Source organism: Lissotriton helveticus, chromosome 3_1 (assembly GCF_964261635.1).
Source record: "Lissotriton helveticus chromosome 3_1, aLisHel1.1, whole genome shotgun sequence".
In the NCBI taxonomy this organism is placed as follows: domain Eukaryota; kingdom Metazoa; phylum Chordata; class Amphibia; order Caudata; family Salamandridae; genus Lissotriton; species Lissotriton helveticus.
In genome coordinates, this window is record NC_136061.1 from 1,805,760,245 (window position 1) to 1,806,048,602 (window position 288,358).

Consider the following 288,358-nt stretch of genomic DNA (forward strand, 5'->3'; position numbering starts at 1 on the left):
CGGCGGCCTTCGTCGAAGGAGGAGCACCACCTCATTGCTGTTTCAAGAGGGGCCGTGCCGCGGAACTGATCAGCGGCAGTACGGCCCTGGAAACCGAACACGGAGACTTTCTTACATGTGCCAAATCCTACTAAGGAGAACTTTTTTGCTTTTAATAGAAACATTTCCGATAGAAACCCACTTAGGGAATATGTGTTGGCTCAGGTGTGGACTTCATCCCCCAGCATGCATTATGCGAACTATGCATGCCTGTAAGAGAAATAAAAGAGAGCCTATTCAAGGGAAATGTATCAAGCAAGCCTCTGATGAGATGCTGAAGGCATCGAAACGCATCAGGCAACAACAGATAACTGAGGCGCATTGCGGAGAGCCGTAATTGCAGACCGGATGGTGGGTTTCCAGTCGTGTGCCTTCCTAAAGCTTCGGCATTTGGTGTTTCACATTTCTAACGGCGGCCTTCGTCGGAGGAGGAGCACCACCTCATTGCTGTTTCAAGAGGGGCCGTGCCGCGGAACTGATCGGCGGCAGTACGGCACTGGAACCGAACACGGAGACTTTCTTACATGTGCCAAATCCTACTAAGGAGAACTTTTTTGCTTTTAATAGAAACATTTCCGATAGAAACCCACTTAGGGAATATGTGTTGGCTCAGGTGTGGACTTCATCCCCCAGCATGCATTATGCGAACTATGCATGCCTGTAAGAGAAATAAAAGAGAGCCTATTCTAGGGAAATGTATCAAGCAAGCTCTGATGAGATGCTGAAGGCATCGAAACGCGTCAGGCAACAACAGATAACTGAGGCGCATTGCGGAGAGCCGTAATTGCAGAACGGATGGTGGGTTTCCAGTCGTGTGCCTTCCTAAAGCTTCGGGCATTTGGTGTTTCACATTTCTAACGGCGGCCTTCGTCGGAGGAGGAGCACCACCTCATTGCTGTTTCAAGAGGGGCCGTGCCGCGGAACTGATCGGCGGCAGTACGGCACAGGAAACCGAACATGGAGACTTTCTTACAAGTGCCAAATCCTACTAAGGAGAACTTTTTTGCTTTTAATAGAAACATTTCCGATAGAAACCCACTTAGGGAATATGTGTTGGCTCAGGTGTGGACTTCATCCCCCAGCATGCATTATGCGAACTATGCATGCCTGTAAGAGAAATAAAAGAGAGCCTATTCGAGGGAAATGTATCAAGCAAGCCTCTGATGAGATGCTGAAGGCATCGAAACGCGTCAGGCAACAACAGATAACTGAGGCGCATTGCGGAGAGCCGTAATTGCAGACCGGATGGTGGTTTCCAGTCGTGTGCCTTCCTAAAGCTTCGGGCATTTGGTGTTTCACATTTCTAACGGCGGCCTTCGTCGGAGGAGGAGCACCACCTCATTGCTGTTTCAAGAGGGGCCGTGCCGCGGAACTGATCGGCGCCAGTACGGCACTGGAAACCGAACACGCAGACTTTCTTACATGTGCCAAATCCTACTAAGGAGAACTTTTTTGCTTTTAATAGAAACATTTCCGATAGAAACCCACTTAGGGAATATGTGTTGGCTCAGTGTGGACTTCATCCCCCAGTATGCATTATGCGAACTATGCATGCCTGTAAGAGAAATAAAAGAGAGCCTATTCGAGGGAAATGTATCAAGCAAGCCTCTGATGAGATGCTGAAGACATCGAAACACGTCAGGCAACAACAGATAACTGAGGTGCATTGCAGAGAGCCGTAATTGCAGACCGGATGGTGGGTTTCCAGTCGTGTGCCTTCCTAAAGCTTCGGGCATTTGGTGTTTCACATTTCTAACGGCGGCCTTCGTCGGAGGAGGAGCACCACCTCATTGCTGTTTCAAGAGGGGCCGTGCCGCGGAACTGATCGGCGGCAGTACGGCACTGGAAACCGAACACGGAGACTTTCTTACATGTGCCAAATCCTACTAAGGAGAACTTTTTTGCTTTTAATAGAAACATTTCCGATAGAAACCCACTTAGGGAATATGTGTTGGCTCAGGTGTGGACTTCATCCCCCAGCATGCATTATGCGAACTATGCATGCTTGTAAGAGAAATAAAAGAGAGCCTATTCGAGGGAAATGTATCAAGCAAGCCTCTGATGAGATGCTGAAGGCATCGAAACGCGTCAGGCAACAACAGACAACTGAGGCGCATTGCGGAGAGCCGTAATTGCAGACCGGATGGTGGGTTTCCTGTCGTGTGCCTTCCTAAAGCTTCGGGCATTTGGTGTTTCACATTTCTAACGGCGGCCTTCGTCGAAGGAGGAGCACCACCTCATTGCTGTTTCAAGAGGGGCCGTGCCGCGGAACTGATCAGCGGCAGTACGGCCCTGGAAACCGAACACGGAGACTTTCTTACATGTGCCAAATCCTACTAAGGAGAACTTTTTTGCTTTTAATAGAAACATTTCCGATAGAAACCCACTTAGGGAATATGTGTTGGCTCAGGTGTGGACTTCATCCCCCAGCATGCATTATGCGAACTATGCATGCCTGTAAGAGAAATAAAAGAGAGCCTATTCAAGGGAAATGTATCAAGCAAGCCTCTGATGAGATGCTGAAGGCATCGAAACGCATCAGGCAACAACAGATAACTGAGGCGCATTGCGGAGAGCCGTAATTGCAGACCGGATGGTGGGTTTCCAGTCGTGTGCCTTCCTAAAGCTTCGGCATTTGGTGTTTCACATTTCTAACGGCGGCCTTCGTCGGAGGAGGAGCACCACCTCATTGCTGTTTCAAGAGGGGCCGTGCCGCGGAACTGATCGGCGGCAGTACGGCACTGGAACCGAACACGGAGACTTTCTTACATGTGCCAAATCCTACTAAGGAGAACTTTTTTGCTTTTAATAGAAACATTTCCGATAGAAACCCACTTAGGGAATATGTGTTGGCTCAGGTGTGGACTTCATCCCCCAGCATGCATTATGCGAACTATGCATGCCTGTAAGAGAAATAAAAGAGAGCCTATTCTAGGGAAATGTATCAAGCAAGCTCTGATGAGATGCTGAAGGCATCGAAACGCGTCAGGCAACAACAGATAACTGAGGCGCATTGCGGAGAGCCGTAATTGCAGAACGGATGGTGGGTTTCCAGTCGTGTGCCTTCCTAAAGCTTCGGGCATTTGGTGTTTCACATTTCTAACGGCGGCCTTCGTCGGAGGAGGAGCACCACCTCATTGCTGTTTCAAGAGGGGCCGTGCCGCGGAACTGATCGGCGGCAGTACGGCACAGGAAACCGAACATGGAGACTTTCTTACAAGTGCCAAATCCTACTAAGGAGAACTTTTTTGCTTTTAATAGAAACATTTCCGATAGAAACCCACTTAGGGAATATGTGTTGGCTCAGGTGTGGACTTCATCCCCCAGCATGCATTATGCGAACTATGCATGCCTGTAAGAGAAATAAAAGAGAGCCTATTCGAGGGAAATGTATCAAGCAAGCCTCTGATGAGATGCTGAAGGCATCGAAACGCGTCAGGCAACAACAGATAACTGAGGCGCATTGCGGAGAGCCGTAATTGCCGACCGGATGGTGGGTTTCTAGTCGTGTGCCTTCCTAAAGCTTTGGGCATTTGGTGTTTCACATTTCTAACGGCGGCCTTCGTCGGAGGAGGAGCACCACCTCATTGCTGTTTCAAGAGGGGCCGTGCCGCGGAACTGATCGGCGGCAGTACGGCACTGGAAACCGAACACGCAGACTTTCTTACATGTGCCAAATCCTACTAAGGAGAACTTTTTTGCTTTTAATAGAAACATTTCCGATAGAAACCCACTTAGGGAATATGTGTTGGCTCAGTGTGGACTTCATCCCCCAGTATGCATTATGCGAACTATGCATGCCTGTAAGAGAAATAAAAGAGAGCCTATTCGAGTGAAATGTATCAAGCAAGCCTCTGATGAGATGCTGAAGACATCGAAACGCGTCAGGCAACAACAGATAACTGAGGTGCATTGCGGAGAGCCGTAATTGCAGACCGGATGGTGGGTTTCCAGTCGTGTGCCTTCCTAAAGCTTCGGGCATTTGGTGTTTCATATATATATATATATATATATATATATATATATATATATATATATATATATATATATATATATATATATATAGTATTAAGTATTTTAAATATTAGTGGAATATATTTAATTTATTATATAACAATATTTTACAGTTACTCCTTTAAACTCTATTTATATTCAAACATCCATATTTTTGTCTATTTTTTAACAATATTAGTGTCAATGATATTATATATACTTATCATCAGAAGTATAGGATGACGATATTAGGGTAAACAATATTTTTAAACTATGGAGCTTATTGAGATGCCGGATGGATGCGCGTCCGGCTGGCATCGTGTCAGAATGGAAACCGCCTGAATAGTATTTAGCGGTTCCATCTGGCAAAGTAGGATGCGACCACCCATGAGGGGGATGGAAACATCCATTTTTCCCTTGCCGTTTGTGCTGCAGTTGGAAAAAGGGTTGCAGAACAAGATGCATTGACAAAATGGATGTTTTCAAACTTCCATGCACCGTGTGCCAGGCACAATATGGTGTCAGGCATGAGGGACATGAATGTTTGGTCACAGCGGATGCCGCAGAGGGTCGGGGGCCCTGTTAGGGGCCCCCAAAGTCTCTTTCCTACAGCCTTTCAATGGCGGTCTAAAGGCCACTGAAAGGTTGTCTGAAAGGAACATTGTAAACCCTACGCTTGTGCCTGAGCAAGCACCGCCCTTATTGTAGAGAATTACATTCCAATTGATGGTCAGACGGGGTCCTTGAGCGCCTCAGAAGCGCTGGTCGGTCTCTCCGCCATGCCTCCGACTGCATGTGATGGTCGGACTGCTGCAGCAGCAGATGTTGGTCGGGCAGCAACCCACAGCTTGTTGGTTACAATCCGAATGACATTGTAATGAAGACGTCTGCTGATGACTGCACTACAGATGTGGTGTCTATCTGGAACCGTCTGGGCTCTCCCTGTTTGAATAAATAAAAAGCGTATCAGACACAACACGTATCAATGTATCCACTGTTTACATCCTACTGATCTGTATAGTAAGTAATGCCCAATACCTGTGTGCATTCCCTCTTCTGTCCAATGAAGAAGATACTGAGGTCAACAGGAAATACCACTTATCTAACAAATTAGAAAGAAATGAAAAGACATTTGCAAGGGTTTTAGCATAGCAATTGGTGCCTTCAGACCTATACCATGAACAGTTGCCTTAGGCGTACAATAATGCCCTCTAAACGTAGGCTTACTGGCATGGCTGGGATCATATAAGAAAGAACGACATATTACTTTAAATGTATTATGTGCAAAATGTCATGTAGTGTCCGCTTTATCACCAGAGTAAGAAATATAAACCCAAAAATAAGCCTTAATCAAAAATCAGGTGTGCAGGAGAGAGTTCAAAGTGGTATACAATAAAGGTTAATCATGTAATACAGTTCTTAATGCTTGTTTTCTCTTTTTAGGATATGTAGCAGGAGTATACAAGAATATCCAAGACAGAACAGAGATGAAAGTCAGATAAGTATCTTGTTACTGAAACAGCAGAAATCAGAGATACAGATACCAGCGTACTAGCACGTTACGGTCACGTATAGTGTGAATTGACGCTTTAAAAAAAAAAAATCTTCATTCTTTTACATGAGTGTAGAAATAACAGCTGAAATGCAGATGCCAGAATTCCCCCAAAGAACACTGACGAGGCAAGACGTGAGTCTGCCCAATATGAGGAGCTGCCGGAGAACGCCAAGAGGCAAGTGACGCTGTGGCAGGAGGCTGCTGTTCCCTAACATCTAGAACGGCAAGCAGCTTCCTGCCCGTCAACCCCGCCGGTATTCCCAAGTACGTCACGCTCAGCTAACTACAGGGAAGACAGCACGCATGGCAATAACTCCCTAACTCTAAACCAGCAGAAGTCCAGATATCTGGATAGTAAAGACTCTAACACGGACACTTAGAAGTAATATATAAATGTTTATTGAGATTTTCTTCAGCTTGTATCAGTTGTGTTGTTATTGTTGTTATATTAACCCCTTCCATGCTCATGACGAGCTCAGCTCGTCATGCAGTACAGTGCTCCTGTGCTCATGACGAGCTGAGCTCGTCATGACCACACCCGTTTTTATTGCTGTCCAGCACAGTAGGAATATGTACAGCAGCCATGTGGTTAATGATCGCAATCAGTACATTGTGGGTCATGACTTAAACAGGATGATCATCGTTCAGATGCCCTATCATAGGATAACATTATTCCATTGTTTCCTACTACTGAGAATCACGCTCCTAACGTTTGGAACAGAAGATAACACTATAATTTGAGTGCAACTAATGTGTTCAATGTTGATACTTTGTGGAAGATGGTAGATATTGATGTGGACTGCATCTGTCCTCTTCCTACCACTTTGTGCAATGTCTCAATCTCCTATTGACTTGCAAACAGGTTTAGGTTAAGCTCCTCCTCAAAAGTGTACTCGTAAATTAAATATTTTTGATATTTTGCATCGAAGTCTACACTATTGTTGCCCATTAAAATCCCAGAGAAAAAATAATTAAATAGTGCTCTGCCTTTTTATTGGAAAAACCTCTGCAGGACCCCACTTCTGGACTTCTGCTACCTCCACAGTACAGTCTCAGCCTTAGTTATGTTTCTCGACAACATTTGTACAATAGTGGACAAGGACGGCTGTGACAGCTTGGTCTTTTTAGACCTCTCTGTGGGATGTGACAGTGTGTCACACACATACTGCTTTCTTACCTTTATCAGGTCACCAATAACATGACTGCAATGTCTGTAAAGACATAATTGATAACAAGACTGTGCATGGGTGGGGTGCAAGGTATATTTACATGAGATAACTACAAGTGATGAATTTCAGTGTTTTTTTTAGTATACACGGTACATTTTAACTGACATTTGTACCTAAGATAGCATCCCTTTAACCTTTGTATTTTTCAGTGTGTGTATATATATAGGTTACTTACAAGAAAAACGAATCATGATAGAACCATTTCATGAGAGAGGATACAGCAGTAAAACCATTACCGAAGCATGCACTAAGGTAGATGCGGTTACTCGTATACAATTACTGTATCCCAACAAAACAGATCCTGAAAAGAATACATTACGCTTCATCACGAGCTATTCAGGGCAAGCACCACAAGTACGCAAAATACTAAAAAAAACACTGGCACGTACTGTTGACAGATCACAATCTTGAAAAACACTTGAATTCTAATCCCCAAATCACATTTCAAAGGTGCAAGTCACTTAGAGATGAATTAAGCCCGAATCTGGTAACTGAAGCGGGTGGTGTTAGCAAAACCTTACGGGGGGATTCAGAAGATGCAGGAAATGTAAAGCTTGCAGCAACAGTACGGATTGTACTACCTTGTCCATTGCGGGTACTAAAAGGGAGGTAACTATTAAAAAGAACTTAAGCTGTAACACTACCTATTGTGTGTATGTATTACTCTGTCCGTGCAACAACGCCTTTATTGGCAGCACTATTCATTGTGCTAAAAAGCGTGTCTTAGAACATGTGAGGGTCATTAGGCACAACAATAGACAATATCCAGTTGCCAGACATTTCTTTGAACATCATTTCCAGGAAGAGGGTGGCTTTGCCTCGGCTGCTCTATTATTTCCGCGTGCTGCCGGTATGGATCCCTCAACGGATGTTCGGGTAACTGAAAACACTAACCACAGAATTTTTGTGGGGCCATGGACGGCCACGAGTAGCGCTATCTACGTTGATGAGGCCCATAGTGGAAGGAGGAATGGCAGTTCCTAATTTTGAACTTTATTATTTAGCTGCACAACTGCAGATCCTCACACAAAATGTTGCGGTGGAGTTTAGGGGACCTGACTTGCACCGGGAAAGGGGAATACAGAGACATATTCTCTCGTATATAATCATGCAGCAACAGCTGGATTTAAGGGACTTAACACTAGAGGAGAAAACTTTGCGTTTATGTTGGAACAGGAGTCAGCGAAGGGAAGGGGTGGCGCACCCATATGCACCAGAAATTCCCTTGGGAATGTTGACGACATTACCTCACGGAGGAGACTGGTCCTCACTCCTCGATTGGGAGGAGTTAGGGATTCAGGTAGTAGGAGATCTATATATAGATGGCGAATTATTGCAGTTCCAGGTGTTGCAGGAACAGTATGGCCTTCATGACAGTAACTTCCTATCGCATGCGGCTATAACAACGGCGATACGGAAATACTGGAAAACTGGGCGGGCGGAACCACCTACCACCATGGCCTGCCAATATGTGGTGATGGCAGCGGGAACATACAAGGCGGTCACCTGCCTACACTCTCGAATGCTGAATGAAGGTTTAGAACCACTGGTAACACTGAAATTAAAATGGGAGGCAAGCGTGGGGCGGACCATACCAGACACAACTTGGGACCGTATACTCCAGAGGACATGGAAAGAGAGCAGAAATGCTAGGTTCCAGCGGGTACACTTCTTTATACTGCATAGGGCATACTTAACCCCAGGGAGAATCCGGAAGTATTTCCAGGCCCAGGATGTATGGCACCCGATGTGGAACTGGAGCATATGTTATGGACTTGCCCGAAGATAGGGCAGTACTGGTCTGAGGTAGGAGCGCTCCTTAATGAAGTTACAGACAGGCAGGTGGAGTATGACATGGCGACTTGTCTGATGCTATGGTTTCCCCACACGGCTAAAACAAAGATTACCAGTAAGTTCATTGACTTGGGCCTAATCTTAGCTCAGAGAGAAATCACCTGGCATTAGAAGTCGAGGGAGGGCCCTCCCAATGGGAGATGAAAAACAGAATTATGTAAATGGGCCAGCAGTGAGAGTACTGTTAGACTGTGGCAATCAGCCCGCACAGCGAATGAGAAAAGTTTAGAAGCGGCGCAAGCATGGGAGGTGTTGGTACAGGCTCTAAGGAATTCCCAAGAGGAAAGTGAAGACTAATGTGGGAGAAGGTTGAATTGTGTTCCATGTGAGGAGGCTGTTGATGTATATTGATCCGTTAGGTTTTGTCTATTGAGCATTGTAATTTCTACCTGCACCATGCCCACACCAACAGCAGCAGGGGGGAGGGATCCGAGGGGTTTGTTGGGGGTTCTGATGAAGACACGTAAGATGACTGACTGTCTAAGATGTCATATGTTGATACATGTGCTGTTTAACCAATAAAATGTGTTTTCAAAAAAAAAATCATTTCCAGGATGAGAAACAACTACGGATGGTAGTCATAGATGATGTTCCTGAGAGTGTGCGGGGGGAAATAGGAAACTCCTACTTCGTAAACTTGAATCTAAATACATTATTGATTTAGAAACAAAGATTCCGCTTGGATTAAATTCCAATGAAGAGCTTTCTGTACACCTCCACTAATTAGGCTATACTAGATGCAATGATGTATTGATTTTGTGTGATTAATTCTGAATTGTGTAGGCACTTTTTGTGCAGTTCACATTTTTATATTTAGAGATCTGCTGTCTCTTATAAATAGAGGTTTTTAATGGTGTGTTTTCATTTCTTAGGTTGTGGCACTTTTTGAGGTGTGGGCGGTCGGTGTCCATGGATGATTAGACCATCAACAAGACCATTGGAATTTTTCCTATTACTTATTAATGTGACAGAATTGGGAATTCGCCCACTTGGGCGGAACTGTGTAATTCAATTGAGAGCAGGTGATATCAGCCCACAGGGGCATGATCCTATTATGAGGCACACTGAACGTGATAATAAATTCAGGTATCAAAGGCGTACCCTTTAATATGCTTGTCCCGCTTAATAAAGTTTGGGGCTTTTTGAATATATTGCGCGTTCATAATCAGAGTGAAATATTTAAGTATCAGAACTCTGACACAGGTCATGTAATTGTTAAGTAATTGAGTACAGTTTATGTAAATATTCAAAGCAGATGCTATTATGTTTATTACTCTGTCTCAACATTCTGTGTATAGGCATCGTTATTATTAAACCCTCTGTCTCATGACTAAGTTGCCCATGACAAAATGGCGCTGCAGTTCGACACTCTTTTTTTATTATATGTTATGTTTCTCACGGTGTTATATCAGTCCTTCTTTTATGTTTAGCAAGGATGTGTATAAATATGTGAAAACTGCTTTGCTTCTTAGCGTGACCAAGATGTAAGTCGAAACGCGTTGCTGTGCAGTCTTTGTAAGAATAAATTACCTGCAAACCCATTCAAGGCGTCCGTGAGTTCTTTCCGATTTGGAAATTGCTGTTGGCGATACTTTACAGGGCTACCGGTGCCCTGATCACGGACCGCCCTGTGAGACGGCCTCTTTCATCACCGGAGCTGTTTTTCTCATATATATATATATATATATATATATATATATATATATATACATATGTATATATATTCTGCTCAATTCTCCACATAACAAAGAATTACCCGCACTCACGGAAATTTTGATTTTTCCAGGGTTGCTTTATTTCAAACAGACAAAGACAGACGCCCTCGTGTTTCGGCACACAGCCTTTTTCGATGTCGGTAGCCACCGGACATCGACATGTTTTTAAACACATTCACCTCATTAAAGGATAAATAACTTTGGCAATACTACAGATCCCAAAATGCTGTGCAAGGGACCTCGTACTACCAAGTACAATTCCGTGTGTTATCAATAAAAAAACGGCGGAAACTGCCAATTAACATCCGCCTTGTCACTTTTCCTCCCCTGATGAAAGTGCATGGAGACACTGAAACGCGTTGGGACAAGTGTGTAAAATGACGGAACCCTGTTTACCTCGGCAGCAATAAATCAAGTGCAAACTTGCCTGCAGTAGTGTGATCCTTTAAAGCAGAGCACGCCTTTGAATGAAAACAATTTGGACGACAGCTGCGTCGTCGAAGGAAGCACCGCCTCGGAAAGGACGAGGGAGTCGTCGGTGGAGGAGCCTAGCACAGGACTGTCCTGGTTACTCAAGGCGACTGCAGGAGCAATAATAAAACCGAGGAAGCAAAAGGAATCCGGGGTGCACTGATGCACCTTCAGACAGCGTGCCAAAAACTGGGCGCTGCGACTTGTATAATTTTAAAAAAAGTCTCGGCGGAACCTACTAAGGTGATAAATAACTTTGGCAATACTACAGATCCCAAAATGCTGTGCAAGGGACCTCGTACTACCAAGTACAATTCCGTGTGTTATCAATAAAAAAACGGCGGAAACTGCCAATTAACATCCGCCTTGTCACTTTTCCTCCCCTGATGAAAGTGCATGGAGACACTGAAACGCGTTGGGACAAGTGTGTAAAATGACGGAACCCTGTTTACCTCGGCAGCAATAAATCAAGTGCAAACTTGCCTGCAGTAGTGTGATCCTTTAAAGCAGAGCACGCCTTTGAATGAAAACAATTTGGACGACAGCTGCGTCGTCGAAGGAAGCACCGCCTCGGAAAGGACGAGGGAGTCGTCGGTGGAGGAGCCTAGCACAGGACTGTCCTGGTTACTCAAGGCGACTGCAGGAGCAATAATAAAACCGAGGAAGCAAAAGGAATCCGGGGTGCACTGATGCACCTTCAGACAGCGTGCCGAAAACTGGGCGCTGCGACTTGTATAATTTAAAAAAAAGTCTCGGCGGAACCTACTAAGGTGATAAATAACTTTGGCAATACTACAGATCCCAAAATGCTGTGCAAGGGACCTCGTACTACCAAGTACAATTCCGTGTGTTATCAATAAAAAAACGGCGGAAACTGCCAATTAACATCCGCCTTGTCACTTTTCCTCCCCTGATGAAAGTGCATGGAGACACTGAAACGCGTTGGGACAAGTGTGTAAAATGACGGAACCCTGTTTACCTCGGCAGCAATAAATCAAGTGCAAACTTGCCTGCAGTAGTGTGATCCTTTAAAGCAGAGCACGCCTTTGAATGAAAATATATATATATATATATATATACATATGTATATATATTCTGCTCAATTCTCCACATAACAAAGAATTACCCGCACTCACGGAAATTTTGATTTTTCCAGGGTTGCTTTATTTCAAACAGACAAAGACAGACGCCCTCGCGTTTCGGCACACAGCCTTTTTCGATGTCGGTAGCCACCGGACATCGACATGTTTTTAAACACATTCACCTCATTAAAGGAAGGACTACTGGTCAACTGACCATAATCAGCGCCATTCTAGAGTGGTGTTCGATCATTGTTAATGTAATCACTTTCTATTTACCCGTTTTGATGTTAAATAACAGTGTAAACCACTCAGTGATACAAGTATGCTAGAGCGCGAGATAAACATTTATCGCTATCCTCTCGCAAATACAATTATCCTATACTGCTATTTCTGCATACTTGTTGAAACAAAACAAAACAAAACAAAATTGAGCCGTGGATCGGCCATTATCCTTCCTGAAATACTATGCCAGTCTGTTTTCATAAGGGTAAGTCAACCAATAATTTTTAACTATATATACATTATATACATTCTTATATTTGTCATAAATCATGTGACAATTTTTAGTATATAATTTTTTTTCCTTTTTCATCTCAATATTTCATTGTTGCATTTTTCATTTTTATATACTTTTATATTTCTACAGTTCACTAAGAAAGTTCATGTTTAGTCGATTTGTGGACACACCAAGATCTATCTTATGACCCCATTCCGAACATCTCATATTACAGGAGTCATAAATCATTTACTATCCAAACAAAAATTCACAGAAGCAGTTAATACTAGAAAACTACTAAGGTTATCAAATACCATGCCTATGTACACATATATACAATTATATACATATATACAGAATGCAGGGAATTCTAATTACATCTTTGCAAATCAAGTAGCTCTTATCACCGTACATTTATGTACCCATGTGAACCATCAGGTCTTCACCACTATTCATGCCCCAAGGTGTTTTGGTATGCAAATCTATAATGTACCTTGATTCAAGTCTGCAAAGTTTTTTGAGTCTATCACCTCCTCTGATGTTATCAGGAATCGAATCTAGACCATAGCACATTAACTTGTTACTGTTGCTTTGATGTACTTCGGCAACATGTCTGGCGACTGGATAGGCCTGATCTACCTTATCAATTGCCCTCATGTGCTCTAAGATTCGAATTTTAAAGGGGTGCACCGTGCTGCCTATATACTTCAGCCCACACGGGCAAACGAGACAGTACACCACATATGGTGTACTGCAAGTGATAAACTTGCTGATTTTCTTGATCATGCCAGTATCTTGAATAGTGTAAGTAAGCGTTCTTTTGCTATCACAACATGCCTTACACTTGTGGCAGGGGAAGAAACCTCTCATATTTTTCAGGGTGTTACTTTTGGAAGGTACCTTATCTAAGTGGCTCCGCACCAGGTGGTCATGAATAGATCTCGCTTTTTTAAATGTGACCAGTGGGTAGACAGGGACATCATCACCTATTACGCTATCTGCTCTTAAAATATGCCAATTTTTCTTCAGCATACGCTTAAGGTGATTTGCTTCCGCTGAGTATGGGGTAATTAATCTAAATTTCCCTCCAACAGTTTTTTTGTTGTTTCTCTTATCTTCAAGTAAACTATCCCTGGTCATAGCTCGTACTTTGCAAAGTGTCTTGTTCAGAGTGATAGGATTATAGCCTCTAAACAAAGATTCCGCTTGGATTAAATTCCAATGAAGAGCTTTCTGTACACCTCCACTAATTAGGCTATACTAGATGCAATGATGTATTGATTTTGTGTGATTAATTCTGAATTGTGTAGGCACTTTTTGTGCAGTTCACATTTTTATATTTAGAGATCTGCTGTCTCTTATAAATAGAGGTTTTTAATGGTGTGTTTTCGTTTCTTAGGTTGTGGCACTTTTTGAGGTGTGGGCGGTCGGTGTCCATGGATGATTAGACCATCAACAAGACCATTGGATTTTTTCCTATTACTTATTAATGTGACAGAATTGGGAATTCGCCCACTTGGGCAGAACTGTGTAATTCAATTGAGAGTGGGTGATATCAGACCACAGGGGCGTGATCCTATTATGATGCTTTTATACGCATGAGGCACACTGAACGTGATAAGAAATTCAGGTATCAAAGGCGTACCCTTTAATATGCTTGTCCCGCTTAATAAAGTTTGGGGCTTTTTGAATATATTGCGCGTTCATAATCAGAGTCAAATATTTAAGTATCAGAACTCTGACACAGGTCATGTAATTGTTAAGTAATTGAGTACAGTTTATGTAAATATTCAAAGCAGATGCTATTATGTTTATTACTCTGTCTCAACATTCTGTGTATAGGCATCGTTATTATTAAACCCTCTGTCTCATGACTAGGTTGCCCATGACAAAATGGCGGTGCAGTTCGACACTCTTTTTTTATTATATGTTATGTTTCTCACTGTGTTATATCTGTCCTTCTTTTATGTTTAGCAAGGATGTGTATAAAGATGTGAAAACTGCTTTGCTTCTTAGCGTGACCAAGACGTAAGTCGAAACGCGTTGCTGTGCAGTCTTTGTAAGAATAAATTACCTGCAAACCCATTCAAGGCGTCCGTGAGTTCTTTCCGATTTGGAAATTGCTGTTGGCGATACTTTACAGGGCTACCGGTGCCCTGATCACGGACCGCCCTGTGAGACGGCCTCTTTCATCACAGGAGCTGTTTTTCTCATATATATATATATATATATATATATATATATATATATATATATATATATATATATATATATATATATATATATATATATATATATATATATCCAGCAAAACCTCCAGCAACGCAGAAGAAAGAGGCCACAGGCAGGGATTTCTGACGAGGTTTCTTTATTAAACAGCAGATGTGGCATTATGCATTATGGCTTCTTAACGCCTTCTTCAGATGACGCTGCTAAACTGAAGGTAAGTTCTGCCCAGCTTTAAATAGTTCTGCACCACTCCCCTAATAAGGAGTTGACTCCTCCCCCAACCATGTGGTCGTCCACCATGCTGTAGCTTCAATGCGTACTACAACTCCTAGAAACCTTCCTACCTGGGCGGGTGGGACGGGGGGAAGCAAAAAGTTGAATCTTGATGTAGCTAAAGCGTTGCTCTTCTATCGGAATATTGACTCTGATTGAGTATGGGTCATCAGAATACCCACCCTGACCACCAACCCTATTTAGAGAAGACGGTCTTGTGTTCCTTTTTTTGTCCTTCACAACCAGTAACAAAATCAATAAAAAAAACTCCCAGGGTGTGGTACCATTCGTCTTTTTGTTTTTCAGAAAGGCGTAAGGAGTTATTTTCTGTAGAACAGAAACATTTGGTGCTGGCCTGTCAGAAACATTGTGGATGTGCACCAAACATTTTGGCAGCTCCTCAGGCCCTAACTTTCCATCTCAGACAAAGTACCCAACATATCCTGGTCAGTGTTGAACACGCACAGTCTTCCCTTTATTACTTCTAAACCGTCTGGATCTGGGGGTGGGGGTGACATTTTATATATCAGGTTCTAAATTCTTTCACCTCCGTGCATGATATAGTATCAGCCTCTCTCTCTCCGTCTTTCCCTCTTTCTGTTTTATGTTCTCGCTCACTGTCTGTCTGCTCTACCGTCTCCAATCTATCTCTTTCTCTTTTTCTCTCTCTTTCCACGTCTCTCTCATCTCCTCTTTTCATAGTTTTTCTCCCTTCGCCTCTCCCTCTTCAGAGTCTCGTTCTTCCCTGCTCTAGTTTCGGTTCTGTGGTCTTTAGCAAGTCTTTCCCTGTCGCCAAAATCTCATTCGTGCTTGCAGCAGTCTCTGTCTTTCCCTGGAGCCAGTTTCTTTCTCTCGCGTTTTCTCTCTCTGCTTTTTTAGATGTCTACATTCCCCCCCAAGGCCGCTCAATCTCATACACTCTGTCAGGCTCACTCTTTAGACGTTCACCTTCTCCTGGCTCTGCCTCTGCCTCTTGGCCTACGCAAGTCTCTCTATTGCCTTATATTTCATCTCACACTCGTTCCCTGGCGGAGCCTCTCTCTCTCACTGTGTTGTTCTATTAGTCTATCTCAAGCCCTTTATCCCTCTCTGGCCGCACTCTCGCTTGCACTCGTCTCTGCCCGCAGGCCCTCTCCGTGTCGCTTCCCTGCTCTCTATAAAAGGCGCGGAGGTGAGCGCCCCTGTCACTCCTGAGGGTGTGTCTGAGGCATCATCCACCAGTCTCCGTCAGAGGCTCATCAGAGGCTCCGGTTCCTTCTTAGAAGTTCCTCCTGCCAGGGCACAGGTCGACATTCTAGCGTCTTTCGAGCCCTTACCGCGGCCCCAGAGATGAAGCTTCTCTTCGGACTCCTCCTGGCCGCGCTCCTCAGGGCAGCAGGTAAGGCAGGCCTCGCCTGTGTACGCCTCTGTGTCCCCTAATCTACCGACAAACTAATCCAGAATATTGCTGAATCTTGGTAGTTTTCTTTAATTCATGGGTTTCTCTTTTCCTAATGTGATGTGCCTGTGTTCATAACCGAGAAACGGCAAAAATCCTGAAGCCCTGAATAAAATGAGAATGAATAAAATACACGAATTGAAACACTCTGTGGCTCGAAGGCTTCCGATAATTGTGATTAAATGCCATTGAAATTCTAGTGTTTTCAAATGTAGTATTTATGAATTGCGTCACCCCGCATCATGATTTCTCTAAATCCGTAACAGACACCCAAGAACAACAAGCTGAGAGCTGTGCTGCGTACTTATGGAATGGCACTCGCCCTTGCATAGTCACCAGAGGGCACAAGTCCCTGTACAGTTTCCTGGGGGCATTTGCCTCTACACAGTTACTTAGTAAAGACTCAGGTATTTTTCACACTCCTAAAAAGACATGACTACTCTTTGGTATTATTCGGCCGTGGGCTATTTTATTACATCAGACATGAACCTGTGAAGCAGCGGGTAAAATGCTTAACAGTTTGAACTTGCTCCCAATACCTTGAGCACCAAATTACCTGGCATGGTTGACTAAATTATGTGGCAAGAAAAGGCAAATTGTGCAGCATAAAGCAGCACATTTTTTGATAGTATTACTTCATTATTTTGTCATCTTTACACATGTTAATACTGTCTGTGCAAATTATTGCTTGTGTAGCCACAGACGAGAATAGACAAAGAGAGCTCAGCGAGGGTCATCTGGGCATATAAACCTCCTGTCCCTTCCTGCCAATAACACCCCCTGGCTGTGCACAGGTGGTCCAGGTCACTCCTCCCTCCCCCTGGAGTGTTCCCTCCTCTCAGACAATCGATGGTCAGTCCAACCCAAGGAAGAATGTAGCTCTCAGCTGACTTCCTCCTGGGTGCAATGAAAACTATGGGCCAGCGTGTTCAAACCCTGTGTGCGACTAAGGTCCTCACACCTCTACTTACTGGTTCAGGCTACAAAAGTGCCCTTTTACTTGCACAATTATTAAAAAGGCACATTCTCTTACCCAGTTATGGAAAAAATCATTCCCCTGGACCAAAAAGAAACCTCTTTCTGCACAATACTCAAGAGTTTTCAATATGTAATTAAATATTCCATGTTCAAAATGTTTATTCATGGCCTACTCAAATTTTCAAACCAGGATATAATCAATTAATGCGAAGAGTTATACTTTATCACTACGGCATCTCCTACACCTACAGTTCAGTGTGCCCTTGTTCCCATGCTACACGCGCACATCCTGAGTTGCTTACTAATGCAATGTGCTGCTGACACTGTTCATGAGATGCCCCTGTGTCCTGTGCTGCTCATTTGTGTCTTAAACAAGCCTCCAACTTTAACGTATGCTCCTTTTGTTCCTGTGCTGCTACCCTATGGAATGTGTTTCTTGTTCTCTTAGGCCTTGTGCTGCTCTCTGTTTTCTTCTAGAGTTCCTTAAGTCCTGCGCTTCACCTTTCCATTCTGCCCATTGCAGCTCCCTTAATGTCATTTATGCAACCACCAGTATTTCTGTTCATCTCTGTTACGTCCTAGACTGATTGCCCCAGGTCGGAGCTCTGCCTCACCCCCTTTACCCTTATTGCTACCTTAGGCCTCCGGGTGCTCCTCATCTTTCTGAGCTAATGGCCCATGCCCACCCCACCCCCGCCCCCTTGTTCCTTTGTTGCTCCCCCCTTCCCAGTGGTGCTGCCCCTATTTCTTTGCTGCTCTCCCATGCACACTTGCACTGTGCTCCTATGTCGCTCGTTCGTATCCTGCTCCAAATGTTCATGTGCTGCTCTCCCTTGCCCTATGCTGCTACCGTGGGTGTTTTGCCGCAGTCTCCTACCCTATGCTTCTTCAGTTGAACTGCTAATCTCCTATGTCTTTTACTGCTTTAGTTGTTGGAGTGCTGCCCTCCTATGCCCTTTACAGCTTTAGTTATTGTTGTACTGCTCTCCCACATCCTTTACAGCTTTAGTTGATTTGATTTGATTTGATTTTGTTTTTTTTTTGTTAAGTTCAAATCGATTTTATTGAAATTTTTTGCAACAAAAGAAATAGACAAGTACAATACAGAAAGAATAATTTGTACATGCGTAAATGAGTAAGTAATAAATATAAAATGCAATAAACCAAAAACGTAGAGGAAGGGAAAGGGAGGAGAAGGAAGGGAGGATAGGGGAATGATGATATCATAGAATCATAAAAACCATACCATGGAGAGTTACCAACTGATGGAATATAACAAAGATGGCAGCTAGATAAAAATTAATCAACAAGAGATAGAACAGCGTATTAAACAAATCATTGTAGAACATACGAATCAATAGGCGACCAAAAAGATTGAAAGGTCTGTGAATTGTGAGTGACACCTTTAAGAGACAATTGAGCTCCTTTTCTTGTAAAGGTAATCCAAGACCACCAAGCATGAACTGAAAGAGAAGAAGCGTCTTTCCAACAAAAAGTAATGGACTTTAAAGCAGCTGTAATTAAAAAATTAAATAACTTTGCCTCGGAATCATTAAGAGGATAGGAAAGGGCAGCCGATTTGCATATTAACACAGCATAAGAAATATCATCATGTAAAGGTAAAATTTTCAAAATGACATTCCAAACATTCACCCAAAATTTCATAATAATTGTACATTCAAATAACATATGACGAAGTGAACCCAAAGTTGACTTGCAGTGCCAACAAACATCAGAGGGTATCAGTTTGGCATGACTTAATCGAGATGGAGTCCATAAAGCGTTAAATAAAATATAAGCATTAGTCTGATAAAGGGACACCGGAAGCCAACCGGAGATGCTGCTGAGCCAGATTGAGGTCCATGAATCATCTGAAAGGGAAATGGAAAGTTCTGTGTTCCAAAAGGATGATATTGCACCAATATTGGAGCCCTGGAATGTAGAAAGTTTTTTATAAAAAACAGAGACAGCTTTAGAAGAGGACGTAACAGCCATAAGATAAATCAAGAGGTCATTAGTGGTGGACGAGGGAATACCATTGGGAAAGGAGTCTAAAATAGAGTTACATAAAGCTTGGTATTTTGACAAATCAGAAACCGGAATACCAAACTTTAATTGTAGTTGCTCAAAAGGAATAAAGGCATTGTTACAAAAGACATCTTCAAGATATAAAATTCCTTTTGATATCCATGAGGACCAGAAATTAATGTTTCTGTTTAATTTAAGTAGGGCACTGTGCCATAAAGACAAGTGTACTGTAGAAAGCAAGGGCAAGTCAAAATTAGAGTCTAAATCATTAAGTATGAATCTAGATGATTTGATTATAGATGACTTATGAACAATCTTAGAAGCAGACGACATTGACAACAATGAGAGCAGTGTAAAGGGGCGTATAATTGAGGTTTCAATATCTAACCATATTGGAGGTTTGACCATATGTGAATTTGAAAACCACAAGGAGCTTTGCTTTAAGATAAAAGCTTTATGGTAAAGGTAAAAGTCTGGAAGGGCAAATCCTAAATGGGACTTGGGGAGTTTTAATTTCCTGTAAGCAATACGAGGAACTTTATTGGACCACAGGAATTTAGATAACAGTTTATCCACATCATTATAAAATTTAAGAGGAAACTGAGTGGGAATCATAGCCAAAGAGTAAAAAATTTTTGGTGCAATATTCATTTTTATAGCCTCCATTCTCCCCCACCAGGTGAGATGAAGGGGAGACCATTTGGAAGTTTTGTCTCTGACGTAATCAAGGATAAAATCCGTATTAAGTTTTAATGTAGCAGGTAATGAGGAAGCAAATAAAATACCCAAGTACTTAAGCTTAGTGCTTTGCCAAAGAATATCTGCGCTAGGTAGCATATCCGGTGTACAAAAAGCATTTAAAGGAAAAAATTCAGTTTTACTGACATTTAACTTGTAACCTGAGACTACAGAATATTGTGCAATAATGTCTAAAAGGGGGGGAACAGAGGAGAGAGGATTGTTAATAAACAATAACACATCATCTGCATATGCTAAAGCTTTAACAGTGACATCATTTATCATAACACCTTGAATAGAATCACAGCATCGAATATAATTAAGAAAAGGTTCAATTCCTAATAAAAATAACAGTGGGGAAAGAGGACAACCCTGCCTAGTACCTCTAAAGAGTGGAAATTGAGTAGAAATTTGACCATTAATAAACAGCCGAGCAGTAGGGGCAAAATATAAGGCAGAAATCATACGAATAAAATTGAAACCAAAATTGAAAGACAATAAAGTTTTAAATAAAAATTGCCAATGAATTTTGTCAAATGCTTTTTCTGCATCTAAAGCCATCACTCCTGCAGGAGAAGTAAGGTGAGAGCTTTGTTCAATAACGTGTAAAAGCGTTCTGGTATTATTTGCAGAATATCTGTTTTTCATGAAACCAGATTGATTGGGATGAATGATGGAATGAAGGATAGGAGCCAATCTGGAAGCAAGGATTTTAGCATAAAGCTTACAATCCTGGTTTATTAGGGAAATGGGACGATAATTAGAAACCAGGGTAGGGTCCTTATCCGGTTTTGGTAGAACAACGATTAAAGCATCCGTAAAGGAGCCCGAAATAGTACCAGAGGAACCAAACTGGGAAAAAAGGGCACTTAAATGAGGTAAAAGGTGAGAATCAAATTCTTTATAAAATTCAGCTGGGATACCATCTGGGCCTGGGGATTTATTCTTAGGAAGGGATTTAATAGCTAGTAAGATCTCATCACAAGTAATTGGGGAATCTAAAGTTAATCTATCGGAGGGAGAGATTTGAGGCAAATTACATTTATTTAAAAATGAATCAATCAAAGAGTCATCACAGGTATCAGGTTTACTATACAAGGTAGAGTAAAAAGACAAAAATTCTTGGACAATGTCATTATGGGAGATAGCAATTTGGCCATTAGTACCACGTATCGATGTGATTTGGGTTTTATCCTTCTTGATACGTAAATAATTTGCAAGGAGTTTCCCAGACTTGTTGGTATTAAAGCGAAATTTAGCATTGGATTTAGCAAGTTGAACCCCTGCTCTAGTGCTAAGTATAGCATTAAATTCATAGCGAAGCTTTTGTAATGTAAATTTGTATGTAGGGTCATTAGAAGAAATAAATAAACGTTCATATTTGGCAATTTGTGTGTCCAAAAGTTTAACTTTAGAGTTAAATTGTTTGTTTGCATGGGCCATAATAGAAATAGTGGAACCTCTAATGTAAGCCTTAAACGCATCCCATCTATTGACAAGTGAAGTTGAATCCTCAGGGTTAAATAAAAAATAATCCTGGACAGCTTGTAATAGTTTAGGTTTATGCGTGTCATTAAGTACAATATTCGTGTTCATACGCCACCTATTTTGTTTGGCAAAAGAAGAGGAGACATTTAAAACAAAGGAGATTAAAGCATGGTCCGAGATATCAATATTACCTACAACAGGATTGGCAGCTGATTGGAGTAAAGAAGGTGAAAGCAGAAAATAATCAATCCTTGAGTGAGAGTTATGAGAATTGGAGAAAAAGGAAAACCATTTATCAGTAGGGAAGTGTAATCTCCAAATATCCGCCAATTTGGTGGATCTAAGGAAAGACTTAAAGGCATAAAAACTCTAGGAGGGCGGAATTTTGCAGAGGAAAGCCTATCTAATAACGGATCAATAATCACATTAAAATCCCCCCCAACAATCAAAGGAACTTGTCCTAACTTCAGAACTTCAGTAGTCATAGCAGACCAAAACGAAGGGTCATCAGCCGTAGGGCCATAAACATTAAGCAAATAAAAGGATGAGTCATAAACTTTAATCTTAACTACAATATATTTACCTTCAGCGTCATTAAACTTGCTAAGAATCTGACAGTGTAACCGTTTTGCAAAGAAAATTGCAACCCCATTTTTCTTCCCTAACGCAGGTGAGGAGACAATATTATCAACCCATTTTTTCTTCATGTATTGCAAAATCTTATCATCAACATGTGTTTCTTGAAGGAAACAAATATCCGCTTTGCAGGCCCCCAGGTAGTCCAAGATTTTCGTGCGTTTTACTGGATGTCGCAGGCCCTTGACATTGAGTGAAACAAGTTTAATAGAGTGAGTATTAGCCATTAGGAGCTAGAAGGAAGAGGAGAGGAAAAGAATCAAAGGAAGAGGAGTTGAAAAGCAGCCACAGAGAAAAAGTAACTCTACGTAGAGAATAGTAACAGGAAGGACACAAAAGGAGGAAGCACAAAGGAAGGAAGGACAAACAGACAAAAAACAGAGACATAAATAAGAAGATAGAGGCGCACACACGTTCCTCAAGCATGGCCAAGTGAACCGTTGGAGCCCGTGAAGAGTGAGAAATATATAGATGTCAGGAAAGATCAGAGTAGATGTCTTCAGGTAACTGGATCATGAGTGTCCATTGACGATGAAGCTTGTTGTGCTAGAAAGAGTCTCAAATCTTCAGGACGATGAAAAGATTTAGAAAAGGCATCTTTCCAGATTCTCATCGTAGAGGGATCAAATAGACCATACTTAAAACCAAGGCTTCGCAATTGTGGCCGGAGAGAGGAAAATTCCTTGCGAATAGCAACCGTTTCTTTAGCAAAATCCTGATGGATAAAGATTTTACAGCCATCTACTAAGAGGGAGGGAATGTCTCTTGCTGCTTTCCTGATAAGAACCAAATGATGGTGTCGCAAAACCTTAAAAATCATCTGCCTGGGTTTCGCGTGGCGAGGATTCCTGTGTGAGGGAATTCTGTGAGCCTTATCGATTTCAAATTTTTCAGGAAATTTGAGATTTAGGAGACCAGGTAGCAAGGATTCTAGATATAAGCGGCAATCGGATCCCTCAATCTTTTCCGGAAGATTGAAAATACGAAGATTGTATTGTCTATTACGGTTTTCCAATTCCAGCAATTGAGTATGCATTGGTACTATTTGATTCACCAAAGGAGTAAAAGCGTCCAATTTAGTTTTATTGTCCTGAATTTTGATAGTATTATCAGACACTTTCATGGAGATAGAAGCCATGTCTTTGCGAACATTTTTCACTTCAGTGGCAATAGCGTCTGTATTAAGACGCAGCGCTTGAATTTCCTCAAAAATCAAAGTAAGGGAAGGTTCAGAAGATTCAACAGCTTTGGATTTAGCTGGAGGAGGTGATATCAGCTGTTTCCTTTTATTTGTAAGTACATTTTTATTTTCCATATTGAGGTGAGAAATTAACCTTTTGTGCCAGAAAATTGCAAAAAAATAAAAATCACCTAAATTTTTAATAAATATGTGGGAAAAAGGATGTAATTCTCCCAAAAGTACTGTAGAAAGGCTTGGTGCAGCAGCTAAACAGGAGCGTGGGTGTGGCCAGGCCAAAGCCAGGCCCTTTCTTTGTGTTCACTCCGCCCCCCAGGCAGTGCAAGCCGGCAGTAGCAGAAACAGAGGCAGGGGAGAGAACCGAGGAGCAAGTAGAAGCGCCTTCCCTCGAGGAAATCGTCCCAAAATCGAACTGCAGGTAGGGAACAGCTAAATATAACAAGCGCCGCTAAAAAGTGACAGGACCTGACAGAAAAGTCGTCGTTATTCGGCTAATTAAGCCGGTGGACTTACGGAGCTCCGGCGGTGGCGGCCATCTTGGTCGACGCGCTCGCGCGACTCCTTGATTTTGATTTTGGGTTTTATAGAGCGCATAGCTACCCTAGGGCATCCCAGCGCTAGTGACCACTGTCCTGTGGGTAAAGAGACAGGATGGAGGGCTCAGGGGAAGAGTAGGGTCTTTAGTTGTTTCCTGAACCTGAGGTGATTGTGTTCTTGCCTCAGGGAGAGAGGAAGGGCATTCCATAGTCTGGGGGCATTGTACGAGAACAGGCGACCGCCTGTTCTGGACTTCCTGATTCTTGGAACGTTTGCAAGGGAAAGGGAGTTTACTCGACTGTTGTTTTGTTACAAGTGGCCTAAGGATGGGGGGGCCTTCGTTGTGCATAATTCTATGGGCTATGCACAGGGACTTAAAGTTGATCCGTTCCTTTACTGGTAGCCAGTGCAAGCTTCTAAGGGCTGGTTTGGCCGAGCTCCTTGCGGCGGTTCCTTTGAGGATTCTGGCGGCCGCATTTTGTGCACATTGAAGTCTGTGGACTACAGAGGCTGGGGCCCCAGATAAAGGACATTACCGTAATCCAATCTGGAGTTCACCAGCCCCTGCATTAGGAGCTTCCTGGAGTGAAGGGGGAGTAGGTGTAGAATTTTTCGTGCCATCTTTATAAGGCCGAAGCAGGTTCCCGCGGTTTTCCTTGCTTGGGTCCTAAAACTGAGCTCCTGGTCTAGCCATATCCCAAGGCTCTTTACTTCGGGCTTAGGGGATGGCGGGGTTCCCATGCATGGTGGCCAGGGGAGGGGAGTGGGGATTTTCTTAGGGTTTCCCAAGAGGAGTATTTCTGATTTCTCCCCATTCAATTTCAATCGGGAATCGCACATCCACTGGTGTACTTTTTCCAGACAACTGGATAGATTGGGGAGGGCGTTGTCAGACTGGTTGAGGGAGACGACGAGCTTGGTGTCGTCGGCATACATTATTGATTTAATGCCAAAAGGCTTGACAACATCCTCGAGAGGTTCCATGTACACATTAAAAAAGTGTGGGGCTCAGGGAGGATCCCTGGGGCACCCCACACTTGAGTGCTTGAGCCGTGGAGGTGGAATGCCCATCTGCTACTTGAAACGACCTGTCTTCAAGGAAGGAAGAAATCCAGGCTAATGCGGATGCTAATGCTAATGCTAATGTTGCTGTACTGCTCTCATTAGTTGTTGCTGTACTGCTCTCACACATCCTTTACAGCTTTAGTTGTTGCTGTACTGCTCACACATCCTTTATAGCTTTAGTTGTTGCTGTACTGCTCTCACACATCCTTTACAGCTTTAGTTGTTGCTGTACTGCTCTCACACGTCCTTCACTGCTTTAGTTGTTGCTGTACTGCTTTCACACATCCTTTACAGCTTTAGTTGTTGCTGTACTGCTCTCACACATCCTTCACAGCTTTAGTTGTTGCTGTACTGCTCTCACACATCCTTTACAGCTTTAGTTGTTGCTGTACTGCTCTCACACATCCTTTACAGCTTTAGTTGTTGCTGTACTGCTCTCACACATCCTTTACAGCTTTAGTTGTTGCTGTACTGCTCTCACACGTCCTTCACTGCTTTAGTTGTTGCTGTCCTGCTTTCACACATCATTTACAGCTTTAGTTGTTGCTGTACTGCTCACACATCCTTTATAGCTTTAGTTGTGGCTGTACTGCTCTCACACATCCTTCACTGCTTTAATTGTTGCAGTACTGCTCTCACACATCCTTCACTGCTTTAGTTGTTGCAGTACTGCCCTCACACATCCTTTACTGCTTTAGTTGTTCCTGTACTGCTCGAACATCCTTTATAGCTTTAGTTGTGGCTGTACTGCTCTCACACATCCTTTACAGCTTTAGTTGTTGCTGTACGGCTCTCACACATCCTTCACTGCTTTAGTTGTTGTAGCACTGCTCTCACACATCCTTTACTGCTTTACTTGTAGCTGTACTGCTCTCCCACACCCTTCACTACTTTAGTTGTTGCTGTGCTGCTCTCACACATCCTTTACAGCTTTAGTTGTTACTGTACTGCTCTCACACTAGCTTTACAGCTTTAGTTGTTGCTGTACTGCTCTCACACATCCTTTACAACTTTAGTTGTTGCAGTACTGCTCTCACACTTCCTATACAGATTTAGTTATTGCAGTACTGCTCTCACACTTCCTATACAGATTTAGTTGCTGGTGTGCTCTCCCACGCCCGTCACTGTTGTAGTTGTTCCTGCGCTACCCTCCTAAGACCTTTACTGCTTTAGATGTTGGAGTGCTGCCCACCTCCATTTACAGCTTTAGTTGTTGCTGTACTGCTCTCCTACGTCCTTTACAGCTTTAGTTGTTGCTGTACTGCTCTCCCACGTCCGTCACTGGTTTAGTTGTTGCTGCAATGCTCCCCCACATCCTTTACAATTTTAGTTGTTGCTGTACTGCTCTCCCACGTCCTTTACAGCTTTAGTTGTTGATGTACTGCTCTCCCACGTCCTATACAGCTTTAGTTGTTGCTGTACTGCTCTCCCACGTCCTTTACAGCTTTAGTTGTTGCTGTACTGCTCTCCCACGTCCTTTACAGCTTTAGTTGTTGCTGTACTGCTCTCCCACATCATTTACAGCTTTAGTTATTGCTGTGCTGCTCTCCCACGCCCTTCACTACTATTGTTGTTGCTGTACTGCTCTCCCACATCCTTTACTGCTTTATTTGTTGCTGTGCTGCTCTCCCACATCCTTTACAGCTTTAGTTGTTGTTGTGCTGCTCTCCCACGCCCTTTACAGCTTTAGTTGTTGCTGTACAGCTCTCCCACATCCTTTACTGCTATCGTTGTTTCTGCACTGCTCTCCCACGCCCTTCACTGCTTTAGTTGTTGCTGTGCTGCCCTCCTATGCCCTTTACAGCTTTAGTGTTTGCTTTACTGCCCTCACACATCCTTTGCAGCTTTACTTGCTGGTGTGCTGCTCTCCTACGACCTTTACTGCTTTAGTTGTTGCTGTGTTGCCCTCCTACGACCTTTACTGATTTCGTTGTAGGAGTGCTGCCCTCCTATGCCCTTTACAGCTTTATTTGTTGCTGTACTGCTCTCACACGTTCTTTGTAGCGTTAGTTGTTGGAGGGCTGCCCTCCTATGCCCTTCACTGCTTTAGCTGCTGGTGTGCTGCTCGGCCATGTCCTTCACTGCTTTAGTTGTTGCTGCACTGCTCTCCCACATCTTTTACAGCTTTAGTTGTTGCTGTACTGCTCTCACACATCCTTTACAGCTTTAGTTGTTGCTGTACTGCTCTCACACATCCTTCACTGCTTTAGTTGTTGCAAAACTGTCCTCACACATCCTTTACTGCTTTAGTTGTTCCTGTACTGCTCACACATCCTTTATAGCTTTAGTTGTGGCTGTACTGCTCTCACACATCCTTCACTGCTTTAGTTGTTGCAGTACTGCTCTCACACATCCTTCACTGCTTTAGTTGTTTCAGTACTGCCCTCACACATCCTTTACTGCTTTAGTTGTACCTGTACTGCTCACACATCCTTTATAGCTTTAGTTGTGGCTGTACTGCTTTCACACGTCCCTCACTGCTTTAGTTGTTGCTGTACTGCTCTCACACGTCCTTCACTGCTTTAGTTGTTCGTGTACTGCTCACACATCCTTTATAGCTTTAGTTGTGGCTGTACTGCTCTCACACATCCTTTACAGCTTTAGTTGTTGCTGTACGGCTCTCACACATCCTTCACTGCTTTAGTTGTTGCAGTACTGCTCTCACACATCATTTACTGCTTTACTTGTTGCTATACTGCTCTCCCACACCCTTCACTACTTTAGTTGTTGCTGTGCTGCTCTCACACATCCTTAACAGCTTTAGTTGTTGCTGTACTGCTCTCACACTAGCTTTACAGCTTTAGTTGTTGCTGTACTGCTCTCACACATCCTTTACAACTTTAGTTGTTGGAGTACTGCTCTCACACTTACTATACAGATTTAGTTGCTGGTGTGCTCTCCCACTCCCGTCACTGTTGTAGTTGTTCCTGCGCTACCCTCCTAAGACCTTTACTGCTTTAGATGTTGGAGTGCTGCCCAACTCCATTTACAGCTTCAGTTGTTGCTGTACTGCTCTCCCACGTCCGTCACTGGTTTAGTTGTTGCTGTACTGCTCCCCCACATCCTTTACAACTTTAGTTGTTGCTGTACTGCTCTCCCACGTCCTTTACAGCTTTAGTTGTTGATGTACTGCTCTCCCACGTCCTATACAGCTTTAGTTGTTGATGTACTGCTCTCCCATGTCCTTTACAGCTTTAGTTGTTGCTGTACTGCTCTCCCACGTCCTTTACAGCTTTAGTTGTTGCTGTACTGCTCTCCCACATCATTTACAGCATTAGTTATTGCTGTGCTGCTCTCCCACGCCCTTTACTACTATTGTTGTTGCTGTACTGCTCTTCCACGTCCTTTACTGCTTTAGTTGTTGCTGTGCTGCTCTCCCACATCCTTTACAGCTTTAGTTGTGGTTGTGCTACTCTCCCACGCCCTTTACAGCTTTAGTTGTTGCTGTACAGCTCTCCCACGTCCTTTACTGCTATCGTTGTTGCTGTACTGCTTTCACACGACCTTCACTGCTTTTGTTGTTTCTGCACTGCTCTCCCATGCCCTTCACTGCTTTAGTTGGTGCTGTGCTGCCCTCCTATGTCCTTTGCAGCTTTAGTTTTTGCTTTACTGCTCTCACACATCCTTTGCAGCTTTACTTGCTGGTGTGCTGCTCTCCTACGACCTTTACTGCTTTAGTTGTTGCTGTGTTGCCCTCCTACGACCTTTACTGATTTCGTTGGAGGAGTGCTGCCCTCCTATGCCCTTTACAGCTTTATTTGTTGCTGTACTGCTCTCACACGTTCTTTGTAGCGTTAGTTGTTGGAGGGCTGCCCTCCTATGCCCTTCACTGCTTTAGATGCTGGTGTGCTGCTCGGCCAAGTCCTTCACTGCTTTAGTTGTTGCTGTACGTACTGCTCTCCCACATCCTTCACTGCTTTAGTTGTTGCTGTACTGCTCTCACACATCCTTTATAGCTTTAGTTGTTGCTGTACTGCTCTTACACATCCTTTACTGCTTTAGTTGTTGCTGTACTGCTCTTACACAACCTTTACTGCTTTAGTTGTTGCTGTACTGCTTTCACACGTCCTTCACTGCTTTAGTTGTTGCTGTACTGCTCTCACACGTCCTTCACTGCTTTAGTTGTTGCTGCACTGCTCTCCCTCGCCCTTTACTACTTTAGTTTTTGCTGTGCTACTCTCTTGCGTCCTTTACTGCTTTAGTTGTTGCGGTGCTGCTCTCTCATTTCCTTTACTGCTTTATTTGCTACTGTGTTGCTCTCCTATGTCCTTTTACTGCTTTAGTGGTTGCTGTGCTGCTCTCACACGTCCTTTACTGCTTTTGTTGTTGCGGTGCTGCTCTCTCATTTTTCCTTTACTGCTTTAGTTGTTGCTGTGCTGCTCTCCTGCGTCCTTTTACTGCTTTAGTTGTTGCTTTACTTCTTTCACACGTCCTTTACAGCTTTAGTTGTTGCTGTGCTGCTCTCCCACGTCCTTTACAGCTTTAGTTGTTGCTGTACTGCTCTCCCACGTCCGTCACTGGTTTAGTTGTTGCTGCAATGCTCCCCCACATCCTTTACAATTTTAGTTGTTGCTGTACTGCTCTCCCACGTCCTTTACAGCTTTAGTTGTTGATGTACTGCTCTCCCACGTCCTATACAGCTTTAGTTGTTGCTGTACTGCTCTCCCACGTCCTTTACAGCTTTAGTTGTTGCTGTACTGCTCTCCCACGTCCTTTACAGCTTTAGTTGTTGCTGTACTGCTCTCCCACATCATTTACAGCTTTAGTTATTGCTGTGCTGCTCTCCCACGCCCTTCACTACTATTGTTGTTGCTGTACTGCTCTCCCACTTCCTTTACTGCTTTATTTGTTGCTGTGCTGCTCTCCCACATCCTTTACAGCTTTAGTTGTTGTTGTGCTGCTCTCCCACGCCCTTTACAGCTTTAGTTGTTGCTGTACAGCTCTCCCACATCCTTTACTGCTATCGTTGTTTCTGCACTGCTCTCCCACGCCCTTCACTGCTTTAGTTGTTGCTGTGCTGCCCTCCTATGCCCTTTACAGCTTTAGTGTTTGCTTTACTGCCCTCACACATCCTTTGCAGCTTTACTTGCTGGTGTGCTGCTCTCCTACGACCTTTACTGCTTTAGTTGTTGCTGTGTTGCCCTCCTACGACCTTTACTGATTTCGTTGTAGGAGTGCTGCCCTCCTATGCCCTTTACAGCTTTATTTGTTGCTGTACTGCTCTCACACGTTCTTTGTAGCGTTAGTTGTTGGAGGGCTGCCCTCCTATGCCCTTCACTGCTTTAGCTGCTGGTGTGCTGCTCGGCCATGTCCTTCACTGCTTTAGTTGTTGCTGCACTGCTCTCCCACATCTTTTACAGCTTTAGTTGTTGCTGTACTGCTCTCACACATCCTTTACAGCTTTAGTTGTTGCTGTACTGCTCTCACACATCCTTCACTGCTTTAGTTGTTGCAAAACTGCCCTCACACATCCTTTACTGCTTTAGTTGTTCCTGTACTGCTCACACATCCTTTATAGCTTTAGTTGTGGCTGTACTGCTCTCACACATCCTTCACTGCTTTAGTTGTTGCAGTACTGCTCTCACACATCCTTCACTGCTTTAGTTGTTTCAGTACTGCCCTCACACATCCTTTACTGCTTTAGTTGTACCTGTACTGCTCACACATCCTTTATAGCTTTAGTTGTGGCTGTACTGCTTTCACACGTCCCTCACTGCTTTAGTTGTTGCTGTACTGCTCTCACACGTCCTTCACTGCTTTAGTTGTTCGTGTACTGCTCACACATCCTTTATAGCTTTAGTTGTGGCTTTACTGCTCTCACACATCCTTTACAGCTTTAGTTGTTGCTGTACGGCTCTCACACATCCTTCACTGCTTTAGTTGTTGCAGTACTGCTCTCACACATCATTTACTGCTTTACTTGTTGCTATACTGCTCTCCCACACCCTTCACTACTTTAGTTGTTGCTGTGCTGCTCTCACACATCCTTAACAGCTTTAGTTGTTGCTGTACTGCTCTCACACTAGCTTTACAGCTTTAGTTGTTGCTGTACTGCTCTCACACATCCTTTACAACTTTAGTTGTTGGAGTACTGCTCTCACACTTACTATACAGATTTAGTTGCTGGTGTGCTCTCCCACTCCCGTCACTGTTGTAGTTGTTCCTGCGCTACCCTCCTAAGACCTTTACTGCTTTAGATGTTGGAGTGCTGCCCAACTCCATTTACAGCTTCAGTTGTTGCTGTACTGCTCTCCCACGTCCGTCACTGGTTTAGTTGTTGCTGTACTGCTCCCCCACATCCTTTACAACTTTAGTTGTTGCTGTACTGCTCTCCCACGTCCTTTACAGCTTTAGTTGTTGATGTACTGCTCTCCCACGTCCTATACAGCTTTAGTTGTTGATGTACTGCTCTCCCATGTCCTTTACAGCTTTAGTTGTTGCTGTACTGCTCTCCCACGTCCTTTACAGCTTTAGTTGTTGCTGTACTGCTCTCCCACATCATTTACAGCATTAGTTATTGCTGTGCTGCTCTCCCACGCCCTTTACTACTATTGTTGTTGCTGCACTGCTCTTCCACGTCCTTTACTGCTTTAGTTGTTGCTGTGCTGCTCTCCCACATCCTTTACAGCTTTAGTTGTGGTTGTGCTACTCTCCCACGCCCTTTACAGCTTTAGTTGTTGCTGTACAGCTCTCCCACGTCCTTTACTGCTATCGTTGTTGCTGTACTGCTTTCACACGACCTTCACTGCTTTTGTTGTTTCTGCACTGCTCTCCCATGCCCTTCACTGCTTTAGTTGGTGCTGTGCTGCCCTCCTATGTCCTCTGCAGCTTTAGTTTTTGCTTTACTGCTCTCACACATCCTTTGCAGCTTTACTTGCTGGTGTGCTGCTCTCCTACGACCTTTACTGCTTTAGTTGTTGCTGTGTTGCCCTCCTACGACCTTTACTGATTTCGTTGGAGGAGTGCTGCCCTCCTATGCCCTTTACAGCTTTATTTGTTGCTGTACTGCTCTCACACGTTCTTTGTAGCGTTAGTTGTTGGAGGGCTGCCCTCCTATGCCCTTCACTGCTTTAGATGCTGGTGTGCTGCTCGGCCAAGTCCTTCACTGCTTTAGTTGTTGCTGTACGTACTGCTCTCCCACATCCTTCACTGCTTTAGTTGTTGCTGTACTGCTCTCACACATCCTTTATAGCTTTAGTTGTTGCTGTACTGCTCTTACACATCCTTTACTGCTTTAGTTGTTGCTGTACTGCTCTTACACAACCTTTACTGCTTTAGTTGTTGCTGTACTGCTTTCACACGTCCTTCACTGCTTTAGTTGTTGCTGTACTGCTCTCACACGTCCTTCACTGCTTTAGTTGTTGCTGCACTGCTCTCCCTCGCCCTTTACTACTTTAGTTTTTGCTGTGCTACTCTCTTGCGTCCTTTACTGCTTTAGTTGTTGCGGTGCTGCTCTCTCATTTCCTTTACTGCTTTATTTGCTACTGTGTTGCTCTCCTATGTCCTTTTACTGCTTTAGTGGTTGCTGTGCTGCTCTCACACGTCCTTTACTGCTTTTGTTGTTGCGGTGCTGCTCTCTCATTTTTCCTTTACTGCTTTAGTTGTTGCTGTGCTGCTCTCCTGCGTCCTTTTACTGCTTTAGTTGTTGCTTTACTTCTTTCACACGTCCTTTACAGCTTTAGTTGTTGCTGTGCTGCTCTCCCACGTCCGTCATGGCTTTAGTTGTTGCTGTGCTGATGGTCCATGCTTTGCTCCCTCTGTTTCTCTGCTCTTGCCTCCCTGTGTCCTCCCATTCCCTGACAATAAGCCCCCAGCCTGCAACCCAGTGCCTGGAGTCATTAAAGACACATGCCCTGTTCCCTCAGTTCTCTCACAGTGTTGTCTGCTCTTGCCATGTCTGTCATTGCTACCCAAGAGCATCCCCTGTTACGAGTCACCACGCTTTGAAGTCTGGCTTTTAACTAATGAAATAATTTCCATAACTGTTCACCAATACTCCTGCAATGTCATTTCACATGTACCATGTGGGACACTGTATCAAACATATTAGCAAAGCCAACCTACCTTACTTCCTTCATTCCTGCTTTTGCTTATTTTCACAAAAGCTCAGCTGGGTCACGATACGTCACGGTTTACACCTAGATTTAAGCTGATTCCTACTAACAGGCCCTTGACTTCCCAGATAATCTCCAATATGCTCCATGATAGAGAGGGACCACTATTTTGTGTCAGAACAGACACCTAAACTCTTCAATAAAATTCGTGTCCCTTTGGGAGATGTTGACATTAAACCTGAGCACGAAACAAATCAGCTTTGATTTGTTCACTAAAATGTAAACCATATGTTCCTATGCCAAAGTCCCCATTGAGAAAACATAACATGCTTCACCATTGCAACTACTCTTGCTTCAGAAGTAAACAAATTCAAAATATGGAATTAATACGTGAAGATATCATCAAGAAAAAAAGCATTGGTAGACTGTCTTCTGACTACCACTGTACTTTGCTTTTAGGAATGACTCTTTTCTGACCGAAAGAAGGTGTTAACACTTTCATCAACAGGTATTAGTCTTCTGTAACACCCTGAAGCTAAGCCTTCCACAAATGTCAGTGACACCGACGCTTCAGCATACCGCTTCTCACAGCTTCTTGCCCACAGACATCGCAGACTGTATGACTGAATGCCATGTTCTATCATATGGCCACTTAATCCAGTATAACTGCATTTTTCTCAAGAACAAGCTTAAGTCATTGTATCCAAACAGTGACTTAAAACCTTCACCCCGGCGCTTAATACCTCTCCTAATCTGCAGGGTTTCAGAAATGGCTTCTAAAGACTTACCTTAAAGCACAGATTCACAATCACAGGGCGTTTATGAGAAACCAGGGACCTGATGTTTCATTTCATTTTGTGATTGCAAAGACTGCACTATGTAAAATTACAGAATTTAAAAGCACAAAAAGCATGAATGCAGTTTATCAAAGGTATTTTGCAAGTCGGAAAAGCCTCTCCGACTCACAAAATATCTGTTACGATTCATTACCGATCACAATTAGAAGGAGGTGTGAAGGAATCTGCTCCTCTTTGTTGCGATTCTTAAAGAAACGTGCCCGCATTTATGCTGGTAAGCCATTTAATCAGATACAGACAGGGTCGGGCTGGACTATAGGGCAATCAGGCAGTGTCTGATGGGCTGGTCTGATAGATCAGTGTGAGGGTTGGTTTGACAGCAGCTTGTGGACCTGTGTTATGGCCAGGTGGGCAGTTTTTAGGTTTGGCCTGGACAACGCCTGCGGTGCTTGCTTATGAAATCTATTGTTTTTAATATAACCTTAAAAGGGGCTTAAATCTCGCCCCCTCTCTTTCCTGCCTTTTCATAGGTTCCTGTGCGTGCAACTTTGGTTTCCTCCATTTCTATTGGCTGTAGCATATTTTCCTGCATTCACCAATGCTTGTTGCTCATATGCATATAGCCAAAATACTGTTAACATACCCTTTGGTGGAACTATTTTTTCATAAAGTTTTGCCTCTTTTTGCTTTTTTGTCTTGCAGCAGTTTTATATAGCAACTTATCACCTGGAGAGATTAAGGGCCATATGTATGAAGCCTTTTTCCCGTTTGCAAATGGGCGGATTCTCTGAATCGGCCCGTTTGCAAATTGGAAAAAGCCTTTTGGGATGTATCATCCCAAAAGACCATCGCAAACTAGAGAATTGCAAAGTTTGCGATTGTCTATTTTGCGAATGCAATTAAGGAATTGCAAATTGCGATTCCTTAAATGCAATTCTGGAAGCACCAAAAATTTTCTATTTGGCCTTAAGGAATTTCAAATTACCACCAACTTCAAGTTGGTGGTAATTTGCGATTTTCTTTTAAAAAGCACTTTTTTGATTTTTTTAAAGTGCTGTATGTCGCACATACATGCCCTTAGGGCATATATGTGCGCAAAATGTGCACACATGCATATTTCAGGGGTGCAACAGGATGTCCTTTTGGCACCCTTGCAACCTTGAAATTGCATTCTCAATTTGTGATTCTCTAATTGGTAATCGCAAGAATGCCTTCCCATTCATTCCTATGAGCCTCCTAGCCCATAGGAATGAGTGGGAAGGTATTCCTTAATTGCGAATCTCAATTTGCGATTCGCAAATATGGAATATGTAGGGTTCGCAAAATTTTTAGCAAATCTTACATACATTGCATTTTGCAATTCTCTAATTGGGATTCGCTAAAAATGCAATTTGAGAATCGCAAAACTCCCCGACCCCCCGTGCCGCAAGGGAATTAGCCCCACGTGGAAAGGGTTAAAGCAGAGCTTGTCCATTTTTAAAGCAGAGCTTACCCGTTTAATTGATGCTTTAAAAAATGTCCGCATCAGCAAAAGAGTTCCTGTGAACTAGTTTGGTATGGGCTAGTAAAGGTTAGAGATAGACACTCTGCCGTGATCATGTTGCTCTCGATACGGTGCAAGCGTGACATCGAGGATGCCAGAAAGTTGTTTTTCTGTTTTCAAGTTAAGGGGCTTTTTGTTATTAAAGGAAAATCTACTTTGTTAACAATGAGGTGTAAAGTTTTGTCAGTTCACTTTATACTATAACCCCTCAGCCATGATCTCAGAGCAATCCAACAGCTGTCTTCTATGTCACCAGAATACCCTTGTCATAATATCCTTTAATATAAGTATAATTTACTAAACTATCTGTGCAATGGATTTAGTAACAGAAAATCTACACCAAATGGGATGATATGTTTTTAAAAGTTACCTAGGACACATGAGGTCAGATTATATTACTTTCTAGACTATTCTGAAATACTTTTAAACTATTAACAAGCAATTGTGTGTGCTAGCCTTCTGGGCCTCCATGATCCCACAAAGGCAGCGGCGTAACAAAGGCTCCTGCATCCCCCGCAGTGCGGGGGGCCACTGAGCTCCAGGGGATCCTCTCATCACAATGCCCTGGCCTGAGAGCTTCTGATTAAGTCTGGAGGGAGGCCCCTCTGTGTACTTTGCAGGGGGCCCCCTGAGGTTTCAGTACACCACTGCACAAAGGATGTTCAAAATCGACCAGTTTAGGACATTTCGATCTCCAACCTGTTTTTTGAATTGTTTGTTTATGTATTTCTAAAAGCAATTGTGCTACTTGCCAGAATACATTCTTACTCATGGTGGTATTTTTCATTTTTACTGCCCTTGCCTGCTGGAGATATGATGGGGTTGCCCGTTTAGGGATCTGGTGTAAATTCCAGGAGAGTGGACATTTTTATGCTGGGTAAGACATGGTTTTTGAATATAGTTAGCAGGGGTATATGTCAGAGGTGGACTCAATCAATCAATCAACCAATCAGTGAGTTTGGACTCCACCTCATTAGTAAGGACTGGGATGAGGAAGTGGAATATGAAGTTAATGCCACCTTTCAGATGTGTCAGAGTGTTTGTTTGATGTAATAGGCTGTAGAATTACCCGCTGCAAGTACCTTCCTTTATACACTGTGTGTCTTAGCTAAGAACATCCATAAATCTTACGTCCTTCATTGATTCGCTACGCTCTCTTTGCTCTTGGGTTTACTGACAGTTGCTAGCCAGCAAACAGTCCCTGAACAAATGTGGTTCACTTTAAATTTGGGTCTTTGAGATATGGCAAACTCTCTCCTTTTCGTGGTTTGAGTTTGAGGTGGGTTATCCCCCTAAATCAGCTTTCTCTTGTTTGAATGAAAAACAAATGTTAATAGTCGAGCTGGGAAGCCAGATTGGGTGGTCCAACTGTCTTAAAATTAACGTGTCCCTTCATTTGGGTCAGTGTTATGTTAATTTATATTGTGCACCCTATTCCTACCACCTACTGCCTAGAACTCCTGTTTGCCATGCCTCCTACTATACATAAATATTTTCCTCAGTTTCCACATGCATCTATAATTGCTGGATTACTGACTTTTTATAAATTATCTGAAGCCATATTTGTTATCATTTATGTATTTTCTCCTGTTTTTAAATGATCAATGTACGCATTTACATACAAAGATCTCTTCAGTGTTGGGAACTGTGATAGGTCAATGCAGGGAGGCGCAACGTGAACGGTTCTTCCAACCAATAAATTGTGCAATTGTATAGGGTTCTCACTGCCTCACCATCCTTGCCTAAGCCTTTCTCATACCCTCTAACCACCCCACCTGCTAGATGTTGTATTCTCTTCTGCTTCCATAGAGATCATCAGGTCGATTTAAAAGTGAAAGAGAGAGAGAGAGAGAGAGACTTCCATGTGCGAATTTTAGTGAGCAAATATTAATTAAAATACTTTTGCTTTTGTTGCATCTGTCAGTAAGTAGTTGTAAGTAATTAAAAATAGTATTATTGTTTAGATAAATGTCGAAAGAACAATAAATGCATGCAAACGCAATGTTAAAATGAACCCAACCCCACCCTCTCCCTAAGACCTATGCACAATCTTTCACACAGCCTACCCACAGAATCCACAAGATAACACTCTATTAGGCATGGAGTCAATATCTCTCATAAAATCATATTTCCCCTTTCCGTGGCTCCACAAGGTCCGACATAGTACCAAACTTACGTTATCAAATATATGAGCTCTCAGCATTACTGGCCCAGACTTATTTCAAAAAATGTTGGTAGCACACAGGCTACATGTAAAAACTCCATATTCACAAGTAGTGCAAGCACGTCCTGTCCCCTAGACTTGATCTGTATTCAAACACCAGGAGTTTCTACCCCTCTACCATCCATTCACCATATGACTTGTCTTTTATGTCACCAAATTTGCTTTACTCACGGATGTATTTATGCTACCCTGTTTTTCTATATCCCCTTTTTTTCCCCTCTAGTATCTCATGTAACTATGTAACACTGTTCTAATGTACCAATATTCCTCATGTAATGCGCCCTGATACCTCCGGGTCTAACCAGCACTATATACAACTTTTCAAATAAACAAATAAATACATATGGGGGGAAAGGCAGGTAGGGGGCATGAGCCAGGTATTCCCAGGGGGAGCCCACGCACATTTCTAGATAGTACCAATGATTGTGGAGTTCAGGCATCTGTCCATGATTGGTGAGTTGTCAGGAATCCAGTGCCCATATCGCTGATATCGAGTTGGCTCCCCAAGGGGTGCTATGTGTGGTGTCCTTAGTGTCACCTGTTTGTTCGTTGGGGGACAGGAGAGGAGTATCCTGAAGATGGGAAGACTTTCATGAGGGGTAACAAGAGAATGTGAGCATCAGCAGTGCAAGTGGGGCCAAGCCCTTTAGGATACGAGGGGAGAATGAGAGCAGGGTGGGTAATAGAGTGTGCAGGAGATAAGGAAAGGGTATTAGTGGTGGTTGGTGGCCATTTCCTCTGGACCTCCTATCATTGGTGCGGTTATAGGTCACTGCCAAGATTGTTGCAGGCTGTGGGGGGGGGGGGGGGGAGTGTCTGGTTCCATCTGGTGGTGTCAGTGGCTAATGTTGGAGTAGAGATGGGAGGGGTCTGTTTACTAAGGGTCTGCGTGACCGGGGCGGAGGGGGAGGAAGGGCGGGAAGGGTTGTCTGAGGAGGGGGTAGCTCATCAGTAAGATTATAGGGGGGATAAAAAGAGGAGAGGTGACCGATACTGGGAGGGACGGAGCGACAGTGGGGGAGGGAAGTGGGGTGGGTAGAAGAAAGTTTTAGTGCATGAGCGGTAAGGGGTGTGTGTAGGAAGGAGGAGGGAGGAAAAAGGTATGTAAGCAGTCTACATCGTGGGGTACGCTGTTGTATGAAGTGATGTTGCCCATTTCAGTCCGTATAGCTATGGCTATTGCTGTGGAGGAGGTGTGGGTGGATAGGGGAGGGGAGCCTGAGTCACCTGATGTAGGGCTTCAATCATCGCTCTCTTCATGCAAGAAGGGTGCCCTCATATGTAGAAACAGATCGGACTTGGCTTGTAGATTGTAAATGACGCATTCATGAGAAGCGGTATGTATCATGACCACTAACCAAGCCACCTGCGACGGGAATGTTGGTGCCCTCCACCGTCAGAGGATGCAAATTTTAGTTGTGGACAAGGCTGTGTGAAAGAGGCGCTGCTGCGGCCATGACAGCTCTGGTGAGTGCCGTAAATCATAGAGAATAGCTGAGGGGCTTAGCGGCAAGTGGAGGGGCATGGAGGTGCTCAGAATCTGTCCTACATAGGACCAGAAGGGTTGTATCGATGGGCATTCACAAATGATGAGTGTTGCATCGCAGCGGGTGTTCTGGAATCTCCAGCAGTTAGCATGCAGGAGTAAGCCTGCCCTGTTCAGTTTCATTGGGGTCCAATGCCAATCATGTGGTATCTTAAAAAGGCAGAACTTCAGTCAGGACTCTCTGATACTGTTGAAAATGGGAAAGAGGTCAAATCTGGACTCCGAGAATCACAGCGAATGGTAATAAGATTTTTCCTCCATTTTAAGTACAAACATCCATGTAACTCTTGTACAACAGTTGAATGCCCTAACGGCCTAATGAACCCCCATATATACAAACATGTACAATTCAAAAGATACTCACTGGCGAGCCCAACAACCATGTAAACTTAAGAGAAATCAGAGACACACCGGAAAAAAGGCACGTGTCTCCGCTCATACAAATTCGATGACACACACACACGAGCAGGCGAGAGAAACCTATCACGCGATCACATGTATGGAACAGATACCCCTGTCCAGGGCTTCTAGGGTATCCGCCCACTCATCCTCTTTATAAGGGACTAGCAAACGGGCTTGCCATCTGGCATAGAGAGCTCGCGATAGGGGCTGCGAAAAGAGGATGGATTAGAGTGTACTGTATAATCCTGACATCCCCCCTTTGTGTTTCACCCATATGTAGAGATAGGACGCCACTGGCGAGGTCTGCAGGGACCACGGGCAGGGGCCCAGGCACTCCCTCAAGCAGTGTTGCAGTTGCATGTAATGCCAGAATTGTGGTGCAGAAAGGCCAAACTCCTCCCTCAGCTGCTAAAACGATTTGAAGTCTCCATTATGGAGAAGCTGATCGAAAGTGTGTATACCTGCTGTTTTAATTGGATCTACGGCAGTGCCAGTCCATTGATGCACATGCTGGCATTCGCCCACAAGGGGGCTTTTTCATGAAGCCATGGATTTGTCCCTAGTAAGCGATGCGCAAGCGGCCAGGCCTTATCCTCTAAGTGTAGTACTGGGTGGTTGGGATTGCGCTGACAGGTCTCGGCCCTGTATAAAGCAGAGAGGCCTGCGTCCGCTGACAGTAGGTTTCGTTCAATGTGCACTGTTATACTATGTTATCTGCCAGGGAGCACTCTGCTGAAACATTATTATGCATGTAAGTCAATGTTATACATTTGGAAAACTCTTATGTGCAGTACTTGGCCACTGAAAGTCTTTCAGGTTCCTCAAGGTGTACGCATATCCTGTGCTTTGTTGTGAAGGCTGGTTGATATTTGCTTAAACTTGTGGATGCTCAGTCATCCAACAGCAGTCATTGTTAGCAGGAGCAGACAATCGCAAACACTTGTGCAAAGTATTATTAGAAAATTGGTCATCATAATGTTGTCAATAATTTGCACCATCAATATGTTTATTCTTTGTAAATCAACATTTAAGGATAGAAATATGATGGAAGGGTAAAGACTAGAAGGTCCTACGGAGAGGAAGCCAAGAAAATGATGGTACAGAGTAGAGTATTATGAGGTGTAGTAAGTCCACATCTAATCAACTATTATATTGACAACAAGGACTACACCCAATAATGGAACTAAGCCGAATATCACTGAACGTCCTTCTTCAATATCTTTTCTGTAAAAAGCCTTCTCCAACCCAGCCAACGAAACAAGATACCCATTTGTTGTATCCTCTGGGGGTTTCCTTTTGACTTCATGTGTTGCAAAACAGTCGCTTGTCAGAAGTAAGCACTTTGCAAATATTCAAGATTTTTTTCTTTACCACCGTCCTACTGCCAGCTAAATCTCTTCAGACTTCATTCCAAAATTAGGACGTTTTGGACTGATCCACTACATGTGAGCCAGTGTCCGATTAGTTTTCTTACACTTCCAACACAGATTAGGCTTAATGAGACAAAGTTTACACATTTTTAAGGGTCAAATAACATCTAGACAATGATTTCTGCTGCAAGCACTGACTCTTTAGGTCCTTATTGGATTGACAATCAGACAGCTCTTCTTACCCCTGACAAAGCGTTGTAGCACTTTGAGGAAAGGTGGCACTCTACTCGATTGGAGTATGGCCCATAGAATGTGTGGGCTAGAGTTGTGCACTGATCTTGCAAAGAAAGTGAAGAATAGGTCTTTTGAGCATAAAGAGGCAGACATGCAAGCAGTCTTGAAAGACAAATTACAAGGTGTCATTCAGACAGTCATGCAATAGCATGCATACAATTTGATATCGCAGTTTAGGAATAATTGTACAGCTCTGTTCAGAAGATAACATGGGCATCTCAAGGCAATGGCAGTGTAATTACGTTTCAGTTCTATTTGGGATGAGCATATTAGATACAGTAAGCACAGTGGACCGAATACAAACTTTGCAGTAGCCCATTTCATATTAGCAATGTAATTACATTTTGATTGTGGTAGCCCTTGGCAGTGTAGAAATACTAAGAGTAGTACAGTAAATCACAAAGTCTCCCCTGATTCAGAACCTGGGAAAACGGATGGTTTAATATAGTTTTCCCTGTGATCAGACTCCTTCAAACACAAGACAGTTCATCATACCTTCTGGTGAAAGCCTGGGCTACCACCAAAGTGCATTTCCTAGAGAGATTAGTACACATTTCCCACAGGCTAGAATCCTACATTCAGTGGCAGATTTTAAGTGAAAATTAGTACTACATGCAGAGCCGTATTTTATAGAACGACAATAATTGGCTTGGATTTGACGGCAGTTGGAGTATAAACTGTGCATCAGCTATCAGTCTGTGTGGGCTTCATGGCTGTAGTGCAGCCATTATAAACGTGCTGCACAGTTTTTTGTTTTTTTGCAGTTTTATGTAGCACAAACTCGACCCAAAGGTATAGAAACATTTTACTTGAGCACCCGTTAAATTACACAAGGATACATTTAATTTTTTTAGTCGAACCTAAGCAGCACATGTGCTGGTGTCTCGACATGCTGTATCTACTTCTGTGGGCTTTCACCACGCTCATCACTTTCATACATTCCTTGAGCTGACTATTAGAATTCTTTTGGTTTGGTACATAAATGCTTTGCTTTGTCCTGCTTTTTGGTTGTTTTGTTCCCGCCCTGCAGACTGAACCTGTTACATGGATTATTTCACGATCGGCCATATATAGTGTCAGTGTGCTGCTTTTTCTTTTGTCTCAACTTATTTTCTTAGTTTACTGCTTGTGTTCTAAGCTCTGCTCTTATCTCCGAGCTCCCACCCACTCCCATGTCTGTGTTGACCACCTCCTTCATCCCTCCTCTACTCCCTTCTTTAATTTTTATAAATGCTACTTTTGTTTATTTGAGAAACATGGGTATTTTTCTGCACCACCTTCCATCTAGTTTTTTGTATGTGCAGTCTGGCGCACCAGATTGTGCAGTGCCAGTTGTAATCCTTACTATCACACCTGCAGGCATGTGTTTGAAAGAAACATGGCTCAGGGTTGGCCTGCAGGGGTGACTGTTTGCTTCTAGCATCATCACTGAAGCACAGGGCCAGCTCTGGTTGTGGGCGTGCACGCACTCTGCTCGCCAATGATAGTGCAACTGTACTTTATTTCAGATCAAGCCCCCTGTGCCATAGTACATGTCCCTCTCATTTGATTTATTTCACAGTTAGAGATGGCTTGGGTCACTGGATTGGCTGTAGCTTTAAAACGTTCTGGAAGTATTCCGAGGCTGTAGCTCAGGTGAAAGCAATGATGGCGCGAGGCTCCGTGGAGCTCTTTGACCAAAGCCATCACCACATTGGATCACGCGGTTGCTTGACCGGGTGGGTAGCTAGATGCAACAGAAAGGGTTATTGGTTGTTTTTGAGTGGACGTGACCTTGGATGTGGCAAGTATCAAAGGCGCAGTAGGCATGCTGCTTTAAATCTGAGTGTAGGAGTCGCTGAAAGCTTGAGAAAAGCTCAAACTTAAAGCCTGGCTCTTGCTAAGCTCGAGGTTTGTTGGAATCTCAAGCTATGACGAGCCAAACCTTCATGTGACTTCTGCCTGCCCACCTCACTCTACCCTGATGCATCAGAGGTAAATCAAAACATTGACATTTGAGGTACAAAAGGAGAGACACATAGATACCTATTTAGTCTCTGATTTGAGAGGCTAATGGTGCAAATATGGATAGCTGGGCAGCCAGCTCCGGTTGTTGGACCTAAAACTACCATCACGATACGCACTCTGACTGTAAAGAGTGTACAGCCTGCTTAGGCAGGCCATGGTCAGCTTTATCACCCTGACAACATCGCTATGACTCTCTCCCCACCCCTGCTCAGAGCAGCGTGTGCAAATTAAGATGTCCACTTTGCTTCATTGGTGGTAGCCGGACCTGAATGATATTCTCAGCAAATGGTGGTAACTGGCTCTGAGAGATACTCTCAGTGGGTGGGGTCAGGAAGGGTGTACAAACTAGTAGAGTCAAGAGGGGAAGAGAAAGGTCTCCGAGTCTCCAACAAAGTGGGGATCTGAGGCAGCCCTCTTCCAGCATATTTCTGGTAGAGATTAAAAACTGGCTGTGAGGCACAATGTCAGAACTCACGCATCCAGCGACAGCTGTTGGGCTGTGGTGACAAGACTGAGCACAACACCTCATGCCTAGCCATCAAGTTTGAAATGGTAAACACACTAAGGCGCATACTGGGGGTGGATTAGAATGGCAGAAAGAGTTCACAGTCTGGGGCTAAAGATGAAACCAGTGCCTGGCCCGAGCTGACCGTAGAGCTGCAAACCAAAGGCAACGAGGAAGGAGCGAAAACTGGAAGGCCTGTCTCTTCAAGCTAGTTTTCTGAGTGAAACTCGGATTGAAATTTTCAAGCTGTACACCTGGTGATGACTAAGAAATGATTGGCAAAGTAGTTTATCCATGAGAGAGGGCTGTTCACAACAAAGAAGCATACATTAGGAGCAGCATAGTATGAGAAAGTGAGATCCCTGTAGATAAACGCCAAATAATGTAGAAGATCCCGTGGATGTGTGCGTGCTTAGGGGAATTTTCTTTAGGTACAAGGGATTCCGTAGAGCGATGCTGCATATATTTTAATTTCTGCCCCCTCCTACCTTGTTCTAAATCTCCTTTGTGATACTTGACATGCTTGGGAAGATAATTTGGGTTGGTGACCTGCCAATCTCCTGTGCCACTCCCATGTTCACTTAGACCCCCCACCTATCCCACTTACCCCTTTCCCACTTTTCTCTAACCTGGGTTTTCAGTTTTTGCCTCTCACCCCAGCTCTTTAACCACCACATCCTTTTAATTGCCATCTCTGGTTGCCTACAGGTTTACCAAACATGGATTAGACTTGAGGTTTACAGTGAGAGTACACTGTGCATTTAAATATTCGTGGTGTATGTATGTATGACTCGGGCTTGGATGCTATGTTTAGGCTTGCTGGGTTAATTATAACGAGCTCAAATGAGAACCGTGCATGTTTAAATGCGATGACTGACTAAATGCATTCACAAACTGAAGTTAGCAAAAAAAGGAACGAAAGTGATAGATTTAGTAATTCAAACATGATATGTGTGGATGTACAGATAAACTATGGTATTTCGAGGGCTAACATGGACATTTGGGGAAAGTATATAGTTATTTTATAACACTATTCTTTTCAATGAAGAAGATAGGAATGCCGAAAAGGGTACAGTTTGCACATAACAAATGTTTTATAAAACGTTCTATGGAAGGAGGTGTGGGTAATAATGAAATATTACATTGAAGCAAACAAAAACATACAGAGAGGGAATATGTTTCGCAGGGGAATGGTATTTCGGGAGACAATGATATGATTTTTGTGTTTTGAAAACAGTAGACAATAGGGATAGGTAAGCATGGGTAAGTATAAAACCATACAGTTCATAGCGCAACCAGGAAATAAAGACAATATTTTAGTAATTGATTAAAGATGTTTAGTAAGTTTAAGAAATGTTGTTATTGGTTGAGGGGGTTAGAAGCCCCCACTCAGGCAACAACCACAATCCTTGTCAGGGTGAACCACTAAAGTCAATACACTAACCTGTCTATAACCATCTGGCAGGTTGGCACAAAGCAGTAATGCTTAACTTCGAGGCAATATGGAAAGTATTTATGTAGCAGTGATAAAGTGAAGGCACAACTGAAGAAAAATCCTAAATCAATTTAGAAAAATAGAGTACATTGTAATATTTAAATTGTTCTCTGAATGATAAAAATTAAATCAGTAGAACTGAAGATATTCATTTTGAAAGTTATTGATGATAATAGCGCCTAAGCACACAGCACCACTCGCTATCATCTGGTCATGCTAGAATGGAGGAAAATCATAAGTTCAGGTCAATCATGATGGAGTTTGGCCACGTACAGGGGCCAAGTTAGACCAGCGGAAGAGTTACCTTCTGAGTCTGGTGGGAAGAGTTCCATTCGTGGTGGAGGAGGCTGCAGGAGGCAGATATAGCATCGCAGATGGTCGTTTCTGTAGCAAGAAGACCATGCCAGGCATCGTGAGCTGTCATCGCTGTAGAGCGAAGAGCCGGGTAGACATCTCGAATGGACATGACTGTAGCTTCATGTTGATGGTCACTGTGGGATATGGTTGCTGAAGCACATATTACAGCTCTTCTGCTGCCAGTCGATGCTGGTGGTCGCTGTAGCAAGAAAAGCAGGTCTCACTGGAATTTCACACTAGCGGTTGTTGTGGGCAGCAGAGTCTTGATGCAAACGGGCACGTTCGCAGTCTTGAGGAGCGCAAACATAAAGATGTTCACGTTTTCTTCAGTAGGAGTACACTCCAATGCCAGCAAGGACCTGGGGAGGCACCTCTTGGGGATCAGGGATTCACTTCAGCAGAGGCCAGCACAGCTCCGGCAGGTCCAGCAGCAAATCAAGACAAGAACAGTTGCATCAGCTCAGCGTTTGTAGTAGGTGTATTTGGATAGCTAAATACAAAGTGCAAAATAGATATTTTGGTAGCTAATGTTTTGAACATATTTTGTTCTTGAAAAATGTAATAGATTCTTAAACATAGATCCGTTTCTGCGCCGATGATACAAACAGATTTTGGACACCTCGCACCCAGCGCTAAAACCCTGCTAAAGAAAGAAAGGAGTGGATCAAAAACTCTGAGAAAGAGTGCAGAAACTTGTTTATAATTACCTTCGTGATGAGCTGTTATGTACTTGCGCAGTTTCAAGGAGAAATTCCGCATTTTTTCCATTTTCTGACACTAGCAAGGGTCAAGTTGCCCTTTCATAATTATTGCAAGAGTGCCGCTGGATCTCTGACAGAATAGCGATTCTAACAATATCGAGGTAAATAAATATTGAGTCAAAAATATTTGTTACAAAAATATTGTTTCCCCATACTTATAATAGTAGGTACAAAAATTCAAAAAAATATATAATTTTACGCTAATATTGCTAAACAAACATACAAAAATATAGTATACATATATATATATATATATATATATATATAGTTTAAAATAGTAAATCTATAATATTTTCACATATAGCATTAATATAATGCAAATAAAATAGATGTAAGTAGCATTTAATACTATACATAAATATATACTTATGTAAACATACATACAAAAATATATATATGTGTGTATATTTATGCATACATATATAACACTTATTAAAATATATTTTTCATTATATTATTTCTTTATTTACTATTATAAAAGCATATATATATTTATAAGTACATTAAACAAAACATTTCAAATCAACTGCAAAATATAAAGTAAATATGAAATTAAATAAACATTTCTTTTACTAAACATATTTAAAAAATGAATGAAACAAAAAAACATACATATATCTATGCAAATATTAAATTAAACAAATATTAAAATGATGGGCCTTATTATGGCAATGTTGTGAAAAGGAACCACCCGATCTTAGGTCGGAAGTTCCGACTGCACCATTACGATGTGACCGCCGATAGAGCGGTCGCGAACATCCATTTCATAATTGATGCTTGTGCAGCGAGCAGAAAAGGCCAGCAGCACAAGCTTCTATTAAAAAATTTATATTTTGAAACATCCCTGTACTGTGAGCAAACACCTCATGGTGCCTGCCACACTGTGCAGGGATGTTTAGGCAGCCCCAAATGCAGAGGCCCGGGGGGAAGAGGGCCCTGCTAGCGACTCCTAATGTCACTTTACGACAGCCTTTCTGTGTCAGAAAGGCTGTCGGTAACCAACATCACAATCCCGACAGCAGAGCCCCTCATTAAGGGACTATGCAGACTCTCCGACAGCCACAGCATAATCCCCGCAGGTTTGTACTGCAAACACCGTCATCCTAATACGGCGTTAGAACTTCAAATTTACCATTTCGGGCGGAAAGCCTCCGACCGCTGGTCGGAAGCTTTCTGCCCGACATCATAGTCAGGCCCTATATCTATTTTGAACAACATTAAAAAATACTAAAATCTGGGAATAATACATATACTATATCCACCCCAATCTGTGCAGTAGGGAAAGCATTGGACGTCAGAGGGGCAACATTTATTATTCCCACTCTAGCCTTTGCAACAGTAGGGAAATCGTTGGACTCCAGAGTGATAAAATTTACTATTTCCACTGAAGTCTGTGCAACAGTAGAGAAAATGTTGAACTCCAGAGAGGTATCATTTACTATTCCCACTCCAGTTTGTGCAACAATAGTGAAAGTGTTGGACTTCAGAGAGGTAATATTTACTATTCTCAATCCAGTCTGTGCAATAGTAGGTGAAGGTTGGACCCTGGAGGGCTAAAATTTACAATTCCCACTCCAGTTTATGCAACAGTAGAGAAGTCGTTGGACTATGGAGGTTCAAAATGTACTCTTCCCATTCCAGTCTGTTCAACAGTAGGGAAAGTGTTGGACTCAGGGGGGTATAAAATGTACTATTCAACAGTAGGGAAAGTGTTGGACTCCAGATTGATAAAAAGTACTTTACTAACTCCAGTCTGTTCAACAGTAGGGAAAGTTTTGGACTCAGTGGGGGTAAAATGTACTATTCCCACTCCAGTCTGTGTAACAGCAGGGAAAGTGTTGGACTTCGGAAGGGTAAAATTTACTATTTCCACGCTAGTGCAACAGTCGAGAAAATACTTCACTTTAAACACATAACATATATGAAACATAACGTTATTCATTTGAGAAAAATATGAAACTCTTAATATAAACTTTATTAATCAACCCGAAAAATTATATATGACAAACAATTAAAGAATTAACATGATTATTAACCAATTAAATAAATAATTATCAATTAAAGCAAATTAACTAATATTTATTACTGCATTAAATTACCACACTATACCCCCACAAACTTAGCAGCCCACACTTAAAATATAACTAAAATAAATACATGTAACACAATTAACATAATTAATAACACATTTAATATTCATCAATAACATATTATGTACTCATTAATTATTGAATCCATTAATAATTATTATCCATTACTTAAATAATTAATAATTAACTTCCGACCATATACCCCTACAAATCCCCCTACATGACCCTACCTCATGGTCCTAGTGTCTGCAAAGTAGCTGTGCTTGTGATTGCTTGTTTAGTAGTTAAATATAGCAATTTTTTGTGTTTAGAGGAGATCTGACAATTTTTGGGCCCAGTGCCACTGCACCTGCTGCACCATTCACACGATAACCCCAGTGCCTGCAAGATAACTGCATTTGTGACTGCCTGTTTAGTAGTGAAATATAATAATATTTGATGTTTAGAGGAATTATGACAGCTTTTGGCCCCTGTGCCACTGCACCTGCTGCGCCATTTCAATCATGAGCCTATTGCCTGGAAAGTAACTGCACTTGTGACTGTCTATTTAGTAGTACAATTTAGCAATAATCTGTCTTTAGTGGGGTCTCTAGAGCTTTTGGTCCCAGTGCCACTGCACCTGCTGCACCATTTACATTAAGCCACTTTTAACTGCAAGGTAACTGCAATTGTGACTGCCTGTTTAGTTGTAAAATATAGCAATATTAGGTGTTTAGAGGGAAAGATAACAAACTGTAAACAGTAAATGGTATGCAGACTTATCCAAAAGAGGAGGCATCAAAGAAAGAAAAAAGAGAGAAAGAAAGAAAGAAAGAAAGGAAGACAGGTAGAAAGAAAGAAAGAAAGAAAGAAAGAAAGAAAGAAAGAAAGAAAGAAAGAAAGAAAGAAAGAAAGAAAGAAAGAACAAAAAAACAAAAAACAAAGAAAAATAAAGAAAAATAAAGAACTAAAGAAAGAAGAAAAAAGGGGAAGAAAAAGGGAAACGAAAAGGAAAGAAATAGGGAAAAGAGAAAGAAAATGAGAAGAAAGAGGAGAAAAGAGAGAAATGAAAAGGAAAGAGTGAAGAAAAAGACAAGAAAAAAGGAAAAGAAAAAAGCCAACAAAGATGGAAAAAGAAAGAGAAAGAAAGAATGAACGAGGGAAAGAAAGAAAGAGAAAAATATAAAAAAGGGAGAATGAAAGAGAGAGAAAGAATGAATGAAAGGCAAGAATGAAAAAGGGCAAGAAAAAGAAAGAGAAAGTGCAAAAGAATGTGTGAGAAAGCTTGATTGAATGAAAGAGAGAAGGCAAGAAAAAAGCAATAATGAATAAAAGGACAGAAAGCAAGAATGATAGGCAAGAATGAAAGAAAAATGAACGAATGAAAAAAGTTGGGAAAGGAAAAAAAGAAAAAACTGTTAAAGGAAAAAGGAAGGAAGGAAGGAAGGGTAGGAGAAAGAAAGAAAGAGAAAGAAAGAAAGAAAGAGAAAAAAGAAAAAAAAAATGTGAGTAGGAAGGAAAGGAATTAGGAAAGAAAGAGGGAGGGAGAAAAAGAAAAAAGTCAGGAGGATAACTCATACAGATCAGTTTCAATGGACACAGTCTGGTATGCTGTGAAATAGTTGCAGTCAGAAAAGCAAAACACTCCAAAAGGAATTTACAACAGCATTGGCAGGAGATAGGATCTTATAAAGACGGAATGTGCATCATATGCATCCCACTATCACATCAAGCTCTAAACATGAAGGCAACACTATAGGATCTTATAAAGACGGAATGTGCATCATATGCATCCCACTATCACATCAAGCTCTAAACATGAAGGCAACACTAAAGTGATAATAAAGTAATAACAAAAACACTGGGACTGAAGGGAACTATCTTGTGTGAAGATGTGCTCCCTATGAGAGAGCAAAATGAAGTCACTCAAAGTGAAGTTATACAGAGGCTTAAGTAGGCTGACACAATGTTCCATGCTACGTGCTTTACTGGTTGGAACACCCGGCCAATCGATAAAGAGAGGTGGCTGAAAGCCTCTGTATGAAAGTATATTATACATATCTCAGTAAAATCAAAACGCCTTGACATAAAAAGAGTCACTGAAAGGAGGTCAGCTACAGAACTGTAGTCTCTCTCCAGCATCGCTGACAAAGCGTAGCTACGCACAGTTGCAGCAGATTTCCCTGAATTCAGACTGGAGGATCACAGTGAAGGTGTTTTATTTACCAAGAGTCAGTCGGTGCCAGTAATGGCTTAGCGATGGTCTAATGAAGCTCAGATTAAACCAGATACCACGGCAGAGCTTAGGGCTACAAGGAAAAAAGCTCATGCTGTAGTCACTCAGATGGACTAGCAGTAAGCCTTCACTTATCTCAGGGAGTTGCCAGATTGCTTTGGCGGGACATTCTTTCTGGCTAATCGCTCCTAATTTGTCATGATAGGTTCCCTTTATGGGACAACTCATTTCTGCCTGAGATCTTTAAGGATAGGATGGCAAAAAGCTGGGCTATGGGGCGGAGAGACTTGGTCACCTATACGACATAAACGGTTTCAAGACCTTTCAAAGTCTCCAGAACACGTTCTCCCTCCCTCAACAATTTCACTACAAGTATCCACAAATCAGAGACTTTTTCTGGAGATTACAAAGGCTTGTAATAATTTCTGCATATGAGATTCTGACACTTATTCATGAAGCACCCCTTAAACACTCAATACGTATTGCTTACCAATATTTAACACAGCTTAGAACAAACCCATGTATCCAACTTGCGCTGAAGTGGAGTCGCACTTTGGGGAAAGACATCTCTGCTGCAGTAATTAACAACGCATTTATTACACTGAAAGAAGCTGTAGTGTCAGTTAATTTAAAGCTTCAACATTTTAGGATACTGTGTATGCAATATTATGCCCCTAAGAAGACAGCAAGCTGGCGGGAAAAAAGAGGTGACCAAGCCCCTGATGACAAAACTAAATGTCCCAAGTGGGGAGCCACCGTGGTCGACATAGTGCACGTGTATGTTACATACCCGCCCATCTCGGCATTTTTGATGGACGTTAGCCACGCTTGTAGAGATAAACTGGGTCTAGAACTATCATTCACTGTACAGGAGGTAATGATGGGTTTTAAGGTTGATCCTAACCCCTGCACGTAGCGCACTTTTCGCTATTTTATTAATTACTGAAAGGCTTACCATCTCCAGGGCTTAGATCGCCCCCAAACCTAGTAGCTCGGTAGAGTGGTGGATCATGTTGGTCGAGATCTGTGAAAGGGAAAAAGCTGTGGCAAAAACCAGAGGTATACCTGCTATGGAGAAGTGTGGCTCAATGGTTAGAGCGGCAGACCCTGATGCAGAGGTCTAGCCCGGGACCAGGGTTCAATTCCCCGCCTCGGTGGGTCTTGAGCTAAAAAATTTCACGGACCTGGTAATTCTCGCCTCGGTGCCTATTCCAATCATGGAGTCCCACTCTGCAACTCTGGGCAATAGCTTCCTTAATCTCCACAACGGCCCTCACAACACTAAGAATGCCTGGCCTCCACCTTGGGAGTTCCCAGGAGTGGACACCTCACAGGGAAAGCCAGGATGGGTTCCACAGCGGTATTCGTACAAGCGCCTTGAGACCCTTGCGGGTGAGTAGTGTGCTATACAAGTATCAATTTACATTTACATATGCGGCAATTTCTAACAGTTTGGCATATGGTGCTTAAAGATTAACAATGTAAATATGATTTTCCTGTTTTATACGTTCCCGATGCACTAATTCAATTAATGAAGATTATGTGATCTGGCTGCTACCCTGTTTTTCCATAAGTGTATTTTTGTATACACTGTGATGATCCCCCTTTGCATTAATAATCATTTTTTTTTAAAAAGGGAGTTGCCAGATAGCTGGAGACTCCTGCATCCTGAACCATATGCTGCAAACTGAACACAAGTGTGGTCCCTCATTCTAAAGCTAAGAGTGCATTGTCCTGTACTCGTAAAATGATTTTTTTTTATTGTGTCATTTGCACTAGGCACTCTTTGGTCAGTGCAGGCTCATATAAGAAAAGCAGAACAGGGGGCTGTGACACTGACAACTAAACGAGAGGGACATAGGCTGGCTCATCTAGTATTCAATATCCCAGTAGCTCCTGATGCAACCCCTGGAGAGTAAGAACATTTTATCACTCCTCTACAGGCTAGATAATGAGGTATGACCATACTGTAATCTTGCACTGCTGGGTGGTGCAAGCAGTATTTGCCCGAGGCAGTACCCTGTGCCTGATCACAACATGGCAAGCAGCAAGGATATACTCATGGTCTGAGGTGGCTTACGTTCCTGCTCAGAGGGGACCTGGCCTGCCAGTCGAGCTGTACTATTCTTATCGGAACAGGATCAAGACTGATTTGCATATGCCTGGTTACGCTCTGAGATGGCAGGCTGGGCAGAAATCTATAGACTGGGTTAAACCTGTGGCTGAGAATATTTCAAGATATTTACCATGCAAATGAATGATCTATTGCTTTTGCTCCTGTATTACAGACATGGGTGCACAGGCAAAGAGGCAGTTAGGAAGCACACTGACTGTGCGCCACATAGAGATGGTATGCAGTCAGTGCACCCACACACCCCACTACAAGAGTGCTCCCTGAAAGGGAGCAAATGAAGTCCAAGAAACCCCAGTGCCCTCGTTTGCAGCTGAATCTCTTCTTCCCTTTGAAATCCATGCTGGAATGCTGCTTGCAATGAAGAGAGGACTGGAGGTTTCAGGCAGCCATTCCTCCTTTCATTAATACACTGTTCCCAGTGAAGGGAAGGATTCATTCCTGCCTGATCATAGCATATTTACTCTGAATCAGCACACTGTACCACACCGCTCCTGGCATACACATTTAAGGGTGTGACACGTGGCAGAGTGGGTCAATGTACTGTGTCTATAATGAGTCTTCAGGAGGCAGCCACAGGTTAGCTAGGAGTATTATGGAAAAGGAAGGTCTCTGGGCCTAGACACACCCACAGCCTCAGTCCACCCATGATGACGCTCAAACTTGCAGCTCTTCCACCAGTTCTTGCCGCCCACCGATAGGGCATTATCTCTCTCCCCGCTGACATCTGTACCTTGCAGCTCATGAGAGGGTCATTCACCATATCACATTTGTAAAGTGAACCCTGGCAACGGTTTGCCTGTTTCTGTCTGCTCTGGAGGGAGCGCTTGGATGCCGTTCTGTGCGCTTTCTATGCTTAATTCTTCTTGTGCAACATTCCCATTGGCACTCTTTTCTCTATTTGCTGCTAAGTACTGGAATTAACTCTCATCTTAAGAGTGTGCTTTTTATTTTTCATGAACCTCTAAAAAAATCTTTTTTTCAGAAGCCTTACCTAGCATCTTTCCACCTGTCTGAACTGTTGTACCGTTTATGTATCATTGTACAACACTTAGGCCCTAAGCGCCTATTATACTTAATACATTATAACAGGATATTTTTGTGCCCATGAGACATTCCCTCAGATATTCAAGGTTTCCAAACCGATGGGCAGAGAAAGCATGACGAAAGGAGTTAGTGTAGGGGTTAGACTTAATAAGGGCCGCTCCAAGAAAGATGCTACATAAGCCTCCCAATAAACTGGGAGTTAGGTAGGTCCTTTAAGGTTCTGAGTGTTGGACAGACTCTCCCATGTGTTGAGTATTGGGCAGGACTCTCAATAAGATGCCTTTTGGACAGGACAGGGCAGGCATTTATAAAAGTGTGTGCTTCGGATAGGGTCTTCAATGAGTAGAAACGTAGTCTCTTTAAGAATTTCGGCCTGGATCTCATTTACCGTCACATAACTCTCACCCCACCTGTCTCTGAACTTACCACCCCTCTGGTTATGCTTCCCAATGCACCTGGCTCTGCCTTTCAGTCCCCAACCCACCTACGTTCTTCTCAAAACCTCTGCCTCTTTATCCTTCTAATTCCTTCTTACCTCTCACACTTCAACAACCTTCAGGCTGCTCGCCTCCCGAGGATGCTTAAGGTGTCGGTAACTCTTAAGAAGGCGGCTCCCTGTCCAGAGGGTTCAAAGCGTACTGAGAATAACTGATAGAACCTGCTCTGGCTGCCGGGCCTCATTCATGGACTGCAGGAAGGATGAGACAGCAGGTCCCCGCTGCAGGGGGGGGCACTTTGGCAGAGTCTTTCAGACGTGGGTGTGCCGTCCAAGTCAAAGAATTCAGAATGGCTCTGCAGGGACATCACCTTCAGTAAGTGTCAGTTTCCCTGAAGCAGAATCATTAGTGACGCAGTTAACTCTCTCAGGGCATAATCTTCACCTTTAGGGATGGGCTCTGTTTGTTTAAGTGTGCATTTATGAGACACCGCTACAGAACCGTTTTCCACCAGTTTTTCTTGTTTTAAGTGTTTAATTTTTATTCATGAACTTCTTTGCCCACTCTCAAATAAAAATACCTGCTAGGAGGGAGATGGTCTAGTGCCTCGAGTCTACAGGGCCTCCCAGGGGTTATAATGCAATTACACTCCGTTTTATGTGCCATATTAAGGACTATGAGACAGATTTACAAGAAACTGACACATCTATGCATTATGGCAGAGATGCGTCAGTTTACTTGCGTCGCACAAAAAAACCCTTGCACCACCATGGATGTGTCGCATTTACAATGCAGCACACCATGGCGCAAGTATTGACAGATGAGTCACGCATCTGTTGAGGCAAAGGTCACGCATTGCTGGAGTCGTGTTGCAAGCACAACGCAACTCCAGCAGTGCTCAGTAAGGCCTATACCTATTATGCTGTGTCACTCCTTAACCGGCATCATGCAGGCATAAGGTATTGACGCAGTGGCGTCATAGAAATGGCGCAGTGAAACTTGTAGATTTCACTGCGTCACTTTTATGAGGCTTTCCTGCATGGGAACGCCTAGCCTGCATACATTATATTTGACACAGGTATAATGTGGGGCAGGGCTTTACAACGTGCCACATCTCACTAGATGCGTCACATTGTAAATGTGTTGCAAAATGGCTCATTGTGCACGTCGCCACTGCATCACAAAAGTGATTCAACGGCGGCGCAAAAGTGTCTCAAGGGGTTTGTAAATCTGCCTACATTGGTTCTAGTGACTTCCCCAATCAGTAGTGCCCACCTCCACCAAAAGCCACTGCTTGCTGCAGTGGCGGCTGGTGGAATTTGAAAGGGGTAGGGCAACTCTTGTATGCTTTTAACATATGGAAGCATTTTTATTTTAGTACATCAGTTTATATCACTATGTTGAGAGGCATTTAGTAACAGTTTTAATAAATGGCTCAGAGTTCAGCGATATAACTGATGTACTAAAGTGAAACACCCCTGCATTATAATACCACACAAAGCTAGCGCTTTTAAACATTAATTCAAGATGTGTGCTCTGCTGTGCCACCCTGCAGGGTTTTTTTATTGTATCTAAAACACTAAAATGAACCACAGGCTGGCAGGCATGATGGAAGGCCTCCAACCTCTCCTTGTCCCACTTACCTAGCAAATCCTGCTCTGAAACACGCATGGCGGCCCGCAAAAGTGGGTGCCGCTGTTGTTCAGTTCAGGAGAGGAGGCTGAGGTGCCAAGTGTGCTCTTTTAGCCACCAATGCAATTATGTGCTAGAAACGTATACTCTACGCATGCTAAAGCATGCACAATGTATCTGTTTACAGCATGCTTGAAGCTCCAGATCAGAGAGTTCGATTCCTGCGAATACCTAGCCCTCTCAATCTGCTGTAATACCAACCAACTGTACAACCTGCACATCTTTTACCACCCCCCAGACTTGAACGACCCCTTTACTGACCACCTCATGGAAATTCTCACAGCAAAGAGTTCCTCCAACACCAAAGACATTTTCCTCGGAGATTTCAACCTGTACTGGAACGATCTCAAAGATCCTCATGTCAACGTCATTAAGGACCTCCTGACCGATCAAACCCTGACCCAAGCTTGTTCACTCCCAACTCATTCAAAAGGGGTCACACTTGACTGGATCATCTCTAAGGAGGCAACCGTCAAGCTTATCTCTATAGACCCCTGTGACTGGTCTGACCACCACACCATCGCCTTCCTTCTACCTGGCACCCACAAGATAAGGACACCACAACCGGTGCTTCCTAAACACTGGGTCAGAGACACCAAGAACCTGGACCGCAAGGAACCTGAGGTCCGCTGCAAATCTGACCTCCCCCCCCCCACATATCACACCAGTCAGTGACCTTAATGATCACTACTCTGCAACTATGTCGAACATTCTGAATGACCTAGCCCCTCTTAAACTAAAAAGAACTCAAGTCAAAGATAGAAACCCATGGTTCACTGGTTCCCTCAACAATGAGAGGAGATCCCTCCGAGAAGCCGAAAGAATCTGGAGACCCCTCGGCCGCTCACCTAAAACTTCTCCGAAATTCCAGTAATACATACAACAAGAACATTCTCAACTCAAAAAAAGAGTTCTTCAGAGTGGAACTAGGAAATGCCCAGAACAGACCATGCAAACTCTTTCTTTCTTTCCCAACACATCACAGGTGATGAGTTGGGAAAGGGTGTTGCTTGCAGCCTGTGAAATTGATTGACAGGCAATCTGGGGTATATAAGGCTTATGTCCTAGACGCCCGGGACTGCTTGTAAATATGACACTGCTGCGCATCATGAATGAGAGGTCTCTTCAGGCCCCAGAAAATTGCAGGCAAGGGCTGGTGCTTAGTGATTTATTTTTTTTAAAAAAAGGAAAATGCTATGGGTTTGTCCAGGGCCGGTCCTAGGATATGTGGGGCCCCGGGCAGAATAGGGAAATTAGAGGCACCTAAGCAGCGACGATGTAGAATTGGATCGGGCTGGCTAAGGAAAGTTTTTTTTTATAATTAAAATTCAACTAACCCCAGGGACCCCCACACCCGTGACTCATGCCGGCCGTGACTGGGTTTTGTTAATGGTTGTTAGCTGTTTAAGCTAAATGAGTAACAACAATAAACTATTTTCCTTTCCCCTTGTTGTTTTGACCAATAAGCAGCTCCTTCACACACATTTGCATAGAAACACAACTGGAATGCAGGACCATTGCTCTACGTGCTCTGCAGAGAGTCCATATTTTGAATGATCATGTAATCTGAACACCTTTGTGACCCACAGACAGGCACAGTGTGAAAGTTGTACTGCCACAGTCCAAACTCCAAAGTGCTCAACTCTAACCTGTTATGAACACCTGGAGGCAACTCAGTACAAAGGATATATCATCCAAGAGTAATATGCTGTGAGATGACATACAGAAACACACATGCTGGAAATAGCTACCACTCTAGGGGAATGCAAGATTTAATACAATATAAATGTGAAATATAAACAGGAACAAAGGCACTGCCATTTATTACCCTAACATCAGGACCACTGCAATTATGCAGCAGGAGACAGCTAAATTATGTGGAAGGGTGAGTAAATTATGTGGCAAGAAAAGGCAAATTATGAGGCATAATCTGGCATATTTTGAAGTAGTATTACTTCATTTTTTGCCATTTGTAAACGTGGTAACACTGTCTGGGCACTGGTTGCGCCCTATTAGTACCAATTTAATAACACCCAAATTTAGCAGTGGGAAACAGAAAGTTGACTTTTCCAGCTTTTGAAAGGGTCTTTCCACATGCAGCAAGACGTGTCACTTCTTTTTTTAGTAACTTTTGAACTGTTTGAGATAGACAGCACTTTTGTTGTTAAAATCTGTAGATTATGCAGCAGATGATCGATTATGTGGCAAATGCATCAAATGCATAATTCTTCAGAAATCGACGCTGCTGCACAATCGCATAATACCAGTGGCCCTGTCTAACATGCAGCATCAGACTGGGACAGAAAATAGGCCCCAGTACCAAAATAAAAGGGGCCCCCATTTGGGAATTAGGTTGCTAGAAAAGTGTCCCATGTTTGCAGAGGGGGCAGTTTTTAACTTGTAAAGACATGCTGTATGAGTTTTTTGTAAGGTATGGAAGACTGAATTGATAGGAATTTACTACACGTAATGTTTGCTTTAATAGCATGAAAATCAACAGTAAAAGACAGCTTACCTGACCATAAAGCAGGTCAACAACTAGCTAAAAAAATGGCCAACATACAGACCTGAAAGCAGGGCTTTAAGTGGGGTGAAAAAATGTGGGGTCTTTCAAAGGGGCTTGGCTGATGTATTTAAGGGTGTTGTTTAAAAACATGTAAGCTGTATAAATCTGTGCTTAGCATAGTCTGCTGCCTGACTGGTATTTTGCTGCTTCTGTCATTGCCTCCAGATAAATATTGCAACAAGTAAAACTACACCTACACAGTGCAGTGCTTAATTTGTAATATAGGAAGTCCAGGTGCTCAAAATGTTGTAGGAGGCCACACCCACTCCCCCTGGCTCCACCCACTCCCTTCACTGGCTCCACTCACTTACTCTATTGGCTCCACCCACATCCTGACCTCAACTTGCATGGCACAAAGCCACGTTTAACACGCTATCTGAATTCCTACCTTGGTAATATGATGGTTGACTTGATATATGTTGATTTTATTAAGTTATCCTTTCCAAGGAGCTCAAAAGCCAAGGCAAAACCGCAAAAAAGACTGGATGACATGACTTTCGATCTCTTCTCTCTTTGGCTGTCTCTGCATGCACATCTCATCCATTTCTGACCGTCTCACTGTCCCTCTGTGCCTATCTCTTTATATTTCCTTGACGGTCTCAGCCCATGGGACATCTTCCCTTTCTGTCTGTCTCATTGTCTATTCTTCTCTGTCTATCTTTCTATGACTCTCTGTCCTTGCAACCTCTTCCCTGTCAGACTGTCTCTGCGTGCACATCTTGTCCCTTTCTGTCTGTATCACTGCCCCTCTGTGCCTATCTGTTTATCTTTCTATGAGTGTCTCTGCTCGTCAAACCTCTTCCATTTCTGTTTGTCTTACTATCTGTCCCTCTGTATCTATCTTTTTATGACTGTCTGTCCATGCGACCTCTTCCGTTTGTGAATGTCTCTGCGTGCACGTCTTGTCCCTTTCTGACTGTGTTACTGCCCGTCCCTTTGTCTTTATCTTCCTATGATTGTCTCTGCTCTTCCCTTTCTGTCTGTCTGTCTTACTCTCTGCCCCTACAGGTCTATCTTTTTATGACTGCCTGTCCATGCCACCTCTTCCCTATGTGACTGTCTCTGCGCGCACATCTTGTCCCTTTCTGTCTGTCTCACTGCCCGTCCCTTTGTCTATCTTTTTATGACTGCCTGTCCATGTCACCTCTTCCCTTTGTGACTGTCTCTGCGTGCACATCTTGCCTTTCTCACTGCCCGTCCCTCTTCCTCTGTCTCTGCCTGTGAGTGGGCTGCCCACCCTGCCTGCTTGTTTTATAAGACGTGTAAACAAGACAAAAAAACACCTTTGCCTCAATTATTTGATTGACAGCGTTTCCCAAAAATACTCATGCGAGACGTGAAAACCCTCACGACTACCAAGTTACTCAGACTGTGCCACTGCCAACTTCTCCTCCACAGTACTGAGTGTTGTGCAACTTCAACCACTCCAGTAGTGAGGTAAATAATAATATCAAAATCAATGACATGCAGCAATGCTTGTAGACCCGGCCCTGATAATTAAGTGCCGGTGCTAAGCACCGGAAAGCACCGGCACAAATTAAGTACTGCACCTACAACAAGCCAGGACTATTGGCTTTGTCAGTGGTTATTAGTTGCATAGGATGAATAAACAACATCTACGGCTTCCTTGTATATAATATTGAAAATGTTCCAGTTCTGACATGATGAGACTGTGAAAGAACTACAACGAGTCTCTTTGAAGTTTCATTGAAGGTAGCGAAGGGGGGCACTGCTGCAGGGTTAAGATTTGTTTTTTCACCCTGAGGGTGAGGGCAAAAATGAAGAGCAGGCCTGTCTCATCACCTGCTTTTCAGAACTTTCATTCATTGTGCAGACACTGGATCAATGTTTTAGCAGGCAAACTTAAGGACATGAATATAGGGCCCCTTTTGAATGTCAATTTTAATTCACTACCAGGTCTGGGACTCGAGTGACCCAGCACACTGTAAACCTGCTCCATCCACTTTGAAACGCTGATTCTCTTCCTCTGCGTGCACCTCTTGTATCACTGCAGTAAACACACCTATCTGCTCCCCCCCCACTCTAGTCAGTGTGTCTTACCCCTGTAATCCCCCTCTCTCCTCCCTTTTCACTTGTCCTAAGTGAGCAGTGCTCATTGTGATGGCCAACATCGCCATTTAATCTTTTGCTCTACACCCAGCAGGATATTCTGCTTTTTATTGATACAGGGGCAGGGCACCCTTCACAGAAAGGGCACTTCAATATACTGTCTAATTGCTGCCATCAACATGGAGATGCAGCCATTAGGCCCACAGAAACAGGCCTGCAGGGGAGATTGTTCAAACAAAGAAAAAATGTAAACTCTTAGGGGGCCCCCAGGGCCTCAATAGTCTGAAGTCTTTATAGGGGCGAGGCCCCAGGGCTGCGAGCAGGCACGGTGCCCTGGGCAGCTGCCCACGCTGCCCATGCCTAGCGCCAGCCCAGGGTTTGGCCCTCTCAAAAGTGCTTGGCTGTCTGACTGTCATCACAGCAAGTGCAAGAGGTGGCTAACCACTAAGGCAGCACTCAGCATAAGGCCCTAATCTAATGAAAAAAGGAAAAAAGGAATTATGTTGGAGGGTAATTAATCTTGGCAATTAGCATCCAAACCATTTGAAAATTGAGGTGGGTGGTGTCCAGGTGCCCTCTAGTGGCAACTGCTGTTGGCTTGCTGCCTAAATGGATAATGTCCAAAGTTAGATTGCAGAGAATGGTGTAGCACAAAGTGCAAGTCTCTAGGTGCCAGTCTTCCCTGGCTGTCGGTGTCTGCAGGATGAGCAGGTCTCAACGGAACTTCGCATTGGTGGTCATCGTAGGCAGCAGAGTCTTGGTGAGAAAAGGCCCATTTGCTATCATGAAGAGCCCAGACTTCAGGATTTTAACCTTTTCTTTCATGAGGTGCTCTCACTGATGCCACTGGGGCACCACTTGAGGAACCTGCCTCACTCCAGCAGAGGCCAGCAGCAGGACTCAGGCAGAACTAGGAAAGTCCAGTTGGCGCTGGTCACCTAGGCAGTTGCACAGAGGCCTCTGGAAGCTTGTTGTATACCTGTAGCTCACACAGGAGGTTAACCAGCTAGCCGCTGGAGTCACTCTGGCGGTCCTGTGTTCAAGGAAGCAGGTCCAGTCTTCCTTCCTCAAACAACATGCTAGCAGGGCAGTCCTAACAGCAGAGCAACAGAGCAAATCTTCTGAACATTCCACAAGGCCATGAGTAATCTGATGTGGGGTCTGATAGTGCCACCTTTTATCCCCAGGACCAGTCTGTGGGTGGGGGAAGCCACCTTTTTCTTTCCTTCTTCCTTCCGGAGTTTGGCTCCAAACTGTTTGGGGTGACAAAAGACAAGAGCAGGACTGGTGTCATGTTCCTTTGTGTGTGCTTTAGGTAAACCCCTTTGAAGTAAAAGTGGGTTGGGTAGAGCCCCTCCTCATCCATCCTGGCTGGATGGCCCATCCTGTCCACACTTAAGTCCTCTTAACGTCATTATCTTGAAATAATACACAAAACCTCAGCAGCAGAGCCAATCATAGGCATGTGACCCTGGACACTGACAGAAGGCAAAGCTGGTTAAAACAGGAAAATGCCAGTTTTCGGAAAGTGGGATATTCAAAATTGTGAATTAGGAGTCCTAAAGCCAACAAAAACATATTCCGCAAACAGGAGGGGTGAAGGCAAAAGGTTTCGGGGAATACCACGCAAAGGATGTCAGGTTTAATACTGTCAACGGAGAGAGTTGTTGACTGGGCAAATTAGGCTGGCAGAGGTCTCTAAAGGTGGCAGAACTATTTCCCTTCGCTATAGCAACAGAGTAAACTCAGTCCACCAAATTGTAAATCAGACCTTTAGGTAGGTCAAGTGAAAAATTAGCATCCATAATAGTTTTCCTGGATACGATTAGGTATTTTCTCTTTGACTTCTACAATTTTGAAATTTAGTCACTAGTGGTAATTTATGCTCATTCCACAGACGTTTGTGTCATTGAATATTTAAAGATTTTTACAACACTGTTGAGGTTAAGCCCTTTTTAGTTAGGCTTTCCAGTGGTTCCTCGTGGACGGTTATCTAGTCACAAATTTAAAAGAGAAAGCCTAAGGTGCGATCAATGATGGAACTCCCAATTTTGATCTTAATGGACAGTGGTGTAAGGAGGTTTTTAGATTAAATATGCTTCAAACACTATTTAAAAACAGATTCTCTATAGTGTTTGGAATTTCCAGGTCCGTCCTGGAGGTGACGTCTTCATTATTTACCTTTAACTGTGAATGCTATTTTGGTTGTAAGTAGCTGCATCTCGTCAATTGCATAACCAATTCATAATAGTGTCAGCTGTTTAGCTATATACATCTCATAAAAATGTCCTAGTTCTGCGGTATGTTTGTGTAATTCTCCCATATACTCTATATCTATTGAGGTATGTTAGTAGTATTGACTGATTGATGAGTCTTTCTGCTGTCCTGTTAGGGTGGTGCTGGCTCAACCCGTAGCAGCAATCACCGGCTAAGACGGATGAATTTCATCATTGTCGTTACTCAGATTACATTCTTTCTGAGTCAAAAAATATAGTGCATGCCTATGTGACACTTTAATCATCTCTACTCTTTCATAATTACGCATGGCTGTGGGCAATTCACTAAATAGGACTGACTCAACAACACTAACATGTTTGGAAGTCCCCTTGCCTTTTCGTTTTTATCTGCTTCCTTGTCAGTGTCAACTGAGTGTTCCCGTCCATAACCGGGCACTCCAGAGTTGAAAGGTCACCATGCACTCTAAATCCAGTTGGTACAATGGCAAGACCAAAAATCGCCAAGAGTGCCAGCTGAGCTGATCCGGGTCTAGGTGAGAAAAGTTGGAGTCAGATGGGTTAATGCTGAGGAGCACAAGTGCTCCCAGCCACTCCTGTGGTCCTGCAGGAATAAGGCAAGGTTTGATACATTGGGGGGAGAGCAGGTGGTCTCTATTACTGCATTTGGAAATTACTCATTAACGAAGATCTGACTCTATAGTGATGGCCTGTGTGGAAGATTATATTATCAGCACATAAGTATACATTTATGGCAAGAGCATGTCTGTGAAATTTAGTAGGCAAAAGCCTAAAAACATATATACTTCTTGCAGTCATTTACTTTAAACATCTCTTCCCGCCCTCACAGAGCTGGCTTGTGTTCCTGAGTGTGCCACCGATGAGATCTGCCAAAATGTCACCTGCCAGTGCAACTCCACCATGTACAAAAACTCAAGTAAGTGTTTGTGTGTGTGTGGGTGTGCGTGTGTGTGTGTGTGTGTGTACGCACACACAAAGAAATGAGGCAGGAAGGTCTTTCCACCCAAATTCATTTGCTTGTAGTACACACTGCCTAGTCAGGAGAGCATGGCGGTGTTTGAAGCAGTATGGAGTAGAGTACTGCTGACTTCCCAGTCATTCAACATCGAAGTTTGTGCAACCCCAATAAAGATATTACACTCAATGGTGCTGTAAACAATTTTTAAAGTGGGTGTGTTGCATCAATGTTATGTCACTGCTTTCATATGGATTGAATAAAAATCCAAACGTCTTGCAAAGAATAAGCATAGTAAATGAGCCACACACCCATTCAGCAGGAGAGTGGTAAGAGTGTGCTATGTAGCGGGTGGTCAATTTTAAAGCACACTGTTGCAAATATATCACTAAAGCATCTGTGCACTGTCATATACAGAGAACACATTTCTATTGGCATGGCCCATACATTTCACACTGACACAGTTTTTCTGATAAAACTATATAGCTCACAAATAATGTGTGAAAATTGGGTTAGGGTAAATATTTATGATTTGCACTTCGCCAAGCAAAGTGTCTTGATTTGTTTGGATCCTATTAAAATCTTGCTTGATTTGTGCTTTCCAAATTGCTGGTCTATGTTGAACCTTTTCTACTGTTCATTTACTTGTATTAAAATGTTGTTGCGTGCTAGGAAAAAACTGACATCCTACAGCCTTTTCCTTCACACTCTGGGGCTGATTACGAGTCTGGAAGTCCGAGGACCGCCAGACTCGTGGGTATGGCGGTGGTGGTTCAGCCACCGCCGCACCAATGGTCTGACCACCGTATTACATGTATGGTGGTCATACAATTTTGGGAACCACATTCCCTGGCAGCGGCGGTGGCGTGGCAGTCTGGGGCAGCCATACGCTTGGCAGTGCAGATGGGGCACCGCCAAGCATATTCTGAGTTTTCCCACTGCCAGCCTTTTTATGGCAGTGAGCCCGCTTTGAAAAGGCTGGTGGTGGGGAAATAAAGGGGGCCATACAGGCACATGGTTTGCCCCCCTGTGTACAGGCACGCCCAGTTCCTGCATGGCATGTACTAAACAGTCTATGCCATGCAGGAACTTGCTTTGGTGTCCCCATTGCACTGCCTTTTTCAAATGCACCACCATTAGAATGCTAAAGGACTGCCCACCAGACCAGGAGCTGATATGTCGGGCGGGCATTGGTCGACTTTGGCGGTGCAGAAGCAGGACGGTGGCATGTGTTCCGCTACCTCACCGCCAAAGTCGTAATCAGCCCCTCTGTGTACTCCTACAAGATTGTCAGATAGTTTACTTTACAAAACCTTCAAACTTTCCTCTCAGATAAAAAATTTAAACACTCTCAGAAGACAGCCTGACATTTGACTTCTGTCTTTAAAAGCATAGCAAATGTGACAAGATAACAACAACATTTAAATTCATTCTTTGTTGCTCATTCTCCTTCTGAACTCCAGCATGATTACTGTGGGAGTGCTGCAGCACTCCCCAACCCCTGTCCCCTACTTTTAGCACCTATGATTACACTTGGCTTTCATATGTGAGTGATACCATTTCCCAGTCTGCTTCGGTCAGTTAAATTGGCACACATGGTCTTCACAAACCATAAAAGTGTGGTGAGATCTGTAGCGTGCCATCTTTTTGCAAATTGTAGCGGCTGTGAGCAGGTACAATAAACTGCGTTCTGCTCCATGGGGCAGGATGCAACCCGTAGTGTACTGTTCTACCTGCAAATAGCACATTTTATCCCTTGCTAACAAAGAAACCTGCAGGTTGTGTGTGTTCATCTTTGTTCCAAACTAAAGAGTTCCAAAAAAAATGGGGCAACTCAGTAAACCTTCGACCAGGGTAGGAAAATGAGTACAGAAACAGAGGGTCCTTTGAGGCAAGTGCAAGTCTAAACTTCTGTGGCAACATTTAAAAACCATCAATAGATTAGTTTAATTTGAGATTATAACAAAATGTACTTAGTACATGTTCTAAAACTCCAAGTAGAGGATGTTTTCTATTTAATTTAACAAATACATTAAAATAGGTTGTTCCAAGTACTATTGTGGGACAGTAAAAGTGATAAAAGTGAATTTAAAATCTGCAAGTGGCAAACAGAAAGCAAATATATATATATATATATATATATATATATATATATATATATATATATATTTATATAGAAGAACGAAGGGAGAAAGGCCTCTTTTGCTACGCTACAGCTTTCCCCAATAAATGCGATGAACCAGACCTCCAGTGTGTGGCTTCCTTTTCATGGGATAACTTTTGTTGGATTTATTACGGCCCATCCAGCCGTGAGGAAGCCCCGCCGTGATTCAGCGGACCCATGCTGGCGTCGAGTAAATAGGCGCATTGCCGTGAAGGGACAGGAGTGACGCTGGGGGAGTTATACAGTGCAGCCTGGACATTAGACCCTCTGCCAACCCACTGGGGTATTTTATAGTCTGTGATGGGGCAACGCACCACGACTCACTTCAGAAATACGGACACGCACTACAGAGACCAGCAGGTGGTGTGCCTGTTCACGCCCACTGAGGTGGGCCTCGTGAAGATTATCAGGTGCGTGATCAGTGGTGCAATTGCTTAAAGACAGTGTTGGCCCATGATAAAGTGCTTGCCTTTGCACGAAACGCGTCGGGCACAAGAACGAAGGGAGAAAGGCCTCTTTTGCTACGCTGCAGCTTTGCAGTTCGGCCCGAACTGCCAAGCCAGGTCCTCCCTGAACCCCTCTTCATCCAGGATAGCTTGATTCCAGTGGCACAGTGATCCCAGGACCCACGTCTCGGCATACCTGGTGCACTTAGGGCGAGAAAGCAAAAGACACACAATTGATGGACGGAATGCAGAACAAATCAAAACATTCACACCCAGTCAAGAGATCTGGGTTAAATCCATCATTCTTTTGCTCACCATGCCAGCAATGGATTTAGGCCCAGATCTCTGTACTGGGGTGAATGTATGACATTGTTCTGCATTCAATCCATCAACTGCTATTTTTGCATTTGTCACTCCGAGTGGGACGGGTATGCTCAGACGTGAGTCCCGTGCTCTCCATGCCACTGGAATCAAGCTATCCTGGCTGATGAGGGCTGAAAGCCCGAAACCGGTCCTAGGCTGCTTGTTTCCAGTCCAGGGAGGACCTGGCTGGGCAGTTCGGGCTGGACAGTTACCATGGGGCACAGGGTCAAGACTGATTTGCATATGCCTGGGTTCAAATTAGAATGGCATGGTGAGCAAAACAACGATGGATTTAGGCCCAGATCTCTGTACTGGGGTGAATGTATGACATTGTTCTGCATTTTCTCCATCAACTGTTGTTTTTGCATAAGGTGCAGTGCCGGCAGACATAGTCAAGGGAGACAGTCAAACTACGAGTAAGATCTGGGAAGCTCAGTCAACAGAAATCAAGTCCACGATCGCACGGATACATTACATCTTGTTTTAGTGCAGAAGTTGAACCAAGAATTAATTCACAAATGCCACATTGTTATTCGAACTAGATTTAAATCTGTATGGAAAATAAGTGAGCGCGGTTAACTCACCGCAGTTGAGTAAACCGTCTGCTGATTGGTGTTTCTAAGAAAATACGAAATAAAATAGTATCTCCTAAGAGTTATTTCGGAGTGCCGTGCAAGCTAATTGCAAGATCAGACGCACTCGGTCGAAAAAAATTAAGGCTGTGAGAACGTGGATACAATGTATCTCGTTTTAATGCAGACGTTATACCAAGAATTATTAATTGGGGCTAGCGATTGATATGTACAACATTTCTATTTACGTACCAGCCATTAATCAAAATGGTAAAAATTGAGCGTGGTTAACCTACCAAATGATAGGTGTAGCGCTCTAGTGCTCCGAGGGTCTCCCTTGAGCCCCGGAAGCACTATCACACATTGTAACACTTTCTGGCCAGGCGTGGCCAGAAGGAGATAAATAAACGGACTGAAGTGGCACGGCACTTCCTGTCCAGACCAGCACTCTGTGTGTATGTGTGGCTTATGTGTATGCTTGCAGTGCGCACATGTAGCGACCCCCAGGGCCCGGGCGGTCAGCGGTCCCCACACTGGCGACGAGGGTGGGATCCACCTAGATCCTTGAACGGACCAGCTGACGGAGAGGCCAGAGACGCCGAGCTCCGAAAACGGCCCAGACCCCACGGGCCCAGCGCCGGAGACCGGCACCGGAGACCCAGAGACAAGGAAGAAGAAAGAAATCGCCTACCGGTAAGCAGCGTATGCAAGGAGCTGCGTGAGGGACCGGTACCGGCGACGCTCTGAAGCGGAGCACGCAGCGCCGAGGAAGCGCCGGAGAAAGGCCCAGCCGGCAGGCCGAGCAGTGCGCGCATGCGCAGAGAAGAGAGGCCGACGCATTCCTCAGGCCTAACGCCGTGTGAGCACGCGGGGGAAGAAGGAACAGCGCGCTAGCACAGCAGCGCCAGACGCTGGGGGCACAGGCGCTCACACGCGCGCAAAGGTGGAAGAAATAAAACAAGCACAAGGCAATACAAAATACAAAAAAAAAAAGGGATTGGAGCCGAGCCAAGTCAAGCCAAGCCCGGAACAGCAAAAGATAAAGCTGATAAGGCCCAACACACGCAAGCATGTCCCAAAATTAAGGTGGAGCCACCAGTGGCACACCACAGGCCGCAGCGGCCCCCGCAGCTCAAGTTCCAACACCCTCAGCACATGCACAACTACAGGCATTGCCGCCTTTCAGCGAATTGATTGACCCCGGGACAGCAGCGCCACGATGGGCAGTGTGGCTGGGGCAACTCAACAATTATTTCACAGCCACCAGGGAGAAAGACAATGAAGTAAAGCGATCTCTACTGCTCCACTTTGGAGGCACAGAACTTTACAAGTTATTCAGGCACCTCCCCAACACAGGTGCCGCCACTGACTTTGATGCTGCCGTCAACGCCCTCAATGCCCATTTCGACCCCCAACTGAATCCTCACTATGAGAGGTTCAAATTCTGACAAGCCAAGCAACGGGAAGGGGAGACAATGGACGCGTTCCACGCGCGACTAAGAGACCTCATAAGCACGTGCACTGAAGACGACGAAAAGAAGGAAGTCACAGCACAACTCATCCAGGGCTGTCGCAACAAACACCTGCGAACATTGATCCTGAGACAGCCGCGGATATCCCTCGACGAAATCTTGATCCTTGCACGGTCGCATGAACTATCTGATGCCCGCGCTACCGCGATGGAGGCGGCCCTCAACCCACACCATGACGCAGGAGCACCGATAAAGACAGAACGGGTGGACGCAGTGCGCATGTCGAGCCGAGGAAGCAGAGGACGAGGGCCGACGAGGACACAACGCCGGACACCGTGTGGCTACTGCGGCAGGGAAGAACACACCCAAGATGGCTGCCCAGCACGAGGGAAGACATGTTCAAAGTGCGGTATCCCCAACCACTTCGCCAGCGTGTGCAGAGGAGGCTCTCGAGGACGGAACGCCTCAGGAAGAAAGACAGCCGCTGGAGCGGTCAAGCAACTATCGCTAGATGAGCCCACAACATCACGCTCAACCAAGTCACAAAGACCACAACAGCCACATTATGACGACTCATCTACGGATGACGAAGACGAATGCTATTTCGTATCGTTTGTCAGCGAACTGAAGAAAAGCCGACGGCCACAACCCAAGTGCCAGATACAGATCCACGGATCACCAGCAATCGGAGTCATCGACACAGGGGCCACGGTGAATGTAATGGGCATTCAGCATTACAAAGCGCTAAACCCGAAACCCAAACTTGTTCCTTCCAAGGCCAGGAACTTCACCTATGGCAGTCAGGAGCCCCTCCCGCTGCGAGGGAAGATGGTAGTACAGGTCCGAGCAGAAGACCAGGAGGTACTGACCACATTCCATGTGATCGACAAAGAGGCGGACCTGTTGGTAGGGAGCAACACAGCAGAGGACCTAGGCCTCATTGCCTTCGCAAACGCAGTACGAGCGCTGCAGGTAGAAGACATTTTACTCATGTTCCCCAAGCTATTCACAGGCCTTGGAACTATCAAGCACCCTCCTATCAAGCTGCACATAGACCCTGCCATACAACCGATTGCGCTCCGACACCGAAGAGTGCTGTTTCACCTACGTGCTGCAGTCGAGCAAGAACTGAACCTGCTGGAAGCACAAGGGGTGATTGAAAAAGTATCCGGACCGACGCCATGGGTGTCCCCCATGGTGATAGCCGAGAAACCGAAGCAACCAGGAAAAATCAGAATTTGTATTGACATGAGGATCCCAAACAAAGCCATTCGGCGTGAGCGGCATCTCACGCCTACAGTCGACGACATCCTGACTGACTTAAACGGCGCCCAATGGTTTTCCAAACTGGACCTCAATGCGGGATATCACCAACTGAGACTAGCAGAAGAAAGCCGATATATAACAACTTTCTCGACGCACCTTGGATTGAGACGATACAAGAGACTAAACTTTGGGATCTCGTCTGCAGCCGAGATCTTCCAAAACACAATCAAAGAAATTCTCTCCGGGCTCCAAGGAGTGCTGAACGTCAGCGACGACATTTTAATCCACGCCAAAACGAGTGAAGAACATCACAATAGGCTAAAGGCGACGCTACAAAGACTTGCACAGTATGGTGTGACACTTCACAAGGACAAGTGTCAGTTTTTCAGGAAATCCATTGAATTCTTTGGCTATGTGTTTGGGTCGGAAGGAGTCACCGTAGACCCCCGCAAGTCGCTGGCTATCAAGAATGCCCCTGCGCCAACCACAGCGTCAGAAGTGCGAAGCTTCCTGGGAATGGCGCAATATTGTGCGAGATTCATCCCCAACTTAGCCACAATTGCGGAACCGCTGAGAAACCTAACAAAGAAGGAGAACTCATGGAAATGGACGGAGACCGAAGCCAAAGCCTTCGACCAAATCAAAGCAGCATTGCTAGACAGCACCACGATGGCATACTTTGACACCACCAAACCCACCGAAATAGTGGTAGATGCCAGCCCAGTAGGCCTGGGAGCCCTGATATCACAAGAAACAGAACCAGGAATATGGTCGCCATTAGCATTTGCGAGCAAAGCACTAACTATGACTGAATCAAGGTACTCGCAAATAGAGAGAGAAGCCCTGGCAGTGAAGTGGGCGTGTGCACATTTTCCCTTATACATCTCTGGACACCCTTTTCGCATGGTGACAGACCACCAACCGCTAATACCCTTATTCAGAGGCACCGCTCCTCACCCACCTCCGAGGATAGAACGCTGGGCGATACAAGTGCAACAGTACCAAATGGACCTCACTTACCGCCCAGGAGCCAAGAACCCTGCAGATTTTCTATCTAGACACCCTGGCCCGGAGGAATGCCGAACAACAGAACTCGAGAACCAAACCGAGGACTTTGTAAACATGCTGTCGGCTGCCTCATGTCCCCAAGCTCTCACAGCTGACACCATCATACCTGAATATGTGAACGATGCGGTCATTCAGCGAGTAGCAGACGCCATACAGTCAGGCTCCTGGGAAAACTTCCTGTGGAATGTCAGCGGTTGGAGCGAAGAGGACCGGACACGCTTAACGCAGTTCTGGAGAGTGCGACATGACTTGAGCCGAGCAAGCAACGGTCTCATCCTCAGAGGCCACCGTGTGATTATCCCCAAGACTCTCCAAGAAAGAGCGTCAGTCTTAGCGCACGAAGGACACCAGGGCACCCGCCGGATGAAGGCAAGGATGCGAGAGAAGGTCTGGTTCCCCAACCTAGAAGAAACCGTTGACACCATTGTACGCCAATGCCGAGCATGCCAGATAACTAGCTCAGCTGACGCTCCCGCGCCAATAATCACAGAAGAACATGCCCCATCACCATGGCCATGGCTCAGCTTGGACTTTGGGAGTTTCCCAGACGGGAGAGTCACCGTCGTGCTGATTGACAATTACATGAAATACCCGATTGTGGATCTAGCCACCTCCACCAGCTTTGCTAACATCCGCCCTCTCCTGAGCAAATCATTTGCCATGTTTGGAGTTCCTCTCGTCATCAAGACGGACAATGGACCCCCATTCCAGGGGAGCGAGTTCCGGGAGTTCCTGCACAATCTAGGCATCTGACATCACCGAATCACGCCCCAGTGGCCTCAAGCAAACGGAGAGGTGGAACGGTTTATGAGGACAACCAACAAGATCCTACGAATCGCCACAGCTGAAGGAAAGGACCCGGAAGAAGCTCTGCAAGTCTTCCTGCGGGAGTACAGGAGCACACCCCACAGCACCACACAACAATCACCGTGGGCGCTGATGCTCGCCGGGCCAAGAAGAGACCTACTCCCCATGGCCGACAACTGGGCACCAACACCATACTCTCCCGGGCGCACCCAAGAGAGGCGGAGGATAACAAATGAGAAAGCAAGTCACAAGAGACGAGCTCAGTCCCGGAATATACAACCAGGCGAGACTGTGCTAATCCGGACCAGAAGACCTGGAGGGAAATTCAACACAGCGTTTGAGCCAGAACCGTGGGTCGTCAAAGAAACACGAGGCACAGCGGTCACAGCTCGCCGGGACGGAGAAGAAGTGACTAGGAATGTCTCCTGGTTCAAACAAATACCATCGACACGACAGCACATACCCGACCAAGTGGAACCTGCAGGAGAAGAGTCCGAGATAGGAGCGGGAAGATCCAGTGACGCGAGCACGCTCTTGAACACCACAGGACAAGACGAAGCGTTTACTCCATCACCAGGCCCGAGACCTGAGCAGGCGCCAACCCGAGGCAGATGGAGGTACGACCTCAGGCCAAATCCGAAGCCGAGCCAGAAACTGTCTGACTTCATATGCTGAACTGTCATTCACAATTGTTTTCAAATCCAAGTTGGGAAGGGATGTAGCGCTCTAGTGCTCCGAGGGTCTCCCTTGAGCCCCGGAAGCACTATCACACATTGTAACACTTTCTGGCCAGGCGTGGCCAGAAGGAGATAAATAAACGGACTGAAGTGGCACGGCACTTCCTGTCCAGACCAGCACTCTGTGTGTATGTGTGGCTTATGTGTATGCTTGCAGTGCGCACATGTAGCGACCCCCAGAGCCCCGGCGGTCAGCGGTCCCCACAATAGGAACACCCTCAGCTGATTTGTGTACCTATAGGGAAATGCAAATATTACCTCATATGATCTTGCTGTTACGCAAGATCCACCATATAGAGAGTGACCCAGACCATACACAGGGCGAGAGTCAGTAGGTTTCATAGTTGACAGCAGCGCAGGGTGGGAGGGGGATTGTTGGGGAAGTTAGGGGGAGGGACATTGAAGCAGCGTACGGGGACAAATACACTCATAAAACTGAAGTCCTCAGATATGCTTGCAGAATAACAAGGTATACTACAAGCAGATAAAATGGATGTAACCTAGCTAAGTAGCCATTGACTAAAATGCTAATACCAGTGACATGAGACTAAGATTTGTATCGTGAATGTCTAGTCAGAATTGAAAATACCAATAAGGTCTGTTTAACAAAAAAATTATCCTGCCGTTACAAAAGTGCTGCGCGAGCTGACACTGGGGAATGTGGCAGTCAGCCTGCTTGAGAGAACTGAAGTGCTCAGCTAGCACCAATGGAGGCCGTGAGCACGCGGATGCGTCGTCTCTCTTTTAAGTAGCGCGTCCTGGTTAGGACATGCACCTGGAGAGAAAAACATGCGACGGTACAGGAATCTCCTGTTTAACCGTATAGGATTCGTTCGTATTCTAACCGTATTCTAACCACTTTCAAAAGGAATTAATCAAACGATGAACTCCCTTTTGAAAATATAAAGCGAGTCATTTATAATTTTGACAAAAATAAAAATGTTTGGAGAAATTCTTGATGTTATCAATCCTGTGATGACAACCATGTCTGTTCTAATATTTATGTATTGCCGACTCACCATGATTTGTACATATGCGAAAATCAATATGTAACAAAATGGGAACAAATTTGTAATGTGTGCAACAGCTTTTGAATTAATTTACACATCATGAAAATGGAAGAAATCCTGCATACCAAACATTAAGAGGTTGACATACTATTTGTCATTCACTCATACAGCCCTATGAGGAATAGCAAGAACATATTTTTACATGGTTTCAAAATAGTATAACAGTCTCTTGTGAAGAGTTCAAGTCCTTGTAAATAGTCTCTCTGAATGAGTCAGGAGGTGTTGCTTCGCTTGAATCAAATGAAAGCCGCTTGTCTCCAGTCTTGAATCCTGGGCCATCTGCAATAGATCCATGTTTGCCCATCCACTGTAGTGCCTTACGGGATATAGGCATGAGTTATCTCGCCCACTTTGGCCAAGCGATATATGTTCTATCACCTGCCATCGCTGTCTTCAACTGTATGTCGGTGTAGTCGGAAATGTTCCACCAGCGGAGCTCCTATTCTGCATTCAATTCTGCTCCTAGGTTGTAGGATTCTGCATTTGACTTTCTGTATCGCCTGGCCTATGTATATTAGGTCACAATGGCTGCATATTGAATTAATGGCATCTTGAGTATTGCACCTGGAAAGACCAGTAAATGAGAACGTTACGCATTTGTGCAAAAAAAAAACTTTGTATTGATCCACATTTATAATGGCCTACTACTGCCGGTAATCCCTAGTGGGTATTGAGGGTGATTTTGGGTTGAGGTGGTAAAGCTGCCCTTACTTGGGCATCTTTGACATTGCGCCCTCATTTTAAATTTAAACGTAATACAATGTGATCAAACAACATAATATAAAAACAGCATTATGGTAAATTATATTTTAAACATAAATAGTGTTGTAAAACTGAAAAAAGTATGAAAACCTTAGATATTTTTATCCACAATATTTTTAGTAATGATATTTTGACCACAATATTATGGACAGTCTTTATTTAGGTGGAATACCAGACATGTGGCTGTCCACATTTAACATAAAGAGATCAGAATTGCAGACAATACACATTAAATAAATCCCTCCTTTGCTGACCACTGGTTTCATGAAGGGTTGAAGTTGAATGCTCTTCCCTACATTACTTCTCTTTCCTACTTTGTTTAGATCACGCTGGTCTCATACAGTTCTTTATTCGATGTAAGACAATATCGCCATTGTTCTTATTATGTTGTAAAGCGCCATTAGAGTATAAAGTACGCAATCGCTATTTAAAACCATTCAATAAAATAAATAAACCAATGCTTCTGAGTTCCCAATACGTTCTTGCTCTGCCCTTCACACCCAACCCTCTAGTCCTCTCACAATTGAATAGCCAATACAGGAATTCTAAGGTTAACTCCGCTAGTAGACTGCTAACTCTGCAGATGCATGACATGTGGTTGGGAACACTAGAGACCAGTAAATGTTATCAAAGATGAAGACGATGGTGGATTTACCCAGGGGGCACTATGAAACAATTTTGACTACTAGTAAATGTACAGGAGGTGTGGTTAACTAACAAGGCATTAATGTTCCTGGCATATACAGGTTTGCCAGTTTATTGGATTTACTCTGTCAGGAGAATTTAATTTCTGTTGTTGGGAAAAAGTCTTTTGGTGGTCTAGTTATTTTAACTGGTGTGGATTGTAGATGTTGTTTCATTAGAAACCAGCAATAAAGTTGATCTTTTGACTTTTCCAGCTTATCTTGACATTCATCCAATTGTCAAATGTCTGTCGGGGAAGATGGTCGTCTCTGTTGGTAAATGCCTAACAAATACTTTGCACATCGACCCTCAAAACACGACCCTGGCTGATGCCAACTGCACAGGAGCCTCCAATATCACCTTACTGAATGGTATATTTCTGTATGACATCACAGCCATAGCCAGAACTGCCTACTGCGGAAATGTAATGAAGGTAAGAGGATATTTGAGAGCATGCAAAAGGTGTATATAGGTCCCCTAAAAATGCACAAGAGAAGCAGCTTTTAAAGAGTGATCTTGCATGTGAGAGGATGGTCAGGGAGCGTAACCTTAGGGTATTAGGGTAGGAGAGAGGTGGATTTTGGGGGGAGTCTCCTGTTGGTGCAACAATGGTGACTATAAGACAGTCATGTATTAGTGTGAGAGAGCTGGTTGTGAGCGACACGTTGATGGTAGGACAAGCTGCTTGCGGGAACATTTCATTAAGATGTAAGAGAGTTGGCTATTAGAGAGCCATCTGGTGGTTTGAGAGGCTGGTCAGGGAGAGTGGTCTTTTGGTGGGAGAGAGGTGACCAGGGAGTCAATTGATGGTGTGAGAGAGGTGACAATTAGAGAGTGTGCTGTGGTGAGATGGTTATTGGTTAACCACCTGATGGTGTGTAAGAATGTGTTGTGAGAGAAGCAATTGGGTTTGTAAGAGAGTTACATGATGGTACGTGAGAGAGGTGTGCGGCTAAGACCTATGACAGTGGAAAATAAGCTGTTGTGGGAGAATCACATAGTAGTGTGTGAGAGGAGACTCTAAGGAACTCACCTGATGCAGTATAGAAGGAGGTTGTGATAATAATGGGCTGTGGGAGGGCCCAAGAATGTCGTACAACAGTCCCCTGGTGATGTGAGGTTGGTGGGCAGTGTCGACTGTGCCGAACTTTGTACCAAGAATTAAAAATTCACATAAGCCACATTGTTATTCGAACTAGATTTTAATGTAAATGGGGAAAAAATGAGAGCGGTTAACTCATTAAGTGTGAGTGCACTGTATCGTGATTGGTGTATACTCATCAAAAGATGGGAACACTGTATGCTGATTGGTGTTTCTATAGGGAGATGAAACTAGAAACATCACTTCCTCTGATCTTGCTGTTCAATAAAAAAGATAAACTCCTGATTGAAAATATGAAGAGAGACAGTGATAAGTTTGAGACAAAATACAAACTGAAAAAATCCTCAAAAGTTTGGAGAAATTCTTAGTGTTATTAATCCTGTGATGACCGCCATTTCTGTTCTAATATTTATTATATGTAGTTGACTCACTATGATATGTCTATATGCGAAAGTCAATATGTAAGAAAATGGAAACAAATTTGTAATGTATGCAAGAGCTGTTGAATTAAGTTACACATCATGAAAATGTGAGAAATCCTTCAACCACACAAAGGGTTAACATACTAGTTGTCATCCACACTTAGAGCCCTATGAGGAATAACAAGAACATCTTGTTTACTTGGCTTTAGAATAGTGGAACAGTCTCTTGTGAAGAGTTCAAGTCCTATAAATTGTCTCTCTGAATGAGTCAGGAGGTATTGCTTCGCTTGAATCAAATGAAAGCCGCTTGTCTCCATTCTTCAATAGTGTGTGGGCCATCTGCAATATATCCAGTTTTTTTCATCCACTGTAGCTTGTTACGTGATAGAAGGCTCGATTTATCTCCTCCACGTTGGCCAACCCAAATATGTTCTATCACCTGCCATCGTTGTCTTCACTTGTATGTCGGTGTAGTCAGAAATGTTCCACCAGCGGCGCTCCTATGATTTCACATTCGATTCTGCTCCTATGTTTTAAGATTCTGCATTTGACTTTCTCTGTCATCTGTCCTATGTATATTAGTCAAAAGGCCAGCATATTGAAGAAATGGCATCTCGAGTATTGTACCTGGAAAGACCAATAATTGAGAATGTGACGTTTTTGTGCAAAAAAACCTTGGTATTGATCCAAAAATTACATGCCACACAGTGTTCACATTTAAAAAAAAAAACGTTAAACCCCAGTGGGTATTATGGGTGATTTTGGTTTGAGGTGGTAAAAGCTGCCCTTACTACTGTTCCTTTCAGATTGCGCCCTCATTTGAAAGAGAAAAGGGGTTCTTCTTTGGCGTTGAGGTGATCTTCAGCTAATTCCCGGTTATTTTCACAATTATTTAAGCATCATTACTTTCTGGAATGAATGTGGTTACACAGACGAGTGGGAATGGATGATTTGTGTAACCGCATGCATTCTAGTAATGAGGTTTAAAAAATTGTGAAAAACACTGGGAATTAGTCGAAGATCACCTCACTACCAAAGAATCGCTTTCTACCTTTTATAGTATTTATGATATTCTCATTTTGGTTGTTGCGTAATTTGTGTCCCAAATATTTTGAAGGTTCTGCATGCTGTTTGGCACTTAGGGATGAGCCATACCACTGGTTCAGGCTTGGTTCGATGGCAGAGCATTTTAAGACATGGACAGAGTGGTCAGTTGCCAAGGGCCAAACATTCCTAGGAGCTGGCACCTACCCACCCTCCCCAAGCAATACCAATGGACCATCGCACCGGCAGAGTTTGCCAGGTTAGAAGGGTGCTGCTTATTCGACTATGTGACTGTGCCTCTTCTCTTTCTGGCCTCTCTGCTGAGACTACTCTGCATGGGGCATATTACAGAAGGTATCCCAGGGGTATAATGGGCATTTGGATCCGCTTTGTGCGCGCTGGGGCACCTTGGTACTACAGTAGGGGCTGCAGATACTTGTACACCACCTTCTGCTGGCGCTCATAAAGAGGCAGCAGTATCTGCATGGGGCGTTCTCTCATTTGCATGCTGGCATGCCCTATGCAAATGAGGAAATCCCTTTGCATCTGCACCTGGACCGTATTACAGGCATGGTTGAAGAGGCAAATAAGCTATCAGTGCGCCCCCTGGGAGCAGCCTTCTGCAGGGGGCAAAGGGGGCCCTATGGACCCCCCAGATACCCCTTTGCAGGTGGGTTAAGTCACTGACTCCACCAGCCTGCAAGGTGATCCCTATTGCCCTTTAAAAGTACAGATGAGTGCTGCATAGAGCAGCTGTAAAGCAGCCGCTACTTGTTTTCACCCGAATGTGCAGCCCTGGGGGCAGCGCAAATTTGTGGCTACCCTGGGGGCAACACATTCTCCATAATTGGGGGCATTTTTCTGGATTGCGCTGGGTGCACCTTCAGAAAGGTGCACCCAGCGCAATCCTGGAAAATCTGCCCCATATGTAATATGGCCCCAGGTACACAATACTTTCCAGTACTCATGGACGGCCTATCTGATTTTAGGAATTGTCTCATCTTGTACTTCTCTTTCTTATTTATTTGTTTCTTAGCTATGGCTCTTTGAATCAGTAGCTGCGGATCTCCCATCTGCTCTTGACTTCATCCTGCTCTTTAATTCTATGTCTTATGGTTGGGCTCCCCGTTCTGGGATAAATATAGTCCATGACACACACCTATATGTTGTAGTCGGGCCTTCTTGCTGCTGTGAGACTACAGACAAGTTGTAGGTAAATCACATCATAACATTTGGTGTGAGACTGTCACCCACACCATCTGCTCTGCCTCGTTATGTTTATAGGTTTGACATCTAGTGGAGCGGCAGGTGAGCAAGATGTGTTTGGTCAACTTGCGTAAACTAGCAGGTGAAAAAGTAACTCACCTTAATGTTTCCAAAATTGTTTCTCAAGCTTATTGAAATGTTGAGAAACATAATCAAAATGCTACTGTTGCTTTCTCTTTAAGAAAGATTGGGTGTATTTGGGTAGGAGTGATGCCCTTGACTCCATGCTCAAAAGCATCAATTTAATACTGAACAAGGACATTATGCTCTAACTGAATCTAGCATACCTAGAGCAATCTCATACACAGCAGAATGAATAAGAAGTCAATATCAAAAATTATAAATAAATGCATTGATAAACTAGTGGGGTATGGCCGCTCCTCCTTTTGTCCTTATTTTTTTTACTGAATTTTGACCTTTTGTCTTGAATTATTTACAGTCATGTCCTGAATTTACCTCCAAGCCATGAGTAAACATAGCAGATGAATTTTCAGGTGTTCCTTATGTCATGGTTAATATTATTTTTATGGATTTTTATGGATCAAGCACTTCAAGTATGGTTTTTACTCAAGATCCATCTTGAACTGAATTACTTGAACGTACTCTCAAATATCATTATGAAGTAAACCAGGCACCTGAAGTCACTTGATCTGACTTAAATCACACAGTTTAGTCATGTGGGTGAGCTGAGACTTGAACCTAGGCCTCTGGTCACACATAGTGCAATTAAGCAATTGCCTAGATTACTTTCTTTTTCTAAGTCCCCTTTAGCACCAAAGGACTGTTTGTTTGTACAATTCTATCAGATGACTAGTACTCTGTGTTAATTGAATCCAGATCACAGGTTAACTTGACACATGTCTAAAAAAAAAAAAGGTACATAGTGAAGGTGAGGGACTGCTAGACCACATATTCTAACATCACTGGTCTTCTCGGTGGTCAAACAGCATTAAAACAAGTATGGATACTGTGATCCTGAGTGCAGTACGGATGTGGTCAGTAAGCGCTGGGCAAAATTATAGGCATAGCTAAAAAGAACAAAATATTTTCTTACTATTTTTGATCTTTCACCGTCAAGTAATACCAAATAAAATAAAGCTCACCTAAAATGAAAAGCAAATGTAAGTTTTAAAAAATCAGTGAGAAATATACTATTTTATTTTAATGACATCTTTGGTGGTTATTGTGATGACTGCAGATCAATGTGTGTGCGACCAGAAGCCCATAAAACTAAATTCTGCTTGGTTCAGCAGGGAATCATGACTTGTGTATTTTTAGTGCTACGAAGCCCCTGCCCTTCACAGAAAGCGTTGTGACTATGTAAGTCATAATTAAGTATGCAGTACACACAGTATATGATAGCCTGCCACTAAATGTGGATATCAATTTTGGTTGAAATCAACAAAGTGTTTTCAAAGTGTACATTTTAGTAATATGGAGATTACACCTAGTGCAAACAGTTTTACAACTGTTCATTAAAAGCCGGCACACCACAACTCAGCTTGGAACACCCCTACCATACCTCTCAAAAATAATAAATCTTTGTGTTCAGAAAGCTTAAAGTGGATCCATCACTTGACACTGCCTCTACAGGCTTCCAAGCAGCCTTTAAATGTACAGATTACCCAACTGCACAGATCTACATTTCTTTTCAGGCAGCCGGGGCCCTGGCAAGATGGCTTGTTTCTTGCTTATAAGTATCTGCCAGTCCATCTGGATCACAGCACAGGAGACCTTCCACTTCAGCCCATGCATTTAACCTGTAATGTAGGTCTTTTAGCACAAAGTCTAAATTACGGACGAATGCCATCCGTTAAAATCTCCATCACGGGCACAGACATCAAGATTGATTCACAGACACTCCATGAAAATTATAGGATGATCACCCTTTTCAGTCCAAGTCTGACCTTATAGGTGGAGAAGTCATCTGATGGAGTGAAGGCTTGTCATATAAGGCAGGGACATGTGGAAGTGTCATCTGATGGATTAATAGCTGTAGAAAAGGAACCGAAACAGCTGTCAAGCTGCAGCACTTATAGGCTTGGTCAATGCAAGATGATACTTCCTAAAGCACAGAAAGTGAGAAGAAACAAAAAGCTGAGGCCTCACCCAGAGGGCCATTTCCCTCTTACTTTCAAGCCGTATCTATTTTAACTAGGAAAGGTTTACACTCCTAAATAAAGGGAAATAACTGCACTTCTCAGTTCTGCCATAATTGTGAGCCAATATAGACAGTAGTAAAGCTTCCGATTGACACTGAGGCATAGATATTTTATGTGCACCAAGTGGCCAGATACCATGGATGGGGAAATCCCCTTTAAATGACTGTTCGTTTATGCAATATTGATTAACTAACCAATGGAGCTTTTAGCATTCACGGTCTAGTCAATATAGAGTGTGCGTGAGGTGTGTGTGTTCTAGCAACACAATATTGCTGAGGTGTTTGGTCATAATATGTAGAGGAGACAAGCATGAGTTGCTGAGAGAGATGGACGTATGCCAGGGTAAGAGGGACTTCTACCCGAAGACTTCACCACCCGCAGTCCTCAGGTGCCATGTGGTCCGATCGCCATCTGCCATGTAAGGTTAAAAGCAGCTTCACTATCCTGAGTGGTAACATTTAGACACCTCCTTTGGAGTTTCTAAGGGGCAGAAGGAAGCGCCGGGATCTACACTGGAGGATAAGATCAACCACAGGTCTCGGTGCCAGTGAGTCCAGCCCACCTCTACAGTCCAAGGGTAAAGACATCCTCACTCTCCAGTGGAACAAGAATCAGTCATTCATCCTGTTTGGAGCTATTTGATAGGGGGGGCTGTAGGAAGAGGCAGAATCTATGCGAGCCTTGCTTTCCTGTGGCACAATGTGTTCACAGAATGTACCAGGGCCTCGCCCCGGTAAAGTCAGGGTCCAGTGCAGCTCCATTAGAGGCTGGAGGAGGATAAGATTGGCCAATGTCTTAGTGCTACGATTCTAAGCATCAATTTCAATGCTATTAGACATCACTAAGATGGAAACACTTAAAGTCACGACCCCTCTGAGAGGGACAGTTAGGGTAAGCTTTGACAATCCACTCTAAATATAGAGATGTTCTTGGACAAGGTGGGTGCGGGTTTGAACGATGAGATTGCCTACACAATGTCTTGCCTATATGCAGCTCAGGATGTTGGTCTCAGAGCTATAAACAATGACCTAGTCATTGGATGCAGCAACTCTGTTGATTTACCCTGTGGCCTTAGAAACACAAAGGCGAACATCGGCACAGTTTTTACTGATATCAACTGCTTTGAGTCTGGCAATTCAGATCTATTGTATCTCCCCCCACCGACACCAGGCAACTCTTATAATAGACAGTATAAATGTTCCTTCTCAAAAGGAGCGAACTCATGAGAACCACACCCAGTTAGAAATTCAACAGAACTGAGTTAAATGTAAATACAGGCACATTAAAAATCTAATTTGAGGACATGAACAGAGAGAAACGTTTGGAAGGGTGGGACACTTGGCCAAAATAGTTCCCGTGGTCTACATGGTTATCATCTTTAGAAGGCCATACAAATTGGGAGAATTATTCACAGGTATGAAACTTTTTGTACTCTGAAAACGTGTCAAAGCAATTCCTCTGGGCTATTCTGTTAACTCTCCCTAAATTGTATTGTAAATGTATTGTAATTGCATTTATATAGTGTTTAATACCCCTAACGTTTTACGCTCAGGCAGCACGCTGCTCCAGAACTCAAGGTTAGTTCAGTGTTATTGGGATTAGTTGTATGTGCTCAAGCAAAGCATTCCATTGAGTGACTCCAGTTTCTTCTGTTATATTAAAGTAATAGGACTTAGATGTGATGATAGATGGGAAAAGGATGGATATGTTAGTTCATTCAGATTTAGTGTGATTCATAGGTGAGTTAGAGGAGATTACGTACTGTTAGGTTGCAGAGGTATCACTTTCCAAAAAGGAGAGGTTGTGATGTTTGAAATTAGTTTTCGATAATTCCTAGAAATACATTAGTATAGAATAAGGCAAGTATTCATGTGACTTAGAGAAATTTCTTCTCAGATAGAAGAGGCATGCAGGGGATGAAAAAGAGGGAACGAGCCATTTAAAAGAAAAAGGAGAGGTGACCATCAGAAGTTTTAAGTAAATGTCAGTTTTTGTTTTTCATGCCAGATTTTAGGAAGATAGAAGCTATTTTTTGAGACAGCATGCCATTTTAGTATGCAACACTTTAGAAAATACAATTTACCCAAAGGGATCTCTCTTCTTTCACTGAGTAAGTGTCCTATTCCCTTTTGGATGGAAAGGGGCCCCTCTTTTTCCCAAACACTTTAGAAAGAAACACCACTCTCTGCATGTGCTATATCAGGCATTTTAATAGGTGCTATCATAAGGCGAACAGTCTGTCCACTGATAAGTTTCCACTAGACCACTGATTCAGCATGGAGAGCTGATCAGCTCAGGGGGTGGTATAAAATAGTAATGGACGCAAACATTGAAAGACGATTCTGCAAATGCTTGAGTGGATGTTATTGATGTTCACCCTCAAGTTTGGCAAGTTTGTTATTATTCGTAAAAGCAAAGTGGGATCCATTATGATGCTGCTGGTTGTGGCATCATACAAGATGAAAGGTGAGTGGCCCCCTTCAACAATTAAATGAAGACGTTGGGCCACTGGTTAGGTTTCCTGAAGCAGTGCCCTTTGTTAGGTGGTAGGCAGAGGATTGCAAATGTATGCTCTGTTGTGCAAGGATTAGGGGGACCCATTATAGGAGACTCAGGAGCATATTATTAAGGGCCTGAAGATATAATTATCGCCGCTTTAGCGTCTGTTTTCATGCAAAAAGCAGCGATAATTATATTGCATTATTTGCAAGGAAATGCTAGCGCGTGTTTCCTTGACTCAGCTCCCGTTTTGTTCACGCCTCGCTTTGCATCTCTAATGAGATGCAAAGGAGGCATGCCTTAAAAAACACCATGGGAAAATATCGCTACCCCAGCTTCGCGATATCATCAACGAGGGGTAGAGATATTTTAAATCCTGTTAACTATGCCGTAACACAGGAATTTAACATCTGTTAAATTCCTGACTAAGGCATAGCTAACATGGGAAGTGGATTATGGTGATACGACCCCAGGGTCGTATCACCAAGGCTATCTCCGTTTTGGGTGCAAAATAGCTGGTTTTCCAGCGATGTTTGCCCATTTCTCTGGAATATCATCGCCCTGGAGTAACGCGTTGTTAATAACGCGTTACCAGGGCGATAAATTCCTGCGATGGACGACGATAAATAAACAAGCGCTAAGTGCACTTTGCGTTTATTTATCGCCGTCCTAGTAAATATCCCTCTCAGGTTTTTGTCTCCCTTGATCACACTTTCAATTTGACTGATGGCAGGGAAATGCTGACGCCTCGCAACTCTTTGTGCCTCTGTTATGGGTGCTCCGGAACAGAATCTGCCCTGCTGTGAGGGCATCATTACACAAAGGTTGTGTCTGGAGAACACCCTGACAAGGACATCTGCATGAAGAACCAATCTAAACTAGTTCTTCTGTATATATCCTTCACAAAGATGTATCACCAGCAATGGAGTAAATAAATATCTTTATTTTCGATTTGCAAGTTGTCTGCCAAACCTCCTAACGCACTCTGAAAAGAACATTCAGCACATGAGCTCTTGCTGTAAACATCCGTTCTTTAAATTATACATTTTTTAACCAATGCTGTTTTCATCCCATTTTCTCCTCTCTCTGTTGGAGGGTTCACTATGATATTTAGGTTTCTCTATGACATTTACCCAGTGGAATGCATTTCAAGTTAAAATGGTGAGATGTATCATCTTCATAAAGGCATCCTTTAAAAACAACTTCCTCCCTAATCAAACACTCTTTTCTGCAATCAAGGTCTCTGTTAGACCTGACATATCTGATGTAGTCCTCCCTCAAATGTTTTGCCTCCACTACTGTTTTCTAAAATTCGTTTTTGGTATAGGGAAACTGTGCACTTAACCATTGCTAACTGTAATAAAGTATGAATCTTCATGAAGTCAAGATGTAGGTTCCAAGTAAGTCTTTATTGTTATTCGGTTACAGGTAGTGTAGATGAGCCAAGATGGTAATTAAGCTGTAAATTATGCTCCACCAGGAGCAGGATAACCTTCCTGCTCAGCCTGCTGACATCTACTGCCTAACTCCCTGCACACCACATTCCATGCAGACATGACATTCTATAGGCATTATAGGCTGAACAAGAGGAATGAGCAAAGGAAGAAGAAAGGCATGAAAATAACTTACAACACTAACCAATGCTAAAGTGCTTGTGCTCTCTCCCTTAGATATAGTAAAATTGGCCAACACATGTTGGCACATTTAGTTCATTAGTTAGCCCCTAGTAAAATGGTACTTGTGAACCCAGGGCCTATACATTAAATGCTACTAGTGTTCCCACAGCACTTACTCTACCACACACTAAAGATCACACTAAAACCTGTCGCAGGTCTGTAATTTCAGATTAAAGTGCATTTTTAAATTTCCAATTTGACCTGGCAAGATTAATCTTTTAAAATCCTAAACACACAAACGTCCGTCTGGCTATCTGTGAATAAGAGGAGAGGGAAAATAAAGTCTGTGTAGTGTGTAAGGAAAAGGAGGGAGAAATATCCTTCAGGACAAGAACTCGCACTCACCGTTAGATAATATGCTTCATCATAAGGCTTCCCTCCTCACACCGTGTTGTGGGCTACGACTCCCTGAGGGGAGGAGCTGAGGTGTTTTCTCAAAGGGCGTAAAAGAATACAGATGAATGAGGGGAGAGTCCAGAGAAAGTAAGTGAGTGATTTAAAAATGTCTCTATTGATCCACTGAAATTTTAGTAGGTGGTCACAAGGACATGATTAAAAAGCGAGAGGGCTAGGGATCCAACAGATAAAACCCTAGTTCAAGGACCTCATGTTTGGTAAATATACAGGTCACCACTGGAACTGGGCGGTCAGTTGTTCAAGGACCCTCTTCCCTTCAGTGGGGTTCATTTACTATGAAAAAATGATAATATTATTATATTATAACCATGTTCAATTGTTGTGAAACATTATATATTGTGTACTCTATTTGGTTGTGTAAAAGCATGCTTACCTATGGTGCGATATTTCAAGCTCACTCTCCATGCTCTTGTACCATCACTTGGTGCCCAGCTGAAAGGAGCATAGAACACTGTGTCCAATAATATGCAAATTTAGTACATACATGTTGTTCCGAAAAATTAGGGGGGAACAAACGGGCATTGCTGTTTCCTCTTTTGTAGGGGACATGATTCAGTAGTGTTAAGTCTCCTTGAGACTTTGTAATGTGCTGTCGCTTCTGTCTCATTTGTCTATCTTTCAATAGCCAGTGTGTATTCAGACCCCACCTCTAGGAGTATGTGCATTCCTAGCAGTTCTTGTCAATCCTAAAAAAAACTGTTGATAACGCTTTCTAATGCACCACTGCCCAGTGAGATCCAGTACATGATGCATGCCTGTCAGTGTCAATGGGGGAGATATCAATGTGCGAAGTGTTACATGCAAAACCTGCTCCAGGGAACAAGGCGGGTGAAGCATAGTCCATAGGGGGACATGCTGTGTGTGACGGTGGTGTGCTTATGATAATGAAGCGCACCCAGCCTGGCTACAAGGCACAACGCCGTCTCATCAAACGGGTGTGGAGGGTACAGCTGAGGCCAAGTGGTAGAGGTTAAGATGTACAGATACTTGGCCTTGTCCTTGAACACCTGTGTGGCGGGTGTAAGACGATCAGGGGAGTGGGTGAAACCTATTCCAAATAGTGGCCCGCTCAGTGCACCGGTGGTGTACTTTAGAGAACAAGTCCAGCCATCTCACTGAGTGTGTGTGGCGGGAAAATAGGAGGCTAAGTGATGGGGGTTAACGTGGGCGGTTACAAAACCTCATTCTCAATGCCTAATTAGTGCGCCTACTTAAATTTGAAAGGGCTGCCTCATGCACACATACAAGGGAGCACGACACTAGTCTTTTATCACCCCAGACTTCTTGGAGCCTTAGCAGATAAGGGGAAGAACTTTCTGGAACCAAATGTAGGGATATCCTAAAATATTTCCCCACTTCAATGGCTAGCATGAGGTACAGATACTGATCCCTCAGAAAACCTTTTCAGTGCACTCCTGGACCTAAGGACGTTGTTCTCCAGAGGATGGCCCTGCTTTTTGAGACCCGCCTTGTTCCCCAAAGGACTGCTCTATGACGTAAGGCCTGCCATGTTCCTCAGAAGATTGGCCTGCTGCTTCAAGAAGCCTGTCCTGCTTCTTGAGGTTTGCCTTGTTCTCCCAGAGGACTGCTCTGCTGCTTGAAGCATGCATTGCTCTGTGAGAAGGAACACTGGACCTGCTCCCTTCATCCCTGGAGAATCTGAGTGGCTACAAGGGTCAGTTGGCTGACCTCCTGTTCTAAGCCACAGGAACAAAAAAGCTCCAGAGGCCTCCCCACAACTGCCTAACAGACTTGTTGCAACAGTATATGCCTGGAGCTGCAACTGCCCCTGTCTGGGCCTGCAACTGCACATGCCTGAGCACCCCTGGCTTGTGCTGGAGTGAGTTCCTGATCCCAAAGAGGTGCCTCTCCAGGTCCGGTACCCTTTCTGGCATCAGTTGAACTTTTCCTGTGAAATCCTGAAGTTTGAACGCTTCGCACTGGACTTTGAGAAGGTAACTTTTTCAGCAGGATTAACCTAGACACTGTATCCAGCTAGCACTCTATCGCGGTCAGCCAGAGCTTGTGAATTTCACCTGGTCTAGCACGACTAGATGACCAAAAGTGGCTCTTTTTTCTGCTTTTAGTAGCTTTGCTTGTCTAAAACTTTTTAATTGCATATCTCTGGTTCTACTGATTGGACATTTGTGGGTCTGGTCTCTTTATTACTGTTTGTGTGGTTGTTAGAAATTAGGTTTCTGGTTGGCTAGGTTATGCACCTAAGCCAGGCAGAACCTACCACTCTTGTTAGGATAAGGGAGTTACACACACAAGACAAGCCCTGCTCATCCCCTTGGTAACTTAGCAGAGCAGTCAGGCTTATCCCAGAGGAAATGTGTAAAGCGTTTGCGCAACACACCGACACCAGTGACACATTAGGCACACCACAAAAAGAGACTCCACACAAGGTTATATAAAAATATCCTTCGTTGTATACATAAAACACATTAGACCACAATCACATAAATCACTGTGCCACTAGGCACTTGTCATAAAAATGCATATAAAACACATAGCACATACATCACTTTACAGCTAGACAATTGTCATAAACACAATTACTGCACTAAAGCATTTACTTATATGTGGCACAAGTCATAACATCATGAAAAACATCATCACTGTGCAATATTGTGCAGTCTATGATAAAAGTACTTGTTTGTCCAACCATGTAGTGCCAAAGTGACATGCATAAACACATCAGGGCCCAAAAACACTGCTACAGGCTTGGAGATCACTCCCACGAATCAGTGCAATGGGCCAGAAAAGACTCAATGGAAATCAGGCCAGAAACATAGGCCGTAGGTACACCTGCTACTGGGGGGCACAGGGGTGAGTAATTTCAATTAATGCCCCAAGTTAAAAGCAATGCTGTATTATATTAACCTTAGATACCCCGTTGGTGTAGAGACCACACTTGGCCCCCCTGCATATGTAAACTGATCTAAGGGCTGCTGCCTGTGAATGCGCGCTGCAGCTGCTGTCGGCCCGGGATACTCGATGATCCCGAAGAAGTGCCACCAAGTTATTAGTCCAGACAGGGGGGAAAACACACCCTGCTACTGCCAGGGGGAAGACTAGCCTAGTTCCCCACATTCAAAATGCACCACAAGGAGATGCCTGTGACCATGCAGTGCAGCTGTGAAGCTCAGTCCCCTTCCACAAGCACAGGGGACTGACCAGGCGCTGCCGTACCTTTCCTCCATGGCCTGGTCATCAAGTGTAGCCTGCAGGGCTCCTCATCGGGCTGGGACCTTCTGCATTGCTGCCCGCTCTCCCTTGCTGGAGAGACAGGCCGGCCCTGTAGCAAAGGCATAGCGTGCGTAGTCAGCATCTTCCTCTGAGTCCTGGTCACCATGGCAACAAGAGGGGTGATACCGTGCTCTGTGGAGACGTCAGAGCAGCAAGATGGCTGCAACACAGAGGCACTCTTCCCTCATGCTGCCGATAGCCTCAAGACGGGCTAATTAGCACAGCAGCCGCCAGGGAGAGTGCTTTCTTCATCACCAGCTCTCTCTTCCCTTTTGCTCAGTACACCAGGGCCAGTGCAGCGCTCACACAAGCTGAGACACAGGACCCTTTAGCAGCGTGCTCCACGTGCTGTGCAACCCACAAAGCGAGCTTGACTTTCTTTTGTAAAAATTACAGGGACATTCCAGTCCTTTTCTCCCGCTTCATGCAGGAGCCACCAGTGCAGGCTGTCCTACCCCAGGCACATTAGGTGCAGTGCACATCACACAGCTTTTTCAGCTCTCTTTCCTGGCAGGACACTAAGATCCAGCAAGGATATTTCTTGAAATATTTTATCTCCCTGTGATTTCCAACAGGAGGCAGGCACACACAAGCCCTTGGAGAGTCATTCACAAGCAGGATACCACAGCAAGGGAAAAAGAATCAGTCCTGTTCCTCCACCACAGACAGAAGCAGCAACTGCAGGTTAACCCACCCCTCACACAGCAAAGGCAGTGCTCCTCACACAGTCCTTTCTCTCTTCTTCTTTGCAGGGTCTCTTGTTCCTTGAGGTAATCCAAAGTCCTGGGGATTTAGGCCTAATGCTTATACACAAATTGTAATTGTTCTCTTTGTGGTAAGACTCTCTGAACCCAGCCCAAATCAGTCCTGTCCTCCCTGGTGCAGCATGCCCACAGGGGCGGAGACAGCATTGTAAAATGGAGACACAGCATATGCAGGTGCAAGCAAAACGTCTCCCACCACTCTAAATGCAGACCAGGTCTATTCAGCCCAGCAATGAGTCACCCATGCAAGGTGGGGCACACTTAAACTCCCTCAGTGACTCTCTAGAGTGAGTGCACATCCCCAGCGCCTATCATTCAAACATCAGACGCTGAATGCACAAAAAGCCAGAGGCACACACAGGATGGTAAAGTAAGAAAATGCCCACTTCCTAAAAGTTACACTAAAGGGTAGACCCAAAATCACTGGGACCTGGGTATGAGACAATATAGTAAAAGATGGTCCCAGTAATCTAATATCAGAAGGCGTTAGTAAAACATGATTTACATTACTCAGAAAATTAAACAAAAAATAAAGAACTTTTTGTTGTAACAGTGTTATTTAATCACACTGAACATGTATCTCAGTCACAGAATACATATGAAATGGCATTTGGAGTACCCGATCGTAAAGTGACGCAAGGGATAAGGAAAAGTGAGTGGTTTGAGTGAAGGTAGTGAAATACGTGAAAGTTAAACAATGCGTTACACAATATTACTATTCATTTGGCATAACATTTCATAGCCAAATAGTACGACAAGTGGAAATATTCATATAGTCTGTTACACAGCCATGTAATACAGCAAATCACAGTAGATCAGGTACTGTTGATGGTATACAGATGGTAGAAGAAAGACAGAAACCGGTGGTGAATATATCTTCGTACACCCTGACTGAGGAAGAGAATAACATCCTCTGCAAAGGTTTATCTTTTGTGCCTACAGCTCATCCTAACAACTTTAACGTCCGGATGGAATTGCACCGCTTCTTTCACAAGATACGCCTCTGATACTTCTTTAACCACTTGCATGCTAATGACAAGGTGAACTCGTCATGGTGCACAGCTAAGCTGTGCTCATGACAAGGTCAACTCGTCATGTAAAATGGGATTTTCAAATATGCAGCACAGCATGGGAAAACCCCTTAGCAGCCAAGTGGTTAAGGACTCCACGGCACCCCAATCATTAACACATACTGGATTGAGAGTCCCATCCACCTTTGTCCCACCGGCCAGCACCATGCCAAACAGGATTCTGGCCTATGAAAGCATGGTACTTTGGGATGTGACAAACCTCCTTTCAAACTACAAACACACCACTCTCAATGTGACGAAATTGGAGAATGCAGCCCTGACATCATTAAGTAATAAAAAGGACATCGTCATCAAGTCTGATGACAAGGGTGGGGCAATTGTAATACAGGATTCGACAACTTGCAATACAGAGATCATGAGACAACTTCAGGACGGTGTCAGCTATTCCCAATTGAGATCTGATTACTCTTAGGATTTGGCCGACGAAATACTAATGGTGACTACTGAAGTGCTGGATAAAGATTTCTTGAGCAAACAGGAATTTGATGATCTCAATCAAAAACACCCGAGACTACCAACGATTTATACATTGCCCAAAATACATAAGAGCAGGGCTACTCGTTTGGGTGGCACAACCAATGCTGCAAGCCCACTGGTAGCACTTAATTTACAGACACTGGCACACAAAGTGCACTTTACTAGGTACTAATTAGTAATTCAAATATGCCAATCAGGGATAACCAAATCATATCATAATTTATTCAGAGAGCACAGGCACTTTAGCACTGATCAGTATTGGTAAACTGCCCAGAATCCTATAGCCAACAAAAACAGGGTCGGAAAAATGAGAGGCAAAAAGTTTGTGGATAACCGTGCAAAAAGGGCCAGGTCTAACACTGATGCTTAAATACTTAACACAGTGCCTCTAAATTCATTTCGTGCCAAGCTACCAGAGGGTTGAGCTCAAGTTACTTTAGTGACTTTTGTGGTTCACTCTGAAAAGGATTGTAGTTGTTGCCAATGTGGGGCTTCTACCCCCTTCAACCAATAACCCCATATCATGCAATTACCATTTAATCCCATTACATAATCCATTGTAAATCGCCATGTTCCCGGTGGGGCGCTGCTGTTGTATATGAGCACTGCATTGCCATTTACATCTCAAGTTCTTTAAGATGCTCATTTATCAGCATCCTTGTGTGGTTGAAGTTGAGTGTATAGCATGTATGTTTCCCCTTGCAGGCCACTGTTCCCTGCTTCACTCTGCTTTTCAAAATAGTCTGGTTTATCTGCTCATGAGATTTGTTGCACCTTGGAAACAATTTTATGATGTTTTTAGGTCTCGGCTAGCGTATGCTGCGCACATGCGCAGTCTTGCTAGCGAGATTTAATGAGTTCGTGTAAGTTTCACTAGCGAGGTTAAGCCCTGCCCCTCTTTTCCATTGGCTGGCGTCACCGTTCATGCTAAACGGTGGCCAACCATTGGAAAAGAGGTGTTAGTGACGTACTCTTTTCTCTTTTGAAGCCATCCCACTTGGACTGGCTTCCTTGACTTACTGCTGTGGTAAAAGGTTTCTTATCTTCTTTATGGGGCCATCTGTTTTGCCCCATAAAGAAGATAAGAAACCTTTTACGCCAGTAGGGCAGTCGATCCAAGTGGGACAGCTCTAGAAGAGAAATTTCTTTCATTTTAGCATAATAGCGGCACCAGCGCTTTACTTTTAAAATGTTACAAGTAAAGCGCGGGTGCTGCGATTATACCAAAATGAAAGAAATAGAAAAAAACATCTATTTCTTTCATTTTGGTATTATCGCGGCACCCGCGCTTTACTTGTAACATTTTAAAAGTAAAGTGCGGGTTCCGTGATTATAACAAAATGAAAGAAATAGATGTTTTTTCTATTTCTTTCATTTTTGTATAATCGTGGCACCCGCACTTTACCTTTAAAATGTTACAAGTAAAGCGCGGGTGTCGCGATTTCACCAAAATGAAAGAAATAGAAAAAAAATCTATTACATTCATTTTGGTATAATTGCAGGTGCCGCGGGTGATGTGGGTACAGGACAGACAGACAGGTGCTCTTAGGGCCGGAACAGGGCTTTGGCTCCATGTGTTTTCTCCGGATTTGTGGTGTAGGAGCAGCCATTTTCCCCGTGTCTGCTCTGCCGGGTTTAGACTGCTGCCGGCTGCGTGTTACAGAACAGCCCGTCGTGTAACAGCAGGAAGAGGTCTGACAGGGATGGGCACAGGGGCGAGGAGGCAGCCAGGGTGCAGGGCAGGTTTCACCCCGTTTATCATTTATGCTGATCCCAGCAACACGCCCCAGGAGTCGTTATAGTGGAATATACTCGCTCACTGCTAGGTTCATGTCCTACCATGGGAGGGGGTGTAGCAGAACACGGGGACCGGTTCTCTGCGGGATTTATTCATCTTTATACTGTAAGCTCCTTGAGGAGTGTTTCTGGGGGAAGCGATTGCCAATGAGAACTCTTCCTCTTTGCAAATAATGTTTTTATGTTCTTTTCCTTTGACCAAATATTGTAACAATGTTCAAACTGGCCACGGGGTGCCTTCTAGAATGCCCGGCTCCCCAGTTGAAACGACGGGGAAAACCCACTCGGGGTCTCCTGCGAACTCCACTCTTTGCTGTCCAGGGTCGCCGTGCCATGTCAACCCGTTTCAGCTCCCCTTGCACTCGTGGAAGACCGCTGCAGGACAATTGGCGCTGAGGGTTTGGAGTTGGAACCGGTGGGTCAGGGCAACACAAAGTTTGTAAATCCTGCTAAATCGGATGATTTCGTGGATCGGGACCCTCACAGATCAATGACGGTCATGCCGCAATCTTAGTGTGCGACTGTCGCATTGCGCTATACGGGTGGACAGGTGTGTGCAACAGGGAGGCGGGGGGATATATGTGACACGGCAACGTCAAGACCCCCCTTCCTCTCCTGCAGATCTGGCCATTTTCAGAGGTTCGGGGTCACTCATGTACTGTGGCCATAGTGTACTTCTGATGCGTGACATACTCCGGCTTTGGGATCCTTGTTTGAGGGCTGACGAAAGGGCAGTTCAAGACGGATGGGTGGGCGGAAGGGGTAGCAAAGGGTGGTCGGTGGTTGGAAGGGTCAGAGCCAATGTGCCCTTCCTGCATATTAGCAGCTGGGTGTGTGTGGGGGGTGCTCAATCGCACCCACAGACCATGCCATGCTGCACTCTCGGCGTGTAGGTGGAGTGTGCGAGCTAGCGTCAGGCCCTGTAAACTCGGGCAATGTCCGGGTTCGGACAACCCGGGCGCATGGCATGCCTAGGGAGTAACTGCCACCAGCACAGGACCTCATGCTGGTTCTAACGTCTTGTTGGTACTTTGGGCTTTTAGCAAACACCCCAAATGCAGATGTGTGTCACTCTTAAAGAATAACATTCTTGAAAAGGGGCAGTGGTAGGGTGGCAAGACAGTGCTCAATTTGTAAAATTATAAGTGCTGGGGCAAACGTTTTACTTAGGAGTCCGCCCCGATGGTGCTGATTGTTGGATGCTAACCCAGCCCGGTCTCACTTCTTCCTCCCCCCTCCTTCATCCACCTCTCTCTCCCTTTAGCTCTCTCTTGCACGTTTTTTCATCCCACGTCCTCCCTTTGTCATTGTTTTCCCTTCTATCTCTTCACCTGTCTTTCCTCCACGTTGACTTTCTCCCTCTTGTTCTGCGTCTAAATCTGATGAAAGAAAATAAGTTCAGGTCCCCAAAAATGAGTGCCGGTTCCCACTATTCACTACTACTGGTACACGTTATGGACTGGAAAGGGCGGTGGTTATCTTTAAAAGAACAGAATCGGGCTCCGTTAGTTCGTCTTGAGGATTCGGGTGGATTTTGAGTTCGAGCACAAAGCCCAGATACAATTATGCGGAACGCGTACAGAGTAACATCTTGCTGGCTTGAAGGGCCAGAAGGGTACAGGGAAAGGGAAGGGCGATTGTCTTTAAAAGAGCAAAATCGTTCTTCGTTTTACGGAGACGGGTGTACTTGGGTTACCCAGATGCAATTATGTGGCACGCGTACAGAGTAACATCTTGGTGGCCTGAAAAAGCAGGAGGGTACAGGTCAGGAGGGAGGGGTTTTTCTTTAAAAGAGCAGAATCGGCTGTTAGTTCGTCATTTGGATAGTTTCGGGGTTAGATTGCACACCCCTGATGCAGATATGCGGCACTCGCAGAGAATAGAATCTTGCTGAGTTAAAGGGGAGCAGGAGGGTACAGATCAAGAAGGAAGGCGGTTATCGTCTTGGGAGTTCGAGTGCTTTCGCGTTCGAGCATACACCTCAGATGCAGATATGTGGCACTCGTAGAGAGGAACATCTTGTTAGGCAGAAGGGGCGGGAGGCTACAGGACAAGCGGAAGGGAGTTTTCTTTAAAAGAGAAGACTCGGGCTCCGTTCTTCCTTCTTTCGGATAATTTCGAGGTACGAGCACACACCCCAGATGCAGATATGCAGCACTCGTAGAGTGTAACATCTTGTTAGGTTGGAGGGGTGGGAGGCTACAGGACAGGAGGAAGGGAGTTTTATTTAAAAGAGCAGACACGGGCTCCGTTTTTCCATCATTCTGATAATTTTGGGTTTCTAGCACACACCCCACAAGCAGATATGTGGCACTCGTAGAGTGTAACATCTTGTTAGGTTGAAGGGTCAGGAGGGTACAGAACAGTAGGGAGTTTTATTTAAAAGAGCAGACTCGGGAACCGGTCGATCGTCATTCGGATGGTTTCGGGCTTGGAGCACACACCCCAAATGCAGATATGCGGAACTCATGAAGAGTAACATCTTGTTGGGTTGGAGGGGCAGGAGGGTACTGGACAGGAGCAAGGGAGTTTTCTTTTAAAGAGCAAACTCGGTCTCCGTTCGTTCATCACTCGGATAGTTCCATGGTTCGGGCACACACATCAGAGGCAGATGTGCGGCCCAGGAGAGATTAACATTTTGCTGAGTTAAAGGGCATCGGGGTGGCACATGAGCGGAGGCAGTTATCTTTAAAAGAGTGGAATCGGGCTCCATTTGTTCGTCTTGCGGTTTCTGGTGGTTTCTGGATTTGAGCACACACTCCAGATGCAGATATGTGGCACTCTTCGAAAGTAACATCTTGCAGGGTTGGAGGGGGCATGAAGATACAGGGCAGAAGGGAGGACAATCGCCTTTAAAAGAGCAGAATCGGGCTCCGTATGTTCGTCTTGCACATTCGGATAGCTCAGGATCCAGAAACACACCTCATGTGCAAATCTTTGGCACTCTTGTTAGGGGCAGGAGGGTGCATGCGAGTAGGAAGGAAGGCTGCCTTTAAAATAACAGAATAGGGATCCCTTTCTTCGCCTGGCACATTTGGAGAGTTTCGTGGTTCGGGCACCCACACTATTAGATGACAAAATGTGTGTTGGGTACAGGAGGGTACAGCAGAGAAGGGAGGGGTGTTGTTTGTAAATCAGCAGCATCGGGCTCTTTTTATTCGCCTTGCACATTCGGACATATCCGGGGTATGAACGCACACCCGGACATATTCCTGGATGGTTGTTTTTGAAAGAGCAGAATCTATCTGTTTCCGTCGTTTTGCCAGTTTGGATAGTTTCGGTTATCGGGCCCACACCTGGGAGCAGATGTTTAGTGAGCAGGGCCGCACTGGGAACAGAGACCGGCCCTGGTAAACTGGTCAGCTGCTCCCCCTGGGGTGAGGGGGAGTGCAGATGATCAGTTTGCGAGTGCCGGTTTCGGCCTATTTTTTCACTGGGGGCCGATATTGCTGACCCGCAGTAATAAAAAAACGGCCGCCCAAAACCGGCCCGCCACCCTAGCGGCCTACCGGGGAAACGCCTGGTGCCCGCTATTGCCAATCCTGCCCTGTTAGTGAGTAACCTTCTTGCTTGGGATTGAGGTAGGTGAGGCACAACATTTAGGAGCAGAATCGGACACCGTTTTCCAATTACATATTCACAGAGCTTTAGGTGGGGGGGTCTGTGGGGGGCTGAGCCCCCCCCAGTTTTTTGGGGGGCCTTGAAAGGGGGCTCTACGCGGCTCTATTTTTGGGCCTCAAAGGTCAAAGGTAGGGTGAGCAGACGTCCTGGTTTTTGTTTGGTGTTACTAGTGTATCATTAAAAAAGTTAGTAGTTTGCATGGAATCCCTGCCAGCAAGTAATGCGAATTGCGAGAGAGGTTTCAGCGCAATGAACTTAATTGCTAGTCCAACAAGGGCCTCTCTTCTTGTAGAGACCATTTCTTCATGCTTATGGGTAAAACTCAATGGTCCTCCATTTGAAACATTTGACGCAAAGCTGTATGTAAAGAGCTGGCTGGCAAAAGGTGGAAGGGCTGCTGAAGAAAATGAGAAACCCCGGCAAAATAGACACAGTGAATATCTTCAAGGGTTTTGGGAAATCCTGCAATAGAGTTCCAAGTAATGTAAATAATTTTTACATGTTTTTTTAAAATGTTTGGTATTTTATGGCTTATACTTAATAAATATACTTTTTTGCCTATTTTATTATCCTTTGCTGGATGCGACTTCATGATTTTCTTAAGCACACAATGCTAGTTATCTTGATTTAGACCACGCCCCTACTTGGATAGGCCACACCCTTTATGAAATTTGCCACGCCCATTTTAGAGCTCCCCCACTTTTTCTTTCCCACTTAAAGCCCTGCATATTCAGACGGATTCAAGGGCTAGGACACGTTCACAAATAGCGCTCTCTTGCTACAATGTTGGTGTTACACACACATGCTTTGCAGTCTTGTTGGGGCGCAGGGCAGGGTAGTCCTGGTACTACTGTGAGGTGGCAAAGGGCGCTTACAGGGAATGAGGTGGTTTGGGCACGAACAATTGTCTTGTATTAGGGATTGGTTCTCTTTTTGACGCAAAAGTGTTGTTTGGCCACAATTTACACTCTCCACTTGCTATAACAGCCAGCTCTGCCGTGGAGGTCAAGGGACCAGACCAGCATTATTCCAACAGATCCCCACGTCCCCCCGCACATGTGAGGGTATCAACCCATGAGCTAACCATAGGGTTTTATAGCCCACATGGGTAATACAGACCTCGCAACTCACAGAGCTGAGGTGATCTGTGAGGCACATGTAGGGGTGGCAGCTTGGAACGCAAGGAGCAGGTCGCTTTTTCGGCTGAATGGGACAGTGTGGGGCGAATTCAGATTTTCCGCCTCCTATCGGCGTTCCTTCCCCCAGTCCGTGTACAGATGCACAAACCTACTTGGGTCTCATAGTGTGACCTGGGGAGATGTAGGCAGGAGGAAGTTTGGGGCAGAGCAGGGTGATGGCTGTGGGCTGGTATGTCTGCACGTGCCGGAGGTGTGGGAGGGAAGCAGCCATTTCACAGCCCACGGCTGCTTTGTCTGTGATTTGCACGACTGCAGTGTGATGGGGTACCCCTACCTCTCTGGGGGCTGGGATCAGATGGGTCACAGGGGCAAGAGGAGGTAGTGGATACGAGAATGGGTGGAGGGTGGGAATCCCCAGGCATTTGAAGCAGAAACGGGCACTCTGCGGCAGGCAGCCATCTTGGAAAATGCAGCAGTCTTTCACTGTTGGCGTTTTATACACGAGCGTCCTTGCTCTGGGCTCTTGCCTGTGCTGGAAGTGTGTGGCTGTGTGTGTGTGTGTGTGTGTGTGGCTGTGTGTGTGTGTGTGCGTGTGTGTGTGTGTGTGTGTGTGGCTGTGTGTGTGTGGCTCTGTGTGTATGGCTCTGTGTGTGTGTGGCTCTGTGTGTGGCTCTGTGTGGCTGTGTGTGTGTGGCTGTGTGTGTGTGGCTCTGTGTGTGTGTGGCTCTGTGTATGTGTATGTGCGTGTGGCTCTGTGTGTGTGTGTGTGGCTCTGTATGTGTGTGGCTCTCTCTGTGTGTGTGTGTGTGTGTGTGTGCGTGTGTGTGTGTGTGTGTGTGTGTGTGTGTGTGAGGCTGTGTGGGTATGTGTGTGTGTGTGGCTCTGTGTGTGTGTGTGTGTGTGGCTGTGTGTGTGTGCGTGTGTGTGTGTGTGTGTGTGTGTGTGTGTGTGTGTGTGTATATGTGTGTGTATGTTGCGTTACTGGAACAGGTAGAAAGGACTCAATAGTGAATGGAGGAATTTCATCAGCAATTTAAAAAAAACTCCTATTGCATTGTCACTATTTCTGTCTAAGCCCTGAGCAGATGTAGCCTGTCCGATGTCGCATCATGTCGCATCCTATGGTCTCTGTGCAGCTGCTCAGTAGCAATGCTGTGTGTGTCGGTAACATTACCATAGCTTTCTTGTGATTGTGGCATTTGCATTACTTTGATTCACTCGGTCCCTTTCTTATAAATTCTGTTATAAGATATGACTGTGAATCTACTCAGTGTGAGATTAATCATAAAATGAAGTGATGAAAAATGGTAAAAGCATTTTGAAAAACAATAGTCCAATTGACCTTGCATAATCAGATTTTCGTAACTACCTGAAATACACCTCTTTAGAAAACGTTTAGGAGACATCTGATTGAAAAATGCCCTATTTTGCCAATTCTTTTAAGGGTTTTGGGCGAATTGAGTCCAAACACCGCCAGGTCAGGCAAGGATTTCCTGCACACCGCAAAAGTACATTTCATTAGTGCCCTTTCAAAACCTCTGTATTTGTAATTAGAAAGCATAAACTGTGCTGCAAAATTCATAAGCTGACTATTTTCTATTTTAAAAAAATGTATGGCACGATCACTCACTTCACTTGTTCGTCTGATCAAAGTTGATGAAGGTATTTATGCCTCATGCATTTTCAAGGTTCTCCAGTCTCCTCCGCCAGCCATGCAAACTGTCATATTGTTTGACGGATATATACCTCACTCAGCACTATTACAGGGGTGCTTATTAATGTCATATGGACCAGAGAAGCAGACCTCCCCCAGTAGAGTCACAGGGGTTCACCTTATGGAAATAGGCCTTGGTGAGCAGCAGAGAGTCACCTTCCACAAACAGATCTCCCTCAACACCCCCACACAACATGACTCCAATCTAACATGTGTCTCAACTGATTGTCACTGACATTGGCCACAAAGGAACATGTCCGTTTGCTCATTGTCATTGGCCTTCTCCACAGTAGCAGGTCTGCTTCCGCTTGATGACGGCGAGCATTTGGCATGTTGTGGGACTGGAATAACTTGACCCTAGTAGGCATTAATAAAAGGAAATGTTTTAAATCCTCATGCATGTGTTCTAAAGTGCACCACATACTTCCGATGAGAGGGATCCTTCAGACTTTGTCTATGCATGGGAATTTGTGCTGGAAGGGTATGTTTCCAGTACAAGTCCTACAGCAGCTAGCACAGGCTCACATCTGCACTATGGTTCGAGGCTGTTTGTTTGCCAAGGCAGCTTAATGTAAATGTAAATCCGTATTTGTAAAGCGCAAACTACTCACCCTTCCGAGTCCCAAGGCCGTTGTGGAAATTAAGTGAGCTATTGCCCAGAGTCACATGGTGCTGAACTGAGCTGCAGTCGGGGATTGAACCGCGAGACCTGTGCTCCGAAGTCAGCTGCCCTGGCCGCTGCACCACACCGCTCCAACTTAATAAGAGCACAGTCCAGGGGAGGACAGGAGGAGCAGACCAATTTTAGTAGATATGGCTCGGGTTGTTTTTCCTTTGTGCAATGAAGCACAGCAAATTTAGTTCAAGTGCCATATTGCTTTAAAAATGTGTAAATTAACCATATTATTTTTTATATAGCGCCAAACACCACACTTCTACTGTTGTTGAGCAATGTGAAAAGCCTATGTCATTATATCTCAATATGCAGTGCTCAATGTATTCACATCTAAAGAAGGAAGGCTAAGACTTCCTTCTTTGATTCAAACTCATGCCCGCACAGTACCAGATTTGTCTGTGGCAAATGCTCAGGCTCGTTGATGCCATTCTCCGAGCAAGGACAGCAGATTACAAACTGTTCAGTATAATGAGTGCTTGAATTTTTTATTAGATAATCTGGAATATGATTTTTGAGAAGCGGATTATTGTCAGTAGCTGTGTTCAAATCAGCAATATTGTTTGAAATGATGTGATAAACTCATTTCCTTGATTTTCACATATTGTTCATTTTATCCTAGCTCAACACCACCCATGTGACATACTCGAATATGCTGCATATCCCACCCTTGAAATACGCGTCAGGAGTTATAGCAGGAAATAAAGTAGAGTTTCCATTCTCCTGCACTTACCTTCTGGACATAAAGACCAGCCTGGATACCGTCCTGAAACCTCTGGCAAGGTAAGATGGTTTTTAATCACTCCCCCAACGTCCTGGGTGGTCTCCCCCACTAACCTGAAAATATTGAGGAACACTTCAATAGATTTGTACAGAGGATCAAATCTCCCCCAGTCCTTGAACAGGGACCGTTCATATGTGTACAGGGCACTAAAATCTCCCTTGGTCCTGCTAATGCTCTAAAAAAGAAGAGTACAGGGCAATCATATCTCACTCCACCCTGATTGGTGGCTTTAACGGACTTCTACAAGGTGGACAGATCTGTCAGTCCTCCTTATAGTTCTTTGCAAGACAATCACAGTGTACAAAGATCACCCAGACTCACTCACTTCTTTTCTGTACCTCCTACAACCTTCACCTTCAAACATCACATGTATGCCTCTAAAGAACCAGAATGTGCTTTCCAATCCTCATATGTGTCATGCAATTTGGGATTAGACTAGGCTTAGTCAACCATGAGTGGACGATAATTCCCAGGGCATATCACAGACAATTGAAAGGATGAGTGCAGGAAAGAGTCACTTGGTTGGTGCTCATGGCAGATTGGGCCTATCTACCCTGGAAGGAAAGGTAGATAGGCCCAAGGCATGTTATTTCATCTTTGAAATTCTATCCATGGCATGTATCCTCACACAGGTATCACTCTTGATTCCTTTGAATCAATTTCCTTGTCATGTTATGAATGGTGTTGGTATATTCTAAGGGAAGGCCAAATACCTTCTAACAATGAGGAGGGGTCAGAAGTGATGTAACCGTGTCTGTGGTGTATGTCTAAGTGTTTGAGTAGTCCTGATGGGGATGCAGTGTGGGGTAGTGGTGTATTTGAATAAATTAGCACTGTATTACATGTGGGCAGTTTTCTTTGTGGTGGGCGGGTCTGTGGTGGTTAGGCAATGGTGCATTTCGTCAGGTGGTCTTGTGTTCAGTCGGGTTTCTGCAAGTGGTAGTATTGTGCTGGGTGGGAACCTTACTACATGAGTGTTGATGTGTCGGAGTGAATGTATGTGGAATTTGTATACGTGAATCTTGCCAAAGGCAGAAAAGCATTGTAGGATACTGTCAACTAGTGGTTTGAAAGGTAGCTTGTTTGCGGATTGTATGCATGAAGGTAGGTGACATATGGTCACTGCTTAGTAATGTATTGGCAGTGAACATGGCTTTGACAATTTGTTTGTGGTAAGTGTGTGGGTGGAAGTTGCTTTGGTTAAAGGCATGAATGTGTAGTTGGTGTTGTTGTAAGGGTGGCTATGTGTGGTAGTTTGCTGCATGTCATAGATTCAGGTGAATAAATTGAGTGTGTGCATTTGTTTATAGCATGAGTTAAGCGTAAAGTTATAATGACTGTTTTCTATAAGATTTCTTTTCGATCTTCAGTACCATAGGTCTGTCTACAGGTGGCAGTGGACTGGCCTCTACCACCATGGCAGCATACAGCAACCCCTCCTACACCAGCCCCATCACTTCAGGTCAGGAGGACATGTCCATAGGCTCCACCATCTATTTTGGTATGACCACAGAAGTTGGGGATGCTGATGTCTTTGTCTTAAGAGTGGATACCTGCTATGCAACTCCGACGCAAGACCCCAACAGCGCCATCAAAGTTTCTCTCATCGAGAATGGGTAAGGAATATGTTCAGCTTACTATCACCAACCAAATGATTGCACTTCATGCAGTAAAGTTTTAATCTCAAACTAAGTGGGCCTTGCACAGTATGGGTAAACAATGGCCTCATTTTTCAGCCACTCATCAGAGATTATGTTATTCAGAACAGGTAGAAATATAAGGTTTATTATTGCATACCTGTAAAATGGTTGTCTTGTCAACTGTGGGTTCAGGTCAGAGTTGCCCAGGGCGCTACACTTACCATACTGCCTTAGATCTCAACAGTGACCATGGAGCACAATGTCTACTGCAATCATGGTGTCTCAATGACTACCACAACCTCAGTGGTCCAGTTTAACTCATTAATATCCCAGCTTGCCCACTATGCTCCAGTGACCTTCCCCATTCATGTCACTCAGGTGCATCTTAAGCAGGGTGGCTCATTATCCCACCCTGATCTTCTTGTTGCAATGGTAAGAATAACTACGGTGCATCAGTGAACTTCCTTAACCATGACGTTGACGGGTCCCTTCTATAACTTTGTTACTGTAATGCTCTGCCTTACCCATGGTGCCTTTATGTCTACCAGAACCAAGAGGATGTAATGCCCTAACTAAACCATAGCGCCTCATTTCCCCAACTGAACCATAGCGCCTCATTTCCCCAACTGAACCATAGCTCCTCATTTCCCTAACTGAACCATAGCGCCTCATTTCCCTAACTGAACCATAGCGCCTCATTTCCCCAACTGACCCATAGTGCCTCATTTCCCCAACTGAACCATAGCGCCTCATTTCCCCAACTGACCCATAGCGCCTCATTTCCCTAAATGAACCATGGCATGTCAGTTAGACATGCTGGTCTGGTATCCCCTTCTATTCCGGGTACCATTATAAGGTAACCAAGTGTGATCCTATTTCAGACTCCAATGCATGAAGTGCAGTGGGTGTAACGCTCCTCTTTAGTTCCCTGGGTGTGGTAAATCTGGAACCAGCTGTATCCTTTAAACTGTCCCACCCTATAGCTGTCCGCCTAGTGAATTAAGAAGCTGGCCTTGTTAAAGTGCAGAAAGCCTATACAGCACACAAATGTAAGACAATGATGGACAAAAACGCCTTTAATTCCTGAAGCAGCGATTATATTAATCATAAAGATAGTCAGGATATTCAAGCAATATATTTCCCAAATCCGTAATACCGTGATTATTGTAGGGGATTTTCTCTTAGCTCTCGTTCTGCTGAGGTATGAACCCTGCAAATGTCCCTGTGACAAGTTTATCCATGAGAGGCTGCACAAGGGATGGGTTACCCCTGCAGTCAGAAGAGGTATCAAAGGGTGTGAACCCAGGAGCGTAACGCAGGGCCCTATAGCTTTTGTGACATGGAACTCCCCCTCAATCACCCTACCCTTCAGGGCCTCCCATTACCTGTAAATCCTCTCTGGGTATCTATGAGATATGGAAGTCTTGAGGGGAGGGCTCAGTGCATTTTGAAAGGGTCGACCATCATTTTGAACGACAGTGAGGTAGTTGTACTCAGCGGCGTAGAGTGGGTTGCCAGCACCCGGGGCCAGGCAAATATTGCACCCCCTAACCAGTGGACCGTTAGCACTTCCTGAGTCCCTTCCCCTTTTCTTTTCAAATTTTGTGTCCATAAGAATTTTTCACCCGGAGCAACCGCCCCTGTGGTCCCTTGCATGCTACACTACCGGTTATACTCATCCCTCTTCTGACGTAAATGTCATTACAGGAGCAGTAGTTAATTTGAGCTGTTGGTTGCAGGTGGGGCTCACTGGCACTCATTTTTGGGGGCTGGCACTTATGTTTCCACAAAACACACAAGATGATGAACGGAATGTTGCACAATGGCAAAACATTCACCCCCAGTCACAGATCTGGGTTTAATCCATCGTTATTTTGCTCACCAAGCCACCCCAGTTCAGACATGGCCATAGGCAAATCCGTCTTGACACTGTGCCTCATGGGAACAGTCCAGACCGAACTGCCAAGCCATGTATTTCCTAGAACGGAATCAAGCATCCTAGGACCGGTTTCTGGCTATCAGCCTTCATCAGCCAGGATAGCTTGACTCCAGTGGCGTAGTGAGCACGGGACCCACGTCTGGGCATACCCTTCCCACATAGGGTGAACAGCAAAACACACAAGATGATGGACGGAATGTTGCACAATGGCAAAACATTCACCCCCAGTCACAGATCTGGGTTTAATCCATCGTTATTTTGCTCACCAAGCCACCCCAGTTCAGACATGGCCATATGCAAATCCGTCTTGACACTGTGCCTCATGGGAACAGTCCAGACCGAACTGCCAAGCCATGTATTTCCTAGAACGGAATCAAGCATCCTAGGACCGGTTTCTGGCTATCAGCCTTCATCAGCCAGGATAGCTTGACTCCAGTGGCGTAGTGAGCACGGGACCCACGTCTGGGCATACCCTTCCCACATAGGGTGAACAGCAAAACACACAAGATGATGGACGGTATGTTGCACAATGGCAAAAAATTCACCCCCAGTCACAGATCCGGGTTTAATCCATCGTTATTTTGCTCACCAAGCCACCCCAGTTTAGACATGGCCATATGCAAATCAGTCTTGACCCTGTGCCTCATGGGAACAGTCCAAACCGAACTGCCAAGCCATGTCTTTCCTGGACCGGAATCAAGCATCCTAGGACCGGTTTCTGTCTATCAGCTTTCATCAGCCAGGATAGCTTGACTCCAGTGGCGTAGTGAGCACGGGACCCACGTCTGGGCATACACTTCCCACATAGGGTGAACAGCAAAACACACAAGATGATGGACGGAATGTTGCACAATGGCAAAACATTCACCCCAGTCACAGATCTGGGTTTTATACATCGTTATTGTGCTCACCAAGCCACCCCAGTTCAGATATGGCCATATGCAAATCAGTCTTGACGCTGTGCCTCATGGGAACAGTCCAGACCGAACTGCCAAGCCATGTCTTTCCTGGACCGGAATCAAGCAGCCTAGGACCGGTTTCTGACTATCAGCCAGGATAGCTTGACTCCAGAGGCGTAGTGAGCACAGGACCCACGTCTGGGCATACCCTTCCCACATAGTGTGAACAGCAAAACACACAAGATGATGGACAGAATGTGGCACAATGGCAAAACATTCACCCCCGGTCACAGATCTCGGTTTAATCCATCGTTATTTTGCTCACCAAGCAACCCCAGTTCAGACATGGCCATATGCAAATCCGTCTTGACCCGGTGCCTCATGGGAACAGTCCAGACCGAACTGCCAAAGCCATGTATTTACTGGACCGGAATCAAGCATCCTAGGACCAGTTTCTGGCTATCAGCCTACATTAGCCAGGATAGCTTGACTTCAGTGGCGTAGTGAGCACGGGACCCACGTCTGGGCATACCCTTTCCACATAGGGTGAACAGCAAAACACACAAGATGATGGACGGAATGTTGCACAATGGCAAAATATTCACCCCCAGTCACAGATCTGGGTTTAATCCATCGTTCTTTTGCTCACCAAGCCACCCCAGTTCAGACATGGCTATATGCAAATCAGTCTTGACCCTGTGCCTCATGGGAACAGTCCAGACCGAACTGCCAAGCCATATCTTTCCTGGACCAAATTCAAGCATCCTAGGACCGGTTTCTGGCTATCAGCCTTCATCGATTCAGAAAGGGGGGTGGTGATGGACAGAGTATCTGAATTAAGCAGAACACTCCTACCCAGTCAAAAGATCAGGGCTTGATCCATCACCGTTTTTTAGCTCACTGCATCATCCCAGTTCAGAACCTGGGTACATGCAAATTAGTCTGTCCCTGGCCCAGTGCATCATGGGAACAGGGCAGACCAAACTACCAAGCCAATTCTTTACTGGAAAGGAAACAAGCTTCCGGGGACCGGTTTCTGGCATTACAGCCGTCTTCGGCCCGGCCTTCATCAGCCAGGATAGCTTGACTCCAGTGGCGTAGTGAGCACGGGACCCACGTCTGGGCATACCCTTCCCACATAGGGTGAACAGCAAAACACACAGATGCTGTTCACCCTATGTGGGAAGGGTATGCCCAGACGTGGGTCCTGTGCTCACTAACCACTGGAGTCAAGCTATCCTGGCTGAAGATGGCTGATAGCCAGAAACCGTTCCTAGGATGCTTGATTCCGGTCCAGGAAAGACATGGCTTGGCAGTTCGGGCTGGACTGTTCCCATGAGGCACAGGGTCAAGACTGTTTAGCATATGGCCATGTCTGAACTGGGGTGGCTTAAGGAGCAAAATAACGATGGATTAAACACAGATCTGTGACTGGGGGTGAATGTTTTGCCATTGAGCAACATTCCGTCCATCATCTTGAGTGTATTTTGCTGTTCAGCCTATGTGGGAAAGGTATGCCCAGACGTGGGTCCTGTGCTCACTAAGCCACTGGAGTCAAGCTATCCTGGCTGAAGACGGCTGATAGCCAGAAACCGGTCCTAGGATGCTTGATTCTGGTCCAGGAAAGAAATGGCTTGGCAGTTCGGGCTGGACTGTTCCCATGAGGCACAGGGTCAAGACTGATTTGCATATGGTCATGTCTGTACTGGGGTGGCTTGGTGAGCAAAATAACGATGGATTAAACCCAGATCTGTGACTGGGGTGAATGTTTTGCTATTGTGCAACATTCCGTCCATCATCTTCTGTGTTTTGCTGTTCACCCTATGTATGTATGTATATGTATGTATGTATAAATTGTTTTATAGCGCGCTCTATTACTTGAGAGTATCCTGGCGCGATGGAGAACAAAGGGCAAGGGGACAGCACAGTGATTAGCTTATGTCAAATTTCTGAACAGATGAGTTTTTAGGTTCTTCTTAAACTGGGCAACATTTTGGCAGGAGCGCAGATGGAAGGGGAGAGTGTTCCACACACGGGACACCACTACAGCAATTGACTGCCCGCCCAGCCTAGCCCGCCTGAACCGTAGATGGGTCATTTTGAACAGTGAGGCTGACCTGAGGGCTCTTGTGGGGACGTAAAGGGAAAATCTTTTCTTTAAATAGGCTGGGCCTAGGTCATGCATGGCTCGAAATGCAAGCACTAACGATTTAAAAAGAATGCGTTGCGGTACCGGAAGCCAATGCAGACCGAACATTTGAGACCGAACGCTCTTCCATCTCGGGATGTTACAGAGGAGACGGACAGCGGCATTCTGAATGACCTGCAACCGCTTGATCAGGTAAGCAGGAATGCCGCTAAACAGAGCGTTCGCGTAGTCCAGCCTTGGCAAGATAAGTGCTCGTGCAACAGCCTCCCTAGCATCTCCGGAAAGTAGTGGGAAGAATTTTCTGAGCATCCTTAAAGTGGCAAAGCAAGTCCCCGACAGTTTCTTTATATGGTCTTCATATCTCAAGTCCTCCCCAAACCAGACTCCAAGATTTTTCGCAGGGCCACCCATTACCTTAGGACATGGGATGTTAGGGGGCCACAGCGAATTCCTAAAACTGGGGGGGAAGGAACCATAAAAGAGGACCTCTGATTTCTCCTCATTACACTTTAACTGGGCCGAGGTTAGCCAACGAAAGACTGAGGATAAGCAAAGCTGAACCATGGTCGTATCTAGATGGTCATCTGGCCAGGTAAAGAGAAGTTGCGTATCGTTAGCATACCCGATAATTTTAGCCCCATACTGTTCAGCCAGATACACCAAGGGGGTAATGTATATATTGAACAGTAGGGGGCTAAGGGTAGATCCCTGTGGGACCCTCGTGAGAAGCGGTTTAGGCTTAGATGAAAAAGGAGGCATCCAAACTTGCTGTGTCCTACCAGAGAGAAACGAGGACACCCAGTCTAGGACCTTGCCACCGATACCAATAGCGGAAAGCCTAGCAGTAAGGAGTGCATGAGGGACAGTGTCGAAGGCGGCAGAGAGATCCAATAAAATCAGGACCGCTCCGCCGCCCCCGTCCAGACACTCACGAATAGACTCCGACATCTCGACCAGTGCCGTCTCCGTACTGTAGGCCGCCCTGAAGCCAGACTGGGCAGGATGCAAAGCATTAGAAGTCTCGACAAACCTTTCCAGCTGGTTAAAAACCGCTTTCTCACATATTTTTGCCAATGCAGGCAGGAGGGAAATGGGGCGATAGTTGCCTGGGACAGTAGCATCGAGGCCTGGTTTTTATAGAAGCGGCAGAAGCTTAGCCTGTTTCCATTTGTCCGGAACCTCAGCTAGAGAGAGAGAGCGGTTGACAATCTGGGTGACATCGCTACATACAATATTGGACACTTCTGCAAGTACCCGGGCAGGGCAAGGGTCTGAGGGGGAGCCCGATTTTAAAGACTGAAGGAGGAGCAAAATATCACCCTCGTCAATCGGTGAGAATTTAGTGAGCTGTTGAGTTATACTCTGGCATGTCCCGGTGGGGGAGCCATCCCCCATACTATCGGCTGGTAGAGCCGAGAGCAGGTCCCGCTGAATGTTTGCAATTTTGTCAATGAAAAAATTAGACAAAACCTCACACCATTCTGTCGAAGACGGAAGTATAGCGGCTTCAGCCACCGGGGATACAAAGCTTTTGACAATAGAGAAAATTTCTCTGCTATTGTTTCCTGCTTTGGCAATTCTCTTAGCATAATACGACCCTTTTGCGATTTTAATGGCGGCATAATAGCTTTTTTGAGCAGCGCGTAGAGCGGCCTTCGACTCAGAGCTATATCCCCGCCTCCAGCTTCGCTCTAATTTTTTACAGCCGAGCTTTAACTCCCTCAGCTCGGGAGAGAACCAAGGTTTAGAGGGGCAGTGTCGCACCCTAGAAACTGTAGCGTGTTTAATGGATGCGTTCGCCGCTAGCAACACCCTGTCATTAAAGGCATCAACCACCTTTCCTAACTCGGGGATAGATTCTGAACAGGTTTTCCCTAGCTCCTGGCCGAACATTTCCACGTTGATCCTCTGAAGGTGGTCAACCGGGTGAGTGCAGTTTAGCCTGGCTGCATTATCAACCACCCATGAGAATCTAACGAGGTCATGATCTGACCAAGTAACCTTTTCTACTTCTGATATATCAATAGGGAAATTAGAACACACTAGGTCCAGGCGGTGGCCACCAACATGAGTCGGGGAGGACACCCATTGCCTAAGCTGAGCCAGATCAAAAACTTCCCTCAGTCGACTTGCTTCAGTAGAATCAATATGATCTACGTGAACATTAAAATCGCTGAGCATGAGAAACTTTGGAAAGCTCAAGGCCCGTGGTAGTATACTTTCCTCTAACATTTCGATAAAGTTGCTAACATACCCAGGGGGCCTATAAATATGTGGGAAGGGTATGCCCAGACGTGGGTCCTGTGCTCACTAAGCCACTGGAGTCAATATATCCTGGCTGAAGACGGCTGATAGCCAGAAACCGGTCCTAGGATGCTTGATTCCGGTCCAGGAAAGACATGGCTTGGCAGTTCGGGGTGGACTGTTCCCATGAGGCACAAGGTCAAGACTGATTTGCATATGGCCATGTCTGAACTGGGGTGGCTTGGTGAGCAAAATAACAATGGATTAAACCCAGATCTGGGACTGGGGGTGAATGTTTTGCCATTGTGCAACATTCCGTCCTTCATCTTGTGTGTTTTGCTGTTCACCCTATGTGGGAAGGGTATGCCCAGACGTGGGTCCTGTGCTCACTAAGCCACTGGAGTCCAGCTATCCTGCCTGAAGACGGCTGATAGCCGGAAACCAGTCCTAGGATGCTTGATTCCAGTCCAGGAAAGACATGGCTTGGCAGTTCGGGCTGGACTGTTCCCATGAGGCACAGGGTCAAGACTGATTTGCATATCGCCATGTCTGAACTAGGGTGGCTTGGTGAGCAAAATAACAATGGATTAAACCCAGATCTGTGACTGGGGGTGAATGTTTTGCCATTGTGCAACATTCCGTCCATCATCTTGTGTGTTTTGCTGTTCATCCTCTGTGGGAAGGGTATGCCCAAACGTGGGTCCTGTGCTCACTAAGCCACTGGAGTCCAGCTATCCTGGCTGAAGACGGCTGATAGCCGGAAACCAGTCCTAGGATGCTTGATACCGGTCCAGGAAAGACATGGCTTGGCAGTTCGGGCTGGACTGTTCCCATGAGGCACAGGGTCAAGACTGATTTGCATATCGCCATGTCTGAACTAGGGTGGCTTGGTGAGCAAAATAACAATGGATTAAACCCAGATCTGTGACTGGGGGTGAATGTTTTGCCATTGTGCAACATTCCGTCCATCATCTTGTGTGTTTTTCTGTTCACCCTATGTGGGAAGGGTATGCCCAGACGTGGGTCCTGTGCTCACTAAGCCACTGGAGTCAAGCTGTCCTGGCTGAAGACGGCTGATAGCCGGAAACCAATCCTAGGATGCTTGATTCCGGTCCAGGAAAGACATGGCTTGGCAGTTCGGGCTGGACTGTTCCCATGAGGCACAGGGTCAAGACTGATTTGCATATCGCCATGTCTGAACTAGGGTGGCTTGGTGAGCAAAATAACAATGGATTAAACCCAGATCAGTGACTGGGGGTGAATGTTTTGCCATTGTGCAACATTCCGTCCATCATCTTGTGTGTTTTTCTGTTCACCCTATGTGGGAAGGGTATGCCCAGACGTGGGTCCTGTGCTCACTAAGCCACTGGAGGCAAGCTATCCTGGCTGAAGATGGCTGATAGCCAGAAACCGGTCCTAGGATGCTTGATTCCGGTCCAGGAAAGACATGGCTTGGCAGTTTGGGCTGGACTGTTCCCATGAGGCACAGGGTCAAGACTGATTTGCATATGGTCATATCTGAACTGAGGTGGCTTGGTGAGCAAAATAACGATGGATTAAACCCAGATCTGTGACTGGGGGTGAATGTTTTGCCATTGTGCAACATTCCGTCCCTCTTCTTGTGTGTTTTGCTGTTCACCCTATGTGGGAAGGGTATGCCCAGACGTGGATCCTGTGCTCACTAAGTCACTGGAGTCAAGCTATCCTGGCTGAAGACGGCTGATGACATTTTCAGCCATGTTTTAATGTATAAATATCTCTAAAATCAGCCTTGTATAGATCCCAATTCTAGTTACATCATTATAAAAACTGTATAGGATCTGACAATAGTAGCCTATATATGTAGACAATAAGTCACATATCTAATGAAGGCATGCACACAATAACTATGTATATCCAAATGACAACTGTGCTTTTTATCACAATGAAATAATAATAATAAAATAATTTTGTATCATGCTTCCTGTCTCACTATAGTCTGTGCTGTCACTAGTCCGTCTATGTCCATGGTTTTCAAACACTAGTTCCTAATTTCTTTCTTTCAAACATTGTATTTATCCCGTATTAGGAACTCTAGTCGGGGATACCCCCTCTTTCTTACATATGAAGACGGCTGATAGCCAGAAACCGGTCCTAGGATGCTTGATTCCGGTCCAGGAAAGACATGGCTTGGCAGTTCGGGCAGGACTGTTCCCATGAGGCACAGGGTCAAGACGGATTTGCATATGGCCATGTCTGAACTGGGGTGGCTTGGTGAGCAAAATAACAATAGATTAAACCCAGATCTGTGACTGGGGTGAATGTTTTGCCATTGTGCAACATTCCGTCCATCATCTTGTGTGTTTTGCTGTTCACCCTATGTGGGAAGGGTATGCCCAGACGTGGGTCCTGTGCTCACTAAGCCACTGGAGTCAAGCTATCCTTGCTGAAGACGGCTGATAGCCAGAAACCGGTCCAAGGATGCTCGATTCCAATCCAGGAAAGACATGGCTTGGCAGATCGGGCTGGACTGTTCCCATGAGGCACAGGGTCAAGACTGATTTGCATATGGCCATGTCTGAACTGGGGTGGCTAGGTGAGCAAAATAACGATGGATTAAACCCAGATCTGTGACTTGGGGTGAATGTTTTTCCCGTGTGCAACATTCCGTCCATCATCTTGTGTGTTTTGCTGTTCACCCTATGTAGGAAGGGTATGCCCAGACGTGGGTCCTGTGCTCACTAAGCCACTGGAGTCAAGCTATCCTGGCTGAAGACGGCTGATAGCCAGAAACCGGTCCTAGGATGCTTGAATCTGGTCCAGGAAAGACATGGCTTGGCAGTTCGGGCTGGACTGTTCCCATGAGGCACAGGGTCAAGACTGATTTGCATATGGCCATGTCTGAACTGGCTTGGCAGTTCGGGGTGGACTGTTCCCATGAGGCACAGGGTCAAGACTGATTTGCATATGGCCATGTCTGAACTGGGGTGGCTTGGTGAGCAAAATAACAATGGATTAAACCCAGATCTGGGACTGGGGGTGAATGTTTTGCCATTGTGCAACATTCCGTCCTTCATCTTGTGTGTTTTGCTGTTCACCCTATGTGGGAAGGGTATGCCCAGACGTGGGTCCTGTGCTCACTAAGCCACTGGAGTCCAGCTATCCTGCCTGAAGACGGCTGATAGCCGGAAACCAGTCCTAGGATGCTTGATTCCAGTCCAGGAAAGACATGGCTTGGCAGTTCGGGCTGGACTGTTCCCATGAGGCACAGGGTCAAGACTGATTTGCATATCGCCATGTCTGAACTGGGGTGGCTTGGTGAGCAAAATAACGATGGATTAAACCCAGATCTGTGACTTGGGGTGAATGTTTTGCCATTGTGCAACATTCCGTCCATAATCTTGTGTGTTTTGCTGTTCACCCTATGTGGGAAGGGAATGCCCGGACGTGGGTCCTGTGCTCACTAAGCCACTGGAGTCAAGCTATCCTTGCTGAAGACGGCTGATAGCCAGAAACAGGTTCAAGGATGCTCGATTCCAATCCAGGAAAGACATGGCTTGGCAGATCGGGCTGGACTGTTCCCATGAGGCACAGGGTCAAGACTGATTTGCATATGGCCATGTCTGAACTGGAGTGGCTTGGTGAGCAAAATAACAATGGATTAAACCCAGATCTGTGACTGGGGGTGAATGTTTTGCCATTGTGCAACATTCCGTCCATCATCTTGTGTGTTTTGCTGTTCATCCTATGTGGGAAGGGTATGCCCAGACGGGGGTCCTGTGCTCACTAAGCCACTGGAGTCCAGCTATCCTGGCTGAAGACGGCTGATAGCCGGAAACCAGTCCTAGGATGCTTGATTCCGGTCCAGGAAAGACATGGCTTGGCAGTTCGGGCTGGACTGTTCCCATGAGGCACAGGGTCAAGACTGATTTGCATATCGCCATGTCTGAACTAGGGTGGCTTGGTGAGCAAAATAACAATGGATTAAACCCAGATCTGTGACTGGGGGTGAATGTTTTGCCATTGTGCAACATTCCGTCCATCATCTTGTGTGTTTTTCTGTTCACCCTATGTGGGAAGGGTATGCCCAGACGTGGGTCCTGTGCTCACTAAGCCACTGGAGGCAAGCTATCCTGGCTGAAGACGGCTGATAGCCGGAAACCAGTCCTAGGATGCTTGATTCCGGTCCAGGAAAGACATGGCTTGGCAGTTCGGGCTGGACTGTTCCCATGAGGCACAGGGTCAAGACTGATTTGCATATCGCCATGTCTGAACTAGGGTGGCTTGTTGAGCAAAATAACAATGGATTAAACCCAGATCTGTGACTGGGGGTGAATGTTTTGCCATTGTGCAACATTCCGTCCATCATCTTGTGTGTTTTTCTGTTCACCCTATGTGGGAAGGGTATGCCCAGACGTGGGTCCTGTGCTCACTAAGCCACTGGAGGCAAGCTATCCTGGCTGAAGACGGCTGATAGCCAGAAACCGGTCCTAGGATGCTTGATTCCGGTCCAGGAAAGACATGGCTTGGCAGTTTGGGCTGGACTGTTCCCATGAGGCACAGGGTCAAGACTGATTTGCATATGGTCATGTCTGAACTGAGGTGGCTTGGTGAGCAAAATAACGATGGATTAAACCCAGATCTGTGACTGGGGGTAAATGTTTTGCCATTGTGCAACATTCCGTCCCTCTTCTTGTGTGTTTTGCTGTTCACCCTATGTGGGAAGGGTATGCCCAGACGTGGATCCTGTGCTCACTAAGTCACTGGAGTCAAGCTATCCTGGCTGAAAACGGCTGATAGCCAGAACCCGGTCCTAGGATGCTTGATTCCGGTCCAGGAAAGACATGGCTTGGCAGTTCGGGCAGGACTGTTCCCATGAGGCACAGGGTCAAGACGGATTTGCATATGGCCATGTCTGAACTGGGGTGGCTTGGTGAGCAAAATAACAATAGATTAAACCCAGATCTGTGACTGGGGTGAATGTTTTGCCATTGTGCAACATTCCGTCCATCATCTTGTGTGTTTTGCTGTTCACCCTATGTGGGAAGGGTATGCCCAGACGTGGGTCCTGTGCTCACTAAGCCACTGGAGTCAAGCTATCCTTGCTGAAGACGGCTGATAGCCAGAAACCGGTCCAAGGATGCTCGATTCCCATCTAGGAAAGACATGGCTTGGCAGATCGGGCTGGACTGTTCCCATGAGGCACAGGGTCAAGACTGATTTGCATATGGCCATGTCTGAACTGGGGTGGCTAGGTGAGCAAAATAACGATGGATTAAACCCAGATCTGTGACTTGGGGTGAATGTTTTCCCCGTGTGCAACATTCCGTCCATCATCTTGTGTGTTTTGCTGTTCACCCTATGTGGGATGGGTATGCCCAGACGTGGGTCCTGTGCTCACTAAGCCACTGGAGTCAAGCTATCCTGGCTGAAGACGGCTGATAGCCAGAAACCGGTCCTAGGATGCTTGATTCTGGTCCAGGAAAGACATGGCTTGGCAGTTCGGGCTGGACTGTTCCCATGAGGCACAGGGTCAAGACTGACTTGCATATGGCCATGTCTGAACTGGGGTGGCTTGGTGAGCAAAATAACGATGGATTAAACCCAGATCTGTGACTGGGTGAATGTTTTGCCATTGTGCAACATTCCGTCCATCATCTTGTGTGTTTTACTTATGTTTCCTCAACAAACTGATCCTTACCTCTTGAGAGAAAAACACTAAAGGGGGAAAGAAGAAGGAAGAGAAAGATGTGAGATAAACAGTGACAAATGAAGTAAGTAGGGACAGAAAAGAATTTGCAGGGGTGAGGAAAAGAGGCACTATTAACATGTTATTTTGTTGGACTTTTATGCTTATTAGAATCTAAGGAATGCTGATATTTATTTCTCTTTATATGTATGCATGCGGTTGGGGGCCTTAGGGGTTATCAGGAATGACAGAAGTAATCACCTAGAAAAAGCCATGGCAGAAGTGGTTTGGGCAAATCATTTCAATTTTCACAGGAGGAGAGAGACAATAGTATTAGATAGAATTGATAAATATGAGGCCTTTTAAAGTGATGTGTCCAAATCAAGATCAGAAATTGGGTCCTCATTTGCTGTGATGTGCTGCGTTTGCATTTGTCACCGTAAGTGGGAAGGAAAGGCCCAGATGTGGGTCCTGTGTTCGCTATGGCACAAAATTCAAACTAGCCTGTCTAATGAGGGGTGATCCCTTAAACTGGTCCCAGGATGCGTGTTTCTGGTCCAGGGAGGACCTGGGTTGTCAGTTTGGGCTGGACTGTTCCATGGGGGCAGGGTCAAGAATGATTTGCATATGGCTGTGTCCAAACAGGAATGGCATGGCAAGCAAAAAAGTGATGGATTTAACCCACATCTGTGACTGAAGGTGAATGTTTGATTTGCTCAACATTCCATCCATCATCTGGTCTTTTTTGCATTTGTCACCCTAAGTGGGAAGAGCATGCCCAGGCATAGGTCTCGTGCTTGCTATGCCACTAGATTCAAGCAAAGCTAGCTGATGAGGGGTGATATCCCAAAACCGGTCCCAGAATGCTTGTTTCTGGTCCAAGGAGGACCTGGCTTGGCAGTTTGGGCTGGACTTTTCCCATGGGGATCAGGATCACGACTGATTTGCCAGGGGTGGGCGGCACGGAACGTGGGTGGGGGGTGGCCATGCAGGGGCCCACAGGCCGCATTAGAAAATAGAAAACTAAAACTTGCCTTGCCACCGCCAGGTTCTGCATCTTCTCTCTTGCTCTCCTTTGTCCATTTCCATGTTGAAACAAGAAGCAGATGCCAGGTTCCCACTCCTATGCCAATCAAAACGCTCCAATGGGGCATTGTGATTGGTCTGAGCACTTTGACATGGCACTCAGCCAGGGGCTGGAGGGGTGTGCATGTTCTCCACGCAGGCCGTAATGCAGCCTGTAGGGACACCAGGGGAGTGCGCATGACTGTTTTGGGCAGCCTAGGAGGGCCGACCAGACGTCCATTGTGCACAGCACAGGAGTGTTCTACCACTCTTACCCTGCCCTGCAGCCCCACCCTTCCTGCTTAAGCACGCTGCTGCAGCAGGAGGAAAAAATTGAATGATAATACATTACATTATTATTTTATTTTTTGCCTTCTTTAGCTGCTCCCTTGCAGTGGGATGACGCACCTCCTCCATAGAGGAGGAGCCTCCACTATGATTTGCATATGGCTGTGTCCAAACTGGAATGGCATGGTGAGCAAAAAAATGATAGATTTAACCCAGATCTGTGACTGGGGTGAATGTTTGAGTTGTTCAGTATCCTGTCTGTCACATGTTCCTTACTTGTTTGTATATTTAGCATCAGCTGCGCACAAAAAATGTTTTCCACTGTAAATATTTTTTTCTAGAAAGAGCTAGATAATATAATGAAAAAAAGGAAGGCGTGCGTTAGGGAGTTTTGTATTTCATCACCTTTTCCATTTCATGCTCCTCCTCTCGGGAATTCTAACCCCTCAATTCCTATGTTACATGTCTCTTAATCTTGATCTTATAGCCTCACACCCTGGAACATGCTAATTGATGTATGTCTTATTACTAACTATACCCGTCTATCATTCATGTCTCTTTACCCTGATGTACAGGTTTCCTAATCCTATCCCTTATGTCGCTGACAGCATGTATGTCATTCATAATCCTGCATCCTTCTCACAACTAACCCTCCCACTCTTTTTCTCTATGTCTCAATTCTTATCTAGTGGCACCGGGTGACATTACGAAGTGGTTGGGCAAGGAAATAAGGGCCAGATGTAGGAAGCCTAATACCGGTCGGTAACGGCCGAAATTACCGAATTTCGGCCTTTACCCACCGGCATTAGGCTTTTCTGATGTAGGAGGCCAAAATGAAGGATTCAGTCATTTACTGAATCGGTAATTTAAGGAATCGGTAAATTACCGAATTCTTAAAATACAGATTTGGTAAATCACCGAATCCTTAATGTAGGGAGCACTGAAATTAGTGCTTTTCCCATTTCAGGATTCGTTATTTACCACCAACTACAAGTTGGTGGTAAATATCGGAAACCCTGAAAAAAGCAATTTTTTGCAATTTATGACAGTGCCATGTGGCAGACATACATGCCCTCAGGGCATGTATGTCTGCCACATGTGCACCCATGCACTATTCAGGGGTGCACAGGGTGTCAAAGTGACACCCAGCCACCCTTTACTATGTTCCCCGATTCGGTAATTCCCATTCATTTCTATGGGCCTGGAGGCCCATAGAGATGAATGGGAAATACCAAATCGATAAATACCGCTTCGGTATTTACCGAATCTTACTGATTCGGTAAAAAATAACGAATGATTACCTACATCCAATTTACCGATTCTAAAGTACCAAATCGGTAAAATTCGGTATTTTAGAATCGGTAAATCTGGATTGCCTACATCTGGCCCTAAATGTTTTTGGTCTTCTGACAATCACTTTGAGAAACATAGGAATACCTTTAGGGTCAACGCCAAAAGTCTCAATCATGGCTCGTTATAAACAAAGGGCCATATTTATAAATGGAGATGCGTCGCTCTTTCAAGACCGTGTAGTTACCTACCGCGTAGTAAAAGCACGCGTTGTAACATGCTATATTCAGGGCAGAGGAGTCCTATGATTACTCAAAGTGGTGGTGTAGGTTAAACACTAACAGCCTGATTCATGAAGCGAAATAGCGCCCGCAATGGCTGCGAAAATGCAATTGCGGGTGCAAAACACGGAATCGGCATTCAAGTACGAAATAGCGAATTCGCAAAAAAAGAATAGCGATTTAAATAGCGATTACGCTATAATAGTCGCAGACTCCGGGTAGTCGAGCATTAGCGATACGGAAATAGCGACCAACCACGGAATCTGCGAAATGAATAGCGAAACGCAATATTGTCTCAATCGGCATTCATGAAAAAAATACAATAGCGAAAAAGCGCTAATTCGCACGTTTGCGCGGCGCAATTTAAGGACAACTCAAAGCAGGTGGTAACCATAAAAGCCATGATTAAGTAAAATTTGAAAAACTGTTGGCCAATCACCAACAGGTCCAGGCCTGACCAATCACACATAAGGACATTCAGCAGCAGCATTAGGCGTTCCACAATGCCTGGGATGTACATGGTGGTGAGGCGGCGAAGGCTACAGCGAGCAGCACGGAGGAGACGCATGAGGCAGGAAAGGATTTACCGGCAGCGGGTCGCCTTGCTGGGCCAAACCAGAGAACAGATTTATGCTAAATACAGGCTGAATGGGGAAATGATCACTTGGCTGATACAAGAACTCGACCCCATCATGCAGCACCCAACAAGGCGAAACAATTCTGTGCCCACACATGTGCAGGTATTGTGCAGCCTCCACCTCCTGGCCTCCGGCAGTTTCCAGGGCATAGTAGCCGCTGCTGGGGGGATATCCCAGCCCACCATGTCACGCTGCCTCCACACTTTTGTTGACGCCATGCTCAGCCAGCTCCACCGCCACATCACATTTCCCACGAGCCAACAGGAATTGGACCTGACAAAACTACAATTTTACAATGTCGCCCATTTTCCCCATGTCCTCGGCTGCATAGACTGTACCCACGTCGCCATCTGCCCACCAGCTGCCACGGAGTATATGTACCGCAACAGGAAGTCCTACCACTCCCTCAACATACAGATGGTCTGCAATGCCAAGACCATCATCACTGACATTGTGGCCCAGTACCCAGGGAGTACCCATGACTCCTTTATCTTCAGGCACAGCGGACTCCACACACGACTGCTCAGGGGAGAGTTTGGGGAAGGACACCTACTTGGTAAGTACACTTTGTCGACCATGTCACATTGCTATGAAGTAACTGCGCTGCACAGGCAATCAACATCTGCTCCTCTCATTCAGGTGACAGTGGCTACGCCCTACGGGAATACCTCCTGACCCCTTACCTCAACCCTGCCACACCTCAGCAACGGCGCTACAATGTTGCGCACATCCGGACAAGGAACTGTATAGAAAGGACATTCGGCCTGCTCAAGAGCAGGTTCCGTATTCTGCACAAGACAGGTGGGGCGATGTATTACAGTCCTGCAGCGTGCTGCCGCATTGTGGCTGTCTGTGCAATGCTTCATAACATTGCAACCAAGCGCCGGATACCTGTTGACATCTCAGGCAGTGAATCTGAGGGGGACGACCGGCCACCAGCACATGCGCACCATGCACGCGGGGAGAACCCAGCTGAAGGCCACAGACGTCGCAACCACATCACAGCGAACAATTTCTAGCCCACCCTCTTCCCCCAACCCACATATCACAATTGCATGCAAAATTTAATGATTACACAAGGCTAATGTGTGCAGCAAAATAAATGTATTTGTTCCATTCACAAGAAAAAGGTTATGGTTTCAACTATTTACAAATTACAGTATTCCTGCATACTGCAGTGTGAAGAAGGTTCTTGGCAGGCTTAGCGTCAGCCTGTGGCAGTGTCCCTCAGACAGTGTCATTGGCGCCTCCGGCGCGTAATGCCCAGGCGCCTGTGAGGCTCATCCTCATCCTGGGCAGCTGTACCAGGCGTTGCCCTGGTGCTGCGCCTAGGTGGCGGGACCTGCGTGGCAGAGTGGCTGCTCACGCTGGAGGCACCCTCACTGGCATCGTCTCCCCCTACAATGGCCGGTAGCACAGTGTTGTAACCTCACCCACTTCCCTCACCCCTTGCCCCCCCCTCTCTTTCTGCCCACTTGGTATGGTCCGCGCTACCTCCGGGAGCGCAGGTTAGAACGTTGTGAGAAGAGTTATGCCGCCAAGCTGGGAGCACCTATTGTTCAAGACTTAATAAATTTACTTTCATGGAAACCTCATCTTGAGTAGTGAGTCATTACTACATTGTGGCGACGAGGACCGGGAGCTGAGCCGGGGTCAGTGAGGTGCTTTCCCTCCCCGGGATGAACTTGATGCTTGTGCGGACATTGCGGATCGAGTGAACTGTGGATTTCCCAGCACCAGATATAATCAACCGAAGAGCGTCTCTGCTGGACGTCAGGCTCTCGCTTCTAGAAGTCGGAAGTGGTTTTAGCCGGGGAGTCGGTGAGCTGGTGCTGAGGTGAGGAGAGGAAGCTTGCCTCCTCGTTTGAAGTCACAGGCGTTGGTGGAGCCGGTGCGTACAGTCCCGTTGGTGTGACGGAGGGACTTACGAAGAATCAGCGGCAGGTTGAGCGGAAGTGGCCGGGCACAACGCGTTATTTAATGAAACGATCTGAAGAGGTGTAAGGAACCGTAATTAGCTGTGGCACGTTGATCTGAGGCTTCTGGGCGCATCGAGCGATTTGGTGAGTGGTCCAGAAGAGGTGCACAGACCTGTAATTAAGCAGCGGCAGGTTGATCTGAGGCAGCCGGGCACCACACATAGCGAAAGTGTTCTGTTGCTGGCGTTGAAGAGGCGTCTTTTGGCACCGTAATAAGTTTCCCTTGTGGAGCGGAAGGCTGTCAGGCTGTCTGCGTAGAAAGGAATTCAGAGCGCGACAAGACGGATGGTCTTGCCCCGAGGAACTGTCGAGTCGTTGACAGGAAGTTCCGGTTCTGCCATCGGGGGGGGAGAAGTAAGACTCAGAAGCACTATCTCTCCCATCACGATAGGGTGCTGACCGAGTGTCACGCTGGGCACAGGAGGGCAAAGGCGAAGTGCGGAGGCAAGGACGGCGTCAGTGTGCAGGACCAACCTTCTTCTGTCGCAATCTATCAAGCGGTAGACACTCCTCAGTGAAAGTGACGTGCGGCGCTCAGCGCACTGAGCCAGCGGTGCGAAGTTGCAGGAGACAATGAAGTAAGGCAGAGTTCTCCATGTGCCGTAGATCTACGTAGGTCCATGTTGTGAGACCTTGAAGCTATGTGAGGTGAGGTGAGCGGTGCAAGTATTAGAGTCGCATCTTAAGTAACACATAAAGAACTGTTTTGTGGTGAGCGACGTTTGAAAGTAGCTGAGCGTGCATCATAAGTCGCATATTAAGCATCGCGAAAGGGACTGATTTGAGGTGAGCGGAAAATTAAGTGACGGTGAATATCAGGGAAGGCAGTCAATCCCTGTTGCAACGCGCGAAAAGGATCTGAGGTAACGCTTTGAAACAGCGTGCAGCAGCAGTGTGAGGTGACATTTGAAGAACAAAGAGTGTAGCGAACCTTTGTTTCCGTGTTTGAAATTAAACTGAGGCAGCAACGTGAGCTGTATGAGGTATGATTTAATTACTTGCCCCTGACTCCAGAATTGAAGGAGGAGCGTGGAAAGTCTCGAGGAATCCACTAAGTTACACGCACTTTTTGGGTGAAGGAGATTATCCGTGGGGGACCCGGGCTGGACTGCATTGTTGTGTTGAGCCCCAGAAATACTGTGAGACGCGTGGAGCGAAACCTTAGGTGCTTAAGCCTCGTGACACTGCATAGAGGTGGTGCATCGCATCTGTGTGAAAATAAAGGTGGAAAATATAATAATAAAACTAGGGAAACAGTGTGTGTAGCGAGCCACTGTTCCAGTAAATGAAGTTAGTATGGTGTGTAGAACCAGGAAACTACCCACGTGTGGAATTATTGAAATAAAGTGCAAAGGAGTTTGACAGCTTAAGCTAGAGTGAGTTAAACATATTCCGGTGACTTTTGGATTTGAGGTGCAGTGATTGGCGTATCTTTGAAATTGCCATAGTGAAGGAAAGCAAGACCCCGGCCGGATTTCTAGTGGACCTGCACATGAGTTTGAGATGAGCCATTGAAGCTGACTGTGGGGAAAGGAACGGAGCAGGAATTTAGTCAAAACCCCGACCTAGCACTTGAAACTGAACTGGGCTCCGAGCTACTGAAGCAATTGTCGGAGACGGCATTAGGAAGTGTTGTTTCCAAACACAAAGTTGAATTGGATGGCGAGTTGTGATCAGCCTCTGAGAGTTCAGGCATGTTCGTTGAGGAGTGTGGGATGAAAAGTACCCAAAGGCTAAACCCATGGTGGGAAGCACAGAGTTGGAGCAGGTGCGTGTGAGGAGTCTTTGATACCGTCAGGGCCAACGGGAGCAGGACTGGGTGTCCGCGTCTGAAACTGATCTTTGGCAGCGTGTGTGAGCTGCGTGAGGAGATTCGAGAAGGTTCAGCAAACCCTGGTGCAGCATTTGAAATTTATCGGAGTCATCACGCAGTGAGTGTGATGCGTATATTCTCTGTGCTTCAACGGGAGGGGGAGAAGGTTTGGTGATTACTATAGTCTCCTGATGGGAGTGAAGAAAAGTAGCAAGCCAACAACCGCCACCCGGTGAAAATAAGGTAAAGTGTGAGCTGAGTCCAACGAGGAAGAGCGTAACCTTTGAGGTCAGAGGAACATATTCAATACAAAAGAAGCATTAGATGTTCGTGAACATAGGAGGGAAATTTGGTAGAAACTAACATTTTGTGATATAACTAAGGCCTAAATTAAACTTGGAGAAAAAAAAAAAAAAAAAAGAAAAGAACATCTTCACACCTATAGGGAACAGGTACCAGGAAATGAATAATAACAGAGAGAAGAGAGAGATAAGAAGAACAGACAGTTACGCCGGGGAAGAGACTGTGCAGGAATCTAATGAACACTGGCAGCAGGAAGGGAGTGCCAATCTACAAGTGGGGAAAATGCACAGAGAAGAGGGAGATAACGTAATGGTGAGGAACAAGAGCGAAGCAAAGCAGAGGCACACCATCTTGATAGGGGGAGCATATATGAGCCTCATCTCTGTCTCAGGGCCACAGAGTACTGTGGTAGACAAGGATTTTAGCAAGAGTGAATTATATATAACTCTAGGAAATGAATTAGATGTAGAAGAAACGGGTGAATACAGCATCGTGAGTGGAGGAAGAGAGATAGTGTGGAGTCAAGGGAAGAAAAGTAACAAGATTTATGATGTGGAAGAAGAGCTAGCTGTACTTAAAGGGGAGAAAAGTTGGAAAGTAAGGACATTGCGAAATTTCAAAAGTTCTGAACCCAGGAGAGGGTTGGCTGTAATCTGCAAGAGTCAATTTACCTTGCTGGGGCTTGTGAGAGGAAAGACGCCTCCATCTAAGGTCATTGAAGCAGCGACTAGAGGGGTTTGGAAGTACAAAATGGAAAAAATAGCAGCCTTTGTCGAATTTGAGGAAAAACAGAATGCGTTGTTGGGAAACGTTGTTGGAGACAATGTAAGGAAAGAAATAAGGATAATGATCAGTGAACAGTATGTTCTGGAAGTACCAGAATTAGCCTACGAGGAAAGGCATGTAGTTGAACAATCCACCATGGCTATGGAGGAACTTTGTAAGCTTAAAAAAAAATTGAGAATATCTCTTGAGGGAAGAAGAAGAGAACAAATGAAGGAAAAGGCACTGGGAAAAAACATGGGTGTAAAAGTGGAAGGCAGTTGTGATGGTGCAGCAAGTTGTGTTGAACGGGTGGAAAATACTGCCAGGTGCAAACTTAGAGGAAAACGTGGGTGCAAAAGTGCAACCGGTTCGAAAGAACGTGCGGAGAATACAGCCAAGTGCAAACTAAGAGGAGGACAAGAATCTTACCAGGGCTTGGTGGATGAGAGAGAAATACGTAAGAAGCACGAGGAAAAAAAAAAAAAGGAAAAAGAAAAAAAACCTGTGAAGGAATAGCTGGAGCAGGAAGAGTTTTCGAAAGAAAGGGTGAAGGCACCAGTTCCACTGTTAAGAAATGCAAAAGGATGAGCAAGGAAAAGAACATTACCGCCAGTATAAATCCTCCGGAAGGAAAGGGTAATATTAGCAGGAGAAGTTCGGAATCCAAGGTAGAAATAGACTGTGGGCAAGCTCTGACAAAAAAAGGAGCCAAGAGAAAAATAAGGTGGCGATTCATAAACCTGCGTTTTACCCCGGACGGGATGCCTAAAGTACATACTTGTACATCCCTTAATTGTACTGCCCACATCATAGGAGTGCACATCCATGGTGCAACAGACATTCACTAGTGTGTCCTGCGCTGGTTGATTTCGAGGGTTAAAAGGATGTGACACTACACCCGTGATTTAACCATGTCAGGTCGCCTAAGCACGTAACCGTGCATTCATGGTATGGCACAAACCATATCTTAACTGGGCACACCCTTGTGGCTCCAGAATGTTACATCTGTTTATGTATTGGGTTTTCATCTCATAATTTTCATTGCTGCAATCTGAATTCTCATGAGTTTTGTCCTGTTTTAGGTAGACATATATTTGGACAAGAGCGTCTCATGTAATCCTGTCTGTATATGCCCGGGGATCAAATAAGTACATCTCCCAGTCACGTCAAATATTCTACCCCCATATCTCATGCACCTTAGTCAGCAGTAGTCTCATGTTATCCTCCGCTTAGACTTTGGGCTTGGGGTTCCCTGTTTCCGTCCCTTTTGTTCTGTGTCTTACATCTATCCATCTATATCCATACATCTCTCTCTCTCTCTCTCTCTCCCTATCTCTCTCTCTCCCCATCTCTCCAGCACCCATTTCTGCTGGGAGTTCATACGCATCCCCTCCATCTATTTTCCTTAGGGAGGATGGTGTGTTGTAACCTCACCCACTTCCCTCACCCCTTGCCCCCCCCTCTCTTTCTGCCCACTTGGTATGGTCCGCGCTACCTCCGGGAGCGCAGGTTAGAACGTTGTGAGAAGAGTTATGCCGCCAAGCTGGGAGCACCTATTGTTCAAGACTTAATAAATTTACTTTCATGGAAACCTCATCTTGAGTAGTGAGTCATTACTACACACAGGTGTATGAAGTGCCGTCACGGCGGTGGTCAGGTGCTCCAGCACCCTGGTTATGTCCTCGCAGCACTGGACCAGTTGGTGCTGCTGGGTGAGAGAGCGCCGCGACAGCTGGGTGGTGGCATTTGCTGCCACATAATTTGACCTACTATAGGCCGACAGCCGGCTCATCAGCTGGTGGTGGCGCCTGCTTGCAACACTGCGGTGCTTGACGAGCGCAGCAGTGTTGTCCTCCATTGCCGCCGTCATGCGGTCCATGGCCGCCGTCATGCGGTCCATCCGCTCTCCAACTCCCGCCACATTGCGGCCAATTTTATGCAGCTGGAGCTGGATGGCTCCTTGCTGCTGCGACTGGCGCTGGTGGATTCGGAGCATGCGCCGCTCGACGCTCATGCAGGCATGGAGATGCCCATTGCCCCTCCTGCTGTTCGGCCGCTGTGTTGCGGCTGTGGCAGGCCCAGATCTGGTTGCACGAGCTGCAGGTGGTGTAGCAGCTGGTGTTGCTGGTGCGGCAGGAACTGGAGGCACATTGGTGGGGTGCCTGGCTCTGGCAGCCGGTTGGCCGGCAGATGTAGGAGCACGTACGGTGGGGGGCCTGGCCTTGGCAGCCGGTTGGCCGGCAGATGCAGGAGCAGGTACGGTGGGGGGCCTGGCCTTGGCAGCCGGTTGGCCGGCAGATGCAGGAGCAGGTACGGTGGGGGGCCTGGCTGCTGGTGTTGGTGCAGCGGCAGATGCAGGAGCAGGTACGGTGGGGGGCCTGGCTGCTGGTGTTGGTGCAGCGGCAGGGGCTGGTGCCTGGGTTTCGGGTAGTGATTCCTCCTCCTGGGCCTCCTCATCAATCTGCAGCCTCTCGCTGTCACTGCTATCATCGCCACCTGTGAGGGTAAGTGGATACTCATTAGGTGCATGTGACTGTCAGACGTGCAGATGTTACATGCATGCTGGGTGTCATTCCCTGGATGGCTGTGGATGTGCGCACTTTGGAACCTTTCTGGCCGCATTGTGGTACTACTACATTGTGGACATACTACATCTCCCACAATGCTTCAGGGCATTTCCTGATGCACAACATAGGCATGACTAAGGGCCAATGAGTGAGCCTATTTGGTCAGGGACGGTCATAGGGGACAGGGTCGCAGTCGCATGCCACTTACCTTGGGTGTCTTGGGTGGGGCGGGAGGAGTCCAGAGGGGTCACGCCAACACACGCCTCCCTCTCCAAGGTGTTCTCAACCTGGTCCTCCAGGGGTGTGTTGGGTGGGACAGTCGGTCCGCCACCTCCAGTGCCCGATGCCTCACCAAGGCGCTCCGCCACCCTCTCCTTGGCACGACCTCGGAGGTCGTACCAGCGCTTCTTCAGCTCCTCCAACGACCTGTCCGCCACGCCCACCGAGTTTACGCTGGAGGCTATCCCCAGCGGGATCCTCCGCTTGTCCTGCTCTGGGACCTTCCTGGAGTTGGGGCCAAACAGCCTGTCATGGTTGGCCACCACCCCTTCAATCAGGTTCTCGAGCTCCTGCTCGGAGAACTTGAGCTTGCGCTTTCGTCCAGCGCTGTTGCTGGGGCCAGGGACAGGTTCCTCAGACATGGCGGTCGCTATTTCTGGCGTTTCTGGAGTCGCTAACGGTGGTTTAGCGTCTGCTTTCCGACATGCACACTCGAAGGATAGCGTCACTGTGGTGTTTGGGGGTGGGAACTGGCTGCTTCCTGGTTGTGATGTCATCACGGTGCTCGGAATGCGTCTTCCCGTTTTCCCGATCGCGCGAGAATGCGACTCGCATTCCCGACTCGCAATCCCGTGCGATCGGGATTGCGAGTCGCAATCCCGTGCGATCGGGATTGCGACTCGCAATCCCGATCGCAGGTAGCCGGGAATAGCGATTTTTCTGCGTTTTTTGTAGGTCGCTAACGGCTTTAGCGCCCGCGTGTGAGTCGCTATTTTTTTCCCCGAAAAGTACATGAATGCCGTTTTGCGTTTCCTCTATAGCGAGTCGCTATTAATCGCTATTAGGGACACGCAAAACGGCCCGTACATGAATCAGGCTGTAAGAGGCTCATTACGAGTTGACCAGACTTTGCGGCGGAGATACTGGTGGGCTGGAATTTAAAGATCCGGCCTGTATCTCCACAGCAAAGTCTGGGCATGACGAGTTTTTTTCTATAAAATAGGGAATACGTGCTTAACACAGATTTACTTATTCCTGTACTGGCCAGTTTTTCTCCATTTCAGTGACAAAGCACATTCATTTCCTGTCTGCTCTGAACAGGTGAGAAGTTTATTCAGGACTGTGGGTGAGGGTGTTGTGGAGAGGCTAGGATGAAGGGCACAATTTTGCCTGTTGGGGGAGAGCATTGCTTGCTCCCTCCCAGATGACTGAACAGGGCAGGCAGGAGATGGGCAATGCTACTGTCCGCAGCCCCTTCCCTGAAGCAAGTCTTCCAGGCCAAGTGACTCTGGGCACAAAATGATCGGGTCTCCAGTTTTTGGACCTGATAATTCGGGACTTGAACACAATTGTAATGGGAGCTTAGGTTATTTAACTGGGATTTATTGCTTGGGTGTTATAACCCAACTCATAATGAGGTTCATAGTAGAACACCGTAACACCATTCAATAAAATGACCATTTTGAGACAGTACTGTACTTTTGGAAAATGAATACACAAGATTAATAAACTACAGGTAAAACAATAATTGACATAGAAAACCTGTAGTTTTCAGCAAGTTCCTGGACAGAACTATTACCCCTTACACTCTTATAATGGTTACACACTAATTGCCATTAATTATTTAACATGTGGGCTTACTGCCAATGTTCCCAAGTGGTCGATGGCCACAAAGACTGACTCTGCAGCCTCGAAACACCAGGGCTCGCGATTCTTGCCAAAGGATTGGGGAAAGAGTAGCACTAAAATCTCAGTTAGTTTTATTGAACTGGTAATGGGTTTCAATGCACAAACCAAAAAAAATGTGCGGATTTTCTGAAATTTCTACAGACCCTTTCTTAATGATTGAAGAACCCACCCAAGCTGAACAAGCAAAAACTGTACTTTTAGGAGTGTATGGACAACATCTTGTGCCCATGGCCTGATGGTCTTAGCCAAGTCCACAGAAATTGACCTAGCAACAGGTTTGTGATTTCAAGTGGTGTAGTACCTAACAGCTTTCCTGGGTCATCTTCACTAGGGGAAGCTCAAGACCTCACAAACAGACAGACACTCTCCCTGAAAGATGCCATTCAGTGCCTTCTCCACCACATTGGCCTGTCCTGGCATACAAACCCTTCCTCTGAGTCTTTGGCCCGGACCTGGTCCCAGCCTTGTATGGAGATACTGACAAGCAGGGTCTTGTCAATCGATCACAAGCTGTTTCCAAAGTCCCTTGAATGATGGTAAATGTGGATTACTGTGTACTGGCTATAAGCACTAGTGCTCATGATCAGTCTTGACCAATAACAGTTTCTGCAATTTGTAAAAGTTGGGAGACTCCACTGATCATCTGGGAACATAACTACTGCTTGAACACAGGGGTTAGGATGAGATGTAGTCATGGGTTGGTTTGAGTTGGTCTAAGTTTAATGAGTATCAGCCCCAGACAATGGGCCAGATTACTAAAAAGATGGAGACTGAAGATGGGGAGGGTGTGGTATCTTAGTGGGCAAATTCTACAAGCCGCAGGAACAACTGCACTGGGAGAGAGGGAATGGAAAGAAAATATCTTTATCTCCATACTTAGGGTGGACCTCGGTAGCCCCCAGTTTGAAATGCGCATGGATGCAAATGCGGTCAAGAGAACTCCACTATGTCCACTTTCAGATATATTTACCCACCTCACACTCGACAACAACTACAGACACTCAACTGTACAACTGAATTACTGAGTGACTCGGGCTGGACATTTTGCACCAGAGGAGATGAGTAAGCATTTCTTCCCTGGAAGGCTACAACTAAAAAGACATGACCTTTTAGGAGAATCCTACTGCACCAATTTCAGTCTCTCATAGCCTAGCCGAAGACTAAGCAGTCTACTCTCCAAAAGAGGTGCGCACTTTGGCTGTCGATCTACCTTGGACCCTAAATCCTGGGTCTCATGGAATACCTAAGTGGGCTGGCATGATTGTCAAGTGCACTGAGGGGAAAAACAACAGAAGCAACAGAAATAACACACAAGGGTAAGGTTGCAGCAAGCAGAGCCAAGCTGGGCTCTTTCTGTCCCAGCATACATTAACTATGACTCGTACCTGCTCCATGTACTGCTTATACCCTTATATATCAATTATACTATCTAAAGTAATAGCATTTACAGTAACACATAACATTTCAAATCATATGATTTGTAAGAACACAGTGCATGTTAGAGCGGAGAGTTTGAGTTAATGTAGTGTGGCTACTGAGCTGAATACACTGTGTGAGGAGATGAGCGAGTTATAATGATTTGAAGGTATTTTGTAAATTATAAATTAAAGGTATCAGTATAAGTTTAGATACTTACATTTTTGAGTAGTTTAAGTTTGATTTGTAATTAAAGAACAATACGTTATATCACTCAAAAGGTGATGTCTAATTTATTATTTAAGATATAAGTATAACTTTAGAAATTGTAACATTTGTGTGAGAATATAATAATCAAAATCATCTTCATTTTGTCATTGTAGAACCATAAAAGCACAGGATAAACCATTTACATCTTCATAAAATATAACTAACTCTCTAAAAGCTTCATAAAACAGATAATCATTCAAATGAATAGATTCTTCTCAGTTCAACAGCAGCAATGAAATATCTGAGAAAAGTGGTGCAAACATCGAGTGATTCTAAGATTTTCAGATAGGTCAAGTCCTCTTTGTTAAGAATTAAAAGGGGCAGATTTATAAGCCCCTTGCGCCTCTTTTACGCCGCCGTTGCGTCACTTTTGTGACGCAGCAGCGGCGCAAAAGATGCGCCATGGTGTGGGGTATTTACAACGTGACGCATCTCCCAGATGCATCATGTTGTATTGCCCTGCGCCAGAAGGAGGCGTTTCATCGCAGGGGGAGGTGTTCCGGTGCAGGAATGCCTCCCAAAAGTGGCTGAGTGAAATCTATAAGATTTCACTCAGTCACTTTTGGGCCCATGCTGCGTCAAAACCCTGCGCCTGCTTGAAGCAGGCGTAAGGATTGACGCAGCATTGTGGAGATGGAGCCCCCCAGAGCATTGCTGGAGGTGCGTCGCGCTTGCGACGCAACTCCAGCAATGCGCAGCTTTTACAGCACAGATGCGTGACGCATATGTGCCGTTTTTGCCCCATGGTGCGCCGCATTATAAATGCGGCGCATCCAGCGTGGGGGAGCTGTGGCGCACAATTACTGGCGCATCCCTGCTGATATGCAGGGATGCGCCAGTAATTTTAAATCTGCCCCAAAGTGCTTATGTAAAAGGGCAGGGCGCAAAAAGCACAATCTAAGAGAGTCATATAAAGTACAAAAGAACATGAAATGAGCACTTGATTGGGCAGTAACACAGTCACAGGGCCTACATGGGAGGGAGAGAAACCAGGAGCCCACTAGTGGGAAAACCACAAGGAAATGAACTATGTTTAGTCTAACTCTAGTCAGATAGAATCTGTGCTTTGGATTTACTATAGAGTTCAGATAAGGCTCCATATCAGATGATGTGAATATCTGTATATATCTTGTAACTGTAGGCATATCAAGGGATATGTCTAGTCTAATTCCTTCTTTGTAAGTTTCATAGCTCCGCTTAACTTCCATTTTAAGATCAGGTGCTATATTTTGCGGTGACTCAAAGAGATGACTGTACCCCAGACAATGCAAGGTGTTTCACATTTAAGCCAACCATCCAATTTTAATTAATCTAGTAATACCTTCCGCATTCCGCATTCTGGGAGCTCCATATCTTTATCCATAATAGAAAAGGTGCCATTGAGATCCGGCCCTCCATGAACCTTATGCCCAATTCCAGATGTGCAATAAGGTTTGAGGAGGATTTAGACATGGCCGGAAGCCTACACAGAAACCTATTTTTGTCTGCTTGAAGTTTTGTGCAGGCAGTACAGCCCTAGACTCCGGCTCCATAAGTGCCCACCGATAGAGACTTGCTTTCATAGAGTTGGACCATTTTGTATACCGGATTGTGGCCTAACCTTTATACAAATCTAAATATTACATCTTCAGCTGCACGCATCTTTAGAATTTGTAACATTTGTATATTTTAGGTTTGGTTTGTATAGAAAGACTAACTAAAGTTTTCCTAGCCATTACAAAGGTTTAAACTTTGCTTTTTTCAATTCATTTTTATTTTTAATAAAAATGTGTTCCAAATCGTAGAGTTTACTGCCATTGAGTGGAGTTTTATTAAGTGGAGTGTTGTACAGTAGATTGGAGGAGCGTGTTACACAGTATACTATTGTAGAGTGGAGTAGAGGAGAGTGGAGTGGCACACAGTGGAATAGCATGGAGGGGGGTGGCATAGAGTGGAGTGTTATAGAGTGGAGTGGGGTACAGTGGAGTGGGGCAGAGTGGAGTGGAGTAGAGAGGAGTGTCGTAGAACACAGTGGAGTGGAGTACAGTGGAGTGGCGTAGCATACAGTGGAGTAAATTGTTATATAATGCAGTGGCATGTTCTATGGTACAGTGGCACAGAGTACGCTAGAGTGGACAAGCATAGTGTAGCGTTGAGTAAAGTGTTATAAATTTATATGCCGTGGAGTAGTGTGTCATTAAGTGTTGGAAAGTGATGTAGAGTATTCTACACTGGGGTGTAGGGGCATGAAGTGGATTAGAGGGTTGTAGAGTGTAGTGTAAGGGCATAGAATGGATTACAGTGTTGTATAGTAGAGCAGAGTGTAGCTAGAGGAGAGTTTATAGAGTGAAGTATAGTGTGGTAGACTTGAGCACTGTAAAGTGAAGTGTTGTACAATGCCATCAAGTGTGGTACAGTGTTGTACAGTGGAGTACAATGGGGTGGAGCCCAGTGGAGTGGTGTAGCATAGAGTGGAGTGGCTTGTTCTAGAGTAGAGGGGTGTGGAACAGAGTAGACTGGAGTGACATTGTACACAGTGGAGTAAAGTGTTGTGGAGAGGAGTGGTGTGTGGTACAGTGCAGTGGAATAGTGTGCTGTAGAGTGTCTGAAAGTGTTGTAGAGTGATGTAGAGTGGCATGCCACAAAGTGGATTAAAGTGTTCTATAGTTGAGTGGAGTAGAGTGCAGCACAGTATGTTAGAGTGGAGTTGATAGACTGTCATACAGCTGAAAGGCATTGAGAAGCGCACAGTGGAGTGGCAATAAGTGCAGTAGTGGAGTACAGTGGAGTAGTGTCTCATAGAGTGGAGTATTTTAATTGGGGTGGAGCAAAGTGGAGGGATTTGTATAGAGTGGCATAGAGTGGAGTAGAGTGTCATAAAATGATATAGAGTAGAGGGCCGTACACTGGCATTTACAGGAGTACATTGTTGTACAGTGTTGTGCTATACAGTGGTGTATTGTGTGGTACAGTGGATTGGCGTAGGCTGCTGTTGGGTGGAGTATAGTGTTGTTGGGCAGAGTGCAGTGGAGTGGATAGAGTGGAGTGGGGCAGAATGGAATAGCATACAATGGAGTGGCATACAGTGAAGTGGTGTACAGTGCAATAATGTGCAATGGAGTGGCGTACAGTGGAGAGGCTTATAGTGGAGTGTCATACAGTTGGATAGCTTGGAGTAGAGTGGGTTAGAGTGGAATGGTATACAGTGGAGTGGCATTGACTGCAGTGGAGTAGAGTGAAGTTGCGTAGATTGGAAGAGCATACAGCTGAGTGGCATAGCCTGGAGTGCCATACAGTGGAGTGGCATAGAGTGGAGTGGGGTACAGTGGGGACAAGTCATTATGGGATTGTCTAATGATGACCTTTGCAAAAGGTTAAGGCAGCCATGTTGTTCTTATATGTGTTCTTCATTACAATTTCAGTTATAGGTAAGTATTAGGTTCGATATGTGTACCCTACCTATTACCACTGTGGTAAAGGGGCAATAGGTAGGGAAAAATATTTATACGTTTCTATAAATTTTTTTAAAAATTACAGAGTACTGCTGTACTGCCTCGAGAGTAAGTTAAAAAAATATATATATTTTTAAAAGGAAAGTACACTGTAATATACTACATTTTATACATAACGTGTGCCAAAGTGTATTTTCTATTTTTAACATATTTAAGTGGGCACAAGAGTCTATGGCGTAGTGAAGTAATACATCCAAATTACCGCACTACCTAAAAATGTTTTCATAAATGAGCAGTTCTTTCTACATAGCTAAAGAAATATAGAAAAGTATTCATTCATTTTTCTACCTATTACAATGTTAATAAAGTAATACTAAGCAGTAAACAACAATAGAACCTACTGCATACCTGTATGTAAGATTCTCATCCAGAAAAAAGAGAAAAACGCAGAACACAGCCAAACTGTGAATAAAACTACATGGATGCCTTGTACCGTTGGTAAAACACAGCCATTAGCCAATTACATACAGATTTATCGTGATATATTGCCCCACAATATGTAACTATGTTTTTTAAAACGTGTAACTTTAGCACAACTTACGCTTTTCCCATATTCTACCAAAAATTACCATTACACCTCATAATGTACATTCATGCCACGTTACAGCTACATCTGTTCAGTCCAATATACACCACTACACTGTATGCAAATCTACTGTACTCCACTCGACCTGACTTCAATTAATGCTGCTCCACACTCACCACTCTACCATACTCTATTACACTCTGTACCACTCCATTCTAAGACACTCCAGTCTACTCCACTCCACTGTATGCTACTTCACTATACTCCACTGTACTATATGTTTCTCCACTCTACAACAATGCACTGTATGTTATTACTCTGTACTCCAGTCCACTTATGCAACTCCACAGTACACTACTCCATTCTACGTCATTCCACTCTGCACTACTACACTCCATGCTATTCCATTGTATGATACTGAACTCTATGCCACTCTATTCTATGCTATTCCACTCTATGCCACTCCTATCTACGTCACTACACTCTACACTGTTCCACCCTATGCGACGCCACCATACAACAGTCCACCCTACACCACTCCACAGTATGCTATTACACCATACGCCACTACAGACTACCCCACTACACTGTACCCCACTCCACTGTATGTTACTCCACTGTACGCTACTCCAGTCTACCCTATTTCACTGAATGCCACCACACTGCACTTCACGTCACTGTATGCCACTCCATTGTACATGACTCCACTGTACACTACTCTATTATTTCTAAACAACTCCACTCTACGCCTTCCGCTGTAGGCTATTCCGCTGGATCCCACTCCACTATGCGCCACTCTACACTATTCGATTTTACGCCACTACACTCTACCTCAGTCTACTCTACGCCAGTCCACTCTACACCACTCCAGTGTATGTCAATCCATTCTATGCCACTCCACTCTAATCTAGTCCACTCTACGCTACTCCACTGGACGCTAGTCCACTCTAACAATCTCTACTCCACGCCATTACATACACTATTGCATTGCGTGCTGCTCCACTGTACGATACTGTAGCCTATGCCACTCCAGTGTACATCACTACACTATATGCCAAACCACTGAACACTATTTCACTGTACTCAACTCCAATGTACGACATTTTGCTCTATGCTATCCCATTGTATGCCACATCACTCTACTCCACCGAATAGTACACCACTGTACTATTCGCTATTCTCCACTCTATATGACTCTACTATGCCCCACTCCACTCCACGCCACTCCACTCTATGCCACACCAGTCAACGCTACTCCACTCTTCGCCACTCCACTCTCCCCTCTACACTATTACACTTTACTGAACTCGACTCTTGCCACTCACCTCTACAACACTCCACTGTATGCCACTCCACTGTACTTCACTCCAGTCATGCTATTCCACTGTATGCCACTACACTGTAACTCACTCCATTCCTCTTGTTCACTACATCACTATATGCCATTCCACTCTATGCTATTCAATTCTATGCCACTCCACAGTACGCCACACCACTCTACCCCACTTCAGTGTATGCCACTCCACTCTACCCGACTGTATGCCACTCCACTGTATTCCTGTCTATTCTACTCCACACCAGTGTGCGCCACTCTACTCTATGCTATTAGACTATATGCCACTCCACTGTATGCCACTCTACTCTATCCCACTCGAGTGTACGCCATTCCACACTATGCTATTCAGCTGCACACCACTCCACTGTACACCACACCACTCCACTCCACACGCCTCCACTCTACACTATTTGGCTTTAAGTTCCTATACTGTACTCCACTGTACTCTTCGACACTCCACTGTACGCTAGTCTACTGTATGCCACTACACACTATTACCCTACTTTCTACAACACTCCACTGTACACTATTCCACTCTACGCCGCTCCACGTTACGTCACTTCACTGTACCTCACTCCGCTTTATTATACGCTATTCCACTGTATGCAAGTGCACTGTTTGCCACTGAACTCTGTTATTCTATTCTATGCCACTCCACTCTACCAAGCTCCAGTGTGCGTCACTCCACTGTGTGATACTTCACTGTACCACACTCCACACTCACCACACCACTGTACAGCATTGCATTCTACGCCACTCCACCGTATTCTATTCAAATCTATGCCACTCCACTGTATGTCTCTCGACTCTAAGCTACTTTAGTGTAGGCTAGTCTACTGTACGCTATTCACTCTATGCTTCACTGCACAATAAACCACTCCCCTCTACAAGAATTCACTGTATTCCACTCCAGTATATTCCACTCTACAACACTCCACTCTATGGCACTCAAGTCTACAGTATGCCGCTACACTGTACCTCTCTCCATTGTGTACCGCTCCACTCTACGCCACTGCACTCTTTGCTGTTCATCTGTACGCTATTACACTCTAACACACTCCACTCAATGCAGCTCCACTCTTTGCTACTCCACTGCATACTATTCTATTGTATGTCCTTTCACTCAATGCCACTAAACTCTACAACATTCCACTGTATGCTATTCCACTGTATGTCACTCTACTATACACCACTCCACTGTACGCTGCTCCCGTGTACCCCACTCCATTCTACACCACAACACTATACACTAATCCACTGGGCACTACTCTACTGTACCCCATTCTACTTCATGCTACTCCACTGCATTCCATGCCACTCCACAGTATACTATTGCAATCTACACTCCTACACGGTATGCTACTCCACTTTACCCTACTCCACTATCTGCCACTCCACTCTATGCTACTACACTGTATGCTATTTCAGTTTATGCTAGGCTACAGTACTCTAGTCCACTGTATGCCACCCCACTCTACACCACTCCACTCTATGCCGCTCCACTCAACACCACTCCACTTTATGCTATTCCATTGTATGCCATTCCATTGTATGCAAATCCACTCTACGCAACTCCACTATACGCACTCCACTTTACACCACTCTACTGTATGCCACTACACTGTACCTAACTGTTGGACCATACCATTTTTGTAGGTTATCATCAAACTTTTTGCCTCCCTCCTGAATTTTCCCTGACCTGTATTTTTGGCTTTAGTATTCAGGGCACTTGACCACTGGTATTGACTGCTAAGGTGCATGGCTCTCTCCTTTAATCATGGTATGATTGGTCTACAAAACTCTGGCATATTTAATTTACCTGTAATTCCCTTGCACCGTGGTATTCCCTATACACAGGACTTGTAAATTGAATGATAATAGTGGGCCTGCTGAACTGTTTGTTCTACCTTTCAAATCTGTCTCAGGCCTGCCACTGCAAGGCCTGCATGTGCAGTTTACTGCCACAGTGACTTGGTATTTAAAGTTACTTGCCAAGCGTGCAACTCCCCTTTTACTACATATCAGTCACCCCTAGGGTTGGCCCTAGGTAGCACCCTGGGCAGCGTGTTGTGTAAAAGTTAGGACATGTGCATTTATTGTGTGGCATGTCCTGGTAGTGACAAACATCTTATTTGGTTTATTACTGCTGTGAGTGCTTGTTGGAAATGGACCTTTTTGCAAGGTTATCCCCACACTTTTTGCTTCTTCCTCCTATTTTTCCTGACCTGCTGTTATTGGCTTTAGGACTCTGGGCACTTTACCACTGCTGGTCGGTATATTGGATTGGTGTTTCCATTATTGGCATACTTGATTTACTGGTAAGCCCCCAGTAAAGTGCACTGTGTGTGCCAGGGCCTGGAGATCAAATGCTACTAGTGGGCCTGCAGCACTGATTGTGCCACCCACATGAGTAGCCCTGAAAAGGTAACTCAGACCTGCCACTGCATGGTCTACGCGAGGTTTGTAACTGCCATGTTGACTTGGCAAGTTCACCCTCTTGCCAGGTCCTAACCTTCCGTTTTCTTACTTGTGAGTCACCCCTAAGGTAGTATGGTAGAACAAGGGTATCCCGTTAGGAGAACCAGGGGTTAACATGTGTTTAGAAAAAACAGTGGTTCAGTTTGGCCCAATCGGGTCCTGCGCAAAAAGTATGTGTGGTCTTTGAGAAGGACACAGAGCTAAATAGTTTTTGGCATTTTGGCTAGACCCTTAATCATAGAGGGAGCACGGAAGTAGTAGGGGTTATTTTATTTTACATGACACATGCTCCCCTACTTACGTGCTCCCTCTATAATTAAGTGTCTAGCCAAAAACAATTTCGCCCTGTGTCCTTCTCAACATACGTTTTGCGCAGGACCCGATTGGGCCAAACTGAACCACTGTTTTTTCTAAACCCACCCCTAAGGTAGGCCCAAGGTACCCCTGTGTGGAAGGTGCAGTGTATGTAAAAGGTAGGACATTTCCTGATGTATGGGGCATGTCCGGATAGTGACATACTGCCAATTTCGTTTTTCACTATTGTAAGTCCATCTGCCCCACAGGATAGAATGGGAGTTTATTTATAACATCTTATAAATGTAACTTTCCACTGGGACAAAATGGGAAAATAAAGTTAATATGCCTGAACTCATAATGTCAAAATGCATTTTTTAGTGAGGGTGATTTTTACATTCTGTGTTTGAAAATACCACTTTTAGAAAGTAGGTAATTTCTTGCTTAGCCATCCAGTGGGCCTCTGCTAGGATGTGTATGGACTGTCTGGCTTTGGAGTGACAGGGTCTGGGAATTTACAGTGGCTCCAGAGAGTCTGGGTGAGTCAGGGCTGGGCTGAATAGACCTGGGCTGCATTCAGAGTAGTGGGAGTAGTTATCACTAGCAACTGAATAGGCCCAGTCTTCATTTAGAGTAAAAGGAGGAGATTATTTTCACACCTGAATGGGCCTGGTCTGCCAGAGACAATGCTGTCTCCGCCTCCTGCTGGGCAGCTACACCGAGAGGACAGAACTGGTTCTGGCTGGGCACAGGGCTTCTCTGCCTAGGAGAACAAAGGAATTGTGGGTATTAGTACGGGGGACCACACCCCAGAACTTTAGAACTCTTTTGGACCAAGAAGACTGCAAAGAAGAGCTGGAGAAGCTGTGAGAGGGAACTACCACTTTGCTAAGCGCTTTGCTGTGTTGGCCTGCAGTGGCTGCTACTGTCTTGGGCAGTGAAAGGAATGGAGTGAACTTTCCGCAATTTCTTTATTGAGTTTCTCCAAGGGCTCGAGGTAGACCTTGCCCCCATTCAATAAGTTTCAGGAACAGCAAAGACTTCAAGTTCTTCAGCCATCTGCACTGGGGACTGTGTGTTTTGTGCTGCAACAGAAGAAAAAGCAACCCTATTCCGTCTACGATGCCGCTGCCAACTCTGTGTCTTTAGGGCACCTCAGAGGGCACCACCCCAATTTGAACTGCAACCCTAGTCTCACCTACACCACCACCTGATGCCGCCACCAAGCCGCTGCTTGCACTGTGACCTGTGGGCACCGCACCCTGCACCGGCTCACTTCACGTCATCGCCCTGGTATCCACCACACCGCCAATCCATGCCGAAATCGATGCCGCTTCTTGCACCGTGGTTTAAGGGCACAGCTCGTAAGTTACACGACGCACAATCCCCATCCCGCACTGCAGCTTTGCCCACGACGCCATCGACTCCAGTTCATCAACCGACGAACAGCGCGTTAGCAACAACGGAGCCGCTGCTTGCACCGTGAACTGTCAGCACCGCAGCGAGCATAGCATCACTTCGCACCTCAGGCCTGGTCTCACTGACACAACTGGACATCTGTTACTGAGCCGCTGCCTTCACCGCGACCTGAGGGCACTGCACGCCGCACAGCTGCACTCCACACCGTAGCCCTGGCAGATGCCGATGTCGGCACTCCTGAATTCAACCGCAAGGAGTTTGATCTGCAATGCATGTGTTCAAGTGCCCAACTACTCCTTTACCTACCTCTGAAACTGACACCTGCGGATGTCGGCTCTTCGGGGCTAATCAAGAGGTCTCCGATGTCCTACATTTCTAAAGGTACTATTTTGCAGGTCTTCCCAACACCGTAGTTGGCCTGCTATGCCGCGGTCAGCCAGAACTGTTTGGATTTGTTGTACACGACACCATGATAGCCCCAGACATAGCTATTGACTTCAAGGAATTGTGGGCCATATCTATCAAGCACTAATGCGTTCGCAAACCACGGCGAATGCATTTTTGCTAAATGGTATGTATCAAAGAAATAAATCTGAGTGCAAAATAAGGAATCGCAAAATGTGTGATTCCTTATTTTGCGATTGCATTTAAGGAATCGCAAATTTTGCGATTCCTTAAATGCAATGTTAGAAGCATTAAAAAAAATGCAAATTGGCCTTAAGCAATCGCAAATTACCACCAACTTCACGTTGGTGGTAATTTGCGAATTCCTTGAAAAATGAACTTTTTTGCATTTTTCAAAGTGCAATGTGAAGCACATACATGCCCTTAGGGCAAGTATGTACGCCACATGTGCACCCATGCTTATTTCAGGGTTGCAACAGGGTGTCCTTTGGACACAGCTGCACCCTTGAAATTGCATTCTCAATTTACGATTCGCTAATTGCTAATCGCAAATTGAGAATGTCTTCCCATTCATTCCTATGGGCCTGAAGGCCCATAGGAATGAATCGGGAGGTATTCCGTAATTGTGAATCGCAATTTGCGATTCGCAATTAAGGAATATGTAGGATTCGCAACATTTATTGCAAATCCTACATACATAGCAATTTGCTATTCTCAAATAGCGATTTGCAAAAAATCGCTATTTGAGAATAGCAAAATGACTTCTTGATACATATGGCCCTGTATTTCAAGTCTATTTTGATCACAAAAGATTTTTGAGAATAGTATTGTGGATTTTTATCGTTTTGGTCTTGTTTTAAGTATATAAAAATATTGGATATTTTTCTAAACTGGTGTGGTGTCCTTTTGTAGTGTCTTCACTGAATTACTGTTGGTTATGTGCAATGCTTTACACACTGCCTCTAAAATAAGTCTGCCTGCTCATGCCAAGCAACCAAGTGGGTGAGCAAGGTTTTTTTTTAGAAGTGTAACTCCCTTATCCTGACGAGAAGGAAGGGACCCTACTTGGACAAAGGTGCAAACGCTTGCCAACTAGAGAACCCCATTTCTAACAGTGTTGCTCCTCTCATAGATTTCCTTTGGGAATTCCCTGCTTTGTTTTTCAGTCGTAGTTTCTGATCGTAGCATTGTTATGTTTTGGAAGAGTGTTGATAAATCCTGCTTCTTGGTGTAAGTGGATTATTTTTTATTACTATTGGATAAATGCCACTCTTAGAAAAGGAGCATTTTGATGTGCTTATGGCTCTTTGTGCTTTACAGCTTGGCTCCAATCCACGAATAGAGTAGAGTGACAGCTGGGCTTTCTGCATACTTTCCAGACAGCAATCACACAGGAAGGTTTGAGTGTAAAAGGGTTGCATCTGAACTCATCTTCATACTGAATGGTCTTCCTAAGCTGGGAGACAGGGAGAGGGGTGCACTTAAATTTGTGTAGGTTGTGCCCTGCACTCACACAAAGATGTTTGGAGCCAGGGCTGGGATTGAATGGGGTGTTGAGCGCTTCTAAGATTTCTTTAAAATTACTTCACATCAAAGACATTTTGAGTATAAGTACAGGGGCTCTGACCCGCTTATTTTAGACACTGCATGGACTTGTGGACCAGACGCTGCTGGCTCCACATACTGCACCAGATGGAACTGTTTTGCTGCCAGGAAAACCACCACTTGGACTTTACTTTGTTGTGCTGACCTACTTGCCTCCTGGGCTACTAGCGAGATGGCTGCTCTGCTAAGAAAACCAATGTGTTAGCCTATTGCATGCTTGCCAGCTCTTCATGCCCCCAGTGCTCCCCAGGTACAGGTAGGCTGGCACCCTTCCTGCTTAGTTGAAGATCACTCAAGGAACCCAGGACAACACTGCTTGTGGCCCAATAGTAGCATGTGCTTCTAGCTCCCTGACGACAGCAGCGCGTAGTGAGCACTATTCCTGGATGTTGGGTCAGTGTGTGGCTGACTTCTGGAGGTTGTAAATTCGAAGTGGGTAGAGCTCTCCAGTTTCCCCAGTTAGCATGACCCAAAGTGAAGCGTGTGGTGAGCACTTCTCTCTTCAAGAACAACACGGCGTGAGGAAATCTTGTGAAGCCTCTGTGGGAGAATTGCTCTCGATGACCGCAGCGCACATTCCCGATGATGTATTGCCCAGGAAACAAGCCTGATCCCGAGCTGGCACGCACGCTATGGCCACCTGATTCAGCCAGCGGAGTCCATGTGCAGATGCTAAGGACTTCTCCTTCATGCTACCGGAGAAGGGTTGAGCTCACCAGGTTGTTCGTAGCGGCACAGCGCATTCGCGAACCCTTGATTACTTGCCAAAGAGGGGACCGGACTAAGTGGAGTTGACAGTGAGTGCTCCCCTTCCCCCCAGGATTTTGCACATACCTTTGGAGACATTAGACATGGGAGCCCCAGGTTGCAGGTTGGGGTAGGCCTTCGACAGAGGTCCTGATCTTGTTTTGCCCCTGAGGGTACACATTGCAGTATTACTGCAAATAGGTACGCAGGGACTGCTATGCCCTGCAACTGGTGCCTAATTATTGTACTTCATGTGTGAGGCTCACAGGTGTTCCTGCGGCCTACAGACTACAGCTGCATATTTTCCCAGAGGGGCTCACAGTGTTTAATGCATAACCTGTAATAGAAGAACAGTGTGCTGTGTTTATGTGTTGGCTGCATTTATCATTATCCCTCAACCTAACTACTGCACTTTTATGCCCTGATGTTATAATACATATCTCATTTGGAAGCCTGCTTTTTCAGGATAATGAGTATTGATTCAGGATCTGCATAATATGTACAGTGATGGTGTTTTTATGATGTGTGCACTATGTAAATCTTTAGCTTATTGCGCTAACTGTGATGTGTTGACAATTGCCGAGTTGGCAAAGTGATTATTGTTTTATGTGTTTTTGGTCTACATTTATATGCAATAGAGAAATCTATTTTTATATAATACTGTGTTGAGTCTCATTTGGTGTGTATTTACTGTCACTGGTGTGTGTGTTGCGCAAATGCTTTACACATTGCCTCATGGATGAGCCTGACTGCTTAGCTATGCTACCAAGGGGGTGAGCAGGGGTTATCTTGGATGTGTAACTCCCTTGTACTGACTAGAGGTTTGCATTCTGCCTGGCTTAGTTGCATGCCCTAGCAAACCAGAAACCCCATTTCTAACATTAACTCCAATGTACGCCGCTCCACTGTACAACACTCCGCTCTACAGTGCTCCACTCTATGCTGCTCCACTGTAATCCACTCCACTGTTCGCCACTGCAGTCAATGCCACTCCATTGTTATTTATCTATTGCACTGTAAGCGATTCTACTATATGCCAGTCCACTCTACCCAACTGCATTCCACGCCACTACACGGGGCTCAGGTTAACAACACTATACTCCACTCAACCATAGTCTTTAGCACTCCACTATACCCCACATCTTCTACATGCACTGCTTGTAGCATTGTATATTATATCACTTATACAATTTAGAATCATAGTATTTATATTAATAGTTATGACATTGCCAAACACATCTTTTGAGAGAGCACAGTGCATGGTAGAGTATTGAGTTATAGTTAATGTAATGTGGCTACATAGCGGAATACACTGTGTATGGAGCTGGGCGAGGTATAATAATTTAAAGGTGTTGCGTAAATTCTAAATTAAGGAGCATATTTATCAAAAAATCATGCAGCGCAGCATGATAGGGCAAGGGCAGGAATGCACCGTGTTAAGCATTATACAGCTTATTCCCTTCTTTTCTCTGCACTGGCACACAATGTGCTGCCTAGGGCCAATGCAGGCACCCTTGCACCATGGTGCAAAGGTGCCCGTATTGTATGCAGAACTGTTTTTGTGTTGGAAGGGAGACTTTCCTTTCCTGCAAACAAACAATCCCCTAGGGCATTTCCTTCTTTAATGTGTGCAGCTAAATGCGAGCAGACGGAAGCAAAATAGAGGTCAGAAACGAGCACCAAGAGGCAAAATAAAGGTCAGAAATTAGCAGAAAGAGGCAGAATAAAGGTCTGAAACAAGCAAAAAGAGGCAACATAGAAAGAGGCAACATTGAGGGCAGGAGTGAGGAGAAAGAGGGCAAATAAAGGTCAGAAACAAGCAGAAAATAGTCAGAAGGGAGCAGAAGGAAGAAGAATAAAGGTCAGAACCTAGCAGGAAGAGGAGAGGCAAAATAGAGGGCAAAAACCAGCAGCAAGAGGCAAAATTAAGGTGAGAAACAAGCACAAAGAGGCAACATCAAGATCAGCAATGAGCGAAAAGAGACAAAATATAAGTGAGAAACGAGCAGAAAGAGGCAAAATAAAGGTAAGCGGCGAACAGTAAGAGGCAGAATAAAGGCCAGAAGAAACAAGCAGAAAGAGGCAAAATACACGTCAGGAGCAAGCAGAAAGAGGCAACATAACAGGCAGAATGAGCAGAAAGAGGCAACCTAGAGGGCAGGAGCGAGTTGAGAAGAGTCAGAAAAACAAGCATAAAAGGAGCAGAGGAGGCACAAAGCCAAAGACCGCAGAGGGTAGCGGACTTCAAGCAAGCTGGCCAGGAGGACGATCACGAGGGGAGCTGGCACGATGTCCTGCTCTTGGGTGCACCCCTACTTTTTTTACTGCATACCCACTGACAGACCTACTCATACACTCATGCACCACTCACAGAACCACTCCCACACCCACTCACACATGCCCTCAGGCTCACACACCCACTGACAGACACACTCAGACAATCATGCACCCATTTACAGATCCATTCAAGCATTCATTCACCCAATCAGAAACCAACTGAGAGATTCACACACACACATGCACCCAGAGACTCACACACTCATGCCCCCACTCACAGACCTACTCAGAGACTCACACACCCACTCATAGACCCACTCTGACACTAATTTTACCATTCACAGACATACACAGAGACTCATGAACCCACAACCAGACCCACTCAGACACTTATGGACCCACTCACAGACCCACTCACAGACTCACAGAACCACTCACAGGGCTTCTCAGACACTCATGCACCTACCTATCTACTCAGAGACTCGCACACCCACTCATATACCTATACAGCCACGCAACCACCCACTCTTAAAGGTTACATGTTATAGTTAGGAAATAGAATTTTAAAAAAACATAGAAATTGAGTGAAAAAAACCAAAGGTTACAGAGACGTTATAGTTAGGCTCAGATTTCACTAGTGCAAAACCAGTGAAATTCAGCAGTAATAGTTGCCTGATCTAACTATACCTTACACTCCTGCAATGCACTGCTTATGACCTCACATATTACATCACTTATGACATGGTCAGTGACATCACTGATGACATCTCAAATCATTCTCACAACCACTAACACACTCATGGGCACACCTATTCAGCCTCTCAGACACTCACACACCCACACAACCACTCACATACCTATTCACAGACCCATAAAAGTACTCACACAACCACTCACTCAAACATAGAGCCACTCACATACCTACTCACTCACATATACAGGCAGACACACACCCACTCACTAACCCAAACAGGTACTCACTCTCTCATACAGCTTCTCTTAGAACCAGCTACTCACCCATACAGCCACTCACATAGCTACACACTCACCCGTACAACTTATCACACACCCACTTATTCACATATAAGCCACTCAAATACCCACTCATTCACCCATACAGCCACTCACTCACCCATACAACCACTCACACACTCAGTCACACAACAACTTACATACCCATTCAGACATCCATGCAAGCACTCCCACACTCACCCATGCAGCAATTTGCATAGAAAAGCACTCTCCAGTACAGTCACTCCCACACCAGCTCACTTAACCAAACACCACTCAAACAGCCACTCACTCACATATACTCACATCTACTTACACGCCCTGTCACACATTCATACAGCCATTCAGATACCCACTCACTCACCCATACAGTCACTCACACACCCATTCATAACCATACAGCCACTCACTCGCCCATACAACCACTGACACACCCACTCAATCACTCACTCACCAATATAGCCACTCACTCCCCCACATAGCTACTTACATACCCATTTATACACACATACAGCCACTCATACACTAACGCACACACCTATACAGTCACTCAGAGACCCACTAACATGGCCACTCACATAATATATGTTTAAAAAAGTAGCACACATTAGTTGTACACCTAGTATACTAATTGAACTTTTGTAGTTGTTTATTGTAAATGGTTAACATTCATACACTCTTGGAAAAAATGACACTGACTGTATGATGCCCTCCGTTATGTCATCAGCAATGTCATCAGTGATGTCACTGACCAAGTCATGAGTAATGTACCGGGTGAAATCGGCCTGGGGAAGAGGGGCACGTAGCCCCCTCTCCCCATTAAAAGTCTGTCTCCGGGGATGGATTCCCGTGGCCCTCCTTCCCTAAAAACAAGGGCATGTCACTGAAGACCATGCCCCCTTTGTCCACCACTCTACAAACGCGTCTCCTGGCACACTACTGGTTGGGGAATGAATTTCACTTTACTCCTGAGGGCCTCATGGTTAAAGTGTACCTCTACCATCATCCAGGAGTGCACCAGGAGGGGAATTCATTCCTCAACTAGTAGTGTGCCAGAAGGCGCATATGCAGAGTGGTGGGAAAGGGGCTTGGCCACCGAAAACCTCTTAGCAATCCCACTGTATGGGACTTACTGGAAGTAACAGGAGGGGTAGTTGGCTGCCAAGGACCCTCAAGAGGCAAGGGGACTTCATCCTCCAACTTGTAGTGCATCAGGAGGCATGTTTGAGAAAGGGGGCGTGGCCTCTGACAGCCTCTCAGCAATCATGCTGTGTGGGACTTACTGGAGGAAACAGGAGGGGTATTTGGCACCCATGGACGTCCTCTGGGGCCAACTACCCCTCCTTTTACCTCCAGTAAGTCCCACACAGTGGGATTGCTAAAAGGGCTTCAAATGCCTCACCCCCTTTCTCCACCACCCTAAAAAAGCAGCTCTAGGTGCACTTCTGGTTAGAGGCTGAAGTCTACTTTACTCCTGAGGGATCTTGGGTGCCAAGAAGCCCTCCTGGTACCACCTGTAAGTCCTACACAGAGGGATTTTTGAGAGCTGGTAAGTTAGGAATTAGCATTTAAAAAACGTTGGAAATTCACTGAGAAAACCAAAGTTTACAGGGACATTATAGTTAGGCTCGGGTTTCACTCATATAGACCAGTGAAATTCAGCAGGTATAGTTAGCTGGACTAACTATAACTTGCACCCCGGCATGCACTACTTATGACCTGCTAATCACCTGCACCATCTTCACATTCCGATGTATGCCAAAGCCCGACGAGGTGGCAGGTCATTCTCAGAACAGACGGCTATTCTGTTGACCGCACTGCCCACCTACTTCCGCTTGGCCAAGACAAAATAGGGATTCTATCATGTAATTCATACAAATCTATAGGATCTGCACGTTTAGACAACATAAATAAGGGATTGGTATCCACACTGATTCCAGGCCCCCCAAAGGATATGTTAGCCTTTAACCCCTTCGACGCTCATGACGAGCTCAGCTCGTCATGAGGTACACCTCTCGTACGCTCATGACGAGCTGAGCTCGTCACGAACCGCGGGTTTTTTAAAACTTCAACACACAGCGGGAAAATGCGCTGCACTGATGGTGTTAAACCTGCTAGCTCACAGTTCCACCATACGCCCCCTAACCTTACCAAGGAGTGAATAGTCTCTGGAAACTATTGAACATGACAACTCTTGATCCTTCAGGGATTGTAGAAACAGTATGGTACTTTTCGCTCAGTCACTCGTGCTCACGTAGTCTCAGAGAGATACACAGAATAAATGATGGGGACTTTTCAATAAGCATTATTTGAACCAGCGACATTCTAGTATAAAACCTGTTTGCTGTGACAATCAATACACAGAAACAGATGTATAAGACTACAAACACCAACAGAGCAAATAAAATGTAGAATTCTACCATGGTGCTAAAACAGTGAGTATATGCAGGCATATATAAACAGTAATCAAGCATACTTCTACTATGCGGACCCTATCTAAGTGTACCTAAATGTACCTAGCATGCATGTGGGAGTAACGGCAATAATCACCCTAGGAAAGAGCCAACTTCATTACATGATGGGAGAGAATGAAGTACCCCATCGTGGCTCGAGTTGGACACCCCGCGATTGATGTCAGACCACTGCGGCTGCAGCTTCTGTGTGCAGAGAGCCAAGCTACCTCTTTCTGCGTGGAAGCTTCTCCTACCCAGTGAAAATGTGGTTCTTTTATACCCAAAAGGTTCTTCCTAGATATGTAATCATTTGCCATTATGTGTAGTGGGCGTGTCGTCCAAGGATGGCGATAGTGGTGACTTTTGTACAGTCACCACTATCGCACCATTATTATCCAGAACATGGTAATTCTGTTGTACGTCCTGGGCAGGGGATTAAGTACTAAGAAACCTCATGCATAATTAATAAGGCCAGTTTCAAGGAAAAACTGATCAACATTTATTCAGCATATAACTGGGTAAAAGGTCAGTGCTAGAACCTTTATGCCAGGCAAGGTAGGACAAATGTAGGTACAAAATCGTGTAACTACCTAGGCCTAGACTGGGGTACAGTAGGGTTTTTAACACCAACTCCTCATCCGAAGGTCGATAAGGTCAACTAATGCTAAAATATGCCTGTTAAGAAAGTATAAAAACATTATCATAAAATTGTTGTCTAAAAACATCTAAAAACATGGGGCCTCATTTATGAGGCCTTGCGTCAGTTTTGCGCTTCCGATACGTCACTTTTTGTGACGCCTCGGCGGCGTAAAACATGCCCCCTGTTGCGCACTATTTACAAAGTGACGCATCTAAGCAGATGCATCACTTTGTCAACCCCTTCGCTACATTATACCTGCGTCAGGTATAATGTATGCAGGGGGGCGTTCCCCCGCAAAAAGCCTCGTAGAAGTGACGCAGTGAAATCTATGAGATTTTACTGCGTCACTTCTAGGACGCTGTTGCGTCAAAATCCTGCGCCTGCCTCACAGCAGGCGTAAGACTGACGCAGACCCTTTCACATGGGGCTTGCCCTATGTGAAAGGACGCATTGCTGGAGTTGCACCACTTTTGTAACACACTCCAGCAATGTATCACTTTTGCACTTACAGATACGTCAGAAATACTGACGTATCTGTCACTCCTTGCGATATGATGCGTCATACATTAAATATGACGCATCAGGTATGTCACAAGGAGGGCGCACTGAGAAGTGACTCATCGCTGCTTTCCCGCAGCGATGCGTCATTTCTCATAAATGAGGCCCATGGTATATGAAAAAAAATTAACCTTATCATTTAAAAAAAAAATCTCTATAAGTCCACTAAAAAGTCAATATATGATCAGACTGACTGGGCATGGCGAAAGCCATGGTGCTCAGTGAGAGCAGAAAAATAAAACAAAACAATTCCAATTTCGCTTGCTTTGGAAAAAGGGCCGAATTGTTCCCATCACAAGGAGAGCCAAATGTTTATATGTCCTGCGTGGGAAAAGCAACCTCACTGTTGCTCAGATTCGCAGATGACAGTCCCTGCAACACCTCCTGTACCAGATCAATAGAGCAAAGGTTATTCTCTTCAGTTCCCACAGCAGCCGCTGAGGAAACACTTGATACCTGTGTACCTGTTGTAGAGCCATTCTACGTTCTGACAGGAGCTGAAGCTTCCTGTGGAGGCTCTAAGAATGCCGTCACCAACTTGGGAATATACTGAGGACACTGTAGCATGTGGGCTTTTAAGGGGTCCAGTAGTACGTCTATGTCCGGTGGCGCATCTGATGGAAGAATTAGACATATGTCCAACATGCATTTATATCCGCACAATAGGCAGCGGAGCACAGGCAAGATGCAGTCAACCCAGACTAGTCTGAATGATAGGAACCAATGCTCGGTTACCTCCCAAAGCTGAGGTGTTCCCAGATGGAGTACCATGCGTTCATGGCAATGTCCCACTAGCAGTGCTTTCTCCCAAGAAACGGGAATGTCCATTCCGAAGCCGGAAATCTGAAACCAGGATAATCACTACAAGTAGTAGGATCATTGGAAGCCCTCCAAAAACGCTTCCCAATATGTAGTCTATAAATGCTGGAATAACTCCGAAGATTGTCTGAAAGGTGCTCAAAAGTCCAGAGCCTATGCTTTTAAATAGGTCCACGATCCCCTTTGTATCAGACATATTAAAAATATGATGAACCATTTCCCTGAAATGGAGCAGGAAGTTCATTTGGACTAGTGCCTGTATCTCAGATGAAGACCTTGAAACCTGTAGAGCAAAAGTCTCTTGGGCTGAGGTTAAGGCCACATCCTTCTGAAAAAGCATGGCTTTCAGTCTGCTCAGAGAATCAAACCGTATAAAGGAGACATTCAATGAAGGCCATAGACTGGCCTCCCTAACCATGTGGGTTGGTGAAAACAATACTTGCATACAACAAATAACCCTGGAACTTACTGTGACTAGATATGTGACACCCGGGACTATCCCACAGCAACCTTGATCACTCAGCATCAAATAGCTTCCATTCGAGAGCAGCTCAAACAACAAATGAATGCTGCAGCTGTGGAACCTTTCAAGTGAAAGGATAAGTTAGCAACTATAGCATTACAGGCTCCAAGAAGTGACACATCTTTACAAACTAGAGACCCACTTAAAGAAATTTCACAATTTAAACCACAGAGAAAAACATCAGTGTCCCCATTTCTGCATCTAAATCTTTACAGCCACCCCTAGTGTTCTCTTTGTACATAGTGCTTGTCAAGCCTATGGATACTAAACACTTCAGAGATACCCCTGAATCTTGAGTGACACTTAATTGTGTCGATAGGGCAAACTAAACATCTTTTCCAGTTGGGATCTGATAAATTGTACGAAGCATTGCAGAGTATGGCACCAAGTGTATCCTCACTATGTTGTGCATAATTTTCCAAACCCTCAAAGTGTATAAGTGAGGGAACCCACGGTGTGTTCAAGTCCTTAATCTTGGCAAGCCCATGTCTGTTGTACTGTGTTGTTCAGGAAGATTATCTGAAGTTGGTATGAGGCATGTTCTAAATAAGACCTCAGTTTCCTGAATTTGCCAATCTTTAGTCCCCCAGAGAGATTGAGTGTCTAGAGTGTCCTTCCAAAAGTCGAAACCCTGTGAAGACGGTTGGGAAATTAAAGAAGCAAACATATCAGCTTGGTATTGGTAAGCATATAATCTTTGTATCTGTAGGTGCAACCTTATAGTAATAAGAAGTTTGGGCTGAAGTGACAAACCCAGAAAAATAAGCATGCGTCTATGCAAATGTTTGTGAACTACCTTTCGGCGGTGTCAGGCAATGTTCCCGTTGATGGTATTTGAAAACATTACATGGAATACTTGCTTTGAGCAAAAAATTGTGACCATAGTGTTGTTAACAAAACATGTTGGCAAAATTAGATACATCATCCTACAATTCATCATTTGAAAATGCAACAGATTGTTCTAAATCAGACAGCATAGTATTTACAGTTTCAAAGTCCCAATCATCAGAGAAAGTACTAGAGGTAATTATATCACTTGAAGGCATTTTTAATAAATGTGGTATTTTTAGAAGTTTAGTTGGAACATGTACAGCATATTAAACTCTATCCCAAACTATTCCTTCTGGAACTGGAACTGCTATAATGTTTGCTAAGGACAGGTCTCTCTGTTCACGGTGTGTTGATGTATGTGGTTTCAGGACCAAGTTCACATATTGTTCTGCAGAGAGTTCTGGAAGATAATGCCGATTCAGGAGCAGGAAAAAGACAGGCACTACACCTATTCAGAGGACTAGGAATAGTAGACCAATTGCAATCCAGACCTGTAGCCAGGGAGAAACAAAGTAAGTCTTTTTCAGCCAAACGTAGAAATCATGAGTTTGTTTTTTGCTGGAAACAGGCGGTGGCAGTAACTCTGGTTCACTTGGATCCAATGAGAAAGTATCAAAATCGATGAAGTAGCCAGACACAGTTCAATCAATCTTTGGTAGCTCAGCAGGTTTTGTGGAACTGGCAGATCACTAGTTTTAAGACACATTAACATCGATGTCGGTATTGGGTCGAATTGAGATCTGTGTTTCATTTGTAGTTTGCAGCTGTTCAATTTCAACAAGTACAAGTTCCATTCCATTGTTGATAACTCCTTCAGTAGAATCTTCAAATGTTATTAATCTTTCTGTCTGAACTTCGTGCATGATCGTGCGAGGAGATCGGTGACTACCCAGGAGCCCACATGGCCTACTATTGAGTCTCGGCCACATAGTGTGGTTTGATCAGATTAATTGAGACAAATCTCTTTTCTTTCTTGCCGGCAAGAGGCGAAGAAGTACTGTTCTTGTTCCTTCGACAGCCAGGACAGGTACAGGCGTTTCTCTGTAAGATGGCCCAAATTCTTTTTTGTCCACAATCTTTTCTCTGACCAGGTCCCCAATCTTCTGCACCCAGGCAGTACTTGTTGGTATAGCTTTCACTTCCCCACTGGTGATGCGTTTTACTTGGACATTGCTTTGTAATGCCCAGATTTCATAGAGTTCCAGTAAAACAGCCAAATGATCATTGATGTCAAATGGTTTTTCATCTGCCACTGTGCTGCCACAGTCGAGGTCAGGTATCCATATTCTAATCCCAAACAGGACTTTGTATGGAGTACGCCCCCCCAGGGAACTTCTTGACATGTTATTAAGTGCCCTCCATACCCCATATATGTGATTGATCCTACTGCCACCCGAGCCTAATACCCTTGCTGTTAAGGATTGCTTTAAATCCCGGTTTTTCCTCTCCACAATCGAATTTCTCTCAGGATGACATGGAGAGGTGTACCGCAAGACCATACCCAATCTTCCCATGGCTTCTTTGTTAGCCAGTGAGCTAAACGCAGGACCATGGTCTGAATGTAATGTGCCAAATGCACATGTCCCTATGAAGACTCGCAATTCCTTTATAACAGTTCAGGCGTCAGCCGAGCACATAGGCCAAACCCACAAGAATCTAGAGCATGATGCACTGCCACCAAGATGCACTTGTAAGCCCCGTCAGATTGTAAGGGGCTGCAGTGGTCCAAATAGACACATGTGAGAGGTCTGTCTGATATCAGTAATAGTGTTTGAGGCGGACGTACTACAGTGAGCCCTTCATCTGCTGACAGATATTGTACTTATGGACAAAGCTCTTGGTCTGTTTAGTGAGACCTGGCCACCAAAAGCGCTGCTTTAATAATGAAATGGTAGCAATAACCCCTGCGTGAGCTGAACCCAGACCCTCATGTACAGCTAGAATGAATCTTAATCTGTGATCCATGTTTAGTATTACTCTATCCCGCACTCCTGGAATTTGAGTACAAGGAATGTTTTGCTCATCAAACTTGCAGGAGTACTTGAGTGGAAAACCATTTGGCAAGGCTGAGCTGTTTTTGCTTGTAGCATTCACAGCTATCATTATCTTTCTGTCTATTCTCGGACTAGAACAAGTGATTGCAGCAACAACAGCAGTTCGCACTGTCGCCTAGGCAGCTTCATCAGCCAGTGAATTCCCTTAAACGTGCACACCAACACGCTGATGACTCAATTTGTAAATTGCATGAGCCTGTGGCAAGCCTTTTTTCAGCTCCACCACTTGTTCCCACAACAGCGTGTGCTTTATTGTGCAACCTTTGGAATATTTAAACCCATTCTGGCCCAAATAGTGAAGATATTCATTGTATGGCTGGACAAGTTAAATGAATTGCACATAATAATGTGGGGAATTCCTGATCCATATTTTTTAATGCCAGTATCAGGGCTTTTAGTTTTCCCAGAGACTGTGCCTGCATATTGCTAAGACGAAACTTGTCGTCCCGCTTACGTCCCATCACAATCACACATGCAACGCTATATTGCTGTTTACTTCCTACAGCATGCTAAGCAGATCTGTCAGTGTAAATGATGTATGCATACTGATCTAGACGCATTATTTAATTCAGGAGAGGATATTCTTGTTCGTAATCCAGGAATGCTTGTGTTTTTAATGTAGAATCAAATTTGTAGTCTATATCTGTTGCAGTGAGAGAATTAGCCAATTGCATCCATTGTGGATGCAGTGCTTTTGCTTTTGGAATGCTTGCTTTGGTAACAGCCTCTAAAGTTGGAACCAGAGCCATGACAATGATGTGCGTTTCCCCTGAGCTAGCGCTCTTTCTCTCACTACAGCAGTCTGTACTGCTGTATACACTGCTGTCAGTATTTTTTCTGTGGAGGCAAAACACATTTCAGCAAATATGTACAAATGAGATTTGTATTCTATAGGTACCATTTCGCCTTAATTGAAGGTTAGATAAGTGTACACCGATGACCCGCGACTACACGGATCACCAAATTAGTAGTGTTTACACATGTGTGTAAGTGCTTGGAAGCTATCATGTCAGTTTGTATGGAACAGAGAATTTCTGTGTGTTTCTGTGTCCAATGTTGTACTGACAAATCAGGTCTGTTTAGGTCGTAGAAAGGTTTAACCATTTCTACGTAATCCAAAATGTAAGTTCTACCAAAATTTAGGAATCCTAAAATGGATTGTAAGGTTTTCAGAGTCTTTGAAGGTTGGCGCAGTGCACATTTTTTTAAAAGATTAGCTGCCAGGCTTTTCCCTTCATTTGAGAGCTCAAATACCAAAAATACGACGTTGAGATGGGCAATTCTTGATTTTTTTAAAGTTAAATTTGTAGCCCTCAGGAACCCCAGAAGAATGTTTTTCACCCTTTTCAAATGATCCAATAACTCATCATCTGTCAGATAAATATCATCTACACAGGTCAATGCCTCCTCATCACAATTTTGAAGTAACTCTGATACTCTGGCTGAGAACAACCCAGAGCTCTTCTTACACCTTGGGGCAGTCTACAGAATTGACATTGAGAGCCAAGTGCTGAAAATGCTATCAAATATCTTCTTCTAGGCTCTATATTTTGGCAGAAAAATCAATTTGAGACATTTAGCGGTCGAATAGATGCGGGCGGTGGTGATCCGCCCTATATCCAACCCCACCCGCCACCCATTTCCCCGCCATATTAGTATGGCTGGTGGACCCCGGATGATGGAAAGACCGTCCACCGGTTTTCCGCCGGGCACACAGGTGACCGGGCGGAAAAGGGGCCTGATATGGTGGCGGTGTCTGATAGACACCGCCATCCATATAATGAAGGCAGCGGGGAGCAGCCCTTCTGTGGCGGCAATGCCACCATGGAAAGGCATGCGGATTGTGCTTACAGGGGCCTGTTGCGGATCCCCAGGGTATTGGGAGGTTGGGGGGTGCACACCTACATTGGCAAACGGCCCCCTAGTGTTGTTTTGTATTTCTTCTGCAGAATGTTATTTATTAATGCGGCACTGTATGCATTTTGTACAGCAAATGTTTTTGTGCATGTGTTCAAATGCCTGTAGTCTAAAACTAGACGGTATAAATGATCAAGTTTCATTATGGGAAACAAAGGATTATTCATTGGAGAGGTGCAATTCTCAATCACACCTTGATATTCCAGTTGATCTAAGATCTCCCTGACTTGTTTCTTTGCGTCATGTTTTATTGGGTACTGCCTCTGTGGTGTAGGAGTCGTTTTTACTGGGACTTCATGGTGAGGTGACTCAGCATCCCATCCTACATGATTGGGGCATAATGTGGGAGCTAGCACTACTGCTCACTCCTGCATGTATGACTATGTTAAGGATTCTGGAACCAGGTCAGAGAAAGCTGGTAAAATTACGACTTACCCCTTTAAGCACTCCATGACGAACTTAGGTGGCCAATCTTTTTCAGCCAAAAGGATCTCGTATCCATATGGAAGGTTCTCCCAAAAGAGATGTTTAACTTTTCTCAGTATGTCCCAGAAAAGTTATTTTGTGTAAAAGATGAGGGACATTTACCCTTGTTTCAGGTGTTTCTACCATGATGGATTTATTCAACGCTGCTGTCACCAGAAATTCCATCAGGTTCTGGCGGGCATTGTAACATCTGCTGCGCTGTCAGTGCCCATTCCCCGTTCAATAGTTGAGTCCTCTGTAGCTTGGGTATTTCTTATTTTAAGGTCAGCTACGTTCTTTTTACATTCAGGTTTTGTTTTAGCTTTATCTTCTTTAATGATAATGTCGTCTGAAGTACAATGTGTGTCTTTTGGCTTATCTCCCTCTTCTGATCTGTGTTCTGACCCTCCTCCCTCTCCGAGTTTTTAGATGAACCCTGAAAGGAACAAGAGGAACGTGCATCAGTATCCTGATACCTGTCAGGATTTTTAATGTCATCACGGTTTCTAAGTTGCATTTTCTATCAGAGGGCTCCTGTTGAGAAGACCCACCCGTGATTGTGATGAATTTTGCTTATTATTTTTTGATTGTTTGCTATCCCATTTCTTTTTAGGAGAATCGGGGGCTTGCTTTGAGTTATCCTTTTCAAGGTTAACTATTAGTAGTGGTTTTACAGATCTCGCTCCCAAGTTATCTCTACCCAGCGCAGCACAGGTATCTTTGATAATCTTAAGTAGTTTGCGCTCCTGCAGAAGTACATTCCCTCAAGCGTCGGTGTACAGCCACCGTTGCTGCCTACGCTTTTATGTTAGCCAACATAATTGTTGAGACCTTGGCAAAATTGCCTATCAATTTCATCCCCAAGTCCAGGGCAGGCTCTACCCAGGACTCATTCTGTATTTGTTTCAATACTTCTAGTAGGACAGCTATTGAGGGGGCACCATGTGTTCTGGTATAAACTGCAGCTAACACTGTACCCAAAGTGGTACAATCCTCTATCCAGGGAGCTATCTCTATTGCCATGCAAATTGTTAGTATTCTGTGTTTTTTTACAGGCCATTTGTGGAAATACTGCCTCAAGCTTTGATATTTTCTGTGCTAGCCAAACGACATTCGCTCCCTTTTTATAGGTGGTTTCCCATAATTGCGTTTAGCATTTGTGGGATGATTTTTGTTAAAGTACCTTGCAGTTGACCAGCTTGAGTGACCATTGTAGGTTGAATTACGCATTACAAACTGTGTAAGATTTCTGTACAATTTTACTGTACGTAAGTTTGCTGCTGGCAATGTATCAACTTCTGGTTCGGTGTGTAAGCAGCTAAGACCGGCCAGGTCACTCCATCTCTGCAGAGTGGACCGAGACTCACATTTTCTGTGTTGTGGGGATGGCACCTTAAAACCAATTAAAATACACTTGGTAAGTTAACGTGACTTCTATTTTCCCATATGGAGAGTATTCTTCAGGTGTCTCATCTGGAATGTAAGTATGAAACACCTGTGTGTGCCTGCATCCGCAGGTGGGAGTTTGATCCAAGAATGGAATGCATCTGTCCTGAGTGCCTCATGTACCTCAATCATGGATGTAACCGTCCTACCTATTAATGGGACACCATAATCTACTAATTTCATATTAAGTGCATGTCACAAATTTTCTGCTTGGCTTCCTCTGAACTAGCGCCACTCGTACCAGCGTACCCATTGTTAAAGATTATGGAGGTCATTAGCATGGCGGAGCAGATCGCCACTGCCCGACCGGTGGTGGTGATCCGTCCGCCAAAACACCCCACCGGACGGCCTGTTACCCCCCCTGCCACATTAGCATGGTGGGGGGTACTGCGGTGGATGGAAAGACCGTCCGCCGCTTTTCCGCCAGTAGGCAATTGTCCCAATTGTCTACTGGGTGGAAACGGCCCATAATATGGACTTGTAGGAACCTTCCATACATATTAGTATGTAGCATTTTCAATGCCTTTCCATGGCTCCGCCATGGAAAGGCATGCAGAGTTCTCTTTGGGGATCTGTTGCGGGCCCGCCGGTGGGTGGAAGGGTGGAGGCTGCACTTGGGGGGGTACCCATTGTACCCCCCAACATTGGCATGCACAAGGTGGAAGGCACCGCACGGTGCCTGTCACGTTGTGCATGCCAGTGTACAACATGCATATATTACATTGTGGTGGGGGCTGCCTACAGCACCGCCCGCCACAATGTAATATATGCGGGATGCCACTGCCACCGTGGCTTCCTAATTAGTAGTGTGGGACCGCTGCACAACTGGCGGCCGGTCCCAGCACCACTAGGGTGGCGGGTGGACTGAAGTCTGCCCGTCATCCTAAAGGACCCCTAAGAGAGGAAGTATTTAAGGAAAAGAGGTAAAGTATTGCACAATGTGGAGAACTAAAATCCTTCAAGCTTGAACAAACCTACAGCCAATAAATAGGATATATCTACTCAGTTGTGGTGGATTTTCCCTCCCCACTCCAGATGTCTCTGATTAAATGTGAGTAAGGGTCTTTGAGAAAGCATAACTGAACTACTCATAATTGACAGTTAAATAAGAACCAAACCAACGTTGGGCACCATGTTGTGTAATTCTTACAAATCTATATAGTATCTGCGTGTTTAAACAACCAAACTAAGGGATTGGTGTCCAGGCTGATTCCAGACCCCCCAAAGGATATTTTAGCCTTTAGACCAGCTATCTCACAGAACCACCATAAGCCCCCTAACCTTACCACAGAGCGTATAGTCTCTGGCAACTATTGAACGGATCACTGACTGAATATCGAGTACTAATATATCGTGTTACCACAATATCTGGACATAAATATCGATGTCAAAAATATCGACCTCCTATCTTCATAATAGTAAGTACTAAAATATCGGGAAAAAAATATGGTTGTTAAAAATCTTGAAGTACAAAATATCGTTTTTTATATGTATAAAAAATCATGTAAATAAATTAAATAATACATCTAACTTAAAAAAGCTTTTGAATTATTTGTAAATTTTAACAAATATAAGTAATACATTTAATGTGAAAATAAATTAAACATACATATATAAACATACATACATAGATAAAATATCAATTAATAAATATATTATAAAACATATTAACATATTTACTCAAATTAAATTACTTCCCACCCTACTGTTATATCAACCCACAACCCTCTCCTAAAAAAGTTACATAATTAACATAATTACCAATTAATTAATAATAATAATGACTAACACATTAATAAATAATTAGTAATACATTATTTCCCACAATTAACAATATAAAATATTACATGAATAAATATTAATTATGAAAAATATTAATAATGTAATTATAATGAAATTAATGCCCACCCTATTCCCCTATAAACCCGCAACCCGCTCCTAAAAAAATGACACAATTAACATATTTACCAATTAACAGCCAATTATTAATTAATTAATAATACATTAATTACCATAATTAACAGTATAAAATCAAAATTAAATAAATACTAATAAATAGAATATTAATATTCAATTTATTATAATTAAATTACTTCCCACCCTATTCCCCTATTCCCCTATAAACCAACAACCCACTACGGAACTAACATGTCACATTTTATTAAAATAAAATTAATATTCAATTTATTAGAATTAAATTACTCCCTTACCAATTCCCCTATAAACCCACAACCCGCTACAGAAATAAAATGCAAAATATAATTAAAATAAAATGAATATTCAATGTATTATAAATAAATTACTTCCCATCCTATTCCCCTAGAAACCCACAACCCTCTACGGAACTAAAACACAAAATGTAATTAAAATAATATTGATATTCAATTTATTATAATTAAATTACTTCCCACCCTATTTCCCTATAAACCCATAACCAGTTACGGAACTAAAACACAAAATGTAATTAAAATAAAATGAATAACTTCTAAGAATTTATCACATACATTTAAAACAAAATACAATACTGAGACAAAATAATATAGCATATACATTTAAAATACACACTAAAATACATAATACTAACTAAAACAACAATATTTATAACAGCTATATTTGTGTAAATGATATTAATGTCTTCGATATTTTGGAAAACAATATATCTTACCTTAAACTTGACATTCTTGACCACGATATTCTGGCAGTCGATATTTCTGTATCACAATATTTTGCACCTTATATTAGTGCAAATCAACATTTCCTACTCAATATTCCGCCTGTTTACCCTATTGAACGTGACAGCCCTTGATCCTTAGGGGGTCATGGAAACAGTATGGTACTCTACACTCAGTCACTCATGCTCACGTAGTCTCAGAGAGATACACAGAATAAACAATGGGTATGTTTTCAATAAGCATTTATTGAACCAGCATCATTCTAGTATAAAACATGTTTGTTGTGACAGTCATTAGGCAGAAACAGATGTATAAGATCACAAGCACCAACAGTGTAAATAAAAGGTATAATTCTACCATGGTGCTAAAACAGTGAATATATGCAGGTATATATAAACATGACAGTAATCAAGCCTACCCCTACTATGAGGACCTTATCTAACTGTACCTAAATGTGCCTAGCTTGTATGTGGGTGTAAAGCCAAGAATCCCCCTAGGAAAGAGCCAACTCCATTACCTGGTGGGAGAGAATGAAAGACCTCATCTTGGTGTTGTGTTGGATACCCCGCGAGGTATGTCAAACCACTGTGTGCTGGAGCGTCTGCATGCAGGTACTCCAGTGTCTTGTGTCAGCGTGGATTCTTCTCCTCTGGTTACCCCATGAAGATCTGGTTGTTTTATACCCATAATGTGCCCTCAGGGGTTCTTCCTGGATTTGTAATGGTTTGTCATTATGTATAGTGGGCCTGTCGTCCAAGGATAACGATTGCAGTGACTTTTGTAAAGAGTTATTATACAGAATATGATACTCCTACTGTGTACATCCTGGGCAGGGGATTAAGATATGATACTAGGAATCTCCATGCATAATAAATGAGGCCAGTTTCAAGGAAAATCTGACAACATTTATTCAGTACATAACTGGGTAAAATGTCAGTGCTAGAACCATTATGCAGAGCAAGGTAGGACAAATGCAGGTAAAAGGTCATGAAGCTACCTAGGCCTAGATTTGGGTACATTGGGCTTCATAACAATTCAGGAAGGCTCCTACTAAGCTGGTCAGTCTATTCTTCAGTCTTGCTTTAGCGCCGGGACGCCTCAGTTGAGGTAGCACGCTGTACAAATGGCTTTGATTTATTGATTGATTAATTTATTGATGATCTCACATATTACATCACTCTTGGCATGCTCAGTGACATAACTGATGACTTCTCAAAATACATCACTGATGACATCACCCACAAAATCACTAACGCACACACTCACACCCCATAGAACCTTTCATACATCCACTCCTCCTCCCACAGATTCATTCACATACCCATTCACAGACCCATACCAGTACTAACACACCCACTCACTGATTCATAGATCTACACACCCATCTACTCACTCACCCATACAGCCACTCATACATCCACTCACTCACTAATACAGCCACTGACATATCCACTCATACACCCATACAACCACTCACATACTGAGTCAGTCATCCATAGAGCTACTCACACACCTACTCACACACTCATACAGTGAATCACACAGCCGCTTATTCACCCAGACAGTTACACACATACCCACGTATTTACTAATACAGATACTAACATGCACTTATTCACCTATACAGTTACTGACACAAGCACACACTCACCGATACAGCAACTCTCATATTCACTGACTCACCCATACAGTCACTCATATGCCCATCACTCACCTATACTGGCCTTCACATACCCAGTTACTCATCCATATACCACTGACACATCCCCTCACCCACACAGACATACACACACTCACTCACCCATACAGCCCCTTAAACAAACACATTCACTAACCCATACAGCCACTAATTCACTCACTCACTCATGCATACATGCAGTCACATACACCCTCACCCACCCACACAGACACTCAGACAACTATACAGGTACTCAGACAACCAATCAATCACCCATACATCCACTCACATAGCCACTCACTCACCCTTACAGCCACTTAGACACCAACTGACAGACTGATACAAAGATTCACACAACCAGTCAATCGCCCATGCATTCACTGAGACAGCTAATCACTCACTTATACTGTCAGTCATGCGCCCACTGAATCATCCATACAGGCACTCATATGCCCACTGATTCCTCAATACACATTTGTATTTATATTTAACATTCAAACATTTTTAAAACACTCACAGTCACTGAATGATTTCATCAGTGATGTCATTTGAGAAATCATCAGTGATGTCACTGACCATGTCATGAGTGATGTAATACGTAAGTTCATAACCAGTGCATTGCAGGGGCGCGAGTTATAGTTAGCTCAGCTAACTATGACTGATAAATTCCACTGGTTTTTCACTAGTGAAACCTGAGCCTAATTATAATGCCCCTGCAACCTTTCCAGTGAATACATATATATATATACATACATCCACCACACCTTTACTTTTCGATTCCCTGCCACCGGAATCAGTAAGGAACGGACACCACTTTTCTGCGTGCAAAGTTGTTTATTTTCATGCTCCTGCCGCCATTACGCGTTTCAGACCCTTGAGGCCTTGGTCACATGACATACCCTTGATTCCCCCACAATTTAAAGTGCAACAATGTTATGATGGTAACTGAAAACAGACTACACATTTGTTTGCTTTTTTGTGTTTCGTTTCCACAACAAAGTAACCATATTAATAAATGTTGTCAACTTTATAATATTGTGCAAAATTCCACAATAATTTCATTTGTAAACATGACCCTAATTGGCCAGATAATACGTGCAAATTTACAAAACATATTATTTACAAATAAAAACTTAACAGTTTAAATACTGTATGAATCTCGCCTATGGATTAAAAGAAGTTGAAAACAACTGACATGATTATTCTATCAGTACATTAAAACAGGTTGTAAAGAGGATTTTTTTGTCCATCGTTTACAATTGTGCAAATTACGCTTTGATTTCAGCATTAACGTATAACACGAACACGTTTCAAATGTGCAAAAGTACGCAAAATTAACATAATTATGGCAAAACTTATTTTTCCCTTTATTTTGGTTTATGATTCTCCGGCTAAATCCTGTATATCATTTGTTATATCTGTGGCGTGTGTGTAAAGACTCAGGGACCCATTAGGATGGCAAGCAGATCGCCCCCGCTGGGCCAGCGGTAGTCACCGCCAGTTCGGCGATGGTGATCCGCCCACCATCCTTGCAGCAAAGACCCCCGCCATATTAGAGACGTAAAGACCATCCACCGCTTTTCCGCCCGGTCGACAAGTCGAAATAAACATAGGCAAATCCCGGTGGAATTAAGAACATGGTTGTAATGTGGCCTTTCAATGGACAACGTGACAGGTACCGCACGGTGCCTGTCACGTTGTGCATTGAAACGCACAACCTGACTTTGTGGCATTGCGGCGGGCGGTGCTCTCTGCACCGCCCGCCGCAATGTTGGAAATGCGCCCACCAGTGTGGCGGGCGTATCCTAGTCGGGAGTACGGGAAAGCCACACCCTCAGCAGGCTGTCTCGTTTCCCGAGGGTATGGCCATACTAATGGGGCCCTCACTGTTTGAAATACAAAAGATAACCATAATTAGTTCACATCACAACCATGCTCTTAATTCTACCGGGATTTGCCTATGTTTATTTTGACTGTAAAAACTGCTTTCTTTAAAAAATCCATCAATATTATGTGCAAAGCGTGCCTAAATAAAAATTAATTCCTAAGAATAAATATAAAGTGCCGAATGTGTTAATAATTGTGTGTTCCGCACACCTTGGAAGGCCTATAAGAACTTCCCGGTAGCTCGAACATAGTGAGAAACCAAATCTCAGTAAAGAGAAAGTGCAGATGGAGGAAAAAGTAGAAATATAGCATTATTTGCAGGGTCTCTTAAAAAAACATCCGTTGGAAATTCTCATATATTTAAAATCTCTGCTCAGTCCAAAATTCTCTTGTGTTAGCTGCCCTATTAGATACTAAATAATTTTCTCCCTCACTGTCTATAGCCAAGAATGCAGATCCTCTGTGGTGTTCAAGCCGTTCGGACTCTTACTATCTAATTCCAAGATACATTTTGTTTCTAAGAGTCGCAGAATGGCTTCCCTGTTTCCACCCCATCTTAGTGGTTGTACGGCATCTACCACAAAGTACTTCAACTCCTTGAGATTGTTGGCTTGTGTCTCCTTAAAGTGGCGTGCTATGGGGTAGTTGGGGTCAGAGTTAGTGATTGCCCTCATATATATGTATTTATGTATGTGTGTGTGTATATGTAATATATATATATATATATATATATATATATATATATATATATATATATATATATATATATATATATATATATATATAGACTCAAGGAGTATGCCTAGTTTGGCAGGGAATGAAAGCTGTTGCAGACAAATTCATTGCAGGGCTTAGCGTTAATCAATTGAACCTGCATTTTACTGCCTTAGTCAGTACAGAAAGTTTAACCTTCCTAGATGTACAGGATTTCATCATAAATGGCCATCTAGAAACCAAACTCCACGGAAAATATACAGCAGGTAATGCAGAGTTGCATGCTGGAAGTTCACATCCCCAACATTTAATTCAGAGCATGCCATATGCAGTTATGAAGAGGATCTTAAGGTTGCCCAAGTCAACAGCTAAAGAAGGTTCCTTGAAAGGGGCTATACGTCACACTGCATAGATGGAGCCATCAAGAAAAGCAGCTTTATTCCCAGAGAGACCCTCCTCAATAAACACTTTGAGGTAGAAGAAAAAAGAACTGGACACCTTCAGATTCATTTTGGGATATAGTAAACAAGAAACATTCATGATACAGATCATAAAAAGAAACTGGCCTCTAGTGTTAGGAGTCCCAATTATTGGCCACTTGCTTCCAAAGAGGCCTGCCTACTTCTACAGCAGGGCAACCACGATTAAAGATACATTGGTCCAAAATGATCCCTGGAGCCAACCCAGTGGTACATGGCTCACCCAAAGGAAAGGGTTTTTTAAATGCAAGGTATGCAAGGCATGTCAGTTCGGAATAAACAAAACCTCCTATAAAACACCATTTGGAGAACAAGAGAGACGGATAAACAAAGCCCTTACATGAAAATCTGACTATGTAGTCTATATGCTGGAGTGCCCTTGTGACCTACGTTACATATGCAGTACTATACTGCAGGGGCACAAGAGATTACTCCAGCACATAAGGGCAATAAGGAACAAGGATCAGTCATATCCGGTGGCTAGACATTTTGGTGAAGTTCACAATGCGGACGCCAAAGAGTTGAAATATTTTCTGATTGATTCTATTCCCCCCAACAAGAGAGGAGGTGACAGGGAAGAGGCCCTTAGACAATTGAAATCATGTTATATTTTAAACTTCGATACAAAACATCCAAGAGGCTTAAACGCAACAGAGGAATTATATACATGTCTATAGCAAAAACGAGTAGGGATGAACAAGACAAGGACATCATCAGTCATCAGGATATTGAAAAAAACATAGGGTTTTTTCTAAATTATAGCCACCACTGCATAGTTACCTGGGTTAGATAGGTTTTTTAACACATTTTTTATCTTAGAAGTTAATGCACAAGCATTTTAGAAAAAGTTTCAACTTGCACTGGGCACCTTTTGCCGAAAGGTTTACACATGATCTGTTTACATGATTTGTACTGTATATGCATTTGCACTTTGGCTAACTTGTTAAAACTTTGAGATTGTGCACAGGAAAATTGGGATATTTATATCTGGACAGCCTGAAAAAGGCTAATTAGCTGCAAAAACCAAGATTTATTATTAAGTACGACATTTATTGCTTTTAATATTTAATAAATGAACTAAAGCAGTGTTAAGGTTTTAGAATTATTGGTTTATAGGTTTTAACTATTACATTCTGGTATTTATACCTGCACTGTTTTTAGTATTTATAAACCTGCAACCAAATTCGTTGACGACCATGAAATCTGTATTCCATGTCTATGTTTACACCTTAAGGCTTTTGTCACTTTAAGAAAAAAAGAGAACGAGTAAAACGTTAAAAAAAAAGTTGTAAAAGAAAACCTACCTTCTGTGGCGTGTCATGGGATCAAGACCCTAGTCAGGTCAAAACGTGTTATGGCTGCTAAGGTCCGAGCGGAAAAATAAACATTCAGGTCTGCACTGAAATAAAAAAGAGTAAGAGACACATCTAGAAGTCTGTGCTGATCTTGGAGGCTGGTGCTTTTTACCTGAAATGTTAGCTTTAGAAAAAAGACTAAAAGGGTAACCTGATTTAATCCTTACTAGACTGTACCTCACCTGTAACATCTGTATTTTGATAAGCCTCCCCCCTAACCCCCTTAGGTGGTCCATACTTGCTCGCTACGCTCACTACACTGCATTATCGTGTCACGAAATGATGCATGTCTAGAAAGCGTCTCACCGACATGAAAAGTTTGGAAAGCTGTGATATAGACTATAAATGGTTTTAACAAAATGGCGCTTACCAGACTGACAAAGTCTGCTGTGACAGCCGTAAACGTGTTCTCTCTGTGCTACTGGGTCAGAGGAGGCTCAATGAAATAAATGCCTTTTAAACCAGCACTCTTCGTGTGCGTGCCCTTTTCTGTGAGGAGTTGGTTTGGATTGTATACTTTAAAGTGCCGGCGGTCGGCGCTTTACCCACACCACTAGTCGTATTGTTTGGGCTTTTCAAACAACCGCAATTTGGAGGAGTTTGAGCATGTGAATGCTATTTATCAGCCCCCAGGGCTTCCGCTGGAACGAGGATAACAGATGACAGCAGTGTGGATGGTGGTGATCCCGATGTGAGGCGGTCTTTGAGGCATTCAACGTGGGGTCTCCAACTTTCCCCTGGCTCGAAATGCCTCACACTTTGACCATGGATCCCTGGTGACTAGGCACTGTGTCAGCCGACGCTGGTATGGTGAGGTTTGCACAGAAAAAATGGATTTTGAACATTGCTCTCCCGACCCTGCATTAAGTTATATTTGACTGATCGCAGGCGTGTGCACTTAATGCAATGGGTGTGGCATTTGTAGGAATAGTGGTGCCTCTACTCCTACGCCTTTTGACTTCAAGAAGTTCGTTAAGGAACCATGATTGGGAGCACGCCGCCATAGCTGAGGTTATGTCTGCATATGCCAGTCATGCAAGGAACAATGCCAATTGCCTGCTCGACAGGGAGGCGAGATTTTCAAGGGACCATGTTGTGGCATCGTTCTAGTTGTTGTCCGAGAGCGCAGGAACCGGAAGCCACATACCGGAACCGGAAGGTGGCCATTTTGTGTGGCGCAGATCGGCAAAGCGAGCGCACGTAGATCCCGGCGCTCCGGGAATAAAATACGTAATAACCCACAGCCTGCCTCAGTGCTTCATTTGGGGGTGAAATCTTACCATTTTACAATGGTGACGAGGCGGGATTGAGGCCAGAAACAACCATGCTGGTCCCGCTAGGAAAAAAAAAGGAAAAAAAAAACGGAATATATCCACACTAGCACTGGAGAAGTCCCGAATCCACCGGGCACCCCAGCACAAGACTCAGGCGTCGTCCCGGATAGCGGCAGACGACGTCGGACAGTGCGCCTGCCAACGTGTTGCCAGTATAATGCCACCCCACCACGCAGGACACACAATCTCCTGCCAGCTTGGGAGAACGAGACTCCACCCACCTAAGAGGCGGCCAAGGGGGACAAGCACGGGGAAGGGGCATTAACACTCAGGTTGATGCAACGTGATTACCCACCACGAACGCAGCCAAAGAAGGTAGCGACACCCAGAGAGCAACATCCCCGCAGCCAGGCACGCTGGCTAATCGGCAGGAAAGAGGTAAGGCGCCCAGCAGAGCTGACAGCGGTAGACCACAGGTGGGGCTAGCGACAAGGAGAACGACAAAGAAGACAGCGAGACCAGACAGGTTCCAGGTGGTTCCCGCCCAGGCAATCCCGAGGGGCGACGGCAGGATGGCGACACCATCCACTTCCCTCATCCACATGGTACCGTTCCTTCCGAAGAGAGGGGAACACACGATGCCGTGGGAAGACTGGAAGAGATACTTCCTTAATTACTTGAAAGCCTTGGAGGACAAAAGTGAGGCCGCCTACACGAGCCCTAGGAGAAGGAAGATACTATTGCACAATTTAGGCCCAGAGGGATTGAGAGTATACGACACCATAGTCAAAAGCACCAGGGACGCGACCGACACAGATGTGTTCCGGCATGCCATAGAAGACCTAGATGCACACTACAGACCTGTGGTATGTGTGGCCATCGACAGACACAACTTCTTCCACAGAAAACAAGAGAGTGGTGAGACGGTGGATGAATATGTGGCGGCTCTGCAGAAGTTAGCCCTCACGTGTAAATTTGGTACCCTACACGACGAATTAGTACGTGATCAAATCATAATGCATACTACAAGCACGCACGTGCAGGAAAAACTGTGGGTAAACGGAGACGCTCCCTTGAAGGATGTATGGGCCATGGTGAAGAAGGCAGAGATGTCCAAACGGTGTGCGCAGGCAGCCAGGAAGGACAGTGGAGGCACACAAACAGTATGCAGAGTCATGGTACCAAACAAGGGAGACAAACCCAGACATCGCGAACCGGCGAGAGATCCGGACACCAGGAGAAGCCAACAAACAGGAGGAGAAAACCCGAAGACAAGCAGAGGAGGAAGACCCAGCTGCTACAGATGTGGAAGCATGAATCATCTGAATAACGACAAGGTGTGCCAGGCGTTCCGGGCGAAGTGTGCGTTCTGCGGCATCTTTGGGCATTATGAGAAAGTGTGTCGTAGAAAATCCAAAAGACCCACCGTCAAATACATAGACCAAGGAAACCAGGAACAAGAAGAAACGCAAGAGGAGGAAGAGGACACGGATGAACTCCTCTACATCGATGTCCAAGTCCTAGAAATGGGGGGCAAAGAGTCGGATAAACCAAGACTCGACATGCACATGGGGGGGGTACCGATTGAAATGATAGCAGACTCGGGAGCCCCCATCACGATCGTCCAGAAACAAGTATGGGAAGAGAAGTTCATGACTAAAATGAAGGCAGAACTGCACCCCATGGACGTGAGACCTGTCACCTACACTGGTCAGAGAATACCCATGCTAGGGTATTGCCCGTTACTATTCGTATTCAAGGGGAGACAAGCCAACTGCAAGCTATACGTAGCAGAAAAAGGACCATCGGTACTCAGCTGGAAAGATCAAGGCGCCCTGGGCATCCTATTAAATCCAGGAGGCATAGAAAAGGTGTTGCTCATGGACATGGAGAAAGAACGAGGAGAGGAGGCTTGGCGGAGAGAATACCCGAAAGTGTTCAGTGGGCAGATCGGTGAGCTGGTCAAGTTTAAGCACATGATACGGTTGAAAGAAGGAGCGAAACCCGTCATCCACAAAGTCCGGAACATACCATTCCGTTGCAGAGAGGCAGTGCAAGACGAACTGGACAGATTGGAGAAAAGTGGGGTGATACAGGCCGTAGAGAGCGCTGAGTGGTTGTCGCCCCTAGTGGTAGCCCAGAAGCCCAACAGGAAAGAAAAGGCTATGCGTAGACTTCAGAGAACTTAACAAAAACATTTTAATAGACAAATTCCCGCTCCCACGCATCAACGAGACGTTGGCTATGACAAAAGGGGTTAAGTGGTTCTCGACGGTGGACCTGTCATCAGCTTATCATCAAGTGAAACTCCATCCGTCCAGCAGCCATCTTACATCCTTTATAACACCGTTCGGATGTTATAAATTCGTGAGAATGCCGTTTGGACTGGCATCCGCGGCAGAGGTATTCCAAAACTTGATGCACAGACTCTTTCAAAAAGTGGAGGGAGTTCAATTCTTCCAAGATGATATCCTCATAGTGGGAAGAACCAAACAAGAACACAATGAGAAACACCATGTCGTGCTACGCACATTACAAGAGAACGGACTCACGGCGGAATGGTCAAAGGGCAAGCTCGGGGTCCCCTCCGTATCCTATTTGGGTCATGAAATAAGCGAGAAAGGGATTGAGCCAAAGAGAGCCAACATGGAGGCGATAAAGAACGCACCTACCCCAGCAAAAAAGGAAGACGTCAGATCATTCCTGGGGATGGCTGAGTTCTATAGCAAGTTCATCCCCAACTACGCCACCAAAACGCACTGTCTACGCCAATTGCTGAAGGAGAGAAACGGGTTCAAATGGACCAAAGAAGAGCAGGAGGAGTTCGAGACGTTGAAAAGGGAAATGGGAGAAGCCATACCACTCGAAGGTTTTGACCCCAAAGCGGATTCCATACTCACCACTGATGCCAGTGACCGAGGCCTGGGGGCAGTATTAATGCAAAGGTCCAACAAAGGAGATCTATCAACAGTCAGCTTCGCGTCCAGATCCTTGGCGCCAAATGAAGAGAAGTTTAGCGTCATCGAAAAAGAGATGCTGGCCGTGGTATGGGCGATGGAACGCTTTAAACAATACCTGTGGGGGGCCAAGTTTGTGGTCCGCACAGACCATAAACCCCTGATAAAGGTTTTAACGTCTGGTGGACATGCGCACGCCACCCCGAGAATAGCCAAAATGACATTAAGACTATTAGATTTTGTGTATGAGGTGGAGTATATACCGGGGCCTCAGAACAAGGTGGCAGACTTCCTGAGCAGGGCGGCAGCCATGGAAGGAGCAGAGGAACAGGAGAAACCTGGATGGGAAGGCTACGTGGTGGCGACAGTGCAAGACATGGAGCAAGTGATTAGTGCGCAAGAGTGGGCAGAGGCCTACAGGCTGGACGAGGACTTGGAGGCTATCAAAGGATACGTTACTCATGGGTGGCCTGAGAAGAGGCATCTGAAAGAGGAATTGAGAAGATACTGGGAGGTGAGAGAAGAGCTGTCTCTGGGGGAGGACCCCCTTTTCCTACTCAGAGGAGACAAGGTAGTTCCCCCCCGAGGTTTAATTGAACACTTGATGGCGTTTTTGCATGAGGGACACCAGGGGATCACGAAAACCAAGGCCCTGGCCCGAAAGGCATACTGGTGGCCTGCGATCGACGCTCAAGTAGAAAGGTATGTGAGACAATGTGACTCCTGCTCCAAAGCGGACAAATCCCAAGTAATGCTGAGACCATAATTGGGAAAATTTCCCATGCCGGGAGGACCCTGGGAAATGGTGTCCATCGACATAATAGGGCCAATCCTGGACATCGAAGGGAACCAGAAGTACGCTATAGTGTTGATAGATAGGTACTCCAAGTGGCCGGAGGTGGAGGTGAAGGACGCGGTAGACTCAGGTGCAGTGATCGCGTTCCTGAATGCATTGTTCATAAAGGAAGGAATCCCTAAGATCATAACATGCGACAATGGGCCCCAATTCATCTCGGCCAAATGGGAGGCCTATGTGTCCAGAAATGGGATTGAAGTAAAGCACACCCCCATCTACCACCCAGCGGGAAATAGCCAGGTGGAACGGTTCAATCGAGTAATCATGGGGACAATCCAGGCTGCAATAAATGATGGACTCGATTGGGAGAAGGAGTTGCCCAAGATGCTATGGGCCTACCTCATCACGACTGGAAGCACAGGCTACAGCCCCTTTAAGGTGTTAAGGGGAAGAGAGCCCTTCACCAAGGACAATATCGCATGTAGGCAAATGGTGGTGCAAAGCAAATGGTCACCAGCAATAGAAAGGAGGAATCTGGAGAAGGCGCAAGAGACATATACTGAACAGTTCAACAAGAGACAAAATGCACAAGGATTGGCACCTGAAAAAGGTGACTGGGTGAGAGTGAAGGTAGCGACCCTGAAGAGGAAAGGAGAGAGCAAATTCACACCGCCTCTACAGGTCATTGAACCTTTTGCCCGGTCAGCACTACTTAGTGACGGCAAAGTTTGGTCACAGGACAGAATGGCCAAATGCAGCAAGATACTGAAGTGGACGACGGAAGCAGACGAAGACATAGAAGGAGACGCATAGAGAAGGGAGGTGGAACGTAGTGAAAGAGGACAAGAGCAAGTGGATGGAAGGACACCGCAAGTGGAGGAAAAGGAGACCATGTACGGTGGGAGCAACAGAGAGAGCGAGGAAGGTGGCAGTGCGAACAGGAAAGGAGGAGGTGAAGAGAAAAACGTTGGAGAAGAGGCAGGAACAGAAGCCCGAGGAAGGATCGCCATAAGGGACACGCAAAGAGACGAGACGGTAGAAGGAGTAGTGAAGACGAGAACAGGAAGAATCGTGAGGACTCCCAAGAGGTTTAAGGACTATGATATGGACATTAAGTAAGAGATTGTTTCCTTAATTCTGTTGTTAATTGTATAAAGGGGGGAGATATGTGGCATCATTCTAGTTGTTGTCCGAGGGCGCAGGAACCGGAAGCCACATACCGGAAGGCGGCCATTTTGTGTGGCGCCGATCGGCAAAGCGAGCGCACGTAGATCCCGGCGCTCCGGGAATAAAATACGAATTAACCCACAGCCTGGCTCAGTGCTTCATTTGGGGGTGAAATCTTACCATTTTACACATGTGAACGCACTATTGGTTTCCGAGGCTGCAGACTGACTAGCATCTGTTACAGTTTCAATACAACTGAAATGCGGCATTGTTGGACTTGCAGTCCTGTGAAGTAATTGCTGTGTAAATAAGGGACTGCAGTGGCGTTTTTTTAACCACAATTACTGTGTTGATTTATATTATTAGTTAGAGAACCTCTGCATGATCCATTAGTTCAGTGCATGCCGCAACATATCCTCACATTAGCCGCTAGTGCTTTGAGTAGCCTCCAAAACTGATCAAAGTGATAGTCAATCATATTTACTTCAATTATTTCTTTGCAATATAATCGCGTAATTCATCAGATTGTTTTTTAGGAATGTTTTAATTACATTGCACACGCCTACAAATCATGATTTAAGAGACTGTGAGACCTCAGGCAATTAGGGTGGGTTCATAGACGCATTATGCGGGTTATGGGTGCATGTCATTGCATCAAGCACTATGTATTTAGACCACCATGATTACATGTTGATGTTATTTTTTAAAATATTTTTTTGGACCATCCTTTGTGCACATTACACATATAATTTTCATTTATTGGTATTTTATATCTGAGGGCTTGTGCTTTCTGTGAGTATGTCTTTTTAAAAGTCCAAAATGAAAGCAGTATGTTTTCTGTGTCTATACATTCATGTAGACTATAAATGGTTTTAACAAAATGGCGCTTACCAGACTGACGAAGGCTGCTGTGATAAGCGAAATTGCGTTCTCTCTGTGCTACTGGGTCGGAGAAGGCTCAATGAAATAAATGCCTTTCAACCCGGCACTCTTCGTGTGCGTGCCCTTTTCTTTGAGGAGGAGGGTTAGATTATATATATATATATATATATATATATATATATATATATATATATATATATATATATATATACTGTTCACCAAATTGCCCTTAGCATTTAGGAGGCACACGACAGGTCTCCGCATTTCCCGGCTTCACATTCAGCGCGTCTCCCCACTTTGCAAATCATTAAAATGCCCAACGCGTTTCTGGGAATCACTCCCGTCATCAGGGGCTGCCATCAGCGAGACTCGTTCGTGCAGCGATGTATTATGGGCTTTTTTTATTCATTCAAGTCCCAACAGTAGGCGTGTGCTAAGTGCGCCGTCATACTGAGTTTGGCTGGGATATGTAGTCCTTTACGCTGCACTGTAAATGTTCTCTTTTAAGTAAAGACAAGAGTCACTGACCATTAAGGCACATATAAACCTATAGTAGGCTGCGTTGCGGTTCGATGCGCTGTGATTTTCATCGAGGAGTCCTGTGCCACACCTCCAACCAGTTTGGAAGCGCCGGCCTCAAACTGCTGTCAGACGTTTCTTGTTGCAGCAGTTGATGGTGCTCTCCCCACGACTAGGCTGCCGTGCTGTAGATTGTTCGCCAAATTGCCCTTAGCATTTAGGAGGCACACGACAGGTCTCCGCCTTTCCCGGCTTCACATTCAGCGCGTCTCCCCACTTTGCAAATCATTAAAATGCCCGACGCGTTTCTGGGAATCACTCCCGTCATCAGGGGCTGCCATCAGCGAGACTCGTTCGTGCAGAGATGTATTCTGGGCTTTTTTATTCATTCAAGTCCCAACAGTAGGCGTGTGCTAAGTGCGCCGTCATACTGAGTTTGGCTGGGATATGTAGTCCTTTACGCTGCACTGTAAATGTTATGTTATGTTATGTTATGTTAATGGTTTTTATACCGCGCACAGCTGCCCCAGCAAAGGGGCGTCCTGGCGCAGAGAAAGGTATACACAACATCACAGAATGCAGCAGAATCAGGGAGTCTTATTAAAAAGAAAGGTTTTGATGACACGTCTGAACTGGAATAGGTCTTCCAAAGCACGGGTTTCATTAGGGAGAGCGTTCCATAGCTTGGCGGCTATTACTCGGAAGGAGCGGCCTCCAATCCTGCTCAGCAAAAAACGAGGCACAACAGCCAGATTCTGACCCATCGATCTCAGAGAGCGAGAGGGGACATATGGGGTCAGTAAATTCATGAGAATAGGTGGAGCCGTGCCCTTCAAAATTTTAAAGGCCAGGCAGAGCACCTTAAACTCAATCCGCCGAGCAACAGGTAACCAATGGAGCGTTTGCAGAACTCTAGACGCTGAGCAACGTTTGGGCAACCCAAAAATTGCTCTTGCGGCGGCATTCTGCACTCGTTGTAGCCGCAGAAGTTCAGCCTTATTCGTGCCAGCTAACAGAGCACTGGCATAGTCTATCCTGGATAGAACAGAGGCCTGGACCACAAGCTGTCTAGTAGGGGCATCGAAGAATTTAAGCACCGGCCTGATACCCCTAATGGTGCCAAAACAAGAGGCCGCCACTTTCTTAGTCTGGCAGGTAAAGCTGAGTGTAGGGTCCAGCCAGACCCCGAGGTTTTTTAGCTCCATAACAGGAGAAGGGATCATTCCTAGCTCGGGGGGCCACCAGTTGTTATTCCACCATCCAGGTTGCTTCCCAACCACCATCACCTCACCATCACCATCACCTCTGTAAATGTACTATTTTAAGTAAAGACAAGAGTCACTGACCATTAAGGCACATATAAACCTATAGTAGGCTGCGTTGTGGTTCGATGCGCTGTGATTTTCATCGAGGAGTCCTGTGCCACACCTCCAACCAGTTTGGAAGCGCCGGCCTCAAGCTGCTGTCAGACGTTTCTTGTTGCAGCAGTTGATGGTGCTCTGCCCACGACTAGGCTGTCGTGCTGTAGATTGTTCACCAAATTGCCCTTAGCATTTAGGAGGCACACGACAGGTCTCCGCCTTTCCCGGCTTCACATTCAGCGCGTCTCCCCACTTTGCAAATCATTAAAATGCCTGACACGTTTCTGGGAATCACTCCCGTCATAAGGGCTGCCATCAGCGAGACTCGTTCGTGCAGCGATGTATTCTGGGCTTTTTTATTCATTCAAGTCCCAACAGTAGGCGTGTGCTAAGTGCGCCGTCATACTGAGTTTGGCTGGGATATGTAGTACTTTACGCTGCACTGTAAATGTCCTCTTTTAAGTAAAGACAAGAGTCACTGACCATTAAGGCACATATAAACCTATAGTAGGCTGCGTTGTGGTTCGATGCGCTGTGATTTTCATCGAGGAGTCCTGTGCCACACCTCCAACCAGTTTGGAAGCGCCGGCCTCAAACTGCTGTCAGACGTTTCTTGTTGCAGCAGTTGATGGTGCTCTCCCCACGACTAGGCTGCCATGCTGTAGATTGTTCACCAAATTGCCCTTAGCATTTAGGAGGCACACGACAGGTCTCCGCCTTTCCCGGCTTCACATTCAGCGCGTCTCCCCACTTTGCAAATCATTAAAATGCCCGACGCGTTTTTGGGAATCACTCCCGTCATCAGGGGCTGCCATCAGTGAGACTCGTTCGTGCAGCGATGTATTCTGGGCTTTTTTATTCATTCAAGTCCCAACAGTAGGCGTGTGCTAAGTGCGCCGTCATACTGAGTTTGGCTGGGATATGTAGTCCTTTACGCTGCACTGTAAATGTTCTCTTTTAAGTAAAGACAAGAGTCACTGACCATTAAGGCACATATAAACCTATAGTAGGCTGCGTTGTGGTTCGATGCACTGTGATTTTCATCGAGGAGTCCTGTGCCACACCTCCAACCAGTTTGAAAGCGCCGGCCTCAAACTGCTGTCAGACGTTTCTTGTTGCAGCAGTTGATGGTGCTCTCCCCACGACTAGGCTGCCGTGCTGTAGATTGTTCACCAAATTGCCCTTAGCATTTAGGAGGCACACAACAGGTCTCCGCCTTTCCCGGCTTCACATTCAGCGTGTCTCCCCACTTTGCAAATCATTAAAATGCCCGACGCGTAGGTAATATATATATTATCTACTGGCGGTCGCCAGTAGGTAGTTATAGTTAGGATCGTTTTCCATAGGAAATCCGCAACATTCTATTGAGAATAACTTTGGCACCGAATGAGGGATCTGCCTGTAATTTTCCTTAACTTTGCCTCGCTGCGCTCCGCTCCTTCCCGTAAAGTTTCAGGGGGGATCCGTCAAGCGGGGACCGAGATAAAAGGGGGGTCCCAAAATGTGTTTTCCCCATGTTAATCTCCATTGGGCGGTTGGACTCACTTTTAGCCCGAACGGCTGAATGGATTTCCACCAAACTTGGCACAATTGTAGGGACTGGTACCCCGATGTGCCTTTGCTATGTCTCAAGATATATGCTCCAGTGGTTTTTACGAAAATTAACTTTGAAAAAATATATATTGGGCTAAATTGGGCTATATATATGTTAGAGCCCAAATGTAGCCCAATGTAGCCCAATGTAGCCCAAAGATGGCCACCAGAGACAAAAAAAACAAATGTAGCACAAATATCAGCCAGATGTAGCCCAACTATAGCCCAATGACAGAATGTTCCAGAATGTTCTAAAGAACAACTAGAGCGCTAACAGTCTTACTTATGACAAAAGTATGGCACACCTGTAGTCATCTTGATTGGAATAAAGTGTTAACACTTAAAACATTTAATTTGCAAAGGAACAAAATGAGGGGGTTCATTTTGCCATAGAAATTATGATAAGTGCTGAAGAAAGAAAAATTAGGGCACATTTTGAGTGACTTCTCAAATCCTCTTATATTTCATTAAACAAATTCTGATATGCAGTCTCCCAAGATGGCCACCAGAGACAAAAGAGCCCAAATGTAGCCCAAATATCATCCAGATGTAGCCCAACTATAGCCCAATGACAGAATGTCCCAGAGTGTTCTAAAGAACAACTAGAACGCTAACAGTCTTACTTATGACAAAAGTATGGCACACCTGAAGTCATCTTGATTGGAATAAAGTGGTAACACTTAATACATTTAATTTGAAAAGGAACAAAATGAGGGGTTTCATTTTGCCATAGAAATTTTATATATATATATATTCACTGAAAAAACCATAGGATACACACCAGTTATAGTTAGGAATTAGCATTTAAAAAACCTTTGAAATTCACTGAAAAAACCATAGGTTTCACACCAGTTATAGTTAGCTGGACATTTTACTCGCATAAAACCATTGAAATTCCCACGTTATAGTTAGTTGGACTCACTATAACTTGCACGTCTGCAATGCACTGCTGATGACGTCACATATTACATCACTCATGCATATATTTAAATATTTAAACAATACTCGCTAATATATGTATTCACTAAGATACACTTAATAAGCCAGTTAACAATCAATTTTTTTTTTTAAAACACTGAAAAAACCATAGGTTTCAGGCCTTATATAGTTAGGAATTAGCATTTAAAAAACCTTTGAAATTCGCTGAAAAAACCATAGGTTTCAGGCCTTATATAGTTAGGAATCAGCATTTAAAAAACCTTTGAAATTCACTGAAAAAACCATAGGTTTCAGGCCTTATATAGTTAGGAATTAGCATTTAAAAAAACCTTTGAAATTCACTGAAAAAAACATGGGTTTCAGGAGTTATATAGTTAGGAATTCGTTTTTAAAAAACCTTTGAAATTCACTCAAAAACTATAAGTTTTAGTGGTGTTATAGTTAGCTGGACATTTTATTCATACAAAACCAATGAAATTGCTCCTATATAGTTAGTTGTACTAACTATATTTCGCGCACCCGCAATCCACTGCTGATGATGTCACATATTAGATCATTCATGACATGGTCAGTGACATCACTGATGACATCTCAAATGACATCACTGATGACATCACTGATGACATCATCCACGTGACAATCACATACACCTTTTCATACACTATTACAATTTTTCATCACTGTTTGTAAAATACAGAGTATCATATTTAAATCCATTGTCACAGCAATACAAGTATCTAAAAATCCACTCAGTGATTCATAGATGTATACACACATCTAATCACTTACCTATGGATTCACTCATACATGCTGTCAATGAACAATAGAACACTATCAAAAATACTTATACATCTATATCGACATTAAACAACAGCACGCATCCTATTCACATATGAAGTCATCCTACTCACTTATGCAAACAATGGATCATACATATTTACTTAGCAAAACACTTATACAAACACCACTTCTTCTATTCATTTAGATAGTAAGTCATACTTAGTGAATTATAAAATCATTATTACAAGTATACAGTTATCCATACAGTCACTCACACAATCATTGTGTCTTATGTATACTTATTTATATACAACAACTGACACATACACTGCCTTTTATTTTTCTAGTTTGTTGGACCTGTACCTTTGAGAAATATATTTGCTCATCACCACACCCATAAAGAGATTCCCTCACACAAACTGTTAGAACATGTAGTTTTAACTTCATATACCTACTGAATCAACTATTCACACATCTTTGGACAGTCACACACCCCCCACCGAACCACACACACTTTCACACTCCCATACAAATACTCAGTTAACTAATCAATAACTAATATAGACTTTCACATAGCTAGTAACCAACTGTAGAATCAGTTTACACAACAACTGACAAAGTGATACAGATATTCACACAGTTCAGTCACTATCCACTATATTTAGTGAGACATTATAAATTGGTCAAGTAAACAGTCAATTACACTGCTACTAAATCCTCCATCCAATTATTTATTTATATATATCCACTCATTCTTCAATGTAAATTGCTATATATATAATGCATATTTAAATAACGAATCAAACCACATTCACTGGATGATGTCATCAGTGATGTCATCAGTGATGTCATTTGAGATGTCATCAGTGATGTCACTGACCATGTCATGAATGATCTAATATGTGACATCATCAGCAGTGGATTGCGGGTGCGCAAAATATAGTTAGTACAACTAACTATATAGGAGCAATTTCATTGGTTTTGTATGAGTAAAATGTCCAGCTAACTATAACACCACTAAAACTTATAGTTTTTTGAGTGAATTTCAAAGGTTTTTTAAAAACTAATTCCTAACTATATAACTCCTGAAACCTATGGTTTTTTCAGTGAATTTCAAAGGTTTTTTTAAATGCTAATTCCTAACTATATAAGGCCTGAAACCTATGTTTTTTCCAGTGAATATATATATATATATATATTCACTGAAAAAATTATAGTTTTCACACCAGTTATAGTTAGGAATTAGCATTTAAAAAACCTATTAAATTCACTGAAAAAACCATAGGTTTCACACCAGTTATAGTTAGGTGGAAATTTTACTCACATAAAACCATTGAAATTCCCACGTTATAGTTAGTTGGACTCACTATAACTTGCGCGTGCAATGCACTGCTGATGATGTCAAATATTACATCACTCATGACATGGTCAGTGACATCACTCATGACATCACTGATGACATCTCAAATGACATCACTGATGACATCATCCAGTGAATGTGTATCTTTCTGAAAAATAAATATTTTTTATATATGTATATCTAAAGGTTGATGGAAGAAGAAATGGGTAAATAAATGTCTAAATGGATGGTTTTTTTGTGTAAAATTGATTGGTTAACTGACTTATTAAATGTATCTTAGTGAATACATATATTAGCGAGTAATGTTTAAATATTTAAATATCTGTATCTGTGTCTCACTTTGTGTATAAGTGGCTGCATGGGTTGGTGAGTAGCTACATGAGTGTGTATATGGGTTATTAGTTGTTTTTTTGAGTATCAGTATCAGTGTCTGTATGGTTCGGTGGGGGATATTACTTAGAGCACAGATGCATGAATGAGTGACTCACTATTTGAATGTATTTTGAAGACAGCATGTGTGCAAGACTATATGGGTGGATGATTGTGTGTATGGGTGGGTTAGTGAGTATGTGTTTTTATAGTTGATTGTTTAAGAGAGTAAATATGTTTCCGTTTCTGTAGAAGTATGTGTAGTGGTGTGTATATAGCAGTATAATCAAGTAAATGTTTTTTTGATAGTTTATTGGCATGTGTGAATTTGTGTGTGAGTAACTATATGGATGAGTATTAGTGTGTAACAGGATGTATAGGTGTATGAGTACATATGATGAGTAAGTACATGCATGAGTGACTATATAGAACTGTTGGTGAATGAGTGGATGTGTATGTAGATGTTGGAATTACCTAATAAGTTGTTGTAATTGGTATTGGTTTCTCCTTTTTTAAGAAAATGTTAGTTTCTATTTTTGAATGTGTGTGTCAAAGGTTATTTTATGCTGATAGGAGGTCTGCCACTTTGTCACAAGGATGTTGTCATCAGTGATGTCATTTGATTTGTCATCAGTGATGTCATGAGTGATGTCACTGACCATGTCATGAGTGATGTAATATGTGACGTCATCAGCAGTGCATTGCACGCGCAAGTTATAGTGAGTCCAACTAACTATAACGTGGGAATTTCAATGGTTTTATGCGAGTAAAATTTCCACCTAACTATAACTGGTGTGAAACCTATGGTTTTTTCAGTGAATATATATATATATATGTATATATATCCAATCTCTTGTCAATAACTTCTATTGCAGACTTTAAAAAACGAGCAAGGACCAAATATATTGAAGGATGATTGTTTATTGCCACCAAGCTAGTCCGCCATGACGCGTTTCGGCCGGTTCACGGCCTTGATCACATGACACAGCTTGATCAGTGATTCCCTAATTTAAAGTGCTAGTGCTTGCATTAGGTCAATCAACATAGACAACATACTATGGTGTTATTAACATTTCCACGCTTAAATGTAAACAGAAAAATATATAATATTGCCACCATGGTTAAAAAATATTGTTTAGCATCAGCACGCAAAGCCTTGTGTTGCATAAATATAATAAGTTGTCTCACTAAACACGGACATATCACCATAAATGAATAGCTGCATAAATGGCAAGTATGCCTCAAATTCCCTGTTAATACGTTGATTGAAATTGAAATTGAAATTGAAAGGAATTTATTCTGCGCACGATGACCAATCGGTTTCTCGGCGCTAAGGACAGAGGTAAGAGGAGAACTACTCACTCAGGGAAGGCTTGTGAAAACAACCAGATTTTCAGCAGTTTGCAGAACTCCATGTAATAAGCCGTAGTTCTAATAGTAAACGGTAAGGAGTTCCAAAAAGCAGGGGCCAGGTAGGAAAAACACCGGCCACCATGTTTCTTCCTTTTGAAGCGGGGACATGCAATAGATTTGTAGTGGAGGAACGAAGATCAAGGGTGGGAATGTAAGGCTTAAGTTTGGAAGACACAAATAAAGGGTCAGATCCAGCTAATGCCTTAAAGATCAGGCAGCCAAACTTAAACAGTGAGCGTTCAGCGAGGGGTAACCAGTGAAGGGATTTAAGAAGGGGAGTGATGTGATGGGATTTAGGAAGTTTAAAGACCAACCTTGCAGCTTGATTCTGAATAAGTTGAAGACGGCGAAGCTCGTAGGCGGGTATACTGTCATAGAGCATTCTCGTAATCAAAACGCGAGATCACCATAGCTAACAAAATCAACTTGAGCGCTTCAGTGGAAAAAAAACGAGAAATCTTGCGTATAATGCGCAAATTAAGAAAACATGAGGACACCACAGCACTGACTTGGTGATGCATAGAAAGGTCACTGCTGACTTTGATGCCTAAGCTTTTTACAGTGTGAGAAGGGGAAGGGGGAAAACCAAGGGAAGAGGGCCAGAAAGTAGAAGACCAGTGACTAAGGACACCAACGGAGCTGGTAAGGACCAGCTCGGTTTTATCTGGATTGAGCTTGAGATGGTTCATGCTCATCCAGTCACTGATAAAGGTCATGATAGATTGAAAGTTGAGAATGGAAAAAGGGGAGGAAGAGACATTAAAGATAAGCTGGAGATCGTCAGCGTAATTAAATATGGTGACGTCCGGTTTGTGAAGGGCCAAGATAAGAGGAAGGATATAAAGATTGAAAAGAAGAGGAGAAAGAGAAGAGCCCTGAGGGACACCACAAGTGACAGGGCAGGCTGTGGCTGAAAAACCAGCTAACTGAGCTGCCTGATAACGGTTCTACAAAGATGAGGAGATCCAAGCTTAGGCGGATCCCCGTAGGCCAGCACTCTTGACACGGTCGACCAGCACTCTTGACACGGTCGACCAGAATAGCATGGTCAACCGTGTCAAATGCGGTCAAGAGATCCAGGAGGACCAAGGCCTGGAACGAATTCACGTCGGAGCCCCGTCTAAGTTCATCGAGAACCGTGAGAATGATGGACTCAGTTGAATGCGCAGGACGAAAGCCCGCTTGATGAGGGTCCAAAAAGTTAGAGGTCTCAACAAACTGGCTTAAGCAGGATGCAACGTGGCTCTCTAGAAGCTTCCCCAAAAAGGGGAGTAAAGAAATAGTACGAAAACTAATGGGGAGGGAGGGGTCGGCCCCTGTCTTCTTCTGAATGTCGAAAAGATATCTAATATAAGTGCATGTCCCTGAAGTTTAACTAAAATTAAGAATAAAACTATATAGGAAAGGTGATTAATATGAAAAAGTGCTGTGTGTTTTATATTGCCATTAAAATCCTGATTCACTCATCAAGGAACTGCAAAAAAGTGCTTACGTGAAATGTGCAAATACGCAACAGTATGTTTAAGATTAATCTTCAGCATATCATAGTCACCAAATCAATTTGGACTATTCATCTATTCATATGAAATATGCTGATCGATGCAGTATGGGGTGATGGGAGAAAAGGTACAATGGATATTGCATTATATGGTATTATAAGATCTAGCAGCTGTTGGGTTCCTATCCTTTGCATAATACATAATTGTGTATCAATGTGCATACAAAATGTAATAATAGAATTTCACTCCAACAGCTAAAATAGATAAAATCACATACAATAAAATTCAGGTCCTAAAAATTGTTTAGATCAAATTTCATAAATATTGCATTAAATATTCATACGAACATAAATATATATAAATATATATGTATAACCATTACAAAAAAATATATAAATAAATAAATGCTGCATATTGCACACAGGCTAAATATTGTTAAACAGTCTCCAAAATGGTACTTCTCAGAAATTTCCTATAAGCGCTAATATGTCACTTTTTGGATATTTTTTGTCTGTAAAAACCAACTAATTGTAAATAGATTTTATTACTAAAGGGTCTTACAAAATGTTCTTATCAAAATCTATAAAAAGGTGTGCAGATCTTCTATGTTATGAAGACCTCCTGGCTGCTTAGAGTCAAATTCTAAAATATATCTGGTTTACAGGCGTCTTAATTTGCCTTCCCGAGCCCCACCTCTCTTTTGGGCCGGTATTGACTCAATGGCATAATATTTGAGATGTTTGAGGTCACTATCATGATGTTCCCTGAAATGTCTGGCAACTGGATAACTGGCATCAATGTTTGTGATGGCCCTCATATGTTGCAAAATTCTCTTATGCACTGCCAACTTCGTGCTGCCTATGTATTTCCATTTACAACTGCATTCTAAAATATACACTGCAAATTCAGATTTGCATGTAAGATGTTGTGTGATAGTTTGTATCTTGTTACTAAATGTAGTTTGGTATGAAGTGGTATTAATGCCATATTGAAAAGCTTTACATGTCGTGCATCTAAAATCCTTTTCTAGCTGTCAACCACATTCCTTTTCCCCGGTCCACTGGGCTGCTCTTAACTAGTACGTTTCCCATACTAGCCATTTTTCTAAAAGCAATGGATGGGTTGGTGGGAAAATGCTTGCCTATTATGGGGTCATCACGTATAATGGGCCAATTCAGTCTAATTATTGCTCTAAGTTGTTTTTCCTGTTTAGAAAATTGAAGGATTAGTCTAGTAGATTCGATTGTCTCTTGTTTACTACTAGATCAGTTTTTCTTCTTTGAGCTATATTGCAGTAGATCTATTCTTGCCCTTCCCTTGGATTTAGTTATAGCTGCATCCACTACAGTTGTTTTGTATCATCTAGCCAAAAAGCGTGTGCAACAATCTGCTTGTTTAATGTTGGTATCATCCTCATTACTACAAATACGCCTTATGCGCAACATTTCGCCATAAGGGATGCTGTGATGAGGTGAGCTGGACGCGCGCTTGATGCATGTAGTAGTGTATCGCCTGCTGTGGGTTTTTTAAACAAAGTTGTGATCATATTATTATTTACAATTTTGATCTGCACATCTAAAAATTTAACTTCTGTTTTACTCATTGTAAAAGTGAATTTAAGATTGACATCATTGGCATTAAGTTGTTGTATGAAATCCATAGCACTTTGTTCGGTACCACACCATATAATAAACAGATCATCTATGAATCTGAAACATGATATGACCTTACATGAAAAAACTTGTTCATATTTCCTGATGAGGACCAGCTCCTCCCACCAGCCCATAAATAAACAGGCATAACTGGGGGAGAAGCTGCCCCCTATGGCAACTCCTTGGATTTGCTGATACATTTGATTGTTAAAAATTAATAGATTATTCTCTAAACAGAAAAGTAACATGCTAGTTAACATTTTGTTATGTTAAGTAAATTTTATTGGTCTATTAGATAGAAAATAGTCCACAGCTCTGATGCCATCCCTATTCCTAATACACGTATAAAGTGATGAAACATCCAGGGCTATGAGTAAATATTCAGAATTCCATTGAATATCCTTGACCTTTCTCATAAATTCACAGGTATCTTGCACATAAGATTTCAAACTTTCAAAATATATATGTAGTGAGTCAGTAATTGTGGTGGTATACCAGTGGTAGTGACCCAGTCTTATTTGTGTCTTCACAGCTGCCCTGCCAATGGGGATGTGAGCATCCAAGTGGTATCGAATGGAGAATCCCTGCAAGTTCGATTCAGCATCTCAGTGTTCATCTTCAAATCGACATCCTCAGCATACATTTACTGCAGTGCCCGCTTGTGTGTGAAGGCATCGCAGCAGTGCACGGGGGTGAGTACTGAAGGGAGTACACCAGGGAGTGTACTGACTGAAAGGGTCAGCTGGAGTGAATACTCAGAGGGCAACTGAGGCGAGTACCGAGGGAAATCCAGCCAGGAGCAAAATGTGTGAGTACTGAATGGCAGCTGAAGAGAATCAAGGGAGACACAGATGGTGAGCACTGAAGGGGGGCCGCTTGAGTGACAACTAAGGGACACAAATGCGGAGAGTAAACAAGAGTGTACTGCCAGGGTAAATTGGAGCAGATAGGAGTGTGTAATATAGGACCCTTACTTCCCTACTTCCCACAGCCTTTGCGTATCTAAGTGATGGATAACCTAATTGATATTCTATGGGCCCTGATACAATAATTACTTTCGGAGTCTCCATTGCACCACAACGCTGGTGGCAGGTACTGATGCAACAGCTGGAGTAAATACTAAGTGGAACAAATGGGATGTAGAATTGTGTGCGAGAATCCATGTGAGTACTAGGAGTAGAAAAAGCATAAACGCGTGCTGGATGAATAACACACACATATACTTAACACGGGTATCTTTAACACCAGGCATGCAGCCATCTGTCCTAGACCTACCTCAAACATCCCTGGTGTATAATATCCATTCGATTGAAGAGGACTTACTTACAAAGATCTAAGCATGCATGGCTGCTAATACCTCATTATTTCCAATAAGAAATGTGTTAGATTAGTAATCTCCTTGAATTCAGAAAGTGTTTTAAAATCCAGGTCTTCTAAGAGACATCCTGTTTCTTTGATGATGTTCAGCACTTGTACACTCTGTTGTGCCTTGAGCGCTCCACAAAGACCAATGGTATGCAATTGAAGTCTCCTGTTCTGCCCTACGTATTAACCAACTCACAAGATAACATTTGGGTAAGTTGGGGCCAGCGTCCCTGTTACCGCCCCCCTCCTTAATGTGGTTTACCGAGCTATGATAATGTCTGTTTCTGCACAGATGGGAGCTCTGTTCTTGGCCTGCTGTGCCGCTGCGTGCATCAACCAGATGTTTCATAATAGTGTGGGGATTCTACTCAACACCTTACACATTCACCTGTTCTGGAAGCCCTGGTGACCTTTATATGCCGGAGGTCAGCCTTATAACACCTCAACCCTGTCTTTTCTTAACCCTTTCAAGATCAGATGAACCGGGGTGGTCTTTGATCTAGGCTCTTTCACAATTAACCACACTTCGCATCACGGACTTATGATATTAGTCACATTTCTTTTTCTGACAGACATGACAGGTATCTTTTCGAGAAGCGTAATGGTTAATGATGTATTCGGGCTAACACTGAGATGCCCTGGTCAGAGGAGAGCAAAAAGGCTAAAGTCCTCAAGAAATACTATAAGACTATACTAAGAATTTAGGAAGCCACCACCATTTTGGAAATTAGAATGAATGAGTAAAGGACACATATGAAATGTGCTTCTTGGAAGCATTATACTTGCTTGAACTAGACAGACCAGCTCTTTGTACCGGGAAACATCCTTTACAACGCAACTTTTACCAAGCAGTGCCTTTACGACGCAACTTTTACAACGCAAACCATTACAACGCATTGGGAATAGATTTAATTTACTATCCAACACCTTCCCTACTATCCACGGGGACTGGAGTTGGAATAGTAAATTAAACTATTCACTATCCAGCGCCCCACAGCACTATGGGCTGTAAAGGTATTCGTTGTAAATACCGCGTTGTAAAGGCATGCGATGTAAAAGCATGCGTTGTAATGTCATACATCCCTTTGTACCATGAGCAGTGTCTAGAAACCGGCATGCACCATGCATCATCTTATAAAATTAAATGGTGACCCTTGGAAGCAAAGCATACACATTTTGAGACATTACTACAGGTCAAGTCTTCCGGTATGGTTTCCTACCCAACCAGCATTAGCCATACAGAGTCTTTCATATACTTTGAAAGTCTGTTTTCTACTTCTGTAGCCTGTAACTAGCTAGTGTTTAGTTTTAAGTACTGAGTTGAATAGACCATAAAACAGGAAAGATGGTTCGAGTGTTAAGCTGAACATATGTTTGTTGATAAGATGTATTTGTGAGATTATTGCTTATTGAGTTTTCAAAGTCAGTTAATTGGGTCTGAGCTTCCTGCTCAAGGAAAAGTGCATCCTGGGAAAAGAAGAAAGAAGGAACATGTAAGCAACAGATGAAGCAACAAGGGGTGGCCCACAAGCTTAACTGGCTTGCTTGGTAGAGTGCTGAGCCTGCTTTTCGGATGCTGGTAGTCACTGATTGTAACCAAGCACCATGTGAAATCATACGTATTAATGCCCAAAGGTTTTTACAGAAACCTGCGGCAGGCGCTGCTGAATGTGCGAATTGCTGAATATCAAGGCAGTCTAATCTGGAATCCACCTGATGCATCACCCGCCACCGTACCCTCCTGAACATGCCTGCTTTCTCCCTTTCTCACTGCTTTTCCATAAACCTCTTCCTCCTTCTTTTTCCCTTCTACCTTTCTGTCTCTTGCTCTTTGTTAAAGTCTGATGAATGAAAGATAAATTTTGGTCTCAGAATATGAATGCTGGTGGGCCTAACCTGCAGCCACCAGCTAAAATTAAGCAATGGTTCCAGAGACACCAGAGAAGGTGATGGAAAGCTGGCAGATACGCTGAACCATCTTACCGGTGTCTAAGATGAAATTTAAGCGAAGAGTGGGGAGCTCTAACAGGAATTTTTAGCAGTATCCAAAGCCTCTATGTGAGGGTGCACTCGGAGCTGGGGCTTCGGTTTTAGAAGAGGTGCAGAATAGTTGGCCGGAGTTGGGCAGTAGTAAGGGTGCCATGGGACTGCAAGTCTCACTAATGTTACAAGAAGATGTGGTCAACTTGGGCAACCTAAACATTAGAAGGAACAGACTGCACCACAGGTCCTGCTTGGGCCATGAGACTGAAAAGTAAAAGAAGCCCTTCTGGAATAGAATCAGTGTTATTGCTTAGAGTGGAAAAGCAGCTTGCTGAAAATATTAATCACGAAAGGAGCTGGACAAAAAAGGAAAGAACACTACAACACAGAGAGCATTGAATGAGTAATGGAAAGGCCTTAATCCACACTCGCCAGGTGTTCAAAATTAAATGAAATTCAAGCTGTGGAGCAACGAAAGATAAATAACTGTATCCTCCAGAGAGGAAGCTGGATTGCTGGAAGTGAACACCATGTGATGGACTTTCAGTGGAAGATGCCTTTGTAGATACATAGGACTCGATTCTTATGCGGGTTGGAAAGCTTTCAGACCGAATCGGCTTGGAAATGGTTTCCGACCCACTCGGATCGGGAGAGTCCGACCGAAGGAGTACGATGCATCCGGATGCTTCCCAATACAATTTGGTTGGACTTCCATTGACTTCAATGGGAGCATATGTTCCTAACCGCATCATAATTGGACCCTCGGTTGGGAAGACGCGTTCCCGATCCGATTTGGCAGGAGCAAATGCCTTCCTAACCGCATCAGAATCAGGTCCTAGGTGGGAATGCTTTCCTAACCGCATCAGAATCAGGCCCTTAGTGTATGAAATTGGGGTGTTGGTTTATTGGGGTGTGAGCCGTGGTCAAGCAGTGACCACAATCCTTGTCAGGGTGAGGCACAAGCCAACCCTAAAAGATCCTGTGCTGTACCCTATGGAAGCTTTGCTCAGAGCATGCAGGCTTAACTTGGAGGCAGTGTGCAAAATAATTGTGCAATACGTCACAGTATTAAAGAGAAAAACACCACACAAAAAGAATCCTACATGAACTTAGAAATATAGAGTGATTTTTAATAAATAAAAGAAGACCAAAGTGAGAAACATACAATCAGTAGAACCGAAGATATGCAATTTTAAAGATTTTTTGTGAAAATAGAGCTGAAAAGCACCAACTGCGGGGATTTGGTTGCACCGGACCAGGGCAAAGTCACAAGTTCAAGCCAACCACGAAGGATTCCAGGCCGGCGACAGGGACCCTATTAGGACCACTGAACAAAGTAACTTAAATCCTGGTTCGAAGATGCGTTGCACAGTCAGGGCAATGTGCTGGTTCCGAGGAGCTGTGAGGCTTTGATGTGGAGTCTGTCATTATCATCGAGAAATCATTGACAAGGGATAAGAAGACATGTGCTGAGGATGCGTCGCACAGTGGCTGTTCCGAAGAGGTTGTGGACTGCGACAGCGATGCGAAGCTTTGCAACAGGTTATATCCTCACAGCAACAGAAATTCATTGGTTCTGCTCTGGGATGCAATATGTTGCAGAGGAGATGCATGGGTTCCTCTGGATCCACAGAGGCTGGCAGAGGACCGTAGGCCCATTTCCAAGGGTCCAGGACTGGGATGGCACCACTTGGTGAAATGTTTGAAATAATAGTTACTCAGGAGGTGGACAATCTCACCTGGAGTACCTCAAAAGTCGTGAATATACTTCTGACACAGATATGTAAACATGATGGAGAGCATTATTAGACTGATGTTTCGAAGGCTAAAAGTGCCACAATTGTGAATTGTCACAATGTCATATATTGTGAGAAGTGATTAAATCACTATTGTAGGGCATGAAACTGAAAATCAACTGGGAAAGGGGACTTTGTCCCTAAGCTTTTCAAAACAGAAGCTCACACCTCACTTGCAGGACTCTGTATAACAATCCTTTGAAAGTGGCCTCTACGGGAGAGGAAGACTCGTGCAGTGACAGTAGCGATTTCAAAACTTGGAAAGATAACTGCACAAGTTGCCGACCTATTTGGCTACCACATGTGGACCTAAACATTATTGTTGTCAGATAGAGTTCAGATCATGGTCACATCTCTGATTTGCTGGCCCCATACAAAGACTAATGACGTATACACGGGCCGTGCAGTGTGCAAGCGAACACAACACAAAGAATTCCTTCTCTTACCGGATGCAAACAAAGTTTGGACGCCGGGTTGGATGAGTTGAAACAACAATCAAATTCGCCAGGTTTTGATCCTATATCTGGTCAAACTGAAAAATAAATGCAACCGTAACATATTATGTGGTAGACGTATTTTTCAGATGCTACTCAAAACAGCATTTCAAGTTATGGTGACTGAATTGGGCAGTATTTTCACATACAAAAAATAGGTTTGCATACTGGTCAATAGAAGTGCTGTGAAAAAGGTCACAGCACTTGACTTGACCTTTATACTGTTCATTCTCTTAAAAAGATTAGACTTAAATAAGAAAATCATTGTCAAATCCAATAGCTCTGGCGTATCATTCTAAATAACTCTTTGTTGATTGGTAAATTTGTGTGTAGCTTTGTATATGAATGAGTAGGTGAATGTAAGCGTAGCTCAGTGGGTTGATAAATGAATGCATGAGTGCAAGTATGAGGGACCAATGGCATGTGTGATACACATCTAACTGCGTAGAGTGAGGGATGAAAGAGAACAATGAAAAGATACTTTCAGTTAGAAGTGTGACCTAATGCCTTTTTCAGTGTTCCAGTGGGAAAAGTCCATGTTTGACTTTTATTATAGTGGGTGCCGGTGCAACGTAAATCCGTTTACAAATATCTGTTTAATTATGTGTCATGAAAATAATGCTGCAGATAGAAGCAACAACCTTCTGATTTGATCCAGAAGATGAACATTGTCAATAAATTTCAGCGAATATTTGGATGGATGAAAAACATGGGCACAATGTATAAAGTGGTGGATAAGAGGAACCACTTCACTTAGATAACATAAATGATTAAATGCCCACATTTACTAAAGCTTGCTCATGAGCTCATGCAGCACAGTGCAATGAAGCACTTCATATGCGAGCCGGGAGGGCGGAACTAATGAACGTTGACTCTGCGGAATTCCACAGAGTTACATAAAAACTCCCGAAGATAATGCAGAGTTCCGCCAACGGGTGGAAATAGGCACAAACGGCCACATGCATCAATCTAGGATTTTGCATTTCCTAAATAGCGAAAATTAAGGAATCGCTATTTAGGAAATGCAAAATCCTATGCATCAAGAAATCCTAAAAGTTTTTAGGATTTCTTAATTTTCGGAAATTGCGATTCCTTAATTGCGAATCGCAATTAAGGAATGGCATTACATTGATTCCTATGGGCCTAGAGGCCCATAGGAATCAATGCCGTTTTGCATTTTTTTTTTTGCACTCGCAACTTGTTGATGCATTACAAGGGTGCAGAGGGGGGTCCAAAGGACCCCCCCGGCACCCCTGAAATGTATTTTAAAGTGCATGTTTCACACACACATGTCCTAAGGACATGTGTGTCTGTAACATGCAAGTTTAAAAAATGCATTTTTTTGCTTTTTTAAAATTTTTCGCAAATTAACACGAGGGTCAACCTCGTGTTAATTTGCACTTCCTATTTCAAAATTCGCAATTTTTAAAAAAATGATGCATTGCATTTAAGGAATCGCACAAATACGATTCCTTAATTGCATTCGCATTTTTAAGAAACGCAAAAAATAGCGAATTTTGACACTCTGTTTCATGCATACCAAAAACGTATTTAGGAAGTGCAAACGGCCGAATTTACCGATTCGCACCGTTTGCACTTCCTAAATAGGTTGATGCATGTGGGGGATTGTGCTGCTTGCGCTGTGAATTAACACCGGAAGCGCATTCCTTGCTGAAAAATCGGTGCAAATATCACCACGTGTGTGCCAGAGGGAGCAGCTACTCGCGGTAATTTTGCTGCTGCTGAAGATTTTCTACTCAAGCAGCAGCCTTCCGACCTGACTGTGAATGGGTGCAACCGCTTAAGTAAGAAAAATCTCACTGGATGTCTTCCTAGCGACCAGAAATAGTGCTGTCTGGACACTAAATCTCGCTCGACAACTTACCATCTGGAGCTGTACGCAAGTAACAATTCCTCCACTTGGTGATTGAGGGAATATGGCCAGAAGTCTGTGTTACAAGAGTAACACGGAGTCTGCAAAATTCCACCAATTCTGTAGGTGGAGCAGAATATTCCGGCAACCCTAATTTACAGTGGTAAGCAAAGTACCTTGCTTTGCGTCCTGCGAGCACATGCATTGTACTTTTGTAAATGTCAACCATAGTCTGGAGGTCGGTCTCCATTGATAAAAAACTGCTACTACAGTTATTCAGGTTTTCTTTTCCAGTTTGGGAATACGAGTCAGGCGTTCATTCAATGTTTCCTGCTGCATTGACATCTACCAAGGCACACGCTGAGTTTAACTGTGATCATTACAAAAGCTTTCCACTTTGGAAGAATGTGAAGATCCCCTGATGCTTGATATTCAAAAACACAGCACATTGATGCCAGAAAATAGAATAGTGTTGACATATGAAACAATCCAACGTGAGCAAGGCAGAATTATTGCACCTAAGATGTTGGTGCCCTTCTGGGTGCACATGCGCAGGTGGAGATGGACTCTGCGACAGTTCTGGGTCCTGCCGATGTGGAACCCTGTTTCAATCAATGTCATATATAAAGGCTCACTAAATTCAAAACAGGTGATGTCCCTGCAATCAAGTCACGGGCTGATTTAGTCAAATAAGAAAACTAGTGGATGGATAAAAATACTGCAGCTATCATGCTTTTGATAATACAAAAAATACTTATGGGAATTTGAATGTACAGTAAAAGCAGTTGTGCAAGTTGAGTTGGTGTAAACCTTCCCCGTCAAGAAAATATGCTGCCTGAAATGGGTATAGTCGTTATAGTGGTGTCTCCAGAGGAGGGCTGGATGAGGCCAGTGCCCCAGCTGTATTTATCTTAGCCCGCTCTTATGCCCCAGCAAGGCAACTTCTGAATGTGCCAGTAGCCCACAAAGAAAAAACAGACTCCGCACCTTGCTACACATAATCTGTTAAACTATCTTCTCTTTCAAAGCAGTGTTGTTGGCTTGAAATGTCGAAATCTCACTTTGAATGTATGTGTGTGTAAATATCTATATCAAAATATACACACACATATATATATATATTTATATATATATTCACTGAAAAAAACATAGGTTTCACACATGTTAAAGTTAGCTGGACATTTCACTCATACAAAACGATTGAAATTCCCCCGTTATAGTTAGTTCAGCTAACTATAACTTGCGCGCCCGCAATGCACTGCTGATGACGTCACATATTACATCACTCATGACATGGTCAGTGACATCACTCATGACATCACTGAGCACAACCCCCCACACAGTTTTTTTTTAATTAAAACAAAGAAGCCCCGGGGGTGGCAGTCCCCGGGGCTGCGCAGGGCACCGTGAGCCCCCCCACATACTTCATAATGAAGCCCCGGTTGGTGGTGGTCCCCGGGGCTCGGGGGCCTTAGAGGCCCCCCATCATACATATGCAAGCCCCAGGGGGTGGCGGTCCCCGGGGCTGCGGGGGGCCTGTGTGCCCCCCTGCTATTATACTTACTTTGCTCTGGGGGTGGCGGTCCCCGGGGCAGTGTGGGGGTATTGGGCCCCCCACACTTTTTTTTTCTAAAGCCCCCCTGATTTGGTCCCCCCGGGGGCTAATTTAAAAAAAAGCAGACCAGGTTTTTTTTTTGTGGTTTTTTTACGGGGTACGCGTACCTACGCGTATCCCACGGTTTAAAAAAAATGCATGTTTTTCCCATTTCTTTTGGTGCTTTCTTGTGCCTCGGTTAAATATATATATATATATTCACTGAAAAAACCATAGGTTATAGACCATATATAGTTAGGAATTAGCATTTAGAAAACCTTATTTTACTCACACAAAACCATTGAAATTCCATATATAGTTAGTTGCACTAACTATATATCGCGCACCCGCAATCCACTGCTGATGATGTCACATATTACATCATTCATGACATGGTCAGTGACATCACTGATGACATCACTGATGACAACATCCAGTGATTATGTGTTTCTGTAAAGTTTAAATATGTTTTACATATTGAAGAATGAGTGGATGTATAAGTGTCTGAATGAAGGTTTTAGTAGGTGCGTGATTGACTGTATGAGTGAGTGATTAAATGCGTCTTACTGAATGCACGGGTTAGTGACTAAACTGTCTGAAAGTGTGCATCAGTATGTCTGTTGTTGTGCAAGCTGCTGCATGTGTTGATCAGTAGCTATATAAGTAGCTATATGGGTTATTGATTGGTTGCACAAGTATTTGTATGGGAGACTGAGTGTGTGTATGGCTGGCTGGGAGGTGTGTGACTCTGTGCAGATCAATGTGTACTTGTATCAGTGATTCTATAAGAGAGTAAAGTAAGTATGTGTTAGTATATGTTTCAAAAATGTAAGGTGTTCTGTGTTTAACTGTATAGATGAGAAAATGGAAGTGTGATTGATTCTTTTCAGGACTGACTAGGTGTGTGAGTAACTCCATGGATGAGTGGCAGAGTGTGAGTGTCTGTATAGGTGTATGAGTGCATATGATAATGTTGTAAAGATGAGTGATTGTATGTATGAATGATTGTATGAGTGAATGTGTGTGTAGACATAGGAATCAGTGAGTGCGTATGTAGTAACTAGTATTGGTGTGTCAATGGTTTCAAAAATTATACTCTCTATTTAACACTGGGTGTAACGGAGGTTATATTAGAGTGTGAGGAGATGCATTGTATTATCACATGAATGATATCATCAGTGATGTGATCATTGATGTCAAGTGAGATGTCATCAGTGATGTCATTTGAGATGTCATCAGTGATGTCATCAGTGATGTCACTGACCATGTCATGAATGATGTAATATGTGACATCATCAGCAGTGGATTGCGGGTGCGCGATATATAGTTAGTGCAACTAACTATATATGGAATTTCAATGGTTTTGTGTGAGTAAAATAAGGTTTTCTAAATGCTAATTCCTAACTATATATTGTCTATAACCTATGGTTTTTTCAGTGAATTTTCAAGGTTTTGTAAATGCTAATTCCTAACTATATATGGTCTATAACCTATGGTTTTTTCAGTGAATTTCATTGGTTTTTTAACAGCTAATATCTGTAGCTGTAAAATGTATTCTTCTTTAAATCCAAAAATATATTTTATATGTTTATTAATAATTTTTTTTTAAAATATTTTTTTTTCTTCGTTCCCGCTTCGCGAATCGGGAAGCTTCCCGTTAGCTGACCTTGATGCCGCGAAATAGACCGCGAGCCGGTAAACATTTCTTTACCGCAACTGCCACGTTAGAAAACAACATCGTGACGCCTCCCGTCCGCATGACGTTTCGCGTTGTCGCGTGATACGTCATATGACGTGCTACGTTAGCGAACTGGTACGCTTACCGAGTCGCAAAGCACAGGTTTCTGGAAGCAAACCTGGAGGCCCTGCAAAGCGCTTAACGCAAACACAGCAGGTCATGTGACTTGGTAATAACACTTTTCATTGGTTCATTTCGCTTTTGGTTTCCTAATGATGTAAGACTAGGTCATATAATCTAAAATGAACACTTTTCATTGGTTGAGAACTATTGTTTTTCCCAAATGATGAAAACCCCTCCTTCTTTCCTCACTCTGACTTTCATCTTTGTGAGAGAAAGACCCTTTGTTACCAGTGAGCAATGGCTTCTTTAGTAGCTTCAGCTGGTGCTTCCCCACCACCTCCACCACATCCAAGGAAGAGTGGACCACCTGCTCAAGTTATAATTCAGCAAGAAGAGGAAGAAGAAGAACAGGACGACGAGCACGAAGAGAGGCACTTTTTGCCTGAGGAGCCCAGGACGTCTCACCGGAAAGAAAACTTCATTTGGCAATTTTTTAAAATTCCCAATGGTCAGAAAAAAGTAAATGCAAGATACGTAACTTGCCTTATATGTCAAGATAGACTGTCCAGAGGGACCGACAAAAAATACAGTTTCGGAAACTACACAATGCATCGCCATATGACTAGGTGGCATCCTAACAACTACAGTGCTGCACAGTTTCGTAACGACCTAGATAATCTCCCTATTATGGCCAGAAGATCTGTTGTACCGGAAGTAACGGGACCAGAGGGCAGGGAGATGGTGCCAAATATTCAAACGAGATTTCATGAAGTAAAACACGTCTGCGTACATTGCAATGGATTCATTTGCTACGGAGAAAGAAGCATCACTCTGATCAACAGAGCTATTGACTATCATATGCAAGTTTGTACGAAACGCCCCAAATAATAAATACTTTTTTTTTGTTTTGTTGCTCCTGTTGAGCCCTTTACAATGAATCGTTTTCATTGCCCCCTGCAAGAAAAACCCAAAAAAATATAAAACTGTTCAGAAAAATTCAAAAAAAAGTAAAAAAATGTTCAGAAAAATAATAAAAAAATATAAAACAACAAAAACAATAAAAGTTCTCTACCTCCCCGTTATTAAAAAATTGGTACAATATTTGGAACTGTGCCAACCTCTATTTCTCGTAGTTCGCTTCCCAGTTCGCTCGCCGGTACGCGAACCGGAAGTGAACCAAAAATTAAAAAAAAAAACAAAAACAGTAAGTATAAGGGAAGGAAACAGACACTTATGTTAAAAGAAAGACAGCTATAGGGGAGTAAACTAGAGATACTATTACCCGTAATCCACTGCTGATGATGTCACATATTACATCATTCATGACATGCTCAGTGACATCATCAGCAGAGGATTGCGGGTTTTTTGGCAACGTGCCTTATCCACGGTTTAATAACGCTGCCTTTTGCTTTATATAAGTTTTCAAATTGTATGAAATATATACCAATAGGTCGTTATGAACCTTTAGGTAGTGCTTTTCTTCATGAGGTCTGGTCGCTTCCATACACATACAGATGTTTCAAAGATGATCAAGAAGTTCATCTGAATGGAGAGGAATGCACTGAGACGCCAGATCATTCACTAATGTGTAGGCACATACAGTTACACGGTTCATGCAACAAACACCGACCAAATATGGCTTGCGTGTTGCAAGGCACGCCAGTTCCTGCTATCATCCCCACGTTCAAGTTGTTGGAAAATGGTAGTTATTTGATGCTCAATAATGAAGATTGTTCTGGGTTAATTAAAAGTATTCCTTTTATCGTAACAGTAAGTGAACGGGTTATTTGCTGCAGAAATGTTCTATTTCCTCCCACACATGAACATAGGGAGTTTTCAATCTGGCCACAAATACCAACCTTGGGAGCACATTTCAACGGCATGGCAAGAATAAGAGCTCTTTTGTCTCAGAGAGAGGTGGCCTTGAGTTCGGCCCGTGAAACTTTCGTGCTTCACATAGCGAACACCCGTACAGAGGTGCAGACCCTTTTAAATACTGATTCGCCTTTGCATTTCAGCGACATGGTTCGGACTATCTTTGACGCGTCCTCCACAAAGGCCCTGGCGCACTTTTTTAAAGTTGTTACCAGTGGTCTCGTGACTTCATTTGAGAAAATCTTTGGAGTCATCCCTGCTTTCTTTCATTCTATTTTTTCCACTCTGCTTCGTGGATTCCCATTTTTACTTGCATTACCAGCGGACGCTCTTGTGCTTTTTTACATTTTTAAATATGGATGTCCCTCCTGTGCAAGCTCCCGCCCTGCAGCTGCTGACACTGTTCCGCAATCGCATGCTAGAATATTATGGCACAATGCCGTTGGCGATATTAAGCATGGCACATGGATTATCTTTTCGATTCTCCTACTTCACCTGTGTCCAGCCTGTATTTCACTGCGTGACCTGTGATTTCGATTGGGCCATTGATTTGTGTCTCTGCGGACCGGTTTCTCCTGACGTCGACTTTAATCAGCTGATGACTCCTATCATTACTCACGAGTTGGTTTGTCCTGGCGAAAGGATTATGGCTGTGGCATTGATGCATGGACTAATTGGTCCCTGGAATTTACTGGCGGCAACACAGTCTTTCTTGGAACAGAGCTTTCTTGAAAACCCACCGAGCTGTCCTCTGATGGTGATAGAGGATCCGGTGCTGGGAGAGCACGTATGTTCTTTTCCGCTTTTAAATTGGATGGCTGAACTCTTTTCGGATGAAGACGGTGACTTCCTATTGGAGGCTGTTGCAGCTTATTTTGCATACACAGTTATGTCATAGACCTTTTTCATGTTTGATATGCTGAGTACTAGCATTTCATTGACAATTCATTGACTTATTTGTCAAGTTTTTATTATTTAGCTTGCCTATTGGCTTAAGACTCGATAAAGTACTTGGCTGTTTTATTTTTCTTTAGCATTAAATTTTCCTAGTTTTTAATGTTTTACCTTGCGGACCGTCCACATATAAAGTTGCAATCTGCTCTCATGAGATGGCACTTCTATTATCTTATTCAGTTCGTTTCCGGATCATGGGGAGGTGTCATCTAGGTCCTGGATATCTTTACACCGTGTTAAGTTAGCATGGGCTCATTACCGGTTTAAACGCCATTTTTCCTTTTTTGCAACTTCTGCACACGACACTTAGTTGTTGCTTTAGCTTTCAACCTAGTAGTTCATCGTGGTTTACATGAGAATAATATGTTATTGCTCTACTATCTGCTTTGCTTGTTAAACTATATCTGTACAGCGAGTGCTGAAGTTTCAAGAACAACACGATACAGAATTGTTATGAGGTCTGATCTCCACGACTTCATACTCATAACATAAGTGCAGCTTCTGCCAATTCTGGGCATGAGGCGGGTTTTATATTGCTTTGCCGAACACACATACACAACAGTTGATGCGGTTCACATGAAGAGAGAGCTGGTGTATGCTGATGTGATTCCTTCAAATCTAAGACACTAAAGTATGGGCACGCCCTAAACCAACACAAACAGACCTTCTTAGCAAATAATATAATATGTGTATTAGGGAGGGTGAGATATAAGCAGCCGCGGGCCGTGGAGGGAGTTACGGTGGGGCAGGGAGGCGGGGAGGGGGAGGGGCAGGGTGGAGCCCTCTCCACCCTGCCCCTCCCCCTCCCCGCCTCCCTGCCCCACCGTAACTCCCTCCACGGCCTGTGGCTGCTTATAAGTGTTGCTAACTCTTATTCATTTACAGCATGTTAACATACTGTCACCATTCGCTTTTTATGTACTAGTAACTATGCTGGTAATTTTGCTACTGATAATATGTGTACTTGTATTATCTAAGATACTACGCCTGAGAAGACGGCATTAGTAAATAAACATTTCAAATACACATGTGTTCTTCTTAACTCCATGTTCTGGTTTCTAAGAAATATATAACGACCGACTGTTCATGAGTTCCACGTATCCTGAGGTACTATAAGTTCATATTCTGGATTGTCTAAACATTGAGAGTTTGTTATATCCAATGTGACACTGTACCTAGCTTGCTAAGGGGTTTTTGATTACTAAGGTGACTTTTGGGACACCCTAATTCGCCGAGGTTCCAATCCTCTGTCCACAGTTCTGTGTGAGAACAGAAATCCTGCGACAGGGGCACCCCCGACCCTTGCTGGAGCTTCATCACACTTGCGATACAACTCCAGCAATGCGCCACCTTTACGGCACAGATACATCACGCATCTGTGCTGTTTTTGCCCCATGATGCGCCGCATTGTAAATGCAGCACACCATAGGTGACGGAACAGCGGCACAGAATGACTAACACATCCCTGGTGATGCGCCAGTCATCATAAATCTATCCCTATGCTTCTTATCTTGTTAGAGATGAACCGCCATATGTATCATCAAAGTTTTTTGCATTTCCTAAATAGCGAACTTTAAGGAATAAATAGCGATTCTTTACCATTCCTAGTTTGCGATGAGCTATTTGCTAATTACAAATTACCCATTCATTTCCTTCATTTCCATAGGGCGGTAGGACTCACTTTTAGCTCGAACGGCTGAATGGATTTCCACGAAACTTGGCAAAATTGTAGGGACTGGTAGCCCGATGTGCCTTTGCTATGTCTCAAGATATATGCTCCAGTGGTTTTTACGAAAATTAACTTTGAAAAATATATATTGGGCTACATTGTATTGTATTGTATTGTGATTTGTAAAGCGCGATTGCTGCCCAAATGGGCGTCCAAGCGCTGGAGCATGGATAGCCGAGCTGAGGGTGGCGGAGACTGAGATTTAAGTGGGCCTGGCAAACAGAAAGGTTTTCAATTGTTTGCGGAATGAGAGTAGGTTAGGGTTGGACCGGATTTGTAGTGGGAGTGAGTTCCACATTTTAGCGGTCTTTAAGGAAAACATCCTTCCTCCGGTCCTGGCTCTCCGTACTCTTGGGACTACGGCCAGAAAGGCCTCCGTGGACCGAAGGGGTCTATTAGGGTGGTATTGAGTGACCAGTTTGTTAATGATCGCTGGACCTGACTTCCAGAAAGCTCGGTGGGCAATACATAGTGCCTTGAAAGCCACTCTCTGTCTCACTGGGAGCCAGTGTAGGCTGCTCAGTGCGGGTTTAGCAGACTGTGTCCTTGGAATCTGTAGCAGGGCGCGGGCTGCGCAGTTCTGGACCACCTGTAGCTTTCGCATGGACGTCTCAGGGGCACCCACATACAGGGCGTTGTTTGAATCCAGCCGGGACTGAATCAGGCCCTGAACTGCCACTTGTTTGGCTTCCATTGGGAGGAGGGGGAGGACTTTCCTTAGAGTTCTGAGTAAGCTAAAACAGATGGCGGATAGTTTTGTAGCCTGGGTGGAGAAGGAGAGGTTTTTGTCCAGCCATACTCCTAAGCTTTTTACACTTTCTTTGGGAGTGGGAGGGGTGCCCAGACACCCAGGCCACATGGAGGGAAGTGACGTGGGTGATGCGGGACCTAAGAGCATGAGCTCGGTTTTGTCTCCATTAAGTTTCAAAGAGGAGCATGTCATCCACTTTTTAATGTCCTCTAGACAGTTCGTCAGACTTCCTGAGGTGTGACCGGCGCCTTCCTGAGTCATTGAAACCACTAGCTGGGTATCGTCAGCATATGATACGATTTTTATACCCGAGGGTTCGACGAGTCCAGCCAGTGGTTGCATATAGACATTGAAGAGCGCGGGGCTTAGTGAAGAGCCCTGCGGTACTCCACAGTTCAGGGGTTTTCTGGCTGATATTGTGTCCCCGTCAAAGATCTGGAAGGATCTATTGTGCAAGAATGAATCAAGCCATCTTAGAGCATCGCCTCCGACACCGATGTTGCGCAGACGGTTCAGCAAGGTGGCATGGCTGACCGTGTCGAAGGCTGCGCTTAGATCAAGGAGGATCACTGCCACTGATCCTCCCTGGTCTAGTATCCTTCGGGACTCTTCGGTGACTGTCAGCAAGGCGGTTTCAGTACCGTGTTTGGGTCTGAATCCTGTCTGGGATGGGTCAAGGAGTGCATGGCTTTCCAGAAACTGTGTCAGTTGGGTATTTATGTACTTCTCCAGTACCTTGCTTACCCAGGGAAGTAGTGAGATTGGGCGGTAGCTGGAGTGATCTTCTGGGTTGAGGGTGGGCTTTTTCAGCAGAGCCCGTACCATAGCTCTCTTCCATCCATTGGGTACATTGGCCTATATATATGTTGGAGCCCAAATGTAGCCCAATGTAGCCCAATGAAGCCCAATGAAGCCCAATGTAGCCCAATGTAGCCCAAATATGGCCACCAGAGACAAAAAAAACAAATGTAGCCCAAATATCAGCCAGATGTAGCCCAACTATAGCCCAGTGACAGAATGACCAATCAGCTTCGCAAACCTCCGTTACGCGAAGCGGAGCGCTGTTACAGTACAGATATATATCTTTTTTTGAACGTTAATTTCTCAAAATCCACTGGAGCACATATATTGAGACCTAGCAAAGGCACATCGGGCTACCAGTCCCTAATATTTTACCAAGTTTCGTGCAAATCCATTCAGCCGTTCGATTATTATTATTATTATTTTTTTTTGCCCCGCGGGGCCCTTTTAAAACCTCCACATCAAACCTAGGGGGTCAGCGAGGATCTACTATGCCCCCTTATGGTCATTTGCCCCTTCGCTTTGGCCTCCTCTTGTCTCTCGATCCTACCGAGAGACAAGATGGCGGCCGCTACGGACTGTTTGGAATGTTTACAGACGCCGGAGAACCAATCAGCTTCGCTTCACAAAGCTCCGTTGCGCGAAAAGTACGCGTACTGGAGCGCTGCCCGGTCCGCTGTTACAGATATATATCTTTTTTTAAACGTTAATTTCTCAAAATCCACTGTAGCACATATATTGAGACCTACAAAAGGCACATCGGGCTACCAGTCCCTACAATTTTGCCAAGTTTCGTGCAAATCCATTCAGCCGTTCGGGCTAAAAGTGAGGCCAACCGCCCTATGGAAAACTCAATGTTAAAAACACGTTTTGGGACCCCCCTTTTTTCTCAACCCCCCCTGGACGAACCCCCCCCCCCAATTTTCAGGGGCTGCTCAGAAACAAAATGTGCCATTTTCCTGAAAATTTCAGCCAATTCCGTCCACAAACGCCAAAGTTATTAGACATAGAATTTTCAAAAATACCATAGAGAAAAAATCCTAACTATATATACCTACTGGCGACCGCCAGTAGGTAATATATATATATATATATATATATCTATATATACACACACACGTGCGCACACAAAATCAGGTTGAAACATTTTAAGCGTGTGTGTGTGTGTGTGTATAGGTGGCACTTCCAGTTTTATCTGTGGCCCAATGTGGCCCAATGTGTGTGCTCCCCCACCGAGAGGGGAGCCACTTTCTGGCAAGTGGGGTGCAATGTAGTAGCCATTGTTCCCGTTAATGTCCAGCTTTTGGTCTGAGTCATCAGAAGAGCCCCGGTTCAGGGCTTTTTGGAGTGGGGGAAGGAAGCGACCTCTTCCAACCTTGAGAGCCAGCAACACAGATATAGACATGAATCCACCTCCTCAGACCTCTTGTTCCCTCGGTTTCTGTCTTGTAAACTTCCCAACTCCAGCGAATATGCATAACTGAGCAGGCACAAGTGTTCCTTTACACAGAACATGCACCTCTGCGATTGAAAACTATTAGGAAACAGTCATCAGATCCCCACCTCAAAAAGGAAAGGGATGAAGAACCTATTAAGAAACAGCAATAGTTCTCAGCGGGGACTGTTCTAATGCACATTCAATATCAATCAAAGCACATTACATGAACACGTTTTAGTAAAAAGTCCAACATTCCAGAGTTTATTTTTCCTGCCCGAGAAACATTAGTAGTTAAAAGGAGTATGGCTTTCCTATTAAAGACCATTTGTTAACATGAGTGGATTGTGCTTTTGTTGTATAAGCTATAATAATGGTTTCTCGGGGTCCTGTGATAGTGCACTTAGAGTACACTACACTTCCCATGATACTCTACTAAATATACAGTAGCTGTTCCAAGAATGCACTTGGGATATCTGTAGCATTATGTAAGCATGCACTGCTCTTGCTACACTAGTGGTAGGTTTGTAAGTGAGTGCAGCCAAGAGCACAGGGCTTGATGAAAGGGGAGCCGAGGTGGCAAGTGTGTTTCATCTTTTTGTACATTAGAACTGTTAATTGAATAGTCTAATATCAGTGATGTTTAGAACCCTCTCCCCATGCCAATGCCAATGGAGTTGAATTTACAACTCACACTGTTACTACAGACCCCTGTATGATGTGGTATACCCCCACCCACTTTCACGTCCAAACCGTACTTCACAAAAGCTGGGGTCCCTCAAGGTTCTATCATCTCACCCCTGCTTTTAACATTTACATGAAGTCATTACCAGCACTGATCGGTCAGTTTCACCTCACATGCTATAACTGTGCAGATGACACACAAATAATCCTTAAACTGGGAAGCCCAAAAGAAATTAAAAACTCACACATTTTCAGTTGCCTCAGAGGTGTGGATTATTGGATAACATGGAGCCATGTCAAATTGAATGCTTCCAAAATGGAAATACTCACTATCCTTTGGATATAACAAGCTCATATGTCCACAGCTGAAATTAATTTCCTTCCTCCCAATTCTAATTCACCACTAATCCTCTTTGGGCTCTGGAGTAGCGTGCTATTTGCCTAAAAGAGGATTTGACGCCTCGTCAGGTGTAGTAAGCGCTATATAAATACAATTACAACACTATACAATATTAGCTCGGCCCTTATGCGGGACAGATAACTAAAAATTCTGTCTGGTGCTGTTTCACTTGAAAGATGCGAGAGGGTGAGCAAGCTTGGGTGCTGGTTGAAAGACTAGTAAGTACTCCTCTGTGACACTCACGCTAGTAACTCACGCTACCAGCATCTTACAACTCGCATCTTTCATGCTCCATCATATGAAAGCACAGGATGGGGTGTTAGCATGCACCACTAGGTGTGCACAGGGTAGTCAGAGACAGCAATGGGCTCTTTGTGCTGTGGCCAAATCTGCAGCAATAGAGACCTGGCAAGTCAAGAATATGCACAAATGGGTATTGTTGGGGCACACCTGTCAACTTTTCGAAATCAAATGAGGTAAAAGATTGAAGGTGACATAGACCTCACAGCTGAATTGGTTATTAACTGGTGGTAGGAATGTTGAAACAGGGATGCATTACAAAGAAGAAAGGGCCAGTAGCCTCGAACAGAAGTGCATATGATTTACAGACCATTTTGCAGAAGGTTAAGAGAGTCACTCACAAAGAATTTTCGGCTTCGGTGTGTAAAGAGTCATCGATGAGACTTACGTCATGCATTAGATCCAATAGGGAAAGCTCTTGGCTTACTGGAGCGTTTGTTGTGCTTGCTCAGTATAATACCTGGAATTCGGTCGCGACAGCCAGATGCAGAGAAGCAACAACGGCTGCCTCAAACCCTCAACATCTGTAAACCACCGCATCCAGGTATTAACATGGGGGCATATTAGCAAGAACCTCGTTAAAATTATTGCAGTTTTAGCGGCAGGAAACTGCTGCTAAAACGACGATAATGGGCTTGCTAATATGCGTTATAGAATTCCAATAGAAGCCCAGGTTAGATCCCTGGGCTTCTATTGGAATTCTATAACGCATATTAGCAAGCCCATTCTCGCCGTTTTAGCGGCAGTTTCCTGCCGCTAAAACGGCGATAATTTTAACGAGGTTCTTGCTAATGTGCCCCCAGATTCGTTGTGGTAAGAAGTAGGCAGGCCTGTTAATTCAGTGGAAGACCATCGCATGCAGCAAGTGTTGTGCCTTTGACCTGATAAATTCGGCATTTATTTTAAGAGACAGTTAAAAAACAGCTATGGGATTCATTGATAATTAGAAAACAAACAATACAGCATTCTTTTGAAACAGCCAGTGTTGCAGCACCAATTCAGTAAAGCTCCTCACTTTCTGGCTGAAAAATAGTGGTTTGGCATCCACGTAATTGGTAGCTTGTGGGCAGAATCAGAGCTTTAAAAACAGCCTTAACACGAGATGTGATGTTGTTACTGGTAGATCTAGAAGGAGTGCAATTTGTCAGCTTTCTCTGTGAACTTAAAAGTGGTACCTGGCGAACAATGTGACACTCATGAATCAAAGTCATGGTTAACTGTTCGTAAAAGTAGGACGGAAAGTGAAAAGTCAAAGCCATGTTACAGTGAAAGTCTGCATTATCTGATTCCTCCAAACTGCATTTAAATGAGAATCTATAATTTTGGTACTGCCTATGACTTTATTCTGTAATCTGACCAGAGTGCTTAGCAAGATAGCGACACCACTCATGCGAAACAATCCCCGTTTCCTATATGCTTCTTTTTCAGTGTCTTTTTGCCCACTGTTCTGCACGCAGTGGGTTGTGGGGTTAGGGAGGAAAGGGAAACCTCCAAAACTCTGAAAGGCATTTTCACAAAGAACTGGAGCAGTGCTGCAAGCAATTTAGCAGTGCCATGCTGCATCATTTTAAAACACAGGGATGCGGTGTAGTCACAAGGATGCAGTGTATTCACAAGAATACCGCGCATCCCTGTGTTTTCCCTTGCACTGGTTCTTTTAAAAACGCTGCCTAGAACCAACGCAGATACCCTTGCGCCATGGTGCAAGGGTGCCTGCATTGCAGGGATGAATGAAGCCCCTTCCTGCACAGAAACAATCATTAAAGATGATTTGGTCTTTCTATGTGTGAATGCAGCACACAGAAAAAGCAAAAACGAGAAGAAATAAAAGTATTTCTCCTTTTTGTGCCAATCTAGCGGCTGCTTTTAAGTGGCATTTTTGGTGCTTACTCAGATTTACAGATCCTTGTAAATAGGGAAGCAGCGTCAAAAAGCAATGGGTGTCATGGTGACACACACACAGCAACACCCATTGCACGTCCCTTTAACGCAGATACCTGCATGAAAAGGGTACAATATTTACAAAGTGACGTTAAGCCATGCAAAGTGGAGCAGGGCATTGCGCCACCAGAGTGTCCTAAAAAGTGACTGTCGGGTGACCAATGCCCTTGTAAATATGAAATTAAGTGCTTTCAGTCCTATGAGAAGATATTTTGAGGATTTTGAACTTTGTGACTCAAATGAACATTCCGAGTCTCAGGCCTCAACCATAGCCTAGTTTTCTCCCCTCTCACTTGCAGCTTCCCTCTCCTCCTCAGACCACAAGCTCTTCACACCAGATCTCTGCAGTGAACTACAAAACAAATGTACTGTGGGTTGTAAGTGCTACTTGCGGGTGTCAAAACCAGGGGCGTGTGACGCACAAATGGCGGGTGTGCAAAAGGTCTCTCCTGGCTGTCGTCCATCACTTGATAGAAGATATTACGTCAGCTTCATCTGACCAAAGCACTTGTTCTAAGGTTGCAGCTGTGGTCTACGTGACTGGTCAATAATCAGGTGACTGTGGACTTTGAAATCCTTCTCTACTATAAGGAGAGGGTCATTTGGGAGACTGACTCTAACTCACAAACATTGAGTAAACTATCTGGTGGCTTCAGAACTTGGTGCTCACAGGAGGCACCCACAGTGCGGCACAGCAGTCAAATGTAGGCCTACTCACCTCAAAAACTTCAGACAACAGAACCCAAACTCAATATCTAGGGCCTGAAGACTAGTGTAAAGACATTTTTTTGCTCAGACCTCCAAAGCATATACCAAAAATTAAAATATGTGACAGACAAAGGTTAATACAATGAATTATAATAATGTTCTCATTTGAGGTGACCTTTGATGCCAGATACCAGGCACTTCAGCAGCCCTAGGCCTAGAGTGTGCAGTCATGTTCAGCCACGCCTTAAAGAAGATGCTAACTGAGGAACCGATATTCCAGAAAACCATCAGGCAATGCAGTCTCTGTGTGCACACACAGGATGCAGTCAATGCATACAGAGAATGCCACCACACTCTTCCACATGTTAAGGTCTGATTCACAAAGGGCCTCCGCACTTGTGGTGGAGGCACCGCAGTCGTGTGGGAGTCTCTGCACTCGAGGCACAATCTCCACAATCTGACTTCTCATTGCCAATATTCCACCCGGACTGAGGAAACTCTGCCAGAGTGCAGTGTCCCTTTGTGAATCAGGCTTGTTGTGAGCAATCAATGTTCCCTTTAAGGGGCAGCTAGCTGCAGGAAAAATAGGTGTTGAGAATGCGACAGAGAGCTGCAGAACTAACATGGCCCCCTTCCTGGGGCACCTGATCCAAATATGCCTCATTTTTGGGAGGACACTGACCCACACTAAGGGCATTCACATCTGACAAGCCAAAGACCCTCAAACTCTGCAGCTAGACATGACAAGACACATTTTCAGATAAGGATCAGCATTTTGGAGGGTCTTGAGAGAGTGGCATATATGCTAATTGACAGTGGCGTAACAATGTCACGTGGTACCTGATGCGGAAAGTTTCTTGTCACCCCCGGCATGTCAAAATGGCGCAAATATATGCTTAAAATACATATTTTTGCCATTCTGTCACCCACCTCAGTGTTTTCTTGTCACTCCAGGCTTGACAAAATGGCAAAAATATGTGTTTAAAACACATATTTTTGCCATTTTGTCACCCACCTCAGTGATGACACCCGGGGCAGCTCGCACACACCACATCCCCCTTCCTACGCCACTGCTAACAGATCAAAATGTCCACAGAAAGGCATGACTACTTTGAACTTAGCCACCAACTTGTTGACTTTGCAGAGGGTTATACTGCCTGACTATCTGTCTTACGAAAAATTAGTTTTAAAGTTTCTTCTTTTAACTCAAATGTTTGAGATACCAGGTCAATCTTTACCTAATCAATCATTGTCCTTTGGCCTACTTAAATGCAAGGTACTACCACTGTGTATATTGGATTTTATGTATATGTTTTTATTCTGACTTTTATTGTCTCATCTTATTAGACACTTTTAAAAGAGAACAATATTTTCTATTAAAACATTTAAGATATAAATATGTCATTATTCTCTGTAGTTCTCCGCTCTTTCAAGACTGGGTGAAAGCAATGAAGAGACTGGATGTATGTAGGGTGATTTGAAAGACGAATGACCTCAGAGGGTATTATAAGTCTGATAGGGAGCCCTGTCCTTTGGTATGTAGGCCCCCTCTCTTTGCATTTTAAGCTTCATAAAGTACAGACAGATTTCAAGGTAATCCTGCATTTGTCAGGCTGAAAAATAATTACATTTGTAGGCCCTTAATACAAGTGGTCCGGTTAATTGCAATATATGCAGTAACTTCTTTGATCAAGCGTGTTGCAATAAGGAGCTTTCTGGCCATTGGCCATCCAGTAGAATGGATCCATGTGACGCGTTTCAATGGTCCCAAAGCCCTGAGAGCTCCCATATGCATGCAAACCAAGAAACCTGCAGTCCTCCCTGTGATCTGCCTTCCAGAATGTCCCTGCCCATCAGTGTCTTATGTGTGTATCAATGTTGATGATAATGCCAATACATGCTGATTACCAGAGGAAGTATAACAGCCAAAAACATCTCCGAGGGGCAAGTAAAATGGGTCCAGTGGCTACAAAAGATGCCCCGGTGGAGTCTGCACTGTAGCATTGATTCCCTCCTAGTAGATGCTCCCAAACCGGTCCTGAGGAAAGCACCTGGGAAGGCCCGGGTGCCCTCTCCATGAAAGGACGCCATGGCTCTGATTGTCGCTGAGAGGTAGTTGAAGCCTCGCCTTGGACTCTCTGGAGCTGAATCTTCAGATGGCTCGTGTCTACAAAGACCCGGGGCCACCACCGAGGGAGGGAAGAGATGTGTGTTTTACGGATAAGAACTGTATCCATTGGAGCTTACAGTAATCAACATGCTGAGCAGGGACGTAAGGATTTGTAGGAGAGAATAGATGGGAGCTTATGTTAATGGTGCCCTCTGTTAAGGGTGATACAGCGATAGGCTAGAAGACTGGACAAAGTTGTGATGTATGTCGGAACTCGCATTATGTGTAGACGCAGGACGTATTATGGATGTGCTGCTAAATTCCAATACACAATGAAAACTTTCAATAGGAAGTATTTATCTCACCCCAAACATATTTCACCTTGGGGTATTGGTATTTACCATAAGAGGTAAATACTTGGCACCCATCCAACTCGCTCGTGATCCTGCCCGAGTATTAACCGCGTGCGTGCGGCGGCTTTTTTCGCGCTGTGCGGCGTTTTTCTAAAAGCCGCGTTACAAGACGAGCTGAGCTCGTCATGGGCATGCGAGCGGCGCAACTCATGGCGAGCTCAGCTTAAAGGTATGTCATTTTTATTGTAACAGATAGACAAAGGTCACTGTTAGTGGTGTAGAGCATGGACTCTGTCATGGGTGGTCTAGTGATGAGCGGGAGCTTGCATCTGTGTCTGGCTCCCTGTCTTATGCAAGTCTGTCCTTCCCTTGCCTAGAATACTGCCTTTTTCCCTCCTAGCACTCGTGTGTTCTGACTCAGCATATGACCCTCTAATGCATGCGTTTTGTTCCCTCAGTGTCGCCCTAATAACAGCTCCAGATCCGACAATGTGGGGACGCCCAGCTCATCCATTTTCGGCGTGGGACCGCTTTACTTTCAAGGTACTGTAGAAAATGTTATTCAACTGAAAACAAATAGTGCATAGTGACACCTAGAAGCCGTACTGTCAGCAACAGAGACTGTGTATGTATGATTAAGACTCAGTTTCTATTTGTAATCTATTTTTTGGTTTGCTAATAAACGTTGTCACTGCTTGTCGACTCTACACTGAACATCCCAGACAATTAGCAAAAGTAGTTTATTTTCAATATGTCAAGTTTCGTGAGGAATGTTCCAAAGGGTGACAGTATAATAGTGGGGTAGGGGGAGGACAGACACGTTGTGATTCCCAGTCAGGCTCCAGTAGGAATTATTGTCTGGGCACAAAAAGAAAACTTCTGTTGCAGCCACTATAACATGATAAGGGGCTCAGCCCTTGGGTCATGGAAAAAAAGTTGGCCATAACAGAGCAGCGGCAGCATCCCTTGACCCCCAGGATGACGTGGGTGGTTTGACAAAGAGGCCATTTCTGCCCCTAATGTTCTAATCATGTGTTTATATAGCTAGGTCCTTTGAACCCTGGTCTGGACTTAACCCAGAATTTCTCTCTCAGGGTCTGAGGTCCCTGGTTAGGGTCTACAGACCCATTGTGGACCCAGAAACACAGCAGACATCATTTAAGGTCCGCATACCCCTCCAAAACATATAACAATCAAAATTGTGCAGCTTTATGGTGAGTTGGGTGATGGTGTTTTTGCCACAGGCCAGCCGTTGACACTGCGTGACAAATTATTTCAGTGCGGGAATGCTAATGCATTTCCGCTAGCGTGACCCCTGATGAGTGGCACTTGACAGGGGTTCTGGTGTTCATGTGCCACAATGTCTCTTTGTTAGCTGAAGAGAGTGTCAGGATCAAAGTTACTATACTTGCCTTGTGAAGAGAATGTCTGACGCAAGCGCATGGAAGTCCCACACAGATCTTTCAGTACTGATAAAGACACAACCCTGGCCTCATAAGCCTGCCGTACATGGCGGCCACCCCGACAGATGACGTGCAGTTGCTCCACTCACAAAGGTAGCCCTGGACGCCACCCTGTACTGACCATGGCCAAAGGCTAATCAACCTCACACCCCACTCTTTCCCAACACGACAGAGGACGGGATGAGATCTGCAAGCCCCACTCACCACACCCCGCCATGTGGGTGGGGTGGAAAGGCAAGAGGCTGCTCTGCAGCAGGGAGCTGTAAGCTGAAGCCTGTATAGTGCATTGACATGGGTCTGACATCACAGGGGCACACATGCGATATACACTGCAAAGGTCAAGGCTTTCATCTTCTTGCTTGAGTGCTGATTTCAAGAGCTTCGAATGGGAGGGAGCTGTGTGGCTGCCTATGCGGCTGAGAAGGAGCTGAAGTGACCTAATGCAAACAGCTGTGGTTAAGAAAAGGAAAACGCTCTCAGATGTGTGTGCGCGCATGTGAGAGAGTTTGTGAGTGAGTGTTATGTGTGTGTGTGCGCATCTGTGTGTGTCTTTGTGAGTGTGAGTTTGTAGCTACCTGGGAGGACTCTTTTAGGTTTTATGACTGCTACTGTGGTCAGTTACTCGGCAGCTTAGGGTTCTTCAGCCCATCCCGAAATGTGCCCCATCCCATTCTCATGGACATCTATGCTTCTGATTTCCTAACACTTGAGATGGTCCTGGCTTCTGACCGATGGGTGGCCCTGTACTAGGTGTCCAACTGCTCAGTGATTGTGTGTAGCTCATTGAAACACCTGAGCCACGTCCCACCAGGAGGTGAGGAAAGACCCAGGCATCGTTGATCCTAGTTGAATTCCCTTCTAGGTCCCCTTTGAAAATTGATGGAGAATCATTGGACTTAAGGGGCCCTTCTGCAGAGGCTTTACTCTCTTCCCAGCCATTCACACTCATTAATAATCATACTGTGAGATGTCACTCTGGGCACCACCCCTCCAGTTGTTTCTCAACCAGCCGTGAGCTATGTCACTGGGGCCTTTGATCTCCAGTTGTTTCCCATGCCTGTATAAGTGCTCTCTGCTGGTTCAAGGGAGGGAGCTTGCACTGAGGTGGTCCCGGCATCCCAGGGAGGCCCTTTGGTTTGGCCTTCAGTCTTCTATTTTGGCTTGCTGTGAGGGTCCAGTTCCATGACTCCAGCACTGTGGACTTCATGACCCTCGTTTCATCTTGCTAGCCTATTGACAAGTGAAAGTCACACATATCATGTAAGAAGCCTACTCACAGTGGCATTTCTGTTTTACATAGCTCTAATTTGGCTAAAAAAACAAGGAATGACTCTCAAAGCCGCATTTTTCTTCTACAACTCAATACTTTAAAGCGGATTTACCAGACTCTGTTTATGTGAGAGTGGGTGAAAGAGTGAGTGTATTTTAAAGGGGATTTAACAGGCTCTGTGTATGTGAGAGTGCGTGAATTGAGTGAGTGTGTGTGTGTGTTATTTGTCGGTGTTTCACAGCAACTGCAGACACAGCAGATGTATTAGAACTATAGCATTTTCCCTCCAGGGTATATCTCCTCCAGCACATGCATCAGAGTGGCTTTCGAGTTGCAACTGGTGCATGGTCCAGATACCATTTGTTGCCTGTTCAGAAATCGCCAGGCAGTCCTTGTTCCATCTGAGGGTAATGTTGATCAGTACAGGAATGACCTTCTCCATGCAACCAACGATTTTCTAGCACTCATAAACATGAATTATGAATTCTCTTAAGGACACAGAGGTGAAGAACGTGTATTCTCTCTGCCGGTTTAATAAACAGCAGCAGTATTAAAACGGTAATAAACCAATCGTTTCAAAATAAAGAATTACAATATCACTGGTTCTTTGAGAAAACAACTATAAATACCATGAAATATGGCTAGTCATCAGCCTCATCCCAAGTAACAGTGTAACACCACCTCTTCTTGCTGCAAGGAACCCATCTTAATTCGACATATCAAGGAGTTTACTCTTGCCTGTGATCTGCAACTGAGCCCAAAAAGGTAAATCACTTATCTAGAACAAAGAGAATTTACAGTAAGTATTGGGAGGGATCACAATAGCACACTGAGTGCACAATAAAAGGTACAGTTTCATCACATATCCTCAATGACGTCATCATCATTTGGGATAATGTTTGCCTGTGCCCTTAATTGAATTAAAAATTATTGTTTACGAATGCACGAACATTTTCGATTATTTGACGAGACCAATTGAAAGTGGGTTACCTGTTGAGGCATAGAATTGTTTGCTAACTGATTCTGAGGACCAAACAGCCATGTACATTATATCTTTTAGCCTAATTTCTAGGGAGTATGACTTAGATGGCATCGCCCCTCTGACAGAGTGTGCTCCGAGATTGGAGGTGTTAATACCCCCTCTAACAAAATCCATCTTATCCACCTGGCTAACGCGGATCCAGATAGTGGAGCATAAGGGTGAACATAAAAAATAAGAAGTTGACTGAAAGAGGTCTGCTGGGCAACTAGAGTAGGAAATTTGTTGGGGGGCATCTTAGGTTCTCTAGACAAAACAAAGGTAATATCTTCAGGCATAAAGAACCTCCCTGACTAGTCCAAGAGTTTCACATCAGGTACCATTTTGTACGATTGCAAACAGAGAAGCATTGTGAAGTCCGACCCCGGCTACGAATGACAGATTGACACCAGCACGCAGCACGCAGCCAGTAGTCGGATTGTAGAGTGTCGATCGCCGGTCGCAGCTCTCCACCGCTGCCGCCGCTTTCTCTCGTCCTGCCGCTTTCTCTGCCGCAGCTCTTTCCTGCTTTCCTGCTTCTGACGGCTGCTGACTCCGGTACCGACCCAGCCGCATCCCCGCAGCACCGCCCTTGACGACGGGCGTGTTTGGCGGTTTTTCTGGTGCTCGGAGCAGGACTGGTGACGGGCAGGCGGGCTTGGAACGCCTGGGAGGTGAGCCGCTGCGGCGTAATGGAGGTTCTTGCACTCTGCCTTCTGGAGTAGCCCAAGGCAGGGGGTGAGGTGGGGGTGAAGAGCGAGGGGCACCCCCCCGGAGGCGGAGGAGGTCTAGGGGAAGGGGGCAGCCCGTGGAGCAGTGAGAGCTCTCAACCCTTAACTCTCTCAGCTTTTGACAAAACGCGAACCGGACTAATAAAAGGACCAGAAGCCCCACTCGAACTCGCAACTCACAAGACATCCACTTCTTGAGCCTGTTTGGGAAAAGTTCTAATGGGCGTTTTGTGGAAAGACACTTTGCCTAATTGCCGAACTGAAAGCGGAGAATCTTTGGAGGACGTGGGCCAGATTGTAATCGCCCAAACTTACCTGAGAGACCTGTTCCTGACTGGTTAGTGGGTTCGAGACTGCAAGTCCCAGCAGGCAGAGCGCTCGAACCAACAGCGCACCTGCGACTCTTCCCGCCCCACCCCTCTCCTGTAGGTGATAACGGCTCGCAGCCCCCGCTTCGCGGGTGCCGCTTGCAGCCGTCTTGTGGAAAGACACTTTGCCTAATTGCCAAACTGAAAGCGGAGAATCTTTTGAGGACGTGGGCCGGATTTTAATCGCCCAAACTCACCTGAGAGACCTGTTCCTGACTGGTTAGTGGGTGCGGGACTGCGAGTCCCAGCAGGCAGAGCGCTCGAACCAACAGCGCACCTGCGACTCTTCCCGCCACACCCCTACCTTGTATATAGGTCAGCACATAAACGCGCACGCGGAACGGAGCACGGGGCGAAGCCCGGGCAAAGGGCGGGCCCTCTGAGGCTGAAAAAGCTGGTGCTGTGCGGACCCCTGCATTATTTTTAGTATAATTTATTGCATTTCTAGTGTTAGTATTATTGTGGTTAAATCGTCTATTATCGGCTAATTTTCATTAAATTATGACTGCCAAGAAATTGAGGTCTGGGAGACTTTTGGTAGGCAGGTCTTGCTCAAAAACTAAATCTAACCCTTTACGAAATAAGGATGGCCAGGCTTCTCTAGTAAAGGGAAAATCTCAGCTATTTAGCTTATGGGAAAGGGGCAAGGATAAAATCACTGGGATACCCTTGCCAAAGGATAGCTTACAGGTCGTAGATGATGTGGTCCAATACGTAGAGAATAGGGATACCACTCCTTCTTTCCCTACTTTTGTACCCACGAGGGTGGAGAGTATTGGCCCCCCTCAAGAGGAGTTGGGGAGTCCTCTAGTTCTTCTTTTCTTTTTTTTTTTATTGCAAGTTGGTCAGGTTACAAAGAAATCAAAAAAGAGCAAACAACAACATGAAGAAAACAGAATATTCCATTCAAGGTTATGCATGAAACAAGACAAACAGTCTCTAGTAATGAAAAATGAAAAAAAAGGCAACTACCTCCATCCATCGTTCCAAAGGTGCCCAGAGTTTTATTCCTAATGCCTTTCTTTGACGCCCTTTAGTTTTATAGATAGCACATTCTAAAACATACATGGCCAGGAGGCGTGCCCTCCATGTACAGAAAGAGGGCGGGTCTAGACTAATCCAATCTTGGGTTACACATGAACGATAAACCCCAGTAAAAATAAATGTCAATTTTTTGTGATCATTGCACAAAGCTGCAGAAGAAACTCCAAACAGTACAAGATCTGATCTAAGTACCATAGAGATGCCAAGTATCAAAGAGAGAAAGGCTTGAATTTCAGATAAAATTGAAGTTAGCTGTGGACACGTAAAAAACATATGGACCGCATCAGCAGCATGCCAGCCACACCTGCTACATGAAGTTCCAACCAATGAACCCCATTTTGAAATTTTAGCTGGCGTGTAATACAAATCATACAGCACCATATAGTGCTGTGTCCTGCTCCTTCCAGAGAGCAAAATAGAATTAGCCAAATAAATGGACTCCTCGATGTTAATGGAGTCCAATCCCAATTTCTCAGCCCACAATTTTTGTCTAAAGAGTAGATCATCCGGATGTGAGGATAACAAAATATTATAAAAATAACCAATCTTTCTCCTTTGATACATGGAATCAATCAGAGGAATCCGACATAACAATTCTCGTTCCTGACACGTTAATGAATTAAAATAACTATGCCACTGCAAATATTTGAAATAGTCAGTATTCACAAGTTTAAATTTAGCTTGAAGGTCCACAAATGTTATCATTTGATTATCCTGAAGTAAATCACTAATTTGATTAATGCCCAGGTTGTGCCATCTTTTCATGGTGTAATCTGTACTCGCAAATGGAAATATATGATAGGACGTCAGGGGTGTATATCTCGTAAGTTTAGGGATAACCATAATACGTTTAATAGATTTCCAAGCCCTAAAAGCAGCTTTTAAAATCTTGACTTTAGTTCTTTTGTAGTAACTAGGCTCAACAAATTTTAACAAAGATCCCCTAGCCTCTACCCCTAGAGCCAATTCGTAGATTAATGGAGAATGCAAATCCAAAATCGGAGCCTTGTCACCAATTATTAAGGGAGTAATACATTGCAACACTGACGCCAAATAATTATAATAAAAATATGGAATACCCCAACCCCCCTAGCCTTTGGAAGTATCATTTTATGAAAAGCTCTTCGGTGACGTTTATAACCCCATAGGAATCTCCCTGTCATTTTCTCTAGCTTTTTGAAAATGGAAAGAGGAAAATCCAAGGGTATACAACGAAATAAATACAAAAATTTCGGCAGAAAATCAATTTTCAACACATTATTTCTGCCATATAAGGATAAATGTAGGTGGTTAATACGGTCAAGTAATGCATCAGACTTTTTTATCATAGGAACGATGTTCATTACAGGAATCTGTGAGACTGGTGATGTGATCTTTATACCCAGATAAGTGGCTATGGGGACTATATTAGGAAGGTCAGGAGGGTTCTGGCCGGTCACCAGAATTTGTGTCTTCGACATATTCAGTTTATAGCCAGAAAAGGCTCCAAACTGGGCTGCCAGAGCTTTTATCCTTGGGATTGCATTTACTATATCCGTGGTGAGAACCACCACGTCGTCTGCATATGCCAATGCCCTATACTGTATACCTGCTGTCACCACTGGTGTTATATCCTGCGCAAGGTTTAGTTTATTTAAGAAAGCATCAATATAAATTGCAAAAAGCAACGGGGAGGATGGACACCCTTGCCTTGTGCCTCGGTAAATGGAAAACGAGGTTTAATTGTTCACTCCAATTTTAATAGAGGAAGTAGGTGTTCTATACAGAGCTTTCACTGCGGTAATAATACCAGGTCCAAACCCCTTAAAGGATAAAAGGTTCCAAAGGTAAGGCCATGCTACTCGGTCAAACGCCTTTTCGGCGTCAAGCAGAGTGACCGCTACCGCTGTGCTTGTGCCCTCTGCCCAATCCAACAGTGCAATTATTCAACGAACATGATCCGTGGTATCACGGTTAGGGATGAACCCATGTTGCCATCGAGAGACTATGCTAGAAATTATCGATGAAAGCCGTGCCGCTAATATTTTAGAGAAAACTTTACTGTCGGCATTAATAAGTGAAATCGGCCTATAAGAAGCCGGATCAGCGGAGGCTTATCCTTTTTAATAAATGCCATATTTATTGATTGACTCCATGAAGGGGGGGTATCGCCTTTCTGTGCCGCCAAGAAAATAGTTAACATGTCTTGTTTTAGGACATTTCTGAACATTCAATAAAATTCTAAGGGAATCCCATCTGGTCCCATGGCTTTACCCATTGCAAGAGACAGTATTGCAGACTCTATCTCTTCCCATGTAATATCTTGATCTAGAGTCTGAGCCTGTTCTAGTGAAATTTTAGACACATTGTCATTTGAAATAAAATTCAGAAATGAGTTGCTAGAGTAATCTAAGATTTCTTGAGCATAGAGATTGGTATAAAATTGACGAAAGACTTCTAAGATCTCATCAGGTTTAGTATGTACCTGTCCAGTCTCGTCCTTGATTGAGCTTATAAAGTTTGATGCCTCTTTTTGGCGCGTCTTTTTTGCCAGAACTTTTCCTGAATGTTCACCCATTTCATAAATCTGTGCCCTCATAACTGCAGACTGTTCTGCCAGTTTTGCTGCAAAAACCTCATAAAGTTTTGCTTTAGCAATAGCCAATGAGCTTTTAATGCTAACCATGTCCTGGTTGGCCTTAATGACTGATATCAGCTTCTCCTCACACTCACGTACTGATTTATGTAAGAGATCCATTTTATTTTGAATACACTTCTGTTTATTAATTGAATAGGATAATGCCTCCCCTCTCACTCCCGATTTGAAGGCATCCCAAACTATTTTGGGGGAAGCACTCCCTCTATTGAATTGAAAAAATTCCTTAATCCAATTTCCCATATGTTCCAAGTAAATTGAGTCAGCCAGCAATTTCCGATCGAATGACCACGACTTGAAGTTCTTACTAACATCAGTTTTAATCTCAATCATAATCGGATTGTGGTCCGATATTATTCGTGGATATATCTCAAATACAGTGCTATCTAAAAGGGAAGTATTGATGAAAAAGAAATCCAACCGCACCATCTTCTGATGCGGTGCAGAGAAGAAGGTATAATCAGGAGAATTAGGATTTTTTGCATAGGCTACATCAGACAAACCAAATTCTATGATTAAGCTCCTGAGAGCCTTATTAGTCTTTTTCTTTACACCTAAATAGGAGGCATTACTATAAAGATCTAAGCCCCCATACAAGTGTAGATTAAAATCACCACAAAAAATCAGGGGACATGGCCATTGCGCTAACTCTAAACTTAAAAAGTTCAAGATATCCGGATCATCTATATCAGGGGCATAAATTGAGCAGATAGCATATGTTTCACTATCAATGTTAACTTCCACAATAACCCAACTACCATGTGGGTCAGCCTTGCTGCGCTTTAAATGCCCTAACCCTCTTCTAATAAGAATTGCAACCCCCTTTGTAGTTGTTCCTTGACGAGTTCAGCCCAATAGATGCATGCCTAAATCATTAAAGTAATGCCGATCGTGCCAGATCAAGTGTGTTTCTTGTATGCATAATAAATCTATACGCATAGTCTGTATCATCTGTGCACAAATCCCCCTCTTCTTTTTATTATTAAGACCACATATATTCCACGAACATATCCTCAATTTCCCCATCGTGAAAATTTAATCAAACACTGCCGAGCTGCCCCATCATAGCATTGTAAAATTATCTCTTGAAATCCCCTATGCAATACAGAAAAAGCCAGCCTTTTGATATTGCTTTTCATATTCAAATAAGCTGCACCAACAGAATTTTTTTTTTTTTTTACTCTCTGCTTGACTTTTATGGAAGTTACGCTTCACCTGACCATTCTCGCACCCTACCCTCCACCCTACCCTACCCATTCCCACCCTAGCAGCCCCACCCCTCTAGTTCTATCAAAAATTTCTACTTCATCTCGGCAAATTGTCGACTCCTCAAATAAACTTGGCTTTTCCCCCTCTCATAGATTATCTGGACCAAGTTTAAAAACTATGGATGTCATAGTACATAATACAAGGTTTAACTCCGGTGAATCCCCAACTCCTCTAGAGAATGCTTCTGGTACCTCACTGCAAGGGGTGGCACAAAATATTGATCCCCTTTGTCTTGATATAGATATGGACCTCTGCAAAAGGTATATAGAGGATGAAACTGATGTGACATTAGATCCAAAAAAAAACCCGGTAGTACCTGCTCCAACTGGGCTCCTTTTATATAGCAGCACTCCCTCCAATAATTCTCTCCTCTCTATGCCCCAGCTAAATATCTCTTCTAAGGCCCGATGTAGGTAGGACTTATTTACCGATTTTTAATTACCGAATTGTACCGATTCGGTAATTAAGAATCGGTAAATAAGAAGGGGGGTATGTAGGAACATCCAGATGTTCCATTTACCGAATCGGTAAATATCTGTATTTACCGATTCGGTAAATACCGACCGGTAATGCTCCATTCATTCCTATGGGCTTTGAAGCCCATAGGAATGAATGGGGCAATACCGGTCGGTATTTACCGAATCGGTAAATACAGATTTTGACAAGGGTGCAGGGGGTGTCACTTTGACACCCTCTAGCACCCCCAAAAAAGGTTCGGGGGCCATGTGGCAGGCATACCTGCCCTAAGGGCAGGTCTGCCTGTCATATGGCACAGGTGTGCATGCACACATGTACATGCACACCTGAATCGGTATTTTAACATCAAATTGAATTTGATGCTAAAATACCGAATCGGTAAGGCTTGTGGGACTCAGAAGAGTCCCACCTACATACCAAATTTACCTAATCGGTAGAAATACAGATTCGGTATTTTACAGAATCGGTAAATTTACAGATCGGTAAATTTACTGATTCTGTAAAATATGTGTCCCTACATACCAAAGCTCAAATACCGGTCGGTAACGGCCGAAAATACTGATTTTCGGCCGTTACCGACCGACCTACATCGGGCCCCTAGTCCGCGATTTAATATAACTAATGCTGACCCAAATGGGCCTGTCAGGCATGATAATCCAGTCTCAGAAACATTGATTTGTCTTGAACATTTGCTTTCTTCTATTCTTTCCCTGCTGGAAAGATTTGTTGGCGGTTCCGATTGTGTCTTGGAAACTGTGACCCAAATATTAAAGGTTCTGCTAGATAGAAAGGGGGGGAAGGATGCTAGCCCATTCTCTGTGACTGCTCAATCTGGCTCTGATGTACCAAAGGTTCCATCGGAAGAGAATGTGACTATCACTTCAGTCCAAATCGATTTAGTGGAGAATTCTCCATCTTTAGATAAAAAGAAGGTACTAACAGTTCAGAAGATTTCTCCAATAAATCAGGCGGAAGCTCTCAGGAATAACTGTGTGGTGGAGGGTGATTTGGAAATTGAATCTATAGGTGTCCCGGGAAACGGAATATGTCAAGATTTATTTCCCATCTTTAATCCTCCTGTTAAAGTTGGAAAAGAGGAGGCATCGGTTTTATCCAATGAGGGAAAGATAACGCATTTAAAAAAGAATGGTGGAAAAAGGAGGAAACAGTTACGTAGATTTGCTAAAAAGAGGCGGAGGAAAATTAACTTTGAAAAACATCTCAATATTACAGTTAATAATTCCCCTGAGGAAATTTGGGAGGATAAGTCGTCGTATGAGATATCGGGTCCATCAGTTGCGGGTGTTGCTCCCTCTTCCCCCCAAAATCCCCCCCAAAGCCCCTCCCCTCTATCTCTATGCAGTCTATATCAGGTTTTACCTGTCCGATACCTGGGGGATTTGCCAATATAGTTCCTCCTGTGGAGTTGATAAAACCTGTCGATCAAGTGTCGTCTAGCCTTAACCCCCTAGCGAACCCATTCCCCGCCTTTGCAGGAGGGGAAATAGATGTAATAAGGCCAACTGTGATAATTGAGGAGGAAAATGTTGATACCTTTATTTTAGATTTTTTTCCGTTATTTGATTCTGATTTTATTTTAAATAGATCTACGCTTCTTCAATGTCTCCACGAGACAGATGGTTTGAAATTGCTACAGACAAACGACATAGATTTAGTAAAAATCTTGAAAACCGACCCCAACTAGAGTAGGATTCTGCTCAAAATTTGTTGTTAACCTTATTCTCCAAAACATTTAAAGTTTTCAGTGCAGAGGGATTGATGTTATGCCATTTTTGGTAAAACCCCAATCTAATAGATCAATGGGCAAGCCCTGGTTTTCTCAGGCTGTAGTTGGAAATGGGGTCAATCTCTCTGATTTTGAAGACTTAAAAATTTGTATCGCAAAAAATGGGCGGCATTTGGAGTATCCAAATCCCCCTCACTCTCACTCTCAAAGCGTTCCAGGAGTGTCATCAATGGAACTGGTTGCCCGGAATCCTAGCGAGTAAATCTTCCTATAAATCCCAGCTGCAACCGTATCTTTAACAAAGATTTCAGGATTTTATCCTGGAACGCTGCAGGAATACGAAATAGCCCTGAAAAACGACTATTTTTACTTTCATTAGAGTTCAGTGTTATATGCCTCCAAGAAACCTGCTGTATAGAGAATTTTCCTACAGGAAAGGACTACTTTGTTTTGGAAGGTAAAGCAAGTCCCTCAAGGAGAGGCCACGCTAAAGGGGGAATAGCATGCCTCTTGTCTACCAAAATACAATGGAATTTTTCCCATTTTTTAGACTCTAGTAACCTCTTTCAAGTAGTTACGTTACTCAATTCTGCTAATTCTGAAAACAAACCTATTATTTTAATAAATGTCTATATTCCACCGGATGTCTGTTATAATGAAATTTTATATAGGGTTTTCTCTTATATTAAAACACTTTTGGTAAACGATGCTTCTCCCCATATAATTTTATTAGGGGATTTTAATTGTATAGTCTCCAACTCAAGTTTGGAGATTTTTAGAAATGAACATAAAGAGGATTCCCTACAGATACCCCAAACTCTTTTTCCCGGGAACATCAAAACAACAAAGAGAGGGAAAATATTACTTGAAGAGCTCTCCGAAATTGATGGAATTATAGTAAATGGTAGGCTTCCCTCTGATACTCCTGCAAACTTTATGCACAAGTCCATTATTGGTGAATCTATTTTAGATTATGTGGCGGTAGATATTCCAACTTTCCCCCTCCTCAAGGACCTCACGGTCACTCATACTGTTTTTAGCGACCATAAAATAATAACTCTCTCACTAGATTTAAATCTTCCTACTACGGATCATTGGTCCTTGGATGGTAATCTGGTCAATTTTGGAGTTCAAAGCGGAAGATGCTTTAGGAATTTTAAAGCAATTAAGGGTATCAAGAGCCTTCTAGATAGTGCAGTGAATGACTTGACCATTCGGAAGGGTTCCGAATTAATTTGCTTCGCTAACTTCTTAAATAAGGTGTTATTGGTCGCAAACAAAACACCAAAAAAAGAACAAATTAAAAAACTTCCTATCTCTCAGAAGTTGCTAAATTTAGAAATAAATAAACTTGTAAGAGAACAATATCTGAGTCACTGCCCTTTAAGACATCATAGATTAGCTCTATTAAAAAGAAGGAGGAAAAGGCTGAAAATTAAGCTAAAAAAGGAAAGCGAGGATTCGGTATGGATTAAACTGCAGGAGGCTGTCTTTAGCGCCCAACCTAGACTATTCTGGTCACTCATTGGGGAAAGTTGCGGTCTTAGATCCAGATCCTTACCAGTCCCGATTGAAGAACAAAAATGGGTTTAATACATTTTGAACTTGTATGCCGGAAATGGAATAGTAGTTGTTCACAATAGAACAAAAGAGAACAATTCCGTCCTTGTTCCACCCTCTGAAAGAATTATTGAATTAGCCATCAAGGGTATGCGTTCGTCGGGAGCAATGGGCCCGGACGAGCTTCCCATTTCTGTATTAAAACAGAATAGTGTCATCTGGAGTAAGATTCTTTTCCCGGTGTTTAAATTTTGTTTTTTGCATAACATGATTCCTCCCTCCTGGAAGGGCAGCATACTGATCCCCCTGTATAAGAAGGGAGACAGAAAGGCTCCCCAAAATTACCGACAAATTGCCCTCCTCGATGCTATTGGCAAAGTTTTTGCTAAATGCCTTTTGCAATTAATTAATGATTGGGTAGTGGAGAATAATGTATTGCCTTTTGAGCAGACGGGGTTTCGACACAAGCATGGCACCATGGATAATTTGACCGCTTTACAAGTCTTATCGGAGAAATATATCAAGCTCCGGGGAGGGAGAATATATGCAGCATTTTTAGATTTCTCCACAGCCTTTGACAAGGTAGATCGTCCTTTGCTGTGGAGAAAACTATCGGATCTGGGTATGCCAACTGAGCTCTTAGACTTGGTCCGGGAGCTTCACTCTGATACATGGTGCAGAGTGCTTCTGGGAGGGGAAAGAGGCCTCTCTCAAGCTATCCCGTCTGCCAATGGGTTAAAACAGGGTTGCTTGTTGGCACCATTATTGTTTTCCTTATACCTATCAGATCTTCCGCAAACTTTATCGTCAAGTGTTGGTATTGCCCCAGTTTTGGGGGGCAAACCGATAGTAAGTCTGTTATATGAAGATGATATACTAATTTTGGACTTGACCCCCACTGGATTGAATAATCGGCTGCAAGCTCTCCATGGATTTGCAGAAACACACCATCTAAGGATAAATGTATCCAAGAGTAAAGTCATGTGCATTGTAGGAAGGAAAAAGCCAAAATATGGAAGTTTTTTCTGGAATATAGGGGGCCTTGGGCTGGAAGTTGTTCAATCCTATATTTTTCTGGGGAAAATAATTTCTAGCACACTAAGTGATAAGGCCCACATAGCTAATAATATTCGCAAGGCAATGGCTCATGGGAGGGGACTGAACACCCTCTATAGATCTACTGGTCAGAGACATTTTGCTTATCTACTGGAGGTTTTTAGAGCTAAAGTCCCGGCCTCCTTACTATATGGCATAGAATTACTCGAAGTGGGGAAATGGGGTTTTCTGAACACCACAGAAGGAAAAATTCTACGGAAATTGTGTATGGTTAATACCGCTTGTAATATAGCGGCTTTTAGGCTGGAATTTGGTATACGAAGTGCTTGGGTCCAGGGCCTTGCTGGGGTAGTACGGTGGGTTTCCAGCTTGGCAAACGGTGAACCTGGCACCTTAAGATATTTGATCCAAAAAGAACTTCTCTGAACCCTAAAAGAGCACTCCTCAATTGTAAAGAATTTTAGACTAGCAGTTAAACTTTTGAAATTAGATGAATTGACACTTTTTTCTTTATCTTCTTATCAGTTAAAACTGACTCTAAAATTGGCCTCATGGAACCTAAGCTTTGAAATAGATAAGGAGGCCCTCACTGTAAAAAGAGGTCCCCTACCAGTCATTAATTCCTATCAAATTAGGATTTCGCAACCTTATGTTTCCTGGAATCTTCCCCATGGGGTACGTCGTTTTTTGTTTCTCCTGAGGCAGGACCTACTCCCTTTAAATATCTTATTGTCAAAATGGTATGGCTCATCAGTGATGTGCAATTTTTGTAACAAATTTAAACAGGATGTTAAACATGTGCTATTTGTATGTCTGGCCCTAAAACAACACCGTCTCAAATGGTTGAGACCTACTTGCCTAAGACTAAATATCTTTTCTGCTTCTGCTTTCTTAGATGCTATCTGTAATCCCCCAAATGAGAGGTTTTGTTGTACAATTTTTAATTTTTAAAAAAATGTTTTTGGGATATATATTAGATCTGTTCTTTGTAAGTTGTTGAAAATGGTACAAATATCATTGTTTGATGATTTTATGTGGACCTCTGTTATGAGTTCCAAAACATAAATAAAAATAAACTTGAAACTTGTGAGTTTGGCTGATAATTGCTTCCAAAATAAAAAGTCATCCTGCGGTAAAATTTGAAAAAACATAGAATAGACACTTTTTAAACGAAACTAGTATTGGGTTTAGTGGCGGTGCAACATCCTATTCCCCAAAGAAGTTTGGACACAAGAGGGTGATCACTTTCAGCTTAATCTGTTACATGAATGTCATCTGCTGAGATGGCCGAATGATTGGAATTAACTTTTTGATAAGAAAGCCCTTCAGTCGCCAGTCTTGCAAAAAAGTTAAACAGAAAGGTCACATCCGTTCCCACTAGATCCAGATACAATTCCACGCATCAGCATGCTTATCACCCCACACTCCTTGATAACATCTGTGAGTAGAATAGGGATAGGTTCTGTCAATGAAGTAGTAAGCCTAACTTAGAAGTATTTGCACTCACCAATCAGACCTGAATGGTTCCATGCAACCAACTGAGGTTGTTTATGAGGTACCCGGGATTGCAGTTGACCTAATCGGCTCAAGAACAGGTCGGTAAAGGAAATAGGAGAGGGGGGTTGGCAAGCCAGCTCCAATAGGATCAAGAGCCACAATTGAATCCTCCATAATGCTTCTTGTCTTCTGATCTGGTAAAAGATTCTGAGAATCATCGAAAAGGGGGGGCTTGAATCCTTTCTTTCCACTCCTGGAGAAAAGCATTGATTGCAAAAGCTAAAGCTGCTCACACAAATGGACTTTTGTAAATCCAGAGCATAGTTTTCAGTGGGAGGCGTGTTAAATCTGTCATATTATTGAGTTAAGCATAACTTGCCCCTGACGCTGCTTCTTCAGGCTGTTCAATATTCTAGTGATGCAGTCTCACACAAAATGTTATAGTGCTGTTGACTTGCATCGAGGTACTTGCCTTTCCGTCTGTGCCTTAACCTCTTGAATGCTATGGGGATTTTTCCCCTGTGCTGGAAACCCATGAACCCCATTATTCATGACGAGCTGGGCTCGTCATGAGCGTGCGAGGAGGCTACTGCATGACGAGCCCAGCTCGTCATGAGCGTGGAAGGGGTTAAAAAGCCTTGGAATGTGTCCATAAATGTGTCCTAAGGCAAGCATGCATTACTGAATCAGAATACCTGACCCAGCAAGTAGTAATTCTATAGCTTTTCAAGCCCTGGTAGCACTGCACCCATGATAATGTACTGCATGGCTAAACACACATAATGTCCCAAAGGCAAGACCTATAGGATATCACACTGCTTGTTTAAAATAGGGACAATCTAGTCACCAAGCCAGGATCAGGGATGAGTGCTCCACTCGCTTTTGTATTTCAAATGGTCAAATATTAGGGCCCCATAGATCCTTGGTTCTTGCTTGTTTGCAATTAAAAGAGTACAAGGAGGTAGTACTAATTACAATGTCACTATATAAAGTAGAAAAAAGGGGAAGGATGGAAAAAGGAGGAACACATATATATACTGATTTTCAAATAGGTGACACCAAATTCTCCTATTGATTTTGTGGCACAAGTCCACTGCTCAATAAATCACATGTTATCAATGTCATCACAAACAATAGGAGCTAAGATTACACATTTTATTTATTGTAATCAAACCGTGATTTTCTTATCTCATTTCTTTTTTTTAACACAAAACAGAACAGGACAATTTTAGCACTATACACGAAAGAATACATACCTATGTACACACCTATATCCAATAAATACACACAATGAACAACATATACACTTTATAAAAAATATATATCATGAAAAACACTTTTTTAATCTTTTCTTCACCCTAAGAAACAAAATAGCATCAAACGCTGCCCTCCTATTCAATCTAGGAGGTACACTGGGAGGTAGACACAACAGGTTCAGCGCGAGAACCTCACAGAACCTTAATATTCAAGTGTGTCAAATGGCATTGAGTTTTCCAAATTAATTCAAAACATAGACTCCATCAAATGGAAAGTGTCGACGCGGTCGCGTTTTCGGCCTCCCAACAAGTCTGGCCTCTTCAGGACAGGGCGACAAAAGAACTCCAGGAACACAGTTCCAAAGCGGCACGCCACCGGAAGCTCAGAGGGCGCCAGTTATTTCTTATGTGCATCAATTCTGTGTGCGCTAATATTTGCAACAAGCTTGAGATGGTCAATCTCCCCGGGGCCACTAAATTCGGCATGGGTCATACATTATCCCAACTCTCCGCAATACCAGCAGTAGTGCAATGTTTAATCCACTCTGAAGCCAATATGTTGTTAAGCCTTGCAGGGGCCGGATTGGGGGATGGGGGATTTGACAGATGACCACAAGGGAAAATTAAATAAATATTTAATTTCCCATCTTAGTTGCCTGTCTAAATCTCCCCCACTGCCAAACCGCTCTTACCTGCATGAGCCGCAGCTGTGTGTGTGTTTTTCTCATATTAAACGTGGTGCTACGGGATATGATATGATAGAAGACTCTAGTGTAATGGTGTTTTAAAGCATTGGTTAAATCTCAACATTGGCTTTCCTTGTACTTTTTTTTTAATCTTTATACAGTCTTTGAGCATCATGAATTTACACCTTGTTCGAAGAGCGAATAGGTGTTAAAAGTTGCGCTTCTCTCCCTTGCAGGACTTATCATGCCACCCATGTTTCTCTGTTTATGTTTGTAGTTAGTACCAATCCATCTAGTAAAATGAGAGGCCAGAACACAGCACAATTGTTTATGACTATTAACTAATAAATTGTCACTGTCAAGTGATAGCAACATGTTCATAACGGGAACTACATCATTATAAATTTCATGAATCAGTCCAATCTTTATTATTGAATCCAACTTTTACTCTCCTATTGTAACTTGACATAGATATTTCAGAGCCCTGTGTATATCTGGGACCTACATCCAGAATACCACCACCTTTGATCAAAAGGGCAAGTGGTTCGTGGTCACTTTTAGGCCTCTCCGTCACCTTCAAATCGATGACTCTGTGCCTGTCTGAAAGTTGTAACAATGTATAATCCATATGGGATGTCCAAGGTGCTTTTCTATGTTGGCAACGAGGGGTTGTCAAATAGAGTGCTGTAATCACTTGCCTGAAGGCCACGGGTTGTGACGGGAAACAACCATCACAAAGCAACTTTCACAAAGCACTACCATTACAACGAAACCTTTACAACGCAAGATCCATTGCAACGCATGCTATTACAACGCATGCCATTAAACCGCAGATGCTATTACAAGGGCATGCCATTACAACATAAGTATGGGTAAATATTTAATTTAAATAATATTAATTTCATTTTAATTTAATTTTCTTAAATTAATTTAATTATTTTTAATTTAAATTTTATTTTATTTTATTTTAAATATAAATTAATTTACTTACATTAATTGTAATACTTTCATTAAATGTAAATATAATTTCAATTTCTTTTAATTAAAATATAAATGAATGTATTTAAATTATTTTAAATATTTTAATTACGTTTAATTTGAATTTAATTTAATTTTAATTAAATTTCATTTTTCTTTTAATTTAATTTACTTAAAATAACTATAATATTTTAATTAAATTTAATATTTTTTTAATTATAATTTAATTTGCTTAAATACATTTTTATATTTTAATTACATTTTAATTTAATTTATCTTATTTAAACCCCCAGGAGTTAGAATAGTAATTTTAACCCCTACTCTATCCAACACTTACCCTACTATTACACCCCACTGGAGTTAGAATAGTAATTTTAACCCCTGCACTATCCAACACTTAGCCTACTATTACACCCCCCCTGGAGTTATAATAGTATTTATAACCCCTACACTATCCAACACTTACCCTACTATTACACCCCCTGGAGTTAGAATAGTAATTTTAACCCCTACACTATCCAACACTTACCCTGCTATTACACCCCCATAGAGTTAGAATAGTAATTTTTACCCCTACTCTATCCAACACTTACCCTACTATTACACCCCCCCTGGAGTTAGAATAGTAATTTTAACCCCTAGACTATCCAGCACTTACCCTACTATTACACCCCCTTGGAGTTAGAATAGTAATTTTAACCCCTACACTATCCAACACTTACCCTACTATTACACCCCCCTGGAGTTAGAATAGTAAATTAAAATATATTAAATACAATAAAAAATTGTTTTAATATTATTAAAATTATATACTTACCTATACTTACGTTGTAATGGCATGCGTTGTAATAGCTTCTGCGTTGTAATGGCACGCGTTGTAATAGCATGCGTTGTAATGGATCTTGCGTTGTAAAAGTTGCGTTGTGATGGTATGCGTTGTGAATGTATGCATTGTAACGTCATACATTCGTTGAGACCAATGCACCCATTTGAAGGGACAGAACACTAGTTTGCTTAAATATTGTTCTCTATCTAAGGCATGCCCCCAACTTTGTCATCGTCCTAGTGCAGACAGAGGGAAAAAGAGACTGCTTGACTGCTAGGCAGCTTCTGCTTTGTGGAGTTTTAACTAGTAATGAATTTTAAAACTTGTATGAATTTTAGAAACCGAATTTGATGTATGAATTGTAAAACTGAATTTGAATATCCCTGAACTGCAAAATAGAACTTTAAAAACCTTGAATCCAGCATATAGCACAGAGCACTCGAGCACTTTGACCAGTAATACATATCGTGACTGACTGATTTATAAGTCGGCTTGTACCTTCACTTTAACTGTGCTGCGCCGCGCCGTGCTGTCAGCATTTCCACATACATGTGTCAACAGTATGCTGCAGTAATTTAAACTAGGCCCTTGATTACCAAGTGGACCCGTTTCGGCTTTTGCAGCGGGCACGGCGGGCTCTTTCATTCCCCTACGGCGCTTCCGGTAGCCTACACGGGTCAGCGCTCCAGACTCCCCGGAAGGCGGTGCCGCCCACTCCTGCATATAGCGGAGTGCGTAGAGAGGACTCGCGCAGCGACGCGCAGGCAGCGCGCCTAAGTCGCGCCAAAGTCAAGCCCTGCCTGTCTGCGCCTGTCCGCGCCAGGCCGGCGACAGGCCAACTCAATTTCTGACCTCCTGACAGGCCACCGTCCACAAACAGGTATTAAAATTGCCATAAATATAATTCCCAAACATGATTACCTATAACCGCACAGAGCTCCTGTCCTTAAATTCGTCCCACCTAGATTACGCTGCGCCTCTTATCAATCTTGGCCCCCCGCCAACTCGTAAACCACTGACCTGTCTTTAAGGAAACGTGCGGTCGCTCCCTAAACATTCCTTAGAGATCTGGGACTTACTCGATCAACAAACCCCAGATCTTTTCTTTATAACCGAAACCTGGCTATCAGAAAGATCAGACCCAGACATAGCAGCAGCCCTGCCCTCTAATTATAAAATAGTCAGACTAGACAGAATTGGGAAACGAGGGGGAGGGACCGCAATAATCTATAAAATGGAGATTGAAATTAACATCATTTCCACTCATCTCGAGACTTGGGGAGAGTTTTTATTCTTTTCCCTTGTCCTCACTGGGAATGAGTCCTGGAAAGGAGCCCTGATTTACCGACCCCCAGAGACCAAAGCCAATTTTGCCGCCCAACTAGTGGACATTCTGGCACCCCATATACTAGCCTGTAAAAATGTCCTACTGCTAGGCGGTTTGAACTATCACATGGAGATAAACGAAGACCCCTACACCACTGAACTAATGAACAGTATTGAGTCCCTAGACCTAAGACTACTCGAAACTGACTCTACCCATAAAGCGGGTCATACGTTGGATATTGTATGTACCAACTTCCAGGATACGCATATCAATGAATTAATTCCTGTTTTATGGTCAGACCATGTAATAATCAAATTCACCATTAAAACAAACGAGTCCCCACAGGTTCACGCTAAAGTAAAAAAGCTGAGCCGCCCATGGAAAAAGATTAACTTAGAAATGTTTGCGAAAACTTTTGCCTCCCCGAGAGTAACTGAGGACATAGAGCTAGATAGATTGGTCCTAGACTTTGATTCTGCAATTAGTAAGACCCTGCATTCCATAGCTCCTAAACACCTAATAAACTGCCCGAAACTGAAATCGCCCTGGTTCACTGATGAATTGAAAATTATTAAACAACACACCAGGAAAGTCGAATGAAAATGGCGCAAATCAAAAAACATTGATGATAAATCACACTATAAAATTGCTCATAAAGAATATATGAATAAAATTGCCAATGCTAAGAAAACCTATCTTGGGGAAAAAATTGAAGCAGCTGGTAATTCACAGAAAGAACTTTATGCACTTGTAAAAGACTTCTCTAACCCCATTGCCTGCCAAAAGGTCATTCAGGAATCCCAGGACTGGGCCGATGAACTAGCCACCTATTTCAAAGACAAAATCAATACAATCCACGAAACATTTCCCACAGAAACAGGCACAACAAGTGAGCCATGCCATGCTGATTCCTCCACGATAAACCCCATACAGCAAAACTTAGCTGACTTCGGAACAATCACCGAGGACGAGGTAGCCAACATACTAAAAAAGGCCAAATCAGGTTGCCCCAAAGACCCAGCGTCCGCCCAGATTTTAGCTAAACTGGCACCCGCCCTGGCTCCCACATTGACTTTTATCTTTAATATGTCCCTAACTCGTGCCTTGTTCCCCACTCCCTGGAAAGAAACCATTGTGAGGCCAATCCTTAAGAAAAACAACGCAGACCCCAAGCAACCGATAAACTACCGCCCCATATCCCTATTACCACTCTTTGGCAAATCAATGGAATCTATCATCACTATAAAACTGGTAAAATTCCTTGAAAAACACTCGCTATTAGATTCCTCACAGTCAGGATTCAGAGCTTCCCATAGCACTGAGACTACACTGATAGAGGTGGTTGAAAATATCCGGTTGGCACTGGACTCCAAACAGTCGGCTATCCTCATCCTGCTAGACCTTTCGGCGGCCTTCGACACCATATCCCACAGAGTCCTATTAAAACGGCTGGCGGGATAGGTGTCGAAGGCCAAGCCCTAGGCTGGATCCAAAGCTATCTTACAGGCCGTAGCTCTAGGGTCAAATCAAGACCTTTCTCATCAGAAGCTATTGATAACGACAAGGGAGTACCCCAGGGCTCAATTTTAAACCCAACCTTATTCAACGTCTACGTATCACCACTGGCCAAAATAATTAGGGACTTCGGCTTCGACACACTGTCGTACACCGACGATACCCAAATTCTTATAACTCTTGGCTCCGATCCAGCAGAGACTAAAGTGAGATTCAGGAATTGTATGCTAGAAATAAAAAGCTGGATGACCAATAATTTCCTAATGCTCAATGCAGGCAAATCCGAAATAATGCTTTTCGGTGCGGCCAAATCCATCTGGTCCCAAGAATGGTGGCCACCGGAACTTGGACCCTGCCCATCCCCGAAAGACACTGTTCGGAACCTGGGCTTCATCCTTGATGACAAGTTGTCCATGGTTCCCCATACGAATAAATTAGTACATACCTGCATAGGTCTCATGAGGAGCCTAAGGAAAATATTCAAATGGCTGCCCTTGTTCTATCGTAAACCATTGATTCAAGGCTTAATTACCAGCCGCCTTGACTACGGTAACGCCCTCCTTGCTGACGCAAACGAGGGCACACTAAGTAAGCTGCAGACACTCCAAAATGCAGCAGCCAGACTGACCCTTTACTTAACCCCACGCACCCCCTCTGCCCCTTGCCTGAAGAAACTGCACTGGCTTCCAGTCAGAAAGCGCATAAGGTTCAAGATCTGTTGCCTAGTGCACAAATCATTAAATGGACAAGGCCCAAAATATTTAAAAAACAAACTCCAGGAATATTGCCCGGAAAGAACATTACGATCTTCAAACAAATATTTCCTAAAGATACCAAGGGTCCGTACTGTCAGAAATGGAGATAGGAGTTTCTCGAAGGTGGGCCCCACGGCATGGAACTCCCTGCCTACGTCTTTAAGATCCAACCAGAATCACAGGATTTTCCGGAAAGAACTCAAAACACTACTATTCAAGGCACCAGCATAACAACTCCTCTCTCTCGCATGACCTATAACCTCTGCCAGCGCTATGAGACCTAATTGGGGAAATGTGCGCTTTACAAAAATAAAAATACATACATACATACATACATACAGTGTAGCAAACATTGAAATTGGTAAGAAATTAACATTAAGATCTCTTGCAATTACTGTTATTGTTATTGTTAACTACAGCTTGTATAGCGCCAAATCACCGTCAGGTCTCAAGGCGCTATTGACAGAAGAAAGCTATGCTAACAAAAGAGCAGATACGTAGAGCCCTGGCACTAAGAGGAGCTTAGGGCCTCCCTAAACAGGAGTTATTATTGTTTAAAGAAGATAATAAAGTATGTAATTTGATTAACTTCTCAGAGTACCTTGCTTTGCCAACACCTCTGTTGTAGACATTGAATAATGAAATGTTAATACCGGAAGGAAATTTAAAAATCACACATTATAAACCAGTTTATATAGATTTTATAATACATGGGTTTCTGCAATCCCTTTATTAAAAAGTAGTCTCTAATACCTTTATAATTAGGCTTTCCTGTTTTGAGTTTCTATTTTTGGTAAATACTGGTGTTTTTTTTCAGTGTTTTCAAGTGATTTTAATACCTTAAAAAACACAGTGGGTATCAGTGGTCATATATTTTCGTGCCATTAAAACCACAGAAACAGTGTTTTTCCGGTGTTTATGTAACTTTTTGCTTTTATTATGGCTTGCTTTCTGCACTGGTAGTGCATGGTATATCAACAGTGTATGTACAGTGTAAATGAGGTCCAAATACATTTTTACAAATCAAACTCGTCGTAGTACACCATCCAATACTTCTTCAGTGAGTTATTGGTCAAGCAAGCTCGCTCTTTCCTTCCCATGAAAACTTTCATCTGTGAAAAGGCCCTCTCAACATTGGCACTAGAGACAGGCAACGCCAAAATACCTAGTATACAATTTGCTAACTCTGGCCACTGACATAGCTATTCATGCCAAAACTGGTGCACCTGAAGATTGCGATTCTCTGCGATAGGTTCTGCTACATATGTGCTGAACTGGGTGCATATGGCCTCAGAGTTAAAAATGAGGCAGCACTTTTGAAACTCCAGAGAAAATGTCCCTAACTTGTGCAGCGTACCACAGTGAGGCGTCATTGACTTCAAATGCCATGGTTGGTGAAGGGCTATTTCTTGTACATTGTAAAATAAAAGTTCCTGAATCACTCCTCAACATTTCTCTGCTTACATAGTGGCAAGCACTCTAACATGTAATATGTTGCAGTGCAAAAGTTACTAAAAGTGTCGCCCAGCCTACTCTCAAGGAGATGTTTTACATAAACGCTAATTATGCTGAACACTTGGTAGACAAGGGTGTTTTCAGACTCTATTTTTTTATTTATGTCTTCTACAGCAGTCATGATTTCCTGTAAAAATCTAAAAATGCAGTAGAGTGTACTTTTTTCAAATCACTATCAACATGTGACCAAAGACTCTCACATTTCTTGTCTTTGGCATCATCAGTCAGCAAAAGTACGGTGAACTGTTTCCACATGGATAATATAGCATTCATGGCCTCTAGGACTGAGAACCCCACCATCTAAGTGACACAATTGGGATGACTCTATGTTTGATGCCACACAAAGCACACAATGAGAAATAATTGCATTTTAGTTTCCATGCATAACAAATCAGTGCACCAGAATGGACTAAAAAGTAAATAGCATTCTTTATTAACTCTGAAGATTGTAAAGATGCTTTCAGCATACCTTCTAACAAGTGGCAAGGATATCTTACAGGGGAGCACTTCAGCTCAGATATTGATGTTGACAGGTAATCACACAACTTTTTCATATACATAGCTGAATCACTGCAAATACAAACAAAATCACTCCAATCTTTGTTTAACTTGGTAAGAATTTTTTGCAGCAGGATTCCAAGTGCACTGCGTTCCATGTTTTCCAAAAGTTTGGTGTCATGTTTTCACCAGTATCCTAGATGCTTTTTGACCCCACTCTTTTCACATATATGTGTCACTATACCTTGCATTGAATGTTTAGAGCCTGAGGTGTTTGGCAATTTACCTACTATCACTACTAACTCACTAGAAAAGGGGGTTGATGTATTAAGGGGTTTTACCCATTCTCTGTGGGTAAATGTGATGTTCTATATTGGGAAAGAATCTTATGAAACCTACATTTTTCCTATCAGTAAAAGACTCGAACGTATCTAAAAAATCAAATATGATTTTGATATTTCCTAATTCGCTACAGTTTATAAAATAAACATCAAAAATATTCTTCTAACCCCTGTATCTTTATACCAATGACCACAAAACTGAAAAAAGGAAGAACAAACAATTAGTGACATCCCTAAACAACAAAACTCAAGCAGAATAATGTTAGCCCAGTCTTTCTTACTGCTACCTTATAAAACAAAGTTACATTGTATTGGCCCCTTCAGGAAGAAATGAAAATAACACTTTCACTCTACTTTTCCTTTCTTTGAATGGCATTTAGTTTGTGGTTGTGAAGGATTTTTACAGTGTGTATATGTTTACACTGGTAAGGGCTATTTCCCTTCCGGTGGGGTTTTATCAGTTATTATAGGTTTAAACCTAAAACCGGACAGGCTATTTATAATCCACGACTTCAGACACTCCCAGTTGCTGATTATAAAGAAATTACATCAGAACTGAACTGTAATATCTTATTACATAGCGTCGGCTCCTCCGCTGAGGCAGAGGAGTACCGCCCCACTGCTCTTTGAGCAGTGCAAAAAGGAAATGAAACGCACTGTTACTATTATTGAATTTTTCCGTACTAATGCAGTTTTTACAGGATGGGCTGGGCATATCTGGGCTGTCATAACAGCCAGCAGGGGGAGGAGTGGGCAACACTTAAGTACGCATGATGGTTTGGCCAGCTGTCTTGAGCCAGCTAAACAGTCATGCACACTTAGCATGTTCTTCACCTGGCTGTACCGCATAGACTGGGTGGAGAACATGCACAGGCTCCCAGTCCCCGTTTGAGCACCGAACCACAATGCTCCCCAAACCACCATTCCCTAGCAGCTGCCACTGCTATTACAATCGAGTTCCGACATCACAGTCACTGCTGGCAGAGGCAGGAGAAGGGAAACAGCAGGTCTGGTTACAGGTCGTAATTCAAGCTGGTGTTTAGAGCAACTAAAACAGAGGTTGCTTTTCTTTCTTCTGCTTTGTGTGTTTTTAACAATACAGTACCAAGCAGAAAGTAGAGATTTATGGCAACATGTTTATTTTTTGCACTTGTTATAAAATTATAGAACAAGTGGACATTTTCTTCATGTTACTGCTGTATTTAAAAAAAACTGGCTTCTATTCAGCTGCATCAAATTTATTTCGTCTATAACTAGCTAACAACTTTTCTAAAGTGTTAATATTGCACTACTGATTCTATTTATTTTTATTCTTAATGTTTGCAAACATGCTCTCTTTTTCATATGAAAGAGTTATGCACCAAGGATTTAAGTAATTAGTGGGGCCGGTGATGGTGTGACCATGTACCCAAGCAGTACATGATAAGGCTATGGCAAATCACGAAGGAGTTCCATAACCTTATAAAGAAACTCATACTTCGGCCTCATTGTTTTATATCGCCATGGACCTGCTTGGTGACTTGTAATATCCTTATAATGTGTGGCAGGGGTACTTTATCCCATATATAACATAGTTTAATTCAATATTTACCATTACAGTTAATAAGCCTGAGGGACGGCCATCTTCAGAACCGATAGTCAGAATGCTCTAATGAACAACATCGTCACAAACAAAGGGAGTAATATACCATGCTTTTTGATACACACAGATGTTTTGAGATCTAATAAAATCTAGCCAATCAGGATACTTAAATTGTGAGGTTAGCCCAGTTATGTTTCAGGCTAATACGTTCAAAGGAGACGGGATGGTACTAGTAAAAGGGGGAGCAAGTGAAATAGATGGATTTAAAGTATGCATAGGAGCCAGTCAAGTAATGTCTATTAATCGGTCAATATTATCAATCCAAGTAGTTTATTTGGCAGATGTTTTATTAGCCAATAATACCACAACAGAGATAGTTTTTTATGTGTTTGATGACTCAGAACCTATAGGTGGTGAAGCAGATGCTATTTGAATATTCGACTCGTTTGGGGCTACATTTGGAAAATCAGAACTATTAGGCCTTCTTAGATTATTATCATTTAAAATCATTTTACCATGCTCTTTAGACCATGATTTTTCTCTGTTAAAGAAACAGTGTGTGTATTATTGTATAGGAGATTAATTCCACGTAACCAATTATTTGCACCATTAAAACTTTGCATAGACTTGCAGTTCATCAGAGGTGGTCCTTTATAGCCCAGTGAGCGTTTGAGAATGGGTTTTATTGCACTGGAACAATATGATTCGGCTGATAGTTCCTCAGACCTGTTGATGGTCACTGGTGTTTGATGTCAATTGTTTCCTAATCCACTTAATTTAGCTTCTAGACAGTTTGCGTTTTCTACCAAGGTCTTCACAATATTACATAAATAAGCACATTTTGGAGCACTCGCAATTGACATTAGTGCATCATTTCTTGAGGTGGGAATTAACATTTGAGTTAATTCCCTCCTCATCATTAGATAAAGGAACAAAACAATCGCTGCAGGTATCGTAAGCATACTATTTGTGACAAGACTTAGGCTCCTTCTTCCTACCTGGGGAAGATGTGCTTTCTTCTATTTCATCGGCATTATCACGTGCTGTCATGGCATTTAAGTAGGTTTTTACAATAGTCTGAACCCCAGATTGTCATAGGGACACTAAGGATGTATGGTTGGTGGCATGCTGCCTGTCTGAGTGTGGTAAAAGAAAATAGCTGCAGTGTACCTTGCAGGTAGGGGGCAGGAGAGAGGGCCCTTCCTCCGTTTTTGTGAGGCTAAGTCTGTCTGTAGTGGTAAAAAGCTACATATTTTGAGCTGGTAACACAGACCCACAGTGGCAATGGTGCACAAAGTTCTCTCTTTCAATTAAATGCAAGAATCTTGCAATGTGAGCTATGGCCGTTCTTATCTAGTAAGTCGAGAGATTTAACCGCCGAGTATGAAAACAAAAACCGGCACTAGCACCTCCAAAACAAGTAGCTTTATAACATAACTGCTGAAACTTATCTAAGTGCTACCGGCCTCTTCTCAGCAAGGTGTCTTCCAAGGCCTCATCATTTCATTCTGTTAGGACCAGATTCAAAGAATAATTTATGCTCTAACTAAGCATCCTGGCAGAAAGGTCTCCAGAAAATGTCTCTATTTAATACTCTCTGTTTTTACTTTTTAGATTTGAATGATTCCAGTTCCAGTTCACAGACAGGTAACAGTTACAATTCATTATCTCTTGCTCTCTCTTCGTTACTTATCTAAGTAATTCCCAGGGTCCAGGATATGATGGGACGTTGGTCAAAATCCTGTTATGGTAAAGTCACCATTAGGCAAAACCGAACGAATCTCTTTAACCTGAAACAACCCAGCTTCTCCAGTTTTTCTCTCTTTCCTCCTTTCTGTGCATATCACTCTCCCTCATCTTGCCAACCACTCACCATTATTTTCCCTTCTGCTCATCCACCTTGTCTTTCCCTCTTTGCCTGTCCCACTTATTTTGTCCCCTCCCACCGTGGCATCGCAAATTAACCTTATGGCCTAAAGCAAGTTAGAAAAATGGCCTACTTGGTGCCTGTTTAAGAAGCCAAAGATAGGGATAAATGGCCAACAGAGGGTCTTTGCATCAAAGCGAACCTGTTGCACTGATGATAGCTCTGCCTCTGCCCACGAGGTGGGCCATTTTGTACCTCTCCCATGCTGAGTCTGTCTCTCCCAATTGACATTGCCTCTTTCTTAGCCTATCCCGCAACCTCCACCGTTTTCAACTGTGTGTGTCTCTCTCTCTCTCTCTTTTTGCATACCCCTCTACATTGGCCTCCAAAAGGGCGTATTATCCTCCTCCTTTACTCCCCTTCCCAGCAATCTACCACACCTCTAATTAGATGCTAAGGAGCTGATTACAATGGCCCGGCGGTGGCAATCCGCTCACCATCGTAACCTGATTTACCTACCTTCAGATTACAATGGTGGTGGGTAACGCGGTGGACGGAAAGTCCGTCCGCCGCTTTTCCGCTGGTCGGCAATCGTTACGCTTGCCGGCCCGGTGCAGCTGGGGCACATATATGGTGGAGGTGCCTAGCAGGCACTGCCATCCATATTATGAGGTGTGGCTTTCAAGGCATTTCCATGGCTGCGATGCCGCTATCGAAAGGTAGTAGTAGGAAAACAGTGGTTCTGGTGTGGCCAACAGATCCAAATATAAAGTGACCCTGTGGAGGCCACTATGTATTAAGAATAGGAAATGAATTCCTCTAAAGGCTGGCAGGGATTTGCTTTGGGGGCCCTTTGCAGGCCCCTGGGGGGGTAGGGGACTGTCCTTGGGGAGTACCTAAGGTACCCCCCTATATTGCCATGCACAAGGTGGCAGGCATGACAATGCACAAGATGGCATTTTACCATCAATGTTAAAATGCCTGATGCGACCACCGTGGTGGCAGTCGCATCATAATTGGGGCAGCGGGACCGGCACATGGCAGGAGGGCGGTCTGCCCGCCATCCTAATCACCCCCTTAGTTTGGTCTACATTTATGCTTTAACCCCTTTGCCGCAGGGCTATTTCAGCTTGTCACGCTGCACAGTGGCACTGTGCTCATAACTAGCTGAGCTCGTCATGACCACGGACCACGCCCATTTCTTAGAACGCTCAGCACAGCAGGGGAATTATTCCCACGTGGGAGCGCCGTGGCGGTCATGACGAGCTCAGCTCGTCATCAGCACAGCGCCTCTGTGCCTCATGACAAGAGCACCGAAGGTGTTAAAGAATTCTTGTCAATCATAGACTGCATAGATGATGGAGAGAGAGAAAGCCCATCCAGTGGTTAATTTTTAAAATAATAAATGCTGAGACCCAATGTTTTGCTCAGAAGCCCGTGGCCGGCACTACTGAATTTCAACCTGCTCATACCAAGGCTGTGCAGTCCTAATTCCACCTCATCTCTCTTTCATCTGCCACCAGACACTCCCTGCCCCTCTATCTCACTCTTGCAGGTTCCTGATTTCTCCCTATGTCACGTTTCTGCCTTTCTCATCCTCCTTTCCCTCTTTTGTGTGTTTCTCTCTCTTGCTTTGGGTCAAAGTCTGATGAGGAAAAAGAAGTGCTGGTCCCCACAAATTAGTGCTGGTGGGCCTCACCTGCAACCACTGGCTCAAATTAGGCACTGTGCTTCCAACACAAAAAGAGTCACAAAGTCACACAAAAAGAGACCCAAGACATAGTTACGGTGTTGGGCATCTTAGAATGGGAGTATTTCCTTTGATATTAATGGCTGTCCTGCATTAAAGAGTGTGAATCAGTAAAAAAAATCTTTAATTTATGTTCTTATTTTCTAAATTAATCTATAATATATGTTCTTTTTAATTTCTACCTTTTATAATGATGTGTCAATCTTCTAATTTGTAACCCTTTTGATATTTTGGGGAGTAGATTATTTTGGTAGGATATGCCTTTCTTTTCAAGGTGGATAGCGCTGATATTTGATTTCTCACCTGGCAACTCTACCCATATCTTCCCACTCGTTTTGTCTCCTATGCTTCTTTTTTTGATGTCTCCCTTTTTTCTCTTTTTTTTCTCTCGCTGGCTGCAGTGCCGGGCCAGCTTCTTTGAGCACTGCAGACTGGGCTCATGGGGCAGGGCTTAGGTGTTTTGGGAGATTTCTATGTTTTGTTGATCAGAGAACTGCCCATCCCTCATCAGCCATGTTCTTTCTTTGCTTACAGCTGTTGCCTGGACTGTGCTTGGGAGCTCTCTGCTGATGCTACTGAGCCTCCGACTGATGTGAGCAAAGATGCGAGGACTGACCATACAACGAGGACTGGTCACCTGAGTGGGATTCGGGTAGTTTAATAATCAAGGAGCTTCAGCAACCAATAATCACCAAGGAAGGCACAAAGGGGTTTTACCGTCTCTTTTTTTCAGATTTATTATTCATCGCTCTATTTTTTGAAAATTCTGTTAAATTCTGATAAATGTTTTAGCAGTGTGTGAAAGAAAAACAAATAAACAAATAGATGCTACATATTCATCATCTGGGTATCCCTGGCAATGCAGACTCCTACTAGGCACTCTCCTCTACTTAGAATTTACATTCTCAGAGGTGCCTTTGGAAGAAAATGAGCCACTGCTCATGACTTGCTAAATGTGACATTTGCTGACTCAACAATGTCTAAGGACTTGGGCATGGCCTGTTCTCCTAACACTCTTCATGATCTGCACTTTGAAACCAGCACTTACTCCACCATTTCACAATGCACATGTCCGGGCCTTCCATCTTGCCTTCATCCTTCTACCACCCATAACTGTCGCCTGAATTGCATTATAGACCTGCTGCAAACTCCTGTCTTGTGGCAACCCAAATTTTGTTGCACTAGAGCAATAATTTGAGGTGCATATGCCCGCCACAACCTCTTACCTAGATGTAAAGAGTATTGACATCCACTGAGGAGCAACGTGGTATTTGGATTTCTGTAAGAATATCAATAACCCAAAAATTTGTCTGACATACATTTGCTGCCTAAGTATAATTTTTAGAAGTAGATTTTCTTCTGTTAACACCAATGATGGGATCTTTTTGCAAACAATATTTATGACACAAATTTTTGTCAGATGATAGTTAGGTCGCGATATTCTGGTACCAAGCCTGGAGGCTTATTTACAAGCCCCTTGCACCACCGGTACGTCACTTTTTCCCATGTTAAAAGCCAAGCACCAGCGATACAAGAGGCTTGTAAATAAGCCCCCTGATATTTAAAGAACAAGGCCTCAACATGCAGCAAGGATGCAGATACACAAGGTAACTGATTTCTGTAGCTTCTATTTCTCCAAGGTAGCAGCCGCTCTGATCCGATGTAGATCTTAAACAACGGTGACCCAGAGACTAGGTAGAGTTTATGATGCATAAGGGGGCAGACAACAGTCACTAGATCACTCTCAAAAGATATCACATGACAAAAATATTGCAAACACTACATCGCATAATACGTCTACGTTAATAGAACTGGAGTTAAGAATGGTAAATATATATTTACCCTTCGATGCAGTGGTAGGCTATGTAGCATTATCAACCTCAACATTGTGGTATACAACTGTGAGACTGGGAATAGATCGCAAGTATAAGTCTAGATGTGTTCACTGGCTGTCAGGGTCTTTCTACTATAAAGTGTATTGAATTAAGTCAATGTCTTGGTACTTTGCTGATGACCTGCAGAGATGCACTTTTCTGTTTGATTTTCGATTCTTTTTTAAAGAATTATAGCTCAACAAAATTGTTTAAAATAAAGTAAAATAAAATAACTTATCTGTGTCCTCATGTCAATGCATTCCTAAAATAGAGATGGCATCTAGGCAGGTAATTCAGTTGAAATATAAAAATGTTACTCATGGAAAAGATGGTTGTTCAAATGAGTTGAATGTTTGAACATTCATTACTGTGCAGTAACAGCCCATCAGTAATGGGCAAATCCAAGTTAATCCCCTCAGAATGAGGAATAACTTTGCAGACATGGAATGATCACGGCAGTCCCTAATCCGAGGGGTTTAAAGAGCAAATGTTCACCTGCTCCATGCAGGTAGTAAATGTATGTGGTGGCTTCTATGTGGAGCAGGGAGTAAGGAGGAATAGGGAGAGTAGAGGAGGGAAGAGGACTTAAGTTCTGGCAAAAAAAAGGTTGGTCAGGAAGGCATTCTGAGTCCTGACTGCTGTTGCAGCTGAAGCCTCAAGTGATTACACCAGCCAGTATTTCCATCCGGTAAAATTGGGTCAGGTGATCCTACACCAAAAAAAACTGGTTGCAGTAATAGTAGGTCAGTCATAATCGGGCAAACAGAATGCCACACATGAATTCCACCCTGCAATACAATGGTGCAATACAAATTTTCTTTTTAAGCAGCAAGATAGTGCATCTTATAAAAAACATGCTTCTTTTACTGAGAAGGAAGAACTTAGATCACAAAGGTTTGAAATGAAAGTTATTGGATAATAAACAAAGACCGCAGACCTTTAAAACTTGTCATTTAAAGATCAGTTTAAGAAAACGCAACTCGGAATCAAATAAATCACAGACAATGGTGTAGTATCTTGCGAGTTAGAAATGATGCAACCCTTTCAGCTCCTAATGGACTGCGTAGAACTGTGATGTAAGATTAGAGCAGAATGCATTGAAGGCTGATTTAGAATGTTGAGTTCACAGTTACACGCAGACGAATAAAGATGTGTAAACCTAAGCTCTGTGTGTGGTGTAGTCATCAGCAGGTACCCAGGAGGACACTACAACTGGTGACAAGTTTGGAGATAAGTAACCTGAAGATCGACAGTGCTGTCCCAGAGAGTTTGCCGAAGTCCAAGTAAACTGCTCATGCGTGCCACGTGTGTTGCAGTCAAAGTACCTAATTGCTCCCTAACGCTTGTGGAGTCAACTCAAGTTGCTGTAAAGAAGTTAAAAACAAAGAAAGCATTGCAAAGAAATCTACATATTGGGGAAAGAGAACCTGCTGGTCAGACCGTACATCAATTATTTATTTACGATGATGATGATGGATGGAGCGTTTGAGCAAATCAAACACTCACCCCCAGTCAACTGATCTGGGTTTAATACATCATCATTCTTTAGCTCACTCCACAACCCCAGTTCAGACATGGCCATATGCAAATCAGTCTGACCCTGTGCCTCATAGGAACAGTCCAGCCAGAACAGCCAAGCCATGTCTTCTCTGGCCCGAAATAAGCATCCTGGGGCTGGTTTCTGGCTAATTAACGGTCATCAGCCATGCTAGCTTGAATCCAGTGGCAAAGTGAGCAAGGGACTCACGTCTGGGCATACCCTGCCAACTTAGGGCGAACAAAGCGATACCAAAGAGGATGACGGATGGAGCATTTGAGAAAATCAAACCCTCACCCCCAGTCAACTGATCTGGGTTTAATCAATCATCATTCTTTAGCTCACTCCACCACCCCAGTTCAGACATGGCCATATGCAAATCAGTCTGACCCTGTGCCTCATGGAAACAGTCCAGCCCGAACTGCCAAGCCATGTCTTCCCTGGACCGGAAACAAGCATACTGGGACTCCGAAACCCGTCCTAGGATGCTTTTTTCCAGTCCAGGAGGACCTGGCCTGGGAGTTCGGGCTGGACTGGCATGGTGAGCAAAAAAACAATAGATTCAGGGCCAGATCTCTGTAGTGGGGTAAATGGGTGAATGTATGACATTGTTCTGCATTCTGTCCATCAATAGTACTTTTTGCATTTGTCACCCAGAGTGAGATGGGTATGCTCAGACGTGAGCCCCGTGCTCTCCATGCCATTGGAATCAAGCTATCCTGCATGAAGAGGGGTGAAACCCCGAAACTGGTACTAGGATGCTTGTTTCCAGTCCAGGGAGGACCTGGCCTGGCAGTTCTGGCTGGACTGTTCCCATTGGGTGCAGGGTCAAGACTGATTTGCATATGGCTTGGTCCAAACTGGAATGGCAAGGTGAGCAAAAAAAACGATGGATTCAGGCCCAGATCTCTGTACTGGGGTGAATGTATGACATTGTTCTGCATTCTGTCCATCAATAGTTCTTTTGGCATTTGTCACCCCGAGTATGACGGGTATGTTCAGATGTGAGTCCCGTGCTCTCCATGCCACTGGAATCAAGCTATCCTGGCTGAAGAGGGGTGAAACCCCGAAACCGGTCCTAGGATTCTTGTTTCCAGTCCAGGGAGGACCTGGCCTGGCAGTTCGGGTTGGACTGTTCCCATTGGGCGCAGGGTCAAGACTGATTTGCATATGGCTGTGTCCAATCTGGAATGTCATGGTGAGCAAAAACACCATGGATTCAGGCCCAGATCTCTGTACTGGGGTGAATGTATGACATTGTTCTGCATACTGTCCATCAATAGTTCTTTTTGCTACTCCATATACAGTCATACGTAATCCGGAGTGTTAACGCTAAAGGCAGTTACAACTAGGTTGTCAAAGATCAGCTAATAATCACAAATTGCAAGATAATGTTACAGTTTAAAAGTGGTGAAGACAAATTGCACACAAAGAGGTGTAAAAGAATAAAGCAGTTAGTTACTCACCAGAACCTGAGTAAAGTGAGTGGTTACAACCTCAGCACCAAGTGGCACGACCCAGTCAAAGCACAAGGATTGTGCTTACGACACTGGTGGGTCCTGTCAAGCTGAGTGAAGGGCTATGAAGGGGGTCAGAACAGGAACATAGCAGTGGGCGACAATCAGAATGGTCATAGATATCTGTTTTCAAAAGTCATCAAGGGTGACCCAGAGGCCATCACTTCTCAAGGTCTTAGAGATGGCTCAAACAAACCAATTCAAGATGAACCACCAACGGAGCTTGAAAGAGCTCCACCATTAATATCAACCACTCCAAGAAATTTTTACATCGCTGCTGCTTTCTTGAAACCACCACCACCATTCGATTGTACCAGAAACAAAATAGTGGTGAAAGATGTACTGCTTGGATAGAGACATTTGATGAATTTACTGATGTACTTAAAGAGACTAATAACAAAAAGATCATCAAGTATCTAAAAAATCTTGCTGATGTGAAGGAAGTAATAAAAAAAAGCCACAAACTGAGGAAGATTACACATATCATCAAATTAAAGGAGTGTTGAATCTCAAGTTTAATCCAATGCCAAATGTTGATTACAAACAATACATCTTTAACCAAGAACACCAGAAAGTTGGCGAAAACATTGATGAATTTGTGGAGAGACATTTTAAGTTCAATGAATTTAGTGATGAAAAAACTATGCATCTGAGAGAAATTGAAGGATGCTTTTCAGATTTATTCACGACGAATGCTGAGAGAAACTCTCAGTCTGTAACAAGTGTTAATGGCTGCCAGAGCTGAAGAGCATGCTGATAGACAGGCTGCTGACATGGAAGGTCCCAGAACAAATTCATCATGAGCCTGAAAAGTAAGCCTAAACAAAAGACTGAAGGTCACAAAGCGATGTCTACTCATAAAAAGAAGTTGTGTTTTAGATGTGGATTCTCATTTCCACACAAATGTAAATGCGCCATTTTTGGACATATCTGTAAAGGCCATTTTGTAATCGTTTGCAAATCAAAGAAAAAATTGAGTGCCTCTAAGCGCAAAGACAAAATGGCCACCAAAATGTTCCAGAAGCAACGTTCCATGCACACCCAGAAGGCCAACCGGCAACATCAGTTGAGGCAAATCAACACTAAATGAAGTTGATCATCATCATCCAAAATATCATCAAACAGTTCTTCTGCATCAGTATCAAGTAAAAGTGATGAAAATGATTGTGCCATGTCGATGCTTGCTTTAGAAAAGAGTACCCATGTAGGGTTGGCTGCTTATGAAGAAAAATGTCAGCTAAAGCATCAAAGTCATTCAAACATTGTCAAAAGATTACACTAAAAGTAAATGGTTGTTTGATGTCTTTCATTATCAACAGTTGTGCATCGATAAACATTATGCCTGAGGAGAAATACAAGTAACTATGTCCAGTACCGCAACTTATGATATTGAAAACCAAAGTATACACTTGGGCTGCATCAATGCCCTTAACAAGTCAAAGTTTATTTGTAGCAACAATGAAACACAAGAATACAAAGGTACACGCATCCATCCATTTGCTTCAAGGTTCAGCGTCAAGTGCTTGACTACTCAGTTTTATGACAGCCGCTGATATGGGACTGATTTCTGTGAATTATAACCTGAATGCTACCACAAAATAGTAAATCAGTTCCCTTTGTTATTTCATGGTTTGGGAAAACTGAAGACAATGAAAGGTAAGCTGCATATTAAGATGATGTCCGTTTTGTTGCTCAGAGTCATATACAAATTGCTTTTCATTTGAAAGAAGCTTTTGAAATTGAACTTGAAACATTACATAAGCATGACATAATTGAGCATTCAACTGGTCTAACACCATGGGTTTCTCCCATAGCTGTCGTGCCTAAAAAAAAGGACAGTGAAGGAGCTGTATGCATACATGTTGACATGTGTCAGGCAAACAAGGCAATTGAATGAGAATGACATCCAGGCCAACATATTGCTGACATGATAATGCAATTAAATGGTGCAAAAGTCTTCTTTCGCCTTGATTTGAATAAAGGGTATCATCAGTTAAAACTTAAAGGAAATTGCAAGCGCATTACAACCTTTTCTACACATGTTGGTCTGTTTTGATGCCTAAGACTAACTATTGGGGTGCCATCTGCTACTGAACTATTGGAAGGCATCATACAGCCGGTCATGAATGAGTTCAATTACGGCAATGAAATATTGGTTTTCGGAGCTACACACAAAGAACATGATAAAGCTCTCACAGAAGTATGTTGTTTGATTGCTGAAGCATGCTTGACTTTTAATGCAGACAACTGTGAATTCCATAAGATAAAACTAAAATTCTTTAGTCATATCTTTTCCGATGGGAGGTATGACACCAGATCCTGCTAAAGTACAAGCACTGTCAAATGCTGATCCCCCACAAAAGGTCTATATGGTGCGTTCATTTCTTAGCATGACCAGTTAATGTTCCAGATACCTACAAGACTTAGCCATTGTAAGTACTCTGTTGAGAAACTTGACAAAAAGATTGCTTCACTTCATTTGTCACATGAATGTAAGAAACGCTTGAAAATAATTAAATAAGTAATTGAAAATGCTTCAGAAATGGCGTACTTAAATTCTAAGCTTTATACAAAGGTTGTTGTTGAAGCTACCCTTTCAGGTTAGGTGCTAACCATTCCTCAGCACAGCGGAAAACTCGAATGCTCGAAGGCATATTGTAGCATATGCAAATAGAAGTTTGTCTAAAACAAGAATGTGCTTACTCACAACCTGACACAGAAAGCTTAGTAGTGGTGTGGGCTTGTGGACATTTCCATGTCTTCCTATATGGAAAGCATTTTATGGTGGTAACAGATCACCAAGATTTTCTGATTGATATTTGGCAACCTAAAGGCCAAAATGCCTCCTGGCATTGAAAGATGGGGACTATGGTTACTAGAGTATAATTACACCATTGTGCATCATCCAAGGAAAGATCAGAACCCTGCAACTACTTTTGCAGAGTACCTATACAAGGTCCTGGTACTCCCTCCAAGACAGCTGAGGCCCTATATCAATTTGATCGTAAAATCATATACACAAGCTGCCATTTAATTAGCTCAGATTATCACTGCCACGAGCCATGTTAGTGACATGCTAAAGCTGAAGAATATAACTACACATCAGTCATAGAACCAACACCCTCCACCGCTCAGCAGTGATGGTGAGTATCAAAAATAAAAAAATGTCAACGATGAACTGTTTATAAGTCTGAAAGAAGTTTTTCTAGGTGGGTCGAGAATTCTGATTACATAGAGTCTGAGACCTAAAAAGTTGGAAGTGACCCATTAAGGACATGGTGGAATCGTTTTCACAGAACGAGCTCTCTGAGACCGTGCCCGGTTTACTTATCTTGATGATAGCGTTAAAAAGGAATTAAAGGCCTGTTATCTATGCAACTGTCTTTCTACATAACGTACTCACCACACCTTGAGCATGACAGAACTCCCAAAACATAATTGTACAGAAACCTAAAGCAACCACAACAATTACATTCTCTTGTTAGAAAAATATATACAGGAGGGCAAAAAAGAAAAAACATACAGTGTAGAAGACAACGTTTTTATTAATAGTGTTCCATAATTTATCTATGTCACATTAAACAAAATGGAAAATTTAAAAGAAACAATTATTATTTCAAAAAGCCACAATGATTCATGTATACAACTTGCGTATAAACAGTCACTCAAAACCATACACAATAAAAAGCAAGATACAAAGGAGAGATGTAGAGCCATGGACTACTATACACAAAGCAATATTTTGTGACATAATACAGTTAATGTTTGTGACTGTTGTAATGGGGGGGCTAGGATGAATAAGGAGGTGACCACATATGGAGCGTCTTACGTGCTTCTTTATTTTAAGGTAATGTCAATCAAAAGAATTAACACCCGTATCCTAGGTGTTGTTAACAAGACCGGTCAGGACCAGCATAGTCAGAGCCCTTCCTGGATTTTTCTCTCAACTTCAGTGCTTTCCGCTGGGGTTATGGATAACTCTCCACTGAGGCAGAAATAAAGAAAAGAAAGAAAAAATACCCCAGGGTTACTGGCTTGTTTCTGGGTTCTAAATAAGGACGAGGAGGGCGGGGGAGTGAGTGGATCACCAGGGACTATCACCCGTATTGACGAAACGTCACAATGTAGACGTTTAAACGATCAAGAAGTGCTTGGGAGTGTGTAAAGTGAAAACGACATACACACGCAGTCCCGTGACCACCCTCAACCACCCCTACCCAGTCCCACCCCGTGAAAAGACAAGTCCCCGTATCCGGCTCCGTACCTTGTCCAGCCACACTTCTCCAGAAGTGCGGCGGGGCGACTCGTGGTGACGGTGGTCTCCTGGCGTGCTGGTTCCGCTGGGCTGGCCGTCTTCCAAGTCTTCGTCCTTCCTCTTCTTGGGTTCCAAGTCAGCAACGCTGGTCGTCTTCGGATCCTCTATTCCCGGTCCTCCTCCGGCTTTCGCACTCTCAGATCCTGGCAGAGCTTTCTTATCCGCCTCCTCCACAGCTGATTGGCTCCCGGCGGGTGACGTCAGGTTTGTGGGCTGTGTCTCAGGGGAAATCCAAGCGGAGTTAAAGGGGCCATAGGAGTCCTGCGGACGGGGTGGAAATGAACAGATGTTAAAGTCCACACCCTGTCCGTCAGTGTCACCGAGCCCCTGACACATCCCACCCCCGGGATTTTCCCGATCGGGGGAAATCGGAAAGCGGGAATGAAAGTCCACATTCCCCTGATCCATACCCTTCCGATGTCGGACATCAATCTGATAAGGTTGTAAGGCCAAGAACCAGCGTAAGATGCGTTCATTGTGACCCCGGTTACGTTGGAGCCAGGTCAGGTAAGTGTGATCGGTATACAAAATGAAGGACCTGCCTTCCAAGTAGTAACGAAGTTTCTCCACCCCCCACCTGACAGCAAGGCCTTCCTTCTCGATGGTTGAATAGGCTTGTTCTCGGGGGAAAAAGCTTTCTGTTGATGTATAGAATGGGCCTTTCGGCCCCCTTTTCATCCTGTTGAGAGAGAACTGCCCCTATTTCCACCCCGAGGCGTCTGTTTGCAGTATGAAAGGTTTTTGGAAATCAGGGGAGATGAGTACAGGGGAGGAGGTGAGGGCGGTTTTTAATGCCTGAAAGGCGGCGATTTCTTTTTCAGAGGGTGTAGGCAGTTAGGGAGAGGTGTGTGATTTACGTAGTAGATCAGTGAGGGGTCCGGCCAGGTCTGCAAACCGGGCTATAAATCGGCGGTAATAACCTACTAGGCCTAAAAAAGCCCAGAGGTCTTTTTTCGTGTTAGGGTAGGGTACAGCTTGGATGGCCTGCACCTTCTCAGTTTGAGGTTCTATAAGACCCTCCCCCAAAAGATAGCCGAGATATTTAACCTTTCGAAAGGCAACTCTGGATTTTTTTGCATTGCTGTGTAGAATGCAGACAGCAGACTGGAGAGTATTTTGTCTAAATGAATAAGGTGGTCCGCTCAGGTTTTGCTAAAAACGTCAATTTCGCCTAGATAAGCCGAAGCATATTTTAGATAAGGGGATAACAGAGTGTACATGGCCCTTTGGAAAGTTTCTGGGGCCCCATGCAACCCAAAGGGGAGGACTGTAAAGTGAAAATGGCCAGATGGAGTAGAGAACGCTGTATTTTCCCTATCAGTGGGGGCTAGAGGTATCTGCCAATATCCTTTGGTGAGGTCGATTGTTGTGATGTACCTGGCCTCACCAAGGCGTTCTAGCAACTCGTATACCCTAGGTAAAGGATAGGCATCGTGTTTAGAAACTCGATTGACGGCTCAGAAGTCTATGCAAAACCGGATGCTACCATCCGGTTTTGGCACAAGGACCACCGGCGAGCACCAGTTACTATGCGAGGGAACTATTATCCCAGATCGTAACATGCTTTGCACTTCATTCTGAAAGGCTAAGGGTCGGGCCTCGGGGATGCGATAAGGTTTTTGCTTTACTACAACCCCTGGATGGGTAGGAATAAAGTGTTCAGCTAGGTGAGTCCTCCCGGGTTGATCCGAGAATACTTCGTAAAAACGGAGGAGGAGAGAAAGGACCTCTTCTTTCTGATCTGTTGAGAGGCCTGAGTTGATCGGGGGATCTCGAACAGTGTGAGGAGGGGTTGGGGTTGTAGACACTGCGTTGATTGTTTGTGGAGGTTTCCCAAGCCACTTTTTCAGGATGTTTATATGATACATTTGGGTTTTACTACCTCCTAATTGCAGTAGGTAAGTAGTACGCCCTATCTTCTGAATGATTTTGAAGGGTCCCTGCCATTCTTTTTTTAATTTGTGGGTAGAGGTGGGTAGTAAGACTAAAGCCCAATCCCCTACACTTAGTTATCTCCACTTTTTCCCTCTGCCATAAAAGGACTTTTGTTTTGCTTGGGCAATGGCCAGATGGTCATGAGCGAGGGTTCTTAGTTTGTGGAGTCGCGTTTGCAATTGGCTGATATAGTCCAAAAGGGCCTCAGCTTCTTGCACCCCCTCGGTCTCCCAACTAACCTTTGTTATCTCTAGCAGGGTTCTCGGCTTCCGTCCAAACAACAGCTCGAACGGGGAAGTACCTAAACTAGCTTGGGTCTGGCTGCGGAGAACAAAAAGGGCTAGAGGCAAAAGCTGGTCCCTGTTTTTACCATCCCCATACAATAGCTTCTTTAGGGTCAATTTTAGGGAGCCGTTGTAACGCTCAATCAACCCGTCTGTCTGGGGATGGTAAACAGACGTCTTTATATGTTTAATCTTTAGTTGTCCACATACCTGTTGCATCAACCGAGAAACGAACGGGGTACCCTGTGCGGTGACGATCACCCAAGGGAACCCCATACGTGAAAAGACTTCTACCAGTCTCTGGGCTATGGCTGAGGAGGTGGCTGCTCTGAGGGGAAAGGCATCTGGATAGCGGGTGGCGTAATCCACCAACACTAGGGCATACTGGTGTCCCCTTCCTGATTTGGGCAAGGGCCCAATGAGGTCCATCCCAACCTATCGAAGGGAGTGCCTATGATGAGTAGGGGATTCAAGGGTACAGGGGGAGAGTGTATGGATTGCGTTTTTGGCATATTCGACATTCCTGGCAATATTTTCAGACTTCTGCATAGACCCCAGGCCAGAAGAAGTGTTGTAATATGGCCTGTCCTGTCCAAGCTAACAAATGAGCATGAGCAAAGAACAGGATCTGATCTCGAAACCCAGTTGGAACCAACAACTGAGGGTTTGCATCTGGTTTTGCCAACCTATAGAGAAGACCGTTTTTTCCGAGGAAAGTGGGGTATACTCGGGATAGGGGATCCTGACCATCACAGGCTTTTTGCCATGCATTTGTAAGACTAGCATCATTCAATTGGGCGGTTCTGAAATGTGTGTCTCTTGCCCAGGGTTCAGATGAAAGGAGGGAATCATGTGGGTTCCTTAGGTGTTGGAGTGCTTCTAGCATAAGGGAGTTAAAAGATGGATTGTCAATCCCTACGATGACAGGCTCGGGGAGGTCGGACAAAACCCCAACTACTATTTCAGTTCCCTTCCCTGAAGCACTATAGAGTGTGATCCTAGCTACGGGGTACTCCTTGACGTCTCCGCGGACACACCGGATGTGGACGGTTCTTCCAGGTATAAGAAAAGAGGGTGTAACCAGTTCCTGTCTTACCACTGAGTGCTTGCATCCTGAGTCCAATAAAGCTTTAATGGAAGTCCTGTTTAAGGTCACACTTACGTAAAACACTGTCTCTGTTTCTTGGGCATTCAGAATAGAGAGGGGAGCATAGCTCACATCCATGGGCTCATCTTCTTTCTCCTTTTTCTTTCGACAATATCGGGCTATGTGGCCCCATTCTTCGCAGTCGTAACATTGGGGTCCAGAGACGCTGGGAACTTCTGGTCGCAGGAATCGAGGAAGTGGTGGTTCGGCTGTCCCTTTCGACGGCTTCTTGTCTGACTTCAGGGATGTCGTACTCTTGGTTGTTTTCTTGGGTTCCCTCATATAGGGCCTACCCTGAGCCCTGGCATATGAGGTGGCCATCTCTATAGCATGCTCTAATGTTAAGCCTGCATGTTGTTTTAGCCAGCATTGTGTGCCATAAGGAAGAGCCTCTAGGAATTGTTCTAGACCAATTTTATTCATGACTTCTTCCATGTTGCCGTCTTGGGGTTTAAGCCAGAGATCAGCCGCTTCTTTTAGTTTGTAGAACAAAGTCTTGGGGAGGTCTCCCGGGGTCCCTCGTTCCTGGCGGAACCTTAATCTATGTGTTTCTTCGTCCACACCTAGTCGATCCAGAATATATTGTTTGACTAAGGCGTAGGCGGTTGTTCCATCCCTGTTTACCATCTGATTGGCTGCTTGAGCCTCCCCTGTTAGGAGGGGGGCTAGATAGAATGGCCATCTTTCCCCGGGCCATGCGCTGGCCCTAGCAGCCCTTTCAAAATTCAGGAAAAAGGCCAAGGGATCCTCTCCGGGGGGGAATTTCTGTAGGGGGACCACCGTACCAGGGGGTGGAGCATTGGGATGGAAATGAACAGATGTTAAAGTCCACACCCCGTCCGTCAGCGTCACCGAGCCCCTGACAATGTTTCGCCCTTTCAAGCTCATATCTTGTGTTAACCAATCATTCCGTGGCTCATAGTCAAGTGTCTATGCGCGTTTCAGCATGATGCCTTATTCAGGAAAGCCACTTTATTAGTTATACTAAAAGGACCATTTGTACAACCATTTATTGTGTTCACAAATGGGAAATTGACCAGTTTGCAACCGCAAAATAGGTCTTCTCTATTTACAAACTCTATTTACAAACCTATTACCGACTCACAAAATAGTGTTTGCGTCTCGCTATTAGGAAGGGGCGTGTCAAGGGTGTCCCTTCCTAACAGTGACTCGTACTTTTAAGATTTCTTTGTGACCGCTATATACTCGCAGTTAGCCACCAATTTCAAATGGATGGTAAACCACTAGCAAATGGGAAGTGGTCCCCGGGGGACTCCTTCACTTTTCTGACTGGCATTGAAAATATTTTTTAAGAGCAGGTAGCGGTTCCATGGACCACAGCCTTCTCTTAAAAAATGAAACAGTAATGTTTAATTTTTCTTTTTTAAATGCACCCCATTTTCCTTCAAAGGAGACGGGATGCATTTTTTTTAAAACAGCTTTATTTAAAAAGCAGTCACATACATTGTGGTCTGCTGACTCCAGCAGGCCACCATCCCTGGGAGTGACATCCAAACCTAATGGGGTCGCAAATTGCACATGCCTCATGAATATAAAAGATTCAGGCAATTTGAGACCCCATTAGGAATCACAAACAGTGTCTACAACACTGTTGTACATTCCTATTTGCGAGTCGCAAAACAACGCAATTTGCGATTCGGAAATTGGTAATGTCGTACATCTGGCCCAACGTACCTGCAAAGACATATTACAAAATATATTTTCACATTAGGTACGGAGTTCCTCTAGGGTATTAAGATGAAAGGTTGTAAGGACGAAGGAAGGGGTCCCGAAGGAGACCATAGATGTATGTGAAGAGGAAGAAGGTTGGGGGAGGGGGATCCCCGTTGTGGAACTAGTACTCTCACACACCTAGCAAGCTAGGTGTCATGCTTCATCATTTGAGTATGCCCCTCGTCAGGTCGGCGCTGCAATACCTGACGGGCACCCGAAACCGGGGCTCTTTGTCGGGGATCTTCTATTCCTGCCGGTTGGTGCAGTGGGGGTAAGGGGCATAGTATGTGTAGATGTGGGGGGTGTGAGTTTAAAATAGGTCAGTTAGTCCTATTTTTAACCTTTATTCTATAGGTAAACTGCCTAGTTAAAAGGGGTGGAGAGGGGCTGTACCTAGTCGCTGTGTGTCTAGATATAGATGCCCTACTCTCAAAAGATCAACATGTTTCGTGTCATAATGGTCAGGAGGATCTGGACACTTCGTCAGGATCTGCGTGTCTTACTATCTACACAGGAAGGTAAGTGTGAAACTACATACCCCCTTGTACTCATGGTAGACCTAGAGGTGGGATAAAAACAACATGTAAGGAAGGGTACAGTACGTATCATAAAAGTACCCTTAGATCAGGTCACCAATATTTGCTTGGTCAACATTCATACATCTGTTCATAAACGAAACCTATTAGATTAAGTTCCTACTTCAACTACAAGTATACACCTTAGCTCAACTACAAGTATACATCTTAGCCGAGTTCTTTAACCATGTGTTCAAAATAATAAGGTGGCTATGTAATCAATGCTCGAAGTGATCAGAGATGCATGCAGTGTGCATAGTGAAAAGCTTTAAAAACTTAAAAAACAGTAGTCAGGACAAAACGGTCATAGAATCTCACCTATACTGTATGCAACATTGTTTGCAACAGTGCCCGGCGGTGTAAAAAGACTCCAAATGGGTCCTACTCATAAAGGAGATAGACAATAGCAGCAAGGATTATCATAGCTGCGGGATTAGCTTATAAGCAATTAAGTTGTGAGATCTACGAGCAAGGAGCGCAACAGCATCGGTCTCACAATTGTTAGTCTCAGTAGCGTGGCATGCTCAGCACGGCAGCCCCCAAGTGGACTGGTCAGGAGCCCGTCTCCCGACAAGCCCCATCACGAATGCTACAGTGGGGGAGTGAATTGCGATATGCTCGTAGCAGCAAGGCGGGCTCCGACAGCCAGCCAGGGAGATTTCCGTCCGTGAACACGGCACGCAAAGTGAGATGCCCCAAGATATGGAACCGCCACTGATTATCACTCACCCTTTGTGCTGACAGTAGTGTGGATACTCACTTCCAAACGGATTGCTTGATGCTGATTCACCTACCCTGCCGCTGGTACCGGGATGGTAAAAGTGTTGCCGGCGGTCGGGGTAAAAGTAAAACCAGTTCCGTGTCACGTGGTTGCAATGACACGGGGTAGTGGAAAGCGAGGCCGGGTAATGGGAACAGTGTATTGTATGCTATCACGGGGGCCATCTTATAGTGGATGACAAAGGTCTTGCTAGCGGTTAAATAAGGAGGTTCAGTATCCCATCAAAGCCCGATGTTAATGATAATAATAAATGAAATGTATTGGTGCCAAAATATCTGCCGTCAGTAGAGTGGTGACAAGAGTGGTATTCATAATAGTAATAATAATAAGTACGGCTTATCATGGTCTTATCTTCGGAAAAGCAGTAAGGTACTTACTGCTTTTCCGGAAGGCCTCTGAATCAGATTTGGCTTTCCCGGAACCGATTTGTAGTCCTTCTTTCTGACCAAATCGTACACAGGTCCGAACGACCAGGCCTGTAACAAGGCCTGGTCGACCCCCCATTCTCCTGTTGCCGCTGACACCGCTTGTAGCCTTTTCTTCTGCCTGCCTGCCGCTTCTCGAGTGACCCAGCTGCCGCTGAGCCGCCCGCCTGCCCCAGACTTTCCCGCCGCTGCCTCCCTGCGGACCCGCCCCCCGCCAGCCCATTCGCCGCCCGCTCCCGCCACCCAGCTGACCCGCCCTCCCGGCTCCTTACTTATGACGCCCACGCGCAGCATTGACGCGCAGCGGGTGCGCCGATTGTGCGCCGAAGGTGCGCCAAAGGCAAGCCCGTCTGCGCCCGTCTGAGCCTGGACCGCACCCAGTGCCAGGAACCCTGGCGCCCGAAGATGCCAGCCCTCCCGGCGGACCTATGACGCCGCCACTCTCAATGCACTCAACACCGGCTGGATCCCCGGCTGCTACCGGTCCACCCCGAGACGCACCCACGGACCCTTCACCTGCCAAGCCTGCAAGTTCACCTGCCTCCGGACCTGCACTACACCTGCCAAGCCGAGCCCCAGCAGCAACCACCTGAAATGCATCCTGCTCAACACCCGCTCCGTCCACAGACACGCCGTGGAACTCTGGAACCTGCTCGACACCACATCTCCAGACGTCGCCTTCCTCACGGAAACCTGGATGAACGCCTCCTCAGCGCCCGACATCGCCATTGCCATCCCGGACGGATACCAGATCACCCGGAGGGACCGCGTCAACCAGACCGGAGGAGGCATCGCCATCGTCCACAAGAACACCATCCGCATCACAACCAACTCCGACGACACCCTCACCGCCGCCGAACACCTGCACTTCCAGTTTCACACCGACCCCAAGACCACCCTCAGAGGCACCCTCATCTACAGACCCCAGGGACCACGCACACAATTCAGCGAAGCCATCGCAGACTTCATCAGCCCGCACGTCCTCCCCTCCGCTGACTACATCCTCCTAGGGGACCTCAACTTCCACCTGGAGAACAACAATGACAGCAACGCCACCACCCTGCTGGACAACCTCGCCAACCTCGACTCAAGCAACTGGTAAACACCCCCACCCACTACGCTGGACACACGCTTGACCCCGTCTTCTCCTCCAGCAAGGACATCTCCTTCAGCCACGCCACCGGACTTCACTGGACGGACCACAGCTGCGTCCACTTCAGCTTCCAAAGAACCACGACCCACCACCACCCGCAGCAGGTTCCCCGCAGGAGCTGGAACAAGATCACCACCAACCAGCTCATCACATCTCTGAGCCACAACCCTCCCGCCAGCTCAACGGACCCCAGCCAAGCTGCCAACAACCTCACACTGTGGATCTCCAACTGCGCAGACGACCTCGCTCCACTGAAGACCCCTCCCAGCAGACCCTGCAGCAAGAAAGCCCCCTGGTTCACCGACGAAATCAAGAGCTCCAAGAAGAACTGCCGTACACTCGAGAAAGCCTGACGCAAAGACCCGACTACAGACAACATGACGACCCTCAAGCACGCCACCCGAAGACACCACCAGCTGATCCACACCACCAAGAAAAACGCATTCAAGGAACGACTAGACAACAACGCCCACAACAGCAAGGAACTCTTCAACATCGTCAAAGAGCTCTCCAACCCCAGCGCAGGAAACAACGACATCTCCCCCTCGCAAGACCTCTGCAACTCGCTAGCCTCGTTCTTTCACAGCAAGATCGCAGACGTACACAACAGCTTCAGCACTCAGCCCACGCACCCTACCACCGAACCAAAGCCCCCCACCACCACCCTCCGCGCCTGGTCCCCAGTCAGCACCGAAGACACCATCCGCACGATGAACACCATCCACACCGGATCACCAACCGACCCCTGCCCCACCATGTTTTCAACAAGGCCGACTCCGTCATCGCACCCAATCTCCGGGACATCATCAATGCCTCCTTCAACACCGCCACCTTCCCGGAGAGCTGGAAGCACGCCGAACTCAGCGCCCTAATGAAGAAACCATCAGCGGATCCCACCGACCTCAAAAACTACCGCCCCATCTCGCTCCTCCCTTTTCCTGCCAAAGTCATCGAGAAGACCGTCAACAGACAGCTTGCCACCTTCCTCGAGACGAATGGATCCCTCGACCACTCGCAGTCCGGTTTCCGAGCCAACCACAGCACCGAGACCGCCCTCATCGCAGCCACCGACGACATCCAAGCCCTGCTCGACAACGGGGAAACAGCGGCCCTCATCCTCCTGGACCTCTCTGCAGCGTTCGACACTGTCTGCCACCGCACCCTAGCGCAGCGCCTCAACAACATCAGAATCCAGGAGAAGGCACTGGAGTGGATCATCTCCATTCCTCGCCGGAAGAACACAGAGAGTCCGCCTCCCCCCATTCAGATCCGAAGCCACCGAAGTCATCTGCGGCGTACCACAAGGATCATCTCTCAGCCCCACCCTCTTCAACGTCTACATGAGCCCCCTCGCAGCCATCGCACGCCAACACAACCTCAACATCATCTCCTACGCCGACGACACCCAGCTGATCCTCTCCCTCACCAACGACCCCGCCACCGCCAGAACCAACCTACACGAAGGAATGAAAGACGTAGCCGAGTTGATGAAGAACAGCCGCCTGAAACTGAACTCAGACAAAACGGAAGTCCTCATCCAGGGATCATCACCGTCCGCCTGGGATGACTGCTGGTGGCCCCCAGCCCTGGGCAGCGCACCCAAACCAACGGACCATGCACGCAACCTGGGCTTCATCCTCGACTCCTCCCTCTCGATGACCAGACAAGTCAACGCCGTCTCCTCGTCATGCTTCAACATTCTACGCATGCTACGTAAGATCTTCCGATGGATCCCACCGAAACCAGAAAGACGGTCACCCAGGCACTCGTCACCAGCCGACTGGACTACGGAAACACCCTCTACGCCGGAACCACAGCCAAACTGCAGAAAAGACTCCAATGCATCCAGAACGCCTCCGCACAACTCATCCTGGACATCCCCCGGCACAACCACATCTCTGGACACCTGAGCACTGGCTCCCTGTCAGCAAGAGAATCACGTTCCGTCTCCTCACCCACGCACACAAAGCCCTCCACAACCAGAGCCCCAGATACCTCAACAACCGCCTGACCTTCTACACCCCCACCCACCAGCTTCGATCGACCAGCCACGCCCTCGCCGCCGTTCCTTGCATCCGAAGAGCCACCACGGGAGGAAGATCCTTCTCCTACCTGGCTGCCAAGACTTGGAACTCCCTCCCTATCCACCTCCGCCTGACCCAAGACCATCTCTCCTTCAGGAAGCAACTCAAGACCTGGCTGTTCGAGCAGTAGCGGTCCCCCCCTCCCCCAAGCGCCTTGAGACCCCCTGGGTGAGTAGCGCGCTATACAAATGCTATGATTGATTGATTGATTGATTGAAGTTTGATGCGAAGATCGCGTACGCGTCAACCGAATAATTTCCGGGACCCGAACCCGTCTGTATGACTCGTTCGGAGCCAAATCGTGCCACGCAATGGAGCTGAATTCCGAACGAGCTAGTACGATGCATGATTTGGACAGCCGCTTCACCTCAGTCTCAGCAAGATGAATCTTATGTCGGATTCGTACTTTTGGGGGCCATAGCAGGCCCCCCTTCACCTAGGTCCCTCCGAATCTGTCACGGGGGTGTGCCCATGGGTCATCCCGATCCAGGCATGCACAATGTGGTGGGCATCATGGGGTGCCTGCCACAGGGTGTATGCTTTTTACCACCCCTTTTTGCTATGGGAGCCTGTGTACGCGTCTGTAAACTGACTCCTATAGAGTTCAATAGGGGTCAGAGCGAACGAAGTCCATAAGCATACGTCTGCATCAAACTCGCTTGTTCGGACTCCCTGAGCACGTTTCGCACGGAAAACCCTCTGGATCCGAGTCGTACGTAGGGCTTTCCTAGCGACATTTGAATAGGCGCCTAAGTAGGGAATTTAACTGAAATACCTATAGAATCCAAACATATATCAGGTCAAACTGAAAGTGTTAAAATTGCTACTGTGGGTGGTGTTAGAAACAGATTGCATGCTCCCATGAGATCTCATTATTGAGACCATGCACATGGGTGTCAAGGGTGAAAATCCAAAACACTACTCTATTCTTACAAATTTCATCTCATTTTGTCTCTTTATTTCTGAGAATGAGCTATCTGATATCTTCAGGTTTTGGCTAAATTCAGGAAAGTGTTTCACCAAGGGGTCCATTCATTTTTTCATTTGAATAGCTGAACAGTTCTTGGTCAGCCTTGTTGCCAAGTGACGTGCTGCTTTACCCACTTACGCTAACTCACAGTGGCATGTAAATAAGTAAATGTTTTGTTTTGTTTTACAATTGGTAAAGGTTTTCAAATTCGCTGTGCATTTATGAAGGACAAAAGTGTTTGTCTCTATGGCAGAGTCATAAGCTTTTGTGGTTTCCTATGGTCGGGGAGCTACCATCAATAGTCTTTTGTGCAAAAGTACTGTAGCCTCAGAGACGCAAATGTACTACATAGTCTTTAAGGTTCTTATTACGTCAATGTGTGACCATTGGTTTAGGAATTTTCTGATCATGTTCAATATTTGCATTCAAAATGTGCTAATTTGCACATATGATCTGCCACACTTTGGCATTTAGACCCGAATGCCATGTGAAACACACGAAGGGCCTGGTAACAAGTTTGGCAGTGCAGGAGCAGTGCACCTGTGGTCAGGCCACCCACCAGATTACGAGTTTCCTTGTGTGTGCAGGCTGTTTTTGGTATTCCCACAGCAGTACCCCTCAAAAAATGGGCACCGCAATGGGAACACCAAAAAAGTAGCTGCACGGCATGAACTGTAAAATCCATGCCATGCAGGAACTGTGGTGCATACACAGAGGGTGGCACATGTTGTGCCCCCTGCATGCATCCCAGGTTTCAGAGGCACACGTGGGCCCTGCAGAGCCCCCTCTGTTTCCTCTTTGCCACAATTTTCATGGCGGAGTAACCGCCATGAAAACCGTGGCAGATAAGAAACTCATAATATGCTTTGTTGGACAGCTGCAGCCTTGCCTCTACACCTCTTCACCACCACCAGAAAATGGTGGGTCCCTGACCGGCATCTGCCCTGCAATGGCGATCAACTACGCTACTCCTAATGGGGTAGTTGGAGTGCAGGTGCAGTGGTGGCTGGACCGCCACCGCGATGCCACCGCGAGTCTGGCGGTCCTTAGACCACAATACTCATAATCAGAGCCTTACTTTGGTTCATAAGGCTGGTGATAATGATTTTGTAAGAAATAGTCTGTCATAATATTGTGCTTTCTTGTAGGATTCTCCTAAGGTAGCCTTCTGTGATGAATTTTGATTTCATGACACTCACCCTCATGCCACAGTCACTCAAACTTGTACAATTGCTCCTCAACTGGAGGAACTGTACATAAGGTTTGCTATGTTTTTGTGATCACAGATGGTAACTGCTAAAATGTAGCAGAGTGTTTCTCGCGTTCGGTTTCACAAGGAGGTCTATTTCTAGCTGGTGATTGATGTGTCTGATTATAATATAAAGAAACTCCCCCGATTTTGACTAGTGTGAGCCGTACATTTCATGTTTGTATCACAGACATTGATTCAGCTCAAGAATTCCTCTAAATCATCCGGTCAGCCAGTTCATATTAAGAAAATGTCATCAATGGATCAAGCCAAATCTGTAACGGACTCGAAAAATAGTGGCACCTCATTATGAATGAATTTATGTTCAAATATGGCATTGTATATATTCGCTACTGCGAGGCTGCAAGATGACCCCATGGTAACACATTTGGGGCCAGATGTAGGTAGCCAAATACCGGTCGGTAACGGCCGAATTCGGCCGTTACCGACCGGTATTTGGCTACCGAGATGTAGGAGGACAGAAACGGGGCAAATCGGTAATTTTACCGATTCTGTAAATATACTGGTCGGTAAATTTACCGACCGGTATTTTTACAGAATCGGTAAAATTGATATGTAGGTGGGACTCTTATGAGTCCCACAAGGCCTAAGAAATCGGTATTTTACCATCAAATTCAATTTGATGGTGAAATACCGATTGAGGTGTGCATGCACATGTGTGCATGCACATGTGTGCATGCACACCTGTGCCATATGACAGGCAGACCTGCCCTTAGGGCAGGTATGCCTGCCACATGGCCCCCGTACCTTTTTTGGGGGTGCTAGAGGGTGTCAAAGTGACACCCCCTGCACCCTTGTCAAAATCGGTATTTACCGATTCGGTAAATACCGACCGGTAATGCCCCATTCATTCCTATGGGCTTCAAAGCCCATAGGAATGAATGGAGCATTAGCGGTCGGTATTTACCGAATCGGTAAATACCGACTTTTAAAGATTCGGTAAATCCACATCTGGATTTACCTACATCTCGGTACTTCTATTTTACCGATTCATAAATACCGAATCGGTAAAATTCGGTATTTATGAGTCGGTAAAATAGAATTACCTACATCTGGCCCTTGATCTATTTGAATGATTGGCCATTGAATTTGAAGGTATTTCCTTCAAGAACAATATGTAGACTTTAGACTTTCAAGAATGAAAGCTTTCGGGCCCTCTACATGATATTCTTCCATGAACCAGTCAGCTGCCTCTGTAGCATCTTGTTGGGGTATGTTGCTATAGAGAGCTTCGATATCTAATGTGGTCAGTGTTTCCCTGCTGGCATTACAAGACAACCCTTTAACTGTAGTAAAGATGTCTCCCGTGTCTTTAATATACAATGTAATCTTTCAGACATGAGGCTCAGAATGGCATCCACATATTTGGAGAGTCACTCCGCGGTCGACCGATAGTAGTAACTACTGAGTAGACGGTGGATCCAAACTATTTGTATGCATTTCTGGGACACTGTAAAGGCTTGCCATTTTGGCGTGACTGATATTTAAATATTGGTATTCTTTGACGCAGATTTCCTCATTCTCCAAGGCCCTCTTAGTCAGGCGCTCAATTTCCTTTCTAACTCTGTTGCAAGGAAAATTGGTTAAAACTGTTACTCCCAACGCATGCATGGGAGAAAATAGCCATTGACATTTTAGGTCCACTTGACATCACCTGCTGGAAATTATGGATGAATATTCACGATTTCCATAAACTGAAGATCTTTCATCTACTACACAAGACCGAGTCATTGAAAGACAGGATGCAATCTTTGCGACATGGGTCGGTCCAGTCATAGTGATGGCCCTCCTTTCACTAGACGAGAGTTTAAAGATTTCTTGGAGCATTTCAATATGAAGCATCAAAAGAGTAAACCTTCGTGGCTGCAGGCCAATGGACTTGCTGAGCGGTTTATGAGTACCCTAAAGTAAGCAGTATAGCATGCTAACCTTTAGAAGCTCGATTTGAAAACACTGTGTTGAATTCTGCCTTAAGAGAGATGAGAACGCAACTCTTGAGAAATACTTGGGGAATAAACAGAGGATAAAACATATGCTAACCAAAGATGATGTGTGAAGAACATTATCTTTAGGAAAGGAAAGAAAGTGCTCGCATGACAGATGCGGAGAAGAAAATCTGATGTTCTGTTTGATGCAGCACCTTTTCAAGTGGTGCCTACCAAAGGACAGATGGTGACTGCGCAGCAGTGTAGGAAGTCTATTACCAGAGACACTTCTCACTTTAGCCTTTAATTAATCGTTCATGATATCTAACTGTTGAAGGAGAGACTAGGTCTGAACCATTAGTGACTGCTGCTACTACTACAACCCTGATGCAGATCCTTGACATTGGTGATGACAGTTCCCATTCTCTGAGAACAGGATCAGGTCGAACAATTAAAGCGCCAAAAAGATTGATTGAAGAGATTGTATATATCTATCTATTTACATATTTTGTAAAAAAAAAAGTAATTTTTAAAAAACTAAGTGGGAGATATAGGGCCAGATGTAGGTCGGCAATTACCGGTCGGTAACGACCGATTTCGGCCGTTACCAACCGGTAATTGCAAATGGAGATGTAGGGGCCTTAAAATTTACAGAATCGGTATGTTTACCAAATCGGTAAAGTTACCGATTCGGTAAAATACCGATTCTGTATATTTACCGAATCGGTAAATCACTATGTAGGTGGCACTGAAAACAGTGCCACAGGCCCTTACCGATTCGTTATTTACCATGTAATACTGTTGCATGGTAAATAACGAATACCTGTGTACATGCACATCTGTGCATGTACACCTGTGCCATGTGACACACATAAGGGCATGTATGTGTGTCACATGGCACACAAGCCACAAACAGGGGTGCAAAGTGACACCCTGTCCCCCTTGGCAATTTGGTAATTTTACCGATTCTGTAATTACCGAATCGGTATTTGCCATTGAATCCTATGGGCTTTAAGGCCCATAGTAATCAATGACAAATACCGATTCTGTAATTACAGAATCGGTAAATACCGAACCTACCGATTCGATATTTTTTACCGAACAATTACCTACATTAGATTTACCGATTCATGAATACCGAATCTGTAAAATTCGGTATTTATGAATCGGTAGATCTAATTTACCTACATCGGGCCCATAGTATCTTGCAAGTTAGAAATTAAGGAACCCTTTTGAGAGACTCTGTAGAACTGTGACGTAAGTGTTAGAGCGGAACGCATTGACGGCTGGTTTAGAATGTTGAGCTCGCAGTTACACACAGACTAATAAAGAAGTGTAAACCTAAGCTCTGTGTGTGGCTTGGTCATTGGCGGGTACCCAGACTGGGGAGGATGCTATGGATGGCACTCTTGTTCTGCAATGCTGCGGACAAACATAGGAGTGCTCATTTACATTGGCTACAGCATTCTGAAGAGCGACTTGACTTAACCTGATGCAATTAGGTGAAAATGCAGGGCAGCTACTAGAGAAAGCATCAGAATGGAATAGCACATTGAAAAGCACACACGAATCACAATGCAGAACAAGGGGGCTCATTAGGATGGCGTACGGAAGGTCGACCGCCGTCCTGGAGTAGGCGGAAAAAGCCTTTATTTCCGTCCGCCTGCCGCGGACAGTCCGTCTGCCATATTAGGATGTGAAACACTGTCAATTTTCCATGCGCGGCGGAAGAGCAGGCACCGCCGCGGAAGTACACCCGACCCCGCGGCGGACGCACCCAATCCAGACACACCGCCGTACGAAATGACGTCTCCGACCGTCCTCCAAATCACGATGGCGGAAAACACACATAAAATCGCTGCGGAAAAACAACCTGTCTGAACCCGGAAATCACCACAGCGGAGATACAACACATTGCAGAGACACCCACCACAAGCAGCTCGCCGTCATGGACCCACCGCTACACGCATTTCCGATTCTCTTCGTGCTCCACCACAAGCAAGTCATGGGACCATCATCGACGACGACGCAGGTACGCCAACCCACCAATTGCTGGCGGAAGGGGAGTACCTGCCAGGGCTGTGACGTTGGAAGGGGGAGTGTCATGTTAGAGAAACTACATTGACGATCGCACCACTATATACACAATTGAAGTACACAACCAGGAATGACAACGACAAACAACAAAACATGTTTTTCTAGCTTTATTCAACATAATAGTTGTATAATATCAGAGTATTCAAGAGCATGGGCACTGGGTACAACAGAGCATGGACATCACTGGCAGCACGTGAGAGGGCAGAATGCAGTATCAGAACAGCAACAGGGCATTATGGCCAACAGAGCAGGTACATCAGAGGCAGCATATGAGAGGGCAGAATGCAGTATCAGAACAGCAACAGGGCATTGTGGCCAACAGAGCAGGTACATCAGAGCCAGCATATGAGAGGGCAGAATGCAGTATCAGAACAGCAACAGGGCATTGTGGCCAACAGAGCAGGTGCATCAGAGCCAGCATATGAGAGGGCAGAATGCAGTATCAGAACAGCAACAGGGCATTGTGGCCAACAGAGCAGGTACATCAGAGGCAGCAAATGAGAGGGGCTAAGTGCATCAACAGTCCATTGCACATAACAGGTAAATCAGAGGCAGCACGTGAGAGGGGCTAAGTGCATCAACAGTCCATTGCACAGAACAGCTACATCATTGGCAGCACGTGAGAGGGGCAATGTGCATCAACAGTCCATTGCACAGAACAGGTACATCAGAGGCAGCACGTGAGAGGGGCAATGTGCATCAACAGTCCATTGCACAGAACAGGTACATCAGAGGCAGCACGTGAGAGGGGCTAAGTGCATCAACAGTCCATTGTGCACAACAGCTACATCATTGGCAGCACATGAGAGGGCAGAATGCAGTATCAGAACAGCAACAGGGCATTGTGGCCAACAGAGCAGGTACATCAGAGCCAGCATATGAGAGGGCAGAATGCAGTATCAGAACAGCAACAGGGCATTGAGGCCAACAGAGCAGGTATATCAGAGGCAGCATATGAGAGGGCAGAATGCAGTATCAGAACATCAACAGGGCATTGTGCCCAACAGAGCAGGTACATCAGAGGCAGCAAATGAGAGGGCAGAATGCAGTATCAGAACAGCAACAGGGCATTGTGGCCAACATAGCAGGTACATCAGAGCCAGCATATGAGAGGACAGAATGCAGTATCAGAACAGCAACAGGGCATTGAGGCCAACAGAGCAGGTACATCAGAGCCAGCATACGAGAGGGCAGAATGCAGTATCAGAACAGCAACAGGGCATTGAGGCCAACAGAGCAGGTACATCAGAGGCAGCATATGAGAGGGTAGAATGCAGTATCAGAACAGCAACAAGGCATTGTGCCCAACAGAGCAGGTACATCACTGGCTACCCAAGTACGTGTGTCAAGCGACCCGTCACAAGGACAATGATAATGTCAGGGTGGCTACATTCGTCAATCTACACACAAAGTAAAATGACATGTGAGTGATGGCAACTAAACCTCACACCACAGAATCTGGTGGAGTGCTTGAACTACTCGCCTCGGACACACCGCCAGCACCAGCAACTGGAGTGTGAGACACAGCCACCGATCTACTGACTGACACATGAGCCCTAGACCCAGACACACCGCCAGGACCAGGAACAGGAGTGTGAGACACAGCCACCGATCTACTGACTGACACATGAGCCCTAGACCCAGATACACCACCAGGACCAGGAACAGGAGTGTGAGACACAGCCACCGATCTACTGACTGACACATGAGCCCTAGACCCAGACACACCGCCAGGACCAGGAACAGGAGTGTGAGACACAGCCACAGCTGTAGTGACTGACACATGAGCCATAGACCCAGACACACTGCCAGGACATGTCCCTGTACACTGACCAACAAATACCATGCCTGCATCTGACACATGAGAGTGGCGGGCACACACAGTGCCAGTACCAGCAACAGGAGAGGGCACAACTGACACAGTGCTACTACATGATGCATGACAGCGTACAATAGACACAGTGCCACTATCTGACACATGAGAGTGAACTGCAGCTGACCCACTAGGACAACTGAAATGATGAGCCACAGGGCTGTATGGGCCAGGAGGCTGGGTGGCCCTGGGAGCTGGGGAAAGCTGTACTTGAGCGACATTGAGGTGGTCATGTGTCGCTGGTGTGTGCCTCAGTTTTTTTGGTGAAATGTAGTGGCACCCCGGACATGACTGGACTGGTAAGTGGAGTGGCATCATCAGACATCAAAGGTGGATCATGTGCTTGTGGTGGTCTGCTCTCTGGGGACGTGCTGGAACCTGCCTGCCGTTTGCTGTGGGCCTGCCTTCTGCCCTCTGCATCATGTGTAATGGGGGATGCAACAACAGTGTACTCCTTCCTCTGCTTCTGCGGGGCGTGGATGGGAGTAGAGGTATGGGGGGACTCCACCGCTGACACATGTGTTGTACGTTCCTTAAACATCATCCTCAATGCAGCCAGGGGTGATATATGCCTGTCCTTGATGGTGCTCGTGTCCATGGGAGAACCCTCGGCCATGGGATGTGCCGTGGACGTAGGAGGTGTCCTGTCTCTGGAATGTCCCTGAACCCTGGGCGGTGCCCTGTCCCTGGGTGCAGACTTGTCCATTGTAGTGTCCCTCTCCTTTGAAGATACCTTGCCCTTGGGAGTGTCCCTGCTCTTGGGAGGTGGCCTTTCCTTTGTAGTGTCCTTGTCCTTGGGAGTGTCCCTGCTCTTGGGAGGTGGCCTTTCCTTGGTAGTGTCCTTGTCCTTGGGAGTGTCCCTGCTCTTGGGAGGTGCCCTTTCCTTGGTAGTGTCCTTGTCCTTGAGAGGTGCCCTTTCTTTTGTAGTGTTCTTGTCTTTGGGAGTGTCTCTGGACTTGGCCTGTGCCCTTGCCTTGGGAGTTACTTTTGTGGGGGATGCCTTTGTAGCATGTGAATCTATTTCCCCCAACACCCCTTGATGATCCTGTGTGTCAACTCCAGTGTAGCTCACGTCGTCTTCGGAGAAAGATATCCCAGTCCTAGGCGATGGTGACTGTGCCCTCCGTGCCCTGCCTTGCTACCTGTGGCTGCTCCTAGTGAAATAACCTGAATAGGAGGCCTGGTCTGATAACTCACTCTCCCCTGTGAGGTCAAGTGGTGTGGATGGTGGTACAGAAGTAGCACCCTGTCTATGTGACTGTACAATGGCTGAAGACAAAGTGTTTGCCAATGACTGAACTGTTCTGTGGATACTAGCAACATCGCCATGCATCCCCTCCATGAATGCCACCACCTGCCCCAACTTCCTATCGTGGTCTTGGAATGCATTGATCATGTTGGTCTGCCCTACACACAGCTGTCGCAGCAGTTCAACAGCCTCTGCACAAAGTGCACTTTGTGTCACAGGGGCAGGCTCCGCGGTGCCTGCACCGAAGGCAACTCTGCTCCCCCTCCTCTGGCGAGCACGAGCAGTACATGTTGCAGTGGGTGGCAGTGTTGGCCCTGTGTGCTGTGTCCCGACTGAAGGTGTCGATTGCCCACTCCCTGTCTGTGACAACACTGCTGACTCAACAACACTTTCTGAGGATGAGGACGATGGTGTCTCCACATGTTAGTCCTCAGGGACGGTTCTGTCCCCCTCTCCGTGGCTGCCCTCTTCAGTGTCAGTCTGCGTGTGTGTCATCTCGGATCCGGATGCATTGCCACCACTCATCTCCGTCGTCTGTGTGTCAGTGCCCTCAGCCAAAGCTGGAAGAGAGAGAGAAGAGATGTTAACCTAAGTGCCACACTCACGTACTGAAGCTTACAAAGTCACACCGTTCCTTATAGTCGATTGACATGTAGCACCCATCCTGTACATGAACCACCCCTACCACACATCCTCACATCATAGATCATTGGGTGTCTGTGAAACATGTACATCATACAAACAGGGCAAGTGCATGCAGACCACCACAAATGTCATGCTATGGGACACCAGACCTCAACGGCATGTCCTGGAACCCTCAAATACAAATCAACTGGTATGTCCACCTGGCGGACATGGGTGCTACCGCTCACTCCGCTAATGACACCAACATGCAATATATGCAAAAGATACGCACCACGGATGTCACTACTGTATCTGAGCACGAATACATGCATGCACTCACAAGTTACAGACACATACAGTCTGCTTACCTCTAGTTTGATGTTGATCCCCTCTCAGCCGGGTGGACAGGTCAGGATGCGTCACAGCAATTAGGCGGTGCATTAGAGGTGTCATGGTGCGTCGGGCAAGGCGGCCTGTTCTTGGAATGATCCCCAGTGTCATCTCCGCAACATTCTTGCTGAGCCTGGATATGTCGTCCCAGCGCTTGTGGCAGTGTGTGTGTCATCTATTGCACACCCCCACTGCCCGTACATCACGTGCTATGGTCCTCCACACGGCCTTGCGAAGGTGCAGCTTCACCTACTAGGATGGGAGACAAGAGGGGAACGTCAGTGGACTGTTTGGCATTCATAAACATTGCAGAAACACGTATCTTCATGCATACATGCGCAGTACAACACATGTGAAGGTCCCACAGCACACCGCCAAGCTTGCAGAAGCAAGGAGTCAGTGACCACCTCATGCCCACCAACATGTTCCCCACTTCACTTACCACCTGTCCGGGGGCACCGTAGAGCCGTTCATAGTGGCTGAGCACACCGTCCACAAGGACATCCAGCTCCGATGCGGTGAAGGGACGAGACCGGATCTCTTGCACTCTCAACATGGCAAGGTCCAGGACTGTGGCACTACAGCAGCAGTTGTTGGATAGGTCAGGAGCAGCAGGTGGAGGTGACGGTCGCAGCCAGCAGTTTTTGGATAGGTCAGGAGCAGCAGGTGGAGGTGACGGTCGCAGGCAGCAGTTGTTGGATAGGTCAGGAGCAGCAGGTGGAGGTGACGGTCACAGGCAGCAGTTGTTGGATAGCTCAGGAGCAGCAGGTGGAGGTGACGGTCGCAGGCAGCAGTTGTTGGATAGCTCAGGAGCAGCAGGTGGAGGTGACGGTCGCAGGCAGCCGTTGTTGGATAGGTCAGGAGCAGCAGGTGGAGGTGACGGTCGCAGCCAGCAGTTTTTGGATAGGTCAGGAGCAGCAGGTGGAGGTGACGGTCGCAGGCAGCAGTTGTTGGATAGCTCAGGAGCAGCAGGTGGAGGTGACGGTCGCAGGCAGCAGTTGTTGGATAGCTCAGGAGCAGCAGGTGGAGGTGACGGTCGCAGGCAGCAGTGGCTGGAAGCAGTGAATGTGTGCAGAAAATCTTCACACATATATAGGGCCCTGAGCTCATATCAGTGGCACACGTCTGCAGCAATTGGTTTTCCCTGGATGCATCATTCAAAATGGGCAAATGACTCACATTGGGGTGGCGGTGCACGTCTTCCGCAATTTTTGAATGCGCTTACGCACAACGCGTGACCTCTTCCCATTGGCTACATGTGCATGGACCGCCACGTTCACACACCGGCAACCGCATGTGCGCGCTACCGCGATGGTGCATCATTTGAAAATAATCACTCACTGGCGCCGCTATGGCGGTGCACGCATTCCGAGGTGGTGGTGCAGGCAAAAAGATACATTCGATGATGCAATCTGAAATGGCAGTTGAGAAACCCCCTTACAGTGTAATTGCGGCACCCACCGCCAGTCCAGGCCGGTCACCCACCACCAGTACAGGCCGGTCACCCACTGCCAGTCCAGGCCGGTCACCCACTGCCAGTCCAGGCCGGTCACCCACCGCCAGTCCAGGCCGGTCACCCACCGCCAGTCCTTGCACCGCCCAGTCCAGGCTGAGGGTGACCGGTCTGGACTGGCGGTGGGTGACTGGCCTGGACTGGCAGTGGGTTACCGGCCTGGACTGGCAGTGGGTGACCGGCCTGGACTGATGGTGGGTGACCGGCCTGGACTGGCGGAGGGTGACCGGCCTGGACTGGCGGTGGGTGACCGGTCTGGACTGGCGGTGGGTGACTGGCCTGGACTGGCGGTGGGTGACCGGCCTGGACTGGCAGTGGGGGACCGGCCTGGACTTGCAGTGGGTGACCGGCCTGGACTGGCGGAGGGTGACCGGCCTGGACTGGCGGTGGGTGACTGGCCTGGACTGGCGGTGGGTGACAGGCCTGGACTGGTGGTGGGTGACCGGCCTGGACTGGCGGTGGGTGACCGGCCTGGACTGGTGGTGGGTGACCGGCCTGGACTGGCAGTGGGTGACCAGCCTGGACTGGTGGTCGGTGACCAGCCTGGACTGGCGGTGGGTGACCGGCCTGGACTGGCGGTTGGTGACCGGCCTGGACTGGCGGTGGGTGCCGCAATAACACTGTAAGGGGGTTTCTCAACTGCCATTTCAGATTGCATCATCAAATGTATCTTTTTGCCTGCACCGCCACAGCGGAATGCATGCACCGCCATAGCGGCGCCAGTGAGTGATTGATTTCAAATGATGCACCGTCGCGGTAGTGCGCACATGCATTTTCCTGGGTGTAACCGGGATGGTCATTGAGCATACAGCATATGTCATGCTTAATTGCTGTGTAATCGGTCATCTTCTGTGTTGGTGGAAGGCGTCCCCAGATGGCATATGTACACACACTGCATGTCTCCGCACACATGTAATCTTCTTAGTTGTACGTGTGGGTCAGGACATGTCCGGAATGCTGGAAGAATATTGATGTGTAGTCTATGACCGTGTCCACGTGCGACATTCATGTCCATTTGTTGCATGTGTGCTCAGACTGTTGACCTTGCCAGTGGTTAACAAAGGCTAGTGATGTGTGTCCAAGTTGCGTCAGATGTGCATAGCAACGTGTTGACGTCTTGGTCTTGGGGACACACGTTTTCATTTCTACACATCTACACAGTACCGCAAGTGTGTGTACACACATTCATTACCTGTTGTGAGTGTGTGGTTTGTGTGTGCAAATAACAATGATGTGTGTGTACATGCATTCTGTGTATGCGTGTCTGTTGTTGTGTGCCCATGCATGTCAGCTGAGGGGGCATTGTAGGTGTGTTCATGGGTGCATGAAGACAAGGAGGGTGTGTTCCAATTTCATTTTGTTTGTGCACGTACATGTGTGTCTGTGTAGACGCTTGTCCACATATGGGCCCTCAGTCATGTGTTGTTGCAAGATGTTTCAACATGTGTGCATGTTACATTGTACATGTTAGCCCACAGGATTTTCTTTGTGGTTGTACATTGTGTGTGTAGTCAGCTCTATTGCCTTATATATTGTTCCTGTCACACATGTCATCACTGTCTGCAACATGTATTATTAGCTTTGTGTTGCTCAAGATGTGATAGTGTTGCACAACTATGCGTTGTTGGTCATTTGACATCTGCTGCAATCTACTCCCACACAGGAGGGCTCCAAATGTGCATCGACCATACACTGCGCTGGAGGACATGGTTGACGAGGAGGTGATCCGCAAATACTGGCTTGACCGACTGAGATTGCAGGAGCTTATCACACAATTGTCACCTCATCTGCAGCCACGCAGGACATATCCTGGAGCTTTCACACCCACAGCAAAGGTGATGGCGGCACTTCATTTCTTTGCGACTGGCACATTCCAGTACACAGTTGGTCATGCGGGAGGGATGTCACAATCCATGTTCAGCATGGTACTGCGGGATGTTCTGAATGCCATGATGCTTTACTCATTTTCCACGTCCGGCAGAGTTGGCAGCAGTCAAAGGGGACTTCTATGCCCTGGCCCAGTTACCACACGTAGTGGGTTCCATGGATGGAACACATATTGGTCTCATACCACCCCAGGCACGTGAAGCTGTATATAGGAATCGGAAGCACTACCATTCGATCAATGTGCAAGGGGTGTGCCTGGCTGACAACATCATCTCGCATGTGTGTGCCAGATTTCCCGGTTCCGCCCATGACTCCCACATCATGCGGAGCAGCATTGTCCCCCAACTGATGGCTAATCTGCGTCCAGAACGTGCGTGGCTTGTAGGTGAGTGTGCTGGAAGGACAATTGTGTTGTCAGTGTGTTGTGAGGACAATTGTATTGTATGTGTGGCATGGTGTTCCCACAAATCCTGGTACTAAAATTTGTATCTGTCATCACCCCACCTAGGCGACTCTGCGTACCCAAACCGGCCGTGGCTGCTGAGCCCCATCAGAAATCCTACTACCCCTGGTGAAATGCATTATAATGATGCCCATGGGAGGACACGTCGAGTGATAGAACGTACTTTTGGACTGGTGAAGTTTAGGTTTCGCTGCCTTGACAAAACCGGAGGGGCCCTGCCATACTCACCAGGCAAAGTATGCAAAATCGTGATTGCATGCTGCTTGCTCCACAACCTGGCCTTGTGCAATAACATTGAACTGATCATGGACCCTGAAGACCAACAGGTTGCTCGGGTACCCATCCCACCCATGTCGACTGATGAGGATAGTGGTGAGGAAGAAGGTGTGGACCAGAGGCGTCAGCTCATTGATCGCTATTTCACTTGAATATGTGTAACTACCGCTTGTGCAGCCAGACAATGCGTGATGTATGTTTGGTGGTGGAGTGTGGATGTGGTGTGTCTATGATGCCTGTTCTGTTATGTTCTGTTTGCAAATGTGTGTGTTAGATGGTGTACATGCAATGCTACCTGATGTGTGTCCTGTGATCCACTTAATAGTTGATGAGTGTGGTTTGTGGGATGTTGCAGTACAGTGTGTTGTGATGGGTGTGAATCTCTTTCCTGACCTGTGTTTGTAGTTCTCTCATTATCCCTAGGTCACTCCCACAGAGGCATGTTTGTCAACTACATTGATCCCTGCACCTGGTAACGTTACATTCTAAGACAATCATGTGATTAAAAAATGGAGGCCACACATCATTGAGTGTTTACGTGATGTTTATTTACAGGTTGAGGATTGATGTTGGTGCATATTTACAAAGAAGTGTTGGTGGGGAGTGAGAGTTGAAGGTCATGGCAGATGAAAACACCGTGGGGACACCACAATGTGTGATGTCCAGCTAGTCCAACAGACGTTTGGCAATGGTTGGCATTGTGGGACAGGATAGTTTGCAGGGTAAATGGCAGGCTCAGACAAGGGTGAAGTCATTGGCGCCCCCTCTTAGAGCGGGTAGATGGAGCAACACCACTGCTCTCACCTGCATCCAGCCTCGAACGGCCCCTCCATCTTGTAGCCGGAGCGGAGACAGCTGTGGGGGCAGGTTGGTCAGGGGCCACCTCCCTGTCCGTGGGCTCATGTGTGGGTGGCGGGGGTGTTGGTGAGCGGTCCCGCTGGGCACTAGGGTGAGGGGGGGGTGTGGCGTGGGAGAGCCAGTCCCTTCACAGACCAGTTTGCTGGCCCATGAGGTCAACAATTTGGCCTATGTGGGTATCAATTGACCGCAACAGATGATTGCTCTCTTGTGGGTCCGATCAGACTGTGCCTGGGACCGCTCATAGGATTGACTCTGGCGATGGCTTCCAGGGTTTCTGCGCCAGGATGGGGTGGGTGTCCTTCCCCACCTCGCCGGACAACTGCACTCCTGGTTGTGAGCTGTGCCCTCACCTGTGTCCTCTCACGTACACTCTCCCTGCTTGCCTGGGATGTTGATGGTCCATCATCGGCTGATGGATCAGGCAGGGTGGCACAGGCAGGAGTGGTGGTGGTGGTGGTGGTGGTGGAGGTGGTGGTGGTGGCTGCACAGCTCACAATGGCAGGTGTTGGTGTGGTGATACAGGCCGAGGTGGTGGAGGCAGTGATGTCCTGGGATCTTGATGGCCCTGGAAGTCTGCTTGGCCCAGCATCTTCCTCTGCACCTGAGCTGGCAATGGGCTCATCCCCAGAGAGTACGTGCTGTGAGGGGGGCGACTGGTGCTGGCGGTTGCTGCTTCCGCCAGTCAAGTTGCGATCACCTGAGGGACAAGATTATCATGATCAATGCTGTGGACATGACATGATTTTGTTAACAACATTACACATCAATGACCTCTCTCACACACCCCACCCACCGCCACCCTCCCTGTAGACATGGAGGCCTGTTGGGAGTTGTGGTGCTGGTCTCTGACACACCCCACCCACCTCTCTCACACCCCCACCCACCACCACCCTCCCTGTGGACATCGGGGCCTGTTGGGAGTTGTAGTGCTGGTCTCTCACACACCCCACCCACCGCCACCCTCCCTGTCGACATGGGGGCCTGTTGGGAGTTGTAGTGCTGGTCTCTGACACACCCCACCCACCTCTCTCACACCCACCACCCACCACCACCCTCCCTGTGGACATGGAGGCCCGTTGGGAGGTGTAGTGCTGGTCTCTGACACACCCCACCCACCTCTCTCACACACCCCACCCACCACCACCCTCCCTGTGGACATGGGGGCCTGTTAGGAGTTGTAGTGCGGGTCTCTGACACACCCCACCCACCGCCACCCTCCCTGTCGAAATGGGGGCCTGTTGGGAGTTGTAGTGCTGGTCTCTGACCACCCCACCCACCCCACCCACCTCTCTCACACCCACCACCCACCACCCACCACCACCCTCCCTGTGGACATGGAGGCATGTTGGGAGTTGTAGTGCTGGTCTCTGACACACCCCACCCACCTCTCTCACACCCCCCACCCACCACCACCCTCCCTGTGGAGATGGGGGCCTGGTGGGAGTTGTAGTGCTGGTCTCTGACACACCCCACCCACCGCCACCCTCCCTGTCGACATGTGGGCCTGTTGGGAGTTGTAGTGCTGGTCTCTGACACACCCCATCCACCTCTCTCACACCCCCCACCCACCACCACCCTTCCTGTGGACATGGGGGCCTATTGGGAGTTGTAGTGCTGGTCTCTGACACACTCCACCCAGTGCCATCCTCCCTGTCGACATGGGGGCCTGTTGGGAGTTGTAGTGCTGCTCTCTGACACACCCCACCCACCTCTCTCACACCCCCCACCCACCACCACCCTCCCTGTGGACATGGGGGCCTGTTGGGAGTAGTAGTGCTGGTCTCTGACACACCCCACCCACCGCCACCCTCCCTGTCGACATGGGGGCCTGTTGGGAATTGTAGTACTGGTCTCTGACACACCCCACCCACCTCTCTCACACCCACCACCCACCACCACCCTCCCTGTGGACATGGAGGCCTGTTGGGAGTTGTAGTGCTGGTCTCTCACACACCCCACCCACCTCTCTCACACCCCCCACCCATCACCACCCTCCCTGTGGACATGGGGGCCTGTTGGGAGTTGTAGTGCTGGTCTCTCACACACCCCACCCACAGCCACCCTCCCTGTCGACATGGGGGCCTGTTGGGAATTGTAGCGCTGGTCTCTGACACACCCCACCCACCTCTCTCACACCCACCACCCACCACCACCCTCCCTGTGGACATGGAGGCCTGTTGGGAGTTGTAGTGCTGGTCTCTGTCACCCCCCACCCACCACCACCCTCCCTGTGGAAATGGGGGCCTATTGGGAGTTGTAGTGCTGGTCTCTGACACACTCCACCCAGCGCCACCCTCCCTGTCAACATGGGGGCCTGTTGGGAGTTGTAGTGCTGGTCTCTGACACACCCCACCCACCTCTCTCACACCCCCACCACCCTCCCTGTGGACATGGGGGCCTGTTGGGAGTTGTAGTGCTGGTCTCTGACACACCCCACCCACCGCCACCCTCCCTGTCGACATGGGGGCCTGTTGGGAGTTGTAGTGCTGGTCTCTGACACACCCCACCCACCTCTCTCACACTCACCACCCACCACCACCCTCCCTGTGGACATGGAGGCCTGTTGGGAGTTGTAGTGCTGGTCTCTGACACACCCCACCCACCTCTCTCACACCCCCCACCCACCACCACTCTCCCTGTGGACATGGGGGCCTGTTGGGAGTTGTAGTGCTGGTCTCTCACACACCCCACCCACCACCACCCTCCCTGTGGACATGGGGGCCTGTTGGGGGTTGTAGTGCTGGTCTCTGACACACCCCACCTGCCGCCACCCTCCCTGTCGACATGGGGGCATGTTGGGAGTTGTAGTGCTGGTCTCTCACAGACCCCACCCACCGCCACCCTCCCTGTCGACATGGGGGCCTGTTGGGAGTCGTGGTGCTGGCTGCTTTGACAACATGCAAGCCTGGGAACGTAGGAGGCAACATTTGTGTTTGGTCATGGTGGGTGCATATGAGGCCAGGACTTCACATTTGGGTGACTGTGTGGTCCACATGCATGGATTGGGGCCAGGGAGATGTGTGTTGGCAGTTGTGCATGGCTGACCATGGCAGTGTGATCGTGGTGATTGGTTTGTACTTACCAGCCTCTTCTCCCTCCTCGATTCTTTCCAGGCTCTCAGGGTGCAGTATGCCCAGCACCTTCTCCTTCCATTCAGCAAATGGTATGGGTTCCGGGGGAGCGCCGCGGCCAGTGTGGTGTGCTCGCAGGTGGTTCTTCGCCCTGATGCCTTTCACGCTTGCCTTGAGGTCGTGCCACCGCCTCTGGATCTCATGTTTGGTGCGTGGCACGGTCCCTGGCGCATTCACTCTGGTCACTATCCTGTCCCACATGTGATTTTATGTTGGCAAGGTTGTCTGCTGGACTAGGTTGCCGAAGAGATGTGGTTCGACATGGATGATTTCCTCCACCATGACCTTTAACTCACTGTCAGTGAATTTTTGATTTTTCTTGGGTGCCATGGTGTGTGATGTGCAAGGTGTTGGTGTGGTGGGGTGGGATGTGCAGGTGTGTGGTGTGTAGGGATGGTGTTGTGTTGGTTTGTGTGGTGTGTGTGTTTGTGTACAGGTTGTATGTGTGTTGGTGTGTGTCTGCTGTTCGTAGTAATGTGGCTCTTGCTTGCAGCTATGCTATGATGCAAAAGACTGTGGTAGTGGGAGGGATTCATTTTATACTCTGTGTGGTGGTGGTGTCCCAATGGTTGTTGGCAATCAGGTGTTCTGTGGGTGTGGTGATTTCGGTGCATTTATCGGTGCTTGGGGGAGTGTCATTGGGGTGTGTAGTTGCTGGGGGTGGGTGTTTCAGGTGGTTGGGTGTTCTGTTTAGTGTGTTTTGTATTTACTTCCGTCTGTCATTTTGTAATCGGTTTGACGGCAGGGATGGTGTATGTGTGGTCCTTCCGCGGTCATGGTCCGTTTTCCGAAGTATTGTTTCCGCGGCGGTGGAGGACGGCGGTGAGTTCCGTTGGAATGACGGCATTATCCTAATTGCGCGGCCGGACCCTCCGCAGGTATAGTGGCGGTTGGGCCTGTTCCCGCGGTCATGTTCATCCGTGGCGGTGGGTGTTCTTTTGGTTCCGTCCGCCGCGGACGGTGTTTGATGTGTTCCATCCGCCGTGGATGGTGTTTGATGTGATCCGTCCTCCGCGGTCGGAGTTTCTTGACATGAATATCCTAATTGCTGGTGCAGCGGGAGTGATTTTGCCGCGACCATGGCGGACGGTACCCGTTTCCGCCCGCCATCTTAATCGACCCCAAGGTTTTGAAAATCCCAGATGGATTCTTGAAGAGTCCATCCAGTGTAATCAGTTATATACAAATCACACAGACAGAAGAATCATGCTGAGCTTTTGCAAACCCCTTTCTGAATGTGGTGGTCGATAGACCCTCAGATCCTTCTCTGAACTACCGACTGTTGTTATGCTTGTAGTGCTCACATCACTTTCTCTCTCTTGAGATGGGGTACTTTCGTAGGTACAGGCGAAGTCCAGAGTTCTACCACCATCAATATATTACAATAGAATTGAAGTCGGGGTCAGTGCTAGACCCTTCCTATCTTTCAGAGTTTCCCATTCCCATAATTGACCTTAAGGTCTCTGTTGGAAATGGGATCCCCGGCTGGCCAGGGCTTTCGCCAAAGTCAGTCAGAGACCACCACTCCCAAGTCAGGGCAAGGGAGTTACACGCCAAGATAACCCCTACTCACCCTCTAGGTAACGTGGCGCGAGCAGCAAGGCTAAACTTGGAGGCGATGTAAGTTAAGTATTTGCGCACGCACCCCAGCAACAACACCCAAAGGCCCACCACAAAGGAAACTCCACACAAGGTTATATAAAAATAGCCTTTGTATTACACCAAAACACATTAGATAAAACACACTTTACAATGTGCCAGAGGCACGGGCAGAATTTACAAGGGATTATTTACAAGACAGGGCCACCTGGACCACTGTCAGGAATCAGCACTTTTAGAAGTAACAATACAATACTTGTAGGCCTAGAACTTAGAACATAGCCTATCAGACAGTACCTTCCGTCCTGGTTGCACGGGATAATGCGAGTGACCTCCTTAGTAAGCTTGAGCGGGCGACCCAGCGAAGCGGCGCGGCTCAGGGGAGAGCGGCGCTGCTCGAGGCTTGGACGGGCTGCCGGCACGGTACAAGCGTTTCTCTGGGGCGACCAATGTGTGCGGCTCAGAAGAGGAGGGGAAGGCAGGATGCGGGCGACCCAGCGAAGCGGCGCGGCTCAGGGGAGAGCGGCGCTGCTCGAGGCTTGGACGGGCTGCCGGCACGAGCTGCCGAGGGGAACGAGCGAGGCACACTTCAGCGAGGCCCCAGGGGCCCAGGGAGATCAGACAAGTCCCATCAATTTGGCAGGGAAGGCACCATAGAGTCCACTGGTCCTGGGACTCTGGTCAGGGGGCAAGCTTAGTATCAAGCCCTTGGAATCACTTATAACAGAAGATCACTGTAACACAAAATAGGACATAAAGCACAAAACCAGTACCCACTGGTAACTGGTAAGTCCCCCCTACGCAATCCTAACCACCCTAGGAACAGGTCACGCAGGGAACCAGGACCTTACTAGCACCACCTGCACTAGCAAGAACAACCACCTCAGTATCACAATACAAGTAGGGGCATAGACCTGGGGACAAAACACATGATGCAGAACCTACATTCAGCGGTGTAAGGAACACATGACGCATCGACACACGTTCAGCGGTGTAAGGAACAGGGCACATAATGTATCAACAACACATTCAGAGGTGCAGAACACAGGGTGCGCAAAACATACTACACATTGTACATTTCCTAACACCCAAAAGCAATAGGACATAGATCATAACAGCATCTAAACCTTTAGCGTAGAACTCACAAAGTCCAGGTTGCGCCACTGCGCCAAGACCTAAACGTAGCAGCTGCCCACTACTTGCTGGGCAGCTGAGGGACAGAACAGGGGGCCTAAACGCTGCAGCTGGCACTAAGTGCTGCGCAGCTGGGGAAAGGCCAGGGATGAAGGAGTGCGCCTCACTCCTAAGTCCACAGTACATGTCCCTAGGGAAAGAAATACCTACACGGTGCAGCTGCCCACTACTTGCTGGGCAGCTGGAAACAAATCTGCGCCAGGGGCCCTCACTGGCCCCTCAGGAACAAAACTACATCCAAACTGCGCAATAGGTTGGAGCCCTCTAGGCTCTAAACATATTCATGTGTCCCCTGGAGCACTCTGGCTCCTCCAATAAGGAACTCTCCCCCAACAATGGAGCCCTCTGGCTCTAGGAAGATTGGGGCCAAAACAGGTGGGGGCCACTCGGGCTCTAGACACGGGCTCTTGGAGACAATATGCTGGACTGAGCCATCTGGCTCTTAAAGGAATTATGTCTCCAACTGTTGGGGCGGCCCTCTCGCCAGCGGGGCCGCCCAGGCGCCTCCCATGCGCCTCAATGGGCCCCCGGGACTTCCATGGGGCCCCTGATAGAGATGTCCAATCGTTGGAGCGGCCCACTGAGCACACGGGGCCGCTCTGACTCTGTGCCTGCACTGGCACAGTCAACACTGGGCCTTCCGGAGCTTCCCCCCCACAGCCCTTCCTCACTCACCGGGCTTCTCGGGGGACTCCTCTTCCTCTGGTGCGGCTGCTCGTCAGAAGCGGCAGGCTTGCGGGGCTCTCCCAGGCGGCGGTTCCAGCGGGGGTCCTCTCCTCTTCTCGAGGACTCCAGCTCTTCGCAGGACCACCGGGGCTCCCAACAGCTCAAGGGAGCCCCGGGCAGCATCTCGCCATCTTCTCTGCCGGCTTCTTCCTCCGGGGCTCCTCATCCGGGCAGGCAGCCAATCACGGCGCGGCGGCGGGCGGGACTTCCTGAAGCAAGCGGAAGTCCCGCCCCACTCCAGGCACCCGGCCGCCTGACTTCCGGTTTTGCGGCGCTCGGGCCGCGGCGGTGAATCTCGGGGGCATTTCTGAGGGGTGGCACCCTCGAAGGCGGACAAAGTCGCAGAGTAGGCTCCTGCGCACTTGGGGCATTGAAAAATAAACGGGGTGGCACCCGTGAATAAATCCAATGAAAATACGGGCATAGGGCAGGGTAGCACCTGCGAGGAGCACGAGCAGGACAGAGAGCAGCTCCACGCTGCCAAGCTCAATTAAAGCGCTCCCAGGCGCTAGGGTCCCAAAAAGCAGCAGTAGCAAGTCCTTCAGGGTCCATCAGTAAGCCAGGGGCTGGGCAGGGCCCAGGGGAGGCAAGCCTTCCCCCTGGGCCCAAGCAGCAGCACGCCCCTGGCAGATTCAAGCAGCAAAACAAGAACCTTTTCATGGGGTCACAGCCCCTCTTTTATACACCTTTTCCCTTTGTCTTTAGGTGCATGGTGGGGGCAGAACCAGTCGCAGCTGGTTCTGGAGCACTCTTGATGGCCCAACCACCCATTCTATTCACTGGCAGGGCTAGGGTCATCAGTCACACCACAGGGGGGCGGAGCCAGCATTGTGTGGGGAAAACCCAGCCCATCCAGGACACAGGTACACTCCTCCCACACATCACTCATGCTAATCTCCCACTCACCACCGGGGCAGACCCACACAGACTTCCTGGAGCCTGGCATCCCAGCCAGCTCCAGCCAATCACACGCCAGCACCCTCACAGCACACGTACAGCCATGTCTAGAAATGGCGCTTCCCTACTAGACACATACATGCTGCATACACCATCTCGCAGCATTCACTCCCCCGAGTTCACACATACCAAACTTGACCATGCACACCTCACGCACCAGGAACTACCAGGGACACAGACATTCCCCATGCATTCCTATGGGAGGGCAGGCCAATCTCACACACGCACTCAGGGAGAGCACGCACTTTACACTGCGCCACAGTGTCAAAGTGCGCAAAGACCAGAAATCACTATAATTTCAAGGCAAAAAGTTCAGGGGTGACCCTGCCAGAAGGCCCAAGTCCAACATGACCCCCTTCCAGCCAAAACGCAGGGTAGGCCAATCACCACCGTGATGGACTTCCCTGCTTGGGGCGATAGAACACGGACGCGGGCCCGCACTGCAGGGACACCCTCCGGTTCTACGCCAAGTTGATCCATAAGACAAGCACATCCTTAAAAAAAAAAACACAGGCCCAACTAGGCTACCCCACTGGTACTCCTTAGCTGTCCACGGCTAGGACCAGGCCCTAGGCCACCTAGATACCACTGGTCCTTGCCAATACACAGAGTGGGGGGTAGTAACCCCTGGCCTACAATAGCCATTCTCCACTCCCTTTCTCAGCGTAGTTCCAAACTACCACTGATCCTTCAACCTAGGGTCCGCACCCTCAGGCTGACCAGAGGTCACGGGCAAGAATGCCCCACCCTACCTCTACTTCTGAAGCACCCTCCAGAACACAAATCTCCCACCTGGGATCCAAATTCACCGGATGCACAGGGGTCAGACTCCTCTGACCCCCTTCCAGAGTTCTGCACCCTCCCACTGTAGAACAGGGTCCCTCCACTTAAGGTAGGCCCCACCTGCTCTCAGGGTAGTACCACAACACTCAGCCAAGAACCCTAAAGATCCCTGCTAGGCCTGTACCACCCCTTCTGGGAAACACAGGGTCTCTTCACTTAAGATGAGCCCCACCTGTGTTCACAGGGGTACCCCTAGAAGACAAACCGGCCAGGACACTGGCTACAGTCGCCCTGCCGTCCAGGACAGGCAACACCTGAACCTGGCTCCCTAACCTAGGGACGCTACCCTTTGGTTAGATGCCTGGCGCACCAGGACTTCTACAAGTTGAAAAAATCTAAGACTTTCTCTCCTCCTTCAGCAGCAAGGCAACCACTGCAGGTCAATACCCCATACAGCTTACCCGGTTCCTTCTCATCAGGCAGAAGTTCCCTCTTGTAACTTCAGGACACTACATACAGTTGTCCTTACGTCCAGATCCGGAAACACCGGCTACTGGCTCCCCAACCGAGGGACGTACCCTTTGGTCAGATGCCTGGCGCACCAGGACTTCCTTGAGGGTGACACAACTAATGTGTCGTGTACAAGTCTGCCTGACACTCAGGACAGAAGTGGCATCACCATGGTCACTCACTGGCGACACAACCCTTCTGGCTGGCCCCTGACCCACTGGCTCTTCCACTGGGGAACCTATCCCCCTCGCACCCCTCCATCTGGACTTCTGTACCCTCCCAACTGGAGCGGTACTGCCAGACACCAGAACTACTGGAACCCTGGTTACAGAGGTTCCACGTTCTCCAGACACTCTGGAAGATCCTCCTCAAATGACCTATTGGTACAGCCTAGGCCCCCGACCTGATGTTCCCTTCAGAAACAATCCAGGCCCTGACACTGGGTTTCGGGCACCTGGAGACATGCAGTCCCACCCACTCCTTCTCCTCTTGAGACAGGACGTGAGCCCCTACACCGAGACCTAGCTGGGCTACACTGAACCTCTTCCACCACGCTGGGCTGGAAGACACCTCAGACACTCCTTTTGGAATCACTCCATCCCCTATGCCTCTCTCCTCCCAGAACATTACCAACTCCAAAATTCTGTCTCTCAACAGACCACAGAAATCAAAAAGCAAGCTCCACTATCTGCAGACGTTCTTGGGAAAAGTTCAACACACAGGACTTAAATATCTGAACAAAACAAGCATTCAGCAAGCTCCCCATCCAGAGAACTTACAAACACGTCCAGTGCCACACACCATTCATCCACACACACCCCTCCCCAGACTGGTAAGGCAGTTTCTACCACCCCTGACTTCTCAACCTGACCACACTTGACACAGGTACCATTACTCTAGGGCAGGGACGGGGGACACATGCACTGGACACACTTATGCTGCCACCACTGGATCCCACCCTTCTGGTGAATCCAGAAAACACCACACTGCACTTAGGGGGATGATCTACCCTCCCGAGCTAGGGACACCTAACTCAAGTGCACAAGAAACACATTTCCACAGAAATGACATTTTTAGCAAACTCCATACAATAATCCCCAAAATGTTTTTATCTAAAATGCAGAGTTTTGTGGTGCAGCCAGCTGCTACTAAGGTACAACGCAAACACAAATCCTTATCCCACCGCTTGCCGCCAATGTTGGAAATGGGATCCCCGGCTGGCCAGGGCTTTCGCCAAAGTCAGTCAGAGACCACCACTCCCAAGTCAGGGCAAGGGAGTTACACGCCAAGATAACCCCTACTCACCCTCTAGGTAACGTGGCGCGAGCAGCAAGGCTAAACTTGGAGGCGATGTAAGTTAAGTATTTGCGCACGCACCCCAGCAACAACACCCAAAGGCCCACCACAAAGGAAACTCCACACAAGGTTATATAAAAATAGCCTTTGTATTACACCAAAACACATTAGATAAAACACACTTTACAATGTGCCAGAGGCACGGGCAGAATTTACAAGGGATTATTTACAAGACAGGGCCACCTGGACCACTGTCAGGAATCAGCACTTTTAGAAGTAACAATACAATACTTGTAGGCCTAGAACTTAGAACATAGCCTATCAGACAGTACCTTCCGTCCTGGTTGCACGGGATAATGCGAGTGACCTCCTTAGTAAGCTTGAGCGGGCGACCCAGCGAAGCGGCGCGGCTCAGGGGAGAGCGGCGCTGCTCGAGGCTTGGACGGGCTGCCGGCACGGTACAAGCGTTTCTCTGGGGCGACCAATGTGTGCGGCTCAGAAGAGGAGGGGAAGGCAGGATGCGGGCGACCCAGCGAAGCGGCGCGGCTCAGGGGAGAGCGGCGCTGCTCGAGGCTTGGACGGGCTGCCGGCACGAGCTGCCGAGGGGAACGAGCGAGGCACACTTCAGCGAGGCCCCAGGGGCCCAGGGAGATCAGACAAGTCCCATCAATTTGGCAGGGAAGGCACCATAGAGTCCACTGGTCCTGGGACTCTGGTCAGGGGGCAAGCTTAGTATCAAGCCCTTGGAATCACTTATAACAGAAGATCACTGTAACACAAAATAGGACATAAAGCACAAAACCAGTACCCACTGGTAACTGGTAAGTCCCCCCTACGCAATCCTAACCACCCTAGGAACAGGTCACGCAGGGAACCAGGACCTTACTAGCACCACCTGCACTAGCAAGAACAACCACCTCAGTATCACAATACAAGTAGGGGCATAGACCTGGGGACAAAACACATGATGCAGAACCTACATTCAGCGGTGTAAGGAACACATGACGCATCGACACACGTTCAGCGGTGTAAGGAACAGGGCACATAATGTATCAACAACACATTCAGAGGTGCAGAACACAGGGTGCGCAAAACATACTACACATTGTACATTTCCTAACACCCAAAAGCAATAGGACATAGATCATAACAGCATCTAAACCTTTAGCGTAGAACTCACAAAGTCCAGGTTGCGCCACTGCGCCAAGACCTAAACGTAGCAGCTGCCCACTACTTGCTGGGCAGCTGAGGGACAGAACAGGGGGCCTAAACGCTGCAGCTGGCACTAAGTGCTGCGCAGCTGGGGAAAGGCCAGGGATGAAGGAGTGCGCCTCACTCCTAAGTCCACAGTACATGTCCCTAGGGAAAGAAATACCTACACGGTGCAGCTGCCCACTACTTGCTGGGCAGCTGGAAACAAATCTGCGCCAGGGGCCCTCACTGGCCCCTCAGGAACAAAACTACATCCAAACTGCGCAATAGGTTGGAGCCCTCTAGGCTCTAAACATATTCATGTGTCCCCTGGAGCACTCTGGCTCCTCCAATAAGGAACTCTCCCCCAACAATGGAGCCCTCTGGCTCTAGGAAGATTGGGGCCAAAACAGGTGGGGGCCACTCGGGCTCTAGACACGGGCTCTTGGAGACAATATGCTGGACTGAGCCATCTGGCTCTTAAAGGAATTATGTCTCCAACTGTTGGGGCGGCCCTCTCGCCAGCGGGGCCGCCCAGGCGCCTCCCATGCGCCTCAATGGGCCCCCGGGACTTCCATGGGGCCCCTGATAGAGATGTCCAATCGTTGGAGCGGCCCACTGAGCACACGGGGCCGCTCTGACTCTGTGCCTGCACTGGCACAGTCAACACTGGGCCTTCCGGAGCTTCCCCCCCACAGCCCTTCCTCACTCACCGGGCTTCTCGGGGGACTCCTCTTCCTCTGGTGCGGCTGCTCGTCAGAAGCGGCAGGCTTGCGGGGCTCTCCCAGGCGGCGGTTCCAGCGGGGGTCCTCTCCTCTTCTCGAGGACTCCAGCTCTTCGCAGGACCACCGGGGCTCCCAACAGCTCAAGGGAGCCCCGGGCAGCATCTCGCCATCTTCTCTGCCGGCTTCTTCCTCCGGGGCTCCTCATCCGGGCAGGCAGCCAATCACGGCGCGGCGGCGGGCGGGACTTCCTGAAGCAAGCGGAAGTCCCGCCCCACTCCAGGCACCCGGCCGCCTGACTTCCGGTTTTGCGGCGCTCGGGCCGCGGCGGTGAATCTCGGGGGCATTTCTGAGGGGTGGCACCCTCGAAGGCGGACAAAGTCGCAGAGTAGGCTCCTGCGCACTTGGGGCATTGAAAAATAAACGGGGTGGCACCCGTGAATAAATCCAATGAAAATACGGGCATAGGGCAGGGTAGCACCTGCGAGGAGCACGAGCAGGACAGAGAGCAGCTCCACGCTGCCAAGCTCAATTAAAGCGCTCCCAGGCGCTAGGGTCCCAAAAAGCAGCAGTAGCAAGTCCT

The 288,358-nt window shown here is 45.1% G+C and overlaps 1 protein-coding gene across 1 annotated transcript; it reads left to right on the forward strand.

The window, feature by feature from the left end:
• Positions 1-16,140: 16,140 nt before the first annotated feature.
• LOC144823831 (uromodulin-like) lies at positions 16,141-243,014 on the forward strand. The gene is made up of 9 exons (XM_078682692.1): positions 16,141-16,314; positions 63,730-63,816; positions 75,482-75,699; positions 101,005-101,165; positions 102,537-102,782; positions 185,462-185,621; positions 210,335-210,419; positions 238,905-238,937; positions 241,442-243,014. The coding sequence occupies exons 1-9, from the start codon at positions 16,266-16,268 to the stop codon at positions 241,501-241,503; spliced, it is 1,101 nt and encodes a 366-aa protein (XP_078538818.1). The 5' UTR covers positions 16,141-16,265; the 3' UTR covers positions 241,504-243,014.
• The last annotated feature ends 45,344 nt before the right edge of the window (positions 243,015-288,358 follow it).

Excerpts from the sequence above, each read along its gene's own strand:
- LOC144823831 (XM_078682692.1), top strand. The coding sequence starts at position 16,266 with ATGAAGCTTCTCTTCGGACTCCTCCTGGCCGCGCTCCTCAGGGCAGCA. Across the intron at positions 185,622-210,334 it reads CATCGCAGCAGTGCACGGGG|TGTCGCCCTAATAACAGCTC; the intron begins GTGAGTACTGAA and ends TTGTTCCCTCAG. Across the intron at positions 238,938-241,441 it reads CAGTTCCAGTTCACAGACAG|CTGTTGCCTGGACTGTGCTT; the intron begins GTAACAGTTACA and ends CTTTGCTTACAG.